Raw genomic sequence first — 288358 nt, 5'->3', positions numbered from 1 at the left:
CATCCCTGTACACACAAACTTGTCTAAAAAAAAAACACTCACACGCAAACACAACCCTAAAACTGTACACTCACACACATGCACGATGTAATGGCCACAAAAAAGGAATGCCTTAAAGAAGAACCCAGAGTGTCATATTTCACGCGGAGTTGTTGGGCTAACTGGGATGGGTTTGCACAGTGGCACTAATGATACTCAAGAAAAAGGGAAACAAGCTAATGCTTTGGCCTCTGGTTTGAAATCTATATTTCTAAGCTTATTTTCAGATCGGCAAATCTGTTTATACATTTATACCTTATCCAGATTTTGTAAAATTATAACCATAAACGTAAATATATTTTACTGTGTTTTAATAACCCCTAAGGCTTTTAGAAGCAATTCCCACCTGAAAATAAACATCTGCAATAAGTCATCAAGATGGCTCCAAAGTTACTGTCTTCATGCAAATTTTATTTTACAGTGCAACCACTCTTGCAACAGTTAAAATGTTTGATTTGCGATTAAAAAAGACAACAATATATTTTTCTGAGCATTGCCACAGTTGTTTTTTAAGGCAAAAATCCTTTTATAAACCCAGGATATTCTTTTTGTTTTGTTTTTTTTTTTTGCAAATTAGAGGTATACCGGTAAAAACACATTTGTTCAACAAAGTTTTTATTGGGAAAGATCCAAGGCAGGGCTATCATTTTTGACACAATTAAGCCAAATGTGCCCAAACTGTGCCAAATGTATTTCTCACCTCATAAAAGTAGTCGATTGTAGGACTCCTTCAGCATGTGACATATCCATTGGTATTGACTTTACTCTTTGTATATTTAAAATGCACAATGACTCATTATTAGTTATTTACATAGCTGGGTGTGCAGTTGCCAGGGATTGGAAATGAATTACCTTCCACTACACATGGAAATAACTTACTCAGAAAATACACTATAAAGACAAGCTATATATTGTTGGAAAAGTGAATTTCTCTATTTTCATATGATACCAGACATGATGGTATATATATCTACATTCTTCTAAAACCATGAATATTTGTGCAAAAGTTATTTGGTGACTTGTTATGGAAACGTACAGTTTCTTCTTGCAGAAAACAAAAATGTTAGTTTTTTAGAGGCAGAGTTTAAAAGATTACATAGTCTGATCTGTAAGCAGCAAATCAGTGCAGAATTGATGTGCTTTTGTGTCCCTTCAGTAAATGTTTTTTTCAAATTACATTTCACTGCTGGTACAGTATAAGTGCAAATCTTTCAAACAGCTTTGCACATCTCTGTACAGACAGCCCTCTTCACAAAATCTCTCATCTAAGTAAAATTAGAGGAATGGTGTCTCTAAACATCTTCTACAATAGATTCCAAAAGCTAGTTATAGGGCCCTGATTTAACATGAGAATATGTTTTCACTATAAAACTTCATCTATGTTCTTTCATGTTTTAATCAGTCCTGACCAACTTAATTGTCACTGCACAAGAGAAGCAACCCTGCAGAGTGTTGCTGCTACTGCCATGTTTTAAGGTGAGCACAGTGTGTTTAAGGCAAGCCTTATTCTGTCACTTAATAGTATTTCACGTTTACAAAAAGAGCAAATTTTTTCACATGCTACTTTTACCTACATGGCTTAAGCACAGTTCAATTAATATACCTTATCTATTCAATTAATATCTAATTTATCTATATAATAGATATAATCTTTAAACTTTTTATTCTTACAAGGGACTGTGTACCAGGACTAAGGGAAAAAAGTAGACAGAAGCAACCTTTGCTTTCCTCCTCTGATATAGTGGATTCTTCTTACCAGTAAAACTTTCTTGAAATCAAAAAGCGCTTTAGTTGTTAGAAAACGTTTTCTCTATTGAAGAAACTCCTGAATACAATCTCAATCCTGAATACACTGAAAATATATATTTTGAACAGTAACATGATTCAGATAACATAGGTACTCAACTTCTTCTTAAATCTCTGATTTTAGCAAGGGATATATCATAAAATCCAAGATCTTACTAAATAAAACCCAGACAGCCTAATTTAGACTTTGCAGTTGTTGCAGTCAGTCACTGGATTCCATATCAACATGCAACATAAAAAAGCCCATGCATGGAAGTTGCCAAATAAAGATAGTAGAAAGGAAGCTTGTGCAGAGATACTCCCTATGGAAGGTGTAGGCAGAAACTCCCAGCTACGCTACACTTCTTTGTTACTGTTTATCCCAATCAGTTGGTGTAAAAGAAGAACAGGAAGCACAACTCAATGTGCAATGGCATTCCTCTTCCCAGTTGCCTGGGAGCTGAGGAGGCAGTGGGGAATGAGATCAGAGTTAATGTGATTGGGTGCCAGGCCAATTAGACTACTATTCTTGGCGTGGCGGTGGAGAGAGAGGGAGTCGGTGAGGCAGGCAGACAGGAATAGCTGTGCAGACTGGCAGTGGCATGTCTCTGTGTTCATTTCTAACAGCATGGTTAAAGGAAAACACGGGTTTTTATACACTGGCCCCTTGATTTTCATTATTACATCATGTTCTACTCACCCATATTAGTTTTGTGTCATTTGGAGCTGTTGTGAAGATATTCGGTTTTGTGATATCAAAGTAATGTCTTCCGAGTCTTCCTATAGGCAACGAGTTGAAGGCACAAACTAAACTGTTCATAATTTATTCTTCATGGTACGCCAGCATTCATAACATGTAGGCGTTTCACTATCCCCCAGATATCCGCAGTTATATTTTTTAGATTTATATTTTTTTTAAACAAAGCGGAGTGTGTATGATGTCATCCGCGCGCTCCAGCTACCATTCATTCATCCTGTCCGCTGAACTGCTAGTTTTACTCACATGCCTGGAAGATGTCTAGTGCTACTACCACAGATGATCTCGCTCTCTAAATGGAATTGAAAGATTCAGATTCAGATGCCTGTCACAACTCCAGTCCGCATGCGCGGATGGAGAAGAAGTACTCGTATCATGAGTTTTTTGTATGTCTAATTTAGACAAGAAGAAAGTTATTTTAGATATTTGGAAGTAAAAACCCAATACACATGAATTGGAAGTATAGTGTCATTTACATTTAAAATATCTGAAATGTTTATTTTACATAAGAATTATGTTGTTTTAGATGTCTGAAATGTTTGTTTTGACTAGGAAGAAACACATATATGCATATATATTTAGTCAAGCTAATAAATGTCAAAATAGCCACTTAAAATATGTTAACATTTCTTTGTAACTAAAACTTTATTTTTACCAGGAAAGTTATATTTTTTGCATCCTGAAATTTAGTTTTTGCTGGCAAAAGGGTAATTTAGAAAAGCTATCAATGTTTATAGTTCTGACTAGTAAGAAAGCAGTTTTGACCAGGAATCCTATTTTAGTGATCCACATATGGAACAACAAAGAGGACAGGAATTCAAATAAAGGTCCACACGGCCTGCGATTGAACCGGCTGGTATACTTAAAAGGGGAGAGGCCTGGATCCCTAAAGAACGGAGATGCACAATAGATTTAAATCATCAAATGTGACTACAAGCCTACAAACTCCAACCTTGTGTGATGTGCTGAATAAGGAAGCAGGGTCTTTGTTTTAATAAAGAACATCTTGAGAAATGATTGGCTTTTGAAGGGTCATGGCCCATAGTCTATTGGCTGAAGCTGAAGTGAGGCACATTTGTAGGTATTCCATGTGAGGCTGATAGGCTTCCAAATTAAATTTTTGCTTAAGCTTAATAACACCTGACAGTATTTTGGTTTCTGCTACTTTGAAAACCAAAGCTAAAACATAAGTTTTGAAAAATTAACTAAAGTTATTCCAAGAATTTTGACAGCCTGGTTAGACGAAACATGCATACATCAATGGATTACTAACCTTATTTTAATTTTTAGTGAGAGGCTCAAAAACTGCTCTTAAGAAGACTTAATCACAACTATAGATCTTTTAGGCTGACTCAAATGTGAATCCACCAAAGCAAAAACCTTTTACAAATTAAAATAATTTGTTCATGACAACCTAGAACTTTTAAAGCAAGTAATTCACATAATCTGTATTCAGATGACTGCAAATTGTGCTTACACCCTATCAGGTTCAAACACACAAAAAACACTGTAAAACAAGGAAAGAAAGGCACAGAGTCAAAATTCTTCTTTACTCGCGAGGAGAGTAGCAAGAGACCATGCAGTTGCAAAGTCCAACCCACCCTGCTAGTCTCAGCTTTCTCCTCACAATTTATTAAAGTCAGGGGATTCCCTAGTTACACAGCTGAGTGCTGCACTAAAGGAAGGGGAAACAAGATAGACAACTCAATTTCCAGCCTCAGTGAACAGGAGCATTTAAATGTCTTGCGGTCAAATGGTCCGAGAACGGCTGGTTTTGTTAAGCTTGAGCAATACTTCCTGAGAGTTGACCTATACTGCTTGTGCAACACCTCTCTGGACAGTAATATGTCACACATTATACATCATAGGAACATACATTAAGTATCCTATACATAATTATTCCGACAGGTCTGCCCTCTGTCACCGGTCCTGTTCATAACTTTTATGGATAGGATTTCAAGGTGCAGCCAAGGACCGGAGGGGTCTGGTTTGGGGACCAGTGGATCTTGTCCCTGCTTTTTGCGGATGATGTAGTTCTGCTGGCTCCCTCCTGCCAAGACCTACAGTGTGCGCTGGGGCGGTTCGCAGACAAGTGTGAAGCGGCCGGGATGAGAATCAGCGCCTCCGAGGCCATGGTTCTCGACCGGAAAAAGGTTGCTTGTCCCCTTCAGGTTGGGGGAGAGTCCCTGCCTCAAGTGGAGGAGTTCAAGTATCTTGGCGTCCTGTTCACGGGTGAGGGAAGAATGGAGTGGGAGATCGATAGATGAATCGGTGCGGCTGCTGCAATAATGTCGTGCTGAAGAGAGAGCTGAGTGAAAAGGCAAAGCTCTCAATTTACCGTTTGGTCTACTGTACATTCCTACCCTCACCTATGGTCATGAAATCTGGATCATGACCGAAAGAACGAGATCCCAGATACAAACGGCTGAAATGAGCTTTCTCCGCAGGGTGGCTGGGCTCTCCCTTAGAGATAGGGTGAGGAGCTCGGTCATTCGGGAGAGGCTCAGTGTAGAGCCGGTTCCCCTCCACATCGAGAGGAGTCAGTTGAGGTGGCTTGGACATCTTCTTCGGATGCCCCCTGGACGCCTCCCTCGGGAGGTGTTCCAGGCACATCCCACTGGGAGAAGGCCCAGGGGACGACCCAGGACATGCTGGAGAGACTATGTCTCTCGCCTGGCCCGGGAGCGCCTAGGGCTTCCCCCAACAGATCTGGAGGAGGTGTCAGCGGAGAGGGAAGTCTGGGAGTCTCTGCTTAGTCTGCTGCCCCCGCGACCCGGTTCCGGATAAAGCGGGAGACAACGAGTACGAATTATTCCAACACACTCCCAAAAGACCTGTAACTACAGTAGTCTAATGAGTAGTTCTGCAAATTATAGAAGCAGAGGAGTATGCATGCATATTTGTCAAGGAAAAATATTACCCATTAATCCTAGCAAAATATTTGTTAACTTTAAACTATGCTTTTTAGTTTCAAAAAATATATCAAGATACATCTCCCAAACAGAAAAATTGTTGTAGCTTTATTGAAAATCTTTAATTATTACTATTTCACCTACTCTCTTTCATGTAGATCAAATGTGTTAATATCTACTACATTGAACTACAAACTACTCCAAAAACTAAACATTGCAATTTTGAAAACAATTATAACAAATACTTTCTTTTTTTCTGTGTACATCATAATGCCTCATTACCTTTATAAGTAAAAAATAAACTTGGGATCATTAACAGCTTTTATCATTTACAAAGATTTATAGGCTTCTACCTTTCTCTTCCTCCTACGTTTCCTGAATCAGGTGAAGTTTTATTCATAAAACAGCCAGGGCTGAAGCTTGAGTTGGACAGCTCAGATCATCAGTCATCTTGACAGTGACACATCAAGAACTATCACTCATGCAGGGGCTGGCTTAAACACATGGGGAAAAATGTCAGTTGAAATTTTAGACCAATATCTGTTTTCTTTAGAGTGATGTGTAGAGCAGAACCTCAACCAGCACACAAAGGGATTGATGGAGATGGAGAGTCAACATAAATTATTTATAGTCTTCTTGAACTAAATCTTTCAGATGAAAACAAAATCATCATTCTGTGATATTGAAATTTGACCTTCTTTAGCAGTATAGGACAATAAAATTAAGAGAAATTTTAACATAACAAATCACTTATAGGTCAAATAGGGCCCCAGATTTACATTAAGGTGTGATTTTTTCCGGCACACTTTTCACCATATTTTTGAAAACTGAGAGTATAGCTTTCATGGATGTGTGTATGTACTACATTTCCTCTTAAAATCCTAATTTTTGTTGTTTTTTTCATGTCACACTATTTTTATATGTGTCTACGGGGTACATTAAATTGCTGCCCATGTATTTTTTTAGATTTTAAAAAAGGGTGAGGTAAATAGTGGAATCTCACAAAATTTCATTAAAGACAAAATAAAATGTAGTTCTGAAAAACTACGAGAATGTTTCCTGATTTTATTGTGATCACAGCAAAACTACAACAGAGCAAAGAAGAGACAAACTATTCTTCCATGAGGGAGGAGACTACCCTTCTTACATAAAAAAACAGTGAATATTAACAAATAAAATGAATCTCTTCAATCATTTTAAAACAAAATATTTAAGGCAGGTTTTAAACTCCATGTAATAATGATAATAATAATAGTCATAATGATAAAAACAATAATAATAGTAATAATTTAACTGTATTGATCTCACACTGGATAAATTTAGTTCTGCATTTAATGCATGCCCTTTGGGAGCAGTGGACAGCCATTGTGTGGTGCCCGGGGATTAATGTGGGATTAAGGGTCTTGCTCAGAGACCCAGAGTGGAGGCACTGGTGATCGAACCAGGTACTTGCTACCTTCTCAGAGCACAAGAGCACAGCTCTAACCACTAGGCCAACACTCCCCCATAGGCTTCTTTTTTTTTTTTTTTTAGAGTTGTGGTAGTGTAAACAAACATTTGAAATAGGGAATACATCCATATCCAGGGAGAGTGGTGGCCTAATGGTTAGCAGTGCGCCTATGCTTTGAGAAGGTTGCAACTACCCAGTTCCTGAGCAAGACCCCTAACCCCAGATTGCTCCCGAGGTGCCGCACAGTGGCAGCCCACTGCTCCCCAGGGGGATGGATTAAGATGCAGGGGTGAATTTTTACATTGGGAGATCAATTATGTTCAATTATTAGATTTTTTGGTCCAGGAAACCGTTCAGAGTCATTTCAAAGTAGTGCTTAGCAAATCAGAAGTGCTTAAGTTTGGTAAAACACAACAGTACATTTAATCTGTGTTATATGGTTTATTTCAATTATCTGTCATTTATCTTATTTTTTATCAAGGACATTAGAGATGCTAAAGTGTCAGTTTTTTCCTTGACAGAGACAGAATATCTTGTGCCCATCTGTAAACTGTCATTTTAATGCAGAGTAAATCTAGAACAGCTAGCACTGGTTCAACAGAAATGAGTTGTAAGGAATGAGACCCTTTTGAATAATTGTCACCTAAATAATTGTCACTTATAAAGCTTTAGTTAATTTTATAGTTTAAGCATGTAAAAAGTGTTTTCTTTTATTTTGCAAGCAGACATTTCCCCTACTTCTTCCAAAAACACCTGCCAATGCATTGAGACAATTTATTATTAGCTTCAATGTGTTGTTATTATATGCTTCAATGCGTGTAACTGTGTGCAGATGAAACCTATAGCACAAGTTGTTCTCCCAATTGGTAAATGTAAAATTTTCCTTCAAATGTTGTAAAATATAATGATAAGTAGATTGGGACAGTGTTTCATCTTTCCCATCTACTATTGTCTGTCACAGAGATGGTGCATGAAAAAACTAAGCACGGTGTACAGATCAGATAAGGAAAAATGGACTAGGACCTGCAGAATCAGAGCAATCTGCTCTGTTAGATCAACAGCTGAATGCATTTAAGAGTGACACGTTGTCAAAAGAAAAACAGATTTTTTTTATAATACTCAACCCAAAAAACAAACAAACAAAAAAAAAACCCCACCAACAATGAAAATCCCAACCTGATGACTGTTGGAACTGTAAAGAGAAACTGACTACCTGAAGTACGCTAACATATCTGTTCAAGTAAAACATGATACCCCAAATAAGTTCCTTGACATCTATAAGTCTAACAAAGAGGTTAAAGATTCAAGGAATTCAACCTTAAGAGGTTAAGAGTTCAAGGAAGCTACAGTGAGAGCCATCATCTATGGTTAAAACTGGATCTTTTGAGGCCCTAAGGCCCAATGACTTTAACATAGGACCAGGTTGGATTTGACTCTTTATTCTCATTACTAAAATATTTAACCAACTATATTTTGTGTTAAAACAGGTTTTAATTTATAGGAAAACTCACATTGTTTTGAGTAACCATATACCCACTCCTTTTTCTAAATTTCGCCAAAGGCTTTGAGGAACATTGCACTTAACATTTCAATAAATATATAAGGAGACGTTCAATGTTTTGTGTGTTTGAAGTGCAAAAGTAAAGGGCAAGTCAGCTTTAAGATTTTAAATATGACCCACAACTGAACCATTCAGAAAGTAGTGTTTGTATGCCTTTGGGCAGTGGGGGAACCGTTTCAGAGTGGATATAACCTCTGCTTGTGTAAATGAATAAGCATATCTGTGAAGTTTCTCAGTCATCCAGGTCATGTTCAAGCTTGAAAAATTCAGTTTAGGCAAATGGATGTAAGGTTTTCTAGAAGACATGTCGCCTCTCATCCAAGAGGCTTTCTTAGTCCTAATTAGCAGTGGCTGTGATCAAAGCCACCTCTTGTTCCCCCTAATTCTTTGTTACACCTACAGTATATTAATCTCAGTGCTTCCCACCACTAGTTAGAACTGAGGAAACCGCTTGGATGAGAGGCGAAAAGTTTTCTAAAAAAAAAAACTCACCTCCAGTTGCCTAAACTGAACCTTTCAAGCTTGTAAATGAGTGAAAATTTGCTTAGCAAATCAGAAGTGCTTAAGTTTGGTAAAACACAACAGTACATTTAATCTGTGTTATGGTTTATTTCAATTATCTGCCATTTATCTTTTTGAACTGAACCTTTCAAGCTCGTAAATGAGTAAAAATCTATCTTTAAGGGTACCGATAACCTATTTCTACAATACTTACAAAATAAGACAAGTTTGTTAGTGGTCCACTTTGAGAACCATCCTGTCCAACTCTAACTTTTTTTAACTTTAATTTTTAACTAAGTTTTAAAATTCTGAAATCTGCAAGAAACAATCACAGTTGAACACAGATTTGCCTTTTGTCAAGAAACATTTTAATAATCTTATTTAACACACAACACAGAAAATTAACAAAAAGCTAAATCCTTGTATCTTTATATACCTCTATTTGCACTCAGATTACAGTTTATGTGTAAAGAATTTAGCAAATTATTAATTTCAGCAAAATGTGCTTCTTGTGGTATTTGATTTTGTGTTTGTGTATTTAGCACACTCATATTCACTACTTTTGTGAGTTTCTACTGTATAGTAACTTCAAGGCTTCATATATCAGTGCCACTACAAAATGAAATACACTGATAAGTGTGCAAACATACCTCAAAGCATAAGAGGCATACAAAGTAATCATAAAAATGATACAGGTTCCCTGTCAAAAAATAGCTAACAATTCTTTATTGGTCTTTTCGTCATACCTTCTGGTTATTTGTTTCAATAATTACTTCTATCTATTTTCACTGCTTGCCAGGTAGATGACAACTTGACCACAACATCTTCCAAAACTGCTAAAGAAAGGAGTGATAAAAATGTTCAGTATGCTACTCCATGCAGTCTGGATCCACTGCATATTGATGAGTAGGAGCTGCACACAGGGCATGATCAGCCTAGAAGGACACAAAGGGGAGGAGAAAACTTTATTCTTTAATACAATTTTCTTCAAGATAGACAGAATATTAAAAAGAACCTTGTTGCAGCCCTCAAAAAATGACCTTTATTCACTGACAGTATGTCGTGCTACTCATAATTTTCAGTGTTTATGTAACTGTGCACCATATTTAAGCTCCAGTCCTACCAGATGTGGATGCAGCTAAGAACAGCAAAGAGCAGCCCTGCTGCCAGCGACACCGGCACTGCCAGCAAAAGGGAGATGACGCGGTAGCCCCAAAATCTGGACACCTCAAATACAGCATAACTCCAAAGCCAGACACGATCAAAGCTCCGCACTGAAGGGGGTTCACCAATCACATCCTCAAACATGACCTTAAGGCACAAGAAGACAGAAAAAAAATGAAATTGAAATAAATGAGGATGTTGCAAACCAAGCTCGGGGACAAAAATACATTAGATGTTATGTGTCAGACTCAGAACAAAAGGACCCAGTTTTCAAGTTAGGTTTTCACAAAGTGTTTATTTAAGATGAAACATTTGGGAACAGTGTCGGCGTCTAAATCAGGAACATCTGCATGGGGAGACTACAGGTTAGTGACCACGTATATCTGGCGGGATGATAATGAACATGTGAGTCACTAACCTGGTCTTAAAGTTTAGTCTGTGCCCAGAAGATGAGGTAGGTTCCAGCCAGCCGGCTGCAAACTTGGTTTGGTGGACGCTACCCAGAGGGTCCCAGGGGTGGAAAGATAGGTAGGAAATCAGAACCAAGCAGTTGTAGGAAGACAGGATTTGGCACACAGGCAGAATCCAGCAATAGTCCGAGGACAGGTCAAGTAAACAGATGAGAACAGGAACAGGCAGGCTCAGAGGTCCAGAGTCAGAACGGGTCAGGATCAGGCAATCACAAGCATTCAGGTTGACTCTAGAGAACTCTCACCAAAGGCTTGATTAATCTGGAACTGATGACTGGTTGAAGGCTGGTTAAGTAGAGGTTGAAGCAGGTGGATCAGATGAGGGGCAATGAGAACTGGGTGGAAGTAGGCAGGTGAATCAAATAAGTAATCAGGCCATCAGCGCCAAGATCATGACAGTATGTCAGGGAAAAATCACTGGAATATTTTTTTTCAAAATCAAGGATCCTTAAGGTAAAGTGACGCATAATGTAATCACATATGGTACCTAAACGGTTTATGTGATTGAAACGTCAGGTGACAAATACCCTGTACAAAAGATGTGAAATTTTTGGACAGCTTTCAAGATTTTCTACAAATAAAAGTTTGTAGCTCAAAAATGTCTAGTTAAAAAATTTATGGCTCGGTTTTTTTTTTTCAGCCCCCTTTTCTCTGACACCCCTAAACATTATAAGTGCACTCAATCACCTTCCTAAGTAACCTAAATAGTAAATAGTGTTAATGAGGTTATAAATTAAAGCCAGTTATGCAGCTATTGTGAACATGCATAGTCCCCAAAGTCTCATTATGAACAAACTGCTCTGAAACCAATGCTGGATCTCACAGGCTTTGAAACAACTACTATCTGAAAAATACATGGTTTGCATGTTAACAGAAAAGGACAGCCAAAGACAGCATTAATCAGAGAAGAAGACAGGAGCTGCTGTTTATTATGGAGGAGCTGCAGAGCTAATCAGAGCAGGACATCTGTTGACAAGACAACTATCAATCATGCATTCCGAAAATCTGGCCTTTATAGAAAAGTCGTAAACATAAAATAATTGACCAAAGTTTAACTTTATGGTCTAAAAAACAGAAGGCAACAATAGGTACTAAAAAGGCACAGAACATACCATCCCTATGGTGTGTTCTAGACAGACAAATCAAAGATACAGTTATATAAATGTTTGTTTAAGAAATAGCATTCTCATGGGACCAAGACCTAATAACAATGGGGATCTAAAGATCTATCACTTGGGATTTGAACCTTAGCTACAGTATTTTGCAAAAATTAATGGGTAACAGCAGTGACTTAAAGGGGCTAGATACAAATAAATGCCACATATTTTAGGTTTAGCAAAATCATTTTTCATTACACACTTATGCACAATTTATTATCTTTATGTTACAGACAATACAAGTTTAAAAATTGTGACTGAAATGCAAAAGAGGGTATGACAATAATTTGCATCACCATGTATTAAGGAAAGCTTTGGGGATCAGAAAGTCAGTGATAGAAAGGTGAACATTTCTTTTCTTCATTCTCCTTTGTATTCTTATTTTAAAGCAGTTTCCATAGATCCAGAGAAATGGCAGGTGTGTTTCTACTGTCATGAAAGAACATATATGTCTTGAAACCAAAAAAGTTAAATGTTTTTCAGCACCGCAGTGCAAACATGAATGGAAACTACAAACCTTTAGATTGCTGTTGATTCCTTTTGGATCCCTGTCGACAATATGAGGTCTTGTGTCACTCTGGGTGAAATTGAAATCTTTGTCCACCTTTACTTCCGTCAGCTCCCCCACTTTTGGTCTATGCTCGTCCATATCCATTTGACTGAGCCGTGTCCCTGCTTGGAATGGCTGGAAACATGGAAGCTGAATGGAAGTAGCCAAGTTCATAGTCTCATTGTTGACACCCAGGTGGGACATAGTATGCTGATGACTGCCTTGACCATTTCTTGGGAATGTGTTTATTGACTTTGTGTGATATTCAATACAATCAGTCTAATTTATACCTCCATTAGAAGTGATGTTTTCAGAGTCAGTAGGGTCAACCAAGAATATTGTGGTATAGATTTAATTAGTGGAAAAAAGCACAGCCAACAGATCTTTAATCATGAACAGTGATCGTGTTTGCCAGTTATTTGGTGATTAAATGAGAACTGCCCACACTCAGCAGGGTTCGTCAGTGGCTGTTTCGCTAATTGCACAACTGAGCTAAATCCCAAAATTTCATTGGTCATTAATTAATGCTCCACAGCACACCAAACTTCTTGTTTCATTCTCTTATTGCAGATAAAAATGTAAATTCATCTTACATAAGATGTAGCAGGTTGGCAGTTGGCCTATTCTAATTTGCTTAAAAAAAAAAAAAAAAAAAAAAACTAAAACACACATACTTTCCTTCTACAAATACTATATGTTATATATATATATATATATATATATATATATATATATATATATATATATATAAGAATATAAAAAGAAATGTTTTCACATGTTTTGTGGCTGTTACGCTGTTTCCAAAATTTGACCTTTTCCGAGATTTTGTCAGAAAATCTCAGGAAACACATTAATTCACACTGAGATTTCATACATGATAAGTCTCCACAGACAGCAATCTGACATCCCATCAGTCTCCTCAGGATGGATGTTATTCTTAATATAAAATAGGATCATCAGATTGAGTAAAGAACAGAAACTTACTCCATAGATCTCGATCCAGAGGAATGGCAACTTTGTTGCCACATTGCACCCTCTGTTGACCAAAGTATGTCCTTGCAGTTTATTTACTCTGTTGACACTTCGATGTTATAGAGACCAGTAGATTAAACCAGCTATATAGTCCAGTCAAAAGCTAAGTCTACTTTTTTTAAATAAATGAATTGCAGAACAACAAATAGTTAATAATATTAGAATTGACAGTTTATAAGGAGACATTTGTTATTCTTCAAGAAATAGTGCTTAATAACTCTATATGTATTTATTATTATTATTATATAATATAATAATAATAATAATAATAATAATAATAATAATAATAATAATAATAATAATAATAATAATAATAATAATATTAATAATAATAATAATAATAATAATAATAATAATAATAGAACTTTATTCATTTCACACCTTAGAAATTTACCTGTCTCCCATCCTCTTTGGGAGCAGTGGGCTGACATTGTGCGGCACCCAGGGAGCAGTGTGGGATTAAGGGTCTTACTCACGGACCTAGAGTGCAGGCTGTGGGGATCAAACTGGGTCTCAGAGCACAAGCGCACTACTCTAACCACTAAGCCACCACTGCCCACTTTTTTATTTATGATCATGAAGTAATTATTTAATTATGAAATACATGTGTTTTTTAATAATATCTCATTATTTTATACATTGTGTTCAATGCATTTTAACGTTTTAATGAGAAAATTTGATTATCTATGTAATTGTGCATTTTAAAATTGAATGGTTGGTGAAAATTCTCAGTTATCCAGGTCATAGTCATTCTAAAAAAAGAACATTTAAAAAAATCTACAGGATTTTGTTTCCAAGTTTGAAGACATTTCACTTCCCATCAAAGAAGCATTTTAAAATAAAAATGTCAGGAATAAGCATTTAGTTCGAGGTTTTACAAAGCCTTGTTTTTGACAAGGCTTTATCATTAAACCTAAAATTTATTTTAGGTTTAATGGCACAGCATACTTATTCTCCAATAATGATGACAAAAGACAGTATTTGATAGCCTTCTCTCCTTTCCTAGTTATTATTTGTCTTCTGGTTAAACAGCTGAAATCAGCCTATTTGCGTTTTCCATAAAATAATACATTTTGATAGGAGAAAATTTTTAAGTGAACAAATGAAAAAGATTATGATCAGTGAGTATTGAAAATGTGAAATGTCAAAATCCATGACAAATGATCTAAAAGTTGTCTTTTGTACTGTCTAAAAACATATTACAGCTGGGAAAGAAAGCAGTACAGTAGGTAGGTTTAGCATTTTAAACAATCAAGTTGTATGTTCTTTATGATTAAAGGATTCCAAATGAAGAGCTATGTCACTTGTTAAAAAATATATTTTCCTTTTATTCGTATTCCTAATCCCAGAATGTGTCAAGTAGCATGACCGATCCAAAATGCCTTGTTTCTCATAATCCTAAATTGGGCAATTTATGTCAAAAAAGAAAGTAGAACACTGACATTTTAATTGACTTTTTTAATGTCCCTATAAAAACATCTACTCATGACTTTTACTTTTAAAAGCTTTTTTTGCACCATCAGCTTAGTCACATCTGACAGGTGTAGATAAGGCTCTGTTAAAAACGTTCAACCTATACATCCCAGAAAGACACTTCCCACCAAATTTTAAAGCAACATTTGCTAAGAATTACAGTGTTCCCACTTATAGTCACTGATTCTCATGGTTACTATCTGTAAGTCCAGAATATGTTATGTCTGATCTCTGCATTCATAGTGAGGACACTGATCCATAAAATTCCACATTGGTGAATTAGTATCATTTGATAATTATTTCAAATGATGTAATTAGTAAAAAGTTTCAAAAATATTGTAGATAATACATGCTCATGGGTCTATATATCTGATAAGCTAATGTTGTAATCACACAATGTTTGAATACACTTCTACAGTTATGTAACAGTGTGCCTACCAAAATAACAACCATACTGCAGAAGTGTGTTTACTTCTATTTGCTGTAACTACCCTATTCTGTCATGAATGAGGGCTAATACAAACAGCAGAGGCCATAAAATAGCACTTTGTTTCCTCTCTTTGGTGCATCATCAATGCCGGGTAATGATTTCCATTGTAGGTTTTCTGTCTCTTCCCTTTCTTATCCATGACTAGATTATGTTGATCCATATTAGCAGGGCCTTGTACTTTCTATCATTCTATCTATTTATATCAGTTTTTTATCAAACTTAGTTTGTATTTGAGCAGATCTGAATAAAAAGAAATGTACATTTAGCCAGGGGGAGCTTTTGTTGCTACGCAAGTGTGTTGAATAGCAACAGAGAGGTGACATTACATTTTTTTTTATTCAGGAAGTCTGAGGTGTTATCCTTTCACCTGCTGACAATATCTCCCAAAATACTAGGAAGATAAATTGTAGAATATCATAACAAGAAGGACATCCAGGATTTTAAAAATCCAGACCAGGTACACTGCAAAAATGGTCTAGAACTAAGTAAAAATGTCTTAAATCAAGCATGTTTACCCTTCATTTTAGTAGGTAAATGGGATGATTTGCCAATGGAATGAGTATTTTTACTCTTAAAATAAGATTATTAGATAATATCCACTTGAAATAAGACAATGTGGTTCCTTTTTCTTATTTTAAATGTAAATTGTCTTGTTCCATTGGCAAAGTATCTCACTTACCTCCTCAATTCAAGAACAAATGCACTTAGTTTAAGAAAAAATGACTAATTTAGATTTCCATTTTTTGCAGTGTACTTATTATGTTTTTATTATCCATAATTACATTTCCACTCATGTCAGAAATAACATAGGGTCATAATGGAGTCACAAAGAATGCAGTCATGCATATATATATATATATATATATATATATATATATATATATATATATATATATATATATATATATATATATATATATATATATATATATATATATATATATATATATACGGTAATTATCACTTTCCTTTATTGCTAAAATATATATATATATATATATATATATATATATATATATATATATATATATATATATATATATATATATATATATATATATATATATATATATATATTGACCATAAGAGCACCAAGCAAGAAAGAGAAGGAAATATCCAAATTGACACTCTCCATGAAGACTGAAGTTTGCTTCATGGAAAACCATTTCCCAGTCATTAGAGACATTATTTGCCCTATTTACCACGATCATTAGAGGTATGTTGGGAAAACGTAAGGTTAGGATTTTAAAACTAAAAAACACTATTAACTCTAAAGTATTATGTGGTAGCATCATGGTGCAGGTCTGCAATTAAGTGCCAGTGCCAGACGGGTTCATGACAATAAATTTGGTAATTAACAAGTTGGTAGTTTGTTGTTTTAGAAGACAAACATCCCAAAGATAATTAAAACTATTTTTTGAAGAAATTAATCCGAATAACCATAACGTTTTTTAAATGGGCCTCACATGATACCAACTATAAAAGTATAAATTACATTCAAAGACAAGGCTGTGCCAATAAAATATCTAAAATATGTTTTTCTGTAGAAATTTTTTTATGGCATCAAAGGGGGAAACTTGTCATAGGACGTGTATCCAAATAACAGTGTATGTGCATACATACACTTTGAGTCTTATGTATGATGAAACCATAATTGATAATGGATATTGTGCAATCAGATTTAAGGAAAAATTTTTGGTTGTCGGTTTAGTAATTTTACCCTAAAAAAGTTAGGAAACAGAAAAGAAACAATCAATATTAATATAGCATCTAAAACCCTGATGAGAGCATGTGAAGGTTCAACTGAAACAGCAAATAGTTCCATCAGTCAAGAGCAGAAATCAAAGATTTAACATATTAAAGTAATGCAAGAAACAATTGCGCTATTCACCTGTGTTCAGGATAACTGGCCTACAAATGGTTGTGGACCATTTATATTTTAAATGTTTGTTATTTAGGTATCTCGTTAGCACAGTATTCCAGGATTTATGCGTGCTCCTCTGGTATTTGTCCAGGAATAATGTTGGACTGGCCTAAAGTGTTTGTTGGACTGGAGTTAGAACAGCTTGAACGTCTTTCAAGTGTGCTTGTAGTTCTCTGAATAAACTGAAGGAAGTTTTCCTGAAATGAGGCCTCTTGACTGGACGCTCCAACCTCTGTTGGCTGGTTCAGGCAACAGCGTCGAAACTTGACCAACTCGTCTCTGATTTGTCTATTTAAGAGACCATAGAAGAATGGATTAATTGCGAATGAAGAGTAAGCAAGCCAGGTTACCGCCTCTTCCAAGTCCCCTGGGCTTTGCATGGAGCCGCTGAGAGACATTTGAACATGGAAGATGAAGTAGGGCAACCAACAAACCAAGAACTGGCCCACAATAAACACCAAAGTTATCGCAGCTTTTCCTCCACTAAACGCCCTCTCTGGGGACAGTCTCTGAGGTAGAGTTCGGCTGGTGGAGATCATGGTAGTTTGGCTGTTGATTGAGTCAGAGCGATCTTTAGCAGGGCACGTATTGACCCATGTTGCCACGGCTGGGACTTGCTGTAAGGCTGCTGACCGCGCAACCTTATACACAGCACAGTAAACACTAAAGATGACAACTACAGGGGCTAGGAAACAAATCACGCAGAAAAGCACACCAAATACTCTTCTTAGACGGCTGTGGGTTGCGTGAAGAGAGCAGTGAGCTGCGGCAATGGAGCTCTGAGGTCCATAGGCTGGCCATCCAAACAATGTGACCACTGCTAAGAGGAGTGATTTAACCCAGATGAGGACCATTACACCAATAGCAAGGTTGATGGTCATCTTGACTTCATAAAGCATTGGGTGGACAATGTAGAAGTAACGTTCCAAGCTGATGGCAGTGATGGTGAGAATGGAAAGACAGATAAGGAAAACATTAAGAAAGATGTAAACTTGGCACTCCAGAACAGTGAACACCACTGTGCCGAAGTATGGAGAGCTGGATATAATGCCCAAAGGCATCAGGAGGATGGCGCATAGCAGGTCTACTGCACACAGGTGACACGCAAAAGCAAACTTCTTCAGATGAGGAGCACGAGCTATAGCCACCATTACACCAGTGTTGGCCAGCAGAGCAATGAGGTTAAGCGTCACCATGCAGAACAACCCGAAAAGGTCCTTAACTTGGGATTGGGAGCTTGTGACGACGCCGACATCAGCAGGGACGGTGGGATTGGACCCCGACAGGGCAGTGGTAGAGTTTGCGACAGCAGTATCAGAAACAGATGGGATGATGGACCCAGTCATGTCCGCCATCATTTATTCACTTCCTCCTCCATTGTTAGCGCAGATGTTCCCATAAGTGAAATTGCTGTTGGAAGAAAAATAGGGGAGATTTTATTTCCACATTTATCACAAAACAACAATAATCAAAGTTTAATTATTTCAAATACAATCATTTCAATAAATTAGAATGTACATTCTGATGAGACTTGTATCTCAGATCTAGAGATCTTTTGAAAAAATAACTAGGCAGTTATTAAACATATTTATCATAAAGTTCACACCGATTTATTAAATATTTTCTATCCTTCTTACCTTATTATTTTTCACAATTTATTTTTTTATGATAACCCTATAAACACTGCAATTCCATATTTCCAGTTTTCATTATTACACAATAAAGAATAGTTATAGCTATTTTAATTTGTTGTGGCAAAAGTCAAGGCAACATATTTCACCATAATCCTTAACTTAATATGTCTGCAAAATGTTTTTTGTTTGTTTTTTAAATTCATTTACATGTTGCATTAGATTCAAGTTCTGACAAATACTGTTTCATAGATCCATCCTATGGGAAGGGGAAACGGGAAAAAAAAAAAAAATCTGTTGTTAAAAGAAAGCCATAAAATATTCATCCGTCTGTTTGCCACCAGCTGTGTAGTACATGGAAATCTAGAAGGTAAAAGGTTTTAAAGCCTGTAACAGATTAGATTGGAAAGGAAGGTATGCCATCCAGCAAACAGACCTCCCTGCACCTATAACCACAGCTATGGGGGACTAGCTTTGAGCAAACTGGATTAAAATGTTAAAATGCCATATTGAAGTCCAAACTATAAATTTAACTGACAATATTTGGGGGAAAAAAGATCTAAATATATGTTTATATACTCTCCATCTGACAGAGCATGAGTAGTTTTTTTGCAAAGCAGTATGAGCAAACACTTTAGGAAGCAGGTACACACATATCAGCTGTAACTGTAGCTTTAAAACGTTGACTCTGTCATGTCATATACAAATATTAGATTTTTCTTGGTACATCCTTGGGGTAAAACATTTAGAAAACCATTTATCATGTTCCCACCGATTCAAAATCAAATGCTAATATTTGTTAACCATGGAAAATATAAGAAACATCTATCTGTATTAACATTATTGCCCAAAAAAAGCATTGCAGGTTCTTCATTTTCATTTCAGTGACATTCTGACATTTAATAAAGCTGCAAAAACTCTAAGTTAGTTTAGACAACAAGATATATAACATCCTAAAATTAACGTTTTAAGCTTTATGGTGTCACAATGATTTTTTTCCTAGTAGCACTGTGCTGCTTCAGATGAGACAACTGTTATTTAAGTGACCTTTTCATGTTGACAAATAACTGTTAAGCCCAATATGTCAATATACTACTAAAAAGGCAAAACAGATTTTAATAAAAAAAGACTTACCCCTGGTTCACTCTGAGTTTGTCTAATTTAAAGCCAACTATATTGACTTTAATTCCATATAGTTGCTTAAAAAAGTAAACAGATGAGATGCTTTGTTTCTTTTTCATCAAATGTACAGCAATCATTTATCCACCTCTGTTCAGAAAGAAATAAACTTTCTAATTTGTGTCTTTTCCTGTGACAGATTTTGTCTTTTTTCATTCCTCCTCTGATAAGTCTGTCCTGTCCTGTGTATGGCAGTGACTGTCACACATTGTTTTGTGTAATGATGCACACGTTTTTTTCCCCATTTGTGTACAGACACACACTCTACTGTCCTCCTACCAGTCTTTTCTGGGTCCTAACTTCCTCCATTTTAAGAGGAGAAATATCATTTCCTGAAAACCATAAAACTACCTCAGATTCATCAAAAATCTGTTTGCTTATTACTTTATCACACAAAAACGGACCTGTATAAAACCTCGATCTCGACGCTATTTCCGAAATTTTTTATTGAAAAAGCTTTCTGGATGGGAAGCAAAACGTCTTTAAACACGGAAACCAGTGGATTGCTTTTAATCTTTTTGGAATGACTATGACCTCGATGACTGAGAAACTTCACCAGCAGATAAGACTATTATTTAAGTGTAAAAATGTACGTTGTTACCTATCATTAGTTTTAGGCCTATTTTTCTTTCATCACCTTATCAATCTTTTAAAAGTAGACCTTAGATGCATAATTTATAGATCATTATTTAAATGTAACTAATTTGAGTGGGAATAAAATTTCATGTTGGATAGCTATAGAAAACAATAATTCCGCTTAATCGTTTAAATTTAAAAATCGAACCATAATTAGGATTAGAAAAGCTTAAGAATATTTTCTTTTAAAAAATTGTGAATGATTAATCTTATTAATGGTTTGTAATTACTTCATACACTATATTGCTTTAAGCATTTGTCTAACACTCTAAATCAGGCATCCCCAAACTCGGTCCTCGAGGGCCGCTGTCCTGCAGGTTTTAGAGGTTTCCCTGCTTTAGCACAGCTGATTATCATGATTGCAGCAGAGCTGAAGCCTGTTAATCAGCTTTCAATTAAAATCAGCTGTGCTGGAACAAGGGAACCTCTAAAACCTGCAGGACAGCGGCCCTCGAGGACCGAGTTTGGGGATGCCTGCTCTAAATAATAAAATAGTTGTAACCCCTTTCTTGGCTACTGATGAATAAAAGGAAGAACCTAAGCCTACAGACTGATTCTATAGGTGTTTGCTGAAGAACGGGTTGCTTAGCAAACTCCAGGGCCATGGGTCATGAAATTCCCAGCTTTATTCCACATTCCATCAGCTGTCAGTAGCATTATAACAAATTTGAAAACTTTTTGGAGAGACAGTAATTCAGCCATTAATCGATAGGTACGTTAACAGAGATCAGATGCACTATGAGCCTGATCTTAAAAACATTTGCATGTATTACAACACCATCTTTATATGAGATTCTACGTTTTTTATTATTGTAGTGACCACACCAAATTTATGATACAACAAGGCATTTTGCATTTAAGACATTTAGTTTTGGTCAACAGGATGAGGAACTGTCACTGTCATCTCTTCCTGAGCCTTTTTTGTTTCTGATTTCAGTTTCTTCAGGTCTTCCAGCACCTTAGGAACAACATTTAAAAGTAACATTAGCGCTGACAACTTTTTTAATAGCAAAAGAAAATTAAAGTCAATATTTTACCATAAGCACCTTCTTTTTCTGTTGAACAATATCTTTGCTGTGTATGGTTGGAGGTGTTTTCCTGCCAAAAATGTGAGGAATTGTACTGTAGAACTTTGATGAGAGTTCTTTAAGGTCTCTTTTATCGTTTGGGTTCAAAGCATCTTCAATCTCCTCCAAAATGTCCTTGCCTTTATCAATCTGTTTCTTGCTGAGGTTCTTGATGTCTAAAAGTTAAATGTGCACAGAACAACTGGTCAAATCAAGAGTTTCAATAACTCTATTAGAACATCTAATTTGCATAATAAATATTTATTTGCATAAAAGGATAATAAATATTGTAATTTGTCTTTTAAAATAAAATCCTGAAACAGCTTTACAGTCTTTAGGCTGAATTACTGAGGTGTCAATGTGATCATCACATGATGTTTTAGTCATAAAGGATTACATAAAAAGGCAATTTTAACAAAATTTTCTGTACAAACTTACATAGTTCCTGTACATCCTCCTTAACATGGTCCAACTGTGGACCAAAATGTACAGATATATATTGGTTCCAAAGATGAAGCTAATGAAAATAATAACAGTAGCTGCAAGTACACAATGCTTCATGCCGCAGAGGGAATATCTGTTATATTACCTTGTCTTCAGCATCCTGCTCTCCTTCTACTTCAATCAGTGTGTACTTCCCAGGCTGAGACTCAAAATTCCAGCGATCAGCCCAGTTGGTATTGGTCCTTTTAGAAAACTTTGTCTCAAAGTCTTTAATAGCCGATTCAAGATCTTTAAACTTATGGCATTTGAATTTTTCCTTTTCTCCCTAAAAAGTATTAAATAATGATTTAGTATAATGGTGCATTCAGACCGGACACAGTGTCACATAGTATTTCTATAGAAGCTGCGCAGGGAAGTGGCCAGTGGTGAATCCCATGTTTTGAAGGTGTTCACTGCCTTGTGCTACTACAGTAGATAGAACTGAGGTGTTGTCAAACAGCGGCTCTGAAAAGGGGATGAAGTTGAAAAATTTAAACTTTTGGTAAATGGCCTGCACTTATATAGCACTTTTTCGAATCAGGAGACTTGACCAAAGTTCTTTACACTACATTCAGTCATTCACCCATTCACACACACACTGATAATGGCAAGCTACATTGTAGCCACAGCCGCCCTGGGGCTCACTGACAGAAGCAAGGCTGCCTTACACTGGCGCCACCGGGCTCTCTGCCCAGCATCAGTAGACAATGCAGGTGAAGCTTCTTGCCCAAGGACACAACAACACTGAAAGTCGGAGCCGGGGCTTGAACTGCCAATCCTTGGATTTCGGGGAAAACTCCATCGACGCCACTGTCGCCCGTACTTTTCCATGATATTGCTACACAGAAACCAATCAGGGACTGGTTGTAGGTGAGGCTTTTTACTTTAAAATTGAATACAGTGAAAATAATGTTAACAAATGTAGAAACAAGGAATGCTCTAAAAAGATTTTTAGGTGGTTTAAAAAAAGGAATTTTAATTTAGCTCTAGAGCTCGGTTTCCTCCCTTTCCGCCAGCACAGACCCCAGTCTGTAGCTGTGGTGGGTAGATTATCTACGGCAGGCCATTGGATAATTAAATTGACTTCACTACACTTACATCCAAGAGATTTTTAATCGGTTTTTGACTAGACATAATATTCAAATAGGATATATGTATTTATTTTGAGATTAGGTAAAATACTAATTTCATATATCTCTAAATCAATTCTGATAAGTCTATATTACATCAAATTTACCATTAATTTGTATGGGGTTCAATTATCGAGGTGGGCCCCATACGAAGTATAACTCCAGACCCACCCACCCAAAACACACACACACCCACACACACACATGTTGTGTCACAATATCCTTGTGGGGACCTTCCATTGACTTCCATTAATTTCCCACTAATTTATATGGCCTAACCGTGACCCTTGCCCTAACTAACCCTAACCATTACCGACACATACCTATCCCTAAACCTAACCTAAACTCAATTCACACCTCAGTTCTAAACCTAACCCCCAGCCCAAGAAGAGAAACTTTCCTTATGGGGACCAGTTGTTTGTCCCCACAAGTACCTATGAGTCCCCAAAATGTAGCATATTCCTAGGAAATTATCCCCACCAGGTATTAAAGACATGGCCACACACACACACACACACACACACACACACACACACACCTGCCGCCGCCGTAGACAACCATACACACTTCATGATTCTTCACCTTCAATAGACATGGATATACTTTAGTATATTCTGCTGTAAAATGAGTATTATTGGCGGCTCACCATCATGTTGAAATCTGCCATGTGTTGGGGTATAAATAAGGTCAGATCACACAAACTTGCATCAGGTGGGTTAAATAAGGATTTTTTTGCACCATTACATCTACAAAGAGACGTCCTAGTCCACAATTGCGTAGGGGGCCAACCAGGTGTCAGTGACGGGGCCTAAGAGGTCGGGGGCCCCTAAGCAACTGCAGTCTCTGCTTACCGATATTTATGCCATTTATGGGGTTTCCAGTTAAGATATCTGCAAAACATTACTGACTATCTGAAAGGTATATTTCAGATATCAACAATAAAATTATTACTAATCGTAAATAAAATTGTTAGATATCTCGCTTTATGTTCTGACTAGTCATAAATCAAATTGAAGATATCTCAAATTACCTTCTTATTCAAGAGATCTTGAATGTATTTTAAGAGATCTTAAAGCAGGATTTGACTACTGGGAATTCAATTGCAGATATCTTGAAAGCAAATAATGATTAGGCATAACAGCATTACAGATACAGTATCTTGAATTGTATTTTTGACTAGTCAAAATTCCTTTGGAGATATCTCAAAACTAGTTAGAGATATCTTGAACATTTGTATTTCAGGTATCTTAAATTATCATTCTGACTTGTCAAAATTACCTAGCATTTTAACAAGAATTTTTGGCAGAAAGTTCACAAAGGCATTCTAGCCTTTTTGGTGTTTGCTATTCAGTTGTCTGCAATGATATGTCCAATGTGAATTCTCTGGTTTTTAAAATGACTTTATATATATATATGTATATATATGTGTGTGTGTGGGTGTGTTTATTTAAATACACCACATACAAAGTATGAATTGGCGGGTCCCCACTTGTCAATTCTTTAGATTTTGTCCTGGGTCCAGCCAAGGCTGTCAGCTGGCTCAGATAATTGGCCTATTGTAATAAAGTGATTGTTATATATTTATAGTTAAACTACCGGTACACTGCTTATTACTGTGGTATATGTAGATTATAACTGTTGTAATTTGGCTTTACATAAAAACAAACTTAAATTAAATTAATTGAATCAACCTACCACTCTTGCCCATCTGCTGCAAGAACAGTATAAGCCGTTTTCGTCTCTGACTTGGATGATGTAAACTTTGTTGTTGTTTCCTTTAATGTTTGTTAGGATCAGAATGCAGTCATAATCCTTATGCACCTTAACATTTATTTTAATTTATAGATAATGATATATTGAATGTCTGCGCTCATAGTCTACCTCTCCTGAAGAAGGGTTGCAGTGCTCATCCACCGTCCCTTGGACGCTAATCTGTGGCCTTGCAGCCAGGGAGGCGTCCGTGGGCTCCTCTTTCACCTTTTTTCCACCTGCCTTGGGAGCAGAGGCTGCTCTTCTCTTCATGTCCGTGCTTCAGTAACAAGATAATTTTTTAATTATTATTGTTATTAATTCATCCAAAAGGAGTGGACTGAAGCAAAGAATTATAAATGCCCACCCCTTAGATAAAAAAAAAAAAACAATACTAATTTTTCCTTTAACAATCAAGAAAGGAACAAAGCGCAAAGGCAACATCACATCAGAATAACATGGCGAAAAAGCAAGATCATTTAAATACATAACGCAGCAGGTGCATTTGTTACAGATAATTGTAGGATAAATCAAAATAATTAAAGAAACAAAAAGTCACAAAAACAACAAAATTTCACAAACAATAAATGATTTACAACTTCTGCTCTATATAAGAGTTCATTATTTTATCTTTTTGTAAACAGAAGTACTAATGAACAGGACTTAAGCTCATCCTCTAAAGAGTTCCACTTAGTCACACCTTGAAACGACAGACTTCATAATTTAGTGTCTGCTTTAGGTTTAGCAAACATTCATGATCCTCTAAGTTCACATGAGGTGCTTTAACATAAAACAAAGTTGCTAAATAAAATAAATCTGGTCTAGTTTATATATAATGAGACTTTATTGATGTCAAACCACTTTTTTTAGGATCTTTAATTCTGTTTCCACTCTATAAGGAAGTTGATTAATATCCTTTCCAGAACAAAAAATATTAGTGAGATCTGCAAATGAAATAAAATAACGAAGTGTTGATGCTTTGCAGATATCATTTATGTACAGTAAAAATAATTTTGGGCCTAGTATTAAACCCTGTGGAAGTCCCTATGTTATCCCTTCTACTCTGATTTTTCATTTTGTATTTGTACATATTGATCTATTAGAAGAATAATTCTTTATTCAATCATCGGCAATCCCTCTAATTCCATAATGCTCCAATTTCTATTAGATACTCTGTCCACAAGAAAACACACATTTGGACATGTATTATCTCCTCTCTGTCATTGTATTTGTAATTCACTTAAATATGATTCTTCCTGGTTAAAACTACATTTCTACTAAACTGTAATTAAATATTTCCTATATTACATTTTTTTCCAGCAGAAACTTGATATCAGAATGTAAAAAAATAAAATTGCACTAGTAAAAATAACGTTTTGGCTCGTCATTTGACATTTATCAGCTTGAATGAATTTCTATTTTAGATGTCTTAAATACATTCCCTCCCAGTCAAAATGACATGAAGTTTCCCATTCATGTGTTTTAAGGCTGAAATTTCATTACAGACATCAACTACTTATTATATGACTATAAAGTGGAATTTCAGATATATTAATTTAATATGTCTTTACAGAATGTGATTGGAGATAGTAAAAAAAACATACTAATAGTAGAAGTATATTTTAATGTCAGGAATTTGATATCTTGAGTGTTTTATTCATTTCTGATATCTGAAATAAGTGATAACCTCATTATAAGTTTTCAAATGCTTTGATTTAATGTTTCTTTTGTTTTGTTTTCAATGTACTGCTGCCTAACTAGTTTTATTGTATTTGCTCCTATTCTTGATAGAAGGTCACTGTTTAAATCAATCATATCTTATGTTGAGTTAATTTAAGATGCAGGTACAATTTTCCCTGACCTTGTACCTTGTAACTTACCTTGTAAATTTTGCAATAAAAAAAAAACAAAATCACGTGTCATCATCCGATCATACCATGAGCTCTTTTGTTCATATGCAACCAGAATACATCAGTCCATTTTCGATTTCAGAGATGTTCATTTTGACTTGGACACAATGTATTTAAAGGAAAAGTCCATTCATATTCAAAATTTAAACTTCTGACAGTACTTTTATGAAATAATTACATATGTTCCAATAAATTGTAAGTATTTTTAATTAAGAGTAATTTTCATTTGAATGTGCTTTACCAGAGACATCCATGTTTGTCAAATAATACTACTGCCACCTACTGGTTTGTTACATCACGGTGCAGTATCGGCTGTTGATCAAGTCCCAGTCCTCTATCTGGTGTTTGTCACAACGCGCTATTATGCAAGTCAGCTTGAATGCATTCCTCTTCTAAATGTTGGCTACATATTACGTTTTTTTCTCTGGCCAGAAGATGGCAAATTCTCCCTCTTCAAGTTGGCAATCCAATGATGAACCCGTCCTTGGAGGATTATGAGTCAGAAAGGTGAAATAACTTATCTTTTTTTCACTTTTACCAGATGTATTACAATATCTAAGTGCCATGCACAAAGGCATTGTAAGATAAAACTATAGCTCTTGCAAATTTCAATGGTGAACTCTTCTTGAAGTCTTAAATAATTGTTGTTTATTGCAGATGTGTCTATTAGTTCCCATTGATTTTACTTTTAAAGCGGGGAGAATGGCGATAGGCTTACTGCACCGTGACATCACTGCCGGAAGATGTCAAGAGTGAGGCGTTAACTATATTTGACGAAATTTTAAATTTTTACTTCTTTAGTGATTAACGCTAAATTCATTAAATCACTGCAAACGTATTCGCTTTAGGTATAATGGTCCATTGATTTTTCCTTGCTCACTGGACTTTACCTTTAAAACATTCAGTGAAGCTAATAAATCCCAAATTGACCTGCCATACCACTCGCCCAGCGTTGTCTTTCCCTGGTCATGAAAACAAATTTATATATGTTTTATGTTTATGTATTAGGCTATTATGACTTTTTATTCCATTAACCCTGCAAATATTGCTCGTTTTATGTATCAAATAACAGGGGTAAAAGATAATTTGTAATAGCAAATCCATAAGTTCAGATAAAAAACCCGATTCTTACTATTATAGAACCTACCTTTTCTTGAATAACCAATATCATCAGCTGATGTAGATCTACTGTAGAGTAAGGGGATATTCCTTCTGCTGTCTCACCAGTACTTAGATGCATACAATCACCAATACTGTTTCCAAATCTCAAGCAAGGAAAGTCACTATCGGCTGGTCTCAAAGCTCCTTGACTTTTTTTAAAAGGCATCATCACCTAATTTAAATATGTGGAAATTTGCAAATATGGAAAATGCTTGCCTAGAATGGGAGTGTGTGTGCTGATGGGTGTGGTTAAGTTACGTGAACAGAGCTGTCTGCAATTAAAGCAGATGGCTGTGTTTCATATCAGTGAAGATCTGATTCCTCCGACTGGATTGGGGTTAATGGTCTTTACAGGGTTCTGATGTGTGACGATTAAAGTGTGAGTCACAAGAGAGGGAGGGCAATGTCCTCACCTGACTCACACTTAAATGAGGCATATATACAGTTTATGGTACTGTATCTCAGTGCCCTCCACCACTAATTTGAACTGAAGAAGCCTCTTGGATGAGAGGCGAAATGTCTTCTAGAAAACTCTATATGCCGTTACCTAAACGGAACTTTTCCAGCATGATGGCGGAGTGATGATCAGAGTTTACTGGAATTCTTAGCTATCTTAATTGGGGTTATCAGTGCTATGGATAAGAGTAGCCAAAGAGTAATAAAAAACAGTTAACGATTTCCGTTACCCTAGAAATCATAACAGTAGATCCAGCAAACACATACCAGTCTTGTTGATACAGAATTGTAGGTTTACATGGGTTTAGTAGATTAGTTCCAACAAAATGCGTATTCAGCTCTACAACACAGACTGGAAGCTAATGATCTGGTTATGTGAACAACATGAAGGAAACTAGGCAGAGCTTTTACTTTCTAGAGCTGGACCACCCATCTCTGCACGGCATCTACCGTTGCCGCAAAAGGCCTACATGATTGAGGCCACTGATGCAGTAGGGTTCGTTTGAGTGAAATAACCCATCTAAATGCTAGATGACAGTAATTCTAATACAATATCACATTTACTATTGGCAAGATTAAAATAACATGCTCTTCTATAGTTTAAGTTTCTAGTTAAAATGACCTACATTTATGAATGGAAAAAAGTTCTAATGGGGGATTTCAAAAAGGAAGAAATTGATTGATTGAAATGAGAGCAAAACCTATCTGGATGTGGATTTAAAGACCACGGGCAAAAAGGTGGTCTGATAAGCTGAAACCAAAAGTATCCACTATCTGTGGAAAAACTAACAATGCAAACTACTGTCAGTGCAACTTCACAGTACCACATGATGCATCATGCAGTGGGGAAGGTCTTCTTCAATAAAGACAGGGATGATGGATATAGACGTCCAATAAATAGATTCAGTTAAATTCAGGGCAACCCTGAAAGACAACCTGTTAGAGGTACAAACCAGAAAACCAGCAAGAAAAAAAATGACATTTTACAAGAAAAATCTTCAGGTTAATATTTTCTTCTGAATTAACATTTATTACACAATAATTTCTTAAACACAGACAGGTTTACAGGTGTGCCTGTTTCTGTTTATTGGATAATTCAGGGCTTCTGTGTGCAAAATAAAGATTTTTTTTTTGTTAGTGTGTGGCATCATGTTTCAACAATCTGAAACCATAAGTACATAAAAGTATTAGCAATTAGCATGTGTCACTAATGACAATCACTGTATTACTTTTTTTTTTCATTGTGAACAACATGCTGGACTTCACTCGCCTGTAAACACAAATGTATATTAACTTCCATTTTACTCTTGCTCTATTTTATTTAAAATAAAGGTGCAAATCTATACTGGAAGTCACTTTATAGCTAAAGTTTATACATGTAAAGGGACCATCTCCAGGAAAGTGTTCCAAAAAAGATAATTATTCTTCTTCTTGGTCAGCTAGCCTTCATATATTCCTACATGAAAAACTGTAGGATTAATTACATTCATCCCTTAAAAACCCTAGAGTGCAAACAAACATTCTGACCATTTAAGCATAGTCAACTACAGATTTCCAAAAGCATTAAGAAAATTCATCATTTTTTATAAAGTACAGAATATTACTTTTGTATTTCACCTAAGTATGTGCAAAGCCAAAGCACATTCTATGCATCATGCATATGCTTGTAAGGCACAGAACAGAAAGAGGCGCTTATGCAATATGGTAGGAGTAACTATTCCTTAGGACCTGCACAATCAGAGTTAAATCTTTACAACTAATAATTTATTTCCATCTCAAGCAGATAGCGAAGGCGACACTGGCTCTCTTTGTAGATCAGGTATTCACTACTGCTGAAGTAGCTTTCAGAGTATTGCGGCTGCTTGATGGCATTTCCCTGAGGAACAGTGACCTTCTTGCCTTCCAGGTTGATGACGATGTCTTTAGACGGATCTGAAAACACAACAGACAACCAAAACTTCCTTTGGTCTTTCAAGCTTTCATAACTTATGTTCATGTATAAAATAACTATGATTGGTAAAATGTGCCAAAGAGGGGCTGATTAGGCTGGATTATATTTTTGTTTCCTAACAACAGAGGAATAGTTGCTAAATGAAAAAAAAAAAAGACCAGATAAAACACATATAATGATAAGCCAGCTAACAGAAACCATGCTTAATGAACCCATCCTGTTTAAATTCAAGTTTTTTGTGAACCATCCACTTCAAATTGTTTTTTGTCTTGTTTTTTTATTTTAACATACTTTAATAATCAAATCAATTTTCTGCATTTAACCTATCCCATTGGAAATGGCAGTCTGTGGGAGTGGGGGGATTGAAGTCACTATGCCCTAACCACTAGGCCGCCACTAGTTTGTACAAAAATACTTTCTTTACACATAGTTGAGGCTTACCCTCTTAAGTTGACAATTTTCTTTGTAATTTTTTTGTATGTTTTTGGTGTGACTTTGTTTTAATTACCTCTTTTGGCTATTCAGGGCTCTTTAACCACAAAACATTTAAATAAAAAATGACCCACATTAAGCCTATAACCTGTTAAAAGAGATACTCTAAGTAGGTCCACTCAAAATTAAGCACTTCCGTAACAAGTTTAAAAAGCTATCGTCAGTGGAGCCCCAAATCGACGAGTAAACATGACAACACTCATCAGGAGGTGTCTATTTCACCTAACGGGAACTAGAGATTTTAATAAAGAAATAAAGAAAAAAAAGATGGAGAATGTGTTAAAAGAAGATAGAGAAGGAGAAAGTTGCTCAACTTAATGGATAGGTTTATATGAACTCCCTATGGCAGGTCGTTTTTACGTTTATTAAAAGCATTCTCCTCTTTAGTTCCATTTATAGATCAATAAAATGAGATTCTTCCTGATAAGAAATCACACTGCTAGACTGAACTGTAATGATATATTTTCTAAAATACATTTTTGCAGGAGAAAATACATTTTAGAAAATGAAAAAAACAAAATTATACTAGTAAGAATTTGTTTTTATATACCTAGAAATGTTTACGCATTTTAAGTGGCCGTTCTGAAATTTCTCACCTTGACTGAATATGTATTGACATACCGGTAGGAAAAATAATACAACAGGAATTTGGAGATCTATAGTTCATTTCTAGACATACAGAATGCTTATTCTAGATGGGAACAATGTAATTTTGTTTGAAATGGTCATTTTGACAAGGAAACAAAGTTTTTTTTCAGATAACAGGAATACATGTTTAGTAAAAGTAATACATATTAAAATGGCTTGCCGTAGTATGTTGTGACCACAGTAACATTACAGGTTTATTTCTTCAATGGTAGTGGATCAATGTATCTATTTAGGTGAAAACATCTGGCAGCAGGTGAAGAAGAGGTCTAAAAATGTTTTAATAGGTGGAACCTGTTCATCATCTCATGGGTTCTCAACAGTAATATATATCCGTTCATTTACATACTTTACATTGTTTGTCTTTTATTAATTCTGAAGGTGTGACGGCTATTATCTTTCTGTGGCAGTAAGCGACAATCAGTTACATTTCGCTGAAACCCTTCAATTCTTACATCAGTGAGGGCAAATCTGTTTGTTGGATGCTGTGGTGTAACACCTTATTCACAATGAATCCGTCATAAAAATTTAATTCATCTGTCAAGCCAACTAAATGCAAGTAGGATCCATTGATCAAGACAACTCCCCTCAACCTAACTCTTCCCATTTCTGACTTTCTGTTTGTCTTGTGAGGTTTTAGATATATTTTCCCGTTGTGCTTAGCAATCTTTAAAAAACATAGAAATTCTCTATGTTTAACAAAAAATGACAGAAGGTTTTCTGTCATGCCACAGCACCACCGAGCCTGTGGAAAATATCTCATCAATCATGGGCATAGGTTTGCATAGGGACCATAGGGACATGTCCCTACCAAAATTTTGGACAGACCTATTTGTCCCTACCAATAATTCGATTTGAAAAACATGTTTATAATTTACAAATCAGCCACTGTGTGTGATCACAGCCTATCTTTTTTCTCTCGCAGCTAATTAGCTGATGCTGTTGCTCCGTCTTGCTGCCCGGTCTTTCCTGTCCCTTAAATCAGTAACTGTCCTGTTTAGCTCCACTCTCATTGGTTGCTCTGCCTCAAGTTCCGCCTTCTCTCTTCCTGATTGGCTGTGTTCTAGTCCGTATGCGTTTGTGCGAGCTTGGAGCACGAAATAAGAATTTTATTCACTCTAGTTACTAAACTTAATATTAGGCTACAAAACTAGTCCTAATGAAAAAAACGTAATTCTATCTACACTTAAACAGGTGAAAGCTGCTGATTGCTGATTCTTAGCCACGGCCGACTGACAAAGAAAATGTGAGGGTTTCCCTTTTAACAATACTTTATTGTTATTACTGTTTTCACTTTATGACGACCCTTTGAGGCAGTTCAGCTACAAATAGCAGGTTTTATTTCTTTTATAGAGAATAACAACACAAAATGGCGCCTAAACATTTGCTATTTTTGTTTAGAAAGCATTATTACGGTTCCACATAATGTTGCTATTTCTTTGACTATTTCTACTTTTAAAAATAAGATAAAGCCAATTACAATTACATTAGTGTTTAGTAAAAAATGCTTGAATCCGGCTGTTTATTTTGAATATTATTACATTACAGACAAGAAGGTGTTATGTTTTCTTTTAATAATTGTTAAAAGTGATTTTATATTGGAATAAATTCAGTAAACTTTTTAGTGTTGTGTTTTGTAGATGATGCCACTATATGTAAATACAATAAACGTATTTGCCATTCCTTGAATGTGTTATTTTGCGTTATTTCATGATACAGAGAGAGCATTCAAAAAATAAGAGTGTGTTTCACCCGTTTACATTTGCACAATTCTATATCTTCAAAAGAAAATACAGGATAAATCCACATATAACAGGCATATTTAGACTATATTTGGTTAAATAGGCACATATTTACCTACTGTCTTAGTCACAGGTATGTTTAAATGCAAACCTTTTCAAAGTGAAAAATAATTAATGCCACATTGATCAGAGCCAGTGACGCTTCAAACATTGATAAACAACATCTAATGTGTGTAGTGCTGATAAAATTAGTATAAATGTAGCAAGAAACGCTGCTTTTCTCTTTAAACGAAATGCACCCTGATGCTCACGTCAAGCATAAAAAAAGCATGCATATTTTTGCAAAGGTAAAATGACAGTAATTAAACTTAGGACCAATAGTGTCCCTACACTTTGCTCCTCATGTCTAACTTCCTATCTGGCTCAACCGTTTTATTGTTGCCTTTGCTGAGTCACCCATCAATAAATACTCATCCCAAGTTTTGATCACAGATGCTGTGTTGTCCTGCAGAGGCAATAACCTTAAGAGTAAGATTTAGAAATGCATCAAAGTATTTTACCTGGTTCCATAGTGCCTCGTGCTACCACACTGTCATAACCTGCAGGGGCCTTCTTCAAAGTGTGGTTGTCTTTGGTAATGGTGAACTCCTTACCCAGAGCAACCTCACTTAGAAACATCACTCCAGTTTTGCCTGAGGTAGTCACTAAAAAAAAAAAAGAAAAAAAAATACTATATAGTCAAATATAATATTACGATCTGAAAAGATGTAAAATATAGTCTTATTAGAGGTATCTCACCATAACATATAGATTTAGCATTTTCAGAGGCAAAGTAGATCCCACTGCCAACCCGGCCTCCAGAATGGGGCATGATCCTAAGACCACTTTTGAGGATGGCTGCCACCACTGCTATATTTGTGCCATGCCAGAGCAGGCGGCGGTTCTCTAGGTTGTCATTTTCACTAAAGCGTTCTCCCTTGAATTTACAAAGTATTAGATCACAGCTTGTTTTTTTTTCCAATAAAAGCAGAAAACTGGCAGATCAGACTTACCTCTGTCTCTCGATCCACCTCCCAAACATTGAGAATCTTTGGCTTACGACCTTGACCTGAAGTTGCCTTTGTGTATTTCTCAATGATCTTAAGAGGCAAAAAACATTAAACACCTTAGGGACAGGAAAATTATACCTATTTTTAGCTATAAAAGGGCACAGTACCTTATACATATTTGTATTTTTGGCAAGTAAAGACAGTTTGCATTTGAGCGAAGTGTAGTCTTGGTCAATAGGATGAGGAACTGTCTCCATCATCTCTTCCTGAGCTTTCTCTGTTTCTGATTTCAGTGTCTGGGCGAGCTCAATGTCTGCCAGCACCTAAGGAACAACATTTTAAAAGAATGTTAGTGCTGACAACTTTTATAAGAGCAAAACTAAAACTAAATAAATATTTTACCATGAGCATCTCCTTTTTCTTCTCAACAATCTCTTTGCTGTCTATGGCTGGAGGTCTGGTCCTGCCAAAGTTGTGAGGGATTGTAGTAAAGAACTTTGATGAGAGTTCTTCAAGGTGCCCTCTTCTACCCTTTTGGTCGATAGCAGCTGCAATCTCCTCCAAAACTTCAAACCCTTTTGCAATCTGTGCCTTACTGAGCTTGCCCAGGGGCATCTTCTTGATGTCTAAAATGTACATGAACAAAGAACAACTGGTTAAATCAAGGATTTCAGTAGGTCTATTGGCACACTTGCTTTGCTAAAAAAAGCATTATAAACATTGAAATTAGTCTTTTAAAGAACTCTTGCATTCTTGAAACAGCTTTAGTCTTTAAGCTCACAGAGACCGTATATTGATGGCTGACCTAAAAACTAAGAAAGTAGATTTTTTAAATGACCTTTGACACTTTCAGTAATGAGGTGCATGGGTCTTTGTCCTTTTCTGTAATCCTATTACAAGTATCACATCTGTGTAGAACGTTTCCTTATAATTTGACCCATTTTTTCTTCAAGAACAAGGTTTTTTTTTTTTTGCACCTCCACAGTAAGTTTCAGCCTTACTGGAGTGGTTTGATTACATTAAGATTTCCATAATGTTGCATGCAGTTTATCTGTCTACAGGCATTATTTTGGAGATGTAAACCCTATTCTAAAAACTTCATTGTCAGAAGTGCAGCACATACCAAATTTTTAATGCCTGCAGCACAATGCCTTTGACATAAAGAGCATTAGTTACTTATTCCGGCCAGTTAGGAAGACCCTCATTATTGCACCCAAAAAAAACGAGAGGCATGAGTGTCATTGTTGTGTGTTTTTTTTATCTATTCATTGTTTCAGAATTTAAGATTTATTTTTTCTTAAAATGTATTTGTTTCATAATTGTGTTTGTAACGCTTATTTTATAAAGCAACTTTAGGTATTTTATATTCACTTCTTTGTCTTTTTTTTTACTTTTCTTTTATTTAAATGAGAAGGCAGTGTTTTTAAACAAACCGGGATTATACAGCTTTACAGACTAGTCAGAAGTTGGTATACAGACTTCTAAAGCTAAAGAAATATTTTTAACTGTATATTTATTTTTTAAATAAGCAAATTGATCTATATTATGGAATAGTTACTAATAATTTTGCTTAATTGTATTTTTTATGTATTTAATTTAATTACAATTAATAAAATAGTTTTAATTAAAACGGCAAAGGATATGCAGCGTTATATCAATTTAAATAGAAAAAAAAACTTTAAGAACAGAGACATAGTATAAGAATTGAAATACCTATATTTAAAAAAGCTAAGATAAGGAGAGTGCAATTTCACACTTTGTTTCGAACAATGGTTGATCATTTGCATGTCTGTTCTTTCATTTTCATTTTCTTTTCATTACTACATTTTGAATCTCAACTTCAAGCCAAGCTAGTGAGACACAGCCACCTAAATTCATGCATTCCATCGCCTCCTTGAACATGTCGTTGCTGAAAATGAGCTTAATAAGTTTCTGTGTAGCTTCATCGAGAGTGCATGGGAGCACATTTTTGGAGACTCCCCCTGCTTTGCCATCAACATGGTCCACCTGTTGAGAAAAAAAATGTAGATAGAGATTGCTTCCAAAGATGAAGCTAATGAAAATATTAACAGCGGCTGCAGGGACCCAATGCTTCATGCTGCAATGGGATGATGTGTTACATCACCTTGACCTCAGCATCCTGCTCTCCTTCTACTTCAATCAGTGTGTACTTCCCAGGGTGAGAAACAAAGTTCATCCGATCAGCCCAGTTGTTCTTGGTCTTATCCTTAAACTTCTTCTCAAAGTCTTTTAAAGCCAATTCAACCTTATCAAACGGAGTCAGTTTGGATTGTCCCATTTCTCCCTAAAAAGTATAAAATAACACAGATTTAGTGTAATAATACCTCCCAGTGTTCATTTAACATTAATTAAGTAAAGAAATCCCTTTCTTAGGAAATACCATGTCAACAAAAAAAGTTATTTAATCCAAAATGGATTTAAAGGCTTTTGAAAACCAAACACACCGTTTTTTTTGTTTTGTTTTACTAGGCACAACAACCTAATTACCACTATATAAAAAATATGCAATTTCAATAGCGGCGTTTTCTCATTGAACTCTAGGGAGGCTAAACCTCAGCTATAAGTTTCATAAACTAATTGGTCAAATATATATTATTACATTTCAGAAATGTGGTCATTAAACTGAATTAAATGTCCGCTTAATTATGCTGGATTTATCAATATTCGGTTGAGCCCGCTCTTAGGTGAATACGCCCCTCTGCTCTGGATCAGCAGGTATCGGCAGGCCAGTCAAGTCTCTCATCGATGTATTGTAATTTACCCAACGAGAAAGTAGAGGCCTCTTATGGGGTCTATGGAGCAGGGGCAGATCGTAAAGCTGGCCGCTTGATGCTGATTGGCTAAACACACCTAAATATGTGTCTGACAGTTGCCAGACAGGAGAGGTTTTTCTCACGAGACTCCGACAACAGAGGAAAAGGTGATATTTAAGTCAGAGCAGTCATCTTGTGCTGAACTTTCGTGCTGGTTTCTGGACTTTACTAGTTCAAGGCGTTCCACAACAGCTTGTTGTATGTCTTTAAACATTTTTAAATGAGCCTATTTTACCTCAAGCTACCGTGCTGTTTCTGCAGATGTGAAGTTAAAGGAATAGTACACCCAAAACATGATTAGCCTTCATTTTCTACTCACCCCCATGCTGAACAACACCCTGGAGGACTTTTTTGATATCTCAAATGCATCTGGAGATCTGGGAGGCTCCTTGCTGTCTGCTGACATTCAAATAATGGAGGTCCATGGCGCCCGAGACAGAAAGGTCCATAAAAGTCCACAAAAACGTGTCAATATTCCTCCATACTGCTCGTCCAATGTAATCCAAGTGTCCTCAGTGGGTAGCGTCCAGAATTTACTCGAAACGAAGTCATTTAGAACGTTTTAGAGCCTAAACAGTAGTGTATAGGATTTCCAAATAGCACCCCCATGCGCGCTCACGATTCTACGGAAGCCGGCAGACCAAACCGGAAGAAAGTGCGCATTCAGCGTCTGCTCTGCCGATAATGCAAGCGTAGAAGAAGAAATGTGCTGTTTACCTGTGCAAAGAAAGAAACAACGAAAGAAAAATGTCTGAGGACTTCAGTGTTGAGGAAGAGCATGAGTTCTTTGCCGAGCTGAATGCGCTGGTTTGGTCTGCCGGCTTCCGTAGAATCGTGAGCGCGCATGGGGGCGCTATTAGGAAATCCTATACACTACTGTTTAGGCTCTAAAACGTTCTAAATGACTTCGTTTCGAGTAAATTCTGGACGCTACCCACTCAGGACACTTGGAATACATTGGACGAGCAGTATGGAGGAATATTGACACGTTTTTGTGGACTTTTGTGGACCTTTCTGTCTCGGGCGCCATAGACCTCTATTATTTGAATGTCAGCAGACAGCAAGAAGCCTCCCAGATCTCCAGATGCATTTGAGATATCAAAAAAGTACTCCAGAGTTTTGTTCAGCATGGGGGTGAGTAGAAAATGAAGGCTAATCATGTTTTGGGTGTACTATTCCTTTAAGCGTGCTCATGTTAAAGGCACACTATGCAACATTTTTCAGTTAATTAATGTGTTCCATAACGTTATGGATGATTAAATGAGTCATTTCAGGTTGTACAAAGGTATTCTCGGCCGCCCTGGTGGTCTGTGGGGGAAATACTGCACTTGCAATTGCAGGAGCACCGACCCGCACCCACAAGCTCAGAAGTCTCGTGAGAGTCAGTCTTGCTTTACGGCGAGAACTGCTAGACGCCCACAGTTAAAAGCATTCTCGTTGCTAGCACAGTGGCGATCTTTGTGCAGTTATGCTACGTTCACGCAGCAAAAGCAGCAAAATCGCGTCTGCTGCTTCCTTTTTGCTGCTTGTACCAGTTAGTTCTGACGCGCTTTGCTGCTCTGGCTGCGCGGTGCAAAAGTGTATCTGAGGCGCGTTGGGCGGAGCTTCACTATCCTTTCTCTGCCTTGCAGCTATATTTGCTGTGATCAGTGGGAATAAAGTAGTTTTAATATGTGTTTAAGTGAGAAAATACACCTGAAAACGTAATCAGTGCAGTCAGTTCATTCAGATTATTATCCTGCCTTCAATATTGTTTCTGTCGGAGCCGCTCAGACCCCCACATACCAGGGATGCGCCGACAGTATGGATCCCTTCATCAGCAGCGGTTCACCACGGCAGCTGGTAGGTGTTTTTCATCTAAATAATCCAAACTGCTTATTCTGCCGGCAGATTTCTGCATTTTAAGTTAATTTAGGCGTCAATAAACTGTTTAAGAGAAGTGATCATCAGCGCTGTGTCTCTCTCCCTGCTTTAAACGCACCTACGCGCTGCTTCAGCTGCTCAGACGTGCTGCGCCTGCTGCACGTCTGAGCAGCTGAAGCAGCACCGCACCGCGGGACCTTTTGCTGCGCCTTGACGCACGTCAACCATTGACTTTGCATGTAAACTCGCTGCTTCTGTCGCGCCAGCTACGTCCAGTGTGAACGCAGCATTAGTCATTCGCTGCTAAGCTCAAAACAACCGCACCTGGCTTGACGGAGAAACCAGGAGAACAGCTGAGCATATTTACGACAGTGCACTTTTACTTTCGCCCTCTGGGGGGAGCCTCGCTGGAAAATCACCACCGGTTGCATAGTGTACCTTTAAGTAGGTACAACCTGGCAAACAATGGAAGTGTTATATTCAAGATGGATTTTTCGGGGATTTTGTAAATACTCAGAAGTGACCGATACCAAGCTCCAGACACCAATGACAACCCTATATAAGATAAAAATAATTTTAAAAAGAAGAGAAAAACTTGAAGCATTTGCACGGCCTACAAGAATGAGCAGAAGAGTACTGCAGTTCTGTGTTTTGGCCACAAATGGCAGTATCATTAGAAAACTCAGTCATGCCTCTTTAATGTTCTATTTACATTCACTGAAAAAAAAGATAAAAAAAAGGAAAACAGTAGTTTAGGCAAAAGAAAAAAAGAAACATGAAAGCAATGGTACTGCTGATATAAAATTAGTCTCCCCTACACTAAGACAGTGGAGCACACCATCCCAGTCCTAAAGTTGTTACTCTGGCTCCTCGTATCTCAGAGAATAAACTTTTAAATACTTCAGTAAATCTAAAACTCCCCCAATGACTGAACAACAAAATACATTACAGGCTTGTCAGTGTATTAACCACTCAGACCTCCCAGGTCTTCTGACTCAAATAGACTCTGCATACCTAGAACCAAAAACAGAGCAGCAGCTTTTACTTGTTATGCGCCTCTAATCTAAAAATAAACACCCAGAATACAGTAAAATCTGCAAAACTCTAAAATGCTTCAAATTGAGATTAATAACATATTTGCTTCGAGTAGCCTTTCGCTGTGCCATCTAAACATAGTTACATTTTGAGTCCTTTCATTTTTTTAATACGATCACTTTATTTTCCATTAATTTTTATAATTATATTTTCTTAAAATATTATATTCACCTTTATGGCACTAAAATATTTTATTTATTTTTTTCATGTACAGCAATTTGAAAAGTTTTACCAATGCTATATAAATAAACTTCCCTTGCCTTTAACTGATAGGTTGTTGCTTTTCCGTAAAATTAAGAATAAAGTTAACAGTTGATGTTGAGGGGAACAAACATATAGGCAGCTAGCCTATATGACATATGATAAAACATCTAAAAACAGGCATGTACTTAATTTCTGCTCGTCAGCTGTTAACTTTCTTCTTTGTAGAAGTCCATGATGATCGCTTACGCTCAGAAGGTGGACCCCGCTGTGGTCATCCTGTCATTGTGTGATGACTTAAATACTAAATTGCTGCTGCTACATACCTAGAACCAGAACTAAACATGGAGAAGCAGCATTTAGTTCCTATGCTCCACTTATCTGGAACAAACTTCCAGAAAACTGTAAAAGTGCGGAAAGCCTGAGTTTCTGAGACTAGTTATACTCCATAGGTGTGCAAAGCTTCCCGCTGACCCACCTGGATTACAAAACGGGATGTAAAGTTGGGATTAAACCCCAAAACTGGGTTTTTCCAGAAGCCTGGAAAAATAAAAGTTGCAGGCTGCACCTTTAGATCACTACAACACAGCATTCATTTCAGTTGCACAGTGTTTATATAATGAATAGGGATGGGGATCGTTAATATTTATTGATATCGATACTTCTTATCGATCCGAGTCTTTATTGATACCACTATCGATACTTTTCTGTTATTTGGTGGAAAGACCGTGCGACAATATGTTTTTAACAGACAGAAAGGAAGTGGGGAAAAAAATTATTTGAAGAAATGTCCTATATTTTGAAGAAATGTCTTCTTTTGGTTTAAAAAAATATATAAATTTTCACAATTGTTGGTTAATGTATTGTCTACTGTCACTTTTCATCGTGTTTTTAGTTATTAGGAAAATATTTAGCAAATAAATAATTGTCTTTTAAATTAAATGTAATTTTTAATAAATGTTGGCATCAGTAGTTTAATCATATATTCTAAAATAATTAGAGCAATATACAACTGTATTGCTCATGTTTCTCGCCAAAAACTCAATATCCCTTTTCTTTACGTTACACTTGAACGCATCATGATAACCTAATTGTCGTTTTACTGAGCCAATCTGAACACATCATCACGCAGCACGTCTGAAACTTTATTTATTTTTCAAGCTAACTAGCTTGTATGCTGCCGATTACAGCCTCCTCCTGCAGCGGCAGCAGCAGGAGGAGGAGTCTTTTCAACCCGGAGACAGTCGAAGGTACTGCATTTGGCCTTTATTTCATGCACAATACTAATGTGCTTGGCCATTGAGGTTGTGTTCACCCCTTTAAAAGAGATCATTTTGCAACATAAGTTGCATTTCGCTTCTTCTTTATCTTTGAGCTTGGTAAAATGAAGCCAAACTTTAGACCTTTTCGTCCGTTCAGCCATCCTCGAGTCGCGAGCGAAGTTAACTGCCAGACTTGTTTTACTTTTAATTTCTGTTTGCTTACAATTTCATTCCAAAACATTGGTGGACATGCTGCAGTGATTGGATTGATTAGATTTAAATGCTGTGACGCGACTCGAGGAACACACAATTATGTTACAGGACCTCCGGGAGAAAAGAAAAAACGACCAGACTCAATAGTGGTATCGATAACCCCAAACGTTATTGATTTTCGGGTTTTGAAAAAAGTGGAACCGGGTCCTTGATAGAACCGGGTTTCGATCCCCATCCCTAATAATGAATAACTTTTTTATTTTTTTTAAACAACCAGTATGAACCAGTTGCAATTAAAATCATGCTGTTGTTCTACAGTCATGTCACCAGCCTTGTGTAAACCCCAGCCCAAGAGCATGGTTTAAAAAAGTTACAACCTCTCTAACTGAGCATTGTTCTGTTAGATATCGTCCAGTTAAAAGGGAGTCTTTCTTTTCCACTGTCACCAGATGCCTGCTCAGAAGGAAGGTTTTCTACAAAGTAAAAGACTTTACAAAATTAACTAGGATACTTAGATAATTGGCCTGTTGTCATAAAGTGATTGTTATATGTTTAGAATATAACTGCACTGATTATGACTACGCTTTATCAGAACGCTTCAGGTTCATTTGAAATAAATCTGGAGCATACTGGAAAACAGAACTGTAGAAAAACATGACAGGATGCTTAAATGCCTTGAGATTACATCTTTTTTTGATTTGGCTTAATATAATAACAAAAAAAAAAAATCAACATTAACTGAATCATGTCGGATATAACCTACCACTCTTCCCCAGCGGTTCCATGAATAGTAGGAGTTGTTTTCTTTTACAACTTGAATGACGTAAAACTTGTTGTTGTTGTTTCCTATGTTTGTTTGGTTGAGCATGCAGTCATAATCCTTGTGCACCTGATGGAAATAATAAAAAGTATTTAACTTTCAGAAGTCTCACTGATAGATGACATAATATGGACTGTCAGTGCTTTTGATCTACCTCTGCTGAAGACAGGTAGCAGTGCTCATCCACCTTCCTTTTGCCTTTCATCTGTGGCCCTGCAGCCAGAAGTGCCTCTTTTGCAGAGGTGAAGGCGTCCTTGGGCTCCTCTTTCACCTTTTTTCCTCCTGCCTTAGCAGCAGAGGCTGATCTTCTCTTTGGGGCCATGCTTTAGCTAAAGACAGGAGAAACTCACTATGCTTATCACTGGATGTGCTGCCAGGACAAGGGAATATGCCTGGACTCGCCCAGTGGCACTGTCTCTCACTGAACATGGTCAATAATACACTTGTTGTACATTTACATAGTATTATAGCTTTACATGTAATTTACTGTCCAGATAATGCAATTTGTTTTGCATTTTTCAAATAACAGAGAGAAAAAAATTGTTTTTATAAGTTTGGGATATCAAATAATCCTTCCGCTTCACACTGATCAGGAAATAACACTAATAGAAAACCTACCTTTTCTTGAATAACTGATATCAGTAGCTACGGTAGATCTTTAGTAGGCGAATATTCCCTGCGGAATCACTTCCTACTGCTGCCTCACTGGTTCTCGACAGGCTCCAGTCATTAAAGGAAGAGGTTGGACCTCAATGTACTGTTTGCAGCTGCGCCGCGGTCGCCACCTGGCGGTCAGACACGGCAACGCTTCTTATCAAGAGGTGTGACGTCATGAAAATAAACAAATAAATGTACAAAATTCTCAATGAAAAATAGATATACAATCAAATGAACAAAAATACAGTGAAGAAATAAATGTAAACAGTAATTCAATTACAATAAGAAAGAAATATGAGAAATAAATTGCAAATGTTCTTATTCCCCATTCATTTTTTTGGTCTGTTTTTTTGTCTTTTTGTTGAACCTTTGTATTTTATTCTTCCTATGTATTTTGTTACCCCATTTCTTTATTATTTACTATTTATTATTTATAATGTTTATTGTTGTTTATTTATGACCCACCCTAAATGTGACTAGTCTTGATGTGTAGTAGTAGTGACTCTAGTCCTAAACTCTCCTGGATGACCGAGCTCCTCCCTCTGTCTGTAAGGGAGTGCCCAGTCGACCTGTGGAGAAAGCTTGTACAGGGCTCTCATTCATTTTATTATAATCCAGACTTTATGACTATAGGTGAGGGTAGGAATGTAGAGCAACTGGTAAATCGAGAGCTTTGCCTTTTCGCTCAGCTCTCTTTTTTACCACAACAGCCTGTTACAACGTCTGCATTTATAATAAAAGCAGCGGAATAATCCGACTATCCCCCGCTCAACCCTCCCCTCTTTCATGAACAGGACCCCACCTGTTCAAATATCATAAATTAAACAATGTGTGACTTTTTTTCCTCCTGCCTTGGCAGCAGAGGCTGCTCTTCTCTTTGGGCCCAGACTTCAGCCACAAAACTAGAGAAACTTGCTATCCCTATTATTAAATAGGTGTCAGGACAAGGGAACATGCCCCTACTCTTTCAGTGGCCCCCTTTTAATATTATATATACACACACATGGTAAGGTCCATACATTTTGGGACATTAAACCAATTCTATATTTTTTGGCTCTATACACCACAATCGTGGATTTGAATTGAAACCAACAGGATGTACTTGAACTGAAGAATTTCAGCATTAATTTGAGGCTATTTTCAAGTCAGGTGAAGGAATTATAACACTTTGTAAATGTTCCTCCCACTTTTTAAGGGACCAAAACCTATTGGAAAAGTTGGCAATAAATCAAACCTGCTGCTTTTGTTATGGATGACATAATCTATAAATACAAGGAAACCTGTTCCTTTGACAGCCATACATGCCTACACCATGACACTACCACCACCATGCTTCAATTATTAGGTGGTATGATTTGGATCATGAGCAATCCCTTTCATCTCCATACTCTTTTCTTTCCACTATGCTGGTATGATACAAGTTGATCTTTGTCTATAATCTGCTCTAGTCATAGTATGTAGTTTTAGAGCTGTAAAGGCTTTTTCAGATGTTGTTTGGCAAACTCTAATTTGGCCCTCCTGTTTTATGAACCATTCCAGTGCTTTACATATTTTGCTGAACTCTCTATTCCAAACAGTTTATCTGCCTACACCAATTTTTTTGCTTTCTCTTTGATGGGTTTGTTTTGATTTTTCAGATGGCTTGCTTCACTGATGATAAGATTTCTTTGGACCTTGTTTGAGCTGACAGCAACATGTTCCAAATGCAAACAGCTCAGTTGAAATGAACTGAATTGATCTAATCTTACTGTAGGATGGAAACTGAGATTTCAGTTTCACAACAGCTGGTGTGAGAAGTTAATCAACTCTGAGTAGGTTCACTCGGAGTCAAACTCGTGCCTAATATCTATAAAAAGCCATCATTAATAAAGCCCCAATTCGGTGAGTCACCATGACAACAGCAAAGAGGAAGGCTTCCTATTTCACAACATAGAGATATAAATGCAGGCATATGGTGAGATGGAGCATGTTTGTAAAAGAAAAAGCAGGAACGCTACAGTTGCAAAGGAGAGGGAGATGGCAAAGGAGATTATCGCTGCTCGAGTTTGTGCATTTAGTAGTATATGTTATGGCAGGCCGTTTTGTAATTGTTTTTAGAAGAACTTGTCTTCTGTTTTTCAATTTCAAATCACTAAAATAGGATTCTTCCTCATTGGAACTACACTCCTAGTCAGAACTCTAATAAAAGATTTCCTAAATTGCATCATGGTAGAGACAGGTCTGTGGGTGAAGGATTCCAAGTTTTGGGGGGTAGGGGGAAGTTACCAAATATTTAAACACGTGTTGTGATACCTTAAGATGTTTATTGCCCTTTATCTTATTTAATCAGATATTATTCGGAATGTCATATATTGTTTATGGACACACGCCCTGCTAGCTGTGTGTTAGAACAACAAACGAAAGAGTGATTCGAGCTCAAATCCTAGTCAAACAGTTAACTCTACACATACATGGAATAAATTCACCACAACTTCTGTTCAAAATATAAGAGTTTATTAACAAAAATCATTCAGCTCCAAATCAAACATATTTCGGTTTAAAACTTTTGACTAAAAACTAGTGAAACTTAACTAAACTAAACTACTATCTTCGAAGAGGAAGGGGAAGCATGGTTGAAAACCATATTACAGTTTACTGTAGCACTGATTTTGTGTTTGAGAACCAAAGTTTACCTTGAAGAATTTTGGATGTGATCAAATTAGTTTTTCACTGATTCATAGCGATTTGAATGTTTTCAAACCAATTCATAATGCAAATCCATGAGGTGAAAATTATTTGGCCAAATAATGTTTAATTGAATAATTTGCTTAATCAGGAACCAATAACCTTTAGTTAAATGATTCTTTACTCTCTTTGAAATAGCTGGCAGCAAATAGAGATCAGGATTCCATTAAATGGCTTTTAGTCATAACTTGGTATTGGAAATGTAATGAGCATTTGAGGAACAAATAAACACTAATGTTATATCAGTGTTTAAACCCTTAGTGTAATAAAGCGTGTCCAATCTTCAACAACAGCTCAAAGCATTTTACTGTAGCATAGTGTACCATGTGATCCATCCTGTTAGCTTTGTCTTTACCCATCAGTAAACACATGAAATGATCAAAATCATCAAAAGAAATATTGTTTCACTAGATTCTTTCCCTAACTGTGACAGACCTTATACCTCTGTTCCTGTCCTTTTTGGAAGATTTGAGTTTTCATCCAGCAGCAGCTTACTGTAGCATGGCAGGCCCACAGCAAAGGGGGCTTTTCTTAGTCCCACGCGTCTCCAACTAAGGGAACGGCCCTTTAAGACTTTCTCCTCCAGTCCGGCTCTGTAAGTTCTGAAACTCAAAGAAATGTGTTGCAAAAAGTCTTTTTAGCAGCAGTTAGGATCTGAAAAGTCAACCATCATGGCTTATCCTGATGAAGATTCTCAGTCATCCAGGTCATAGTCATTCCGTAAAAGTTTAAAAAACAATTCACTGGACTTGGTTTCCAAAGTTTCAAGACATTTCGCTTCCCCTCCAGGAAGCTTTCTTAATTCAAATGTCTGGATCCGCAGTGAGTTTGACTTTTTATATAGACAAGGCCTTGTATTGTTTGGCAACATGCAAATTGAAACCAACGAGTGGGTTGTTTGGTTCCATTGTTAGCCTGTAATATCTGAAACCTGTCTAGGACCAGAATGTTCACATTCTGGATAAATAAAATAGGTGGTTTGAGAGGGGCGTGAAGGAAGCCATCTATGTTAAGAGAGAAAAAACAACTTTAAACAGAGGTGGTGGACTCAGATTCCAGCTTCCAAAAACTTACAATTCAGTTATAGAGACGATCCCTTCCAGGTATCACCCCTCATTGCGGATCCAGACATTTGAATTGAGAAAGCTTCCTGGAGGGGAAGCGAAACGTCTTCAAACCTTGGAAACAAAGTCCAGTGGATCGTTTTTTAAACTTTTACGGAATCATGGATCATTCTGGAAATTTTGGCCATTGGGCCTGGTGCCATGGTTTTATCCTCTTTCAATGTGAAGCTTCACGGAAAGAGAAAGGACTTCTCTGTGCTGTGGTTTTTACTGTTCTCAGCTCCATGTGGGGTCCAAGGCACACCTCATTGGGAGGCAACCTGTGGAGCCAGTTGGCTGAGAGGGGATTGCAGCGTAGAGAAGAGAGGTCTCACAGCTATTTTATGAGCAAAACTGCAACCTCTTCCCCAGTGATCATATTAAGATGAAACATGGACACTCAGTGTCCAAAATTATTATCATGGTTTATGGCACAAAACAGATATTTTCTGGCAAATAACAATAAAGTCAGCAAACTTTTCATGAGAGATATTTTTTGTAAATTGGAATGTTGCGATATGAGGGTTATATTTACTGCATGAGATATTTTTAGGGGTCCAAAACCCCCCCTTAACCCCCTACAAATGAAGCCCTTGCTTCCCTTGCTTTGGACGGTTTTGTCAAATTTTTTTCTTTATTGTGGTCATTATCAACTTCTCTTAATTTCATTGGATAAAAGAATATGGCGACAAAAACCAAGAACTGTCCTTAGGGACATTTGCAAACTTTAATACACCCTGTTAGAGTAATGGAGCTAAGGCTTTCAGTAAAAGCCCACATAAGACTTCTTTCATAATATATATATATATATATAGATAAATATATATATATATATATATATATATATATATATATATATATATATATATATATAAGAGTATATATATATAAGAGTAGAATGGCTGTACAGTTATATATGCTGGTTTGTGCAAACTTGGGACATTTAGGCTTCCTACAGTTGAACTTGAGGCTTAACCGGAGATATAGGGATCTGAATTTACCTCCAGATAGCTGATCTAATTTTTGAAAGATAAAAAAAAATGTTATTATGTCTCACAAAGAAGCATTATGTTTCATATTTTCAGTTTGAAATAAACATTTAACTTTGATATAAAATAAAATGATCTCTTTCACTATTCTGTATCAAGTAAATAGATCATTTGTTATGATTATCATAACTGACCTAAAACAGAAAAAGAATAGTATGATATAAATGTAGATAATAAAAAAAATGTTCACTGTGTACAATAGATTTAAACTTTTGTTTTGAGTTTGAGGTCTCTGGATATTTAATTTGATGTATATGTACAATAGAATAATAGCAGCATACCAGAACTCAAGTCTATTACAGAGGGTAAAAGTTTTTATTTTATGTAATTTCTCCAGTATTATTCTCCAGGATACTTTTTATTTTCTAGATGACTAAAAAAAAAACACTTCTGACACAAGATGGCAGTGCGAATCCACCAATCTGCCTTTGCTCTGTTTTCGAGCATTTTGCTTTTGGTCCCAGATAGCTGATGTAGTGTTAACGGATGACTTTAAATTATTATGATTATTATTATCATTTTTACAGGTGCTTTCTCAGATATGATAAATGGCAAATACAGACTCTGTCTTAGGAATTGTCTGAAGTGTATCTTAAATGTAAGCCGGAAGGTTTGATTTTTTATTATCTTTTTGTCTCCCTCTGATTATAAATATTCCTCATTAAAGACACTTTAAACCATTCCCAACACAAGTTACCACCACAGGTTTAATAATGAGAAAATACTTTGTTGTAGAAGGTTTTGAAGCTTTTAACCTCAATGCATACTGTAGCTATATTTAACAAATCTAAAATTTTTCCTCTAAAGGAATCACACTCAGAAACAGACTTGAGTATTTATAAAAAACACATTTTATTTACATAAATTACAAGAAAAGCACAAACTGTTCACCAGAATCTACATTAAAAACGTATCGAATATATTACATTGAACAGATTTACTATAATTTACTCAATTGTTGCAAGTAGAATCTCCAAAAAGAAAACAGGAGCTATCATTTCCTTTATTGGCATTTCCTTCAAAATTTCTACGAGTCAAAGAACAAAATGACAAAATTGGGATATCTTTACTCACAGCACTCTGAGGACAACAAAGTCACGATAGTCGCATGTTTGACCCCATCCTTATCTGAGACACCTGATTCTGGACTAGTGATTATATAACTCTCTTTACAAGAATTTGCCAAAAAGAAAATAACCCAGCCTAATGTTCACAAGGAGGATGTTGTGGAGTCCACCACCTCTCGTCCATTACACACTGTTGGAACAACATTGGAGGCTGATGCTGCAAAACAAAAATGAATGATTTAAGTTTTTTTTTTTGTAAAAATAAAACAATTCTATAGTTAATCTGTAGTGCGTACACTGGGCAGCCAGCTCCAGGCGAATATTGATCTCAAGGGCTGCCAAAAGACTCATGGTTGCTTTGTGTTTCCAGGGACTGAGATGCAATAGTCTGCTGATTCGGTAGAACTTTCTAGGGTCCCCAGAAAACATGTTCTTCTCTGACCAGAGGAGATCAAAACTGAACCTTCAGACTGATGGCACAGTTTTTGGAAAACTAAAGCTGTGCATTCATGTCTTCCTCTTCACAGTTACGTGCTTCTATATCTGTCTCTCATATAAAATCACTACATTAAAGCTTAAATCTGTAGTTGTTATTTGACAGCAGATTAAACATTTTTAACACTTTGGTCAGATTAACTATAAAGAAGGCAGAGGTGGGAGATGTGGAGCCAACAAGTCTTCTCTATGTCTTCTTCTCTATTGTATTTGTTCTGTCCAGCAACTGATCCAGGTGAGTCCAATCTACAGGATTTAGTTCACTGTGCAGGTTGGACTCACCTGGTTCAGTGGCAGAAGAAATATATGACATAGAGATGACTCGGTGACTCCACATCTCCCACCTCTGCATTAAGGTGAACTTTCTCCCAAATTAATAAGCAGCATAATAACTTAGTAATAACTTTGATTAATACCAAGCTATTTTATCCATGATTAAATAATATAAGGTAATTATCTGAGCTCTGTCTTTCTAGCATTATTTGTGTTTAATTTATGTAATTAAATGTTCCTGAGGAATGAGCTACTATGGCTTTTATGATTTTAGAGAGTTGGGGAGTTCGTCATTGAACAGTCTGATAAAATACAATGTTAAATATGTGGTTTTAAATGGTTTCAAAGATCACCCGCTCAAAATCTTGCAGGGAAAGAATACAAAATAACAATCATTCAGTTATTATTATTCAAATAATATTTCAACTCAACCTCTTAAGCAAATTCATCTGTTCAGAATCATGTTATTGGTTTAAAGGCTGAGTCATCACTCAGGGTGGAGTTTAAAACCCAGTCACACCCAGTGGTGAAATGAATTAATTATTATTTTTATCTGACAATACCTTGGGAAAAACTGGAGGCTGGACCAGTGTTGACGCTGAAGCGGGTGGTGGCCACCCGGAGGTTGCAGACATTCTTCTGAGGTTGGAAAAGGATGATGTGGATTTTTGGAGCAAAGAGGCAACCCAGGACAACCGACCCACTGAGACTGACAGAGATGCACATGGTGGTAGTCTGCACCTGTGGGATGAAAGAGCGGTGAAAATTATTCCTGTTAAACCCCAAAATAAAAAAGATAAAACAATCTGTTTAGATTTTTTTTTTTCACAAAATTGTTTGGAGATATTTGGATTGCAAAAATTCAACTCTTAAAAAAAAAAATCATAAATGCAGTGAAAAAAGCCCCAGATGTTTCAAATTTTATAATCAGAGCAAGGTGAAATAAAAGGCGGGAACAGGATGCTATCTGTGACACTGAACCACACGTTGTGATTTATACATTACTTTGTTTTGTCAATTAGCAACTTAACCCTCAGGCATTTTTGTCTCACCTTGCATGTACTGGTGTTTACACTCAATCTGCTCCAGCATTCTGCCCTTTTATCTCCTATCTAATAAGAGGATACAGCCCAGCACTATGCTGTGTGTGGCAGCTTGTTTCTATTTCACAAGAACAGCAGCAGGTGTTTGACATCACCATGAATGTTAATGCTGGTATTAAAAATGCTTTTAGTACCAAGTGTGGCAGTGTGCAACAACTGCTCTGTCACAAGGATAAAATCAGGAAAGAGGCAAGTGAACAAAAGCACAGCTTCCTTTGTATGTGAGAGAGTAAAGTTTTATGTACTTTAAGTATATGTTTGCAGTGCCAGTTAGTTACTTTACCATAAACTCAATATGGACATCACTCATGCTAATTGTTCTTTTATTCAGAGGGAAAAAATGATATAGAAACCAGCTTTAATGAATTTAAGAAAACATTTGTGGAGGCCAATTTTTAAATTCATGAAAAAGCTTCTCTGACACAAACCTGCCTCTTACATTTACTCCACATGTACTTATTTATTTTCCTTCATATAAAAGGTATCAAATTTGGATTTCAAAAGGCCTTCAGAGGTTCAGAGGAAGCTGATTCCAGAGTCAAAGTATGTTTTTATTACTGTGTCCCATTATCCATTATTTTAACTTTAAACTGGCCAGTTGGAGTTACATAATGCCTGTGGTAAACTTGTTCTTGTTTTCTGCCTCTAGATTCTTTCTCTATCGCCACTACTGAAAATGTTAGAGCCATAACAATGAAAAAAAAAAAAGTTCTACACAAGTAATATGTGTATGGTAGACTTAATGCTATATATTTAATAAAGAGCTTCGACAAACAGTCAAAGTAGGAAGATTATCTATTGATGCGAGTAGCATCCACTTGAATGCAGAAGTCAGCTACCTTGCCACAACTTTCCAGCTGATAATTCTGAATTTCAAGGGTGTTAAATGGAAATTTTGACTTTCAAGGACAAATGGAATGCACCATATCTATTTAGTTCTCATTACGTTTAAAAGGAACTGGAATGATGACCTCAGGGTCCTACCAGAAGTGTAGAAACTTAGAGTGGGGCCAGACCATTAGGAGCTTTAAAAGGTAAAGTTGGACATTTACTCTAAAACAGACAAGCTGCAAATGGATGGATGATAAAACATGAGTGATGTGTTTCCATATAGAGGTGTAAGTTAAAAGATGTGCAATCACATTTTGGGTCAGTTGAAGCCAGTTAAGAGAAAAGCAGAGACACCGACATTTTTAAGCGGACAAAGGCAGTCCTATTTAATAAAAAAAATACTTTAATAATTCCAAAGGAAAACTAAATGTTGCAGCACCTCATTGACAGATTTTCTACAAATTGTTGTACGTATTGATAGCTGTAAGCAGGAAGGATCTTCTTTATTGGTTTGTTTTTTTTACCGGATAGAGAAGTCACTGACTGAAGATAATATATTATTTAATGGTCTTTGAAAGAAGGTGGTCAATGTTGTCCATAATATTATTCAATTTGTGACTCTTTCTTATAGATATATTCATATGTTTATATAGTTATATGCTTATAGTTATATAGTTATAGTGTTTCCAAAATCAGCATAGTAAAAACAACTTGATTTTAGCTAAAAGAACTAGGTGGTGCTGTTGGATAGAACTGTTGTGTTTAACTTTTGGTCACTCAACATTTAATTAAAGCTACAGTTAAATAATTTGGGAATAGTACATTTTTCACTCCAACTTCTTGATGCTACCAAAACCATACTTGATCATTAGTGCGGCTTATCTATCTATCTATCTATCTATCTATCTATCTATCTATCTATCTATCTATCTATCTATCTATCTATCTATCTATCTATCTATCTATCTATCTATCTATCTATCTATCTATCTATCTATCTATCTATCTATCTATCTATCTATCTATCTATCTATCTATCTATCTATCTATCTATCTATCTATCTATCTATCTATCTATCTATCTATCTATCTATCTATCTATCTATCTATCTATCTATCTATCTATCTATCTATCTATCTATCTATCTATCTATCTATCTATCTATCTATCTATCTATCTATCTATCTATCTATCTATCTATGTAATCTAAGTTAATATAAATCATATGTTCACAAATTTCTGTAAAACAACTGCATTGTTAAATGGGCTTCATGATTGCATATACTGTAAACATCTGACAGGCAGTATAACCTGAATTAAACCATATTCTGATGTAGTTTAAAAATATAAATACATTTTTATCTTCTTAAAATTTTTAAGGCATTATTATAAATGATTAATCATACATGTAAATGGTCTTGTAGTTCTCCGTCTATTTTTTTTCCATATTAGTTTGAGGGAAATAAGCTGTTACTGTATATAACTGTACTTGTTTATGTAACCTATCTAGTTTGTTTTTTTATATTTACTAACCATCTAAGGCAACAGACCTTATGGGGACCGAAGACAGGTTTTAATATGGTGGACCTCAGTTTAGAGGTATGTGTGAATTACTGATAATAATTAGGATTAGGGTAAATGTCAGTGTCGGGCATAAATGCAATACCTAAAATGAATGTAAGTCAATATAAAGTCTTAATATGGAAAGAGATACAAACTTGAGCATGCGTAGATTTATACAGACACACATACGGGAGTTATTGGTAAAATAAGCTAAATTCTTTTAAACCATATTGTATGACAATTACTGTGACTTCAATGTGTTAATAAAAGTATTCAACATAATTTTTTTGTGAAAATCAATCGCTACTTAAAGTTTTGAGCTATAGAAATTCCAAATATTGATCTAAACATTAGGGGATGGGCATCTATACTAAAGTAATTACATTAGTAGCACTTTGCTGGTAAATAGTACCCGACAATGACAGTGTATATTCCCATTATGAAACATAAAAAGTATATGTTAAACATTTTGTGGAACCAGAGGATGAAATTGTACCTGAACAGCAAAATTGGTAAGAATACCAACCATACAATCTGTTTTTAAATCTTTTTACTTAGTTTGTCATTATTATTGTAATAAAACTTAATAATATAATTTTTCCCTAAATGACAGGGATAACTTCTATTAACTGTTTATAGGTGGAAACATTTTAAAGGAACAACAAACTAAATCCCCATTGAATGTCTTTTTTTCAATTATAGTAGTTATGACCTTAATTGAATGCATATTAAATAGGATTATTTAAAAAAAAAAAGACCTAAGATCACTTTGTAAATGAATCTTTTATTAAAAGTTAAAATGTTTCGTAGAGTCTAGAGTAAACTAATAAACATATAAAATGCATTATTTAAAATACATTATACTGCATATCCATGTTAAAGCTTGGATTAAACCTCTTAATTAGTTTGGCTGAGACTAAGAGATAAAGCACAAAGGATGATGTGCACATAAAAGACATGCAATATGCTCTAAATTCTAATTTAGAGTAGCTTTTTGTAAAGTCGAAGACAGTCCTGCACATGAATGAACTGTTAAGTGGTTTCAATAATTCATTAAACATTTCTTTGGAAGAGCAGCAGCCACAAACTTAGCTTGTCTTCACACATTTGGTGAGATGGTGAGCAGAACGAGGTGCACAAAATACCTTCAACTACTGATTTTCCAGTTTTGTTTTTGTTTCGCTGCTGTTTTATTGTTGTTTTTTTACACCGCCAGTTTTTTTAAGATATACATTTTAATGAAAAAATATATCACTGTTGATTCATTCATATCTGATGTATTTAAAGATTCACAAACTCAGTTTAAGATTCTCCTGTGATTTAAGTCATTCGTTAAAGTTGAAATAGATTGCAGAATGTGGTAGAATTCATGCAACTTTAAATCGTTTTCCACAACACTTTATCACTCTCTTAAAAAGATGATCAGTGTTATTATCTTTTATGAATTAAATCTGAATTATTCTTATTGGAGAGCTGTCTTGTTGCTTATTTTAACCAAAGAATGAATGATAGAGTTTTGTACTTAATATATTTGCAGTCAATTTATTTACAAGAATCAATAGTTATGATAAGAATTATTTACCTTACAACTGATAGAAAAAAAAGAACAACTAGTATAACAACTTAAAAGGATATGTTAAGTTAAAATGGGCAATCAGATTATTATTTAAGATGATTGAATGCTCAACCTTTCAGTCAAAGGTTAAAGTCATCTCTTCTAACTTTAAATATAGGTTCATTGCTTACTTTCAATTAATATTAAAAGGGAAGATTTGTGAGAGGACGAAGGGAAAATTGTGTCAAGGTGAACTGCTACTGATCCATCAACTTGGAAGAGAAACTGATCATGTGTTGTTTTGTGTCTCTCTAATCTTTGGACCTAAGAGGGTGCAGCTCCTACACTCTTGTCCCTCAGCTAAGTAGGTAGGAAAACTATTAACGCTGATTTTTTTTTTTTTCTTTTTTTTTTTTTTTTTGTCAATCTGTGTAACAGGTTTGCTTATTTGGCCTAAACTTTTGGATTATTAGATGGTTCCCCCCATTGGATCATTTCTAAATCAATTGCATATGAAGCAGAAAAGCACTAAAAATCTAATGGAAAAACAACATTTGATACAATTTAGCAGATAAACAAAAAACTAGACTTGATAAAAGGTACATGGTGCAAGAAAACAGACTAACAAGTTCCTTCGTTCTGGTTTTAACTATCTAAAAAAAAAACACACAGCACTAATGGATTACTTTTCATGTCTTTTCAATGTATCTGCCTGAGTGGCAGTTCAAATGTACCTTGGAGCTGGCTGCTTATACTGTAGGAGAAAACATACCAGAGGCCCATCAATCAGTTACATTTGGAATTTGGAAAGGACTAGCCCTCGTTGTATTTAGCAGTATTTAAGATAGAAGGAATGTCATTTATTTCTTTGTAATTTTCGAATCAACAAGACAATGTAAAAGCATAAACAACTGTACATAATGCTAAAGTCTTTGTCCCTGACTATGAGCTTCACTCCCATTCTTAAGGTTTTCAAATAGACATTCTTAAGGAACATAGTCAAGCTTACATTCAAAGTTTAACAAATCAATCACAATTTAAAGTTATGAGTATTCACATACATGAAAACTAAAAACAAATTATGTGAATGCATAATCTTCCATCTTTTGTTTCAGTTTAAATAGTGATCACATACAAGATTTTTGAATATATTTCAAGCACTTGCACAATAAGATACCCCTGTTTCCCAAGAAGCAAATAACATCTCCAATATTTCATATGATCATCAAATATGCTGTTCAAGCCTTTGTAGATTGCATTTGATAAGCTTACTAATGCTTGCCAAGTTCATTAAAATCTAATTTAAGGTTTGCACCTGGGTGTGACCACTATCGGATAAGTGTTGTAAAACTAGGAGAACACTGGTAATTTGTCACTGCCTGTAAAAACCAAAGGCATTCTGTTACTCAGTTGCTTCAGTAATTATTCATTGGTCAAAGGGGAGCTTTGCATCTTTCTAATGAGTCCATTCAAGCTGTGAATGATGTTGCCTAAAGGGTCAGAGGAAGGGTTCCTCTGAGCATCACTAAAGTCCCAGGATGGAGGGGGCACAGCTGGGACTCAGCATCCCAGTCTTTCACACTCCATTCCACACAGCTACACACAGGGACACATAGACGTTCAGTTCCCATTTAGCCCTCATGGTCTTGCCTGAATTTTCTATGTTTCTGCAGAGGCAGCTGCGTCAGGAGACATCCACCTATTTCTCCTCCTGTTTCTCTGTCATGGTTAGATCCCAGAGGGATAATCCCTCATAACTAAGGCCAGTCTTTTATGTTGTTCTTTTAATTCAGTTTCTGAATCTGTGTCAGCAGATAATATCTCAATTTCAGCGATGCATTTATGTCATTGTCTAATTGTCTGTTTTTGTGTTTTCTATTGTTAACCAGACTAAAATTACTTTATGGATAAAGGCACAATGAGTTTTGATAACTATGACAAAAAGGTGTTAAAGCGAGGCAATTCTAGGTAGGATGTCACAGAACATTCCAGTGTTTCTTTTTAACCCAATTCCCTCATCTTGGAGTGGGGCAAGTCAGAATATTTTAGGTAAGGTTCAGCTAAAAGGTTAAAAACAGTCAATATGATTCTGTCTTGATTCTGTCATCCATTAAAAATCAAGATCAGGTGGTGAAGGTAAAGGTTGAGGTTTATGACCAGCCCAATATGGGTCCTGACCAAAGCGGAATATTACCATCGTATAGCAATCCTGATGTTGTAATCTAACTCAAGAGTACACAAACTCTTTTAGTGAATCTTTGAATCTTTATGCATTATTTAAACAGAAGTAGAATGAGGTAGGAAATTAGGTAGAAGTCTAATACTAGACAACTAATGATTTTTCAGTTAAAGGAAAAAAAAAAAAAACACACCACAAATTGAATAGGCAGAAAACTAAATATTTTTGACCAGAGTGACTGTCTTGTGTAGAAGTGAAGCACTGTAAGTGGTTTTCTTTTCCACCATCTATACGTACAATATGGAGGGTAAGTTTGGCTCAAATTGCTGGAAGTTCAGCTGAAGACTATAACTCACTGAAGTGTCGAAAATTAAAGGTACAGTGGAGGGTTTTCCTTTTTTCCCAATGGATCATAAAAATAAGTGGTCCTCCTAATTGTCAATCAATCTGGTGATATGTTTGCGTAAAGCCGTCCTACGTGCTTGAGCCCATTTTAACTTACCGGTGGTGAGTCTGACATGGTGTAGAAGGTGCAAATCTTCTTTTTTGCTTAAATTGTGTCATCTTTAAATGTGTAGGGGCATAATTAAGCAGGTTTCTTTCCAGCATAATAGTTGTAATGGATCAGTCATGGGGATGCTCTAATCTGGCATAATTGGTTGTTTCACTAGGGGGCTTTGGGGGATTTCTTTAAATGTTTGACATATCTTCCATTTACTTCCATTTGCATTTACATATTTTAATGAGATTCTTTATAGTTTAGGTATTTGTGTTTTAATTTTTTTTCCACAAATGTTATACCTTCTGTGTGTTAAGCTATTTAAAAGATGTGCTTTACACCTGAAGGTAAGCTGAAGCCACTTAATTAGGAGTTTTGTTATGAGAGAAATTGGTGCTTATTGTATCATGTTTGTCAGTTTTACTCCACTCTAGGTTTCTGAGTTCAGCATACTCAGCCATAATCTCCTATCATCACATTCTGAGCAGAAAGGCTTTAATTATAATATATCCAGCACAGGAGAAGTCATTATCTGTAAGGATGAATTGCACTCAGATTTTAAGACCTAAACCAAATTATTTCAAATGTTAATTACAGCATGTGCTGCATGCAATGCAAAAAACGTGATCTCTTCTAGAAAAAGGACAACACACAAATGCAGATGTGGCCCAATTTAACTTACCCTGTAGTCGCTGGCAGTGACATAGAAAATGGGTTGGAAAGCCAGCCATATGATGCAGGTGGTGTACATTGTAAACCCAATAAACTTGGCCTCGTTGAAGTTTTCAGGGCATTTACGGGTCTTGAAGGCGTAGACTGTACAGAGGATGATGAGTATGCAATTGTAGGTGAGAGACACGAGCATGCTGGAGTCCTTGCTGTTACACTTGAGAGTCACTATGTCTCTCTTTTCAGGGCTCACTTCTTTTCTCACTCCTGGGGCCTCCACCAACATCCAGACCACCACCACAACCAGCTGGCAGGAGATCAGACCACCACAAATGGCAACCTGGGATGCTGGGCTGATAAAGCGAGGCCTCTGGGCACCATCCTTTACTCCACTGAAAATCCGAGCAATGCGATTGGTCTTGGTGAGGAGGGCTGAGTAGCATACTGCAAATGACGTTCCTAAACCTAATCGGCGCAGCGTGCATACTGCTGTGGAAGGCTTGGCTATATAGATGAATGTCATGCTGTAGCACATAAGCACCCCCAGCAGAAGAATGTAAGTAAGCTCACGTCCACTGGCCTTTACCACAGGTGTATCGTTGTTTTTAAGAAAGAGCCCAATGACAAATAGTGTACTCATCATCCCGAGACAGGAAATGGTGACAGGTCCAATGGCCCAGGCATCTTCCCAATGAATGTACTCCTCAGGTAGATCATAACAACCTGTGAGATTAGCCAAAGGCCACTCTCCAAAGCTGCAGTCAGCGCAAGTAAACTCGTCTTGAAGGTACTGATATGGCTGGCAGGGGATACATATCCAGCAGCACACGTCCCCAGGCTGCATGCTTTTGACTTCATTTTTTCTGCAGGGGTCACTACACTGGGATGTTGGTACAACTTGGCCAGCCCATGGGATCAGGCTGGTGTTTAAAATCAAGCCCTGAGCCCAGTAGCCAACTTTGCGGTAGACATAGCGGCCATCCTCTTTGTGGTAGTGGAAAATATTGTAGCGGCCAACACTGTCCCCAAAGGCATCAAATCGAACTGCGTTCTCTGTGTCAGGGGGGCGGAAAGGTGCTGTAAGGGAACATGAACAAAGATAGTTAGGTGATTGCAGAAAGACTTAGTACCAATGTCAAATACAAACTAGGACACAATTAATGAGAATTCTTAACATGTACCAGTTAAGGACTTTTCCTTTAAAATTATGTTGCAGGGAAGGGTCAATTAATGATAAAACAATTCTGAGACAGTCATCAATATAAAGGGCAGATGGAACTAATAGCAGTAATTTAATAGTAATACAATTATATGTATAATCTCTCATTTCACCCTATCAGACTCTATTAGAGGTATTTCATGTTTGTTAGTATTGACTGTAGAATAGGTCAATGCTAACTTTTTTCAACAAAATGCACAATCTTAAAATTATAAGATCTATATTGTAAAGCATGTAAGGGGTAATTTTGTGCTATATATATATATATTTAGTATCTCATCAAGAAAATACAAATCAAATATAATTGGAGAAATAAAGATCATTTTCAATAATCTCTAATTTGACTAGACCTTCAAACTTGGTCTTCAGTGTAAAAATGTATGAATAACCAACTTACTCAATTATGATTTAAAGTTTTAAAGTTTTATAAATTAAAAATTACAGGAAAGCTTACAATGTTTCAACATTTGGCACTATTTTGATTGCATATTTGAGGAGACGGTTCTTGCATAGATTAATATTCCATCCTTCCATTATCTGACACACTTTATCCCAAGTGGAATTGCGAGGGTGCTGGTGCCTATCTCCAGCTGTCTACGGGCGAGAGGCGGGGTACACCCTGGACAGGTCGACAGTCCATCACAGGGCGGACTTAATATTGATTACACTAAATGCAAATGTTAATCTATGATGTGACATGTAAAACAACCAATAGAAAACCCATGAACAGTTTTTTTTTTTTTTTTTTTTTACCTCAGGGCTTACATCACTCCTTGAAAGAATGCTACCCTGGGTGTTGAGCCATGTTGCCACATCAAAAAGTGGCTAGTGGTCAGTTTCTCTCTAAAGTTCAAATTATCACTTTAAAGTGTCTGTCAATAAACTCAAACAGTGTGTTAACTTCTTGAAGTTAACTTCTTGTTCTATTTCAACATTTCCATAAATATAAAAAATAAAATAAAATAGAAACTTTTTCAGGATGTAAAAATAATCTCTGTTTCCAATAACCAATGTGGGCTCTATAAGAACATCTTTATATATAAGAAAGATTAAGGTTTTTCTTTGTATTCTTCCTCAGATGCTCGACATGATATAAGGTAAATCTCTTCATCTCCTGAGACCATCTGCAAACATATGAGTCCATACTCTTAGCCTACAGATGAGAGTTTTACATTTTGGAGCTGATTCATGAGGAAACATAAACCACTCATTACTAACAGGGGAAAAACATGTAGTTTTTTGAGAGACATGGGAATATCTTTACGTATTACAAATAATAGAAAACATGAGCTCATATGGTAATGGTTTCTTTGACTATCTACTTTCATACAAATTAAATTCAAAGTTAAAAAAAACATTTCAACTAGATCATATTTTATATTTTTATTTATAAGGGAGGGGAATTCTGTATGAATATAATTGCATAATGTTCAAGGGGTTATTTTCATTTATATTGTCATTTTATGAATACATGTTTACATCAAACAGATGGTGTTGTCTAATACACATATAGAAGTTAGTGGTCCACCTGTTTTTACCTTAGAGTGCTGTGATACCTCTTGGGGCTGACTAATTTAAGGGCTTTAATCCACTTCAAAGCCCCTAGATAATCGAATCCTTTGGGTATGTTATTTTCATTCTTTTTTTAGAAATTGTGAAGAGCAGAAAAGCACAGCTGGATAAGAGCACACTACCTCCTCCTTTATTTTTCATCACTGAAAATGTCAGTATTTCCATAAATTGAAGGATAACTCAAAGCTCTTACATTAAGAAGTGAGAGCATTTGAAAAGGTAATATTATCAATTGTCATATGATGAAGAGCTGATGCGAACAGTTACACATTTCTTGCTTTATTCACAGCAGGGAAAAAGTGTTATTTTCTCAATGACTAAAAGGGTTAACGTTATGGTTTCCTGTCACATGTATAAAAAAAACACCTTCAAAGGTATGAAGGAAATGAGAGAGAAAATGTTATATTTACCTACCTAATCATTACAAAATGATCTGCAGTAGCAGAAGAGGGGAATCATATATATATATATATATATATATATATATATATATATATATATATATATATATATATATATATATATTAGTCCAATTAATAAACTATTGTAGTCTAATTTAGCATCTGTAAATTAGACTTGAAGAGAATGAATTAAATTATGTAGAATTTGAAATATATACGGTGAACATGAAACTGACATGTTAGAATAATTGATCACAATTAGGCTTCCTTAAAAATTTGTTAACCTTTGTACGGTACATACTGGATATACCCAAACTCTAAGTATTTTTAGTATTGATCAAAAGTTATTACCTTTTCAGACTTTATTGTTATATTCTAAGAGTCCCTTTGTTTTTTCATTTACAGTATTGAACTTCTATTATATATCAAACATTATTTGATTTGTAATTTCTCATGGTTTCAGTATAACCTTGAAGCAAATCGTAATTTATGACAGACTGCTGTCACAAAATTTCAAGATGTCCAGATTCCTTGCTTAGTTTTCTTTTCATTATCTCGGTATTAGTTTTCTTACTTTTTTGGTTTTGGGGACCTTTATGTCTTAATGGTGCAAAGATCCCTTTTAAATTACCAAATAAGCAAAAACATCTGCAAATAGCCTGGAAAGCTTTCAGAAAACAGGGAGTAAAATTACACAACACTACTATAAAGAATAATATAAAAGATGCAAGATGCTTTTGCTAATTACTATATACTAATTGGACATAACATTAAGATCACAGCCAGGTTGAATGATTAACTGATTATTCCTTAATAAGTGGTCTGTTACTTGGTGAAATACATGAGTATAAGGAGGCAGAAGAACACTTTTTCTCCCAAAGTCACAATGTTATAAAACGGGAAAATACCCAAGTGTAACATTTGGAGTGTATGCCCACATCACTAAGTCAGAGCATCTCTAGAACCATTGCGTTTGTTGGGTTGTTCCTGGTCTGCATCTAATAATATCTATCAAAACCGGTCCCAAAAAGGAACAGTGGAGAAACAGTAATGCATCCTCCAATCCAGAAGAAATACTTCTGTAGCTTCTGTATGTATTAAACTGCAATGCACAAATGTTTCCCCGCTGATGGATGTCCACCAAAGAAAGAACCAACATTGGACATTCAAGCATCAGAACTGGACCCCCTGGCAATGTAAGAAGGAGGCTGTCTCTGATGAATCATGTTTTCTGTTACATCATGTGGATAACCAGGGGTATATGCGTCACTTACAAGATAAGTCAAGGGGTGGAGGCAGTGTGAGGCTTTGGGCAGAACCTTGGGTCCTATCATTTGTATTAATTGTACTTTGACAAGTACCAGCTACATAAACATAATTGTAGACAATGAACACCCAGTCATAGAAACAGCATTACCAGATGACCCAGGCTTCTTTAATCAGGATAATACACTGTGCCACAAAGCAAAATAGTTCTGGAAGGATTTGAGGTGTTAATCTTGCTTCCATATCACCTGAATGTCCTTCTAATCAAGCATGTAGTTGGAAGTGCTATATAAACATGGCCAATTCATGGAGGCCCCACCTTACCAGTTAAGGATCATAACTACCATAACAGATCAGTTTGACCACAAAGGGAATCAAAGTACTAATATGAAGATGGTTATTATTTCATGTCTGATTATGTTTAACATGCAAATACAGTATTTACAATCCCTTTTTTTAAGTAGAATGTTTACTAAAATTTAACTCACCATCAAACTTGACTTTGAGGATGTAGTCTCTGTAAAACTTTCGTCCATTTCCAGGTTTGAGAGCATCACACACCTTGGTGGAGTTAGGGCACAAGGCTTGTCTCATGTTGTGCAAGGCAGTAGCCATGGCATAGACAGCATTTATTACAAACATGATCTTAGATTCTGGCTGAAATGGAATTTCACGGAGTGAGTGTTTTCCACAAAGCAGATCATGTAGACTGCACTGGAATTGGTTTTCCCAAAATTCTCTAAACCAAGGATTTCTGGTGTTGTTATATGGATGCAGAGAAGTGAAGTATTGGTTAAAGATGGGGATTTGATAGGAAGCCAGTTCAATGGTAAATGCTCCATCTGCCACAGCTTCACTTCCTCTCACCACACTCTCCTGTGCGCCCCAGCCATCACTAGCCACCCAGGTGAAGCTGACGTTCATGCGATTAGCCGCTACCAGCAGTTCCCGAGCATCCTCGCTGCGAGTGAACAGGATGACCACTTTGGCGTTAGACTTCTGCTGAAGGGAGCGGATGACGTTCTCATAACTCCAGCGGCTCATCGATCGGCTCACCTTGGCTGATGTGGCGATACAAATTTGTCGAGCACGAGCTTCTTGCTGAAAGGCATCAATGCCAGTCTCACCATAGTCCCCTTCTGAGGCCACAGTTGATACGTAGGTCCAATTGAAATAACGCAGGATCTCTGCCATGGCTTTGGCCTGGTAGAAGTCAGGGGGCACGGTGCGAGCAAAGTAGTCATAGCGAGTCTTGTCACTCAGCTTGGCACTTGTGGAAGCATAGCTGATTTGTGGAATTTGGAAAAGTCGCAGGAGGTTTGCCACCTATAATAAAAGTAAAACAAAACATTATATGAGGCCTTTACAATATTTTTACAATTAGTACTGTAAGTAACAATGCTTTATAAAGGTTTTCTTGCAATGTTATACATTTTGGAATGGTCAACAGTAATGTTTACTGTTTTTACATTATAAGAAAAAATAAAGTAGTGCAACAATGTAAAATCTATCTAAATGGTTCATTCTTTTTTTTCTTTCTTTTTTTTTTTTACCAAGAAAATCTAAAAATCTGGGAGTTTAGTTCTGTTCAGCAGTCCTAACTTAATGCTTTGTGGAAAAACCATTAAACTTAAATCAGAGCAACAAGTCAGAGTATGTCTTCACCAGATTTGCACCTCTGCATAGCAGTCTGTTTATGAATAGTGAGGCAAATGTATTTACATATGACTTTTCAGTTGCTTGACAATTATCTGAGAAGAAAAAAAAATTTTTTTGCATAAAGACATCACATATAATGAAAGAATAAAATGAATTTAAAAAATCATTTATTATATTTGAAAAATATAATAATATAAAATATAAAAGTAATTTATGATAAAATATTTAAAAGTTGGACTACAAACTTAAATAATTATAACTTTAAGTAATTTAAGTAATAATTGTTAAGTTAAAACAGTCAAAGGTAATTTTAGACAAATATGTTTTAATCTAAATGTAAAGCAACTTATCAACGGTTTTATAGTAACATAGAAGTTTAAAGCTGGATGCAAAGTAGATTTGAGCCAGAAGACCTGCGAAGTGTGAGTCATTCATACACTGAGAACAAGTCAGCAATGTATTTTGGTGCTAAGATATTCTGAGACTAATAGACTAACAGCAGTATTTTAAAGCTATTCTCTGAGAACACCTTTTTTTTCCCCAGCGTTTTATTGTCATTACACTGTCACAAGTACAGAGCAATGAAATTAACTCTCTGCATTTAACCCATCCCCTTAGGGAGTGTGGCGCTAGGGGAGTAGTGTGGAGTTAAGGGTCTTTGCTCAGGGACCCGGGGTGGCAGTCTGTGGGAGTGGGGCTTGACTAAGAACCTCAGAGTTCCAAGCAAAATGGCCTAACCACGAGGCCGCCAGTTCCCAAAGCAGGCATTAATGTGAATGGTCTTGCCTAAAGACTCACACTGGCAGCTCAGTCCACTGCAGCTGTTTGATTAACTTTTTAAGCTGACCTCATGCGACTTTTGAAAATCCCACAAATAAGCTATATTTCCAGAACTGCCAAGATGAGTAACAATACTTGCTGCATTGCTCGCACTGTCCCCCTGATTCTACCAGGCCAAAGCCATTTCAGGATTCCTGTCTCACTTCATTTGGACCTATGTATCTACTGTGTCATTTGTATACTATTAACACTTATTAACACTAACTGTTATGTAAAGTTATGTTGCAAATCGTATTTTTGAGACATGTGGACAGAACTGAATTCTTTCAGTGGCGAAAATTTCCATAACTCCTTTTTTTTAAATTGTTCTGGTAAAAAAAAATCATTGCATTAAATACAAATCATTTATGGAGAGAAAAAAGCTTTTGAAGTCAAAACATTTTCCTGTTATGACCTTAAGTGTTACAGTTTTTTCTTTTTGACCTGAACTACTACTTCAAACTGTGTACATTTTTTGAATGTTGTACGTGTACTGTAGTATTGGGTACAAGTGAGCGTTTTAAAGCAATGCAATCACGAAGACAGCTAAGTGATTTGAAAGCGTTATTGAAGTCCAGTCATTGCTATTTCATTACTTGTCAGTTCACTCCGAAATCATCTTTTTTTTGGTAGAAAAAAAAAGAAACTGTATGAATGGATGTCTTATTATGCTGCTTACATGTTCCATGGATTACCTTGACAATTTACTGGAAATTAGTTGAAATCCTGCTACTCTATCTATAAACACTGTGTTAATAAACACCTGTTTGGGCCCTTTGCTGAGTTTGCAAGTTTCTTAGAATGGACAACAAAAATAAAGCCTGATTTTCATGACTATAAAAGTTTGTAAAAAATATTAAATACAATAAAATTGTTTTTAAAAAATCTGCATCATTTGGCCAGTGATATACAATGATTTGATATTGGTTTTGTATCAGTCACATGACCTACTAGCTATTGGAAAAGCATGTAAAGCATGTAAAACATGTAAAGTAAACAAATTCGAATTCGACAAGAAGGACTATTCCTTTTCTTTGTGTCAACACGTCACAGACATGAAAGTACATTTTTTTCAGGTGTTCAGTTCAGATATTAATTGGTAGTCTGCATGTAAAGCACTATATGTGGGAGAAGGGTTTTCCACTGTAATGACTGGGTTTGCTCTACGCGCCATGTTTGTGGTGCTGCAAGTACAAGTGTGCTGCTATCATTTACTGCTGAGACTGTGACCACCACGTGCATAGCTGTCTTGAACGCTCCAACCCTGCTGAACGATCCTCTGCCTTAGTGTGTTACACCGCGGGCAACTTTTTTTTTTCCCAAAGACTCTATGTGGATGGATATAAGGCTCTGAAGCTAAAAGAATTGTACTTCAATAGATCTTACTACCTGCTTAAAAAAATCTTGCATTCTATAAAAATATCAAATACAAACAATATACCTAAAGGAACAAACATGACAGTGATGCCCATAAAACACGTATACAATTATAACCCTTATATCCTCTCAATGGTGTAGCTGCTTGATTCACTAATGTCTTTGTCACTTTACTGATTCTAGGATCAGCAGAGTGACAGAAGCTAATTTTGTGAATTTTGAACTCTGTACTGACACAGTGTATAGAAGTCTCAGCTCCGTCTGTATGAATTACCAAAAAGGAGCAGTGCTGGCTGAAAAAGCAAATCATTACAGCTGCAAGTTGTCGAGACAGTTGTGTGGAAAAAGGATGATGACACACATTTGCAATGTTTCATTATGTTGCAGGGAAGTATTTCAAGGTCAGGATTATTTGGAAGATCAATGAAACACATGACTGATTATTTCAAATGAGTTCAAAAATTGGTTTCCCCCCTGAGTGTTTCAGGTCAGCAGGAGAAGGACTGATTATGCAGCCAGGTTAATAATTACTTTTCTGTGTGATAATTATTTTCTTTCCTTAAATTAGTTTGACAGTCTTTCTAAGCTTGTGGAGCACCGTCTGACAATCGTTCTGATTTCTGCTCCGATCTTCCCCTTCCAAGTGGTCTGATTATCTGAGAGATAATCCTGCCATGTGTGCTGTATAAGAGGGACTGGATTTGGTCAGGAGTGCACAAATTGGAGAATCCAACAAGTTGGATTGTTTTAATCTAATATCCTACCTTGTGTGGTGCTCCCTCTGAGGACAAACAAAATCGCAACATTCGATAATCATCTTTCCAAGAGAGCAAAACATCTCAAGTCTCCTCCTATAGTGTCTTTAATTCAGTGTAAGCCATGTCGCTGTAAGCTTAAAAATTGCCATTTTCCACTTAAATGAATTAACTCAAATAAAAAGTAAAGTTGATTAAAAAAAAATATAAATAACAATTTTCATTGTAACTCTGTTTTGCTATTCGCTCACTTTTTACTTATACTTGTTTGTATCCGTGAAATAATAGTGTGATTTTCTACCCATACCTAAATGAACTAAACAACTTCTTTGGAATGTTTGAGGCACTAAAAAGTACTCCAGCGGCGAAAGCCGTTCCACATCAGGGGGAGGAGGCACTCAACCTTGACATAGCTGAAGTGAGGAAAACTCTGAGGAGTCAACCCAAGAAAGGCCCCAGGCCGCAATAACATACCTGGGCAGGTGTACAAGTAGTGTGCAGATCAGCTGGCTGGTTTCCACACAGCATTCTTCAAGTCTACCACCATCTTTCTGGTCACAAAAAAGGCTCAGGTCACCTCATTCAATGACTACCAACCTGTTGCACTATGACGAGTCCTATCATGATGAAGTGCTACAAAAGGCTGGTTAAACAGCACATCGTCTCCAGTCTCCCCACAACATTCGCCCTGTTCCAGTTTGCCTACCGACGGAACCGCTCCACTGGAGACGGCATCTCCACTTCTCTCCATCTGAACCTGGCAAACATGGAGGAGAAGAACACCCACGTGCGGATGCTTTTCCTGGACTTCAGTTCAACCAACTTTCAACACCATCATCCCACAGCATCTGATAGGAAAACTGGAACAGCTGGGCTTCAATACACCCCTCTGCAATTGACTGCTAGACTTCCTCACCAACAGATCTCAGTCGGTCCGGGTCAACTCTGATGTCATCACCCTAAGCACAGGCTTCCCTCAGGGCTGCATCTTTAGCCCCCTGCTTTTCACCCTGATGACACATGACTGCATTCCCAGGTTCACCACCAATCACATCGGGAAGTTTGCAGTCGACACCACATTGGTGGGCCTCATCAAAGACAACAACGGACTACAGAAAGGAGGTGGAGCAGCTGATAGACTGGTGCAGAGACGACAACTTGATCCTGGATGTGGAGAAAATGAAGGAGATCATCGTTGAATTTAGGAAGAATTGGCCTAACTACGCTCCACTGCTTATCAACAGATCAGCTGTAGAGGTGGTCAGCAGCACCAAGTTCCTGGAGGTGCACATCACAGACAATCCCACCTGGGCTGTAAACACCACCTCACTGGTCAAAAGAGCACAAAACCGTATGTACTTCCTGCGAAGGATGAGGAGGAAGTACATGCCCCGACGCATCCTCGCGGCCTTCTACAGAAGCACAATAGAGAGCGTTCTGACCGTCTGTCCACTGTGTGGTGTGAAAGCTGCAGTGCCGCAGACTGGAAGAAGGTGAGGAGAGAAGTGAGAACAACAGAGAAGATCATCAGGGCTCCTTTTTCCTCCATAAAAGACATTTCATCCCAGCGCTGCGAGTCCCGAGCCCAGCGGCGTAGGAAGCGGGGGGGACGGGGGGGACATGTCCCCCCCAATATAAAAGCCAGGTGGATATGTCCCCCCCAAAAAATTGTACCGCAAAATATTAGATTTTGACATTTTTTAACTAGCGTGGTTTTATTTTGAAGGCGCAGCATAGCGTTACGTCAGTGTACTCCCCCTCCCCTCTCTGAACTGCTGAGTGAGAGTGAAGGGAGGGAAACAGCGATACAGAAGTCAGAAACTTGTGAAAGAGGTAAAATGGTCTGTCGGGATGCTGCCTATTTAAAACGTCTTTGTTGTCAAAAAAAAAAAAAGTTAACTGATTTTTTAATTTTTTTTTAGTTTAACATGGGTAAAAAAGTAAGAATTCTGACTTTTCTCAGAATTCTGACTTTAATCTCAGAATTCTGACTTTTTTCTTCTGACTTTTTTCTCAGAATTCTGACTTTAATCTCAGAATTCTGACTTTAATCTCAGAATTCTGACTTTTTTCCTCAAAATTCTGACTTTAATCTCAGAATTCTGACTTTTTTCTCAGAAATCTGACAGATGATTAATATTTCTAATCAATTTACAGTGTTTTTTTTTTTTTTTTTTTTTTTTGGGGGGGGGGGTACTATACAGATATATAAAAACAAGAAGGTCTAACTAAAAAAATAACCAGAATATATGTTTAGAGTAAAGATTTACTACTTGTACACAAGCACACAATTTCAAATCTGCTGAGCTTGCTGTGCAAGAAAATGTAAAATATACGTATAAAGAAATATAACAGGAAGTACTGCTAAAACAAACTAAATGTTAAATAATGTAGATATTGGTTTAAAAAATTCTTCAGATTTGGAAATTTGGAAGGAATACATAATTTTGAAATTAATAAACAAATCTGGTAAAAAATAAATAAATAAAAAATAAAAGTTGCACTTTTTTACTTGAGGAATTTGTTGAATAACTTCATAATTATGAGTTTAACTAGTTGGAGGTAATGCTACACTTCTCTGCTTCCTGTCCTGCTCATAAAAGGTAAACATTATAAACCCACCATTCATTTTCTACACTATTTGGAAAATACAACACAAATGTAATATAACAAAAGTATGTTTAAAAACAAACATGTTAGCATCAAGCCATAGCCATGTCTGTTTTAGAGACTAGCTCTCTTGTTTTAATGACCTTCTGCTCCTCCATTTATAAGGGGGACCCCTCGGGCACATCAAAAGTTGCCTAATTCTGTAATTTTTCACCAATATGTCACTGGCCATCTCAAACAACTCACATCTTTATCAGTGAAGCTGAATGCTCCACATCTCTACCTTCATGGTGCCCATCTACATTAAGATCCAAAATTCTGAGATTAAAGTCAGAATTCTGAGAAAGAAGTCAGATTTATGAGATTAAAGTCAGAATTCTGTGAAAAAAAGTCAGAATTCTGAGAAAAAAGTCAGAATTCTGACTTTTTTCCTGTATTATACTGAAATAAAATTTAAAAATCACTTAACTTTTTTCAGTGGCCCTAATCCTCTTCCGTAGTCTTGGGCTGATCACTCATCCAATATTTAACTGCTAACTTTCTCTAGATGTTTGCCACGCTAGCCAAAATGTAATTTTTTTTATATATCTCATTTCAGTACAATGCCACCACCAACTAAAAGGCTTAAACAGCAGTAGGACTTACTCAGATTTTAAAAAAAGAGAAACGTCAGTGTGAGTAACAGTCACCTTACACAACTTGTGTTGAAATTAGCCCGGTCTGGGATTTTTTATTTTTTGTGTGGTTTTGATTCGCCGAAATGGACAGATGTTATACCTGCCGCGCTCCTGATCGTTAGTTAAAACCACAGGGAGAATTAATTTTAATTCTTAGCAGCGAACTGCTGCACAACCACTAATTAACCAACTAATTAACTTCTGCACCTTTATTTCCTCAAATAAACTGCTGGCTCCTCTTTTTAGACTATAAACAGATTAACACAACATTGACAACTCTGTAGTTTTCTCTGTTCTGTACTGCAAATTGGAATTAAAGACGCCATTTCTACCAAAGGTCGGGACAGACTGGCGCACCAGCACCTCCTGACCCCACTAAGGGACAGGGTGTACAGAAAATGGAAGGATAGATGGATTTCTACCAAAGATTTAGAATGCGTTTTTGAACCAGATGCTTCAAAGCGCCCTGTCCATAATTCTTCACCACACTGTCAGCTCCCTCTGTCAGTCAATCTATATAAATTCATTTTTGACCATTATTGCAAGTTTGACAAAATAAAACATATCAAACTTTGCACTTCTGTGGCCTACTGAATTGTTTTTAATCCAACTGAAATATTTGATTTTCTAGTGCGTATGCGGACACTAAATATGCCAAGGGCTGAAGCCCTTGAAAGACATCTCCCTTTGCTTAATAAAAGACTCCAGTCATTTTGTTTGGTGATATGCTCACATCTTATGAACAAATGCATTATGTAAATTTTAAATGCATTATTTTTGCAAGACACATTTATAAAGGAATAAAGTAAAAGATTAAATAGCCTTTTTTTAAAGTAGTGTACTTAAGACATGTTTCTGTTGAATATTTACGAATCTCAGATTTCCGACATGTGTCCCCCCCAATTGTAAACATATTCCTACGCCCTTGCCCGAGCCCGCAACATTATAAATGGAAATGTCTTCAGAGGTGTACTGAACAAAATTTCTTTTTGTATACACCCTTTGTGTACAAAATAAGATAAAGTTTGTCTAAGTCTATCTTTACTGCAGGTAGGGCACCAACCCAGAACTTTGATCTGTACAAGTTACTAAAACAGTACAAACTTGGAATCATATAAAGTGATGTATTTGTCATGTGGCTTGAAAGGACACACTGTATGACCAAATCTGCTTTTTTATTCTCATGTTTGGGGGTCTCTTGAGTTGTCAGCTAGGGATATCAGGAGGTCCCAATTCTAAGTGAATTTGGCCATGGGAAGCATCCGCTTCCTGGTCCTAGCTGCTTTTTACCTAACAGCACTATTTGTATGCAATTCATACAGCCGTGGCTTAAGTTTTCCTACCAATTTATGGTATTCAGATCGAGCCCTTGATGCACAAAGCCACTCACGCTGAACACTGCAGCCATCCTGGTCAAAATACGACTCCTGCTGCAGAAATGGCGCTGGAGAGAATAGATGCTCTCGTGGGTTCATGTCCTTTGGGCATTCTAGGGCAAAAACTGTTCCGCCATGTTATTTATCCTAGTCAAGGGAGCACAATTTAGTAGGTTTGGCTCATGAAATTCAGGAACTTAATTCAGGGATGATGCTGCATCTAGGCAATCTTCCTTCCTGTGGAAACCCTAATTGCATTGCACCTTTCTGACATGAGTATTAACATTAGTTTTAATTATTTGGGTTCCTTGTGTTGTTTGAAAACAGACACACCATAGGTAATGTGAGATTCTACCATTAACCCAGAAGTAACATTTTCTAGACCTGCTAATCAGTATACAGGAAATAGATGATTCAGTTGAATTTATAAAAGTAAACTTTGCAAACATATTTTTCAACATCACTCATGATGGGGTGTGATCATGGGCACTCTCTCTGGGAAACCTAATTATCTCTTCCATGAAAATCTGAACATCCACATTACAGTGCCCAGGGCTTTTTGTGTCTCTTAGAATGAATATGTGCTGGCCACAACCACATTTGAGGAATGATACCATCTATTTCTGGTCAGTCAGCCAGCAAATTAAAATTTTCCTGAAATCTTCTTCATTAAAAAACTTATGTCTAACTTTAGTTAATTTACTGAAAGGCTGCAATTGTTTTATCGTAAATAAAAAATGAAAGTATATGACATACAAAAATTTCTTCTTTGAAACAATTAAATAAAAACTGTTGTTGTTGGGCAGATATTGTTAATCTTTCTTTAAGTACTGGGGACATGTACATTCACAGTATGATACTAATACTGCTCTTTACAGATAAAAAAAAAAACTAAAAAAACAAAGGGTGGAACATTTAACAAAAAGGGTTAGACAAATTAAAAGGTTTGCTTTAAATCTTATTTTCTAAAACATAGAATAACATTTCTGACCTAAAAGGAGGGCTTGAAACACATAATACGCTGATCGTGGACTGAATAGTATCACTTGGAAAAGATGGAATAAAAAGTGTTATATTATCAAATTTATTTTTTGTAATTTGGTCTCACTGTTTTTTTTTTTTTTAGGTGAGAATTTAAACCTTTATTATGTTTAACAGTAATGAGACGATGCCTGTTTGAAGTCTTGCATTCTGGTCACGGATAGTCCTAAAGATGGTCAAGATTGAGCAGATTCTCAGAAGATCTTTAGTCCCCTGTGTACATTGTTTTCAAACACTTTGTCTTCACAGAGAAAGGGATTGTGTGGAGGTGTGCAGAACAGTTCTGATGCTTTATAGAAATAGCCACTGGGAAAAAGGGTCATATTTTTTCTGATTCTGAACTCAGTATTATGGCTGAACAAACATCTGCAGTATTGAAAACAACAGCTGACTAAAAGAAGAGGATATAAAGGACGAGTTCTTGAAATCTGAAAATTATCTAAACTCATTCCTAATGAGATTTGATTAAAGGTATAGTTTGAGAAAGATTATGAGGTACTATTGGGTTGAAATGTGTTAATGAGCGCAGAATGTTATCCAGTTTTATCTGGATTATTGAAGGAGGTGTGATGTTTAAGAACATAATTTTAGAGGATATTTAGTTACAGTTAAAGAAAATAGTTTGATAGAATGTGGGAAAAAATACAAATTATGAAATTATAAAATACAACGCTTTTAGTTGATTCACTCATTACAAAAGTGAGTATGGGACATTAATAACAACCCAACGGAGCAGCCATCAAACCTGGGTCAGGCACGACACCCTAGAGTAGCAATTTCAGACCCAGCAGAAAGTATAGAGTAATCTACGAACAAATTATTCTGCCCTATTATTATAATGGGACTGAAAAATCTAATAATGTTGAAAAACAGCTGTGACTGGGATTAAAAACTTCTGCGACAAGAAAAACAAAGAACTCATGATTTGTTCCATTAATCTAGTGTCAAATATCTTTGACAATATTCTAACAATTTTAGAAGAGCGCCCAACCTTGGAAAACTCATCACACACTTTGGAGCCATGGATGACATTATTAGGAAAAAAGTTGAAGAATTGAAGGAGGATTTTGTTCATCTGCTGAATAAAATTAAATGTCTTAGTATTAGGTTGTTTGTCTGCAGAGCAATTGGACTTATTAAATGCAGATATGATACATTTTGAGACGCCTGATGATGCTGTACGTAAACAAGTTTTGTAAAGTTTGGCTTTGACATTTTTCAGGGCAGTTGCAATACACATTTTGGAGTCCATGTGATCCCTTGGAAATAAAAGTGAACAATTGGGAACTCTTTCAAGCTGCCAAACCAAACCATTCCATCTATAAATGTACATCCAAATGATGTTGTCAGTCAAGTATCCTAAGACATTCTGAAGAAACAAACTGTGGAGATATGAAAGATTCCACAGTTCAACACAAACATAAAATTTGGACTGATAAATTGCTTTATGACAGCATAAATGCAATTTTCTTAAAAAATAAAGATACAATACATCTTTGATTTGATCCTTTTTGCATGGTTTTCATTGTTGGGTATAAAAGTAAGACATACCAGATCAAAATGTCCCGATATTCATTTATGTAAACCAGCTCTTGTTCATTTACTCCAAAACACTGAAGGAATATTTTGACACTCCTGGATCTGTAAAAACACATCCATTTGGCTTTATCAGATTTAAGAAAAAGTTTCGGTTTCAACCAAAAACATTGGAGAGAAACTTTTTTTTTTTCCAAGGTGGTATGGTTTTAGTAGAAGTGGATTCAGGGCAATGAATAACTGTGTCATCTGCATAGAAACGCAAGTGTTTCTCCATATTTTTACTATTGTGTGATATGTTGCCCTACTGTAAATTAAGCAAAAATAGGTTAAGTTAAAAACTTGAAAAGTTAAGTTTGAAAAAGTTTTTAAAAAATGTTTTAAACAGTTAAAAAGTAATGTTATTGTATCAGCATTATCGTCTTAAGGGTTGGTTACTTTGTTTTAGAAAATGTAAACAAAGAACACAATTTCTGTAAGTAATGTTCGTGAATATCTTAAAAAAAAAACTTTATTTGTTGTTGTTTTTTTTTCCATATCTGGGCAAGTGACTGTTTATGGTGATTACATAGACCTTGATATTTGCTAATACCATATTGTAAATTTAGAGGAGTAATAAGATTATTCTGTCCATCAACAACACTCTTGACATGAAATTTTGAATCTTAAAGCAATTCACAAAATGTCCTATAACTGTTTAAAGCAGTTTAAAACATCCTTTCTTTTTGCTTGTCTTCTTGTTTGTAATTGTTTTTCATACTTTCTAATAATTATTATGATTCTCAGTCACAACAAATAATAATCAGATTTAACTTCCTTAATAGTAAAGGAAATATTTTTTTCTTTATCTTTATATTACAGTCCAGTCAATAGGGAAGTTTAACTTCCCTGCCTGGCCTAACCAAGATTTCAGTCACAAGTAAGATCTGCTAACTCTGAGGATTATCTCTCTGCTTTGCTCTGCATATTTTAAAGGAGCATGTTTATTCACAACTCCCATAAAACAGTCTCTATATCGGAGATCAGTACTTTTTCCCTCTATTTATTTGCTGACAAGTTTTGATGAAAGGCTAGAGCTTAACTACGGTAAAGTCTCTGTTAAAACCTGAGATTTAGATTAAGGTTATATTAGAGTTTTTAAAGGCTAATAAAAATCACATTGTTCACTTACATAATCAGATAAGACTCCCTAAGCTGGCAATATATGAGGAACATTAATCAGTATAGAACCAATAATAGTGATTTGGTATTGTACTATAGAAGCAAATGAATGAAATAAAAACATAAAATATTGTTTTATTGAAGATCCATTTAAAGTAGCCAAACTAATGACATGAAACAGAAATAAAAATACCCGAGATGAACACAATATTATTCAATATCATCTGTGGACTAGAAATATAATTAATCTATGAAGCTGGAATATTTCAGTGCTCACAGCACTGCATTAGTCATTTTTATGTGGTTGTATTTAAAAGAGCTCTAATGCCCTTATAAAAGGCTGTAAAGCACAGTGCTTTAAAGCACAGGAAAACCTGTATATCTTTACAAGATTTACATAAAGAGTCAGGGCTCTAAAACATACCAAAAATTAATCAATGGAAAACTGCAGACTGAGGTTATATGACAGTTGTTGGCATACGGTAATCAAACCTAAGGAAGCCACAAAGTTCCCCTGAATCATTCCAACATTTCATTGAATTATTTTGCCAAATGTTGTGATGTAGCTTTACTCAGAAAATCATCAGCTAACTGGCCACTACAGAGCAAAGATTTTCTGTGAGTAATCTCTGCTTTGATGACTTCAAAGGAGTATGAGATAAAACTGAAGAGGGCTGGATAGGTTGAGGGATAAATTCTATGACTTTAGAGAGTGTAAGCCAGAAAACAGTGAAGATGTGCCATGCATAGAGTCAAGCTTTGCGGTAAATATATTTCTGCTTTCTGTCTTTGTGGTTATTGTTTGCACTTGGTGCTAAGACCTCTAGACAAAGTTTCAAGGTATCATTGAGGAATGTATGTTTAATTGGTCTATCATATTTGTCAGCCAGTTTTTTTTTTTTATCTGACTGTCTTTACTATTTTCTGGGTTTTTTTGTTAGATTTTTTTTTTCTTTTAGAAATGCATGTTATTCATCTTGTTGTGATCAAGTGTCGCTAATGTACTCGGAACTACTCCCCTCTGAAGACACACCGGCGGAGGTTTTAAAAGGGCCAGCTTCCCGTATCAATATGCAGCAGAGACAGAGAAGAGCTAATCTAGCTCTACTAACCTAAACCTAACCGCCGAACAATGGGACCCCCAATCGATGTTCACTGAAGGAGCCGTTAGATTCCGCCAGACCGTGACTGACTGAGACGGAGCAGCACCGGCTGCTGGAGGCTGCGGCTACAAGCTAACCACGGTAGCTAAAAGGTAGACATCCCGTGCTACTGTGAGTTATAAAAATAAGCCCCTTGCAAAATCACCTCTTATTATTGCATTGGATTTATCTAAATCTCTTTGAGTTGCTGTTGGACGAATGGACTGGACTGAAGATGGGGCCTGCAGATCACTGGACCGGGCGAAAGGCCTTCACTCCACCAAACCAAAACAGTAACATCATCCTTCCCCCTCCTTTCAAGCTGACCCTTAATAAGTGCTCTGCTTGGGTGAACTAGGTAGAATAGATAGTCGTATTTGTGTTTTATTTGAAATAATCAAATCATGTCTTATTATTCAACTGTTGATGGTTTTAAGAGTTTAACTAGATGCTAATGCTCACTGCAGACTGAACGGGTCATGTGTTGTTGAAGCTAACTGCCACAGTGAACTGGCCAGCATTGTAGCTCTCTCATGCTAGAGGCTACATAGTGACCCTGTCTATTTTTCTGTTGGACCCGTCCAGATCAGAACCCGTGGGACCAGCTGAGCTAATCCATTTCAGCCTCATCGTGATTTAATGCATTCCTGAGTCATTATTCATTTTTCACCATTAACTGAATGAAACTTCACTGTTTTGACTGCAGTTAACATCTCTGCATCAGGGTTTATTCACATTTTATCTGCTGCTATTGTAAAGGACACTATCAAATGCATTAAGCCTTAAACTTCGAACATCACTCAGACTTTGAACGGAGTCTTAAACCCCTCTTCCCCTTTTATTTCTTTAATTTTTCTTATTTTAAGTAGTGTTTAGTGTTTGCTTAGTTATTAGGTACATTACTTTGTGATTGTAGCTAATAAAGGTACCATTGTATTTTAACCCATGGCCTTTTGTGTTTATCTTACACAGTGAACAATTTATCACTCAGGCTGGATTCACTCTTCTTTTAGTAGCAATCAAATGAACAAAGACACATTTACTTGGTTGGTGATTAATAATGTTGCTGGTAGCCATAGCCTAAATTATTAAATTGGGGAAGGTAAGAGGCTAAAACCCTGGGCAGTAAGCAAATTACAGTTATAATCATTCAACTGATAATAAATAACTAGTTGTACCCTTGATTTGAATTACCTATTAATTAACTTTAACTTCCAGTTCTAGGTTTTTTTTAATATAATAATAAGCCCCTGGTAAACTTTCACAACAATCTAATTTTTATTTTTAAATTGAGTATGTTTCAATAGTGGTGGCACTATGAGGAAAGTCACATTTTTCAGATGGAAAGGTTTTAAAGTCATCAAATGATAAATTGTCTATTAAGCAGGCTCCCCAATTCTGTCTTAAAATTGCCCTGACTTGTGAATCCATAAAGGAAGGACAATGTTGCCCATTTTCTGTGGGGTAACACTGAGTGTACCCCCAAGTAAATGGCAGGAACCAAGTTCTTTCAGAAAATGTTTGCCCTGAAGCATCACACTTCACCCACCAGCCCACTCTCTTTCCAATATATCTTGATGGGGGTCTTCCTTATGTAAGTAATACTCATGGACTCAACCATCCAAATGATTTGAAAGAAAATGAGATTCAACAGACCAGAAAACCTTCCTCTGTAGCCCCCTGAGCTGACTGCAATGCTTAAATGGATAATTGTAATGGGAGTCAGTTGGTCCAAGCCCCTGACCAATTTAAAGCAAAGTAGCTTCAAATGAAAAAAAAATATGTATTGAAACAACTTTCTGTAGAGATAGTGTGCTTATTTTTTAATCTGTTTGAATACTTCCAGTAACTAGAAGAAAAGTGATGCTGATATCCAGATAGTTACTTTCTAAATTTGCATAACAGAATCTTTCATAGCAAAATAAACGTGTTTTTTAATCCATTGGCTTTTTATATCAAAGTAATGCCTTTTGTCCAAAAAATCAATTGAGTGAAGCAGAGATTATAAAAATAACTGTACATAAGGATTTAAAATGTTTTAAAAGTTTCAGTGCTCTAATTAGCCCTTTGCCCAAAGTTGTAACATTTGACTGCTGACACTTCAAAGTAGCGGCTTTCAAACAGAAAGAGTTTAAGAAAACTTTCTACCTTTGTCAGCCATGGTTACCTCCAAGTAAACTTTTGGTTCTCATCATTCCCTTGCTACAAAAACAGGGTTTTAAAAATCATTGTCACTCATCGGATTCACCTGTTCATGCTTTCTATTTAAGCCGCCTGTTTCCAGCCATCAGTGCCATATTATTCAAGCTGGGTGTGCAAGTTTTCTAGCTATCTGTGAGTTTCTGATTACCTGACCCTGACTAGTTTCCTTCCCTGGACTTCCAGTTTTAGTTGCGTCTGTTCTTCTCAGTTTTTGGACTGCTACCTGGATTCTGCCCGCTAACGACAATGACCTTGGACCTTTCTTCTGACCACGGCTTGGATATCCCTTTGGCACCACTTCGGACTTCTGATCTTCTGGCCTGGAAACCTGTTGCTGCTCGACTCTGCCTTCGGATTATCCCTCCAGATTCTTCTGCTCAGCTTGCTTTGGCTTCTGCTCATTGCTGCTCTGCCTCTCTCCTGGAACTCTGGAGACACAATCCCTATGGATTTCACTTCGTTTTGTGGGCTAAGACTGGTTAGTGAATTACACATTCATTAGCATTTCCGGTCTACTTCTATTCTGGGTCCTATGTCCAAGATTCTGATATAAAATTACCTTTTATGAATCATAAGTAATTTCTAAAACAGAGGTTTAGTTCCTGTCAAGAAAGGATAATGTACTGGAGGTTCTACAAATCTCAAAATCAATGATAAAGAAAATGAAGTATGATTGCTGAAGAACGGGAGCAGGCAGGTGTGAATGTCTCCTAATGCACAGCAAGGCGGAGATGTTTAAATGTAGGCCCGGTTTTAAGATGAGTCAATTTATCTCCAAGAAATGTATCAGGAACTGCTGGACTTCTGCAGGAGACACCAGGATCTGACAGTAGGAAAGTGAAGTAATACTATTTCTTTAAACTCGGACGAAAGAACTTTCAAGCTGTTTGGAAGATATGACAAAACAGCTGTTCAGAGAAGAGAAGGTGAACACCAGCCTTTCATGCTGACAGGGAAGCATCCTGAGATCATTCAAACTGACTTAAGAGTGCTATCAAAACCTTCCCCTGGAGAAATTTGGTGATACAGTAGATGTTGTGATGAATGGTTGTTTTTCCAGCTTAATGAAGCACTGTTTCACAAGGCAAAAATGATGACCAATTTGTTTAAGGGTTAAAGCACAGGCTTTTTTCTAGAAATTTTAGATCACAAATGGCAAGAAAAACTACTGTCAGTTTTCAAAAAGTTTAAACATCCCTCATAATAAGTGCTTGAAACCTATAAAATATTAAATATAGGTTAAACATACCACAGAATCATCTTGGAAATGAATTAAAGCATTAAATGAAAGCAATTAAATGAAAATACGTTTGTTTATATGTGAGTCTTAGAGATTTAAGATATTATTCATCCACAACCTGAGCGAGAAGCACTCAATTTGCAGAGAACAGTGCAGAATACAGTGCTGCTTAGGACCTAAAGTCAGTGTGAAATATTACTGCTGCACGAATAGAAAAAAGATGAAAAAGCAACATGTTGCAGTTCTTCCATTTAGAAAAAGACGACAAGAACTCTGTAAAAACAACTGTGCCTGCTGCACATTGTTGCTGGAGCATAATGAGGACAGTACGATGCATTCAAATATTCTGCTGAGGGGAAGAGAGTCCTGATCCTGAGTACAGAGAGAGAGAGAGCACAAAGCAAACACCTGCCTGTACAGGAGAAAGAAACAAGAATCATATTTTTATAAACAGAAGAGAAAATAAAAAGTACACAAGCTGTTCATATCCCTTGAGTTTAAATGGTGCTTTTGCTGATATAGCAACAGTCCAATCTGCTTTATGAACAAGACACAGAGGAAATAACAGAGCTGTAATTCTGTGAAGCAAAGGGTTTTCAATTTTGAATGAGGAACCTCTATCTACTTGTTAGATCTGAGCTAATTTATGTATTATCTGTCCTTAACTTGGTCATTATTGCAATAGCATATATGCAACCAACAAAGGAATCATAGAGCCACTGATCTTTTGTCACAGTTATGTAAGTGTTACCGTATTTTCACGACCATAAGGCGCACCGGACTAAAAGGCGCACTCTCAGTTATGTGTTCCATTTCTGTATTTAACACACACATAAGGCGCACCGGACTATAGGGCGCGTTTTTTATATACAGGTACATGTCCTCTACTACCTTTAAATACCTCTACTGCGTATTTAAAAACACAGCGGGGGCAAAACTGAGTATGATTGTGCTTTATTCATGTATTTATTACAAAGTATTAATCAAACCTGGCAGCTGGCCGTGAGACAGACACATCGCAGATGACACAGCGCTGTGATCACTCCTAAATTAACTTAAAATCCTGAAACCTGCCGACGGAATATGTTCGCTTTTATTACCGGTATCCTGGTGCCTGCAGCTAAAATTATTTAGATGAAAAACACCTGCCAGCAGCCGCGGTGAACGAAAGGATTTCTACTGTCGGTGCACCGCTGGTATGTGGGGGTCTGAGCGCCTCCGACAGAAATAGATAATCTGGATGAACTGACTGCAATTATTAAGTTTTCAGGTGGACTTTCTCACTTAAAAACATATTAAAACTACTTTATTCCCACTGATCACAGCAAATATAGCTGCAAGATTTAGATTATTTAGATGAAAAAACACCTGCCAGCCACCGCGCTGAAGAGGAGGAGACGCGCCCACAGGCTGCTGTTGAATTAAGTTTTCAGGTAGAAAAATAGAGCGGGAGCAAACCTGAGTATGATTGTGCTTTATTCATGTATTTATTACAAAGTATTAATCAAACCCATCAAAGTCATCATCCTCTGTTTCTGAATTAAACAGCTGCACTAAATCAGACATGCCAGTTTCCCCTTCTTCGCTGTCAGAGTCACTTTCCGTGCAGCGCAGCTCCTCAGAAATAATGCCGGCTTTTGCGAAAGCTTGAACAACAGAGCGAGCAGACACAGTCCATCTACAATCCATCCGCAAACGGTGGCGTAACTTGCCCGGCGCTGCCTTCCATTTATCATGAAACTGTGGTCTCAGTCTGTCATCCATCGCTCCCACGCCGCTCGCAGCCTTACTGTGAACGGCCGCTCCACACCGATGTCAAGCGGTGGAAGTTCCTTTGTCAGACCCCCCGGGATAACGGCGAGCACAGCGTTCATTTGATTCATCTTTTTTTCACATCGGCTGTGAGATGGGCACGCAGCGATGGTGATGCGTGGAAAAAACCACCTAGTCTTCTCACATACACCTGTCTCAGCCACGCATCCACCCAGCCTTTTCATTTGCGTTAATATCATATGTCATCAGAGCGCAGTACTGTCTCGCTGTCAGCTCCCAGATCAGCTTCTCTGATTGGTTTATGCGGCGCGTCCAGCAGCAAAACTTCAATTTTTCCATGTCGAGCAGCAGCAGCGCGTTGGCGGTGCGTCAGATGCTTAAACGCTCCCGACGTGCTGCACCAAAACGCGCTGCAGGACCTTTTGCTGCACCTATACCATTGACTTTGCATGTAAACTCGCTGCTTCTGTTGCACCTGCTGGGTCCGGTTCACACCGATGTCGAGCGGTTGAACAGCGAGCACAGCGTTAATTTGTTTCCCCATGTTTTTCACATCAGCTGTGAGATGGGCACGCATGGAGTTACATATTAACAGCGATGGTGAGGGGTGGAAAAAAAAACACCTGGTCTCCTTACATTCAGCCACTCTTTCATCATCTCCTCAATGAGGTGGTCTCAAAAGTCGCAGTTATAACACACATAGGGCGCACCGCACCATAGGGCGCACCGCACATTTTGAGGGAAAAAAAAGACGTTTAAGTGCGCCTTATAGTCGTGAAAATACGGTATGCAAAACCCCTTTTAAAAAAATAAATCTATTTGAATCAAGGTTGACTTCTAATTTATGCTACAGTGGGAGCACCAAAAGTATTATTTAGCCATTGATGATTATTTTAGAAACTTTTTGAAGAGTGAATCGGGCAACAATTTGGTTTTCGTTTAAGATTCTTTTGCCTCTAAAAGTTATTAGACACAGTTTTCCTGAACTGCAGCGTCTATGTTTAAGAATTTTGCAAATCTAACTGTAGCCATAGAGGGAAAAAGTAGGGACCTTTTATATTTTCTTTTTAATTGGTATTCACCTATTAAATTGGCAACTCAGCACTGGAGCGTAAAACAGGAACAATCACTGCTAATAATTTCTAGCTTAGACAACAAAATATTTTAAAAAGCCAATTAAAACTTCCATACAGCCTGAAATAGTCATCCATGCCCATATAACCCATCGCTAATAGGGTGTATAGGGCAGATCGGACCGGTGTCTGTGATTAAAAGAGAGAGCAAAATAGTTACCTGAGACTTTGAGTCCAACATCTAATTGCAAATTACTCCAGCTACATTTGAGGAGAAATTTCTGCCAACTAAGTCACAGTGAATTTTAGATCAGCACTTGCGATTTTGAGTGAGGGACAGTTTCAGGGTGGATTTCGTTATGAGACTTGTTTCAGAGCTAGTTTCAGTCTCTCCCTCAATTGGAACATGGCTTGGTTTAAAAAGGGTTGCATTGTCCCTTCCAAGTGTTTTGCTTTGCTTTAAAGCTCATCATAGCCATACAATTTTTTTTAGATACGCCCACAAAATGTCTAGATTGTTTTCAAAATTTTGACTGGTCCAATTTTGACAGGCCTAATGGTTACAGCACCACCACGAAAGGATTCTGCACTAATAGGAATGGTAGTTTGAAAGTCACGTGAATGTATTGGAAGATCATAGTAGTTCCATAATATAGTGAGAAATATACTGTGGCTGAGGGTGCAAACACCAGGTATATTAGATAAGCACATTCAGAAGTCAAAAATGCCAACAAACAACAAAAATGAAAGGAAAATGCTGCAATTAGCAAAAACAACTCTGAATTAAAGGTATAGAGGACGATCTGTGGTGAGCTATGGTTTCAGACAGTCAATGAAGCTCACCTTTCTCACCATGTTTTTTTTTTTTAATGGCAGAGGGTCGTAATAGAAAAAGTGTCATGGAAGTGTAAGTGAGAAGAAAAGAAATGCCTCAGAAGAGGCATATATATCCCGGAATGATTTGCGCAGAGAGCTCTCCTTGCAAAGCATTATGGGATTTGTTCTTACAGCTGCCCTCTGTCGCTTAGGCTCCCACTACCAGAATTATTGTTTTTACTGAAATATTATTTAAAATAACTTTCCAACATTATCCATTATGCTATTCTTGGGAGCTGGAAGCGGAATCTAACTGCTTGACAATATTTGCTGTTGTCAATGAATGTCATACTACTTTTCTTCCTTACAAAAAAATCAGTGAGTTAGTACATTTAACGATATGATTAACAAACAGCAGGACTTTGGGTGGGCTCAAATGTTCAGGGGTCAAAATGGAATAATTTCCACTACCTTTATTGGCGAAGCAGGAACATCTGTAATGGCATTTAAGATTGTAACAATGAGCCATCATTACCTGTATATTGGCCGAAGTAGCAGCTAAACACAGCATCTGGTTTTCTACATTGGTTTATTTTGGTTGTTTTGGGTGAAGTGAATGTGTTTGGGTTGTGGTTCTTTGGTTGGCCACATCTTGTTTTCATTTTTGTAAAAAGGTAAATTGATTTCACTTTACAATATTTTGTTTTTGTTTAACTCTTCATAAAAGGGACATTTATGGGTTAAAGAATTAAAATATTGTGAAATACTCACCTCTGCTGTTTCACTTTCCAAGCAGGTGTGTACAGGACTGTACCATTGGATAATTGAAGGGGGGGAGGTTTATATGATGTATGGTGTTTTATATATTGAGTTTGAGTATTTGTTTGGATTGAATTAAAATATTGGTGTCAAGTGTGTCAGAGGTTACGGTTTGAAACTACATGCTAAATTATGCCACGAGGTGGAAAGAAGGTGGAGTACCAGGAGGGACCGCATGTTGGTGAACCAGTTCCTTCGGATGAGCAGCAGGGAGCCCAGCAGCAGAAGACAGCAATCCTGATAAATTGGAGGAATTAACCAGTCTGGTAAAGTCTCTAATCCAATCCCAGAATTGAAATCCCAGCTGAATGGACAGAATAGGGTCTCGGAAGCAGTTCAAGGGGTAGAGAGACATTTAGTGGGGAATGTTCATACTTCTTGTAATATGCCAATCACCAGAGTTCAGAGAGCAAAGAACATTCAGAAGGAGTTACCTTTTTACCATGCAAAGCTAGATGGGAGCCCAGTGAGGCTGCAGAAGACCAGAGCACAAAAGAGGAGGGAGAAGTTTTTGGTTTCATCAAAAAACCTGTGTGAAGCGGAACAGGACAGAGAACAGGAGTTCCCGAGAAAAGACCAGAAATCCATGACAGTGGATCTGTCACATCTTCAGGTAAGCAGAGAGAGATCCAGGCATTGCTTGACCCAGACCTTTTCACCGAACAGCCAGGTTTTACTACTCTGGTTGAGCATAAAGTTAATCTCAAAGGTGATGCTATGCCACGCCGAAGGTCCTATCGGATCCCTGAATGTCTGCTGCCGAAACTCAAAGAGGAAGTCGAGCTGATTTTGCAGCTAGACGTAATCGAACAATCTACAAGTGAGTGGTGTAGTCCTATTGTTATGGTTCCAAAAAAGATGCTTCTCTAAGATTCTGTATTGACTTCAGATATCTTAACTCAATGTCAAAGTGTCAGTCATGCCCAATGCCAAGAATAGATGAGCTGTTGGAGAAGGTTGGTAATTCAAAGTTCATTAGCACTATTGACTTGAGCAAAGGTTATTGGCAACTCTCCTTGGCACAAGAAACTAAAGATATCTGACCGCTTTTACCACACCATTTGGTTTGTACCATTTCATGGTGATGCCGTTTGGTCTATAGGGGGCACCAGCAACATTTCAGAGACTCATGGACCAGATTCTTCAAGATGTACCACAATTTGCTGCTGCCTATTTGGATGATGTGGTCATCTTTAGCCAGACATGGGAGGACCATGTTACTCACCTTCAGCAGGTTCTTCGGCTGCTAAAAAATGCTGGGCTTACAATCAATCCTGGTAAATGCTCCATAGCAAAAAGTGAAGTGGAGTATCTGAGCCATATTGTTGGTCAAGGTCTTATAAAGCCTTGAGTTGGAAAGGTGGATGCCATCCACTCCTATCCTGTTCCAAGCACCAAAAAGAGGGTTCGAGCATTCCTAGGACTGGTAGGTTGGTACAGCAAATTTATTCGACATTTCGCTGACAGAGCAGCAGTGTTAACTAATCTCACAAAGGCTTCAGCACCAATGAAGGTGAAATGGACAGAGGACTGTGACAGAGCCTTTAAAGACCTGTAGATGGCTGTAACAAGTGAGTCTGTTCTTCACACCCCTGATTTCAATAATTAATTCATTCTTCAAACTGATGCTTCAGCAGTTGGCCTGGGAGCTGTGCCAGCAGGACGTGGATGGACAAAGAAAGCCAGTACTGTTCCTGAGCCGAAAACTTTTGGATCGAGAGACGCGTTACAGTACCATGAAGTGGGCAATTAGTTCCCTGAAGTACTACCGCTTAGTACATCAATTCTACTTGGAAACTGACCATCGGGCTGTGCAATGGCTCAAGAGTATGTGTTTTGGTGTTTTCTATATTGAGTTTGAGTATTTGTTTGGATTGAATTAAAATATTTGTTTTCTGTATTTATTGGTAAAAGTATTTCTTAAGTAGTTATTTAAACCAAATGTTCCTTTTCTTTTTGTTATTGTGAAGCCGAACATCCTTTTAAAAATTGTTTCTTCCAATCTAGTTCCTCCTGTGTATATAAGAAACATGTCTGTCATTGTTCTTTGTTGGTGTGGTTTGGTTGATGTCCTGCACCAGGAAATAAATAAAGTTTTGTCGGCTGAAAACTCTTCAGAGCATGTTCTTCTTTCAACCGTTTTGGGTCCCACCTCCAAGACTGCTTGGCCTCCTGACAAGCGTGTGATAAGGATAGATGGAAAAAAAATCCCTAAATGGTTCAGCTGCAACAGGGCTAGACTGTACCGCTGCTGCTACAGTACAACCACAGAATCAGCTCCCTCTGTGGAGGCTGTAGTCCCACTCAGCAGGGCTGGAGTTTGCTAAGTCTACTCAGCACCATTTTTTTCATATCATTCAGTTTTGCACTATGAAGTGTTGGATATGGGGAACATATCCAGGTAGTTTGTTGTGAAATGATTCACTAATTGTTCAATAATGTAACTCAATTACAGCACTATGTTTAAACAGCTGGATCAGAACTAGGAAACTAATTTGCAGAGTTTCCATCCATGTAAACAAAATGGTTTATATCCATTATGTTATGAGAATTTAACATTTACCCCATCAATAACTGTACAGTTTGGTACTGTACTTTGATACCTTCTTTTTAAATGGTATTCATGTTTTACTGTGCAAATGGTAAAAAAACCATTATAAAACTGCCACACTGTAGGCAGTCATTGTATTAAAGATAGTTACCAACTCCTCCCTCCTTGCTCAGATTAAGGAGTGTTTTTTTTAGTGAAATGTCCTCTTTGTTTGGTCCTTGTGTATACCATATGTGGTGGGGAAAAGAGCTATCTCTTTGGAATCAAGTAGATTGTTAATTTCTTATCTGGGTGTGCTGTGGGGCGCTACAACTGGTAGGAGGCTTGAAAAGGGTGATGAAGGCATATTTCGCTGAAGGCAGGCTACTGTATATATAATTGATTGCAGACTTGCAATGGCAGACAATGATTCAACAGGACAAGGACAAGCTTTGAGCAGACTGGATACAGGCTGAGCAAACTGGTGACAGGAAGAAACGGTTGAGAATGTGACAAATCATGAACAAATGAGGATCCTGGCAAACAGAGCACATGAACTCGGGAGGACAGGAAGTGCACATTGACACTTGTGAAAAACCAGTGAGGGCAGGGTCAGCACAGGAAGGTTGGAGGTGCACAATAATACTTGGAAAGATCCTCCTATGAGATGGGAAGTGGCTTGCTGTGGTGAATAACTGAAAGAGGCTAGTATTAATAGACTGGGTAACAGCTGGGAGGAATGTGGGTGAATGGGAGAGTCACAAGGTACATCTGCTTATTCTAATTAGCAGAATAGAGCAGAGCAGGGAGAGGTAAGCAGCCAGCAAGCCCATAAAAAACAAAACCAACTGGTAGGACTCATGACAGTTACAGCCTTGTTCCAGATTAAATCAATTAATCTCTTTCCTGTGAAATGCTGGGAATGCTTTCCAGAGGCACTCTAAGTTGGCAATATGGGTGTCTTTCTACCCATGGTTCATTACACAAAATAAGAACAAATGCATCATAGGGCATGTTTTTGTACATCTATTGAATTGTGACATAGGATAAGTAATTCCATGATGGAGCGATGAGGCATCTCCATTCTATTTTCTTTATCATACTTATGCAACCCTCTCAGCCTCTATTGCTTATTTAAACCGCTTTGTTGTTTTCACACTTGCCAGACTCTGATACCCTAACAATGCCTGGACTGTTGCATTAAAGTATAAACTGCTCAGTAAGGAGAAGGCTTAAATATGAGCAGTTTTAAATGTAATAGATTGATGGTAGCTCAGCTTTTCTGAGGCAGGATGATGTGCAGAGCGTCAGAGCCACTATGCAGCACACCATCAGGTGTGCTTTGGGTGCGTAATGGAGAAGAAAGGCCCAAGTAGCGCACCATACTTGCAATCATTCATTCCCCTTCTTTGTTTCACTGATAAGAAGTGTAGTAAATATTGGAATATGTCACAAGAAATACAATTGGTATACTCGACTTCGTAAGTGAACCCCCCTGATGATACTGTGTAAAGTCTGCTCGGTTTACAGCATGTGCAATGGTCTGAGTATGTGGGAGCCTTTAAATGACCTAACATTTTCTACTTTGGTTTTGCTAATATTCTCGGTTTTGAACTCCTCTGACAGACCTTTATGTTTAGGCAACAATGCAAATCAGTTGTGATTCCTCTATGTGTTTGATGTGTCTTGGAGGTACTAGTTTGTCTTGCTCTGAGCCAGTGCAGCTCTCAATAAAGTTTCATCTCAGCTGTTTGCCATACACCAAACTATGTAAAGGGGTGGGCATTTCATGTAAAAAGAGGCATTTGATTGGCAGAATACATAATTTGATTATTCAAATACTTCTATTTTGTGTATATATAGTTTTGTGGTGTATGCCTATTGCGCAGGCCATTATCTAAATGATGATACATTTTCTCTATATTGCCCAGCGCTAGTGTTCAGGTCCATAGATCCTTTCCAGAAACCAAAGCCATCATTCAGAACGATTTTTAACATGTCTGACTTGCCATCGACTGCAACAATCTACTCCAAGATCAGATCTAGGACTAAGGAAAATCCCACTGCACGTTTATTACAGATAAATTATGGATAAATGTTTCAGTTTCAATGTGATCTCATCAAACTTAACTTGTTATCTTAACATTTCCTTTGCGCCTATTTTAACTGCATTACATAAAGCATTAAAAAATACCACTTAAATCAAATATTCAACTTTAAGAGCTCTGTTAAGATAAAATAACACAGTGTTCGAAAAGCACAGATGATTTGTAAATTTTGACTGTGCATCTGTAATGATTTAACACTTGACAGCACAAAAATAACCTATGTTAGCACTTCAGTGTGTTTCAGTACAGGTCTCAGGTTTTACAATACATTGTGATGCTAAAGCACATACTGTATGAAACACATTCTACCCAGTTAGATTAGATACCGAACATTTTACTCTTATCTCGTTTTTGTACAATGAAGCATAGTGGCCAAAGAAGGGTAATTTTCTGCAATAAAAAGTGATAATTTTGTGAACAGCTTCACATATATTCCAGAACAAAGTATGTTAAAAAGTTATACATTTTCACCAAAGAATAAAAATACAAAAATTAATTTTTTTTCCCCTTCAGAGTTAATCTTTGCAAATGAACTTTTCAGTAGCACAACATCTCCAAGTTTTGGTGTTGAAAAGACATGAAATGAATCACAAAACTACTAAGTTTTGTTGGGAAAATTTCCTCTTTTTTATCTTTCAGCTATTATTACCCTAATACTTCATGTGCCTGCTCAGATACAGTCTGCAAGAGCACACGATGCATATGGAGAACCTAGGAAAGTTGTGCTGTGCTCATGGGAAGTTTGGAAATTGCCTATCTTGCAAAAAGTGTCAGTAGCCATTTATTTATATGTGTTACTTTTGTTTTTTTTTAAATTAGAATCCATCCATCCATTTTCCTCACTTATCCGGGGCTGGGTTTGCGGAGGCAGCAGCTAAAGCAAAGATGCCCAGACTTCCCGATCCACGCACACTTCCTGCAGCTGCTCGGGGGGACCCCAAGGCGACACCAGGCCAGCTGAGAGACATAGTCCCTCCAGCATGTCCTGGGCCTCATGGAAGGCCCAGGACATGCTTAAATTAGAGTGTTGCATGTAATGTATTTTTCTTACATTGTGCTTATGAAATTAGTTTGTTAACATTAATTAAAATAATGCTTCTTTAACAGTGGGTGTTGCTTTCATATCAGTACTTAATAAGGGAACATGTATAACATACATAGAAAAATCCTTTTTTTTTCCCTTATTTCTATGATAAGAAGCCAACTAAGAATAAAATAGAGAAACTGAGCGACATCAGAACAGCCTGATATCGACCCTACTTTGTGGGATGGTCATGATTATTTCTACATGAAAAGCCCATCTGCTCTTCCCAGAAGACTGTCTCTGTGTGCATCTACAGCAATAACACTGTATTCCCAAAGCAGTGGACCTTAATTCCACTCAGAATCTCCCAGACATGACCCAGTGCAGCTCTGTGAAACATTGACATATGCATCCATCAGCAGTGGACATGCATCCATCCATCCATTTTCCATCACGCTTTACCCCAGCTGGGGTCAGGAGGGGTGCTGGTGTCTACCTCCAGCTGTCTACAGGCGAGAGGTGGGGTACACCCTGGACAGGTCGCCAATCCATTGCAGGGCAACACAGAGAGAAACAGGACAAACAACCATTCACACTCACACTAGCAGTGGACATGCATGGGAATAATATTCACACACTTAATAAACATATAAACATAGAGGTTTTGTAGCTTAGCTTAAATAAATCACTAAGAAATGTTTCTCAGTGTGATTCAAAACTTCTTACATTAATTGAAATTACTAATTGTTTTTAATAAAATCCTTAATTCCAGTGTATATCTCAATTTTTAGATTTATATTAAACGATCTTGCTTGTTTAAATTTGTAATGGTATTACTTCAGCATTAACCTAAGAAAGCATATTTGTCTCCAAAACGGCAAGAAGCAGTTCCTAAAAAAGACGGTGAACTGAAAAGCTTATTGGAACCACCTTTCCCTCTGTTCAGGATCTCTTCAATTAATTATTCTTCATATCAAACTGTTGAGGATCCTCCAAAAATTATTTTTAACTTTTTAGTGATAATATACCAAAAAAGACAACAAATTTCTCTGATATAATCGGCTCCCTTAAACTGTGCAGCTGTTGTTTTTACCTGGCTGGCTGGCTGGCTGGCTGGCTGGCTGGCTGGCTGGCTGGCTGGCTGGCTGGCTGGCTGGCTGGCTGGCTGGCTGGCTGGATGGATGGATGGATGGATGGATGGATGGATGGATGGATGGATGGATGGATGGATGGATGGATGGATGGATGGCACGCTGTTTGTATTAGGATTTATTTAAACATGTTTTGCTCTATAAGTCACTGGTTATTTTTTTGGATAGTTACAGTTACTGATTTTATGATGAACTATCTACTGTTAGGAATCAAACACCAGCCTACTCAGTGCTTCTAGAATGAAAGAGAAATTAGGCACAATTTAAGTTCAGATTCTCCAGGAACCAAACGTGTTTGCTAAGCCCTTGAACCAAGCCTGCATTTTTGTGATGGATGCTAGAAATGTTCTTTTAATTTAATATTTTTGGTAATGTGTGAACTTCCACCTTCAGAATCTATTGTAGTTAAAAAAGGTATCAGTCTAGTCAAAAGCAGGTAGTGTAGGAATTTTAATCATAAATATTGGAATTTTTAAAGTAAACGCCATCATAACTCCCCCAGATTTGTTGATGATTTACTGAATGTAACTCTGACAGAAACACACATTGAAACGCTACTGCTGTGTGTGATTGAGGTACACATTCCTTCAAGGTACCTATTTAAAAAAATATATATTAAGATGTTACAAATACCTTCCAGTTTCAGAGTGTACTGGTAACCGCTTTGAAATTCTCATAAATGATGGCTGCAGAGCACCAGAGTAATTTTGAAGTTAATTCTCTGCTCCTGCTCTCTGACTGAAGACAGGGATATCTGCAAATGTATTTAAAGCTTGATAAAGTAAGAGGCCAGTCACAAATTTCAACATTAAAACATACATACAGTCCATGCTCTTTTTTGGCAACCTTTGCATCCCCAAAAGCATAAAAAAGTGTTTTGTTTCTCTACATCCCTATTTTAATGTAGCTGGGACCAGGGAACTATGAGACCATTGTACAGTGGCCGACAGGTGAAACAAGCGGTACACGTGGAAATGAGCTGCAAAAACTTATTGCTTTTTTTTTTGTGCTTGTGTGTGCTTGTCAGTTTGAATCATATGTGTGTTTACAGGTCATTTCAGTGCTTGCAGCATGTTTTCAACTGTTAGCAGCTAATTCCTTTTTTGGTTTGCAGCATTTTTCTTTTGCAATTGTGTTTTGTGCATGCACACTTTGGGTTTGCATCACATATTTGTTTTGGTTTGTTTCATTGTTTACTGAACCTGTTGGCCACCATACTATTGTGAATTAGACTTATTGTTGCTAAATACTTACTTGCTATATTAGAACATGTTCAAAACAAATAGATACATGAAAAAATAAATAAAATAATAATACAACTAATTAAGCATACATTTAATTTCACTGCACTTGTACAATAAAATATGCAATGGTATAAGCCAAAACTTTATCATTTAAAAATTGTACACAAGTTTGACCCCCACCAACATTCAAGGCTAAATGCTTGGGTCACATTATTTTTTCTGCAAGTACACTCTGACCAGATGGCACCACAGACTTCCCTCTAACTGTTTAGAAGATGCAGGTTTTGCTTGTCAAACACTTTGACGCCATATGAAGCCATGTAACTCACTCCATCTCCCTCTCCCTTGCCGCTTACGTCTGCCCCTCAGTGTCTCAGTGTTTCTGTGAAACATGATCTGTTGGTGCGATCGCTAGGCATCCTCTGTGTTTGCCTGCACACCTCTGCCAAGCCACCAGACAGCCCGGCTGCAGCCACAGATTGGGAAGATGAGGCCTAGCCTGCGAGAGTATCACAGAACTTCGCCTCCATGCTTTAACTCAATCTGTGCTCGTATAATGACAGCAGGGCTGGGCCTGGAGCCAGATCCACCCTCATACAGGTGCTGGTCATAAAATTAGAATATCATGAAAAAGTAGATTGATTTCAGTAATTCCATTTAAAAAGTGAAACTTGTATATTATATTCATACATTACATACAAACTCATATATTTCAGATGTTTATTTTGTTTAATTTTGATGATTACAAATGACAACAAATGAAAATCTCAAATTCATCATATCAGAAAATTAGAATATTACTGAAGACCAATAAAAACAAAGGATTTATAGAAATGTTGGCCAACTGAAAAGTATGAACATGAAAAGTATGAGCATGTACAGCACTCAGTATTTAGTTGGGCCTCCTTTGGCCTGTATTACTGCAGCAATGCGGCGTGGCATGGAGTCGATCAGTCTGTGGCACTGCTCAGGTGTTATGATAGCCCAGGTTGCTCTAATAGTGGCTTTTAGCTCTTCTGAATTGTTGGGTCTGGTGTATTGCATCTTCTTCTTCACAATACCCCATAGATTTTCTATGGGGTTAAGGTCAGGAGAGTTTGCTGGCCAATTAAGAACAGGGATACCATGGTCCTTCAACCAGGTACTGGTAGCTTTGGCACTGTGTGCAGGTGCCAAGTCCTGTTGGAAAATGAAATCTGCATCTCCAAAAAGTTGGTCAGCTGCAGGAAGCATGAAGTGCTCTAAAACTTCCTGGTATGTGGCTGCGTTGACCCTGGACCTCAGAAAACACAATGGACCAACACCAGCAGATGACATGGCACCCCAAACCATCACTGACTGTGGAAACTTTACACTGGACTTCAAGCAACGTGGATGAAGTGCCTCTCTTCTTTTCCTCCAGACTCTGGGACTTTGATTTCCAAAGGAAATGCAAAATTTACTTTCATCAGAGAACATGACTTTGGACCACTCACCAGCAGTCCAGTCCTGTTTCTCTTTAGCCCAGGCAAGACGCTTCTGACGCTGTCTGTGGTTCAAGAGTGGCTTGACACAAGGAATGCGACAGCAGAAACCCATGTCTTTCATACGTCTGTGTGTGGTGGTTCTTGAAGCACTCACTCCAGCTGCAGTCCACTCTTTGTGAATCTCCCCCACATTTTTGAATGGGTTTTGTTTCACAATCCTCTCCAGGGTGCGGTTATCTCTCTTGCTTGTACACTTTTTTCGACCACATCTTTTCCTTCCCTTCGCCTCTCTATTAATGTGCTTGGACACTGAGCTCTGTGAACAGCCAGCCTCTTTAGCGATGACCTTTTGTGTCTTGCCCTCCTTGTGCAAGGTGTCGATGGTCGTCTTTTGGACAACTGTCAAGTCAGCAGTCTTCCCCATGATTGTGTAGCCTATAGAACTAGACTGAAAGACCATTTAAAGGCTTTTGCAGGTGGTTTGAGTTAATTAGCTGATTAGTGTGGCACCAGGGGCCATCAATTTTGAACCTTTTCACAATATTCTAATTTTCTGATATGATGAATTTGAGATTTTCATTTTTTGTCATTTGTAATCATCAAAATTAAACAAAATAAACATCTGAAATATATGAGTTTGTATGTAATGTATGAATATAATATACAAGTTTCACTTTTTAAATGGAATTACTGAAATCAATCTACTTTTTCATGATATTCTAATTTTATGACCAGCACCTGTATATGTGATTGTCACCTCACAACACCAGCAACACAATTCGACATTGTGGCAGATTTAGATGGCACTCTGCGTTCTCAACACCTGCCAGATTGCCATGTTCTGTCTCCATGCTCCAGGTTGTCTGGATGGTAGGGGGCTTTATAAGCTAATAAAGTTACGTTTCCTGTAACTGCCTTCCCTTTGGGGTGAAATATACCCATCTGTATTAACCACCTGCTGTTGTCACCGAGGGGCAGACTTTGTAACCTTTCACACAGTGGGGCCAGTTCACCAAAAGGTCTGACAGGCTATAGATTATGCACAAAGTAGGCAGTTAGAAAGGAGAAAAAGATTATGCGAGTCGTATCCAGCAGCAGCCCAGAAATGCCACACATTCATTTGCCCCAAATACATATCTTTGTGTAATAATATCATCAACTGGGCAATAAAATGTCTAACTAGATACATCTCATCTTATTTTCAAAGGGCACAACTTATGAAGCAAATCTTTGAAACCGTACGAATGTGCAAAAAGATTATGTGGTCACAGGTCATTTGGTGTGAGCACATTTACTGCCATGATTAAATGCTCATCAGCCGGCCAAGATAAAGAGTAAGACTGCAGCACCCCATGAGTGAACTTTATCATAGCACAGAGAGTTATTCCTGGTGAGAAAGAAAGCTGCGTCCTGTGGTTTACTCCGACTGATGGTGGAAATACAAAGAGAAGCTCGTATGGACCTTGGGCCTCTTAATAGCACATCCATAAATTACAACAAGACAAGGGCAGTCTCTACGGAGTCCCAGATGCAGGGTTTTGCTAAAATTACATCTCGTTTATCAACTTCTTTATTTCCAAGCTGTGCCTTTTACCAGGAATCCTTCCACTGCTTCTGTGAATCCTCCTCTTACATCACTTCCCTGGGAGCCCTCTATCTGTACACTCATGACTGTACTCTACTGTCATGCTATTTTGTTACAATTACAATAAAAGCTGTCAGAGTTTTCTCATATTTAGGTAACAGAGTAAATTCTGTTTATAAAGTATTAACTGATGTGAGATAAAAAAAAAAGCTTTGTTTCTTATTTTAGATAGAAAGTATTCGCAACCCCAATAGCATTCATTCTTTTTTTGTTGTTTCCTATGAAAATCAGTAAAACAAATATTTAAAGTAGTTAGTATATATTTAACTTGTGAACAACTTTTTTCCTTGATTTGAAAAATTGTGCCCACAATCAAGTGTTTTCAGATTTGACCTCTTCCTTTTCCTTGCTCTGAGCTCTAAGCTCCATTTACATCATTTCTCCTAAAGCTCTCTAACAGTACAGTTCATGCCTACACATTATTTCATATGTTAGTCATTGTGGCTTATTGGTATTACAATATATGGTCATGTTTGCATAGCTCTGGTGTCATTGGAGAAAATTTAAAAATAAAAATCAATATATTCTGTAACTAATTGACTCTTAATAGGCATCTCTTGTCACTGAAGCATAACTTAAACTTCAGGCTGTGGGAGATATTAAATCAAGTCACAGCCTTGATTTCAAATCTATTTATAATTGTGGGCAAATGGAAGGCTATTTGTGCTGAATGGGTGTCATTGTCATTCTTAAAGTTTTATTTTCTTTAACCTTATCTGTTCCTGATTTGTTTTCACCGTTGTATAATCTCACACAAATCCAACATTTAAGTCAAGTAAAATCTCATATTATAATGACTCTAAAAAGTGAAGTAGAGCAGGAGTCCATTTAAGGTTAGTATTTAATTTCTGTGTTAACTCATAAAAGGGGTTTGCTGAGTTTTTTCTATGAAACATAAAATTTTTTTGAAACAAACCTTTTATGCCCATGATTCACTTTTTTGAGTGAAAAAAGATATATTTTAAAGTAACGCTTTTTAATCAAAACTACAGTAGTCTTTGTTTTCGTGTGACCATTGGGTTGTACCATCAATTATTAATTAATTAAGTTAAGTCCTGTTTCCCTTAGGTATACATAGAATCAATTATTTTATTCAAAATGGCGAGAACCTGCCAATGAAGTCAAGATGGTGTTTGTGGATGAGGGTTTTTTGCTGTGTGGGTGTTGTTCTTTTATTGGATGTGGACTTGTATTTGTTCTGTTGGGGGGCAGTGTAAGGCCATTTTCCTACTGGAATATGCTACATTGTGGGGACCACTCATATGGTCCCCGTGAGGATAAGTCCTCTTCTTCGGTTTAGAGTTAGGTTTAGGTCCAAGGTGTGAAATCAGTTCAGGTTAGGGTTATGGTTATGTATATGTAGATAATGGTTTGGGTGAGCGTCTGGATGAGGCCATACAAATTAATGGAAGTCAATGAAAATACTCCATAAAACACAGAAACTCAATGTTTGTGTGTGTCCCTGTGAGTTTGCACTCACCAGGCACTTTAGTTATACCAGTTCAGCTATTTATTACTGTGAGAAAGCAATACATGTAGGTATTTATATGCATTTACCTTTAAATTGTTGTCGTTGCCAGTCCTAGTTGTCATATATATCTAAAACTTTCTGGTATCCTGTAATTTTTACATGCAACCATCTCTTTGGCCTACAAAACATGTCCTGGGAAATATGCAGTAGTAAGCACTAGTTGGCTCTATTAATCTCAGAAGTCAAAAGAGAATGTGCAGGCTGCTTCGAGTTTTCACGTTACAACAAAGCCATTCTGAATGTGCAACATGTGCAATGCAGAAGCAGATGGGCTACGGCAGCAGAAGATCACACCTGGTCCCTCTGCTATCTGATAAGAGCTAGGAGAGTGAGGGTACACTTTACAGAAGCTTACCAAAACAATGACCAATTTGACTTTCAGTTGCAACATTCAGATAGTTTTAATCATCCAGTTAGAATGAAACAGGACTGAGACAAAAAAAAAATGTCCTAGAAGCCTCTCAGCATAAGTGAATCCCCAGACCATTCACAATCTATAGTCGATAAGTGAGCCAATATTTCTAGAAGGACACAAATCTGTTGCTTTCTTTAAAAGGGCATATATCTGGAACAGGAGGCTGCCGCAGCTGAAGTGAGATGAACCATACTTTAGAAATGACTGTAGAAGACTCTGTCCTCTGGCTAGTTGAGTCAGGATGACTCTGCCTTAATGATGTAGAGTTTACATATTTGTGCATATTTACAAATCTAGGTTCCAAGGGACATGCTGTCTCCTCTTCACAATGACTTGGAACTTCATTAATGTGGAAGCAACACTGCAGCCAAGGATTTAGAGAACCAATTAGCAGAGATTTCCTTGTATCAGCCAGAGTGAGCAAAAAGGAGCTGAGAGTAATCGAGCTGTCACTAGGCATCCTGTCAGACATTACCGATTGCAACATCATGGTAGCACCTCTACCTCTGATAGGACCAAGTGCAAATTACAGAAGAAGAGAATGAGATCCTTTAAATTAGATTAGCCAGGTACATATGTGTGCAGGTAAACAGATTCTCTTGTGGAGCTAAAAGTCATAAGTCCCAGGTTAACATCTTGCAAAGGGTAATTGTGAGTGGTATTTAAGTGGACATCATATAAGTGGACAGTTATTATGTACATGCCTGAATCTTCTTTTCTCTCCATCATAAAGTAGTTGTTAGTCTGGTAGACTTTTTAATGGCATACCTCAAAGTAGTCTTGCATCTATATGAAGTAAAACAAAATATAAATAATGGATGCCTACCTGGATAGAGACATCACTGTATGAGCCTCCTATGACGCCAGAGATAGCAAGAGGGACATCATCGTGAATGGCATAGGAACCGTCAGGGCATGTGTACTCGCTGTCATCCACTTTAGTCAGGGAGGCTCTGACAAACTCCAGAGATTGCTCTAAAGCATATGTGTCCTTGGAGCAGGTGTCTAGTATGTGGGCTCCTAGTCTGATCCCCGGAAGGATCCGCTCATCCCTGTTGATTTCATCCAAGGCCAGAAGCATGGCCTCAAGTCTCTGGATCCCTCTCTGTGAATTAATCTTGCCACAGTCTTCTACCCCCTCACCCTTTTGATGCACAGGAAACAAGCCACCGATCATCAGATCTCCATCCAGGGTGATCTCTTTCTTAGAGTCTGTGTTGTAAGCCACCACAGGCAGACTGTGTGTAGCTTGAGTAAAGAGGGATCCACACAAGCAGAGCAGGCTTAGATGGGACAGCCACAGGGGTCGGGACATGGGGCGCACCCCCCACATGGGGGATTTCCCCAATGACATATCCCCGGACAAAACAATGACACAGTCCTGCCTGTGGAGTCTGCTTAGTGGCAGGTCAGAGCTGACGATGGTGCTACTGGAGAAAAAGACAAAAATATCAAAGGCGCAGTAGCACCAAAAAATCTCAAAGCACTGGTGTTTTTATTCTAGCAGAGGCCATGAAGAGCATCATCACCATCCCCTTTAGTCCGTCTCTTCTTCTGAGCGTTTGTAGATTACAGCCTGTAGATCAAACAGAGAGAAATTCAGTCAGAGCTTTGGATCTGTTGTACAATGATCCCTTTGTCTCACAGACACTGTGTCTGCCAGGGACAGACTCCTTCAGTGAAAACAATTTACAACATTTGCAAAGGGTGAATAAATATTTTTGTGAATAATGTTCTTGATTTGACAAGAGGAATAAAGTAGTTAGTTGAGTAAATAACACATGTCACTGATTTGTCTACTTTAAATAGAAACTTCTGCAATCCTTATTACTGAAAACACCATGAACATCTTGAAGCGTTTCATATTTTGGCACATTATAATCCATTTATGTTTATGACTAATAAAATGCAGCACATAATTAAGAATTGACAGTACAATAGTGTTGCTTTTTTTTGTTACAAACAAAAATATTTAAGTGTATTGTTATATGTTTTAGCCCTCTTTACTCTAAAAACCCTTAAATAGAATCCATTACTATCTACCATCAGAAGTTAGCTATTATAAACTAAGTCCAGATGTGTTTGATGTAATTTCAATAAAGAGCTACAGTAGCTGTTCTATGAAAGTCTAAGGGGTCTATTAGCAAATAGTGATTGAAAAGGCCAATGAAGCCAAAGCAAGACAGGACACAGGTCAGTGATAAAGTTGTACTCCTAGTCTTCTTCTTCTGCTTAATCTTGGGACCGAGTCGTGAGGGCAGCAGTCTCAGCAGAGACTCCCAGACTTCCCTCTCCCACGGAACCTCCTCTAGCTCTATTGGGGGAAGCCCAAGATGCTCCTAGGCCAGCCAAGAGACATAGACTTTCCAGTATTTCCTGGGTCATCCTCTTGGCCTCCTCCCGGTGGGACGTGCCTGGAAAACCTCCTGAGGGAGAAGTCCAGGGCGCATCCGAAAAAGATGTTCGAACCACTTCAGCTGACTCCTTTCAATGTGGAGGAGAAGCTGCTCTATTCTGAGCCTCTCCTGGATGACTGAACTCCTCACCCTGCAGACAAAGCTAATTTAAGACAATTGTAACTGGGATCTCATTCTTTCGGTCATGATTCAGACTTTATGACCATAGGTGACGGGTAGAAATGCAGAACAACCCAGCTATCTCTTCAACATGACAGACAGCGTTTTCATTATAGGAGCAGCCACACAGATCCATCAATCAATCTCCTGCTCCATTCTCCTCTCACTCATGAACAGGACTCCAAGATACTTGAACTCCAAGGCAGGAATTCTTCTCCAATGTAAAGCCACCCTTTTTCCTGATAAAGTTGTGGATACGTTTGAAGGATTGTTTTAGGTTGTAAAGCATTATGCTTAGCTCTAAACATCTCATAGAGCAATGATAAATTAATGAACTAAAATAAAACAAGAGTATGACACAGATGCAAACAAACAGAAAAAAGGAGGCTGATTGAACTAGTAAGAAAAGTTTTGGCTTTATTGTAGAGTATGTTTCATTTGTTTATATAAAGATACTAAAGTTCCCCTTTGCAGTTTTCCAAAAGACTCATTAAAAAAGCAGGTGAACTGGTTAGAATAGACAGAATTTGAAGTTTTTTGGCTAGAAGTCAATTCGATGTGTTGCACCATGATCTCACCATCCAATGCTATATGAGGGACTGATATGTAGTCAAGGTTCATCTTTATGCTAATGTCTGAGCCACAGTTGGAATAGAGCGGTTTATATTATAAGATATTCATATTTTAGAAAAACAGTGTCAATGTTTAGGCCCATATTTCAAAATATTTGGCTAGACCCAAAACCAGTGATTCCCTGAATTTTTTTAAATAGTCCGCTTGAGCTTTAGCTAAAGTGTAAAGAAAAATGGGCCAAAATTTCAATTTGGATGTGAACAAAAATAGTTTAGACATTCCACAAAAGAATCAGACCTGTGATTCTAATCCAAAAAGTACGTAACACTATAATCCTTCCACTTTACACTTATACAATACTTATCTGAAGAAGTTTGAAGAAGAAGTTTAGGGTTTAAATGTCACAAAAACTGTAAAGGTTCAGGTATTAATATATGTGTCTTGAATGTAAATGAAATATCTAAAAGGTGTACTGTATGCCAGATGTCAACATGTTTCCAGTAAACAGGAGTAACAGATGCTTTAGGTCGAAGTATATAGTTAGAAAAATCTAACAATCTCTGGATGGGTTTTTTTTCCCTAATTGTGAACCCTTTAAGATTACTTTTGAATATTTTAATTGCTGTCCCCTCATCTCTTTGTTCTTTGTCTCTTTTACCTTATTTTGTCTTCTCCCACAGCAAAAGATTTTACAACTCTTTTGTCATCACATGTGAAAACACTCCTGTGCTTCAAAAGTCTGCGAAGATAACAAAACATATCCTGGAGGAACTTTTTGTCGAATCACATATACTGTTCACTGTCTACCAAATAACAGCACTCCATGCAAAACCCAGAAACTAATGACATGTAATATAAACCAACATAAATGTGTTTAACATGGTGTTTCTTTAGTTGTTGAAGGTTTTTAATGGATGATTAAATCCTTCTTTAGGGTTTGATTGTACTGCTGTTTCTTTTATAAAATAAAACAAATGTGCATCCTTGATCTGCAAGGTCACAGCACTGGATGAAGAGGAAGAAAAAGGCGCAACATCTCTCCATCCAAGCTACTAAAAGACACAATAAACCATATATGGCTCTTTAATGACAAAAGACTCTTTGCAGACATTGTGAAATTGTTCTGTATGGAAAGCAATATTGACTATGTTTTAATGTAACCCTCTGATCTCAAAATTTCAACTGTAATTTGGACAAATGAGGCATAAAAAGCAGCTATATTGGTACCATATTATATAATGTATATAGTAGGAACTGCAAAGCAATATTTGAGAAACTTATTTAAATTCTTTTTAGTATCATCTAATCTTAAATTATGGTTCAGATAAATAATTACTGAATGGAACTAAGATAGACTTCCGTTAAGTATAGTACAAGCATTCAGTGGACAACACAATCCCATTTAAGAGAAAAATGCTTTTTATAACAAAACGAACAGACCCACATGTAATGCCAGCCCAAGAGATTCTTAATCAATAAATCTAACTAAGGAATTTCTACTTTACAACGTTTTCTTTTTAAGTTAACTGGAGTCTCTAGAGACATCTAGATAATGATCCTAAAATACTAATTTCGCTGCGGTGTAGGTCTTTATTAATAAGACAATGGTGGCAAGATTTGAAGTTGTCACTTAAACTTGCCTTTATCTGACATACTGTAAGAGCATAAGTTGCAAAGTTTACAACAGTGACATGTCAACTGAGTGTTTTAGAATCTCTAGAATTCTGGGTCTAAAGAACATGGCAAAATCTTTCCAAGACTTTTTTTCTGTGTGTGCACTGCGGCCTGGCTTGTAACATCTTATAAAAAGGGGGGAAAAGTGTTGTCCTATTGGTAAAATAGGATTGTACACAGAAGCAGTTGCTTCTAATTGTTTAGTTTTATTGTTGCGAAGAAATTTAGGCAGGGTAACTTTACTTTATAGCGTTTTTCGGCAACAGACAATAAAAAATTCTGTACATGATCAAGACACAAGAAAAAAAATAAACATGAAAAATCCTATTGCAGTGCAGTGATAGAGTAAAGGGAGGAAAAGTTGGGCTTAGACCATGACTTACTATGTTTCAGTTGTTTTTCATCTTAAAGATTTTGTCAAGAGTGGCCAATATGTGTTGCACATTGTCTATTTCAATTATATGCTCCCCAGTTTCTCTTATTCGGAAAATCTATCAAATGTAAAAAGCACATTCTTGCATCTAAGTGTTTAAGCTGTAAATTCTATTTATGATTGAGACCAAGATGTCATATGATGAAGGCTACAGGTAAACAGCAGCTATGAATAGCCAGAGTTGTGTATGGCAGTCATGCATAATGAAAGTCTTTCTGCTGATGATGAGAAAACATTTCCAATTATCTATATGTATTGAAATGCCATGGAAGAATTCCATGTGACTGAGTTGTAACACGGCAGAAGCTTGATTTTAGAATATGCTCCCAGTTAAACAAGCATTTTGTGGTTCTACCAGAACCAGTAACCCACCAGAAAGTAACCTCAAGCAAAAACGTTGTGTACATATTTTAAGTTGTAAATCTGAGTAGCATTCTGGTCCCTGGAGTCCTGTCTTACAATTCCCTGAAGCTTAATTAGACAGAGTTAATATACAAAGTTTATCTTAGTAAATGATCAAGCTAGAGCAGTCTGTCTCATATCCTTTTTCCCCGGCAAGGCAAAGAAGTTGACAAGCAGTAATTAACTGTATTAATGGGAGATTATGAAAACAGAGCATAGGGATCATAACCCCCATATTTCACCCTCTCTGTGTAAAAATAAAGACTTAACTACTACAGCAACATAAAACACTCAGCAGGAGTCAGACTGCAAAACACATTCTTTGGGATTTCTTTCTGTCTTTCGCCTGTCTCTCTTACCCTCCTCTCTTTTTTCCCCCTGTTGTTTCCATGGAAACGTGCCAGGAGGTGGAGAGGGATGAAGAAAAAGTGGAAGACAGACCAGGACAAGTGGGCCAGCCTGATCATGCATGGTGCACCGTCTTGAGGGAGAACTGGGAACTCTGAGCTGACCGGAGCGAGCTTACTCCAGCCAGGGCTTCTGCTTTTTAAAAACGCAGGCACAATCAAGCAAAATAAAAAATAATAAAAAAAATGAAAGCATGTATTCAGAAATACCAAGATGTTTAGTTTGAATTTGAAACATAAAGGTGATCATTTGTCCTTGCTAATTACATACCTATGTGAAACAGTACTTCAGGAAAATGACATCTTTCATAAGAAAAAGATGTTACAGACATTTTTTGATATTCCGAGATTGTTTGTTTCACTCTTGCATTAATCTTTTACTTTTACTTGTGTACCCTAAATAGCTTTTCAACAAGTGAAGCTCATCTGTCGTACTCTGCAACTATATATTGGGACAAATTACACTTTTTTGTTGTAATCATAAATAAGCCCCTAATTAACATAGTTGCAAAATTAGGTTTTAATGTTGCAAGGTATGTGTTGTAGAGTGGCTGTGCAGCATATAAATAAAGGTCCCACTCTGGGAGCTGTAACAAAAACATTTAATTTAATTCAAACAAAAAAAATCATATTTTCAATAAAACCTGAAAAGCAGTAAAGCCAGGGAGAATGGTGACAAAGGGACTTTCGTCTGACACATTTTCAGCCTCTCTGCTCACACGTCATCTTGCAACTAGACTCCATTTCTCTATTGTCTTTATACATTTTTCTTCTTTAAGCTGGCAGATCCAAACTGCGGAAATATATATCTGTAAAAACATTTTTTTATATATATTTTATCATTTTTGGCAAAATAATTTAGGTAAAAACTGTAAAAAATAAAAATAAAAAATAAAAAACGTATTAGGTAAAAGGTAGTCATAGCCCTAAGCTGGTCTTGCTAGTCAAGCATCTATTTATTCCGTCTCATTTAAAATAATACCCTTTAAGATAATTCACTGCAATCAGGTGCCATCAGGGCTAGTTAACAAGTTAAAAGATCCAGGTGTGCAAATTGATCTGAGTATAAATCCAGCTGTTCTGTTTGTAAAGGTAGCAAAGGTTTGCTGCAGAACAAACAACATCATAAACACCAAGGAAATAACTATACAGGTCAGGGAATATGGGTAGAAAATAACTAAGCCCATGGTAACTTTTTAGGAGCCACATAGATTCAGAACTAAGGTGCAACAAAAAGTCAATAGGATAACCTTAAATAATCCTTTTTGAAAGAGGGGCCAGAAGAAAAAATTGGAAAGAGAAAACTATTAGGAATTTCCATTTGCTGTTTGCTGCAACCAGATGTAAGAGTAACAAAAAAGGCTTACAACTGTTGGTAGGTTTGTTGAGCAAAGTACCAGCTCAGGGTTTAGTAAAAATGCAGACCACACTTTCAGAATAGAAGAAAGGAAATTAAGTACCATAAATCTTGTGTTAATCTACCACATTAATCTCAATGAAATAAAATAAAGTTTGTGACTAAATGTAGGAGGAAAAATGTATTTGCAAAGCACTGCGTGAATGTGCATTCACATATACAAACAATACCTAAAGCAAAACCTTTTGCTTTAGGTATATTTAAGAAGTTTCTTGACCACCAGTAGGAGGAAAGGTTTTAATCTCTGCTTTATTTTGTGTTTATGTGCATTATCTGTTAGGTATTATATTTGTTGCCCATATTTAAACTACAATACCAGAGTATCGGGTTATGCAGAAATCATGGCTGCTAAAAGCAATATTTGCAATTAAAATGACAAATCCCACCCAGGATTTGGTGTACACCTTCAAACTTCAAAGAAAAACAATGTCTCTTATTCTTTCCTGTTGTATCAAGTCATTTCCATTTCCCTTTTCACCAGATGGCCTTTTGAATTCAAAAGAGAATAAAGCCTGGCAGCATAGTACACATGTCAAACTAGACTGTGCGAGGGAATTAGGATGGAGGGGGGGGAATTAGAAGTTAAGATAGCAGATATGAGAGGTTTAGGTTGGGGTGGGGGGGTTGCATGACAGTGTGGGCAGGAGCAAAAGAGAAAAGGCAAGGTTTGAGAAGGATGCTGATTTTTTTATGACACTCATTTTCTGTTAGGAGTGGGAGTGCAGCATTAATATGGTAATATTCCCCCAGGCGACAGAAAGTGTTGAAGAGTGGAGGTCATCCAGTGAATGTGTGCCGCCGTAAGCCTGGATGAGCAGGTAGGAGATCCCAGGTGAAATGAGTTGAAGCATCGCTAAGAGGAAGCAAAGGTAATGGAAGTCAGGCTTCCCTAAAATCACATTTGCAGCTGACAAAGAGAAGGGTCCTGGGTGGTGGTTGTGGGGAGCATTGAAGATGATCGTTTGTAGAAGGGTGGCAAGCACAAAAAATACACACTCATACACGCACCAGTTAGCATGCACAAACAATAAATTAAACTCCAGGTGGAAGCATCTGTTGAGATCTAAACTTTGTAATAACCTGCCTTTGAATATTAAAATTGGTTTTCTGCATTTTTTATCCAACCTAAATTTGTGTTTGTAGAAAATCAAACTACACAAATAAGAAATCTGTTGGTGCACAATAGCAGTAAAGTGTTTTCACCAATCAGCTACCATTTCAAAACCAAACAAACAATAAGGCCTCATTCACAGCATAGCAGCTTCGACCTCTCTGGACCTAAACACAAGACCACAAGACAAAACTTGCTATTTGGCTTTAGCACTATTGCATTCACTGCTGTGAGCATTATGAGTTACTTCTGAACTCCAACCCAATTCACCCCAACCCAGATATTGATGGAGATTTGAGGGGTGCAGTGTTTTGAGCATTAAGTCTTTCTGTTGGGGAGTTCATGGGGCATTTAAGTGGTTGTGAAAGCTATACTTTATCATACAGAGAAGCAACAAATGTTATGGTGACCAAAAAGAAAATTGCTACATGTAGGCTTAAGTGGTTTGCTCTTCTTTAAAGTTTATTAAGATGAAAGTTTTATTTATATTTGCTTGAGACATATTTTATCTAAATTTTGGACTGCTAAAGCTGTATTCATAAAACATACCCTTGAGATTTGGGAAAAATGTGAAGCTGTATACTCAAGTCTCAACTACATATGGTAGATGGTTCTAACTACGGTTGCCATTTTTATATTGAAAAGAAAAAATATATCATCGCAAATGATATATTTGACTCCATCCAGACAGTGTATTTCCCATGACCAAAATCAAATAAAACAGAAAAGATTCCCACAGGAGTAAATAATGATAATCTAATTAAATTTAAAATAAATCCAACCGGGGAAACAGTTCAAATGATTAAATGTAGTTTATTTAACATAAGATTTCTTTCTTCAAAAAGTCTGCTAAAGAATGACTTGATTTGTGATAATCACATTGATTTATGTTGCCTTACAGCATTGGCTGCAGCAAGAGGATCATGTGAGCATAAATGAGGCAACTCCTTCTAGTTATTTAAATTTAACATACCCAGAAATTCTGGGCAAGGAGGAGGAGTAGCAACAATATTCAAGTCTGTGTAACTAATTACTCAAAGGAAGTTAATAATGACATCTCTTTACATTTAACCCTTAGTTTCCCTCATTCAAACTGAAAAGCCAGAAAACTTCTTCTCTTTGTAACTTCTTGCATTGTCCAGCGGGTCCTGAATAAATTTTTGGATGAGTTTTCAGAGTTTCTATCTTATTTAGTGTTGAATACTGACAGTGTCAAGGGTTACCTGTGGAGTACCATAGGGATCAGTGCTAGGACCAATTCTCTTTACTATTTATCTGCTCCCGGTCGGTAGAATTATTACACAGCATGGGAATAATTTCAATATGAGACGGGGGAACTTTGTGTTCAGTCAATATTAGATACCCACTGATTCAGTAACGCAGAAACAGAATCACTTCATTTTTCTTAAGCTTTTTATGACGAATCTACCTTTCAAATTCAACACAACTACAGCTTAGGTATCTGCAGGAAATCCTCAATAAATTCCCTTTAAGAAAGGGCAAGCAGCTATTTAAATCACGATCTAGAGATTCTGGAGGGACCATAGTTTCAATCAATTATAAGCCGTGCTTCATCATTAACATGAGATGTCCTCTACAAACACAAACGCTGACCTTTTCCTGCCAGGGCATTTAGGCATCTACCAATTAGAGAATAAGGTGGAACTTAAAGGTTAAATATAAACTTGATGGATACCTTGAGACGTTTGTAAGCAAAGTGCAAAAACAGTTGATATATATGTATATATATATATATATATATATATATATATATATACATATATATATGTATATATATATATATATATATATATATATATATATATATATATATATATATATATACATATATATATGTATATATATATATATATATATATATATATATATATATATACAGATATATATATATATATATATATATATATATATATATATATATATATATATATATATATATATATATATATATATATATATATACAGATATATATATATATATATATATATATATATATATATATATATATACACTCACCGGCCACTTTATTAGGTACAACTGTCCAACTGCCCGTTAACACTTAATTTCTAAGTAGCCAACCACATGGCGGCAACTCAGTGCATTTAGGCATGTAGACATGGTCAAGACAATCTCCTGCAGTTCAAACCGAGCATCAGTATGGGGAAGAAAGATGATTTGAGTGACTTTGAACGTGGCATGATTGTTGGTGCCAGAAGGGCTGGTCTGAGTATTTCAGAAACTGCTGATCTACTAGGATTTTCACGCACAACCATCTCTAGGGTTTACAGAGAATGGTCCGAAAAAGAAAAAACATCCAGTGAGCGGCAGTTCTGTGGGCGGAAATGCCTTGTTGATGCCAGAGGTCAGAGGAGAATGGCCAGACTGGTTCGAGCTAATAGAAGGGCAACAGTGACTCAAATAACCACCCGTTACAACCAAGGTGGGCAGAAGAGCATCTCTGAACGCACAGTACGTCGAACTTTGAGGCAGATGGGCTACAGCAGCAGAAGACCACACCGGGTGCCACTCCTTTCAGCTAAGAACAGGAAACTGAGGCTATAATTTGCACAAGCTCATCGAAATTGGACAACAGAAGATTGGAAAAACATTGCCTGGTCTGATGAGTCTCGATTTCTGCTGTGACATTCGGATGGTAGGGTCAGAATTTGGCGTCTACAACATGAAAGCATGGATCCATCCTGCCTTGTATCAATGGTTCAGGCTGGTGGTGGTGGTGTCATGGTGTGGGGAATATTTTCTTGGCACTCTTTGGGCCCCTTGGTACCAATTGAGCATTGTTGCAACGCCACAGCCTACCTGAGTATTGTTGCTGACCATGTCCATCCCTTTATGACCACAATGTACCCAACTTCTGATGGCTACTTTCAGCAGGATAATGCGCCATGTCATAAAGCTGGAATCATCTCAGACTGGTTTCTTGAACATGACAATGAGTTCACTGTACTCAAATGGCCTCCACAGTCACCAGATCTCAATCCAATAGAGCATCTTTGGGATGTGGTGGAACGGGAGAGTCCCATCATGGATGTGCAGCCGACAAATCTGCGGCAACTGTGTGATGCCATCATGTCAATATGGACCAAACTCCCTGAGGAATGCTTCCAGCACCTTGTTGAATCTATGCCACCAAGAATTGAGGCAGTTCTGAAGGCAAAAGGGGGTCCAACCCGTTACTAGCATGGGGTACCTAATAAAGTGGCCGGTGAGTGTAGATATATTGAAAGCATACAGGTGCTGGTCATAAAATTAGAATATCATGAAAAAGTAGATTGATTTCAGTAATTCCATTTAAAAAGTGAAACTTGTATATTATATTCATACATTACATACAAACTCATATATTTCAGATGTTTATTTTGTTTAATTTTGATGATTACAAATGACAACAAATGAAAATTTCAAATTCATCATATCAGAAAATTAGAATATTACTGAAGACCAATAAAAACAAAGGATTTATAGAAATGTTGGCCAACTGAAAAGTATGAACATGAAAAGTATGAGCATGTACAGCACTCAGTATTTAGTTGGGCCTCCTTTAGCCTGTATTACTGCAGCAATGCGGCGTGGCATGGAGTCGATCAGTCTGTGGCACTGCTCAGGTGTTATGATAGCCCAGGTTGCTCTAATAGTGGCTTTTAGCTCTTCTGAATTGTTGGGTCTGGTGTATTGCATCTTCTTCTTCACAATACCCCATAGATTTTCTATGGGGTTAAGGTCAGGAGAGTTTGCTGGCCAATTAAGAACAGGGATACCATGGTCCTTCAACCAGGTACTGGTAGCTTTGGCACTGTGTGCAGGTGCCAAGTCCTGTTGGAAAATGAAATCTGCATCTCCAAAAAGTTGGTCAGCTGCAGGAAGCATGAAGTGCTCTAAAACTTCCTGGTATGTGGCTGCGTTGACCCTGGACCTCAGAAAACACAATGGACCAACACCAGCAGATGACATGGCACCCCAAACCATCACTGACTGTGGAAACTTTACACTGGACTTCAAGCAACGTGGATGAAGTGCCTCTCTTCTTTTCCTCCAGACTCTGGGACCTTGATTTCCAAAGGAAATGCAAAATTTACTTTCATCAGAGAACATGACTTTGGACCACTCACCAGCAGTCCAGTCCTGTTTCTCTTTAGACGCTTCTGACGCTGTCTGTGGTTCAAGAGTGGCTTGACACAAGGAATGCGACAGCAGAAACCCATGTCTTTCATACGTCTGTGTGTGGTGGTTCTTGAAGCACTCACTCCAGCTGCAGTCCACTCTTTGTGAATCTCCCCCACATTTTTGAATGGGTTTTGTTTCACAATCCTCTCCAGGGTGCGGTTATCTCTCTTGCTTGTACACTTTTTTCGACCACATCTTTTCCTTCCCTTCGCCTCTCTATTAATGTGCTTGGACACTGAGCTCTGTGAACAGCCAGCCTCTTTAGCGATGACCTTTTGTGTCTTGCCCTCCTTGTGCAAGGTGTCGATGGTCGTCTTTTGGACAACTGTCAAGTCAGCAGTCTTCCCCATGATTGTGTAGCCTATAGAACTAGACTGAAAGACCATTTAAAGGCTTTTGCAGGTGGTTTGAGTTAATTAGCTGATTAGAGTGTGGCACCAGGGGCCATCAATTTTGAACCTTTTCACAATATTCTAATTTTCTGATATAATGAATTTGAGATTTTCATTTGTTGTCATTTGTAATCATCAAAATTAAACAAAATAAACATCTGAAATATATGAGTTTGTATGTAATGTATGAATATAATATACAAGTTTCACTTTTTAAATGGAATTACTGAAATCAATCTACTTTTTCATGATATTCTAATTTTATGACCAGCACCTGTATCTTGCAGCATACATCTATAAAATCTAAGCTGTTGTACATTAAATCTCTTTATGTATTTATATATTTTCTTATCTGTTTTATTTATACAGTATGTTTATATACATGATTTTTAACCATGTTCATTCAATTTGATGATTATAATAAACTGTTGAATAATTTATGTACATAAAGACAGCATTGGTTTTTGTAGACCTCTTTATTTTAATGGAGATTCATTTGTATTTATATAGAAATTCATCTATTAGGGGGTGTCTACATCTTTCCATGAAATGAACTCAGTCAAAAGAGTACAAGCTAAGGCTCCAGCTATTTCATATTTATATCCCTAAGTTCACCTTCCACCTTCTCTTCCTTCTCACTACACCTGTTTAGCGGAATCCCTTCTTTTTGTTCTTATCAGAACCACAGTTTCACGCCACTCATTAAATAACCCTCCAGTCTTTTTCTTGCCCCTGAAAACTAATTATTGTGAGAACAGAGAATGCCCTGAATGTAGCGGTTTTATTGCAGCTTTCACATTTGTACCACCACAATGTTGGAAGTAAAATAGCCTGAATAATGGAAGGCTTTTAAGCAAGTCCCTTGAAATGTTTCAGTGTGACCAGAATATTTAATGATCTGAAGTAAATTAGTTTATTTATTATACTATTTATTAATTAATTAGTTTATTTAGTTTACATATAAAAAAAAAACATGAGACATATGATTTGGCTTTTCTATGACCAAACTTTGTTATTTATATAACAATAAATCTGTATGCAGGAGCTATCACTGTAGTTGGAATACAGCTGCTTCCTCTATTTCTAATTTAGGTCTTGTATCTGTAGAAATGAGTTTGCTTTTGTGCAGAATTGGAAAAGTTTTTACCAGATCTTCCAGTCACACAGTATGCCCTAACTCTATATCAGTGGATCAGTTTGTTCCTTTTAGTGGCCTTATTTTCAGTTTTGCTCATCCCTGCAGTAGCTAAGAAATCTGGGCAGCTGTACATCCTAACACCTTCAAAAGCATACTTAATTTTAAACTATAGTAAAATTGTGTTAATAAAAGTAATGTGGTGGAAAAAATTCAAAAAGTAATACACTTTAAAATTAATCGGCGTGTGGGTGTTTCATCATCTGCGAAAGAATTTGGGGTTTAAAACGAAGCACACAGCCTTACGCCTCTCATTGCATTTTCACTACAAGATATGGAAAAATCCTAACTGATGTATTCCAGCAGTAAATCCACGTCTACACAGCCAAAGTCACCTGCAATTGTCAAAATTACAAATATGGCAGAAATACCAATTGATAGATTATCTGGATTTTTTTTTTTAAATTATAGACACACACACACAAAAGCTGCTATAGCTATGTTTTCCATATATATATATGTATATATATATATATATATATATATACATATATATATATATATATATATATATATATATATATATATATATATATATATATATATATATATATATATATATATATATATATATATATATATATATATATATATATATATATATATATATATATACAGGTGCTGGTCATAAAATTAGAATATCATGAAAAAGTAGATTGATTTCAGTAATTCCATTTAAAAAGTGAAACTTGTATATTATACTCATACATTACATACAAACTCATATATTTCAGATGTTTATTTTGTTTAATTTTGATGATTACAAATGACAACAAATGAAAATCTCAAATTCATCATATCAGAAAATTAGAATATTGTGAAAAGGTTCAAAATTGATGGCCCCTGGTGCCACACTCTAATCAGCTAATTAACTCAAACCACCTGCAAAAGCCTTTAAATGGTCTTTCAGTCTAGTTCTATAGGCTACACAATCATGGGGAAGACTGCTGACTTGACAGTTGTCCAAAAGACGACCATCGACACCTTGCACAAGGAGGGCAAGACACAAAAGGTCATCGCTAAAGAGGCTGGCTGTTCACAGAGCTCAGTGTCCAAGCACATTAATAGAGAGGCGAAGGGAAGGAAAAGATGTGGTCGAAAAAAGTGTACAAGCAAGAGAGATAACCGCACCCTGGAGAGGATTGTGAAACAAAACCCATTCAAAAATGTGGGGGAGATTCACAAAGAGTGGACTGCAGCGGGAGTGAGTGCTTCAACAACCACCACACACAGACGTATGAAAGACATGGGTTTCTGCTGTCGCATTCCTTGTGTCAAGCCACTCTTGAACCACAGACAGCGTCAGAAGCGTCTTGCCTGGGCTAAAGAGAAACAGGACTGGACTGCTGGTGAGTGGTCCAAAGTCATGTTCTCTGATGAAAGTAAATTTTGCATTTCCTTTGGAAATCAAGGTCCCAGAGTCTGGAGGAAAAGAAGAGAGGCATTTCATCCATGTTGCTTGAAGTCCAGTGTAAAGTTTCCACAGTCAGTGATGGTTTGGGGTGCCATGTCATCTGCTGGTGTTGGTCCATTGTGTTTTCTGAGGTCCAGGGTCAACGCAGCCACATACCAGGAAGTTTTAGAGCACTTCATGCTTCCTGCAGCTGACCAACTTTTTGGAGATGCAGATTTCATTTTCCAACAGGACTTGGCACCTGCACACAGTGCCAAAGCTACCAGTACCTGGTTGAAGGACCATGGTATCCCTGTTCTTAATTGGCCAGCAAACTCTCCTGACCTTAACCCCATAGAAAATCTATGGGGTATTGTGAAGAAGAAGATGCAATACACCAGACCCAACAATTCAGAAGAGCTAAAAGCCACTATTAGAGCAACCTGGGCTATCATAACACCTGAGCAGTGCCACAGACTGATCGACTCCATGCCACGCCGCATTGCTGCAGTAATACAGGCCAAAGGAGGCCCAACTAAATACTGAGTGCTGTACATGCTCATACTTTTCATGTTCATACTTTTCAGTTGGCCAACATTTCTATAAATCCTTTGTTTTTATTGGTCTTCAGTAATATTCTAATTTTCTGATATGATGAATTTGAGATTTTCATTTGTTGTCATTTGTAATCATCAAAATTAAACAAAATAAACATCTGAAATATATGAGTTTGTATGTAATGTATGAATATAATATACAAGTTTCACTTTTTAAATGGAATTACTGAAATCAATCTACTTTTTCATGATATTCTAATTTTATGACCAGCACCTGTATATATATATATATATATATATATATATATATATATATATATATATATATATATATATATATATATATATATATATATATATATATATATATATATATATATATATATATATATATGGAAAAAATAACTATAGCAGCTTTTCCTTTCAAAATAGGACAAAGAAAGATGCGTCCTAGCTAAAAGCCAGAAAAAAAAAGTGCAAATATTCAACAGGTAGAGGAAGAGACAGAAAGTCACATTAACTCACCCAAAGACTGGTTATAAAACATCCGCTTTTAGAACAGCAAAATTTATAGTTTTACCGCCAATAACTGGAACATAATTTCACTTTATGATTTTTCAGTTCATTTTTTTAGGGTTAAAAAGACTAATTTTAAAAGAGAATCTACTGTATAATGCCAGCTGGGATCTTTGTGGAAAATGAACTAGGGGTAAACATTTAGTTATGAAACTCATAAATCATTCCACATTGGCAGCTTGAAATGTGTTTATAGTGTGTTTTTAGAAAAAAATAGTCTTGTTACCTAAAATGTTTGAAAAAGCTGTTTGCTTGTTGAAAGAAAAGGCTTTTGTTCTACACTTAGCTATTTTTAAAACCATAATCTCCTCAGCCGAACCTTCTGTATCAAAGGTATAGTTTTTAACTTTTACAACAAATTCTTTAGGTTCAGGATTGGTAGTTACTGGTATGAAAGTAATGTTTATCCACCAGCGTAACATACACTCAGAGAACAGCAAAGGTTCCATATCAGTTATAAACCTGTCATCACATATGCCATTTCTGATGCAAAGCCATTTCTGAGGGTTTTGGATTTCCGAGAACCATCCTAGGAGTGGCCAACCGTGTGCCCCATAGCAGGAGGAGTTTTCTAAAAAAAAATATTATATCAAAAGTACTGCGGATCTTACTTGTTTCAAAAGAAAGAAACTGGACAATGATGGTACCTATAGATGAGTTACTTTGGCTTAAATTATTTCTTTCAATGTTCTGTATCTTAGCAAACAGCTTGTCCTTGTTAGCTAACATGGGCATCTTCTAAGACACATATCCAGATTTTTATAAAGATAAAGTGACAACTTGCTGTTTTCTAACAGCAAAGTGAGGAGGATGGTAAGGAAGGTTAAATAAAAAAAAAAAACGACTCCCAAAGCTAATTGTGAGAAAAGAGCAGCAGCATTTAATTTTGTTCTCTTGTCATCAGTTCAGGAATGATGAGCAAAAAACGTATTTTTCTGTCCTACCATGACAAACATAAACAAATGAGTTCAATAAAGTACCCTTTTACCTGAAACCCTGTACTTTAGTCAAATAAGACTAAGATTTAGCTTATTGGGAACAAAAACAGTCATGTAGGGTTGATGTGAAAAAGGATAAAAGTGGGGAGAATAACTTCCACCCCACTGGTATAGATGGTGTTACTTAATGTAGAGAACCTTTTTCTCCTCCTCATGCCCTGGGAACCCTCTGGCTCCTCCTAGAAATCGGAACTGGATTATCTCTGGAACTTTCAGCACTATGCTAATTGAAACAGAAATGGGTTATCGGAGAGAAAATCTTCAATGGGCACAAATCTTTTGAAAACCTGTGGAGTGATCTAAGGAGAATGGGGGCAGAATGAAGGACACCAGAGTCTGGATGATGTTTGGAGAAGGTTAGGATCACTCCTTCAGTTTGTTCACACCTTGTTGGAGGTTAACGTAGAAGACTAAGTTTGTCCTGAAATGGATTATTCAATGTTTGCACATTTTATGGGTGTACCACACTAATTTTAAAGGTTGGATTTTTCCTCTATTTGTTTAGTTTTTCTTGTTTGTTTGTTTTTTGCTGTTATGCAGTTTTGTTGCCTCAATAATCCAATTTATTCTATTGTATTTTGTACATTTTTAGCAGAGGTGTAGAGAAGTTGCGCTGTATATGGACAACTTTGCATTTCCTCCAAGTGCTGCTGCTGTGCCATGACAACAACAAATGCCCAATATTTTGTTCCACTGGAAGAGGGAAATCTCATATCATAAAGCCAGTGATAAAATGTGGCGCTGCACATGAGATCGATCTGTTTAGGGAGCCCAGATTAGACACCTCCTTTCTTCTCCTGGCATTTTTCATATCTGGTGGAAGAAGAAGGTTTCTCTGTCTTTTAGTCAGCCATGAGCTGAATAATGTACATTATTAACATCTTCAAACGTGAGCTCTTATGTCAAACCACTCCACTTTATTACTTTTAAAGATGTAGATCTACCGTCCGTTAGTTGTGTTGGAACCCTTGAACACTACAATTAAAGAACTCGCCAATTTGCTATAAACATAACTTTCTAACTCTTTCTAAGGTGACTATTTTTTTCTATAATCTTTTTGCTGCTGTAAACACAAGAATTTCCCCCTCGTTGGACAATAAAGGGATTTTCTATTCTATTCTACTCTTTCCAAACTGTGCTGATTAGAGAGCAATCTGAGCTTTTCATGTGCTGAACATGCAGCAATGATACCATTGGGAGTGAAGGAATTCTCAGCAACACATTGTATCAACATTGATAGCCTTGCACAATACTAATTAAATGCAAACCCTAAAATACCTGCAACTAGGCATCTTCACATTCATTTAAAATGTAGGCTTACAACAGGAGTCGCACATCACTTTTATGATTCTAATTTACACATTGGAGATGATAACCTAGAGTGATGGCACTTTAATTGGCTTCATTCAAACGTGCAACTCAACGAAAAAACATGCAAAATTATTAAAAGACTGAAATGGTTTTATTCATAAAAATCGCCTTAAACCCAAACAGTATCTAAACTATCTAAATATCCTTCAGAAAGTGTTTAAGTCTTTTGATCACATCTTTATGTGTATTTAAAGTAAATGAGCGACAAAGGAGATGCCAGGGTAAACGGCGGTTCTGCGTCGCGTTTGTTGCTTGTTGTTTTCTGCAGCAACGCACATTTGCAAGGCTGTGCAGATATTAGACATGGCTGGAGGGAGAGATATAACGATAAAACAAAACATAAAGAAGATTTAGAAAAGGGAAGTGAATAGTTTTAGCACTGTACACCCACCCACACACACACTCATATGTATATATATATACTGTATATATCCCCTTAACTCATATATTACTAAATTCTGTATCCCTCGATGTATGATTATTATATTAATTAGATTTTAGAAGGGTATTCTAGCAGAGACAATAACGAAGTGAATTAATCATATCAATTAAAAGTGGCTATGTCCTCGGCAAATAATTAGTTGAAGTTCAGAAATAAACTAACAAACCCATAATTTCTGTCATCTTCTTACCTGCGCGGGGATCCTCCGTTACCAGAGCTGTTGTGCTGGGCATACACAGTGCACACCTAACGCATGTCCTCCGCAGTGCTTTTTGTCTTGTTAGTCTCAAAACAAGTGGATTAAACTGGAGTCAGATGAATGAGTAAAAGACGGGAAGCGAGTTTTGCTGCCGTTTCAAGTTTGAGGCGCGTACCGCCCGCCAGGAGCTGTCCGTGGTACTGAAAAACAACCTCCCCGCACTATCACCAACAGGGAGAGCGCTGCTGGATTCCTGGAGGTGCCGTTCCTGCCAAGAGCGCTTCAAAAGTCACATTTCTTCGGCGCACGAGAAGCAAATGCAACAGACGCCCACTGCTTCATCCTGCAAAACAGGGCGTTTACTTTACTGTAACTAATGCATGAGAGATCATAAATATAAAATAAATCTATGGGATTTTTAATCACATTTATAATCTATCACATTTTGTAATTTAGCACTTGGTAAAAGTAGCAGATTTTCACAAAGTTAGATTTAACATTATTTGACTGTAAAATATCTGGTAACTCACAATTGTATTTTCTAAACTGGTTGGGAAGCCTTAAATCTAACAAGGTTTTAACAAGTGACAAACATTTCCTTATGAAGGAGCAGCCCTACAAATGAAGTCAGCCTGCAAGCGTCATGGTTCTTCTTTGAGGAGCTTTTCATTTTGAGAACTCTTGGACTGCACCTGGAAATGAGAGTCTTTCAGAATCAGCCCCTATTTGTGGAAGAAGTTGAGGGGAGGAGGCCACAACTTAACAACAATTACTCTTTAGAGACTCGTTATTGACAGTGGTGTAAATGTGTTTGTTATTGAGAAGACAAGTTCTGGCAAAGAACATGAAGAGTGTGAGGTCTGTCCCGGATAATACCATGATGAGCAGAGACAACTGAGACCCCTTCCCCATTCCCATGTGTTTGCCAGCTTCAGATACAGCACTAAATGTGTGTGTTGAAAGACCTTTTGTTTTATTTGGATTATTATTCAGAGATTTTACATGCACAGACTTAATTCATTTTATTAGGATTTCATAACACTAATCGATGAGCAATTTTAAAGTACATGATTTCAATTTTTTACAGACAAAAATCTGAAAAGTGTTGTTGTTCATTTGAATTTAGCCGATCTGATACATTACTTGTTGGCACCTTTTTACAGCTTTAGGCAGTAATCTCCCGAAGGCCTAAGTAAGATTTTTCTCTAAGAGTTTCCTTTTCTAACTCCTTCTTTCTCACTTAAACTCTAAGCAACTTTTCTGTGTGCACTCGAGCAAAGAGTCCAACTGGTTGATGGTGCCACTGCCCTGTTACTGTTTAGGGAGAGTGTGCTTCTCGAGGTGGTTTTCAGTGACAGCGCTCTGCCACACAGAGCCAATGTCATTTGTGTAGAGCTCTTTCTTCAACAGGTCTTCAACAGGTACGTACTGCATGGGGGTCATGAAACTTTGGCTGATTAGACTTTTTTTTTATATTCCCCCTTTTTTCCACTAATTAAAATGTCTTTAAATACACATTAAATGAATTCAACACACTGTAGAAAACATAAATGGAGGCAGAAGATGTCTTTCAGTCATCGATGCACACATTCAGCGACACACAGGAGCCCATTAGAGCTGGGCACTGTTTCATTCACAACACCTGTCCCATCAACGAGGAATCAGAATCAGAAATACTTTAATGATCCCAGGGCGAAATTACTTTTGTTAAATTGCTCCATTTGTAATAGATTGACTATAGGACCAGTTTGATAAAACACAATTTCATACAATACATATAATTAGGGGGTCCCTGCTCCATCTTGCCATCAGTTTGGGGGTCCTTATAGCCTGGAAAACATTGAATACCCCTGTTTTATTCAGTTTATTTATATAGCGCCAATTCACAACACGTCATCTCAAGGCACGTTAAATAGATAATGGGCTGATTGGTTAAAAGTTTCTGTCATGGAAAATCAGTTAATTGCATCCAGTTATTGACTTGCAAGATTTTCGTTCTTTCACTTCAGCATTATCATATTAAAGGTTATTGGAAACAGATGTATTTTCTGGATTTTTATTTCTAAAAGTATATGTTAAATTCATGCACCACTTCCCCTTCACTTTTCAATAACTTACTTCTCTGTATTGGTCTACCATATAAAAAGCTTATTAACTATACTGAAGTTTGTGGTTGCAGTGTGGAAAAATGCAAATAACTTAAAGGGGCATACTTTGTTTTGTGAGGTTCTACAGATTAATAATCACCACCACGGGAAAGCAATAATCAGCTTTCCTGTGAAGCTGCATGACACCCATGTGAGATTCACTATTAATTAAATCAGTTGCTGACCCGCTGTTAAAAGTGGTCCGTCATCGAAAATGATGTTTGTGTTTGCTTCTGGACAGAGGTTGGGGGAGCCTGACTTATACATAACTGAGAGGTATGATCAGGACATCCATTCCTGGAGGCTCTTTACCCCTCTGCAAAAAGAGACAAAGCAGGCAAAACATTACCAGTGGCTGGTTATCCGAGAAACAACTGCAGTGTTGCGATGTTTCTAAACCTGCAACTGCATTTCTATTTGATCGTTAGAGGTGTTAAATAATTAAGTATTAATACAATAATTACTGTACTTAAGTAACTTTTTAGGGGTATCTGTTTTTTTATTTATTTTTCTGAGGTTGTTTTACTTTCACTTCTTACCTTTGAACACAAATATCTGTGCTTTCTGTTCCTTACTTTATCAGAAGTGACTCCTTACTTCAATAATTATTTACCCTAACAAAACAGAGGGAAAATCAAGAGCCTAAGACTATCTCCCCACATGGAGCCCAATTTCTTTATAGAAAAATATTAGTTTCAACAAGAATGAAGACATGGAGCTGGAAAACATCGCAGATGATCAATCAGATTATAAGATATGATTATGAGAAACAAGACATTCCCCCTCTATTCCCCTTTGTTCGATTTTTAATTCATGTGTGGTTTATGAATCAAGTTCTATATCAACTTTATTTCTGTTTTAAGTTAAACTGCTGCAATAAACCAAAGCTCTAAAGGTGTTCAGTTGTTTATACAATTGTGTTCTGTTCAATCTATGTTATCCTGTCAGAAATTTGAATTCAGTACAAACTTTAAGTTTTCTTTATCAACACAGTAGACAGTAGAAGACAATATACATTTAACAAGTGTAAAAAACATCTTTTAGTGATGTATTTAAGTGAACTGTGACATCTTTACTTTTTCACTTTTTCTTGAAGAAAGAAACTCTCAGAGTTGCTGGATGTTGTTGTGGACCCAAATGCAGAGTAGAGGAGGCAGAGATGATTTTGTGCAGATTTAGTTAAGATGTTGATAGTACAGAATCAAATAATCCGGAAACAACAGGCAAGGAACTAGGGAATTAAAATGTAGGAGACGCTCAGTGAAACTTACCGGATCAAAGTAATAGAGAGAATACAGCTATGAGGAACTGCGCAGGAGGTGTACAATGGGAGACAGAACAAAGAATGGGATAATCAGCTGATGGGGAGCAGGTATGGAGCGAAATAACTAGAAGGGAACTAGGGAAAAGGAGAATGGCACAAGGGGGAAACAGAGAGTAACTCAAACAATATAACACTGCTTAAATATGTCACAAAATCGAAAAGAAACCAAAGACCAACAAGATCCAGATCTTCAACAAATACTTTAATAGTTTGTGCTTTTACTTAAGTAAAGCATGTGAGTACTTTTGACACCTATTCTAGATATATAATAAAAATATATATATATATATATATGTCTTTTTTTTTTTTTTTAGCCAGTTCCAGTTGAATCTGAGTTTGTTCTGATCTTTCTCAACTGTGAGCATACAGTATGACTCACTGTGAAGAATATTTTATCAATGTGGTCATTAATCACCATACAAAACTAATTGAGCTGGCTTTTAAAATAATATTGGCCTGAAAGGATGCCACAACACAAAATCCATTTAGGGCAATTAGCTCTATTCTAATCTATTCTAGTCTATTTATATGTAACACCAGGTCAAAATGATGTCTTAACAAGACACTTTGTAAGGTGAAAAAAACACAACCCACCTTAAAAAATCCTACTTGGTTTAGATTTGATTTAAGCCAAAACATTTGATTCAGTCCAGAGTCTACATAGCTCCTTCTAATATTAATAACAATTCAATACAGTTAGAACCAGCTGATAATTTAACACTAATTGGTAAAAGTCTATAGGCCTTTGGAAATTGAGAAGACTGTAACGATCACAGAACCAATCAACTTTTTTGTGACCAAATTAACAGCCACTAAAAAAGTGACTCTTTGCTGGTAACCCTCCTTTCCCCTGAACAAGCATGCAGTGACAGTAGAGAGAACATATTCCAATTTAAAACAAATAAACTGGAAATACAACTAGCTTTATGTCAATTAAAATGTATAGTTTTTTTTTCATATTAAGATTATGCATAGTTAAATAAAACATATCCAATGTAACCTACACAGTTGAAAGCCTGTTTATGATGAGCCCTGCTTGGTTTTTCAGAGAGTTGGCAGAGAAAGAGAGAGACTCTTGAAGGCGACATTGTCATTCAGATTGTATTAAAACAAGTTTTTCCCTCTGTTGGGCATAGCCGTGATGGGATCCCTACTGGGTCACTTATTCTGTAACCTTTTCTCATCCTTGCAAGGCATAAAAAATTGCTGGTTTATTGAAAAATGCTGAAATTGTGCGTGTTTATAAATTCTGTTTTTCCCACAACTGCTGAGATTCTAGAAGGAAGTAAAATAAGCAATGAGGGGATTCTAAAGCACTATGTTACTTAGTACCTACAGTATCTAACTGTGCTGTACTGTATAAATAGTCAGCTTTTTGTAAACAGTTACCTACATTCTTTTTCCTCAGCTGCTCCACTTTAGAGAGGCATTAGGATGGAAGCTTTGACTTAAATAAAAGATTTGACTGCAACATATTCTCTGTTTAAAAGATAACATTTTTAAATCCAATGTCAAAGCCGGACAAGAAATACTGATTTATAAATATTTGTTCCTTTAATTCATAGTATCTACTGTGTAAAACACACTACAAGTAGTTTTTGATGCTAATGGGCTTGTATTCTAGGTTGGTACAAATAGGATTTACAGTAGCGGCATTTACAAATAACAACAAAAAGAAAATCAAACCTGAACTAAACTACAATGATGGGTTCTTTAAATGTATCAATTTATCTATCTATGAAAGTAGATATTTGCACACTTTAGTCCATTGATCTTAAATCAGACTAAATATCTATTTATAAGTCAAATTAGATGCTTATTTTTTAAAACTAGTAGAATAATAGAAAACATTTCTCAGAACCAGAATCCGTATTAATCACTACGTTGGTGAATAAAGAAATGAATTAAACTTTGGTAAAATTCTTAAATACTTTTAGATATTTAAGAACAAATATACAACAAAAGAATACTACAAAAAAGTATATTATATATATATTCCCAAAAACATGTTTTTATCAGTACATAAAATTGGCATATGCCCAACTGTGCCTTTTTCTTCATTTGAAACCATTAAGTGAGTAAAAAAGGGAACATAGAGCAATATTATTGTTTTTAAAAAGGACACAGGATCTTTGCCTCAGAGCTGAATGCAAGAAAAACATAAATGAAGTCTTTTTGAAGATGTCAGTTAAAGAACATAAGGAATTATCCAGAGGGAATCTAGAGCTGTACAAACACAGCCTGTGATTATTTCTGAAACGGTGTGCCAAAGCAAGGTGCTTTACAACCCTGACTCAGTTTGTCATGAGGTTTGGGCTGAACTTCTACCCTAAATAAAAACGTACTTGAAGAAAAATAAACCCTCATGATTGTGGCTTTTTGCAAATGAAAATTATGTTAGGAACAGTTTTATAATGTATCCAATGTAGGATCATAGCCAAAAAAGTTAACCTTTTTTATAGTGTTTGCCATATCTTGTTGTAGAGCTGACATTATATAATACACGGATGGACTGTGTTTAATAATTAAGTCATGAATCAAGTTAAGAGTTAATGAATCACTTTTTCTGCTTTGAGGAGTAGTGATTTTGTTCAACTTCTGTTTTCTTATCTGAGTCCAAACAAAACAGGGATACTAGCAATCATTTTATTGGGAAACCTTGAAAACCCATCGCTTCCAAGAGTCAACTTAATAACTTATGAGCAGCTGGCTTACTCGTCTGTGTCCTGTGAAAAAATCTGCCACCCACTCTGGTACATCTCCTGCAACTGCTCAGAAGCAGATAAATAAGAATTTCCTCAGACAGGAGAAGAAATTATGTGCCTGTTTCAGTGGAAATCAAACCACACTGTGGGAAGAAGCTGTGTGTAGATCTTGAAGTTGAGATGTGTTTATGCATCATTTTATTGTGTGTGTGTGTGTGTGTGTGTGTGTGTGTGTGTGTGTGTGTGTGTGTGTGTGTGTGTGTGTGTGTGTGTGTGTGTGTGTGTGTGTGTGTGTGTGTGTGTGTGTGTGAGGGGGTGGGGGGGGGGGTGGGGGGGCAGAGCAAGAGAATTTAATTATTATCTCGAGGTAAACTTTCCATTTGAAGATTTTATTCAACATGGGGCGCTAACATGGCAATACATCTCTACAATTCCAGTACAATATCCATTTACAAAGAGGTAACAACTAGTTTCTGATAGCAGGTGAATTTTGGCGACAGCAAGGAGAAAATATACTTCGTAGATTAATAATCCAAGTATAGAAAGACAATTTGTATTTAAAAACAATTATCTAAACAGACTGAAAATAACGTTTCCTTTACACTCACAAAGGAATTTGCTAACTTGGTTAAATTTCAAGATATAAACCCAATAGATTAGAATAAGCAGATTAATTGTCTCAGATTTTAAAACTTCTTTCATTAGAATTGAAAAAGACTGTATCACGTCTAACCCCTACAGCAGCAGGTGCACCTGATATACACCTCAAACCAACCATTCTTGGGTTTAAATCTTCCAAAAGTCTTTCAGAAATGTCTTTAGAACCTGGATCTTAAGCCAGGAGTCAAAAACAAATATGCTCATCTTCTCTGTAATCAAAACACATGCTGCTGCAGATCAAGAGGTTTTAAACTCGGTCTTAGTAGCATTTAAACATGCAATCAGGCTTACTTCTAAAATCTGAGATTATGCAAAAGAAAAAGTGCAGGCTTTATTAGAAGGTGCAGAAAAATGAGGTGTTAGTCAGACCATGAAGAGCTTTATATCCACCAACAACTTTATTTAAAAGATAACCAACAACGGCACAGCTGGGAAACTCTAGCATGCCAGTCACATGGCTATGTCCCTTATTATTTCAGCATCCTTCCTGCTCATCTCCTCCTCCAAGAACTTTCTTCTTCTCCTCTTCTCCAGCTGCTTCTTCTTTCTCCTTTCCGTCTTCTGTCTCTTGTCCCCCATCCAGTTCTTCGTGGTCCATGTCAAGTTCTTCAAAGGAGGAGCCGCTGTCCACAGAGTCATTTGAACCTCTGTCACTGTGCTCCATTGGCCTACCATCTTCATTTGGGTCCATTATGTCTCTCAGGGGCAGAGAGGAGGCCAGAGATGCGGCCATGGATGCTGCCAAGGATGTCTCTCTGCTGTCCCATGATGCACCACCGCTTACTGAGCTTACATCACTGTGGGAATCTGCACCTGCGACAACAAAAAATAAATAAATAAATAAATAAAGAGAGAGGAATTAAATTTGATCAATGTTAGAAAGTGAAATAAAGATCTAATTAAAAACTGAAACAAGAAGAGGCGATGCAAGCTAATTTCAGTTTTCTTGAACCAGGAAATTTTTTCCAATTTATCAAGTAGATGTGATAAATTAGTCATTGACCTTTGGGCAAAGATAAAATGTCAGTATTTATTAGAATAGGACCATGGGTGTCTAATTGCCATGAAATTCTGAACGCATGATTTATTTCTGACCAAACATGCCTGGAAAGGCAATTCTCTTAAAAAAAATTAAATGAATGCATACAATAGCATCTGTATTAAAGCAAGAATAAAATAGATATTGGTTTTTGAAAAATTAAAACCATTTAGAGGGAGCTGAAGAATAGCTTTTATGTTTCATCATGTTATTGATAAAAACTTCAATTCATTGTTTGGGATTATATTCTATGATTTATATGATGGGTAAACATAAAGCTGAGCTTAACTGCAGAGAAGAAGGACAATAACACAAGGTTTTCAGAATATTAATAAACATTGATCTGAGAAGTGTGGAGTGCATCTGTATTTGTTGCCCATTAAACTGCAACTCTTATAAATAAGAAAAAAAATATATATATATATTAACCCTAACCCTTTCTCGGGAGCTGAGATTGAATTCTGCCAGAGAGAATAAAACAACTGTAAACCTAACAACACATGACTGACCCTTAAAATCTAGGAGGACTCTATGGAAAGGACTCTAGACTGGGGGGGGGTGTCACATACCAGCAGGACAATTTAAAATCTAAAGCCAAATCAATTATTATATTAATGCCCTCTATTTAAAATGGCCCAGTCAAAGTCAACCACTTAAATGAGAATCTGTGGCATAACCTGAAACTTGATGTTCACAGACAGATACTCCAGGTAACATATGAATAAGCTTGAGGACTTATGTAACAAAGAGATCACAAATATTTAAGTTCTTATGTGTGCAAAACTGGTCGAAGACTACAAGAATATGGACAGAAACAAGAACCTAGGAAAAAAATGCATGCCACACTTAAAACTGTAATATAAGACATTATGAGGCCATTTAGGGGTATTAACATTTTTTGCAAGACACTTTAGTAGAAGAAATGCAATTAATAAGTTAAGTACAGAGAAAACAGATGAGCACACTTAGTCAAAAAGATGTTCTTTAAAAAGTCCCAGAGGACTCATTAATGAGATTTTTTTCACCTATATCATTATTGCACGTTTCATTTTCTACGGGTGACTGCAGCTATGCTTGTCTACAGAACACTGCTTATCTGTAACCACAGAGAGCAGCCATTTGCTTAATAGATCGAAATTTCCTCTCCAGCATGATCAGTTTACTAATGTTTTCCATCTCAACCTAAATTTTTCTGGCCTTTGATCTAAACATCACAGCGAGCCCATCATTATTCATAACCCTTAACGAAAGGTCCCTTTTCATCTAAGTGATTAGTCCAGATTGTTATTGTAGAAATGCACAGCTGGAAAACTGCAAAAGAGTCGACAGAATGGAAAATGAACTGGAAGTTCGAAATAAACGGTGTCCAACAAATTCATGGCCTGGAGAGATGCAAGCAGAGTTAAACTGACAAATAAGAGAACAAACAGGAAGTCTTTCTAAAATTGCAAATGAAAGTAGAGTAGGTGTCAACTCCTGAAAATGTAAGGAGCACATCATAACTGCCACCTACACAACAAATATCTCTGAGTGATCACACCTCCAATGGTCTCAGAGTAGAGAGAGAGGAGTGGAAGAAAGGGGAGTAAAGAAAAGCAAAACATAAAACATGTTTCCGTCACATTCATTAGCAGCTGTTTAAGCTAAGATAAATATAAGAGTTCCTTATCATCCTGTCTTTTCAATTGTACTTAGATGCATCAATATATTGTGATGTCAACCATGCTGTTCTGTGACTTGACATTGAATGCGTTTGACGGGTAAATCCTAACTCTACTTTGCTCTCCTGTCGGACACCAGGCTCATCCTTCACCTGCTTTTACACTTTAATAACCATCAGGCAAAGGTTTGCACTGAATATCATTGAAATGCATCATAGAGTCAGAAATACAATAAAGGCGGAGTCTCAAAGATGCTTCTTAAGGTCAGCATTTTTTTTTTGTCTTAATCTCCACCTATCCAATTATCACGTTCAGCAGATGTGATCCTTCCTACAGAGCACATGTTGACTTTATTTAGGTTATTTTTAATATCTGCTGATTAGGTTGCAAGTTCAAACAAATCCTGTAGGAGGAGGTCTAAGAACAAGCAGTATAGTGGGAATAAGATTTTTGTTGGTTATTTTGGTTTTAACAGTATGTGGATGTGTTATATTGTGATGTGGCTTACTAGTTCCATTGAGACTCATTGTAGAATATAAGTCACTTTAAAATCGAAGGATTTTTAGGTATTTTAATTGGTCTTTTGAGGCTAATTTCTTTAGGACACCAGCTCGGCAAATTGGACAGCTTCAGTACCTTTAAAAACAGCGTGCACAACCTAGAAGTAGTACAGTGGTAGAAGGCTGCGGAAGTCTTTTGGAAAACATTTGCTTAAATTAGTTGCTAAATTGGGCCCGATGGGATTATTAGCAGTGAATCAAGGTCCTGTTCTTCAAACTGCTGAAACAGAGAAGAGGAGATTTTAAGGAGGCAATTAGGCACTGAAACAGCTGAGACATGGTGAGAGTTTGGAGAATCAGAGTTTGAGTGGATGTTGAAATAAGTACAAGATGAAATGGATAAACAGAAATTAAGAGTTCCTAAATTAGATGGGACATGTTGTTTATGAACAGCAAGGGGGAGAAGGGGCTGTTAATGATTCTCATAGAGGGGTTTTCTGCGTTAAGCAGCATTTGTTTGCATCTGCTAATGTGTATGAAGGGTTATATCATGAAACATGGCTGTAAATGTTTTTGGGTTTTTTTTTTAAGATAGGGGTTGGTTACCATGAGCAAATTATGCCAAAATTCTAAATTGTCATGGTTTTAAAAACATTTTCTGTCATATATTTACCATGGTTTAAAATTCTTTAAATCAAGAATCTGTATCATCATCATCATCAGAGTGAAGGCTCACATTACAGGTGCTGGTCATAAAATTAGAATATCATGAAAAAGTAGATTGATTTCAGTAATTCCATTTAAAAAGTGAAACTTGTATATTATATTCATACATTACATACAAACTCATATATTTCAGATGTTTATTTTGTTTAATTTTGATGATTACAAATGACAACAAATGAAAATCTCAAATTCATCATATCAGAAAATTAGAATATTACTGAAGACCAATAAAAACAAAGGATTTATAGAAATGTTGGCCAACTGAAAAGTATGAACATGAAAAGTATGAGCATGTACAGCACTCAGTATTTAGTTGGGCCTCCTTTGGCCTGTATTACTGCAGCAATGCGGCGTGGCATGGAGTCGATCAGTCTGTGGCACTGCTCAGGTGTTATGATAGCCCAGGTTGCTCTAATAGTGGCTTTTAGCTCTTCTGAATTGTTGGGTCTGGTGTATTGCATCTTCTTCTTCACAATACCCCATAGATTTTCTATGGGGTTAAGGTCAGGAGAGTTTGCTGGCCAATTAAGAACAGGGATACCATGGTCCTTCAACCAGGTACTGGTAGCTTTGGCACTGTGTGCAGGTGCAAAGTCCTGTTGGAAAATGAAATCTGCATCTCCAAAAAGTTGGTCAGCTGCAGGAAGCATGAAGTGCTCTAAAACTTCCTGGTATGTGGCTGCGTTGACCCTGGACCTCAGAAAACACAATGGACCAACACCAGCAGATGACATGGCACCCCAAACCATCACTGACTGTGGAAACTTTACACTGGACTTCAAGCAACGTGGATGAAGTGCCTCTCTTCTTTTCCTCCAGACTCTGGGACTTTGATTTCCAAAGGAAATGCAAAATTTACTTTCATCAGAGAACATGACTTTGGACCACTCACCAGCAGTCCAGTCCTGTTTCTCTTTAGCCCAGGCAAGACGCTTCTGACGCTGTCTGTGGTTCAAGAGTGGCTTGACACAAGGAATGCGACAGCAGAAACCCATGTCTTTCATACGTCTGTGTGTGGTGGTTCTTGAAGCACTCACTCCCGCTGCAGTCCACTCTTTGTGAATCTCCCCCACATTTTTGAATGGGTTTTGTTTCACAATCCTCTCCAGGGTGCGGTTATCTCTCTTGCTTGTACACTTTTTTCGACCACATCTTTTCCTTCCCTTCGCCTCTCTATTAATGTGCTTGGACACTGAGCTCTGTGAACAGCCAGCCTCTTTAGCAATGACCTTTTGTGTCTTTCCCTCCTTGTGCAAGGTGTCGATGGTCGTCTTTTGGACAACTGTCAAGTCAGCAGTCTTCCCCATGATTGTGTAGCCTATAGAACTAGACTGAAAGACCATTTAAAGGCTTTTGCAGGTGGTTTGAGTTAATTAGCTGATTAGAGTGTGGCACCAGGGGCCATCAATTTTGAACCTTTTCACAATATTCTAATTTTCTGATATGATGAATTTGAGATTTTCATTTGTTGTCATTTGTAATCATCAAAATTAAACAAAATAAACATCTGAAATATATGAGTTTGTATGTAATGTATGAATATAATATACAAGTTTCACTTTTTAAATGGAATTACTGAAATCAATCTACTTTTTCATGATATTCTAATTTTATGACCAGCACCTGTATTTTTAAGAATTTTGTATTCCTGCTTTAGATGCCAGATTTTCCTTGTGTTTCACCTTGAGACCCTCTTCAACAAGAGGTAACCTTCTCAGGTCCAGGGAGATTTGTCAGGCTGAGAGCTCCAGTGGCACAGAGTGATGCTTATGGATTCCTGGAAGGGACCACGGAGATTGTTTCAACCCTGTCTTTCACTCCTTTGTCTGTCTTTGTCCTGATGGTGGAGTAATATGGTTCAGGATTTTTCTTTTTCGTCTATAGGCTTTACAATTAAGCTGCATAAAACCACACCACGGGCAACCAAAAAAGAAGGAGAGCCAAAATCAATCCTGCAGAAAATGGGAATACAACCAGGCTTATCATAATTACCTGAAATGGAAAACATTTTGGTTCTGCACATATTCCCATCCAGTACAATACAACAGAAAATCTCTCCTTGTCCTGTTTCTTACTTGTTTAATGAGCCATGGACTACAAAAAAAGCTAACATTCTATGGCTGGGCAATTAATCAATAAAATCTATCAGTCCAATTTTTGGTTTTTGGAATAGAGTCTTTAGAAAATCTGGAATTTTTTTTTTTACTAATGCTCTTCCTGTCCTTCCATAGCTCAATGTGACATCAGTTTGTCACTTTTTGTTCTTAGATTTCTGCTTATAAACTGGCCCACTGTTTGGTAACACAAGCTTTAAACGTTTAGTTTATGTTTTCATTGTTGTAAAATCATAATTATTTTAAGTATGTTTTACAGGTTGAATTTCATTGCCCTTTAAATTAAGTTCACTTCCACTAGAGGATGTCTGAAATCATAGCTAGTTTATGAAAGTAATATACTTCTATTGTTATTGTGAATTCTAAGTGAGAAAAAAATCCTGAAGATAACTTTGTGATCAGATAAGGCCATAATGTTTTCCTCACTAACCTCACTAATAATATATTTCATTAAAATGCTTACAACTTTAAAGAACCTTCTGTAGGAGTATTTAAAAAGACTGTAATGTAAGAGTTGCTTTTCAATAATTTAGGATTTAGTCGCTTTGAGGTATTTTTGTGTGATAAAAGGTTGCAGGTTTTTACATGTGCAGAAACATACCACAACATGTAAAGTTTTATTTTTCTAATTTTCTAAAGTGACTATTACAATACCGGAGTTTTCAATCAATAAGAATGTTACTAAAAACTGGAATAATGTCAATGCTTTGGTTTATAACCTGAAGTACATTCAATATAGAGAATATACCATTTATTTTAGGTGTTTCTTGTTTTTATTTTTGGCAGTTACAGTATATAGCTAATAAAGCTCCTAAATTTTCTAACTAAGACAATATATTTAGGACAAAAAATTAAATATACAAATATGTTATATTATGGCTACCACCTGGCCTAAACAACAATATGACAGAATTTATATATATTTATTTAGATTTTGGCAAAGCAGGGGCTAAAATTGTAACTCTTGAACTAGAGGTAACATACCGAATATTGTTTTAGAAATTTAAGATAAGTCTTGAGGATAAAGAACAGAAACAATGTTGCTTAAAGTCCACATTCAGCTATGTTTGCTGCACATATGTGTTGCGCAGAAACTAGACAAGCAGATACAATTTCTTAGCTTTTCTCCCCATACCTGATATACTGTCCCAACTTGGGGGGGTGTTTTTAAAACACAGATCACAAGCTTACAACAACACACATGTAAAAGTTAAAATACGCAACTTTCCAACATTCTCAAAGCCTCTTAATGTCATCGAAGTGGTAATAATTTCATTAGAAGAGTCAGTCTGTTTCCCCCTAGTGATATTTAGGGGCCAAATGATAATACGTCTGTAGATGTTTGCATTTATGTACCCTCACTAGTAGGAGCTTTTGCTTGTCCATAATGTTTTTTGTTGTTTTTGTTGTTGTTGTTGTTGTTTTCGTGCAGAGCTGTCCATGTAGTTACAAATTTGTTAACGTGGTGCAAAAATTTAGGCCGCACAAAATGTTAAATGTCGAATTTATTTAAATAGCACTTTAAAAACAGGTATAAAACTGTACCAAAGTGTTTTACAGGAAAGACAACAACACCAATTAACAAATCAGAATGTGAAAAACTGCTTCAATTAAAAGCCGAAGAATAAAAATAAGTTTTAAGAAGCGATTTAAAATGATCCAGGCTGTGGACAGATTTCATTTGAAGAAAGAAAGGGCCACACAAAGGGGCTAAGGTGAACTGGGGTGCCTTGCTGGTGTCTCTCCACTGTATTTTATCAAGGCCAAAGTCAATACAGACTCTTGCAAGGACATTAGAGTGCCCTCCATGCTTCCTAAGATGTATTAAGATGCTAATGTATTTATCTCAACCACACTTTGCTCCTGCTTATACTGAGAAAAGTATCAATAAACTCCCTGCATAATTATAATAAAGCAATTTATATGCATGAAACAAGTGGAGCAGTATGGCAATTGCCATACTGCTCCACTTGTGAAAGTAAAATCTGTTGGGCTCTTTTTGGCATCAAGACAATTATTCTTATTGACACATTGCCAGACAGGACACTGTTAAAAAAAAGAAAAGAAAAGTATCAATATCGGATTAGACTACAGGTTACTATGGTTCCTAATTGATACTTTTTTTTGTTGTTTTCAACGTAAAGTGTAATCAGTTAAGAAGTCAGGATACTGTGTTAGAGAGCCTCAGTATGCTGGTTTTATTTCTGTGAATTTTGTTGCCTCAGACACAACTGAGCTTACAGTACTTAATGGAAGGCAGATCAATCAGTGAAGCTAAGCTCAGCCTGACAAGCCAGCTGTGGAAATCTCACTTCACCACCTGGGAAAGCCTTCTGCTATCCACTGTCCACATTATAGACTGCTTCTGAGTTCTGCTGTGTCCAGAAGGAAAACCTAAACACTTCCAGAAAAAAAAACAAAAAACAGCATGTTTACATGATCCGGGATCAATGCAGTGGCTGTTTTGCTGCTTGATGATTGTTCCTTTAGGTTTTAAAGCTGAACTATGGGGTTTATTTAACAAGTTTTCAGTCAGTCGTTAATATTGCAAAAAAAAAAAAATAATAATAATTTCACAACTGTAGTAATTTTATTGAAAAAAAAATACAGGTTAAATGTGAAATTGCAATTAGTACAAAGCAGCCTAGCATATATCTGCAATGCAGCAATAACAAAGCCAATCAGTTCAACATTGCCCAGCAATGTAATGTGGTCATGTTAAAATCATGGCTTTATCAACTAAGATGAGAAACATAAGTTTTTGTTTTTTGCAGCTTCCCACCAATTGAATCCAGATTGGATGAAATGTCTTATTCAGCATCTACACTACTGATTGAGAGGCAGCCGTTTTAATGCTGTCTGTAAATCTTTTAAAAAAGATCATCCGTTCAAGCCTAGGTTACTGTAGGTGATGAAGGATTTAGCTTAAGCTCTTTACATTAGTTAAAAATAAGATATAAAATGCAGCCTGATGTTCAAACCGCTGCTGTCGTTCAGATTATTCTACAAGACCTTCAAGGTGTTTGAAAGCTCACATTGCTGTCACATAGACAAAGTTTAGTCTGTCTCATGTAAGCTGTGTGGGTTGTCATAATTGAACCAATAAATATGGCACCCAACAACACGTTGCTTTAAATGACATTTTATGGTTTGAGTTTCATCTATTAAACTCGCTGAAAACAGTTTATAGAAGTGTTCTTTAAAGACAACTCATATTTTTGACAGAGATTCAATCCCTGAGATTGTTCTTGTGATTTTTTTTATTTTGATGCATCTGTAATGAGTCTCTCATTCAGTTTGTAATTTACACTAAATGCCTCTACAGACTGGATGCCAACTGCAGGGTTGCACAACCTACCCTGAATTGAAAGCCAGTGTGAGCAAACCTTTGACAAACGCAGGATAGTTTTAACTGATACATGGTGAAGCACAATGTTACATGAGGCATTTGATCAGCAAACCTTAAGGCAAACGATACAGGAAACATTATTTCTACATCCAATCAGGAAAGTTATTTAAAGGCAGCAACAGAAATCAACATAAAATCCCACGCTTTCCACAGAGGAAGAATAATTAGGGGCACAATCAAGCTGGCAAAGAGTGAAGTTGTGTCTGAGGCCTTTGGCACATAGAAAAACAGGTGAGTGGAAGCCGTAAGTTAATGAGAAGGTGAAAATCTGAAGCAAGTTTTTATTACTAATATTCAGGTTCTGTAGGAATATTTGTAGGACATACCTGCATATTGCTGAAAGATGTAGCTATTGCCTCATGCTCTCATCATAAATAAAGCAACTTAAAAAAATGTAAGTGTGACAAAAAAAACAGTGGTGCAGATGAACAATCAGTAACTTGATGTTTTTTTTTTTTGTCATGTTCAGCTACTGATATGAGACCTGTCCATCTTTTGCATTTTTCAAGACTTTTTGTTCCACCCTCTAGGTACTTTGGGTAAAGTGTGTCTGAATGACATGTTTCTCTCTGATGACCTTCGAAGTGCAAAATTACAGGTGCTGGTCATAAAATTAGAATATCATGAAAAAGTAGATTGATTTCAGTAATTCCATTTAAAAAGTGAAACTTGTATATTATATTCATACATTACATACAAACTCATATATTCCAGATGTTTATTTTGTTTAATTTTGATGATTACAAATGACAACAAATGAAAATCTCAAATTCATCATATCAGAAAATTAGAATATTACTGAAGACCAATAAAAACAAAGGATTTATAGAAATGTTGGCCAACTGAAAAGTATGAACATGAAAAGTATGAGCATGTACAGCACTCAGTATTTAGTTGGGCCTCCTTTGGCCTGTATTACTGCAGCAATGCGGCTTGGCATGGAGTCGATCAGTCTGTGGCACTGCTCAGGTGTTATGATAGCCCAGGTTGCTCTAATAGTGGCTTTTAGCTCTTCTGAATTGTTGGGTCTGGTGTATTGAATCTTCTTCTTCACAATACCCCATAGATTTTCTATGGGGTTAAGGTCAGGAGAGTTTGCTGGCCAATTAAGAACAGGGATACCATGGTCCTTCAACCAGGTACTGGTAGCTTTGGCACTGTGTGCAGGTGCCAAGTCCTGTTGGAAAATGAAATCTGCATCTCCAAAAAGTTGGTCAGCTGCAGGAAGCATGAAGTGCTCTAAAACTTCCTGGTATGTGGCTGCGTTGACCCTGGACCTCAGAAAACACAATGGACCAACACCAGCAGATGACATGGCACCCCAAACCATCACTGACTGTGGAAACTTTACACTGGACTTCAAGCAACGTGGATGAAGTGCCTCTCTTCTTTTCCTCCAGACTCTGGGACTTTGATTTCCAAAGGAAATGCAAAATTTACTTTCATCAGAGAACATGACTTTGGACCACTCACCAGCAGTCCAGTCCTGTTTCTCTTTAGCCCAGGCAAGACGCTTCTGACGCTGTCTGTGGTTCAAGAGTGGCTTGACACAAGGAATGCGACAGCAGAAACCCATGTCTTTCATACGTCTGTGTGTGGTGGTTCTTGAAGCACTCACTCCAGCTGCAGTCCACTCTTTGTGAATCTCCCCCACATTTTTGAATGGGTTTTGTTTCACAATCCTCTCCAGGGTGCGGTTATCTCTCTTGCTTGTACACTTTTTTCGACCACATCTTTTCCTTCCCTTCGCCTCTCTATTAATGTGCTTGGACACTGAGCTCTGTGAACAGCCAGCCTCTTTAGCGATGACCTTTTGTGTCTTTCCCTCCTTGTGCAAGGTGTCGATGGTCGTCTTTTGGACAACTGTCAAGTCAGCAGTCTTCCCCATGATTGTGTAGCCTATAGAACTAGACTGAAAGACCATTTAAAGGCTTTTGCAGGTGGTTTGAGTTAATTAGCTGATTAGAGTGTGGCACCAGGGGCCATCAATTTTGAACCTTTTCACAATATTCTAATTTTCTGATATGATGAATTTGAGATTTTCATTTGTTGTCATTTGTAATCATCAAAATTAAACAAAATAAACATCTGAAATATATGAGTTTGTATGTAATGTATGAATATAATATACAAGTTTCACTTTTTAAATGGAATTACTGAAATGAATCTACTTTTTCATGATATTCTAATTTTATGACCAGCACCTGTAAGATCTATATTATTTAGTCTGTATTTAGGCAGGGCATTTTATACCAAGGGAAATAAACAGTCTGTGACTTGATAAAAAGGTAATAAATAGCTAAATTAGCTGCAAAGCAGAACCCAAGTAGTGTTACCTTGTTTGGGCCCAGAAGTGTGAATGCAGCTAATGTGTGAAATGTTGTTTCTCGACTAGTGAATAAGAGCTTGTAAAAACATAAAAGCAGCAAAACAACCTCCAGGCTTCATAATGACTAGAGGAAAAATAAAATAAAAAGCTTTATAAGGGATCTCACGGCTTTGCTGCTGTGAGAACTTAACTTAAACAGTGTGGAAGAAAAAAAAAACATGGTGCAAAAAAAAAAAAAAAACCCACACACATTGATATTGTCAGTTTAATACAGAGACTGTGACATGATTTTTTTTCAACTTTCAGTTTTTTGGGTTTTGTTTTTTTCTTTCTGAGGTTTTTTCCCCTAAAATTCAGCTGTCTGATGGTGGTGGGGAAGAAGCTGTTTTGGAATCTGCTGGACCTGCTGGAAGGTAGAAAAAAAAAATAGAAACACAGACAGAAATGATGTGTAAAATAAAGAAGCATCATTCATCGGCAAAGGTGAGAGGGAAGCTGAAAGTTGTTCTTGTGGAAAACAGAACTTGCAAAAAGTTGCTTACATGATTTTTACTGACGAAGTAAAAATGTAACTAGTTATGACCCACCTCAGCTTATCAGTTCCATAAAGATGATGTTTTAAATAAAAGCTAATCAGTCATGTTATAATTGTTAGCCATAAAATGGTGGCCAAATACCTTAAATCCTTAAAATTAGGTTTTTATACCTGTTCTACAGAGAGAATGCTCCCTGTCTGTCCTTTCTAATATTAAATCCAAATCTTGTTCTTTGGTGTGGTGTCATTATAGAACATGTTTGTTTCCATTTAAATGAAATAAGAACTACTACTACTCTAGCAGAGAGTGTGTTAAGCAGCAACTGAACTTTGAGGAAATAAAGTCTTGCATTCACCTTACAACTTCCTCTACCTTCAGAGGGAATGCTCAACTAAAACATTTCGGAAATAAAAAAAATGTTTTGGGACATATATTCTGTTTTTATTTCTTTTTTTCTATCCATTATCAAATTCATGTAAAGCACTTTGAAATGTCCATGTCATTGCCTTGTTCTAGAATTACTGAACATCAACTCATATGATGTACAATTAAAATGTTGAACAAATTCTATACTATTAAATAACAAATAGAGATGAAATTTGGTTTTAGTGCACCTTTCTGTGTGAAAAGAGCAAAATAGTGAGTTTATTTTCTCCACCCTGTATATTTACTTGAAATTTAAACTCTGTTGGAATCTGATTAACCTATTGGGGTATTAAACAGAAAGCTTTATGAATTAATTGAATCCAATTATGAACTAAACTGAATCATTTTCAGAAATAAAATGATATTTTCTCAGTTTTAAACCAACAAAAATCCTGCAGGCTTTCACTTTACTATATTTCATCACGTCCATAAAGGTGGATCCAAACTCCAACCCTGGTCATTCCTATTAATGACGTATTCAAACTCTTTGATTCTTTCAGTCTTCCTTTACACAGTGTCTTGTTTTGTTTCACTTTCCAGAAAAACTGAATTATTTCACTTAAATCCCCAGGACTCTAGATTGACTGTAATTCCAGTTCCTGGTCTGCGGAACAAGAAAAACAAACCTTGCTCTCCTGATTCATAAACTTAGCACCTTTTTTCGACAGGCATCAATATCAAACATGTTGTGCTAAGCTAAGCTCTTTGCTTTCCTTGTTCCTTTTCCAGACACACAGAGGTGTGCTGTTATGAGATCTTCAAGTGAACACAGGCGACACACAAGGGGGAGCTGCAGCCAGTCACACAGAGAGTCACTGCTTTAGGAATATTCCTGAAAAACCCTCAGAAGTTTCTTCAGAAACATCATGTGTGCTGTTGATCAAACATACAGCATGGCCAGTAACACCATTTTGCAAGCTGTAGGAGTGACAGTAGAGGCTTTGATTTTTAAAAACACTGGCTGTATATAATGCAGGTGCAGCTGTGTCTGGCTAACACTGACTGGAGATAAAAAGTACCGGTAGGTAATATGAGCAGCTTCATGTTTAAATTATGCTCACTTTTGTTTTTTGAGATTTCACAAAAGCAGATTTCACATAAGCAAGAAGTGTTTGCAATGTTAGAAAATGATTTAATGGTAATACTGATAGATACTGTGATGAGGATATCAGCTGTAAGAAATCCACACTCCTCCCTTTCTACAACTAAAGAAAATACCTCCACCTTTTTCTTGGACCTTAATGCCTTCAGCATTGTAGCCTTTGCAGCTGTAGAAATCTATTAAAGGGAGACTCCAAACAACCCTAGCATGCTGTTAATTCCTAACATAATAGATATTAATATTACTATTGCTCTTAAAGTAGTTATTTGGTATGTAAGTAGAGCACAAACTGATACCGTTAGTGAGCAACACTTGTCACCCAGTGAGGCAGTCGATGCACCGAGAGGGAAAAGTTGGCCCAACAACTAAAGCAGCATTTGATCATTGGAAAATACGAAATGTCCCATTTAGATCCACTGGTAAGATCTCTGGTATTTTGTTAACAACATTGCTTCTTTTTGTTCTGATGGGTTATTTGTGACGTTGTTTTGCTTGTGGTGAAAACTCCTAACACTTAATTTTAAAATGACTTCTACTTGGGTTATTCCAGTCCAGAGGAACGTTTATTATTGCAACCAGATACGTTTGCTTTTACGCAGTTTGTGTGGATATTTTGTTGATGAATCAGCACTAAGGAATTAACAACTACTGCTGTGCATTGTGAATGCTTTGTGCAGAGATGTAAACTGATTCAGACATTTGAGGGATATTTACAAACATGTAGTGAGTTTCAAGCTAATATTTAGGACAGGTTTTAGGCATAACTTTAGGATCAGCACTGTGCAGATGAAATGCAAACTTGTTTTGGGGTAAGAGATTCAAGCCCCTGGGCTACAAACATCCACTGGCTCAAAGATTATATTAACATGCATGGGCTCAGCGGTTTAAAAACAGCTCATGTGTACTGTAATAGTAATAGTGTCTTACATTAATACTGCATTGTGTTAGATTTTTACTTGTAAAAATGTTTTACAAAAATTTGTAAAAGAACATTGACAAGACGTATTAAACCTGTGAACGTGAAGGGATATTTTTTTCTTCAAATCAAATGAGTCAAGGATGTAAAATATCTCTTAGCAGAATATCACTGCACTTGATTGTTTATAATAGTCCAAGGGCTAATATGTTATGTTGTAAAGACTCACTGGAAAAACAACAGGGAAACTAAACAAAAGTCTAAGATATAGGTACATGTACCGGTAGTTGTGAAAGAATGCAGTTGATTTCGTTGATTTATATCAAGGAATGAAAAAAGTCATGACAAATATTTTTTTTTTGCTGTATGAAATTATAAAATTAAAAAAATATTTATTTAGTTATTTATTTCAATTTTACCTTTAATTTTCTGGTTTGTAGAACAGTTCAAATAAAAGATATATATATATATATATAATTATATCAAAAAATTTATTAATTTTTAAATTCATATAGTTTTTTATAGGTTTGTTACATTTAATGGCTCACTCACTAACATTTCAAGCCATTGTTTGGCCAGTGATATTATATTATATTTCCAGGTAATTTATTTATATCTTTATATATTTTTAATATGGAAGGATTGGTTCTCCATAGGAAGGTAAATATTCATACCCTTTATCTTTATTCAAATTTTTGCATTGAAAAACCTTAATGTATTATTTTACAGTTGAATGAGAAACAACAACAACAACAGGTTTTACACAATTGTAAATTTGATAGCAATAGACCAATTTCTTTCTTTTTTATTTAACCGAAAACAATTCTGAAAAGTGTGAAAGGAATTTCACTACATTTCTGTAAGTCAACATAAATTCACGTTCTGAAGTAGTTAATGCTGAAGGAATGTTTTGCTATGTCGCTACAAGAACTGTGCAAATAACTAATACCTCAATATAATGTATTCTTAAAAGTGCATTATTAAAAGGAATCAATAAAAAAAAATCTATAAAAACTGACCGATAAACATTTATCCAAACAACTTTTTTCTTGTTAGTTTTTTACTCTTTTATTCTTATCTTTTTCTTTTTTTCTTCTATCTTTCTTAGCTGTGACTAGGATGTGTTGGTGTTTGTCAACTGGAGAACTGAATATCCCTTCAGGAGGATTCATACTGTAGATGTCAACAATATAGTTGATTTTTGTTTTTTCATTATTATTTTCTTTTGTATCTAATGCCATATATCTTCCAATCATTGCAAAACAGTCTTTCCATGATGCTCTTATAACCTTATTGCATAATGCAGGTCAGCATTCAGGCTAAAATCAAAACATCCCAGCAGAGACACAACTTTATAAAGGCTGATTTATACTCAGCAACCGGGAAGTCTGTGTGTTTGTCACAGTAAATGCATATGTTTCAGTCTAATCTTTGTTTTGTTTGTGTAAGTTTAATATTTCTAAGCTGCGAGACTGATACGTAAATAATTTAAATGAAGACAATAAATTCCTCTTGTAACCATTCCATTCAAGCAAGGTGTTTGGAGTCCATGATGATGTTAGCTTTGGATATTGCTGGGATGCTTTGCTGCTTCGCTAATTGAAGCTCCTTAAGCTTTAAATTCTTTATATGATAAATTGAGTTTATATTTAGTGTAAAACCAGTAACCTAAACTGATTAAAAGATTCCACTGTCCATCTCGGTGACCTGCCTGCTGGCTTCATGTTCTTCATCATGCTCTTTGTTCTCTGTTGTTCCCTAACATCCTTCCGAGTCCTTCGTCCTTCAATTCAATGGAACAGAAGGCAAATCATCTGCATTTGTCTATAGAATGCACTTTAAGTCATCTCAGTTGCTATCTCACTGATGTCACTTTATTTTTGTAAAGTGATATCTCTGACTCTTCCTGTGCACCTCTTTTTACTTTTTTCCTATATTATTTTCTTTCTTTTGTAAACTGTCCATTAGAAGAATCAATATTGCATAATATAAAGTTGGCACATTTATTTTCTCTTTTTGTTTCTTAAGAAAGGCAAAAATCTGTTGTATACTGATCTGTTATACAAGAATAAGAATATATTACAAGCCTAGTTTTTTACTTGAGGCTATATGTTTTTTTATTCCCCAATACAACGACTGATAGATCCTGAAAAGATTTGACAGTTTACCTGTAATGTCAGTTCCTCTGTCCTCATCTGAATCCTCGTCTTTATTGGTTGTAGTGAGCTCCTCTATCATTTCAGGCACAAAGAAGTCCATGTTACGAGACAATGGAACCATGTAGTGGATGACATCTGAGTGGTAGATCGTAAGAAATGGGAAGGCAGTTGATAGATTCATCTCCTAAACAGGGAAAAATGAAAACAAGAGATGAAATGTATGTTATTAAAGTATCTTTTTCTTATTTTTGTTACAAAACCATAAGGACAAGAATATCCCTGATTTTTAGGAGGGATTTGTTAATTTTTGCACAAGTTGTACTGTCTGTTTTAAATAGGGACTATATTCAGTATCATTTCTAAGAAGCCTTGAGGTGTAGGAATGACTGACAGAGCAATGATCATTAGCATGCTTCAAGATTGAAAACGGAGGCAGAAATACAGCCAAGGAGACAGCATCCTTTTTTTATTTCAGTATTCTTTGTTGTATCAAGACATCCTTACCAGATCTGTGTAAATCGAAACACAAAAACTGTATGGGAAACATAAGCCAACCATCAAATGTTCCATAAGAAAGAAGATGGTAAAAATGTAACATACTACTAGTTGCAATTTCATTCATTGACCATCAAGAAGTTCAGGAATGTTTAAAAACAAGAAGAGATTAGAGTTTTCTGGACAGCAACACTAATAAAGTAAAACAGTAAAAAGATTGTCAAAGAAAGATCAACCAAATAAGATGTGAAAGATCTAAAAAGTTACTGCCAATCACAGGAAGTTGTAAGGATGATGTCACATGATTTAAGGTTTTCTACAGTGAAAATATTTGGAAAATAATTCTGCATGGATGGCTTCAGAATTGAGTTGAATTCAACAACTGAATTGATTAGAATTCAACCATTTATACAGTTCAGGTGTTGAGGCAGGAAAACACCTAAAAAACATGCAAAACAAAAGTTTGTTTAAATGAGTTATGTTTTCCTAATTCTTACAGTCTTTATTTAACCTTCTTCTGATAAGAAATTTACCTGATGAATAATAAACAGGAAAAACCTTCTCAAATACAGTTTTAAAGGTCAACATGAAATTCATATCTCATAAATGTAACCTAACATGTTCTCTATTATGATAAAGAATACATTAGGAAAACATTTTTACTATTTGTTTCTATTTCTTGCACTGCTAAATGTCTAACTACATTTAAATGGATATGTGTTCATGTTATGTTACTTTATTTAAGAATTAGGCTTCTTAAATATTTCTGGGCTTCTGAGACAAATGTGTTTATTCACTGCAGTTCTGATTAAAAAAAAAAAGCTAAGCACATCCACATAGCTCATTTAGCTATGGGTCAAGGTGGTCTTGGTGAATTGATTGTTTTTAATCTACTCTTTGCACAAATTGTGTAGAACACAATATGAATCATCAGACTACTGCTGCAGGCTCAGAGTCTGCAGAATCAAATCAGTACTTGGTAAGATAATGAGCAGGAGCTTCAGGAAAAAGCTGTCTCACAAAGCTGTCTACTGCCAGCAGACACACACGCATGAAGAATGAACAATTACTTCATTCACACCTTAGACCTAAACTTAACCCCCATCTCAAGAAAAATATTTCTTCTTATAGGGACCAGTCATTGGTCCGTATAAGTACCTGTACTGTACGTCCCCAATGTAGGATATTCCAAGGCAATAAATACATGGCCAGACACACATTTCTAATTCTACCCATACTAGGACTCTGTATTAACTGGCTATCATTACTATTTGTTAATGGCAATATTACTTTATCAAAATAAGAACTTATTCTTATAAATACAATCTCTGACACAAGTTTAATCTCTGTACAAGTAATACGCTGGGTAAAATAAGTATTGACCACACCTACATTTTTCTTGCTACATATAATTCTAGAGGTGGTATTGAAATGACATTTTCAACAGATGTCAGAAGCATGCAATCCACACATACAAAGAAATCAAAGCATAGATGTCCAGAAATTAAGTTATGTGTAATATAGTGAAATGGTGCAGGAAAAAAGTATCAAACTCACTTACTGAAATTAATTTAATACTTTGTAAAACAATGACAGCTTCAAGATGCCTCCCGTATGCAGAAATGAGTCACACGCATTGCTCAGGTGTGATTTTGGCCCATTCTTCCACACAGACAGTCTTAAAATCTTGAAGGTTTCGTGGGCCATTACTTGTTTTCTTTGAAACAATTGTACCTGCCAATTCCAGGTCTTTGTGAAGCTCTCCACAAATGGTCTTTGGTTCTTGGACCACTCTTCTGATAATTCTTTTCACTTCTCTCAAAAAATTTTCAAGGAGCACCTGTTAATGATCAGTTTACGGTGAAATTATGTTCCTTCCCATTCCGGATTATGGTCCCAACAGTGCCTAGTTTAGAAATACATCTGTAACCACCATCATTTTGCAACAATAAGGTTGCGAAGGGTTTGAGAAAGCTCTTTACTTTTACCCATCATGAGATGTTTTTTGTGTGATACTAGAGACACCTTTTTCTAGGCCATAATTTGGGTTTGAACCAACTGATGTGAACTTGCACTGACAAGGGGCAGTTCTGCTTTCTAACTACTGACAGATTTCGGCCAGTGTCTTGGCTTCCATGCCTTTTTGCAGCTCCCTTTCTTCACGTGTTCAATACGTTTTCCCTGCGCCATTCCGAGGTGATCAAACATAACTTAATTTCTGGACATCTATAGATTTTTTTTTATGTGTGGATTACATGGATTGTTAAACCTGGTGAAAATGTAATGTCAATAGCACCTCTAGAACTATATTTACTGAGAAAAATGGTAGTGGCGGGTTCAATACTTATTTTACCCTCTGTATCTGCAACATTTATAAACCTTCGTAGCAGCACAACATGTACATTCTCTATTTATTAATCTTACTGACGATCACAGATCATTGTTGATATCTGATACAGAAGCTCAACTCTCCTCTTTTAACAAAAATCCTGAAACCACATATGTCCTTTAAAGAATTACATGCCCCTCGACTTTATGCTTGAGTAGTAGAGCTCAAGACAGGACAAACTGAAAGGACTACGGCGTGTAAAGTGAAGATGGTTGACATGAGGCAGCCTCTTTCAATAAAAAAAGTAAGGCAAGGTGACTGTATTATATAGACTCTAAAGTAGGAGAACATGGGATGCTCAGAGTAGTTGTTCTTGTCTGTACATCAAAATATAAATTATTAATTTCATGGCCACATAATATTCATGATATTCTGATGTTTTTTGGCCTTCTACAAAAGCTAAGTAGGAAAAAAATCATCACTGTAGAAAGATTGTAAAGCCGTAATAATCATGTTCAGCCGTTTTGAAGTGCTGAAACGTACACAAATCTTGCCATAGTATGTGTGCAGCTAACTAACCATATAAGACCAGATGACTGAAACAGACTAAACTAAAAATCATTTATAGGAGAACCAGAGGAAAAACTGAGGCCTCATCTAGATTTGAACGTATCAAAGTTTCTTCAACATATAATAAACTTTAATTTTGGTCTTCGGAAGCAAATTTCTGAAATTGCAGCAGGAAGTTGCGTCTCCTAAAGAGAGAGATACAACAGTTCAACCTGCAGTCCGACTCCAGTTCCAATGCATATCACATTGATAAAGCCTATCTAGCCCAGTAGGACCTTGTTGTTTGGTAATGTATGCAAAACCTGCCTTAATATTAAATAGAAGCTGTGAGCTATATGCAGATAGAATGAAATAACACCCTTCAACTATATAATTTCTAACAAAATAAATCTTCAGCAGCCATGTTGGTTATGTGATGTTCTGAAAGTTTTTATCGTTACTTAATCCTTTTTGTTTTGTGATGCAGTTGCCATCAAAACAAATATTGTTGCATAATCAGTTGTATACATGTAGGCTACATCCTATTACAAAATCTCTCAATGTTGGATCAAACTTGGATGAGGTGCATTTTACCAATGCGTTTGGTAATGTGAGAGGTTTGTTTGTCTCATTACTTAGACTGCCAAAGACATCAGTGGTCAAATGCAAACTGTCGCTGACGAAGTTCATTTGCACAAACATCTGTGCATACAGAAGCATTTCTGTATCTCAGTCAGCCAGTTTTAAGAAAATATCTACAGTACAGCTTGACTTTCTGGTTCAATAATGATACTTTCTGCAAACATTCTCAGTGGATTTACTCTGAACAATTAGCATCTAAGCAAGCAGTTCTTCAAATGCTTCTTTCCCTTTAAAAATCTAATCCTAAAAGGAACCAAAAATACATTGATCCTGCTATCGTTTTGGTGCCTAAATAAGTTCCAAGCTCCAACAATATGAGAATTGGCTTAAAAATCTAAACAAAGACAATGGCTAAATTGATTTAGTTGCTTTATCTTGGATTATTATGTATTATCAAGGATTTGCTCATTAAGCAGTTACAGTATGCTGACTGAAGATAGTTTCAAAGTAAAAAAAAAAAAAAACCTTTTGCAATTTTACTTCATACCAGTTTATTAAAATAAATCCTTTCCTGCAGGTATTTTGGATACAGAATTTATATTTCTTGAGATTATTACAATAGCACCTCCTTTGCATTTACAAAATGTTGCTCTTTGATGTATTTCAAAGCTTTTAGAGATATAAGAAAACTGGGCTATTCCTTATGACCCCTTTTTTTTTTTATAAATAACTGCTCCAAACTAAATGGTAATTTATACATTTTTGGCAGAAACCTTTGGATCAAATATTTGGATTAAGTTTGTCAAAACAACTAATACATTTTCTTAAGTGATACTTAACAGATTATTTAAAACAGTGATAGAAAAAAGGAAAGTTGCACCTTCACATAAACAAAAAACAATAACATTGGCACATCAGATTAATATTTCTCCACCAGGTACTTTACTGCTATTTACTATCTGCTAATGCTATAATCTGTTATTATTTTTGTATCAATAACATGTTTATAACAGCAGATTATTTAACAATAACATTAGCGCATTTTTGTCTAAAGATCAAGTCTTAGACATCAGGGTTACTTTAAAGGATGTTTTTAGCTACCATAGCCAGACTTTGTGCAAAAGTAACGCAATGTTTGATACAGATTTGCGACATGCAATGATCAGTATTTTTGTTTTCCTTTTTTTTTTTTTTTTTTTTTTTTTTGCTTACGCCTCATATAATCAAGGTTATTTACAAAATAATTCAGCAATAAACACTGAACCTGTTATTAAAGACCATGGCAAAATGTAGATTTGCTACAAGATCTTGAGAAATCACAAAAAAGACTAATGGAGAAAAAAATTTAACTCAGTGGGGCCCCATCACTGACACCTTGCGAAAAATTCCTCTTAAACCCACCTGATGCTGAAGTGGTTGCCCGCACCGGACCGTATTTATACCGGAACACATGGCAGCAGTTTAAACACATAGCAGTTTAAACGAGAAACCAATAGCAAAGCAGACAGCGGTACTTTTAATTACTATGTTAATAACTGTGTAGTTCAATAGACGGTCGGCAGGAAATACACTTATTTAATATGTTTCAAACCACAATAATGATCTTAAAAGAACAATGTAGATTAGAGTATTTTATTTTTACACTACAACTTGGAATTATGGGTAACCCAGAGTGTAGATTAAAACTATAACCGTTACGTACAATGTGTTAGCGATAATTGATATCAAAAAGAGTTACTTAAGCTGATTCCAGAAAAGAAAAAGGAAAGAAAGAGCTGCTGGAAGAATGGAAAAAACTTCCCAAAATGCACACGTTCTTTCAAAGAACCAAAGAGGGAGAAGTGGACATTGCTGCTACAGTGAGTGAAGATTTAGACAAGTAGATGAATGGAGAGAGCGTGGGTGAGGAGGGGGGCTGTGAAGCTCAAGGTAGCCCATGGCTTGTTGTGCTTATATACTAAAGTATATCAATGTTTAGTGAATGTGAAGAATGATGACGTGGGGGGGGGGCGCCTTTGAAACTTGGGATGTCTGTAATGTGTTGTGCTATCACCAATGGTTGCATTTTTCTGAGTGTGATATGTGATCATATACTACTGAGATTTGTATAATAATATCTAATAGTAATACTGCATCCCGAAAAACACAATAACTACATCAAGTAGGAAAACCCCCAATTAATTTATCATCCCCCGAACTCCAGTCTTATAAGCTCAGTTTGTCTTTGGTTTAAATTAATATGTATCTCAAAACAAAATGTCAAAACCATAATTTGTAAATTGAAATGATAAAGTGACACGAAATCCTAAATATAATACATGGTTTGATGATTATAAGTTTTCCCTTATAAGTCGTTCTTATGTCTTTTAATAACAAAATTAAATATTATCACACCATGTTTCAAAATCTGAATCAGTTTTTATTCTCTAGTTCCGGGGTCTTCAACGTTTTCTGGGCTAAGGACCCCCAAATTTATGACAAGATGGAGCAGGGACCCCTTAGTTATATATATTATATGAAATTGTGTTATATCAAACTGGTCCTATAGTCAGTCAATTAAAGATGGTGTCATGTAACAAAAGTAATGTCTCCCTTGGATTATCAAAGTATTTCTGATTCTCATTCCTGGTTGATGGGACAGGTGTTGTGAATGAAACGGTGCCCAGCTTGAAAGAGCTCCTTTGTGTCGCTGAATGTGTGCATTGATGACTGAAAGACATCTTCTGCCTCCATTTATCTGTTTACTACAGTGGGTTGAACTCATGTCAATGTGTACAGTATTTAAAGACATTATAATTAGTGGAAAAAAATTGCAGGGGGGAATATAAAAAAAAAAAGGAAAAAAAGTCTAATCAACCAAAACTTTCGTGACCCCCATGCAGTACCTCTGTAGACCCCCTAGGGTTCGTGGACCCCTGTTGAAGACCCCTGCTCTAGTGGATAATTGTCGTCTTATCTGTCAGTTGATAATATAACCAATGTCTAAGAAAATAAAGAAAGAAATGTAGGTTTCATATCATTACTGAGGAAATTAGTGAATATCTTTTAATTAAACTTCTCGTTAATTTCAAGGCCCACTAATGGCTGTAAGGAGTTGATTAAGAGACAATTACAACTCTGTATTTCCTTTGCCTTTTTCCGGTCTCTGTCTCAACATGTGGCGTGTGAAAACGTGCCATCTTTTCTCTACAGCTCATCACAAAGTCAACACGTATCAGCTAAGCCTCTCTTTATGTGTTTGTATTTGGGCTGCTGGGACTGCAATGTGCTGTCCTGCAGCAAAGGAGAGGCAGATGAGATTTGATAGTCTGAAACAAGCCAGTGGCTTGTTGCCTGCCACCTAAAAGCAGACTCAACAGTTATGATCATCCTAGTCAACTCTGCTTTCTCAAGAATGAAATATCATTGTGGGGAAAATAAAACAGGTTAGCTCAGCCAAACCAGAACAACTTTCTCTGCAGATCACACGTGTCAAACTCGAGGCCTATGGGCTGAATCCACCCCGTCACGGCAATTTTCCAAGCCCTCAGGAGCCAAAAATGAGCACAAATGCCCTCTGCAAAGACTTAGATATGTTGAAGTTGCCCGATAAAAAATGGGTTTGACAACCCTGCTGTAGACCATAACCTTTAATTAAGAGTAGGTTGGTTATTGTAAGCATTAATCTATAAAGATTCTGGAAATAAGATCTAATTTAAATGAAATTCCTGTTATTACCAAGTTCAAGTGTTTTCCTTCCCTAACATACCAAAGTTGTTGAGGATAATATGAAAATTAGCTGATCAGGTCTGTCAGTCTTATTATATTCTCATCTGATTTCAGGTCATTTTGACTTTAGATAAATGTCTGTAAGGTATCATTTACCTTTTATAGTGCTGTGTGTTTGCACTTCTGTTTATTATTTTGACCACCAACCCATGTGTATAACTTAAAAATATTAGCATTTTCCGAAGATTTTTTGATTTCTATCTATTGAAGGCAAATTACTACGGAGAGACACATAAACCTGCCTCTATAAAAAGCAGATCCCTTTGTTTGGTACGTTAACATGAATAAGAACAAAAGGCCTTCATGTTTATTTAAGTGTTAATGGACTTTAATCTCTACAACCTAATTTCAAGATGAGCATAATCAGGATGCTACTAATATGCAGTGAAGAAAATAAGTATTTGAACACCTTGAAGTTTTGGAAGTTCTCTCACTTACAAAGCATGGGGGAATTTGACATTTACACCTTAGGTGCATGTTCACTATTAGAGACAAATCAAAGGGGGAAAAAAAGGTAATTAAAAAAAAATAACAATGTATGTTTTTTTTTTTTTTTTTATTGCTTTGCATGTTACTGCAGTAAATAAGTATTTTTTTCTTTTTGCAATTACAGAGGTCAAACATTTCCTGTGGTTTTTCACTAGGTTGGCACACACTGCAGTAGGTATTTTGGCTCATTCCTCCACACAGATCTTCTCTGGATCAGCCAGGTTCCTGGCTGTCACTGAGAAACACACAGTTGTGATCCCTCCAAATTACTGAATTTTGTTTTGGGATTTATTAATAGTTTTCTGTTTTTTTGAAACTGACAGATTTTCTATTGGGTTTAGGACTGGAGACTGGCTAGGGTACACCAGGACCTTGATATGCTTCACACTGAAACTCCTTGGTTATCCTGGCTGTGTTTTTAGGGTCAATGTCATGTTGGAAGTCCCATCCACAACCCATCTATAATGCTCTAACTGAGGAAAGTTGGAAGCAGGGGGACCTCCCATGTATGATTTCAAACTATTACCCTTTGTAGCCTTGGAAACAGTGGTTCCAGCTCTCTTCAGGTTATTGACCACCTTCTCCTTTGTAGTTCTGGGTTGATTTCTCACCTGTTTTAGTGTCATAAGGACCCCACGAAGGGAGATATTGCATTGAGCCCCAGTTTGATGGGGATTTACAGTCATGTGTAGCTTTATCCGTTTTCTAATGATTGCTCCAACAGTGGACCTTTTTTCACCAAGCTGCTTGGCAATTTCCCCGTAGCCCTTTTCAGCCTTGTGGAGGTGTACAATTATGTCTCTAGTGTCTTTGGACAGAACTTTGGTCTTGGCCATGTTAGTAGTTTAATTCTTATTGATTACATGGGATATACAGGTGTCTTTATGAAGCTAACGACCTCAACAGGTGTTTATAATTAAGAATAATAGGTGCAGTGGAGGTGGACTTTTGAAGAGGTAGACTAAAAGTTTTTTGAAGTGCTGAATTTTGGCTGACTTGCAGATGTTCAAATGCCTTTTTGCAGCAATAACATTGAGCTATATTATTCAAAAAGGTAAACATTTTTTATTATTTTTTTGCGTCAGATTTAATTTCTTACAGTGGACATGCACCTAAGATTAAAAAAAGTGGATAAACTAGAAAAATGGTGGTTAAATACTTATTTTTCTCAAAGTATGTGCAAATGAGTGCTGACAAGTAATTTTACAGTGAAACCTCTGTCCCAAACTTAGCCCACAGTTGAGAAATGCCCAGAATACTGCCCATCGACAATCTGGGTCAGGAATTCCTATGTAAGATCTTGAATTAAACAGTCACATATAAATGGTTTTTAACAATTCTATAAATACTGTTGATTACTTCAAATACAATTGAATTAGACTTGGTTATTGTGACCACAGTTGCAAAATGTGACACTTTTTTTTTTTTTTGAGAATCACCACTTGTACCTTCCAGCGACAGCAGAAGGTTAGTCACAGAGTAATAGCTTGCCCTTTGGGGCTTGAGAGACTCAACTTACTAATGGCACTTAATGGTGAGTTTTATGGTTTGTTAAATAGCGATTTTGTCTCTGATGGTATTGAAACTGTGGGTTTTATCCAAAATGTTTCATTTAAACTGTTAAAAATAACGGTATTTTGTTGTTTAAACTAGGCCTGCAACTAACGATTATTTTACATATCAATTAATCAGTTGTTTACTTTTTCAATTAATAATCGGATAACCAAAGGTTCCTTGAAAAGATTTTTTACAAAATTAAACCAGGTGAAACCAAAACTTTTTCACTAGAGGATTTCTGGGTAGAGCAGATTGACAGACAAAAAATATATTTTTTTTTTATCTTAATTTATCTTATTCTTGCGATCAAACTTCTGGCCAGAGAAAAAACACATAATATGTAGCCAACATTTTGAAGAAGAATGTTTTCAAGAGGACTTGGATAACAGTGTGTTGTGACAAACACCAGATACAGAATTGGGACTTGCTAAACAGCCGATACCACATAGTGACGTCACAAACCGGTAGTGTTCTTCGACAAACATGGATGTCTCTGGCAAAGCACATTCACATGAAAATTACTTTTAATTAAAAACACTTATCATTTATTGAACAGTTTGTAATAATTTCATATTTAAAATAGTTTGAATTGAAGTTTGAAATCTGAATATGACCGGAGTTTTCCTTTAAGTATAATACCTCTGGACTTTTTTGAGTCTGATGCTGAAAACTGTCAGCAGTCGGTGCTGACACCTTCTGGTTCAGGGGGAACTGCTTGGTCCACCAAATAATGTTTAGGAGTCCCTTAAAAAAATCCTGCATCCAGATTATGAGGATTAGATTAGGATTGTTCCTTGGTGAGCTGCACCGTCATTAAAACCTATTTATAACTAATTATAATAATTATAAGTTATCCTGTATATATACATACAGACAGACAGACTCCCCAAAAAATATAACCTCCCTGGCAGAGGTAAAAATGTTTTATAATTAAACCAACCATTAGAGAATAGTTTAATATCTTTAAAAGACAGTTAATGACTCAATTCTCTAGTGCAGACATGAAGAGTAAAGATGTTCCACAGTCGTATGGCTGCCAAGGCACTTAAACACATCTATGTCTTAAATATGATCACAGATTATAGAAGAAAAACCACCAGTTGTCCAGAGTGTTCTCAAAGATCTGTGGATATTGAGTAGATATAAGGGTAAGGTATTGCAGGACGGCTGTAAAATGCAGCACTAAAATGAACCAGATAATGAAGAGCACCATTTATCAATCTGTACAAGAGAGAACTGTCCAACTGCAGATTAAGTGCAGCAAAAGAACTATGTTGATATGCTGTAGCTGAGGATGGGGAGACTAGCAGATCACCTCAGTCTTCTTTTAATCAAAGTCTCAGCCAGTAAGTTTAATAAATGTCCCATTGCATCTCTGATTATCTTAATTGAACTGAAGTTTATTGGCAGAACAATAAAAAATGTATGCTATGAATCCTTTAGACTCACCCTAACATGTACAAACCAGTCAGGATTGGTACCAATAATATAGGGAAAGACTAACTGGAGAGGAAAAGAATAAGATCCTACTTTTAGAGGAAAGCTCCTGTCTTAAAGGAATAAATGAACAAGGTTAGAGCTGTACCTATAAAACCAACAATATATTCCAAACAAAATAACAGGATATTATCATATATGGCATCAAAAGCTGCTGACAAGTCTAAAGGCACTAACAAAACAGGATTCCCTCAGTCTACTCTTAAAAAATGTTTTTAAAAGATTGTGGTTTAAAGAATCTCCTGTTCCAAATTACAAAAGTTGTATTCCTGTGAGGACTGTGAATCAGAGACAGCACTCCACCCCCTCAGGGTACAGACGTGAGATAAGGCCATGGAGTGGCAGCGAATAATGAAAGGAAGACAGTATGTTCATTCAGCTCTGCATTCACACTGACAGGCTACAACTATAATGGACCCAAGATGAAAAAAGACCCTGAACTCTACCTGTGGGTGGTTAAATGTATTCCAGGCACACTCTCCTCCATTAATCATGTGAACATGTTAGCTTCATGTTTGAATAAGCCACCTTGTCCCACTATATGCACGTCACCGGGACATATCTACCTACCTCACATTTTAATATTTTAAATTTTGTATATGCACCCAGTTTATTAAAGAAGAAAAGCATGAGAAACTAACACCTTATACGTTATTTGGATATTTGGATTTAGAGAATACAATTCAAAAGAGCTAGATTGCATAAGGATATAATTGGAGATTTTAACTGTAAATACCTAATGGTGAGTGTTGAAACTTCATTTTAAATATGTGTTAAATCAGATCCATTTTTGTTATAAAAAACATTGCATGCATCTTAAGAAATATATATATCTTTAGAATCTAGAAAATAAATTACATCATAAACAACTATGCCTTCAAAATGTCCCTAACATCATTATTTTTTGCATGCAGTGCAGTAGTCAGCGTGGTGAACAGATTAAAAGAAAGAAAAAATGAAAGGAATGTACCTTTTTAGATAATATATGAATCCTTAAATCTGTAAAGTTGTCAAACAAATATTTCTTAACTATATATTGATATTTTAAAAACTGTAAAAGCTCAGGCAAAACAGACTTAACTAATATAAATCTCATTATTACAAATAACTGTAATCCTTCTGTAGGACTTGAAGAATAAGGACATTTATTTTGGCCTAAGCTATAGATCAAAGTGAGAATTGCTGTAACCAATTCTAATAGTGCAGAGTGGCGTGATTTGAAGGAAACAATATTCAAAGATTTATAGAATGTATAAAGACCAAAGTTAAAGAATAAGGATAACTTATATGACCCATCGCTTTCTGGTCTTTTTGATCAAATTTAAATATAGATAAAATATTTATACCCGTTACACATCTTCCACATTTTGTCACTTTATAACTACAGTATAAACTTCAGACCTATTTTCAACATTTTTTTTACAAAGAGATTTAAAAAGCCTAATCCCAATACAACCCCTAGACCTAGACCTTAGCTCTACCCCTAAATTTTACGTATTCCTGTGAAGGGTAGTAGTGTCCCAGTTTCCTTTTGCACGTAGGAGTAGTGGATATAACGAGGGGGAGGGGATATGTAGCTAGCCCTAAAAAACGAGGAATTTCAGATTCTGACTTGCTGGGAAGGGCCAGAGACAATTTCAAAATCCATAGCGATTTTACAGAGCAGCTTGCAGTTTTGTTTTCTTGTTTGTTTTTTTTTTACTTTTGTAACCCAAAAAAATGTCCCTGGCATCAGTTTTCTGGGTTTACCTGATTCTCCCAGACAACAGCGGTTAGGGGAGACAGCTGGAGATCGGATGAGCCCGCCAGGGAAAAAGCGAGAAGGTAGAACAGAGAAATATAACCGCTTGCGGCTGCTTCCTGAGGAGCAGAGCAGTTAAGTACAATGGTAGACTGAAGAAGCCCGCTGCAGGGAGCTGGCAGTGAGAGGCTGCAGCTGACCTGACCTAGCTATAGACCAGCGGAAGGTCATTGAGTCCGCCGGGCAGACAGAATGTGTAGGCGGGGTAGAGGGGCTACAGCTGGCTGCGAGTAGGACAGCAGTGCATGAGAGAAGACTGTCAGGGAGACATCTCCATCAGTTAGCCTCTAGGCTAACTGATGAAGATGTAAGGAGTACAGCGAGGATCAGCGCAGCCTGCCGGGCACACAGCCCTGGAGCAGGGGGGAGATGACATCAACTCAGTGTCTTTGCTGGAGGTAAGAGATGAAACAGTCCTTCTAGGGCTAAATTAAAACGATTTTTTTTTTAAAGCCACCTCAAAAACTCTTAAGAGACTCCCCACCTTGTCCTTTGTCAAAATGATTTTCTCCATCTTCCCTTTTGATAAAAAATAAAAATCAGACAGGCACTGTTTAAATCTGTCCTATGGTTTTGTAATTAGCATATTATATTACATTACATTAGAAATTGTCAAGTGGGTTTAATAATCACTTTAAAGACTAATCATAACTGATAAAGGAAAAGGTTAGTTAATCAAGCTCAACTTGGAAACATCTAAATAAAAAGACATGCCACCCAACTGTAACTTTATCATTAAGAAACTTAGTTGGAATTTGAGTAAATGGAGAGACGAGATGATGTATATGTATGATGAACAACGTATATAATCCTTGGGTGTGCAGCATGATAAAATGTAAGAAAAAACAAGTTCAAAGTTAATTAACAGTTTTGCAAGGCAAATGTAAAATCTGTTATGTGGCATCCTGTCTCTCTCCAAACCCATTGTTTTTTACATTACATTAACACACAAGACCCAGTTAAACCTTACCAAAACGGTAATTTACCCAAAAAGTGTGCTCAAATGCATGTGATTGCATACTTTTCTCCGTTTTTTTTTTTTTTTTTTTTGAGTAGAATGCCTTAGTTAAATCAGTGAAAGGAATCTGCAATCAGCCTCTACAATCAGAATCCTGGAAGTCCTGCAGTCTCTTTGTAAAAGGCTGCCCACAGAGACAGAGCAGCTAAAACCTCTATCATATAAATAACCCTCAGAGCAACTCATATAATTCTAAGTTTGACATGGTCAAAAGAATTTTCATTGCTTTTAGAAGAACCCATTATTCACATAGGCCATATACAGAATTGCCCGAGGAAACATTAGAGGAGGTAAAGGGAAAAGACAAAAATATGCGCCAGTTTTGCCGCAAACAGGCTGATGATTCAAGAAAAAACTATTCACTAGAGGATACAGTTGATCCAAGAACTGTTAGGGACTTGTGGTCTGTTGAAGAGTACCGTAATGCAGGGACAGGGCAACATAATTTTTACAATCAACGACCAAAATGAAAACCAAAAGTAAAATCCAAACGGAAATTTTATGAAGTCCTATTAAACCAAAACTTCTGGTGCAAACATTTTGCTGTGTTTGACAGAACTTCATTGGCAAAACTATAGATGACCAAGTATACAAATAACAGTGTTTAATGATCAGCAGTCAGGGTCAGTTTGTACAAAATTATTTGGAAAAAAAAGTCTAAATGAAAACTTTACCTAAGCTTTGAAATAGAATACTTGAACAAAAAATATTTAGAAATTCAACCAAATTAACCAACATACAGTGTGGACTTCCAGTATATATTGCAAAAATGGCCCTGCCCCTTCAGTAGAAGGTCTCTTGTTCTATGACGCAAGAAAAATGCAAGAATTCTTGTCACACCACATGTTAGCTAAACTTGCCATTCCAGAAAAAAATACTGCTGGTTACAGTATTTGATGACTTATGCAATTTTACACAAATATAATTTGCATGCCATTGATCATGTTTCGTATGTGACTGGAAATAAAGTAAATCACAAATGGCAAAGTGCACTCACTGACATGCCGTGTCCATTTCTGGCTAAGACTCAGCACAACATAAATGCTCATCAACATACAAGCAAACATATGAAATCTACTTTGCTCTAACACACATGCACCAAAATATCTATTTATATTTAAAGGTGGGTGACTTTTCACACCAATCTTGAGCTCACGACAAAGAAAAATGAAGAAAAAAGTTGTCTGACACATGGTGAGAATTGCTTACAGTCTCCTGAGCTTTTGTCTTTCCGCTACTCTCTTTATTCCCTCTGCACAATTACAGCCCACCCTTCCCACACCCGCTATAACCTCCTCTCACTTTTCTCTGCGGACAAAGACAAAACTCCACTTCACACCTCTGCAGAGGTGTCCAATTCCATCTGTCCCTTATGGTCACATGTCCTCTTCCTTTCTCCGAACACAAATTTGTCTTTTTCACCAGAAGGAATAATGTTATTTTTGGCATCAATCTCAACAAGCCCAGACCTCCTCCATCACCTTCTTTCTTTTATGCCCAAGTGAAAAAGCCTACAGTTTGCTTGCTCGAGGTAGGCAAACTCTGAGAATGGCAGTAGAATGAAAACTGGATGAGCAGAACCCAGGGAGATTGGTTGGATGCAACCTCTCTGCACACCTGTGCAATCAATAAGAACAAACAGTTGATGAGCTACACGTGTAGAGACTCTGCTAGCGTATGCAGTGGTCTCCAGAGGTTCTCCACAATTGATCTGTTGAACTGGCAAGAGGTGAGAAGCAATAAGAGTGGCTGAATCTAAAATGTGATTGATAATATCCTCCTTAGATTTGCTGGGCTTTTTTTCAACACAAATAATTTTAAAAGGCATGCGCCTTCCTAAAGGTATAACAAGGCTCACAGGCTACTCAAACTAATCAAAATACTGTAGTTAGTGGTAGCAATTTTAAAATGTGTGACTATGTGGATTAGCTGTAATCTACATGGATGTATTGTGAAAATATTAAATGTCAATATAATTGTAACAGAATTTTAGTGTAATGCACACAAAGCTTTCTTTTGTCAAACTGGTGTTTTGTTTTAAGGCTGAGGTTAATTTAGTACGATGCACAGCATCAACCAAGATAAACCTGCTAAGTATGTAGTCACAAGGCACATTTGGCTCTTACAGAAGAGCAACCATAAAAGATAAGTGTATGTAGATGATTTTGGGTTATTCGCACTTCAAACGTTTCTCCAACAGCATTTAGTTTGCTGAACTTAAACTCTTATTTCACAAGATTTACCGGTACTTGTAAAAGCATGTTTTGTGAACCATATTTGTTTCTATGAAAGAGTATGGCAACTCTTAAAAAATATGAATTGGTTTCGCATATATTCACTTTTTATTAAAAAAAGAAATTATGTAATAGAATGTCAAAGGAATTGAAAAGGCCAAATAACAGTGTTCAAACTCTGGTTATCAAGTAGGGAATAAGGGAATTGCTTGAAATCAAGCCTCTAACATGCTGAGTTTATGCAACATATTTACTTAAAGGAATAGTACACCCAAAACATGATTAGCCTTCATTTTCTACTCACCCCCTTGCTGAACAACACTCTGGAGTACTTTTTTGATATCTCAAATGCATCTGGAGATCTGGGAGGCTTCTTGCTGTCTGCTGACATTCAAATAATGGAGGTCTATTGTGCCCGAGACAGAAAGGTCCATAAAAGTCCACAAAAACGTGTCAATATTCCTCCATGCTGCTCGTCCAATGTATTCCAAGTGTCCTGAGTGGGTAGCATCCAGAATTTACTCGAAACGAAGTAATTTAGAATGTTTTTAGAGCATAAACAGTAGTGTATAGTATTTCCTAAAAGCGCGTTCACGAGTCTACGGAAACCGCGGCAGACCAAACCAGACGAAAGTGCGCATTCAGCTCGGCAAAGAACTCCTGCTCTTCCTCAACACTGAAGTCCTCAGACATTTTTCTTTCGTTGTTTCTTTCTTTGCACAGGTAAACAGCACATTTCTTCTTCTACTCTTGCATTATCAGCAGAGCAGACGCTGAATGCGCACTTTCATCTGGTTTGGTCTGCCGGCTTCCATAGCGTCCTGAACGCGCTGGCGCGCGCTTTCAGGAAATACTATACACTACTGTTTATGCTCTAAAAACATTCTAAATTACTTCGTTTCGAGTAAATTCTGGATGCTACCCACTCAGGACACTTGGAATACATTGGACGAGCAGTATGGAGGAATATTGACACGTTTTTGTGGACTTTTATGGACCTTTCTGTCTCGGGCACTGTAGACCTCCATTATTTGAATGTCAGCAGACAGCAAGAAGCCTCCCAGATCTCCAGATGCATTTGAGATATCAAAAAAGTACTCCAGAGTGTTGTTCAGCATGGGGGTGAGTAGAAAATGAAGGCTAATCATGTTTTGGGTGTACTATTCCTTTAAAATAAAATAAGATTTAAAATATTTGAAAGATTAAGACATAGTTTAAAAAGCCTAACATATGAATGATTCAAATTATCAAATACTTTCCAAATCAACTCCCTGTTATTATGATATTAAGTCAGAGAAAATCTAATGTGTGAAAACTTGTGCTCAATGAGTCATTTATCTTTGCATCTATATGGTAATACAAACACTCTAAAAGAAACTAATTCTGAACAAACTCCTGGTTGGCCAACATACATCAATATATAATCATAATCACAAACAGTGAGGTTTAACTCTCTAAATCCAAAAGCCTTACACAGTAAAATCTGGAAGTATACAAGGTTCCTCCCAAGCTTTTTTTATCAGTCCTGACCTCCAATACTTAGGTAGAGAGTAAGCCAACATAATCACTTTATTGGTTGAACTATTGGGCAAAATGGTCTTACTTTATATTAGGAGTCAAAAATATGATGGAATGCTGAGTGGATACAAAACAAGCCCAGATCATCACTCCGCCACTACTTTGTTTGACACAAATTTTGAGTGTTTGTGCTGAAATGGGCCTGTGGCTTATTGTCATACTTCATTTAGCTTTAACATCCTTCACATGCAATGACGGTGTGAGAAAACAATGTTTTATCACCTATAAAGAGAACCCCTTTAAGATTTGTTTTTCAAATTTCTCTCTCCACTTCTCAACAATTAACATTTTTTACTCTTTTAAGCCATATTTTACTCTACCTTCTAACTCAAGTTGTTTTGTGTAATGTACACCACCTTTACTTTATTTTTCTCCGGTTGCCTGTGGTGAATATAGGGCTGGCAGAGGCTAAAAACCTTTTCAGGTTCTTAGCCCCAAGGGGAAAGTCAAAATACAGCTTAAGTAATAAATTTCCACTAAACATATCCATTAAAGAGGATACTGAATATGCCGTTGGGGCCAAAAGTAAACAAAGCTCTAAAGCAAAAGGGCGCTTCACATTAGCTTTAAGATTACTCTGACAACAACTCAAGAAACTATTGGACCATTAGAAGAACTAATTTGAAAAGTTTAGTTTAAACAGATCCGAGATATTAAAGTTTTAAAAGTCAGTGAACCAGAACAGGAGAGAGAGCAAGTTATAGAAATACACAAATATGAACGGTGATATGAAGTGTAATTGATTTTTCTCAGACATATTCCCTCTCCAATAGAGATTCTCATCTGAAAGTTTAATGTCAAAGATACCCCCTCTCTATTCCAATGAGATGCAATTAGCAGGAAGACATTTGCAGCTGCAGCAGGAAAATCAAAATGGACCCTCTCTTCTTCTGTAAGCCTCTTATCTTCTTACAACACTAAATAATCACTTAATAGCTCTCTGCATACTCCTACAATCCGCTTGTATTTAAAAGAAAAGGTAAAATAGGAAAGTATTTTCATTAAGTTTCAGCAATTCAATGAAACTTCAACTTTAGAGCAAATCCCTATAATTGCTAAAATGTTCCTCTATCAACCTTCTATAGACACAAAACAGTCAATTATTTATACAGAGACATCATGTCCAGACACAATTAAAAGTTCCAAAAGACTCCAGAAGGCAAAAGAGAAATAGCAAAAGACTGAAAGAAAGTTAAATTAATGTACCGCTGATGTGGTAAATGTGGCCGTAATGAGTTTTTTTTTTTTTCAGTTTTTTTGGCAATAGGCTGAAGCGACAGATAGAACTCATTGTGACGAGAATAGGAGAAAAATAATGAGTAAGGAAAAGCTCTTCCATCTGTATATCAAAGCATAACAATAAATGCGCTGAAAAAATAAAATAATTTAACCCGGATTTCCTTGATTTACTCCTTCACAACGTTCTAATCTAACCACCATTGGTCTTCTACACGAGCCATGAATAAAATGTGTTTATCAAATTCTGGATCTCACCCAGGAGGTGACAGCAAAAATTAAATAAAATTCAGATGACAGGGATACAACTGAATTGACTGTAAATTATTCACTATTAACAAAAAAAGAAAAAGCGTATATCTATAAGAGAATAACGTTCTTGTATTAATTTTAGTGGTGGTCATAGATACATTTTTTTTTTTTATCAAGATTAATATCACTGTAATCTTGGAATTAATCTAGATTAATATAGATTAAAATCACTCATTTGAATTCTGCCAAAGGCATTCAAGAAAACCCAAGGGGGCCTGCTCACGAAAGCAAGGGACTGGCAGCTCTTGGTCGATCTGGGGAGGCAGTTGTGATTCCCGGTTTACATCGCAGCCATGACACTCCGCCCAGACATGGTGCTGTCATCAACTTCCACCAGGCAGGTTGTGCTGCTTGAACTAACTAATCCTTGGGAGGACAGAACAGAGGAAGCCCAGGAGAGGAAGAGGGCTAAATATGCAGAACTTGTGGCTGAGTGCCGGAAGAATGGCTGGAAGATCTGCTGCGATCCTATTTAAGTGGGCTGCAGGGGCTTCGCAGGCAGATCTCTACACCGGGTCCTTGGACTCCTAGGGATTTGCGGACTGCAGAGGCGAAGAGCCACCAAGAACATCTTGGAAGGAGCTGAAAAGGCTTCACGGTGGCTCTGGTTGAGGAGGGGGGAAGCGTGGCATAGTGCGCTCCCTGGACACAAGTTGGGGAACTGATGACCCCCGGCTGGGGCGGCCGAGTGAGGGTGTATGACTAAGACCCTGAAAACCCAGTGATCTTGGGAGAGTCACTAGCTACGTTTACATGCGCAAAATTTCCCCGATCCGATCCAAACCTTGGTTGATCGGAAATTCAAAATCTCCGTTTACATGGACACTAAATGAAATGATCCGATCATGACGTGTGTATACATGTACCAAGCGTTGGATCAGATTAAATCTTTTAAGCATGCGCAGAACTTCCTGCCAAACTTGGCAGTTCTGTCTGCGTCTGGTTTTTGGGAGGCCTGACAAACGATGCGCTCGGAGCGAGCGGAAAGAAAAAAGGAGAGAGGAGGAAAAAAGCGCTTGGCAGCGAAATGTACGAGAGAAAATGTAGAGAATGAGCGATTGAACCGGCGTGGGAGAGCGAGTGGGCTGTGGAGAGAGAAAAGAGGAAGAGGAGGAGGATAAATTCCTGCTTCCTGCAGCTTTAAATGAATTTGAGTGTATAAGTCGGCGTTCCTAGACTCCCCCCGCCATGTTGTTCACAGCGAGAGCGAGAGCGACCGGTGGTTTCCTGTTGTTGACAAGGCGGAAAAACGTCACGCTGACGTCGCACACATGCGCAGTGAAGATTATTTTACTCTTAAGATCCGAATGGGTGTTTACATGGACGCCAATCGGAATGGCGATCGGCAAAAACCACCTCTCTCATTCGGAATTAAATTTAGATCCGATCGGACCGAATCAGATTAGAATCTTCAGTCTGACATGTTTACATGAAACATTTTTGATCTAATCAGGCCTTCAATCCGATTAGTTGTGTCCATGTAAACGTAGCTACTGAAGATGTGTCTAGGTTGCACCACTAGATGCATTACAATTCTCATAATGTGTATGCTGCCTCTAGAATTTAAAAGAAAAGGGTTACTCTTTTTCTTTATATTTGCAAAATCACACGTAATTTCGTCTTAAGATTTTGACATACATACTTGCTTATTTGTGACTGTGTTTTTGCTGCAAAAATAGACTATCAAACTTCCAGTTATTGATGTCCCACTTCGACAGTAAAGTGTCTCCAAAAATCTGACACACACGTCGCCTCAATTAACTTCTCATCTTTTGCAGTTTTCTCCGCTGTGTGCTAGTCATGTATACTGCTCATGAAAGTTTGCCTCACAGTCGTAGTTCGTAAGATGGGTCACCTGTGGCCGCCTGGAGAACAAACTAGAGCCCATTAGCCATGCTAATGGGCTCTAGTTTGTGGCTGGCAGCTTGTGGTAATCCACTAAGCGAGGAGATTGGTTAGCTTGGCTGATAGAGCTGTGCTTATAGCTGCATCAATGTCAGCACCTCTGGTTCGATGTATGCCTACACAGGTTGGAAGACTGATTAGTTCTCGCCCCCAGATATACATCTGCGCCAGACATGGATGTCATTCTGGGGGTTGGACAGGGGGGACATGTCCCCTGCACTTTTTCAAATGGCTGATTTGGTCCCCTGCATTTTTTACTGTCCAAAAACTGTTACACTACAGTAAACGGACAATCGTGGAGCACTAAGACCAAGCGGAAAACTGCAGCTCAAGCTGAAGCCCACTTTCCTGAGTTTAGACTCCCCACAAGCTCCTGATTGACCCAAAATCTTTTCTTGTGTGAACTGCTGTCACCGCTGTAACTCCTGAGAAACTCACTTTACAAATATCTGATGCACCACTGAATCGGGTCAGCGATTAGACGGTCATTGCACTGAAGTAAGTTATATTAAAAAATACTGGCGTCCCCCCCACTTCTGAAATAAAAAAATCATGGAGCCAGATATACATCCGCAGATATATCACCCGATAAGAGAGAGTCTGGCATTAAAAAAGCGTATTAACGCTGATAATAGGACACCACTAATTAGTTTAAATTGAATACATATATGCTCAGTGGCGCAGTCTGTAGCACTGCTGCCTTGCGGCAAGGAGGTCCTGGGTTCGATTCTCGGCCCAGGGTCTTTTTTCATGGAGTTTGCATGATCTCCCTGAGCATGCGTAGGTTCTCTCCGGGTACTCGGGCTTCCTGCCACAGTCCAAAATCATGACTGTTAGGTTAATTGGCTTCTCTAAATTGTCCTTAGGTGTGAGTGAAAGGTTGTTTGTCCTGTTTGTCTCTGTGTTGCCCTGCAATGGAGTGGCGACCTGTCCAGTGTGTACCCCACCTCACGCCCGTTGACAGCTGCAGATGGGCACCAGCCCCCCTCACGACCCCACTTGGGATTAAACGTATCAGAAAATGGATGGATGGATGGAAAAACACCTAGAAAATGTTCAAACTTATATTTAAATTTAAAACTAGAGACTGGTCCAGATTTAAAGTTGAAAAAAATTTAACAGTTTACAACATCTAATAAGTTTGCTCACCTTCAACATCAAGCAACATTTAAACTGAACTAAATTTGGATTACTTAACAGCATCGGACTGATATCAGTCATTTTAAGAAGTATCTTCACAAACACTGATATTAGTTTAAACAATAAGCTTTACAGTTTAGGTCCACAATAGTCTCAACAAAAACAAATTGTGCTTCATGTTAACACAGCATTTGGGCAAAACATGTTTCTTATTTTACCAAAAAACACAATTATTAAGTTCACTGAATAGATTGATTATTGCTTCTATACTCACGGATCAATTCTAATGTCCACAAAGAAAAAGACAAAGAAAAAAAAAAGATTGTTTAAGATTTAGTCAAAAAAACAGACAAATAAAATATATATTTTTTGGGGTGCGAGTGCTTTTTTTTTACGGGGTTCAAACAAAGCTGGCCAATTTAGTGGATAACTCTCAGTTGCGTCTGCCTTTTACAGCCCTGAATTATCCTACAAGGCTTTCATGACAACCGCTAGCTTTAAAAGTATTTAAGTTGTCAATATCTATTTACGCAAAGGCTAAATGCCAAGTGAGAGTTTAATTCTGACTCATTCTTTTAATTAACCCTCTTTAATTCGACGCAAGACAATAACGCAGAGATTAAGGGGACAAACTTTGCCTCCAAAGCCAGAAATCAGCTGAAGTGGAACAAAAAGAAAACAGGAAACTGCTGATAATTTTATTATTTAGGTCGAGCTTTAAGTGGTACCAAGGAGAGCAATCTGCTGTCCCGTCACGCCTCCATCCTAAGAAAGCAGGAAAAAGCACAGATAGGGGATGATACAATGTCACCAATGAGACAGAAGTCATTGGTTCTGAGTAAAAGTCCCCACTGTCCCGCTGAGGCACACAGTTTAAGAGCCGTGTTTAAGCCACAGGCCACCCACTATAAAACCTCTGTTAGCGAGACACACGGCAGCCTAATTGGTACAATTAAAAATTGTCTCTGCCCACAGAGCTCTGATCTGAATACCCTCTCCTTTCTACACATAGGCTGCTACTGACCTAATGACAGTGTTCAGCCTGAGAAAGAGGATGGAGCGAAAATGTGAAGAATTGAGGAAAAAACATTTACTCGGAAACAAGCAAAGATGAGACAGAAATAAATCCCACGGTGAATAAAGCAAGCAGTCTGTAATATCTATAATAAAACAACACATGGGGCCATAATATGATGTAGATATTGCTGTATTCAGGAGATGTGCACCAGCAAAGCGTATGAAAGAAATGAAAAACAATGCCAAACAATTCCTCATTTTTGTTTGTCATGGTTCTTCTAGTTATGAGGGAATAAGTTACTTTTGGAGAACAAAAATAGTACAATATTATAAGCCTGTCTAATAAATGTTAAAAGAATATGATTTCCAAAAGCTGGCATTATGGCAAAGAAATTATAAGAAAAACACTGTGGCCAACAATACTATTTTTAGTGCACAAGGGACAAATCCTTCTGTACTAATGATTCCTGTGTGTTACTGCCTATGAAGCTGCTTGGTGTAGACCCATCACATCACTCTGTGTTCCTTCTGTTGCATTGGCAAACTGGGTTGAACAATTGCACCTGCGGCGGCTCCAAATACCAGGAGTCGCTGCATTAGGGAGGAGCACTATATATTGCTGGCTCTCCCAGCGGGTAATTGCCAGAGTCTTGGAAGCCATTGGTGTGACTAGACCATCCTAGTTTTGATCTCCTGATCTTTCCCCATCTCATTCCTGCTTTCTGCTGACTACCTTTCTCATTTTGGATACTCCTGTTGGCTTCTGATCTCTGAACATGTACCTCCTTCTTTGCCTCAAGACTAATTCTGTTTTGCCTCTGCTCTTGTCTGGATTGTTCTGTCAACCCTGTATGAATGAAGCCTAAATCTTGCCTCCTTTTCCCACCTCTGCCTGGTTTTTTTGTCTCTTGTTACAGATTCTCTCTCCTGGATTCTAGACTACCCCCCAGTGAAGCTCATCTGGAAACCTCTGCCATGTAGACTGCTTCTCTGTCCTTGACCGCAGACTAGTAATGACTCCCCCGCCTTAGCTCTGTCTACCTCAAACAAGATTTAGATCAATGAGTCACTGATAGGAATCATCCCCACAGAGCCACTGGACCAGTTATCAGAGTCAGTGCAACCTCCCAACTTCTAAGAAGGTTAGTTGCTTCCATTCAGTGTATCTTCAACACCACTCAGTTTTTCTCGGCCACTAATCCTGTTCTTCCCCAAACACTCCAGAGACACCAATTTATAAATCTTTTAAACAGTACTAATTATGTAAGCTGAATTCCAAGTCTCTAGATTCTACTCAGGCATTATGCCTTCACATTAAAGCTGCTTTTTCCCCCAAAAATTGTGTCAATTTGTTTTACCTTTGTTCCACACGGTCAATTTCCTAGATTTCCAAAGTAGGAATCAATATGGGATCTTTACAAGGGACTAATATAACACAACTAGTGACATCTCTAAATATAAACGAATGTTTAAAACCCTTACATTAAACCCACAGTCAATAAGTCATTGACTGTCCAACATAACTTATCTCTTCTGAAACCTAACATTACACCCTCTGATATACTGGTTAGCCTCTGACACCTCCTGTCAGAAGTGCATAGCTTCTGGTTAGCTGTAATAGTACATTATAGAAAGAAAAAAAAAAACAGCAAACCTACAAAACAAACTTTTCTAAATCAGATCAGTCTCAGGCCTGATCAAAGCCATTTGGTTCTGTTGAGATAAATGCTTTTGCCTGTGTCATACATGTTTCTATGAAGGCCTATTTTTGTTCAAACTTCCAGAATTTGTTTTTCTTTCCACACCTTGGGCAGGTGCTGTGCCTTACTTAGTAACCTTTTTCAATTTTTTTTTAGGTGTCAGAGCTGGTTTCAAATCCAAAGTGGGGAATCACAAGAAAATCTCAAAAAACTGGAATAGAAATAGTGTCTGCCAGTCACAGTCACCTTCTAGGCAAATAAAAAGCTGTTTTATTTTAATTATTTATTTACCGTATTTTTCTTTCAAACTGCACCAATAAGCATAATTCCCCCACTATCGATGGTTCTGGCCTTGAGAGCATAAAGGTTTAGGAAGTTTCAGGGATTAAGCTTTCTCTTTAACTTATTCTTCTCTCTATGGTAGTTCATAAAAGCTCCTTATCAAGACTTCTGCAAGACAGAACATTTTTTTTTTTCCAGTAGTATTTTGAATGTTAGATTTCACGGTCTTAAGCATTCCCTCCTATCTAGTAGTTTGGACCCCAGAATTTGCCTTAGTACATTTGTTCTATGGATTTGTTTGTCTCATGAAAGTTAGTCCTAATTGTATATAAATGAATTTATTCATAAATTACCAGCTCCATTACATTTTTTTAATATATAATTATACGATTTTCATTTTAGTTTTGATCTTAAATAAATCAATTTCTGAGACACAGACTAATCTGGTTGCTTTTTGCCTCTTATTTATTCAGATTGGCTTTCAGTTTATAGGACTGGTGGTTTTATGAACCTTAATATAGTTTAACTAATAAAATCTCTCTTTACATCTTTCTTTTTGTAAGATTTTTTTATTTTAAACTTTTATTTTATTTTATAGAAATAAAGTTTGGGATTATCATTCAATTGGTAATGTCCCTGGTATCTAACTAAGAGGTTAAGCTGCATACCTACTGATATAACAGCTTTAATTATTTCGTGATTCAGAATAAATTGTACTGGGAAGTTGGCAGTCACAACCAGACAGGCCATCTGGAGGTGTGGGAGTTTTCCTGGTGGGCTGTTTACCAGTAGGATGTTGATGAATCTAACAGGAACAAATATCGAATTAGACATTTTTTTTATCCAGCTGTGTTTGATCTCCTGACCAACTGGCTTCTTATAGATGTACAGATGTTAGATCAGCATTATTTAAATTAACATGTCATGAGTTGTTTTTTTTTTCCACTCACAAAAATCCCACTCCTTCTGGCGAGCTGCCCTGCTAAAAAATTTACCAACTTTCAATTTTACGCAGCAGTGAAAGAAAAAAATGGGCATCCCTTTGATATGATTTGCTTTCTAAGGGCAACAGGAAAATTTTGTAAGTGAAGCAATACACACTGAACCACTCTTCACTGAGATTAAGTAGAAAGATCTTGGAGTATAAACCCATAGAGGAATCATTAACTGTGGATAATTAATGCTGTAGCTGAAGCTTTATTGTATGACTGCCTCAGACTGAGCAGCTCTGTGTCAAGCTTCAACTTGGAATTACAGACATCCACCCACAGACAACCCAGATAAGGTCAGGTCATTTTTCCCCACAAGACAGTAACTCTTCAACAGTATTAATGATCTTCATCATATCGGCAAATAAGCCTAGTACTATATCAAAAGCAAGGGCAGCAGAGCTTATTAAATCAAAACCTAGACTGACTCCAACTAAAATGCAACAACTTAAACTGAAAGCACATGTAATGAACCCTCAATATCTTATAGCTGAAATTAATTTGGTTTTAATTATTAGAAGACTGTGAAGTGATCTCTACTGATGGAACTGATAGAGCTGTATCAGATGTTTGTCCTTGTTTCACTTTATTTCACTGGTCAATATTAAAGATTGAGATAAAGGGATGAAAATGAAGTGATGTGGTTAAAATGTAAGTAAATATTAGAAGAAATTCAATTTCCTGTAATAGCCATTTCAGACAGAGCAAATGTCTTCATTTTCTTAAATAATGTTACACACTGAAACCAAATGGGTATTTGATGGAACAATCATGAATAAATAAATCACAATCGATATGCTTGTATTTTACCAAAAAATGGGCTCTTCATTTAGAAACATCTAACCTTGTGTACTATAAAACTGCAAAAAAGTGATGAGCTCACATTGTTTTTGATTATTTATTAATTCACACACTTATTAATACCTTTCTGCTCTTAGGAACGTTTTTTATATATTTACTAACCTTCTGAGGACCAAAAGGCTTCGTGGGGATCAGAGAGTGGTCCTAATGTTGCCGACCCCTATTTTTAATGTGAAAGAGTCAGTTTAGAGGCATATTGTATCATTGACATATAAATGCCAAACACACTTTTTGAGCAAAGCATTTTGTTCCACTGTGATAAACAGTTTCACTAATTTCAACATTAAAGGCATAGTGGTGAACCTTCCTTTTCCAGCTGGATCATCAAAATAAGTGGTCTTCCTAATTAGCAATCATTCTGGTGATATGTTTATGTAAGGCCCTTCATGAGCTAGTACCTATTTTCACTTACCAGTGGTGAGTCTGACATAGTGGAAAAATTGTGAATCTTCTTTTGGAAAGTAAGCTTGCATGAGCAATGCAAACAGCAACTTTTAAACAGGGCGTGCACAAGGAGTAATGGGCTTGTGCATGCTCTTGCACGCGTTAATGTGTTCCCTCTCGGAGTGGGTACACGGTTCTGCTTTTTTTTTCAAGTGGAGAGGGCGGGTCTTTTCAAAAATTTGTGAAAATCCTCCACTAATCTGTAAAGTTCACTTTACCACTCTTGCATAACTTGAAATTAACATTTGTTATTCCAGTAACCAAAGTGCACTATAAGCAGCAATCCGAAAATAGCAACAGAAGGAAAATTATTTTTTTTTCTTTTTTAGTAATATTCAGCAGCATTTTAATTTGTTGACATATCCAATAGATCACAGCCTTGGCTATGAAAAATAAGCCTAGGTCTAAATTTAACTGGAAGACTCTTGAACTTGAAAGTGCATCTTACTTCTTACATGACCCCAAGTAAGGCAATAGTTAAAATGGGTTAAAGTTCTCATATATGAACTTCACTGTCAGGTAGTCCTATGTTTAGATTTCAGACATGTGACCAATTAAGAACTAGATCATATTGTCTCACAGGAAAAATTACTTTTTTTGTCCATGTTAAAACAGCTTACATGAGAAAGACATTTTGAATGAAAAATACATTTCAGGTCAACCTGTACAGGTCAAGACATGTTTTCTAGATGGTGTTGTTTTGACTGGTTTTCCATGAAAACATCAAATTTAGAAGTGGCAATTTGTTAATTAATCACACTGCACCAATAGCCATTTTAGTTTAGGACATTTATTCTCTTTTATATGGAGCTTCAGGGGAAACCTGCAGCTGCAAAAACAGAAACCAGGAGGTTGTCAGGTTGAGTTTTTAAGATGTTTTACTGAGCTGACAGCAATATAGATGCAGGAAAATGTCAACTCTGACAGCTTCTTAAAATGAAACACAAGATACAGACTTCTGTTTGGCAGGAACGTGAGGAACCTGAAGAACCGAGCAGCTAAGCCTTACAATCACCTACATACAGTATGGTCTGGATGACAGTAAGTTAGTGAAAAAAGACAAAATACAAAGCAAAACATGCTAGTAAAGATAACCCACAGTTAAAATCTTTCTGAGTGTGTGCATAAAAGTTAATCTGTATAATAAAGGTAACAGGAACCCTTTCAATGAACAAATCTATTTTATAGCCTCCTTTTTCTGTTGTCTGTTTTAGAAAAGCAATAAGTAAGAGAAAAAGTGCAACTAAAGGACCACATTTAAGAAATGTTGTTGAGCTTACATTAATGAGCTGTTTAAAATCTGCTCTCTTTATAAAGCCATGGAAACGAAGAGAGAAAAACCATCTGGTTTAGGGTTTTGAACTCCAGATGATGTTGTTCATAAACATGTACTAAAAACACCCATTTCCTGACTGAAGCATTAAAAAAAAAACAATACACATGATTGCACACTTAAATTCAAGGTGTCTTTAACTGAAGATTTAGACATTTCGACAAAATGTACATTAAAACTGGGTTTTAATGTACATTTTAAAGCATTTCTTATATATGTTGGCATATCTAACACCTTTTACATTATTTCAAATAAATATACTTTGAAATATCAAATTGAGAATACATTCACAAATGTTTTTGCTCCCAAAAACAGATTTTTTATGGATTTATAATTAAGATTTTTTTTTTTAAATGAATAGTTCTTCAAAAGCAAAAGAAAAGGGAGAAAAAAGTAAAATATTACTGCTACTTTTCCAGCAACTTAGACTGTGGTTTTTATAGATATGTTTTATATCATCCAGTGGGTGACCTATGTGCTACTTTAATTTTTTATTTAAAAAAATGTATAACAGTTGTTATTTTAAAAATCACCATCTAAATTACTAGATGGTAAAATAGGAAAATTAAAGCAACGCTTTGCTTTAGGTTTGATGCAGAAGACCAAGCTTGCAAAGATCTGTTGCCTTCAGTTTAGCATCTTCGGGTCTCAAATGTGAGATTTTTCATAAAGCTCACACCGTGGTCGTCCTGCAGGACAGAGACAGGTAGGTATTCCAGCCCATCATCTGTCTGCCAAGTTCCAGGTATGTGTTTCTGTCAGTGTTGTTTCGCCCCGTCTCTGGGCAGCTGACTTTACATCTTGTTGCTAGGGCAACCAGATCTGCCGGAGATTCTCCCTCTCTGTTTTCCGCGGAGACTGGATACTTTGATAATCTGAGGGTTTGCAGAAGATGTGGGGGAAGTGAAGAGAGCCTGCCAAATGTTCTGTGAAGCATGAGAGTTTTCTCAAAAGGGCAAAATCAGATAAGAAGTAGAAATGCCACCAGTAATAATGTGCGTTCTTAAAATGTCCACCTTCCTGTCACCCACTCACATGAAAATACAGGGTGCTTTTATACAATCTTTCTTTTATTTTACAATATGAACAATGCATAACTACTACAGCTTGAGTAAAATATTTACTAAGTAGCCTTCATGAAAAATGGAGGCTGTAACTGAGAATCTACTAGTGAACTGTGAACCCAGCAGTGCTTCATACGTCTGTGCAGCCATGAACATTTTAATATAATAGATGTTATATAGATATATTACTCTCCTGTATAGTACAAAAACACGTATTATATAAAAAAATGTAAGAAGCTAATGCAGTTTTTTTTATTTCTTACAAATTGTGCTGCAGAAATCTGTAAAATAGTAGTATATAATAGTAGTAGTAGTAGTTTACCAATAGCTGCATTACACACAAACATTTACAGGGAGACAGTACATGAAAAACAAGAACAAGCAGCAAACAACCAGCTGTAATTATTTGAAAAACTGCAGCTTTTAAGCTATAAACATAAGGGCTGTTGTATTATTAACAAACAGGGTATGCATTGAAAAGTAAACAAAAACACATACATTTCAACACCCCATGAGCTAACGAGCACAGAAAATCAGTCTCTATGCAAATAACTCAGGAAGAGAAGAAATGTAAATTTGTTCTCTACTCTCCACACAAGGCATTAAAACTATTAATCTTAATTTTAACCCACATATAAAATAAAAGCAAACAAACCATAACATAGAGAACAATATACTTTCAAAAAGTCTCAAGGTACAGAATAATAATACCAGAGTTTCCCTCATTGCTGAGGCTCTGCTTGTTCCATGGGGAGGATAAATGACGGAACATCAGACTTTTCTGTTCTGATCTGTGGCACAGCAATCTGTCAGGTATGATTATTACTGCAGAGCAAATCAACAACCATGTCAAACGCAATATTCTGGCATGTAAAAAACATTTAGACACCTTTACACAGGTCGAGTTGAAATTTTACTTAAGTGTCCATGGTTAAAGAAAATAGTATTTTATGTCATCCCCATCAAGGACATCCGTAAAACCAAACAAAATGTTTTTGTATAAGCAGCCAAAGCTGTAACCTCCTCATTCCTGGCCCATTAGGCCCTATTAGGAACTGTAAAGCAAAAGAAATATAACAAAAATGATGCATAAATAGTTAAATAGAAGTTGTAGTGTAGCACTTCAAACCCCTATATCAACTCAGTCTTTAAAGACATCAAGAGACTCAGAAAGCTAAAATTAACAGAAATTCAGATCTAGATTAGGCTGTGCACAACAAGGTTATAAATAAGTTAAATTATTTTTATGTTTTCTCACTTCCCCTCAAAGTTTGCCAATTCAAATGTTCTAAGTTTTTTTAAGCACCTGCATTATAATACACTACATTATAATACTTTATGGTAAGAGCTGCACCAAGCATGTTAGTAGATAATGTTTTCATATGATCAGGCTGACTGCTTGGCCACATGACTTCTGCTAAAATAAATCAATCAATCAATCGATTTAAATTAATAATACTTTATTAATACCAAGGGGAAATTCCATTCCTGGATTAAATGCTACCCACCTATCTAGCGTACATCTGCCTAATGTACCTAAAGACATGCAGCTGTCGTAACTGGATGACACCAGCCCTGCAGTCTTGATAATTTTTTCAAAAAAGCTGTGAGAAAGTGGTGAAAACCAAAAACCAGAACTGACTATTAGGGCAATTACTGGCCAGTCAAACTGATTCTCTCACACTAGGCTGGTGTGAAATCATCATCACTGGTTAACTTGCCACATAGAAAGGCACAACTTTAGAATTCGGCTTTTCAACACTTTGCACCTCAGGATGGTTTGTGCATCTACATTTGTTTGTAACGATTGAGGCCTTCTTTTTAAAACAGACACTGGCCTGACCCTAATCTTTCCCTGATCCACTTCATTTTCCCTCTGCTTTTTCCATATTCCTCAGTGATCTTCAGCACAGTTGACTGGTGTCCTGCTGCAAAAGTCTTTCTGCTCCTTCAGGCATGAATTTAGTAGGTGAGCTACATGTCATAAGTCATACATAGGAACCTATAAATATATGCACCGGAGATCAGAGCGGAGACTGCTTAACGGTGCAGTGTACGGTCTAGTGTAAGAGAGAAATATGCGCTCCATGTTCTTCTGTTCATGATATACCCTTCAATGCACCCGGGTGCATCCAATCCTCTCTGCCATCCTGTTCAGCAGACAACCCACTGCCACGACAATGTTTATAGTATTTCACACCCTGCCCTGCTTTGCCCTATTCCTCTGAGCGACAGCCTACTGAATGGCATTAATAAATTGAGTTACCCCGTTGGCGGTCTTCACTTCAGTTCACAGAGGAATGCACACTCAGAGTCAGAAGGGTAGATTTGTCTGAAGCATTTTATCAGTTATAACATATTCACTTTGTGGTGCGAGGTTGTACATTAAATAAATAAATCTTTAAGTGCCCTTGATTCTGATTCTGATCATGAGTGCATTTGGATTCATCCAAACCAGGCTGTGCTATCACATGCAACCCCATAGATATAAAATACAGACCAGGTAGAAGTTTTCTCACTTCCTCATGTCAAAAATTGCCTCCCTTCAATCGTCCGGACCCCAGAAAAACTATTGCTGTTAGCCATTTGTAATTTATTGCATTCAAGTTCATCCTAACCATGGTGAATGAAGCTTCTGTATGTGAACAGACAGACCAGTTATATTTTATAGGAGAGTGAAAAAACTCATTTTAATCATTTGTTTCTCAAGGGGCCCACAGGCCTGTTTGACCCTGACCTCACATGTTGACATCATTTCTGTGCAACATTAACCTTTCCTCCCATGCCCTAATATTGCCAACCCCTGTGGACAAACAAGAAAATTGAAGTGGGGGTAGGGAGGGACAGGCCAATAGAGATGACGTTTTCTGTGCTAAAGCAGGATCTATAAAGGGTGATAAAGGCGAGATGAGGGAGGAAAAGGTTGTGCCTTAGATTGCTGATCTATAGCCTGTGGCATGCAGAATCTTAAAATACCGCTTCTGCCCTTTAGGAGAGAAGCCCTCCCCACCCAGTTCTCCTTCCACAGCTAAATGATTTAACACCATTGCCAGGGACGTTTGCCACTAAAAGCAAAATTCAAGCGTTTATCGTCTATTTAGTACACATCTTATAAATTAGTTGGGTCAGCTTTTGAAATCCATGCCCAGCGACAAAATAATAATCTTGGCACAACCAAGTCATTACAGATGTATTATATAGCAACTCAACTTCAATTTAGTGTATTTCTATAGTGCACAATTACATGTCATTGCAAAGCACTTTGTAGACATTTCAATCAGATTGGATAAAGGTTTCCATCAAGGAAACCAGGGGATTGAATTAAGTCATCAATTTGCAAGACAAACTCCTCCTGGATGAGCTTGTGGTGACGATATTCACTTGCATTTTTTCATTCAGCAATTCCTCACACCAAGAAAGCATGCAGCAACAGTGGAGAGGAAATCTCCCATTTAACAGGAAGGAACCTCCAGCAGAACCAGGCTCAGTTCGAGGGGCCATATGGGGATAAACGGTTAACTAGCTCCACAGGCGGCCACGTCAAGTAAATGTTATAACCTGAAAACATTTTCTTCTCAAATAAATCTTTATTTCAAAACAGGACTTTAAAATAAACTTAGTAAACTGCAAAACAGCAAAAAAAAAAATAATTCTTGGGCAGATGTTTCCCAAATTACATTGTGTTGCCAATTGATGACAAATATTATCTCAAGGCGTTTTTACAACTAGCAAGTGCAGTTCCTGCCGATAATATAAAATCCGGTCAGACCACCATCATCCAACATATTTAAATTAAATTTCAAGCATTCCCATTGGATCTTAGCTTAAATATAATTAAGTCTAAATTAGTCCATAACGCCATTTGACAAAAAACTCATATCATAGGATAAAGGACACATAACTGGTATCAGAGTCTTTTCATATTCTTACCAATGCAAATGAGTCTTCATCAGGAATAAAAATAAACTGATCTATAGAGGGAAGCAGCAGCGACTGGAGCACTGCTGCAGTGAAAACAACCTGATGCTGAATGTAAACAAGGCAAGTGATATGATCACTGACTTTGGGAGAAAACAGCTGAGACAACCACTCCTCATCTCTGACAACAGAGCTGTGGAAGTACTCAGCAGTGTGGTTGGTATTCCTATGGGAGAACTGAACTGAGGCTGTAGACTGGTCACCAAAGCACATCATTGGTTAAACCTTCTCGGCCATTGGTGGAGTCCTTGCTGTTGAACAAAAACTCTGTCACAGACGCTGCATCACACTGATAAGACCAAACTAAAAAGAACTCAACTCAAAAAAAGTTTTCTACTGCATTTTTGCACAATACATATTTGTCTTTGCAATCCTCTGAACTTCCATATCAATGCGTTTTGCCCCATTTTTTTTAAATCCCAGGCTGTTTACATTAAATCACTGCTACACTGTATGAAATGGAAATGTTAATTTCACTAGTAAGCTGCTGCTCATTTACTGTCTGAAAGCTGTACAAAACGAAATTTTGTCTTGTATACACTCTGTGTCATTTTGTATACACAAGGTGAAATGAAAGTTGTCTAAGTTTAAGAGAATGAGAAGCCATCCTTGTTACTTTTCAATAAAGTATTAAAGACAGAGGATAGGTAAACAAAGCCTGTAGCAACAGGCCTGATGCTACCGTTTCCTAACATACCCTACAACCTTGTTCTGGGAGGAGATTCTGCACCATAAGGACTTTGACAGTCAGATTCATCGACAGTTAGTCTTTAGATTGTTTAGCTAGCATTAGCTAAGGGCAAAGAGTTCCCTTTTATTTTCAGGGAGCGCAATAGGTTTTAGAGTTGCAATGTTTCAGGGTGCACCAGTTAATAAAGTTAAGAAATTTGCAAATAACAGTTTTATATTCAAACTGCAAAAAATTTGAATCTTAACAAGTAAATTTTTCTTAAAATAAGTGATTTTTTTCTTGGATTGAGGAGGCAAGTTAGACACTTTGCCAATGGAACAAGACAATTTAAAATTAAAATAAGAAAAAAATTATTGCATTGTCCTATTTCAAGTGCATTTTATCTAACTATCTTATTTTAAGAGTAAAAATACTAATTCCATTTGAAAATCCTCTTATTTACCTGCTCAAATTAAGAGTAAATACACTTAATTAAACAAATCTTTACTTATTTCTAGATTGTTTTTGCAGTGCATAACTGACGGAAAATATTGTCTTATATTCTATCCTATTTGAATCTAAACCAATTCTTGTATATATATATTTTTGCCAAATCGGAGCTACGTAGTTCTAAGGGATTGCAGGTGTCACATGTAGGCTTCAGAGGGTTAGACCTTCAATAGCACCCACTGCTTCATTTTTACTGATGCTCACAGGTTATGCTGCTGTGTTTCCATAAAATAAATTCTATTGTCAATTTATTCCATACTATGTATGATATAAAAGACCATTCAAATAGTGGAGATATTTTTGTATATGCCAGTGGTGAGGTGATGTAATAAAATTACATCCTGATAAGCAAAAAGTTGTGGAGAGTAGAGCTGGTGGAGCCCAGCTTTATACTACTCATCCAGCCCTATATGAATTGTCCTGGGTAGAGTTAATTGTTTGTCCACCCATTAAGCATCGTCTCCCCTTGAGTTAGTGCAACTGCCTGCAACTTCTTTAACTTTTCTAAACAAGAGAACAAATATTTTAAGATCAAAACTGATAAATCTAAAGGCTGTTACCTCTCCATTTAAAAAAGCATATTACTTTCACATTCATCTGAGTGAGAATTAAAAGTGTAAAATAAGATATGGATCTGCCAGTGTTTAATTTTTGATGTGCTTTAAAAAGAATTATTCAAAGGTCAAAAGAAGAAGGAGGGAAAAAAAACATCTCTAAAGCCTTTAGGCAAGGCTGCAGTTGGATATTACTGCTCAACTCAGCGTGCTTGGCCTTTCATAGTGAAGCTAAAGCCCACAAAGATGAAGGATGAGTTGTAGCTTGAGCTGTCAGAAACAAAGGCTTTCTTTGCGAGTTGTCATACATTGTAATAGATTGCAGTTATTCTGGACAGGAAAACGTGCTTAACATGAGCCATCAGACACCCACGCCCAGAGACCATTAGTTATCTACAGAAAAAAAACATTATATACATCATTATAAAAGTCAATGATTATGCAGTTTAAAGCTTTTGTAAATGACTGCATTCCTTTGCCATTTAACAAAACACCCATAAAATTATTTTGAACAGACTATTCTGATATTCTGATACATATCCTAAAGATTCATGCAGAGGGTAGAAATGCATAAACCATGATTGAAACTGCTGCTCAGGAAGAATAGATCTATATAGGCAGTGCAGGTGTGAGAGCTGTCAGCGTGATACCAATAGGATGGAGTCTCAGGCATGCTAATCTGGCATTTGGGTTCAAATGTGAGTGTGACAGGAGAATGGACAGTGACTTTCCTTATTGCTGTGATCACTAGCCCTCACTTTATCCAGAATTTATGAGGGGTACAGCTGTATCCAGCATGAACCTTTAGAATCACCAACTCATTCAATGACACAATTGACTTCTGAAAAAAACATCATCTTTCACAAGTATTGTTTCATATATATTCACTATAAAAATGAGACCAACAAAGTTCCAATACAAACAACCTAACTTGAAATTTCGAAAGTCTAAATACAAACTTGAAAAGATTTGAGGTTCTAACAAACCCCAACTACCATATCCAATATGACTCCCATTTCCATTTAATGTTGCACACAAAATTACTGTGAAATTAAACAAGTCAACAAGTCAGGGCTACTAAAGCAGTATAAACGATTTAAAACAAGTATAAACCCACAGTTGAAGGTGTAGTGGAAGATTTTCGCGAATTTTTGGCAAAGACCTGGCCTCTACACTTAAAAAAAATGCACATGCACAATCCTGTACCCGCTCCCGAGAGGGAATGCCTATTAAACATATGCAAGAGCATGCATGAGCCCATTTCTCCTTGTGCACACTCTGTTTAAAAGTTTCTGTTTGCATCGCTCATACAAGCTTACTTACCAAAAGATTAGCAATTTTTCCACTATGTCAGACTTAACCACCGGTAAGTGAAAATGAGGACGGCCTTACGTAAATATATCACTAGAATGATTGACAATTAGGAGGACCACTTATTTTAATGATCCAGTTGGAAAAAGAACATCCTCCACTATACCTTTAAGCAGGCGCTTAATATATTAAACCAGATCAGTGTATGCTGTTTCCTTTTACGCTTCTTATGAGAAGAAATATACAAAGTTTTAAACAAATCACTGCATTTCAGTTTTCCTGAATTTCATGAACCCAAATTCAGGTTCAGAAAATCAATAAAAATGTTTTGGCTTCAGATATTCTGTAACTTCAATAGATCACAAGTGTGGATGTGGTTTCAATTCCTCTTCCACTCCTCCATTCTCACTAACCCTATTGCCATATTATCCTGATCTATAATAGCTGCCGTAATGCAGATTGCATTAGCTCCTGGGTGATCAAATTAGGTGCCAGCATGCTCACCCGCCTCCACAATCACTGGCACTTTCCGATACAGACAACTGCACACTTACAATCAATTTACAGCTCTAATCTAATTGAGAAGCTCACACGCAACAGTGAGGCTGGTTTTATTCCTTAAAGACTTGGTGACATGGAAAACATGATTTCTACTACTGAACAATGACACATCCCCACACACATCCCCACAGGCACACGCACGCCCACGCCAGCTGACATAAATTCATGCCAGCGTATGTCATAAACCCTTTCTCCAACCTTCTTATCCACACGTCCTCATGGACATGCATGGTTCACTGGGTCCAAAAATAAACATATCTGAGTCCTGTCTCTCCCAAGAGCTCACTGCCTTCTTGTTAGGAGATGGTAAATGTAGAGCAGAGATGATGTCTACACGGTTTCTTTATAAACATCCTTCATCTTGTAAGTGTGATTTTGGCTGCATCACAGACAGGTGAGTCGCCGCTTGAGTTTTACAGAAGGACAGGCGCCAAAGAAGTCTTGGTCCTGTTTTTAGGTAAAAATGGGCTTGCACAAATTACAACAACAAAAGAACATAGGCAGGAGAGATTTATAAAACATTGATAAATAAACAACATTTGATCTTAGCTACATAATGGAAATTATACAACTGAGTTTCATATTTGAAACATATTTTTTTTCACACTCAACATTCCTATTCAGAGCAAAAATATCGGTTTAGATAAACAGCCCTTTTTTAAATTCCTTTTACGTATCAAACACAAAAATCCAAAATACATCTCTTTCACATAAACTTTTGTCCAAAGAGAAAGTTTAGCATGACTGTATAGCATTTTTTTTTTATATCTGGTTTTAGCTTTATATCACATTTGGGAATTATACAGAAAATAAGAAACAAGCATTAAAAACTGTATATTAAGAATGAAATAAACAAGAAAGCCTTTACCCAACAACTGGATATATAATATAAAAAAAACAAAAAAAACAAAGGCACCTGACTTTAATCATTAATCATAGCAGGCATTCAAACATGTGGGCCAAACCCCACAGGAAAAAAAATAAATCAATATTTGCAGCCAGGAAGCATTTCTCCAGGCTCTATAAAATAAACCACCAATGTCTCATTTCCTTTAATAAGGATTACTCGCCATGCATGTTTAACACTGAAATAGTTTATCTTGCTCTTTTACACCATTGTTATTCAAAATGTGACACATTTTGCCATTAGTGTGTAAATATTGTGATTTATCATGCATAAAAAAGATGCATATTTTCCTTTGAAAAGCTATAAATTTAATCCTGTTGTGCACAAGCCATGACCTTAGTAATTATGCTACATCTACTTTATCACCTGATATCTGTTTTTATTACAGAATCAAACCAGTTTTTAACATTTCCCACAGATTCTAAATAGTGCTAAAGATCTCATGATCCCTGAGCCAGTATTTTAAAATTTTACATGATAAAGATTGCCATTTTTATATTAGTTTAGATTCTTTGACAAACATATCACTTGAAAGAATGATGTGCTGCCTTATGATACCAGTTAGAGACTTTGGGAGTTTTTAATTTTCTTTTTATCGTTTTATTTTGTATTTTTTTACCAAGTAGACTTTTAACTTAACCCCACTGGCTTCTTTATAACACACGCCAATCATCCAAATAGCAAATTACCAGATAATATGGCAGCAACTGTCAATTTGAGCATCCAGATGTAATGAAGATGATCTGCTAACACTCAAAGGAGAAACTAATGATTTTTTATTATTGTAAAGTGCCTTGGGAAGATATGTCATTGGTGCCATAAAAATAAACAGAATTAAAGTTAAAGTTATTTCAAATGTAGCATGAAAAAAAGAAGTGAGTCGATGTGGTAGAGGAAGCAGTGGGAATTTAGTCCAATGTAAATGTGACTTTTTCACTGCCTTCCACCCATGAGTGTGTGGAAGTCTTGTTTCATCAAAAGTACAAACACATCAAAGCCGGGTGAAGTAAAAAAATGTGTCTTTAAGCGTGAATAAAAGTGTAAATGTGTTAGGTTCTCCATGTGTTGACAACATGATTGTTCACTGACCTGCACATTGTGGCTCTCACCAACACAAGTGTGTTTTTTTTAGTTCATTCAAATCACTCACAGGAATAAACATCTTCCTTTCTGTAGCTAGGCCATGTTTGACACATAACAACATCCGTATCGCTGTCAATATTGTGGTACAGTAAATACAGATTGGGCAAATTGAACTTGCCTACTTGCATCTGTTTATTAGCTGCTGTAAGCTCATTTTAATCTCCAAAGTAAGTAGAATAGAATAGAAAATCCCTTTATTGTCCCACGATGGGCAAATTCTGGTGTCAACAGCAGCAAAAAGATTATAGGAAAAATTGTCACACAAATGTGGGCATTAGAAAAATGTATAAGAATAATATAATAGTGAAGAGTTAAAAGATAAATAATCAAATAATGTACTGTAAAGTGTTTGAATTGAAAAGCACTCATACTGGGTGCTCCACACTTCGCACTGATGTTACCATTTTCCATATATATGTGGAATATATTGGTGCAGATGACTTTGTGGGCAAAGACAAGCAAACCCTCAGAGCGAGTCTTCTGTAATATTGCTAAACTCCAATAAAATAAACATGCTTGTTTTCTTGTCAAGATGTAAAACTTTATGTCGGAGAAAAAAATTTCCTCTTTCCCAGTTGTTCTGACTCTTATGAGACATTATAGCTTTTTGATCGTTATTAGATTGTTTATCTGAATGCTAAAAATCGAAACAGAATAAAAACTGGAGAGATCTTTTATTTTTCACTTTATGGAAAGCACACAGCTTCACTGGAGGAAATAAATTAGCTTTTTTTTATTTTTTGTTGTTTAATTTTATATTTGTTGTGTTAACATTAAATCTGTAACAGACTCCACAGGCTGTAAAGACACTTTCTAAAACAGGCGTCTCCTTGGTTCTTCTTGGTGTACCATCAAAAACAGCATTAGGTTTACTTTTTATTTGTTTTGTTGTCATGGGTTGCATATTAACCTGTGGTCCAAAAAATAAACAAAGAAAATTGCTCTTAAAAAATATGATAATTGAAGGTCTGAGTCAATGGCGATTGATTCATCCCATCACCTGACCTTAATGTCATAACATCATGCATGAGACACTGGTACAGTGAACAAGACAAAATGCATACTTCAGGTGCGTACTGTGCCTTCCAAAATATTCACACCACTTGAACTTTTTCAAATAAAACAACGATTTTATAGTGGAGTGTGTGTTCATATATTTCATACATCAAACTGAGCCTTTGTTAAACGTAGCACATCGTGGTGACCAATGCCTGGTCCCATAGTGTAGAGACTCTAAAACATACCTTTGGTCCCATAAACCAGGTATTGGCATTGGTTTCTGCATTCTGCTAAATGTATAAACTCTAATGTATGTACTGTTTTGAGGAATTTGTGTCCACAACATGACAAAATGTGAAAAAAGTTTCATGGGATTTTTTTCCCGAAGAACAAAACATACAAAATATTAGGGGTTAAGGAAACAAACTGATTTGGCGATATATGGTGATATTTGGCTTCCTGATATATTAAACACTTTTACCTAAAACAATGAGGGAAAATGGGCTACCTCTGCACCGCCACTTTGGCATATAGTTGTGTGGAGCCCTTTTACTGTGTGACGCAGCGCCATTTCTGTAGTTGAGGCGGTAATAGTGGAAGACATGGACTGACTAAAACTCAAACAACATAGATACCAAAATATCTAAATGATCGATATCTTCTGATGAACATATACAGCACTTGCTTTTTTAATCTATACATTTAATTTTGTTCCCTGAGAAACATATTGCAATAGATTGTGATATTACAATATGGGAATGGTATCGTACTGTCACCCAAGTATCGTGACACATATCGTAATACCCATGCCAATACTCAGCCCTACAAAGTATACTGTTCCACTGCGGGGTAGTGGACTAACTAATTGCTTGAATCAAGGGATTCAGCAACGTATGGTGCCAGCTTAAAAAGGAAGGGCAGTGGGTATTAAGACTGCCAGTGAACAAGTTGGAATGACTTTGCATAAGAAACCCATAAAGAGAACAGCTGAACAGAAAGACAACTGATTGTATATAAACATAAAGACCCAATTTATAATGGTGTCTAAAGTGATTTTTAATGGTATCTATAAACCCCAATTCCTCAACAATTACAGTGGACCAGGGTTATTTAGCCATTATACCCATGTTCCACTTAAATATGCACTTTTATATTTTTTCTCAAATATTATTCATCAGGTGACTCTTCCTCCCTTTTCTATTTGACATATTGTTTATGAGACATGAATTTTATTTCTTAGGAAGGTGATATGATGAAACCAAGGGATCAAAAGCATATGGGTTGTGACGACCGCAGGGACAAACAAAGGATATACACAGAGCTACAAAAGGAATCTAACAATCGCCTTCTCGTGGAACAGGACTACATCTGCTATAGGGCTCTCCATCTTTGAAGCTTTGTACTTCCCCTGATGAGGCCAGAGCTGCAGGTGGGCACCGATGCAGCATTTGGGAAGATGAAAAAGGATGGAGAATTTAGTCTTATCTGAGAAATTGGCATTTATCTCAACATTTTCCTTCATTTGTCCTCATTTCATTTAAGATCCAATTCGGCTGGTATATAGATTTGCTTTTAAGATGCTCTTTATGAATGGATGGAACCAGATAAGTGCTTGTCCAATTAACGCTCAACAATTCTCATAGGCTGTTCGTAAATTGGTAGTGCAAAAAAACAACAACACTGGAACACGTTATAAGGGTTTATATTCAAGTAAATATACAACATTAAATCTGTGGAAAATCAATATAATGACCAGCCAGTAAATCAGAATGACTATATTTTTCACACTGGATATCAGCTAAGCTTCAACACAATTTAAACTTACCATCATATTTCTAATATTTTAACAACTTTCCTCTGTATTAGACACAGAAAAGTTAATATTAGATGGCTCCTAATTAAAAGCTGAAATTAAAAACAAATACATTCTCATTACCCTTCGTTTTATTAATCAAAAGCCCAATAGTTACACACTAACACACTGGTTTGCAAGTGTCTCACAAAAGCCTGGATATCTTTCATTTTTAATGGCCAATCTGAAAAGCTTCAACCAAAGGATATGATTTAGACACAATCTTAATACTGTCAATTACTTTTCAGCAATATGCTTCTGTAAACTCAATTAGAGAATCAGTGATCGACATGCCAAGTTTTGAAAAACGTCTTTTCCTCCCTTTACTTAACCATAAAACTAATAAATCCAATAATTTTAAGGTTAAAATTCATCAAACCCCTTAGATATACTTAATCCAGTTTGATTTAATCATAAACACACACAGACACACACTTTTTTATATCGAGGGGAAGAAAAGAACAAGCTAAAAGAAAAATGGTTAAGTTCATAAATAGGGATAATCTAATTCCTGGACTTTTTACTAGAGTCTGAACTACTGTGTTTTTTGTGTTTTTATGGTTCTTCAATAAATAAATGCAAAATATCAGCACCATTGCAAATCAGAATCTGCAGCTTTCCTTTTAAACTAAAAAAAAAAAAAATCTTTCAGGGCCAGCTTGGAAAATGCTGATTGGAGCATCTCTAGTTTTAACATGGTGTTGCTGTAGGGGGAGGTTTTTCAATAGCAGAGCGCGATTGAATTATACTTTGTTTTTAGTTTTTATTATTCATGACTTTAAAAAGTAAAGAATATTAAACTTCAGAAACCTTCCAACTTATATGGAATCCCAATATCAGACTTACTCTTGAGTAGTGTTTTACATGCATTTGCTTCCAAGATAGAATTTGTTTTTATCAGCATGTCGTCAATATTGACCAATCAATTCTTCATATTATATATATGCATCAACCAAGTTATAAAGATAACTAATTTTCTAATTTTACCATCCAAGGATCATCAAAGCTTGTTAAAGTAGACTGAAATCAACAGCTTGGCACTAATTTAGACATAAAAGGGTTGAAGATTTGTATCGCCTTTGGCAATCCATCAGTTTAGTTTAATTTTGAAAACATCAAAAATATGTACATCTTCAAAGAGGGAATTCGAAATTTTACATAAAGCATATATGTCTAGAAAATACAACACAACAAGATAGAGACAACAATCTTAGTATCAGTGACAAGTTGCAAGTACAAAGCCTTCACCATCGTGTTACCAGGATATTTCTGCATAATCTGCATGCTCCATCTCCCAACATCATGTTATTCTCCACTCTTACTTTCATGACGGAAATGCCCAAAGGCCAGAGTTGGTCTGTGTGGCTATTTTACATAAGTCCAGCATCTTAGTATGCATTCACTGAAATACAGGCTCATAAATTCAGAGAGACAAAGCCTTCACCAGATAAAGAAGAATCAAGGAAATAAAGCTTTATTAATAAGAACAGTTAAACATTTTTATACATCTCTTAATTCTTGTCTGGGGTTAATCAAGAGACAAGGGTGTGAAATATTAACGCTCTATAGATAAGCATCTTTTTAAGAAGGTTTAATGTTAACCTTTTCTTCCTAAAGCAGACTGAGTGACAGACATGAGGCTGTAATAATGGGGAGCGACGGACATGATTCCTCTGACCTCCAGGTCAGGGTTTCATATTGGACAAAAATTACAGTTTGACCATCAATTCTGAGCAAACATATAGAATCAGACAGGTGGAGATGACTGGGAAATAATCAGTGACAGCACAAAAAATTTACTTTTTTAATAATAAAAAAAGTATGGTGAGTATAGTCATTTAAAAATGAAACTTCTTTCACAGTAGCGTCTAAATAACTCTGAATACACATAGGCCCGAAACTCATTAATATGAGCAACATGTTCATTTTCAATGGATTTAATGTCATTTTAAAATATAAAACCCAAGTTTAAAGGCTGTGAATTCAGAGCAGTAGAAACCAAACTTTTAACAACTGCTGGTATAGGTCATAAAAATAACAGGGTTCATTCACCGTTATATTCATGGTATTGCCATATGGCATAGTAACATTTATTTTTATGGCACCTATACGTGGCATACTTTATGATTCACATATGCATTTTAACTGCTAGACTTTAATGGGAATCTGGCAAAGAGAGATGGTGCATTTATTTGTAACATTTAGACTTCAACAAAGAATATTTATTTCTAATGTCATGATACAGACATGCAAGAAATCATTAGACCATCTTTGTTTTTTTTCCAATTTCTTGGTTAGGTTAACTTTTTTATAAAGTTTTCCATTATATATTATTATTATTCATGGATTTAATAACCAGCAGCCACTCCCTGAAGAGCAAAAACGAGCGGTTGGAGATTATCTACGTAGGAATGCTGCCTCACAGCCACCTTAACCAGGCTGTGCCCACACTGTAAACAAACGGTCAATTTCTCCAACCGGTGAGGGGTGAAGTGAAGCAGAGCATGATGATTCTGGATATAGAGCTAAGTCAAAGTGGCTAGTTTCTGTACAAGGCAACTAACTGCCTCTCTTTATTAGGTAAGGTCAAAGTTGTGAAAAATGTTTTTGGGCCACATCTGAAGACGTACTCAGATCTTTTATATATTTATTTTATTGATTTATTTCAGTTTAATTATAAATCGCCAGTTAACAACGCATGTCATTTCAAAGCACTTTACAGAGACAACACAGTCAGATCACACAGTCAGATTGATTCAAAGTTTTCTAAGGAAAACCAGCTGATTGCATCGACTCATTGCCTTGAAAGACAACGGACAGGCATAATTTTGAAAGCCAGTGTTTTCCTTGCAACCCTATTTCATAATAATAAATTAACATCCATTTATTTCAAAAGGTAATATCTCATCTTCTATTTCCCTATAGGGGACTCCTAATGGGTTTAAAAGCATGATAAAGGACTTTCAATGTCCTGTAGCTTTAAGCTTAAATATGTTTGGACAGAAAAATAATAACAAAACCAGCTCATAATAGTTTAAATCATAAGCTGACATGTAGCCTTTTTCTATGATCTTCTTGATAATAACCAAAATCATGTAAGTTTTCAGATCAGAAGCTATGGCACTGTACTTCCAATAACTGTTTTGAGACGTCCCTATACAGTATATTGTTTCTGTATGCTTAAGTCTTTGGATGCACATTTGAGTAATTGATATAAAAACTTTGTTTTGCTTTGCTTTGTTTTGGAGTTTGTGGTCCTTCTTATTTTCTTGCTTGATGGTTTCCCAAAGGTTTTTAGCTGAATTTAGATCTGGGAATTGAGCATGCCAAGGTGTAGTTCTAATTCCCTGGTTTTCCATCCAGCCTTTAACCTTTTCTTGTGGCAAGGGGCATTGTCTTGTAGGAAAATCCAGTCATTTTATTTAGGAAACAGTTTCCTGCTGATGGTTGTGTTGTGTTCATTGTATTCTCCATGCAATATATCTTAAGTCGTACCATATTAAAATGAACAAGAAATTGCAGAAAACAAGGATGATCTAAAAATGTTTTCCATGAGTGAGAACAAATAAAGTAAATTATGAATTAGTTCTATGCTTGTGACTGCAGTAGTCAGTTATTAAGTATCAGCTTGGGTGTTCAGAGGATGAGGAGTGCTTCTTTATGGTTTGTATAAGCTACAGAAGCTAAAAGGCAGTATGGTTGGTAATGACAATGCAGAAGACTTTTAGTATGACTATATTAGCCATATAACCTTCCCAACATTTTGAATTGTCCCATCTTGAATAAATGCTAGTCACTTAAACTTGAATCTCAAAAATCAATATGTTCCAGTTTGTTATACTTTAAGCCTCTTCCATTACACCATAATGATCCACCTCACACTCACAGCCTCCTTGCAGCACTTCTTCAAAGCGTAATGATTCAGTCGTGTAAAGCAAGATTTAAGACGTAGGTAATCGCACAATAATGAATAAGTAACTTAGCCACAGAGCTTGAAATTTATAGAGGAATACTCATTTTAATACAGCCTCAAAATTCTCATTATCAGCTGAGGAAAGTTGCATAAATACTTATTTTAAAAGGCTAACAGCAGAGGATTTCTTGCTGCACTTAAAGGTTTAGTGGAGGATTTTTTTAAAAGACCTTTGCACCCTCTCCACTTTTAAAGAAATGCACATGCACAAATACAACACTAATTTAATCTTTTATTAGAAAAAGTACAACAAAAAGAATACATATAGACAGAACTGAAAATGAACACAATCAACTTTGCACGTTTACACCATCCACTAACACAACATTATCCGGACACATCTGGATTAATCAGTCTGTCCAGTAATGAAAGACAGGAAACAAAGGAGCTCAGGTAGTAGTGGAGTTTAAAAGCTTTAAAGCTGAGTTTACAGGATTGTGAAACTCTTGTAAGGAAGATGATACAAAGATAGCATTAATCTATAAAACCCACTCTTACAAAGTCAGCTACATCAGACAGATTTGGACTGAGCTAAAAAGTTGCTGCAGAGAATTGCTTTTTAAAGGCCATGAACTTTTGCTTAAAGGCCAAAATGTGCTTGCCGACTTAGCGGCTTATAGAGACTTGCGATAAGCTGAAATCAAGTCAGTAAACCTTACAGAGATATCAGATGAGTAAGACACTCGACACACATAAACAGGATTTAGAATGCAGGTGGATTTGTGTGTAGCACCTGAAAACGTTCAGGTTACAAAGGCTTGATGTATATCAGGATGATTGATTAAATGATGAGATTTTTCCATTCTATAAATTACCATTTGAGAAAAGGGGCACAGAAAAAACAGCCGGGCCAAGATTTGAGGCAGTCTATGTCCGAAAAATGTTAGACGCCTTCTTTTTCTTGTATCAAACAAAGGGTACCTGTACAGACAAGAGAAGACGGATGACTCCACATGCACAGGTCACAGATGAAGCAGCCGACACGCAACCCAAATGTGCTCCAAAAGATGGACTAATTGGCACCATGGTGCGTGACGCCCTGCTGGAGCTGCAGAAAGGAGTCTACCAGAGATGAAGAGAAGCAATAATCGATAAGAACATCACTAACGCTTTTGCTTCTTATCAACCAAACTTACTGCTTCACTGAACTGTCACTAAGAATAGGAGATTCAGACCAATCAAACAGAGACAAACATGATTATAGACTTGGAATACTTTGATGTTTACAGACTTGTTTTACTGTGTAAAATATTCAGTGACCATAAATGTAAAGTTTACCACCTAGATTTGTTATTGGGACCGCAGTGTTGAAACATCCTTCTTTATGTAACAAGGAAGGCTGTGCCATTAAGGGCTGTTTAATTCAGGCAACGATCCAGGCATCCATAAAAATAAATGCGAAACATTGAAATAATGAATGAATGAATTAATTATTTATTTATTTATTTCCGACAAACCAAATAACTCATGTATAATTAATGTTATAAGTTATTACGCATGTAGAACTTAGTGCCAGATGTTGAAAAGGGTTATGAAAAATTAAACTTATTTAATCACAGCGCATGTTTCTGATATAGTAATGATGCTAATTGGATGTTTTAACTGGCCTGGATAGTCTTTGACGTTGGTCAAGTTTGTACACAAGTTGAGCACACTGAAAATGAAAGAAATATGAATTATGCAACTACCAATGACGTCACTGCAAAAATAATTTTCAGATTTAATGTCCTTCTCCATGTTTTGCACTCATGTATTTAAAGTCCTCAGTTCCAGATGTTTTGAATACATGGTCTATGTTTTAAAATCCTAATTGTGCCATCCTGTTAACACTCTGTACTCACATGGTGCTCATTTGACTTTATCAAACTCCACATTGTCACTGATGACCATAACCTTAGCCTCCACTGGTGATCCATACTGTTCAATAAAAGCCTTGTAGTTTGCCATCCAGGTGGGCAGAATTTCCGTTGCTTCTTCAGGATCCTGACCTTCCAGGCCTTGTTAGGATACCTCTTGGTAAGATGCTCACTGATGTTGTGACTTTGGTCCCGCCCAACCTTCTTCTTGTTGAAGAGAAACTTTTTTTCTGTTTTCTATTGACAAACTTCATGATGATGGCATCTTTATCTTTAGAATTTCTCCTTGGCAACCCTGATGTGCATACAGTTAAGATTAATCCCATGGGACTGAAGAAATGTAGGCACCTGTTGATCAGTAGACTTACAGCCTATCTCTCCTGGTTCTTCTGCGTTACAGCAGCCACTGCGAGCATCTGACCTGGGTTAATCTAAACTCTGGTAATGATGTCGTCATTCATCCCTGTAGATTGTTCCCATTCACAAACTCCGTTCTCCAAGTAGGTGATCCTATTGTTCTTCTCCATGTTTTGATAACTGACAGCTTTCATCTATTCGACCGGCCCCAGAATATGTGTTCTGCTCCAGGCTGAAAGCTGAAACCTTGTCCAACAGAAAGTCCAGGGATAATCAACCTCCTCCACTGATAGTGGTCACACGCCACCACAGCTTGTCTCAATTCATTTTTTTTTTATACGAGTGTAACAAGACTTCAAGAAATGCTGCAAAAATTCAAACTGCACAAATAAACAGAAACCGGAGAAATTCACAAAAAGGTTAAGTTGTCCAATTATATACTTTGTTGTATGTATTTAACTGAAAACTTTAGTGTAAATTGGAGGCAATCATAAGATGGTAAAGATGAATCAAATTTTAAATGGTTGAATTTCAAAGAGAAGTAGACATTTACTAGAATAGAACTTTAAAAAATATAACAAAGAAAAACATCCTAAGTGGAATTTTCCACCTAGATGGTCTGGCTCAGGAAACCAGAAAGCATACAGTAATATGTAGTTTAAGGAGTCCACCATGTACATTGGGCCATCTTTAAGGGAAAGAACAGGAACACATGGCAAAACTGTGATCATCGTCGAGGGAGTCTAAATATAGCACCATGCTTCTATAGATGAGTGTTCCCTCTACAGACTTCAAAATGGCAGAGCGAGCAGATACCAGGCATATTAAGTGTAAACACACAATATAAAGTATTGCAGGTCAGAGGCCATCCCCACCTCTGGATGGATGTTCTCTGTTATTTTCAGGTCATTTGTGAGAGCCTCAAAGGAGTGAAGCCTGACGTTAAATAAAAATGTAACAGAGGAGGAAACGACACTAAGGAATGACAGCGTTAATAATGAAGGAGTTTCTCATGCATCTGCATGAAACCTGCATTTTAAAGCGCATGTTCAGGACAGAGTGCACAGAGGTGGGTCTCTCTTCCATACTGAATTTCCATCTGGCTATCAGTCACAGTGACAGAAGCTCCCTCACCAAGTCACACATCTCACTTATCAACTCTCGCTTGTCTTCTGCGCCTTTGATGGCGTTGCTGCTTCAGTCGCTGCTGTTCTGCAACATCCCACGCAGAACAGCAGAACAGAACGCGGTGAGGAGAGTCAGCACCTTAAGCTAAGGATGCATTAAAGATGTAGAGATGGGCTGGAGAGGATCAAAGAAGGCGTTTTCCTGTCCCTACCACAACCCACCTACATTTTGATTTGGGCTCCTTTAAATTTCCAATGCAGGATGGATGAAGGGTCAATCCAGAACGACAGGGTCACCCATCAGGGGTGACCCATGGGGGCAAACGCTGTTAGGAATGAGTTTTCCTACCATCATGCAAACGTAATGAGTTAAATTCCTGTGCATTCACTGCCTGTTTTCAGACAGTTAACATAAATGTTTTTTGTCAATCTCACAGAAGCGTAATTTTATGAATATTCGCTGCAAATAGAACATGCCATATGCTGAACACTTTCTTTTTAATCATTAAAACATCTAGAAAGTATAATAAGCTGTGCTTAGCAACACACAGCTGTGCATGCATCTCCCTGAAACTGGTCTCTAAAATGTGAAAATTATTTATTTTCTCTAGGCCAATTTTCTCACTTCAGCACATGTTACTAAAGAGATTTCCAAATAATTTAATAACTATAAAAGGAAAATACTTTGAAAAGCAGAACCAATTAGCATACTAAACTGTGGCATGCTTTACCATAATGAAGGTAGGACAGAGTTTATTAGATACTTGGCAGAACTTCTTGGAAAGATATGTAACCTTTAAACAAAACAATTTTTCTTTGTGTCTCAAATGAATATATTTAGGAACAACTGCTTTATTTTAAGTAAATGCATTCAGTGTAGGAAAAAAAGTACTTTACTGGTCATTGTCATGACATTATTTTGAACAAATTAGATACTGATAACTATTTCTATTAAAATACATCAAAGTTTAAGCATTTTTAGTTTATTAACAGGTCAATTTTGTCATTTGCAGTATCTTCAGACAGTGTTTTGACATCTATATAACTATGGTAGAGCTTAACTTTCTCGTAATATAAAGGAGATTAATTTGGAGAACATGCCCAAAAAGCAGAGCTATCAATCTCTATCTGGTCGGGGGAAGAGTGTGAATATTTAAATTTACCTGTTTTGTTAAAAACGATACTTCATCGAGTTGAAGAACAACAGACTGACTTGGGTTGTGACAGACTTCATTTAAATCTTTCTGTAGGGTGTTGGTTTGTTAAGTCTCTCCCACTCAGACATTTCATCCTCCGACTCAGAGGATAAATTGTATTCTTACAGTACCTTATCACTTTTCAGCAACTCTACCTGCTTTTTCAACATTTCTCTATTTGAGACATGAAAATGTAAATGCATTTTAATGAGTAGCAACTGAGAACACAACAGAAATTAAACAGCTATAAGAAAGATAATATTCCCCATTAAATTAACTACCACACGTATTGAGAAAACTTGCTAATGGAGAACATGATTTTTGCTCTAAAGTATTTAACAAATATTTGCAGAGAGTCACTTCAAAGGGCCTTTATACTTTGCGAACACAGTATAAATATGTTGCCAAATACAATCTGTGTGATGTAACAGCTAAGACAGGGGTGCAAAGCTCCTGTGTGGCCTACAGTAATCACAGCCAGATGCTATAAATGAGATGTTTTATGCCGTTTAGAAATTTGCCAAAATATTTTATTTGTGGCACCTGCGAAGCAATTTAAATTAAGATAAGACACAGTATAAAAGGGAAATGAAAGAAAAGAGGCTTTCATGATGTCTTGAGCTCAATTCAGATAAGTGGATTACAAAATGAAAGTAAGCTATCAGCCTCTCATCTTGTTTCTGCTCAGGGAAATTATTCCAGTTGTGTCTTAGCCAGGTCCTGAAATAACACCACTGTGATTGTTAGCACGTACACTTCACGCGTTTAAATGTTTCTTTCATAAGGATCAAACAGGGCTTGCTTGGATCATATGGAAAGCTGTGACTGATACCCTGCCTTAGATGTTTTTATTCATTTTTTTTCTTTCACAACTCATTGTCATATTGCTTCAATCATGGTCTCAACAATAAATAATTTGTCACAGGGCAGGAATGCTAAGATTTTCCAAATAGTCTGTAAACATTACTTAATATTACCAAAAATATTCAAACACTTTGCAAACAGAATGGATTGCGAACACGAGGAGCGGCCATGTTTCCCTTGCTGCTGCAGATAATCAATGACAGGCTGTGAAAATATTTTCAGAGTTCAAAAACAGCCTTTCATTATGCTGATCAGAAGATTTTATTATTGAAACAAGATCTGTGTTGTGCTGTTTGAGTTAATCTAAACATAAAGATAGGGCCAAAGGTATTAATTCCCCAGGCTGATTAAGATTTAAAATTATTTTCACTCAATCAAGACATTTAATTTTGATAGGCCATACAATGGGCAACTTGGAAACAGAAATAAATGATATAAAAGGAGAATCAATAAGAGATTTTTTTTTTTTAAGTTGCAAAAATGAATACACTGTTGTCAATCAGAAATTGGGAAATCTTTATTATCAAAGCACCAATCAAACCTTTTTTATATATTCGCTAACCAGGTTTTTGCATGCCTTCCTCTGGTATTTCAAAACGGTCATGAGCCCTGAGGTCGTGGTGCCTCCGTACCATCACATTGTTTTTAGTTCCCTACAGAGATTCAAGTAGGAACTCTAAATCTAAAATGTTATTACTCCAAATAAAAACAATGGGAAATGTTGGTAAAATTAATTACTTTAAACTGGGGGAAACGGAATTCCAACCCTGCAGCTTTTAGATGCATCTCTCCACGAGGGACCTGAATCAAACTGCTGGATGCCATTAGCCTGTGGTGACAAGCCACTCTTGATCCATGTGTGTTCAAGAAGGGATAAAACTAACTGGTATGATGAACAACTTTTAATTCTCTCCAAGTTTCCAGCCCAGTTGCTTCTCTTTTACAATCCAGTCTTATTTGTTTTATTTTGTGTCTAATTATTAGTGGTGGGCCGTTCTCGGCGTTAACGCAGCCCATTGACGCCAGACTCTTATCGGGCAATAAAAAAATACCGGCGTTAATCTATTCTCACAGTTGGTTTGGGATCTATCACGGATGTATGTCTGGTGAGGAATGAACAAATTAGTCTTGCGAATGTAATGTGCTAACTAGGGCTGTGCAAAAAAATGTATTTATTTTGAATCGATTCCTTTACATTTTTGCAAAATCGATGTCCAGGGAATGAGATCGATTAATTTTATAGTGACACACGTGACGTTCACATTCAAATGAACAAGAAAGATGCACTCAAGCTTACTTCAAGCCAGACAGCTGCAAATATAGCCAATAGGTTGATTGAAGACATTAAAAAATGGGGGCTGACCAGCAAACACCCTGTAGTTGTTATAGACAGTGCTGCAAATATTTTTTTTGCAGTCAAGATAATGCAGCTCATGAATATCTGCTGTGTCACGTTCACTTGCTCAAGCGAGGCTTCACTTTTTCACTTTTCACAAACAAGTGCTCTTATGAGACTGTTATGGTCACATCTCAAGTTTAAACTGTCTGATTTACAAGTTTGCACTTTGTGTTTAATGTGACGGGAAAAATTAAAAGATGAGTATTTTGAAACACAGTAAACACAGTAAAAACAGATTGAATCAAAATTAATCAATTTAGAACTGTATGAATCAAAATCGAAACGATTCAGGACTTTGGCAAAAATACCCAGCCCTAGTGCTAACATGGACGCAACTATAAAACCGCCAGGTTTGCTTGGGTGAAATTTTTTTTTTTTTTTAAGAACATCAGCGTAGTTGAAGATGATGGGCTCGAGTTTGTTCTCCAGGCGGCCACAGGTGAGTCATCTTACAAGCTACCTGCAAGGTGAACTATCATTAAAAGAATACATGACCAGCATGCCTTGGAGAAAGCCACGACAGATTAGAAGTTGGTCGAGACGATGTGTGTAGCACTGATGGTGGACCACTGGACATCTGTCGATAATAATAACTACCTCTGTGTCACTGTACACCATAAGGATGCCAGCTGGGAACTTCACTCTTTCGCTCTCTTCATGCTTTAGTTAGGCTATGTTATGTAATTTTAAATTTCATTTTACCACAGCACCACAAATGATTACCACAACATTGTTTGCTTCTTGATGATTGCTTCGATGAATGTGGGTAAAATCGGACGCTTGTTAAAAATGTTGGTTCAGTGGTATTATATGATGCATTTTCTAACCACTAGACCAACACCCCCCTTTTGTGCATCTGCAGTTTTGTGTATGGTAAATGTTCATGTTAAAATTAAGAAAAGAGACTTGCAGAAAAAGGACTGCTTTTTATGTTCATTGTTTACATATAAATTAATAAAAAGGATTAATATAATTAGAATAACAGAATGATTGATCAATCAAAAAACTGTCCTTATATTGATTTAATTAAGGTCCCATAATTAATGGCAGTCTGAGTTCAGTTTCTTTGTCCAATTCTGGAGGAACAAAGAAATAAACCCAAAAAGAATCCCAGTTTTGTTTTTTAGACGGACCTTTATCAACTGTAAGACTATTAAGTTAGTTGGTTGTGCACTTTTTTCACTAACTGGCTTAAAGAGCCTCAACAACCTGATAAAGATTATTGGCTCTGTTCTGGGAGTTCTAGAACATCAAGAGATGATTTAGAAAAAGGTGTTTATAAAGTAGACCAGAACATCATGGACAAGCCTGGGCATCGTCTTCATCAGAAACCTCTGAAGAAACTGTCGTACAATAACAGTGTCTTCAGCCAGAGGCTTCTGCAGAACCGCTTTAGGACAGACAGCTACAGCAGATCCTTCCTGCCTATAGCTAGTAACATCTACAGCATTTTGTTGAAGAAGAGTTACAACAATGTTTAATTTTCTTTTGGGATTAATAAAGTATGTTGATATTAATTGAAATGAATTAGCATTAGATTTTACACAAGAATGTCCCTAATGAAGTTCACACTTACTAAAACTCTTAAGCCCAGTGAACATGATTTAACAGACGGCTAACATGTTGCAACATGAAATATTCTCACAATGCAGAAAAATCATTGATTACTAGTCATTCTTGTCAACAAGTTAACATTTTTCTTTTCTGTTTGTTAATGTTTTCATTGAATCAATAGATTTGTTAAAAAAAGTGTTCAACAACAAAAGCATTAACTTTTTGTTGTTTCTTTTATAAATTAACATATACAAAGAGTTTGCCCATGGATAAGATGGATATTTTGTAGACGAACAATTTCTCCATGAGGACCTATTAAGTCTATTTGATTTTAAATATTAATTAAGTAGTAGGAAAGACGAAAATCTGAGTTTTCTGACAACAGAAATATGACAACAGAAAATTCTGCTGTTATAACTCGTGCACAATGCCATTGCTGGCGTCCTTGGATTACGCTCAACGCAAAACAACAACAGATGAGGGACTTGTTGAATGGCCCATTGTCAGCTTTAATCATTTAAGGCTTTGAGAGGTAACTCCAGAAACTTTACTGGGCTGCTGAAATATAAGAGCTTGAGTAAATTAGAGAGGAAAAACAGCCTGACAAATACTCAAACTTTCTGTGCTTTGGTTGATAAGAAGGAAGAAGGGAAAGTTGATCTGACTCAATAAATATTAAGGTTGTTTGTCTTAGCTGTGATCAAAACTTCAGCGAAAAGACAGACAGATAATAGAATATATATATATATATATATATATATATATATATATATATATATATATATATATATATATATATATATATATATATATATATATATATATATATATATATATATATATATATAGAGAGAGAGAGAGAGAGAGAGAGAGAGAGAGAGAGAGAGAGAGAGAGCATAATACGTAAACAGGATGCCCCTTAAATAAATCCATGTGTGCAAATGTCATATGTAAATGCCAAAGAGCTTTCTTCGGTCTGTCCTGAGGACATGCAGCCACCGGTATGGGCTGCAGGACTCAGCCGTACCCTCATTCCCCCACAATTTCATCTATTCTTAATCTGCTTTAAAAAGCTTATCTGATCCAGTGATGAATTAAACACAATACAGGTGGAGGTCTACGAACAAGCAGGAAGTTGAAAAGAGAACCGCTTAAACGGAATCAAAAACTTTTGCAATGATTTACAGCAATCCATGTGAAAAAAGGAATAGGAACAATTATATATTATACAATTAAAATTATATATATGAATTTCAAATTTACGAACTAATATTTCTAGATTCCTTCAAGTGGAATGAATACAATAAAACCCACATAAACCTCTGTTCATCACATAGAGTGTGTCTTTACCTCAATGTAGGAGACGAGTCGAGGGTAAACCCTGTATGGAGCAAGCACACATGACAGGGGGCTAGTGTTTGGGAAGGGGGAGGTCACAGCGTAGCTCACTTCTGGTAAAGAAAAGGTTTTGTAGCCAAACTTCTCGTAAAGCTTCAGCAGATCTTCATCTGGCTTCTCTTCACCCTCACACAGGACACTACCCACAATGTAGCGGCATTTCTCTGGTGGTCTCTGAAAAGATAAGGGAGAAAAAAAATATTTTACTGTTTGGTAACTTTCTCTTAAGCATGAACTTTCTTTCCTGAAAGCTTTCAAAAAAACATTTAAATATTACCCAATTATAAATAATATATGCATTTATATATTTCCAGTTAAGTTAACACTTATTAACAACCATACCATATTATGTTTAGAAATTATATTTGATTTAATCTAAAAATAAATTCCTCTGGAAGTAATGGTTGTGGCCTGTGTGGGAGTGTTGGGAGCTACAGTGATAAAAGGGACACCTTACCTCTAAGACTTTAAACTATCGCCAAAAACTAAATCAACGAAATAACGGTAGAAAAATCCAAAACACTGATCCAATTACGTAAAAAAGGCTTGTTCATTCTAATGCAAATAAATATCATTCACACTGGTTATCATTTTTAACGAAACATTTTTTTTCTATTAAATACAAGTGAAAGCTTCTTCCCCCCAAAAATCTAGTCCTTTGAAATTTTCCATCTTCTGAGACAATGGTTTATATTTTTTATGCCAAAAAATTTTACTGGTTGAGTGAATATGATTTTCTATACATATCAGTCAGACAATTGTTCATAAAGAGGCAGTACATAGTTTTCTAATGATGCTCCCCCCTGTGGAAAAAAAAAGACCAAGACCCCATCAGAATGATGGCGCAGAAGTTACATATCTCCTTTTTTGAAGAGAGTTCGAGTCGGAAATTATCCATTTTGTTTTCTAACAAGCGGACGTTGGAGAGCAGTATTGATGGAAGCGGTGGTCTATTTGGATCTTTCTTTAGCTTTGCAGTTAGTCCCCCTCTGCAGCCTCGCTTACTCCGTCTCTCACATCTCTTACTCCGTCCATTATTTTCCGCTGTTATCTTGTTGACATCCGTCCGTAGCACTCCGCAGCTTTTTAAATGGTAAAAAATGTCAATATTGAAAACATTTTATGAACGTAGCTCCAGTAGGCATTGGCGATCATAGATAAGGGTTAGATGTCTAGTTTGTATCATTTTAAGCTGCCTATTTTGTGAAATTGTCAAGAGGTGATGCTCTTTGCCGCTGCCTTGGAGCGCCTCCATGGTAACAAAGGTTAACATCCTATTGATTCAAACTGGAGTGTTAGTTGAATACAAAATAAAACATGAATTTGCTGTTGTTTGTTTACTAATTCTTATTTAATTTATACCCAAGTTCCATTTAAAGAAACAACAAACATCTAGGAGGTTTCTAGTACACAGGTATTTATTTCACAGTCACAATGGTTTTATTTTTGGCTAAAGATTTACCGAATCGATTTCAAGTCACTGAATCGGATCGGATTGAATCTTAAACATGAACCAAAATCGCCCATGAATCAAAAACCATGGATCATGATATGAATTGAATCGTTATTAAAATGAAATGTTACGCCCCTTAATAAATAATAACCATTTATAGCACAATGGAAAGAGAATTTATTCTAAAGGGTATTCTTATACAGTAAGGAAAATAAGTATTTGAACACCCTGCTATTTTGCAAGTTCTTCCACTTAGAAATCATGGAGGGGTCTAAAATTGTCATAGTAGGTGCCTGACCACTGTGAGAGTCTAAAAAAAGCCAGGAATCACAATTTATGTTTTTTTTTTTAACTATTTGTATAATACAGCTGCAAATAAGTGTTTGAAAACCTGTCTATTAGCTAGAATTCTGACCCTCAAAGAACTGTTAGTCTGCCTTCAAAATGTCCACCTCCACTCCATTTCTCCTCAATTAGATACACCTGTTTGAGGTCATTAGTTGCATAAAGACACCTGTCCTCCCCATACAATCAGTAAGAATCCAACTACTATGATGGCCAAGACCAAGGAGCTGTCCAAAGACACTAGAGACACAATAATACACCTCCACAAGGCTTGAAAGGGCTACAGGGAACTTGCCAAGCAGGTTGGTGAAAATGGTCCACTGATGGACCAGTCATTAGGAAATGGAAGAAGCTAAACATGACTGTCAATCTCCCTTACTGGAGCTCCGTGTAAGATATCACCTCATGGGGTCTCAATGATCGTAAGAAAGGTGAGAAATCAGCCCAGAAATACACAGGAGGAGCTGGTCAATAACCTGAAATGAGCTGGGACCATCGTTTTCAAGGTTACTGTTGGTAATACACTAAGACGTCATGGTTTGAAATCATGCATGGTGCAGAGGTTTCCCCTGCTTAAACCAGCACATGTCAAGGCCTGTCCTAAGTTTGCCAATGATCATTTGGATGATCCAGAGGAGTCATGGGAGAAAGTCATGTGGTCCAATGAGACGAAAATAGAACTTTTTGGTCATAATTCCACTAACTGTTTGGAGCTCCCTACTGGGAAGCATGGGGGTGGTAGCATCATGCTTTGTTTTGTTTTTTTTCTGCACATGGGACAGGGTGACCGCACTGTATTAAGGAGAGGATGACCGGGGCCATGTATTGTGAGATTTTGGTAAACAACCTCCTTCCCTCAGCATTGAGTCGAGGATCCAGGCTGGGTCTTCAAACATAACAATGTCCCGAAGCACACAGCCAGGATAACCAAGGAGTATCTTTGTTAGAAGCATATGAAGGTTCTGGCGTTGCCTAGCCAGTCTTCAGACCTATACACGATAGAGAATCTTTGGATGGAGCTCAAACTCCGTATTTCTTAGTGACAGCCCAGAAACCTGACAGATCTACACTGCAAAAACGATCTAGAAATAAGTAAAGAATTTCTTAAATTGAGTGTATTCACCCTTAATTTGAGCAGGTAAATGAGACAGTTTGCCAATGGAATGAGTAATTTTACTCTTAAAATAAGATAATTAGATAAAATGCACTTGAAATAAGACAATGCAATTGTGTTTTCTTATTTTAAGTGTAAATTGTCTTGTTCCACTGGCAAAATGTCTCCTTTACCTCCTCAATCCAAGAACAAATGCACTTATTTTGATAAAAAAATGACTTATCTAGATTCAGATTTTTTGCAGTGTAGAGATCTGTGTGGAGGAGTAGTGGGCCAAAATCCCTCCTGCAGAGTCTGCAAACCAGGGGAAAAACTACAGGATACGTTTGACCTCTGTATTGGAAACAAAGGCTACTGTACCAAATATTAACATTGAGTTTCTCTGAGGTTGAAATAGTTATTTGCAGCTGTATCATATAAATAAATAGTTAAAAAAGAATTTTTAGATTATATCTCTCACAGTGGACATGCACCTAGGATGACAATCTCAGACCCCTCTATGATTCCAAAGTGGGAGAACTTCCATAATAGCAGGGTGTTCAAATACGTACTTTCCTCGCTGTATAATTTACTGTAGTTCTAAAAGAGAGACCAAAACCATGAACTCAACAAAATCAAAGTCCAGTGGACTGTTTTCTGTTTTTCTTTTTTTTTTCTTTTTTTGGAATCTATAAAATCTCAAGTGAGACATTTCTCATGTTACATAATCAGTATCAAACACCAGGATACAAATATTGACCTTTACTGATGGTGCAATAATGAGCATTCCCACCATGGTGCAATTATTGTTACACCTGGTAAAAGTTTTTCATGCTTATTAATCTCCATTCCAAGAACTGAGGGCAGTTTGAGATTTCCCTTACCTTTTGATATATAAACCTCTGGCCAAAACTGATTGTAAGGCTAGTTGAGTTATTAATGCTGAACCAGCATTAAACTGCATGTGTAAAGACTATTTGAGTTGAACATGTGGAGCCGTTTGCTTTGCATACTCTTAAGTAGCAGTAGGCAAAGAGTGCCAGCCTTGGTGAACATCCTACTCTGGATGGTCAGCAGTCAGCTCACATGGAGTATGTGACAGTTCAAATTATACAAGGGCTTTGAATCCAGGTCACAAAACATGCAAGAAATTGTCCTACAAGCCTACATATTAATATACTGACTTAGTTTTTTTTTTTGTTGTTGTTGTTTTAAGACACTGTCAGTGTTCCAAACAGAATTTACAGCAATTACTAGTTTCCCCAATATCTGAACCCTTTAGTTTGACCAACAATATTCAAACATAACAGGTTCAGCTACAGGGCAGCTCTGCTGCGACCAGCAAAGCGTGTTTGTCTCACTGAATTATACTAAAAGAGAACAGACACAGGCTGGCAGTGGGGCTGTATCTCACTCACTTACTGGTAACTCTGCCAGCTTTATGTCTGTTAATGTACCCACATGTCTACATGAGGATGTGATGGAGGCAGGAGAGCAGTCAGCGAGCTAGTTGTCATTCAAACGGATCTAAGACAGAAATTCCCACTTGCATCGGCTCGCAGACAGTTTCTAACAGCCCCAGATGGAGAGTGGGAGCTGTTGTTACGGGAGCACTTTTTATTGTCGTGCTTCATGCTACATCCAAACCACTTCTTAGATTGTACAGCATAGTTTTAAATATCAGAAATGTTGTGTTTTCAAAATGTTACACTCAATTTAAAAAAAGAGAAACAACATCCTGGTTATATTCCAAAATATGCATGGTAAATATTAAACTGTAAGGATGAGAAAATGAAATATATAATTATAGTAAATGATAAGGACTTCTCTTCTTCATTTTGTTTTTCTCTATCTAGGCACAACTGTTGAATGAGTAATATTGTCTTTGTCAACATGCATAGTCAGCCTGGTCACAAAAAATCTGAGGATGACATGCTGGTATAATCATGTGCTTTTAAATAAAACAACTATCATAGGTACAGTCAAAGTTCTAGAAGCACAAATTAACTTACAAGTATAAACGACTGAAGATAAACCATGACAAAAAAATGTTTTAGCCCATTCAGAACAGACATGCATAGCATCTCGCTTCCTGACTTGTCTGATTCTGACAAGTTTCCTTGCCCCCGCTGAATAAAAGAAACTCCACTTCAGGATACTACTACCACCATAATTCTACCATGAGTGTGCTTAAGATGATGTGCAGGATTTTCTTCATCTTTTTGTTCAGCAAAGAACTAACTTTTTTCATTTGATAGCATTTTTTAGACTCATCTGACTGAACCCATCATTTCCTTCAGCTAGTTTGCCATATGGCCATAGAACCTTATACTGTATTCCCTGTTTGTTGTTTTTTTTTCCTTTCAAAAATGGCTTTCTTCTCCCCACTGTTTTGAAAGGGCTAGTTTTGTGTAGTGTGTAACTAACTGAGAGGTCCTGTTGATCGATTCTTTTGCCTGATCTCTGCAGGTATCACAGGGCCTTCAGGGCTCTCTCTCTGTTCAGTGCTCTCCCCGCACTACCGGCAAGTTAAGATGGGAAACATTTGTGATTTCCTCCATCCATTTTTTGTATGGGCACATCTATGTGTGATCTTCAAATCTTTAACTTATTCCATCCTCAAGCCAATAAATTCCTTTCTTAAATGTTTCAACATCGACACCACCTTCTCTTAGATACTACACTTTATTGGTGTGCTGCCGAACATCAGGAAAGAATGCAATTTGCAACATTACCATTAACTGCTTCGATGAAAATGTCAGTTAACCCAAATTTATCATTCCTTGCTAGGGCTGGGCGATATGGAAAAAAAACTATATCACGATATGGATTATTTTATATCACGATAACGATATATATCACGATATGCCACAACTGATGTTGCATTTTATGTTTTCATAGTCCCTCAGATGGACAGGGTTGAAAAAAATCTTTCATTGCCTATTTTTTACCCATCATCTTGTTTCCTAATATGAGAATCCCAACCTCAAACCAAGAACACCAGTTATGCAATTTGCGGCCATGACAGTGAACAGTATAGAATCTTGGCTAAAAAAAGTTAAGATAAAATAAAAAAGTTTATCACGATAGAAAAAATAGAGGAGAAAGGTCTCGATAGACATGTTTCTCTCGTCCTCACGATATATATCGCCATATCGCCCAGCTCTATTCCTTGCTCTCCAAAATTTTAATTTCTCACCTCTCTGTTAGCTTTAGGACCGTGGCCAATAAATGAGTCCAATGTTAAGTGCTGCATCCACCCAGCTTGGTGTTATGTTATTGGCATGCAGAGCATAAATGCATGACACCTCCAGTATCACAGCCTAACCAATATCGAATCAGTTGGGATAGCAATATCACACTTTAACAGGATTTTACAAATTTTGCAGCCCTAACTTTATTTCATATCAACCTACAGGTTAGACATAGACTGATAAGCTCTAAACCACAGTCCATTGGAATGGGTTAAGATCTGACTGCTTCTGGTTTCTGCTGTGTGGCCAGAGCAGTCTGTGGAAGGACAGCACAAAGCAGGCACAGATGGGAGCCAGCCACACTCATCTTCATGTCCCCCCCAACCATCCTCGCATAATTATCACATCTAACCCTCACAACGTTCTCTCCTTACATCTTATTTCTCACATTCTGGGATATTTTTTGCCCCAGCTCTGTTGCTACAACACCAGACAATTTCCATCATCCTGATTTGTTCTGCGAGCACCTTTCCGTCATAATTTAAACCTCTTCGAACTATCCCACCGGTGCTTTTTAAAATGGTTGCTTATAATACTGACGGTATCTGATCAGTGTGAGAATAGTGCCCTACAGTGAGTCTACCTTTGACAGATAATCACATATTCCACCAGCAGGAGGTAAACTCACATGTGTTTACAAAAAGAGCCATGAGTCACAGTAAATATAGACAGGCAAGCAGCTGTATCAGCATAGTCAGAATAAATTAGTACCAGAAAGCAGCAAAATACTGATCTACAGTGGCTTGCAGAGGTATTCATGACAACAACCAAGTATTTAATTTTTATGTAGCATAAAACAACAAAAGGTAGGGCATAATTATGAAGCTGAGGGGTAAAAAATAGGCCTCATTTTTTTGGGGGGGAAAACTATTTGAAAAGTGTGTTGTTCATTTGTATCCAAGGCTTTCTCTCAGTATGCTGTAGAATTTTCTTTTAAGGCAGATCTACAGATTTTGCAAAATTGGTAGCCTAGTAAACTAGCCCCACCCGCCAGCGGCCAAAATCATTTTTGCCTGCGAGTTGGAGAGGTCCATTGAAAGTAAAAGTTCTCTTTCTGTTGCTGTTGTTCAATAAAAGTACATTTGAACATAATTTGAGGCGAGAATAATATACTGTAAAGCGTCACTATATGGTCCATTTACCAATTTAATGCGTAACTAAAAATAATTTCTGAAGTTGAGAGGACGGCGGCAACCAGCGGACCTCTGAGGCTAATGGCAGCCAGGGCTAACCGCAGCCCGTCTGCAGCGGCCCAAGGATGGCGTGTGCAAGAAGAGGCCCTACGCTCATTCATTTTTAAGAACGTATGGTCGCCGTTTTACCGACAGGCTGTTTGTTTCCACCAATAGGCACAGACATGATTTGAAAAACAACGGTTGTTCTCATCAACAATCTTCCGATGTCTCATTAATTGGGGCCTGACTAAATAACACCTTTCATCTCCCATTTAGTCTGATTTATCAGGCTACAAAATTGGTTAAGCTTAGGCAAATTGAAGGGAGAATTTCGACTCGATTCAATAAGCTGACATCTAACATTTGGTCTGTCAAATAACATTGCAAAAGTAGTTTTTTTTTTACACCAACCAGCACTGTAAATTAAAGCAATTTCTGAGCTCCTCATGTAAAATTCTTTCTTAGGCTGATGTTCATCGTTTCCACTTAATAGTGATTTATCAGCAGGGATTGTTCAGGCTCCCCACCCCTTTCCTACATGGATGCATCAAGTGGATTGGCCTGTCAGCAGGGCTTCTGCAAAGAGCTACTCCCTGTCAACACTGGAGGTCTTTGATAAGACACAAAAGCAAGCATCGAAACACAGAGAGGGATAACAACTGTCCTCCCACAGCTCTTCCCTCGCTATCTTATATCTAGCTGCATCTCCTGCTCCCCACTCTGATGGACTAGAGTGTGTTAGCCAAACCAGTAGTTCGCTAATGATATCATTCAGGCCTCTAGCTATCATTCACATCCCACACAGTGGCAAGTACAAACAGCCGCCCCGACTGCATCTCATCTCTGCTTCCCTCTAGATAACACACCCTAGAGACAACAGACAATTAGGAAAGGGAGGAACATCACTCTGTGTACTTGACTTGTCTGGTCTTTTTCGACCGCAGTTGTTTTGTTTGCGTCTGAAATTCAGCCGCCACAAAAAGGCAGAAATTTGTTGGAGGCTGCTGTCAAAGGCGGCAGGGAGGTGTTTTACAGAAAGGCAGTGGGTGATTTTGTTTTTCACAGGTAGCTGAGGGGAGCCGACTGGGACTTATGTGGCCTGAGTGAGTGGCAGACAGCGACAAATAATGGGAAGGCTGAGGTGCTTTCATCTCAGTAACTTAACACTAATGTATCATATTTCAGAAAAAGGCTGTTTAAAGATTTAAACACTTATCCAGGCTGTATAAGCACCTTTGAGTAAACAGAAAAGTTATGTATAAAAACTATTAACAATGTAGGTGAATAGGTGGTGCAAAAACTTTTCTGTGACTCAGCTGCACAAATCAGATTATTAAAACTTTTTCCTGTTCCCTTAAAACAAGTCATCTGGGTCTTGTTGAAAGAAAAAAAATATTTTAAAAGTAATTCTGTTTCAAAACTATAAAACTATTTAAAGGTACAGGTGGTTGGATTCATAGATATAAAATAATCTATACATCAAATAGAAACAAGTCTTTATTAGGTAAAAAAAAAAAGAGGATTTATTCTCTATCATCTGCTTCAGGCTCACTGTTCTCTTCTCCTGGCCACATTTATTGAGGCTTTTTGCAAAGGGAAGGGAAGTTAAGAAATGAAAAACAAATTTGATCAGTTATTCATTAAAACAAAGATTCAAAGATTATTAACATGTAAAATGGATTAGAAGTTCAGAAAGTATGCACTTTTTTAAAATCAAATGTTCACAGAAAATATAGTCCACTTGCCGATCCACCAACACTATAAAAACTATTTATCTAACTTTCCATTTTAAATTCTGCATACTGAAAGTGCCTGAGTGACCAGCTTCTTTGCTTGTGTAGAGTGTAGGAGTTCAGTCCAACGCCTCTCCCCCTCATTACAGAGGCCAAACTGGGTGGATGCCAACCAAGTTGTCTGGAAATATTACTAATAGATAAAACAAAGGACAACCATCCATCACTTTTATTATCAGCTGGTGGTTTAAAACGGCTGAGATCAAGCAACAAATAGGAGGTCTGTTACGCTATCTGTAGTCTGGCTACCCAGCCACAAATGATCCTGTAAAAGTTAACTAGTAGGATTAATAATAAGAAAATTCCTAATTATATCTGCCTGCTTCAAATTCAGTATTTCAACCTTCCAAAAAAGTAAAAAAAAAACAAAAAAAAAACACTGGGCTTTGTTTCTAAGTTTGAAGACGTTTCGCTTCCCATCCAGGAAGGATTTCCAATTCACATGTCAGAAAGTTTTCTATATGATGTGGTGGGTTTCCCACCAAGGGGGCTAAAATATTGGTAAGTTGTTTAACAGTGTTGTATGTAACTGAGTTAATGCTGCTGACAATGGGTCTGAGTGGTGTTCCTTCCTTGTGAATGTTTAGGAGTCCATTTATTTTAGCCCCAAGGTGGAAAACACCACATCATATAGAAAACTCAAAAGACTTTGCAAACAAAGTCAAACATTTAAAGAAGGCGCCAGGGCAACCCCTGGTGCCTTTTGATGTTACTTGCATACCAATATCAGAGGCAGTAGAAACAGTCAGGAAACATCTTAAACAAGACGGTGACCTAAACAACGGGACTAATTTCACTCCGGACCAGATATGCATCCTACCAGACCTTTGTCTTTCCACAACCTATTTCAAGTTCAGGGATAATTATAACAGGCAGAGGCATGGTTGTGCCATGGGATCTCCCGTGTCACCAATTGTACCCAATCTTTACATGGAAGAAATGTAAAAAAAGAAAGAAAAAAAAAAGGAGAGAGCTTTCGACACCTTCAGACAAACACCACCAAGCCATTGGTTTAAATATTTGGATGAGACATTTTTCAAAATCCAGCTGAAAGAAGTGGAAGTGGAAGCTTTCACAAGACACATCAACTCTGTTGACCACAACATCAAATTTACCAGAGACGATGCCGAGGACAACAAACTACCGTACCTTTTCTGGTAGCACATGTAAGGAGATGGAAACCTCAACATTGAAATGTATAGGAAATCCACTCACACAGACCAATAGCTTCTTTTTGACTCATACAGTACCAACCACTGGAACACAAACTTTCAGTCATCAGAACCTTACAACACCAGGCTGAGCTTGTCCCTATTTAAACAGAGGGGAAGCACAAAGAACAGAAACACAGAGATGCTCTTCAAACCTGTGGATACCCAAACTGGCCGTTTGTCAAATCGGCAAGGAAATCCAGAAGAACATAACGGAGAGAAGATTAAACACAAAAACATCGTCATCCCATATGTTGTTGTAGTCTGTGAAAAACATAGGAGGATTTTCTCCAAACACAAAATTCCATTACATTACAAACCAAACAAGATGCTAAAACAGACTAAATTGATTTTTAATTTCAGCATTTTAGACAGACAGACTATTTAACTTATTTACATGCATAATGAAAAGACATGAAATGTATTATTCTTAACTAACTCAAATAAGGGCTTTCTGCATTTTGTTTCCTTTCTACAATCTCTGTGGTTTAACCTTTCTGAGACATGTATGCATTTCTGACTGAGAAAACGTGTCATTTTTCATGCAATGCATAATGTATCATATTTAGCCCAAATGCTGTTCTTGTCAAAAAGTAGATGCAGCATAAGCCCCAATTTGTTGATTTGTGTGATAAGGAGGTGGAATTTATGACCTGTTGGAAGGATACATTAGCAGTCTGCTTCAGGGTTGTTGTTTTTTTTGCCATTTATTTTTGGCCTGTGCTGCTTCTGCTCACAATACTTTCCATTTCAATGCGGTGTGAAAGCCAGCACATTTGGAAATGAGTTGCGGAAAGGTAAAAAACAAAATTTGGTTAAGATAAAAAAAAAAAAAAAACATAAAAGAAAAACCAGATCATATTCAAAGATGAAAAAAACAGGAAAATTTTAAAACCAGTTCTGTATTACAGCTATGGGACAAAGATGGTATGCTTCAGTGTCCATGCTTTGGTTGACAAAATGACTTGTTCTTCTAATTAGAGGTACAGAAGCTGAGACACTTTAGTTTTCCATCACATTTCAGTTAACAAATTACCAACTTTATTTTTTATTTTATGAATGTCACACAGTTTCCATTTTTATCCTCAACAAGAAGCAATTCTAGTGCATCTACAAAGCACATAAAGAAACGTATTGACAGCTGAAGGACCCAACAATGTTGCTTTTACTGGAGGCCTGACCAGGCTCAGTCACTGCACTGACTGCAATTGTATTTAGCAATTTTCCAAAAGACCTGACGATTGATAAAAAAGTAAAACAAAAGTGTACAATAAAAGCCATTTCCCAACAAAGGGTTTTGCTCCAGTGTTTTATGGAGAGGTTTATCAGCGGAGTGACAGCCAATCAATCTCTACCCATAACCCCACCACCCACAGGAAGGTGAACTAGCAAAAGGCACAAAGTCACTAGGAGTGTAACTGAGATCTACAAGGCTGTATGGCATTGAGTTGTTCTTGGAACTTGAACAAACCCTGAGCATTTAGCCTTTTTATCTCACTACATGCTCTGCTTTCCTGCCAACTTCAAATGCTACAGCAAGTTTGTTAATCACCAAAACAGCAAATGTCCATCAGTACAACCTTGTTGTTGTGATAGAAGTAGCGGATTCTACTCTTTTCCTCTAGCGGGGAAAAAAACCTACTCATTATCTGATGTTGTGTATATATGTTACTGTATGAACCCAAAGCAGTAGGACCTTAAAGCTGTTTATTTAGTGCAAGATAAATCATTATGGGAACATTTACCAACTATCTTTTCCTAATATCTTAAAGGAATAGTACACCCAAAACATGATTAGCCTATGGCGCCCGAGACAGAAAGGTCCATAAAAGTCCACAAAAAAACGTGTCAATATTCCTCCATACTGCTCGTCCAATGTATTCCAAGTGTCCTGAGTGGGTAGCATCCAGAATTTACTCGAAACGAAGTCATTTAGAATGTTTTTAGAGCATAAACAGTAGTGTATAGGACTTCCTGAAAGCGCGCACATGCGCGATCACGACGCTACGGAAGCCGGCAGACCAAACCAGATGAAAGTGCACATTCAGCGTCTGCTCTGCCAATAATGCAAGCGTAGAAGAAGAAATGTGCTGTTTACCTGTGCAAAGAAAGAAACAACGAAAGAAAAATGTCTGAGGACTTCAGTGTTGAGGAAGAGCATGAGTTCTTTGCCGAGCTGAATGCGCTGGTTTGGTCTGCCGGCTTCCGTAGCGTCGTGAACGCGCATGTGCGCGCTTTCAGGAAGTCCTATACACTACTGCTTATGCTCTAAAAACATTCTAAATGACTTCGTTTCGAGTAAATTCTGGATGCTACCCACTCAGGACACTTGGAATACATTGGACGAGCAGTATGGAGGAATATTGAAACGTTTTTTGTGGACTTTTATGGACCTTTCTGTCTCAGGCACCATAGACCTCCATTATTTGAATGTCAGCAGACGGCAAGAAGCCTCCCAGATCTCCAGATGCATTTGAGATATCAAAAAAGTACTCCAGAGTGTTGTTCAGCATGGGGGTGAGTAGAAAATGAAGGCTAATCATGTTTTGGGTGTACTATTCCTTTAAAGTACAATTTAAATACGCAATATTTCCATATACACATAAAACCCCTTCACATCCTCTCCACTATATTAAACCTAACAGACACACACCTTGAATCAAACACCATTCATGCCTACCCATGAGGTAGAAAAATAAATTGGATTCCATGTGGAAAGCAAGTTACAGCAGGTTTTAGTTAAAAAATAAACCTTTGCCACGGTTGTTGAGATGGTTTACCACTTCTTGGCCAGCTGGACACTGTGTCACTCCTCCAGCCAGATGTCGCAGAGCAGGGAGTTAAGGATGAATAAAATCTTCCATCTCCAGCACAGTCTTCCCTCTATCCTTATCATTCCTGTTGTGTGATCCAATAGAGAGTATTCTGCAGCGTGTTTCAATAAAAGGCAGACAAACTGATACTAGACATTTCAACTAAAGAATATACCATCTGATAACATTTTATAGCATTAAATATAATTCATCTGACAAACTCTGCCAGGCCCACAGCAGCATATCTTGCCACATACTGAGCACTTTATTAGCTATATTCTGCAAGTACCTCAATAGACCAACTATTAAACACAGAACTAGCTCAATTCTTGGTGGAAGAAATTCAAACAGGCTTAATGTTGCTGCACATCCATAATGCGATTCTCCCATTCCACCAAATCACAAAGATGTGAGGACTTAGTGACAGTACAGAGTGAACACCTTCATCGCTGGAGGGTGATGTAAGCTTTGTAGGTGCATTATCCTCTTGGAAGTGGCTAAGAGAAGAGTACTAAAGGGATGTAGACGCTCAGCAGTAAAGCATAGGTGGGGTTTTTAAATCTAAAAATGTCCCTTTGATAACAATAACTAACACCATAATATTCCCACCAGTCTGAACATTTGGTATGAAGCAGAATGAGTCCATATTGTTTAGGTCAGGTTCTGATCATTTGATCTGAGCAGACATTCACTGAACCAGGCAACATGTTTCTAATCTTCACAATCATTTGTGAGCAGGTGTAAACTGTGGCCTAAGATCCCTGCTCCTACTGTAGCTGATAGGAGTGACTCCTGATGTGGGTTTCCACTGGTGAAGCCCACATGCTTTTACGTTCAATGCGTTTAGAGAGGGCATAATTCAGACTTTAGTTAAAATGCTTGGTTATTTAATCCCAAAACAGTCTGTCCAATCTCAGCAATCTATTTTTGACAAAAAGCTGTAAATTACTACATACTGTCCCACAGATAGTAATCATTAATATAAAATATAGTTAGGGTTGAAAATTTCAGCAGATCAGCAGTTTCTGATCCATTTAGTATGAACAGCCCAACCATATCTTCATCCATCTCCTGTTACAGGTCTTGAACTCCAGGGAGTCGTCTTCATCATATCTAAACACCCTAAAATATTACATTGCGTATTACCCAGTGACATTCTATCAAGTGAGGCAGAGTCTCACCTGTTATAATGACAAACAAATGTAATGATTCAAAGATATGAAAGAATATCAATTGGTCCACTTGATTTTGAATTTTTAATTTTAAGACTTCAATAGTTAAAATCTGAGAATTCCCACATTAGTGTTTCTAAAAAGTGAAAGAGAGGAGAGGTGAGGCAAAGATGAGCTTTGCATCACCTGTAGTGGTGCTGTGTCTCACACTGTGACTGACCCAGGGATTTGGCTCATGGCCATCGCTGTCTCTCTTAGTATCGCCAATATGCATGTTGGAATAAATGTAATAATCAAATTAAAACAGGGGTACACATGTTACACACAGATAGACAGGTACATAGAGTTTTGTTTGACATTTTGGCCATCCAGAGAAAATTTTGATTAAAAATATTTTTCTTCCAAGTTCTAAATATTTGTTTATTGGGGAATCTCAATGAATTTACAGTTTCTCTTTTGAGGTTCATGAAATAATCTGAGAGATACTTGAAAGATAAATCAATGATTAAAGTCATCGATAGCTGCAGCCCGACTTTGAAGTTTCTACATCAATATTTCTTGATAGCCGATAAGCCAACTAATTAACCAGTGAATAAGAAAAAACACAAGAACAAAAAAATAGGTTTGATCCCCGGCTAGTTTTTATTTTACCTTAGCAGAAGCTTATTCAAAAAATTGGCAAACTGTTACACATAAATCAATACTATTATATATAAAAGTATTACAGCTGCAATTATTAAAGGTTTAGATCTCTATTTATTCACTGGATTGCCAATAGACCGAAAAAAACTGAAGTCACCTGCCGCTATCTTCCACGTAGTTGCACCATAAAAAATGATTAATGTAATGACCATTGCAATGTAATCAGTACATGTATATTACATGTACATCATCATTTAGCATTTTTGGCATACAATCCAATAGTGTGTGTAAGTGGTCTTGTTTTACCTACAATGTGAGGGAAGTATTTTGTAAAATATCCTACATGCAGGGACTTACAGGTACATATGGGGACATTCAACTGGTCCCTATATGGTAAAGTTCTGTTCTTTGAGTTGGGGTTAGGTTTAGGACGAAGGTGTGAATTCAGTTTAGGTAAGGATTAGGTAATAGCTGGGGTTAGGGTAAGGGTCTGGGTTAGGCTACATAAAATGAATGCAAGTCAATGAAATGTCCCCATATTTCATGAAAACAAAGCTGTGTGTGTGTATGTGTGTCCTATATGTGGGGACATTCAACTTGTCCCCATATGGTAAAGTTCTGGTTTATATTGGTAATAGTTAGGGTAAGGGTCAGGGTTAGGACATAATAAATGAATGCAAGTCAATGAAATGTCCCCATATGTCATTAAAACCCTGCAGTTTGTGTGTATGCGTGTGTAACATACTTAATATCGGACCACAGTATTATTTTTGCTTCATTATCACACTAATTTTGTTGTGATTGATTTGTATCACATGTTATACTACATGATGACTTTAGATTTATTTCAAAAGTCTTAAGCCCCCCTAAAAAATGAGAAAATCATTGTTGTTCAATGCTGTAGCGCACATATTGTTTACATTCCGAGCGGTCTAACTACGGAGTACCAATATGGCGGCTGTTGACTTCACATCACTGTGTACAACCAACGCCCTATCAGCAATCCAGTGAATAAATAGAGATCAGTGACTGCAATACTCAAAGTGTTATACTATTAGACTTAGACAGATTTATTTGTCATTTTGTTTACACAAGTGTAAAACTAAAAGAATTTTTGTTTGGAACAGCACTCTGGACAATTTTTTTTTTTATTTTTTTTTTAAGTGCAGCCTTGAAAAATAAAATTACGGTTCTTGGTGTTGATTATTCTTACTATATACACTATATAACAGTAGTTATTTCCAAGACAGAATTTTTCCATTGGCCTAAGCTATATAAAAGTAACATTAGGCTTAAATACGAGAGCTATAGAGTAACAAATATGTTTTGCCATCTACATTCAGAAGTATACCTCAACAGTGGAGGCTCGCAGTTAAACAACCTGGAGTTTAGGAGTTGCTTTTAGCAAAAGGAGTCTAGTAATCCTAAGATTGTACAAGTAAATTACAAATGAATGACCTGAGCAGTTAGCTCAGATAATTTAAAAGCATAGGCTTACATATGAAAAGAATGCTTTATTAAATAAATAGAGCCTAAAACCAGCCTTACAACTTTGAATTAAAGACTTGTGGGACTACAATCCACAACATATGAGTATTTATTTCTCATGTATACCCGATTTTAAAAGCGGCACCTTCTTAACACAAGCCTCACTTTCATGTTACTGCTGACGAAAGACAGACAAGCAGCAGTAAAATGGTAGTAAATTTTACCGGGGAGTGCAGAGATGCTCGGTGCTCTGATCTGAAATTCCGATTGATGAGCGGGATCACTGCAAGGCTCCCAAGGTTGCTGAAAATACTGCCAATTTTACAACACCATCCTCCACAGCAATTCCACACCCTCCCTCGTTTCTCAAAGCCACTCCCTTCCATGTTAGTAAATTTCCACCTCCAACTTGTCATGAAGGGAACATGTGTAGTTTGTAATAAAGAAATAAAAAAACAGCTGGTTACAAGTGTAGGATGCATATTATCTGAAGCTTCGAAAGGCAACAAATCAAAACAATAAAACCTCAGATATGCCACCTTTTATTTCTTCAGGGACGATCAAAAAATACATCACTGAATTCCTTCCTGTCCAGTATTTTCTTGGTTTATTTCTCACAGCTCACAACTAATCTGAACATCGTCCAATGCACACACTTCTTCTTTTTTTGTAAATTTCTCATCAAACTGCAAACAGCGAGGACATGCATTCCTCAAATCTATTTCTGCAAGATATCAAGGATGTAAATTTAAATAACAAAATTAAATTTTTTTGCTTTTTTTTTTATTTATCTTTAATTTTTCATTTCCTATCTAAAAGCTTAATAACAGCAGAATGGAGCAACTCTGCACTGAATGGTTATTTCAGCACAACTCTCTGAACTGTGGGTCATAAAGTTCACCAGCCTGCCGACTTGATGAATCTGTGTAGCTTATTCATAACCATTACACACATTTATGCAGTTAAATAGAGTAAGTGGATGATCATAAAAAAGCATGAGAAGTTGGCCAATCTTTACATTAACAGCACTCCAGTTCAAAGAATTCTGTATGATCATAAAAAGGCTCACATGCACATGCTATAATACAGAAACCTGTTTCAGTCAACGTATCACTATGAAGCCCCTAGATTAATAGCTTCAGATCTTCATCTTCAGGACCATTACCCATTAGTTTTCCACATATCTATCTAATGAGGACTATAAAACAGCTGGAATAATAGTTAACTACCAATTAGCGACTGATAACCAACTGGATAAACCATCAGAACTGACAGATAAAGACGTTCAGATGAGGACAGCAGTAATCCGATACTCATCCAAGTGTGAAATTCCCTTTTATTTAACAAGGATGACTCACATTTCCTTTGCTTTTATAAAAAATTAAATTGAAATATCTATGTGATGTAGTGGATGCTACTGGAAATAGTCAACAATATTACACCAACGCTGCCATCTAGTGTCCATAGGTCCCACCAGCATAAAGGAGTCACAACAAGAGAAATAAAAAGGTGATAATCTCATTGTTTTTGTTAGCAAAGACCCTGGTAAATAAAACTATTAGGACATAGTGCAACAAGCAGTATTATGTGCATCATAATTTTTGCTCCAAAACTATACATAAATACACACAAAAAACTATTTAAATCATATCAGCAAATATTCTAAACTGCAAACCCACAAAATCTTTTTAACATTTAGACCATCAGTGGTTCATAAATATGTTCACACTCTTATAGTCAGGTTTGAGCATTTCTAAATGAAATATTTTCCCCACTTTTAGTACAACATTATACCATCTACTCTTCAGTTTAATGTTAAGCCAATCTTTTGGTGTGGTATTTACAATAAAAACCATGAAAATACCTTCTGTATATTTGCATGACCTGATACTTGTTTAAAACACCTTTTTCTTCAAGTAGACTTTGGTAGCAAACTGTCTATAACCTACAGCGAAACTAGTTAATGTTTGCCAATACTGCTTTGTAGTTCTTCTATTCCAAGAGGCTTTTTCATGCAGAAATATAAGATCCCTCTGAATCTTTTCCTTTCTATATCAATGTTGTTCTTGGTGTTGATTTCATTTTCAAACTTTGAAACAAAGATGTTGCACTAAAGTGCTGCAAAAACAGTCACATGAGTAATAAAAACACACAAGAAGAGAGAGAAGAAAATGAAGAAAAAAAAAACAATGTCAAAACTAAAGGATTAGAGTAAAAACCTCGTAAGTAAGTCTATCTTGATTAAACCTTAATAGTCAAGGAAAGTATAATTTTAAGCCACTTACAATAACCGTAAAATAATGTTTTTATGTGTATTCTGTGTTTTGTAATACATTTTTTTAAAGGTAGAGTTAACAATGAAACGGAGAAAAGGAGACATTAAAGATTTCTTCATTAAGAAGAAACAAGCTCAGAACAGGGACAGTAAAGGTCAAGATGATAGCCTTGCGGGGAACAGTGAAGGTCAAGGTGACTGTCAGCCTGAAAGCAGCCAGGGACCATCCCATGTTGAACAAAACTTCCAGAGCCAGACCAGCACCCACAGACCAGGTGAAAACACAGACCCTCATTTAAATCCAGGATCTAAGGACAGATGCTGATGTATGCTGTACAGATTGTGAAGCTCTCTTGGGCAAATTGGGATTTATATTGAGCTACATAAAAAAAAATTTCTTTTATCTTTTATTAAATAAATTAAATTAATGGCATTGTGTACTGTGCAGTTTTTAATTGTTTGGCTTTGTTAAACATATGTACTTTATAACATATTGTTAAAAAGTAATTTATATTTGAATACAATTTGTTATCTATGCCAATCAATATTTTTAGATGCACCTAGAGAGGAGACCACAGACACGGATGATAATGACGATTATTTCGAATCGGATGACAGCAGCAGCTGCAACAGAAACATTTCGGGTCAGCCATTTCCTACATTTGCTGCACCTAAAGGTCCCCAAGGTGGATAGTTAAACTCTATATGTCATTTACCCACCATGTAAAAATGTGTGACTTGTCCTTTCGTATTGCTTATCTATTGGAATGCAGATGTTTCTATGGACATTTTGGTTAACTCTTAAATACCATAGGTTATTTCAAAATGTGCAGTGTTAACTGTAAAGTATTTTAAGTAATTATTACAATTTTCATCCACAGACTTGTGAGTGAGACAAATTTTTTAACTTTTTATTTCCAGATATTTCTCAAACCAGAGCTGGTGGCCCTGCTCAACCGATCTTGAATGCATTCCCTCGCACTCAGCACGGACAGGGTGGGACGAGAGCCTTTAATGCTGGTACAAAGAGTACACTTGGCTTGAGCGCTCTCAATGCCAGGATACTGCACATTGTTTTGTGTGCCGGCATTTTTCGCTACCCACTGCTCCTGAGACAACATTCTCCTCGGGTACTGGTTTTTCAAACTGGAAAAAGGCAATGTATAAAGATGGAGGATTCCAGATGCATGCCAAGGCAGAGCACCATGTAAATGCCATGGTGGCATGGACAGAGTATAAGAGGGGTGTTGAAAACAATATGTCTTTGCTCCAAGCAATGGATAAACAATACCAAAAAAAGGTGGAGGAAAATAAAAAGTATATCAAGACCATTGCTGATGTCCTACTGTGTACGGAAACACAAAACATTGCGCAGCGGGGCCACTGTGAGTCAGAAAACTCTAGCAACAAAGGTAACTTCTTGGCAATTATGGAACTGATTGCAAAGAATGACCCTTAATAAAGCGAAAAATGGAACATAGCAATGCCAAATATACAAGTCACATGATTCAACATGAGATTTTGGAGGTGCTAGCTGAGATGGTCAGGAAGGAGATTATTGAAGAGGTAAAGCAAAGTGGGGATTTCAGCGTCCTAGCTGATGAGACAAAAGACTTACAAAAACAAGAACAAATTTCCTTAGTTCTCAGGTATTATTACAAAGGAACAGTACATGAAAGTTTTATGCATTTTGAATAAGCTTGATGCTGCAGGGCTAACAGAAAAAATTGTCAATAGCCTCCAAAAATATGGATTGGAATACAGAGAGCAGTTGGTTGGGCAAGGTTATGATGGGGCCTCAGTGATGAGCGGTAGACACAATGGTGTGTCTGCAAGGATACAGTCGCTGGCTAAGCACGCTTTTTATGTGCACTGCAATGCACATTGCCTTAATTTGGTAATTGTGGACACCGTGAAAGCAGTTCCAGAGGCTGCAGCTCCTCTATACATTTCTATCTGGATCGTATGTACATCAAAAGTGGCATGACATACAGCGTGCAATGTTTCAGGATAAGCCTTGAGAATTGCCCAAACTAAGCGATGTTCGGTGGGCTTGCAGGTTTAATGCCTGTCAAACCTTATGGATCAGCTGCCAGCTGTTATTCGTGTCCTCCATGACATTGAAGAGGAGAACAACGGAAGCACATGGACTTCTTGGACAGATAGATCTTAACTTTATTGCCCTTTTGGCTACTTTTTGAACGATATTGGGAGACACAAAGTTTTTGTCTGATATGCTGCAATCCTTGTCATTGGACTTAGCCAGGGCAGTTGACCTGATTGAGGCACTACGAGAAACATTTGTGCACTACAGAGATGAAGCATTTTTTAGGAAATGCTTCATCTCTTGGACTTCTGTGGACAGAAGTTCTGGACATTGCTCATCAGTGCAATATTAGTACAGACAAGGTTTCCAAAAGGCAGCCAAAGACTAGCTCTGCTCTTCATGGATCTGTTGTCACATCCACAACTGGTCAGCGAAACCGTAATGAAGACCATTTTTGTACCACTGTTTTCTATCCCATCTTGAACAATGTGAAGGCTGAGCTAGAGAGACGTTTTTCTAAGACCAATTGTGATATCATGAAAGGAATTCAAGCACTCAATCCTAAAAGCAACAACTTTTTGGAAGAGACTCCTCTGTTTTTGTTGGGAACCATTTACAAAACAAACCTGGATGATCTTAAGCACGAGCTACATCAAGCCAAGCGGATCTTGGAGAGGAAGAGGGCAGCTGGAATGAAAAATTTAAGTAGTTTGCTTGAGTTCATGATCTGGTGAACTGGGAAGTTCCTGGAGATGATGTGTTGTGAATTGGAGCTATAGAAATAAACTGAATCGAATTGAATATGTTGCAGTTCCCACTGTTTCTGTCTACTTTCCCCTTAGATCCCTTCTAGTTTCTTTAATCCACACCTGCTCCCTATCAGCTGATTTCCCCAGTCTTTGTTCCGTCTCCCATATATACTCTCCCTGCAGTTCTTATGGACTGGTTCCCTGTTGATTGGTAGTTGCTTCCTCGCCTCTGGCTCTCCATATGAGTTTTCCCTGATGCTGGTGTTTGCTGCTTGTTTTGGTTCTCAGTATTTTATTTTTAGATGTTTGTTTCAGTTTGCATTAAACTAAGAAGAACTCTTCTCTGCTTTTGGATCCTCAATTAATCAGAAATGAAAAATAATCTTTTTTTTTTTTTTATCTTTTTGGAGCTTTTAGAGACATTTGTTCTGAATCAGTGCTCCATAAAAATACAAGAACAGAACCTCAATGAGAAGGGAAGCCAACCGAATAAACCCACTGGTCCACATGTAAACGGCTTTTAACCATCTTCTAATCTTGTTTTAATTTAGGTCCCTTTTTATCATTTTATTTTTAATAAAATAGTAGAGACGCATCTGATTCTCTGTTTCTCTTCAAAATGAATAAATACAGCATCTAGTCTAATTTATCTGCCATTCTCATGTCTTCTCATAATCAACGCATATCACAGACAGGAGGTCAGTAAAATCATTACAAAAGTTTGACGTGGACTTAGGAGGCCTGCATGTAACACAGTACACCCTGGACAGGTCGCCAGTCCATCGCAGGGCAATACAGAGACAAATAGGACATACAACCATTCACGCACACAATCACACCTAAGGAGAAACTAGAGAAGCCAATTAACCTAACAGTCATCTTTTTGGACTTTGGGAGGAAGCCGGAGTACCCGGAGAGAACCCACGAATGCTCAGGGAGAACATGCAAACTCCATGCAGAATGACCCCGGGCCGGGAACCGAACCCAGAACCTTCTTGCTGCAAGGCAGCAGTGCTACCCACTGTGCCACTGAGCACCAAAATAAAAGCAGTATAAAACAGAAATAACAACAAACATGTAAATTAATCAAAAAGGTGTTTTGAGAAGGTTCATCAAATAAAATAAGAATCTAATTAACTCAGCTACACATGGGCTAATGAGCTGATATGGAGCAGGTGTGAATAGGACTAACAAGAAGGGAGCCAAGGGGAAAGAAATAGACACAAGGAGGCAACAGAGAGTAACTCACGAGCTAAACACTGACAGAAAACAACCACAAAGACACAGAATAACACTTCAACCAAAAATAAACTTAAATGGAGTGAAGAACCATGAACTGACTGTCCACTCATCTGATGTGTCCACTGAATCTGTTGCTTGGGTTGTCTTTATCTCTGCTAACTGACCTGGTTCCTCACATACATTGTCAGAAACTGGCTCTAAAAAAGCTTTTTCCTCAGTCTGTTGGTCAGCACTCTTAGGTCCGCTTTCACATTCCTCCATTTCTGAGGACGAGTCAATTGAAATGCTATCAAAATCAGTCCTCTGGTCTGAATGTTGTTGTTTCCGTGCTAACTGACCTGGTTCCTCACATATTTTGTCAGAAACTGCCTCTAAAAAAGCTTTTTCCTCAGTCTGTTGGTCAGCAGGCTTAGGTCCGCTTTCACATTCCTCCATTTCTGAGGACGAGTCAATTGAAATGCTATCAAAATCAGTCCTCTGGTCTGAATGTTGTTGTTTCCGTGCTAACTGACCTGGTTCCTCACATACATTGTCAGACAACTCTAAAACTGAGTGTAGAAATTCTTGTTCCTTGGTCTGCTGGTCAACTGGTGTTGCTTCCCTCTCATAAATGACGAGTTCTGAGGGAAAGTCATTTGATAAATATTCAGAATGTCTAACTTCCTCTGGTTGGCTTTGTTTACTTGGAGAGCAAGCCGGCAAGTTATTTTTTTCCTCCATAGCCACTTCACTTTGATTTGTAGCTTCTTTGCTCAACTTCTTTACCCTTTTTTCTATATCCTTGTTAGCTTCCTTGAGCATTTTCTTTTGCTGTTTCGCGATCTTGTACTGACTCTTCAGGTTCTTTGACTTTACTACCACGTCTTTCATACTTTCCCACTGCTTTAGAAGTTCAATATTCCTCAAGCGTAAAGCGTTTATCTTTTCATTTTCTGCAGCGATAATCTCCGTTAAAGTCTTCTGAGCTCTTAGCTCGTGTTGAAGCTTCTTGATCCACTTTTCAAATCTTTTGTTTAAGGATATTTCGTCTTTCATCCGTTTTCACACATCAGGGTGTGATATCATTTCACGAAAACCTTTTTCAAGATGTTCGTTGAGTAAACAGAGTTCTAGGGCGTTTCTCCTGTTTGTTCTACGCATTTCTGTTACCTGAGCGAGATCAACGTTCTTTGCCCAGAAATTCATTTTTTAGATGTTTTCTTGCAGTTTAAATCAATAAACGCTTTGAGAGCAAAATAACCACAGCTAGCACACCAGAGACCTGAGCTGGAATGAAGCAAAGATTCTAACTACTCATATATATTAACAGGGATCAAAGGATGGCTCCGCCTCTGCTTATGACATCACCATAGAATGATGATGTCATAAGCAGAGGCGGAGCCACCGTGGTGGCAAAGGGGGGCACCTGCCCCCCTTGTGATCTGATTGGCCACCCCGTGTGCCATCCCAAATGTCATTGGCTTTCATGGATGTCTATTATTCTGCCTTAGAAAAGTGCCGTTAAAAGTAGTCCTGGAAGAGAGCTAACATCTTTATATTTCTTGATAATTGCATGCAATAAGTATGACAAGACAATGATTACTTTGTTACAAATGAAGGCTCTTTACTGTGTTACATTTGTTTAAGGGCTTCGTTTGTGTGTGTGCTGAATTTATATAAGCTACAAGTAGTCTGCTTTGTGATATAGAGTTAATCAGCGCTAATGTTAATGATAGCTGTCCAGCAAGCTAACGCTAGCGCTAACGCTAGCATAATGCTTGCTAAAATGTTATACCTTATTTCCGCATATTTTCCTTAACTAGTACAGAAGTTAACAGGACTTTATTTGAAATACACTTGTTGTATCATCCCACTGTACTTTATAACATATTGTAAAAAAGTAATTTATATTTGAATACAATTTGTTATCTATGCCAATCAATATTTTTAGATGCACCTAGAGAGGAGACCACAGACACGGATGATAATGACGATTATTTCGAATCGGATGACAGCAGCAGCCGCAACAGAAACATTTCGGTTCAGCCATTTCCCACATTTGCTGCACCTAAAGGTCCCCAAGGTGGATAGTTAAACTCTATATGTCATTTACCCACCATGTAAAAATGTGTGACTTGTCCTTTCATATTGCTTATCTATTGGAATGCAGATGTTTCTATGGACATTTTGGTTCAATCTTAAATACCATAGGTTATTTCAAAATGTGCAGTGTTAACTGTAAAGTATTTTAAGTAATTATTACAATTTTCATCCACAGACTTGTGAGTGAGACCAGGGGCGTTGCTAGGCACAAGTCTTTACTGGGGCACTGGCCCCCTACTGCATATGCCCCTCCTTCCATACACAAATACAGACAAGCACACTGCCCCACCCTGATACATTCCTACCAAAATTACCAGTTGAGATATTAATGAGTGTAAGAGCATATTTGTTTTAACAAACATGAACATTTTCATCATTGCAGCTATAAAAAATAAGACATCAACAACTTTGACAAATAAAAAGTTTCCTTATACACATTCTGAAGTAATTATTAATTCCTAGGTTACAGAGTTTTAGTTCAGGGGAAAGTTTAACTCAACCTGAACTAAGTTTTTCTTTTTTTTTTAGCATTAAAGTGTACCTCCTATTTATAATTTTTGCAAAGCGGTCTTTACTTCACTGTGACTCAGCTTAGAAAGTTCTTCCTTTTCAACTGATAAAATAGCAAGATGATGGAGCCTGTCTTGTCCCATTGTGCACCTCGGCCAAGTGTGGATCCTTCTCAACACACTGAATGACCTTTCACAACTACAATGTCAAATATACAAGTCACATGATTCAACATGAGATTTTGGAGGTGCTAGCTGAGATGGTCAGGAAGGAGATTATTGAAGAGGTAAAGCAAAGTGGGGCTTTCAGCGTCCTAGCTGATGAGACAAAAGACTTACAAAAACAAGAACAAATTTCCTTAGTTCTCAGGTATTATTACAAAGGAACAGTACATGAAAGTTTTATGCATTTTGAATAAGCTTGATGCTGCAGGGCTAACAGAAAAAATTGCCAATAGCCTCCAAAAATATGGATTGGAATACAGAGAGCAGTTGGTTGGGCAAGGTTATGATGGGGCCTCAGTGATGAGCGGTAGACACAATGGTGTGTCTGCAAGGATACAGTCGCTGGCTAAGCACGCTTTTTATTGGAGCTATAGAAATAAACTGAATCGAATTGAATACAGTATGTTGCAGTTCCCACTGTTTCTGTCTACTTTCCCCTTAGATCCCTTCTAGTTTCTTTAATCCACACCTGCTCCCTATCAGCTGATTTCCCCAGTCTTTGTTCCGTCTCCCATATATACTCTCCCTGCAGTTCTTATGGACTGGTTCCCTGTTGATTGGTAGTTGCTTCCTCGCCTCTGGCTCTCCATATGAGTTTTCCCTGATGCTGGTGTTTGCTGCTTGTTTTGGTTCTCAGTATTTTATTTTTAGATGTTTGTTTCAGTTTGCATTAAACTAAGAAGAACTCTTCTCTGCTTTTGGATCCTCAATTAATCAGAAATGAAAAATAATCTTTTTTTTTTTTTTTATCTTTTTGGAGCTTTTAGAGACATTTGTTCTGAATCAGTGCTCCATAAAAATACAAGAACAGAACCTCAATGAGAAGGGAAGCCAACCGAATAAACCCACTGGTCCACATGTAAACGGCTTTTAACCATCTTCTAATCTTGTTTTAATTTAGGTCCCTTTTTATCATTTTATTTTTAATAAAATAGTAGAGACGCATCTGATTCTCTGTTTCTCTTCAAAATGAATAAATACAGCATCTAGTCTAATCTAATGCCAAATATACAAGTCACATGATTCAACATGAGATTTTGGAGGTGCTAGCTGAGATGGTCAGGAAGGAGATTATTGAAGAGGTAAAGCAAAGTGGGGATTTCAGCGTCCTAGCTGATGAGACAAAAGACTTACAAAAACAAGAACAAATTTCCTTAGTTCTCAGGTATTATTACAAAGGAACAGTACATGAAAGTTTTATGCATTTTGAATAAGCTTGATGCTGCAGGGCTAACAGAAAAAATTGTCAATAGCCTCCAAAAATATGGATTGGAATACAGAGAGCAGTTGGTTGGGCAAGGTTATGATGGGGCCTCAGTGATGAGCGGTAGACACAATGGTGTGTCTGCAAGGATACAGTCGCTGGCTAAGCACGCTTTTTATGTGCACTGCAATGCACATTGCCTTAATTTGGTAATTGTGGACACCGTGAAAGCAGTTCCAGAGGCTGCAGCTCCTCCATACTTTTCTATCTGGATCGTATGTACATCAAAAGTGGCATGACATACAGCGTGCAATGTTTCAGGATAAGCCTCGAGAATTGCCCAAACTAAGCTATGTTCGGTGGGCTTGCAGGTTTAATGCCTGTCAAACCTTATGGATCAGCTGCCAGCTGTTATTCGTGTCCTCCATGACATTGAAGAGGAGAACAACGGAAGCACATGGACTTCTTGGACAGATAGATCTTAACTTTATTGCCCTTTTGGCTACTTTTTGAACGATATTGGGAGACACAAAGTTTTTGTCTGATATGCTGCAATCCTTGTCGTTGGACTTAGCCAGGGCAGTTGACCTGATTGAAGCACTACGAGAAACATTTGTGCACTACAGAGATGAAGCATTTTTTAGGAAACTGTGGACAGAAGTTCTGGACATTGCTCATCAGTGCAATATTAGTACAGACAAGGTTTCCAAAAGGCAGCCAAAGACTAGCTCTGCTCTTCATGGATCTGTTGTCACATCCACAACTGGTCAGCGAAACCGTAATGAAGACCATTTTTGTACCACTGTTTTCTATCCCATCTTGAACAATGTGAAGGCTGAGCTAGAGAGACGTTTTTCTAAGACCAATTGTGATATCATGAAAGGAATTCAAGCACTCAATCCTAAAAGCAACAACTTTTTGGAAGAGACTCCTCTGTTTTTGTTGGGAACCATTTACAAAACAAACCTGGATGATCTTAAGCACGAGCTACATCAAGCCAAGCGGATCTTGGAGAGGAAGAGGGCAGCTGGAATGAAAAATTTAAGTAGTTTGCTTGAGTTCATGATCTGGTGAACTGGGAAGTTCCTGGAGATGATGTGTTGTGAATTGGAGCTATAGAAATAAACTGAATCGAATTGAATACAGTATGTTGCAGTTCCCACTGTTTCTGTCTACTTTCCCCTTAGATCCCTTCTAGTTTCTTTAATCCACACCTGCTCCCTATCAGCTGATTTCCCCAGTCTTTGTTCCGTCTCCCATATATACTCTCCCTGCAGTTCTTATGGACTGGTTCCCTGTTGATTGGTAGTTGCTTCCTCGCCTCTGGCTCTCCATATGAGTTTTCCCTGATGCTGGTGTTTGCTGCTTGTTTTGGTTCTCAGTATTTTATTTTTAGATGTTTGTTTCAGTTTGCATTAAACTAAGAAGAACTCTTCTCTGCTTTTGGATCCTCAATTAATCAGAAATGAAAAATAATCTTTTTTTTTTTTAATCTTTTTGGAGCTTTTAGAGACATTTGTTCTGAATCAGTGCTCCATAAAAATACAAGAACAGAACCTCAATGAGAAGGGAAGCCAACCGAATAAACCCACTGGTCCACATGTAAACGGCTTTTAACCATCTTCTAATCTTGTTTTAATTTAGGTCCCTTTTTATCATTTTATTTTTAATAAAATAGTAGAGACGCATCTGATTCTCTGTTTCTCTTCAAAATTAATAAATACAGCATCTAGTCTAATTTATCTGCCATTCTCATGTCTTCTCATAATCAACGCATATCACAGACAGGAGGTCAGTAAAATCATTACAAAAGTTTGACGTGGACTTAGGAGGCCTGCATGTAACACAGTACACCCTGGACAGGTCGCCAGTCCATCGCAGGGCAATACAGAGACAAATAGGACATACAACCATTCACGCACACAGTCACACCTAAGGAGAAACTAGAGAAGCCAATTAACCTAACAGTCATCTTTTTGGACTTTGGGAGGAAGCCGGAGTACCCGGAGAGAACCCACGAATGCTCAGGGAGAACATGCAAACTCCATGCAGAATGACCCCGGGCTGGGAACCGAACCCAGAACCTTCTTGCTGCAAGGCAGCAGTGCTACCCATTGTGCCACTGAGCACCAAAATAAAAGCAGTATAAAACAGAAATAACAACAAACATGTAAATTAATCAAAAAGGTGTTTTGAGAAGATTCATCAAATAAAATAAGAATCTAATTAACTCAGCTACACATGGGCTAATGAGCTGATATGGAGCAGGTGTGAATAGGACTAACAAGAAGGGAGCCAAGGGGAAAGAAATAGACACAAGGAGGCAACAGAGAGTAACTCAAGAGCTAAACACTGACAGAAAACAACCACAAAGACACAGAATAACACTTCAACCAAAAATAAACTTAAATGGAGTGAAGAACCATGAACTGACTGTCCACTCATCTGATGTGTCCACTGAATCTGTTGCTTGGGTTGTCTTTCTCTCTGCTAACTGACCTGGTTCCTCACATACATTGTCAGAAACTGGCTCTAAAAAAGCTTTTTCCTCAGTCTGTTGGTCAGCACTCTTAGGTCCGCTTTCACATTCCTCCATTTCTGAGGACGAGTCAATTGAAATGCTATCAAAATCAGTCCTCTGGTCTGAATGTTGTTGTTTCTGTGCTAACTGACCTGGTTCCTCACATATTTTGTCAGAAACTGCCTCTAAAAAAGCTTTTTCCTCAGTCTGTTGGTCAGCAGGCTTAGGTCCGCTTTCACATTCCTCCATTTCTGAGGACGAGTCAATTGAAATGCTATCAAAATCAGTCCTCTGGTCTGAATGTTGTTGTGTCCGTGCTAACTGACCTGGTTCCTCACATACATTGTCAGACAACTCTAAAACTGAGTGTAGAAATTCTTGTTCCTTGGTCTGCTGGTCAGCTGGTGTTGCTTCTCTCTCATAAATGACGAGTTCTGAGGGAAAGTCATTTGATAAATATTCAGAATGTCTAACTTCCTCTGGTTGGCTTTGTTTACTTGGAGAGCAAGCCGGCAAGTTATTTTTTTCCTCCATAGCCACTTCACTTTGATTTGTAGCTTCTTTGCTCAACTTCTTTACCCTTTTTTCTATATCCTTGTTAGCTTCCTTGAGCATTTTCTTTTGCTGTTTCGCGATCTTGTACTGACTCTTCAGGTTCTTTGACTTTACTACCACGTCTTTCATACTTTCCCACTGCTTTAGAAGTTCAATATTCCTCAAGCGTAAAGCGTTTATCTTTTCATTTTCTGCAGCGATAATCTCCGTTAAAGTCTTCTGAGCTCTTAGCTCGTGTTGAAGCTTCTTGATCCACTTTTCAAATCTTTTGTTTAAGGATATTTCGTCTTTCATCCGTTTTCGCACATCAGGGTGTGATATCATTTCACGAAAACCTTTTTCAAGATGTTCGTTGAGTAAACAGAGTTCTAGGGCGTTTCTCCTGTTTGTTCTACGCATTTCTGTTACCTGAGCGAGATCAACGTTCTTTGCCCAGAAATTCATTTTTTAGATGTTTTCTTGCAGTTTAAATCAATAAACGCTTTGAGAGCAAAATAACCACAGCTAGCACACCAGAGACCTGAGCTGGAATGAAGCAAAGATTCTAACTACTCATATATATAACAGGGATCAAAGGATGGCTCCGCCTCTGCTTATGACATCACCATAGAATGATGATGTCATAAGCAGAGGCGGAGCCACCGTGGTGGCAAAGGGGGGCACCTGCCCCCCTTGTGATCTGATTGGCCACCCCGTGTGCCATCCCAAATGTCATTGGCTTTCATGGATGTCTATTATTCTGCCTTAGAAAAGTGCCGTTAAAAGTACAGTCCTGGAAGAGAGCTAACATCTTTATATTTCTTGATAATTGCATGCAATAAGTATGACAAGACAATGATTACTTTGTTACAAATGAAGGCTCTTTACTGTGTTACATTTGTTTAAGGGCTTCGTTTGTGTGTGTGCTGAATTTATATAAGCTACAAGTAGTCTGCTTTGTGATATAGAGTTAATCAGCGCTAATGTTAATGATAGCTGTCCAGCAAGCTAACACTAGCGCTAACGCTAGCATAATGCTTGCTAAAATGTAATACCTTATTTCCGCATATTTTCCTTAACTAGTACAGAAGTTAACAGGACTTTATTTGAAATACACTTGTTGTATCATCCCACTGTCCGATAGTATAATTGTTCATATTTCGGTAAACTTTGTTCTGTTTGTTAAAGTTTTTGCATTAAGCTGCAGGAACTCAACATTTCCTGTAACATTTCAAATTAAAAGCACTCTGTAGCATTTCGGGTAAAAGTGTGTGTAGGAAACCTATAATTTCTGAATAAAGCTTTTATTGTGAAACATTTTTTGAAACTTATTTAGGCTACAGCTTTGTCTTTAAGTGTTACTTATATTTTATCTATAAAAAAATATTATTATTGACTTTGTTACATTAAATCCATGTGGATTATGCTATCTTGATGCTAATTAAACCTTAATAGTCAAGGAAAGTATAATTTTAACCCACTTACAATAACCATAAAATAATGTTTTTATGTGTATTCTGTGTTTTGTAATAAATGTTTTTAAAGGTAGAGTTAACAATGAAACGGAGAAAAGGAGACATTAAAGATTTCTTCATTAAGAGGAAACAGGCTCAGAACAGAGACAGTAAAGGTCAAGGTGACGGTCAGCCTGAAAGCAGCCAGGGACCCTCCCATGTTGAACAAAACTTCCAGAGCCAGACCAGCACCCACAGACCAGGTGAAAACACAGACCCTCATTTAAATCCAGGATCTAAGGACCGATGCTGATGTATGCTGTACAGATTGTGAAGCTCTCTTGGGCAAATTGGGATTTATATTGAGCTACCGTATATAAATAAAATGTACTTTTGTCTTTTATTAAATAAATTAAATTGATGGCATTGTGTACTGTGCAGTTTTTTAATTGTTTGGCTTTGTTAAACATATGTACTTTATAACATATTGTAAAAAAGTAATTTATATTTGAATACAATTTGTTATCTATGCCAATCAATATTTTTAGATGCACCTAGAGAGGAGACCACAGACACGGATGATAATGACGATTATTTCGAATCGGATGACAGCAGCAGCCGCAACAGAAACATTTCGGTTCAGCCATTTCCCACATTTGCTGCACCTAAAGGTCCCCAAGGTGGATAGTTAAACTCTATATGTCATTTACCCACCATGTAAAAATGTGTGACTTGTCCTTTCATATTGCTTATCTATTGGAATGCAGATGTTTCTATGGACATTTTGGTTCAATCTTAAATACCATAGGTTATTTCAAAATGTGCAGTGTTAACTGTAAAGTATTTTAAGTAATTATTACAATTTTCATCCACAGACTTGTGAGTGAGACCAGGGGCGTTGCTAGGCACAAGTCTTTACTGGGGCACTGGCCCCCTACTGCATATGCCCCTCCTTCCATACACAAATACAGACAAGCACACTGCCCCACCCTGATACATTCCTACCAAAATTACCCGTTGAGATATTAATGAGTGTAAGAGCATATTTGTTTTAACAAACATGAACATTTTCATCATTGCAGCTATAAAAAATAAGACATCAACAACTTTGACAAATAAAAAGTTTCCTTATACACATTCTGAAGTAATCATTAATTCCTAGGTTACAGAGTTTTAGTTCAGGGGAAAGTTTTACTCAACCTGAACTAAGTTTTTCTTTTTTTTTTAGCATTAAAGTGTACCTCCTATTTATAATTTTTGCAAAGCGGTCTTTACTTCACTGTGACTCAGCTTAGAAAGTTCTTCCTTTTCAACTGATAAAATAGCAAGATGATGGAGCCTGTCTTGTCCCATTGTGCACCTCGGCCAAGTGTGGATCCTTCTCAACACACTGAATGACCTTTCACAACTACAATGCCAAATATACAAGTCACATGATTCAACATGAGATTTTGGAGGTGCTAGCTGAGATGGTCAGGAAGGAGATTATTGAAGAGGTAAAGCAAAGTGGGGCTTTCAGCGTCCTAGCTGATGAGACAAAAGACTTACAAAAACAAGAACAAATTTCCTTAGTTCTCAGGTATTATTACAAAGGAACAGTACGGCAAGTAAAAGAACCTCTTATATGCTAATTATGTCTTACCTTCTGGAAGTAATGATCACAAATGATTAACATTTTTGTGACCTTTGCAACAGGAAAAAAAGAAATCTATTTTTATGTCAGGAAAAATAAGGGACTATAACAGCTATGAAACAGCTTTTTATAGCCACTACCGAAAAGTCCAGGACTTAAGAGTGACCAATTCAGGTTTTTTTTAAAGGTCGATGCCCATTCTGATTATTTTGACATTAGTCTGACTGATCCCCACAATTTGCTGCTAATTCTTTGGGCCGATTCTTTTATCCCATAGTGTGTTTTCTTCCTCCATTAATATGCTAAAAATTATACAAATGTAACAAATGTTAAACACGTCTCAATATAAGCATAAAATAAATAAATCCCCAAAAAATATTAAGAATGGATAACAAACAGAGGGAGATGCAATGCATGCACGTCACATGATCTCAAGGCATGGCTGCTGAATGCACTAATGAATACAATACAAGAAAAATAAATACCGGTAAATAAAACTATGAGCCGGTCAATGCATCTGTCTAGAGATATCCAGAACATATTTCAAGTGTGAAAAGGAGATTGCCACTCGGTGTAGAGATTTCTTCCAATTGAACATCATATAATATTAATAATATTTAATTTCCCAAGAGAATCGATAAATAACAAAGCAACTTTTGGCTCCAGTGATCACTGGTTTGAGCTTTAAACTCTTTAGATAGACCATGTTAAGAAGGGGAGAAGAAATAAAACAATTACATTTAAAAAAAAAAAAATCCTGGTCTAAAGCTCATCTCAATGCTTTCTGTTTGATGACATACAAATATAACCAAACTTAACTTTGTGAAGCATTGATATAAATTATCTATATTTAGTAAAAACAAGCCAATTTAACATTCATGGGAGAGGTAGAGCAGTGCATCCAACCGTAGAGTAACATAATACCAGCAATTGGTGTATTAGACATTTTATTCTATTAGTCAAAGTTCAGCTGTATGGGTGGAGCCTCTCAGTTTCACTTTGTTTCCCTGCTTGGTGGGAAATTGTTCAAATGTTACATAACAAACTAAGGGGAGCATCATACAATTAAGGTTTTAGATCGTTTATAAGCTGTAATCCCTTAAACCTGTAATAACATGTTTAAGGGTTATATAATAGGATTTATGGGCTGATCATTTACACAAAAAGGTGGGAGAGATTTGGCTGCTTGGCCTCCAAGACCACACTGTTCATGGAGAGGATCGTTTCCATCTCCGGGAGAAGGCATCAGACCCATCCCCTCTACAGTCATCCAGCTCCTTGTGATGCCATCTCTCCAAAATCAACAGAAAACATTTCCAGACTTGCTTTGCCTCAGTTTTCCACTGGAACGACTCTGAACTGGCCACGCTACAAAAGTCTGTGAATGAAAAGCAGGACAGGGAGCTGGTTGGTGTTAGCAGAAAAACAAACACAGTCTGGTCAATGTGCCACAGTCTCTGAAGAGCTCAAACTTAAGGGTCGACATCGGTGGCTGAGGATGGATAAACATAAAGAAACAGACACTGAACCTGTCCGTTTGTCACTTGTCCACCAGATAGACTGAACGGCTGGCTGTTTGGACAAATGTCTCAAATGTGCCACGTGGTTGGTCACATGATCTAACCCTCCCAGCTGTAAAAAAATATATGCCAATGATTCATGATCATCAAAGTTTAGGACAAAAAAAATAAAAGCTGTCAACAGTTTTTCCTACTTTGCTCTTCCAAAATATTGATTGGGTGAATACTTTTATTTTCCACCTTAGCCTGGATGTTAAACAATCTTGTCTAACCAGCAGCTGCTGTGAGGACATTTCTTGTTGACTCAAAACACAAGCATAGAAGATAGCAGCAAACAACCACAGATCACACCTAACATTTATGCAAACTGGCTTTCAATCAGGTTGTCAGAAGGGGACGTGTTGCTTCTTGCAAAAATATAATGCCTCAAAAGTCAGAAAGAAAATGAAAGTTTCCCAAACTATTCAGCGGTCTATTATGGACAAGATCTACTTTTCTCAAGCATGCATTTTTTAATTTAGGGACCAACAAATTGAGAATGCCTGCAGCTGCAGATGAGAGGGAGGAAAAAATGTCACCAGTGAAACGTGGCAACTGAACAGCTGACTATTTCCTGCTTTAGAGCCACTTCCTTAAAAAGACTGTCTGCACATTATTCCCTTGAGCAATGCACACCAAACAACATCTCTTTTATTATTTGCACTGTTGATCATTCGAACTGTTCCTTTCAAGTTGAAAAAAAAATTTTAGTGTTAAGATTAAAATGAGCAGCTGATGTTGAACACAGACTTCCAACTCTTTCCACCAATTTATTTATAGAAATTATTTAAAGAGAAAGAGAGAAATCATAGCAAATATGAGCACTGCAGGTATGTTTCAGTTTCAAGATGTTATATATTTATTTCTCCTATAAAGCATTCAAGGTTTGTGTAAATGTAGATAATAGTCAGGATGCAACAGAAGCCCAGATTGAAAATCAAAGCTCAGGATTTAGAAAAGTTGCCAAATTCGTACAAACTTCTAAATGATCTATTAAATGGTCTATTATGCAAAGAACTAACCTTAAAAATAGGTTTTGATTTACAGAAAACGCAACATGTAAAATGTACAGGGCATGTTCCTTTACAATGAAAATACCTTAAGCCAGAAAGCTCCACTTTAATAGTGTTTACAATAAAAAGACTTACTAGATTTATCCAGCTGAGGAACTTAACACTGTTAGGAAGGGATTTACTCTAAGATGATTCAAAGCTGCGTTTATCCTGCTGTTCATTCCTACAAAACAGGATTGATTGCTGGATTCATATGCCTTTCCTTTTCCCTTATGTTAGGGTAGAAATAAAAACATAAAATAACAAATAAACCAGATAAATGTAATAAATACAGTTGAAATTCTCAAAATTCTATAAATTTCTTGGAGAAAAAAAATGTGTTAATCTTAATGTGACTTTTTTTGTTGCCTTTTTTCTATTTGGTAACATTTTATTTTGTGTGGGGTCTGTAAAACCCCAAATTCAAGGAAATTATACTGAAGATTGTCTTTATACAAATGTATATTTTGATGTTGCATCAATCAGACCATTGTTTTATTTGAATAGCAAAACAAATACTTAAATGTCTGAACTACTTAAAAGTAGAAGTTTTCAACATGTTTAGCTTATAGAAAACATTCATAACTACTACAGAGCTTTCTCCCATTCATTTATAAAGATCACATTAACAGTTGGAGACATAATCTTGGAGTCATATTGGGAAGAATCTTCAAATTCCCTAATATTCCTTTGCACATCCTATATGTATTACTGTCCTAAAAATATACATTTGGTATTACGGTAACTGAATATAGCAAATACAGATTATCTGATATTTCTGACAAATGTTTCAATTATATATTAAAGGGAGGACTTAAAACAAGTTGACTAAAACAGTCAAAGCATAAAATGATTAGGTTGTTATTGTAGAAAGAAGAAATAAGTCAGAATTCTGAGATCAAAGCCAGAATTTCCCAGATTAAAGTAAGAATTCTGAGAATAAGGTCAGAATTCTGAGGATGAGGTCAGTATTTCCCAGATTAAAGTCAAAATACTGAGATTAAAGTCAGAATTCTGAGATTAAAGTCAGAATTATGAGGGGAAAAAAGTCAGAATTATGAGAGTAAGGTCAGAATTCTGTGTTTTTCCCCATATTAAACTGGAATAAAATGTAAAATTCAGTTAACTTTTTTTTTTTTTTTCAGTGGCCCTAATCCTCTTCCGTAGTTAATAGATGTGTGCACACTGCATTTAAAACCAAAACGTCAAATGGGCTTTTCTTTGCAATGCAACTACCTGATCACCAACTGTCTGACTTTGGTCCAGGTCAAACAGAGCATATCTCCAGAACCACCTTATCAGCATGCAGGGAACATTCCCGGTTATGTCATGGGGTCAGGTGCAGTTAACATGTCCTTTATGGGCTCTGAGGGCCCGGGGTCTCACCTTTTTGGGGTCATCGTAGTAAATCCCGATGGAGTTGAGCTTTGGGCAGATGCTGCTGCACTCAGTGAAGAAAGCACCGCAGTCTTTGTAGGCGCCCACCCTGAACTTATAGGCGACGGTGACATTCCTAATCGGAGGGGCTCCCGTTTTAACCACCACGTCCGAAAGGAGCCCCGAGTAAACCAGCAGCCCACCGACCGTCAGCAGCAGACACAGCAAGAGGAAGCCTATGAGGAGCAGCAGGATGAAGTCGGACATGGTGCAGCTGCAGGAGACAGAGCAAAACCAAACCGTTCCCCTCCAGAGACAGGCAAAATGTTACGGTCCAAGAAAGACGATGTCCTCTTTTAAAAATTACGCAGCTATATCGGTTATCCTCAAATAGACAAAAGTGAAAGCTGAAACACTGTTGGAAGTCTGGAGAGATGGCTGTTTAAAGGTATTTCCCCAAACAGTGGAGCACGCTTCCCGGTCGAACTGTTGTTATCAGTTCGGAGGGGAGTGAGGCGCTAAGGTAAGAACAATAAAACTAATCTGTTCTTAAATTCCACCATTGAATTAACAAAAAAAATTATATAAATACAAAAACATTGTGGATTTCCTGTTAATTTATTATTTAACATTAATAAAGACGAGACTACACGTTTTAATAACACAAGATCCCCCTCAATTGTATTGATAGTGGTACAACCCAGGCTGTCATCAGAGAAACAGTGGCAGCATTGCACACTTAGGACTAGTTACTACAAGGCATCAAATGTGTCCAATTACAAAAAATAAAAATCCATTGACTTTATTCATATCTTTATATATTTCGACTAAAATGTAAGAAAATATAAATATATTGTTATTAATAGAACTGTACATAATAATGGCAATTACAATATGGTATAACAAACTGTTTATAAGTTATCCAAACTGTATATTATTGCAGCTTTGTTTTTCCCAAAAAGATAATTACGCAATTAGTGAAACTTTCAGAGAGGTTAATTAGATGAACATCAACTGATTCCATTAAACTGGAGAATTCTAGTAAGGTGACTTCTGTATTGGGTTACATGGTCAATGTAATTCACCTTTTAGATTTGCTTTTTCTGACTAATTCAAATAAAGCCATTATGTCAACCTATACAAATACTGAAATAATTAAATACACTTTTTATGCACAAATAATTTGAATTAAATACACAAATTAATCAGTTATTTCTAAAACATTTATAAGCCTAATTAAAATCTTATTTGGATAGCTGATGAAGATTCCCAGTCATCCAGGTCATAGTCATTCCGTAAAAGTTCAAAAAAATCCACTGGACTTGGTTTCCAAAATTTGAAGACGTTTCTCCACCTCTCCAGGAAGCTTTCTCATTTCAAATGTCTGGATCCACAGTGAGTTTGAGTCTATATATAGATTTTTTTTTTTTACTTTTACGTAAATCTTACTTTTATATAAATATCAAATGTATATTTACTTTATGACTTAAATGCTTTCTAACTCATTCGATCCAGAACTTTATTACATCATAACATGTTCTTGCATTAAAATTAGAGTACTACTTATTTCAATATACCAACCTCTACTTGTGTTTAGTTTTACAGTCCAGTTCCTAATTACGAACTTAACAACTTGGAACAGTATGTTAATGCTGTTATAGTCATTTTCTTCAGGCTCCAAGTAGGTCACCTCTGATTGTGCCAACTACTTAAATCTTTGTGGATTTTTTGTGTTACTCCCAATGTTTGATTCACTGACCTGAATGGAAGTTTTAATACAGATAGAAGAAAGACAATCACTGACCCACTGCGCGATTCTTTTCTCAAGTCTAATCATTTGTAAAAAGGTAAAATAAACAGAAAAAAAAAACATTTAACCAATTTATCAGATTTCTGTTACAAAAGATGATAATAGCAATATGTGGCTTTACATGGATGTTTTGTTTACTGAAAAACAACATTGTATTCTGAACAAAAAAATAAAAGTAGCATTTTAATAAGCTTAGTCTCTACTAAGATACATAAACACATCACATGAAGCATTTAGTGTCCAGAGTATTACTGCCTCAAAAAAAAAAAACATGAACAATTGGCATTTAATAGCACATTTAATAGCACAAAAATTACAATTAAATCTTTTTAATAAAGAAAAGAGTTTAATTTGTAAAGGAGACTTAAGAGGAAGTAAAACAAGTACTAATCAGAGTCCTCTCCACTGTCACCCTGTCTGCTGATCCGGGGGATTTCTTCAGAATCACTTTCCTGTCCCTGTGGAGAAAAAACAAGACAACAGGAAGGAAGGATATATTGAAAAATACAATATGGAATACACTTTAAAAATGCTTTTTTTCCTTGTCCTATATTTACTTTTTAAATGTGACTTTGCAAATCAAATGCAATATTTTTCATACCCTAAAAAAGTTTGTTTTTCTGAAATGCTGTGTGGTTTGTATTTCAATCTGTTAAAAACATAATGGGCTGTCTGCTGGTATATTTAGTCGCATTATTGCCTTACAGCAACGTGTTTAGTTCAAATATTAGCCTGGGGTCTCTGCACAGACTTCACATGTATTTAATCATTTTTGATTGTATGTTAACTGGTCTCTCTAGATTTCCCTTAGCTATGAGTGGATGCGACTTTGCATGTTGCCCTGTGATGTATGCATGGACAAGGGGGTTAGACAATAGATGGATATATTGATGAGGAGATAAAGTGCAGTCTATCAAAGTACTTTTCTCTAAATGGTACCTCATCATCTGACTTTTCCGGTGGTAATTCCTGATCCTCTTCCTCATCGTCCTCATCACTTCCCTGTGATCTCTGAGAAAGAATCTCTTCACCCTGCAAGGTGCATCACATGATTGTTTTAGAGCCTGCAAACCAAAATGCACTGACAGATAAAAACGTAACCCTGTGTAACCTTTAGGTTTCGATTCTTCAGGTTTCCCATCCAAAAGGCCTCCTGGCAGTTGTTGAGCATCAGCATGGCCTTCACTCTGTAAACAAACAGCTCCAGGCTCTTCTTTACAGCTGGTACGTGGTTAGTCAAGCTGGTGTCCTGGTGAATCTGAAAAACAACACATTCAGACACAGTTTACATACATTGAGCATGAAAAATGAATAACAATGGTTATGGGATCTTAATAATTCATAAAAAGGTGGAATAACAATACAACGTAACTGAATTTGTAAACAAAGAATTAGGAAACCAATATCAGCCTTTTTTTTATTTAACCACATTTCCTTTAAGAAATCCTATTACTCAGGCAAGCCCAAAGTTGTTCCTCGAAGGCCGCTGTCCTGCAGGTTTTAGAGGTTACCAGCCTTAGCACGGCTGATATTCATTGGTAGCTGATGGACAGGCTTTTGTTGAACTGCAATAATTAGAATCAGCTGTGTTGAAGCAGAGAAACCTCTGAAACCTGCAGGACAGTGGCCCTCGAGGACAAACTTTGGACATGCCTGCTATAACCCATTTAAATGTGTTGGTTTCTTGGCACTGACCCAGTCTGTAATTGTACTGTATTTTCATTAGGAATAATAGGGTACAGATTAGGCCGTTCTAGAAAGCATTACTGTTCTGTTATAACAATGTTTGCACCAGGTTTCATTTAAATGTTCTTAACATTCACCCTCGATCAACCCAAGAAGAAAAGTAAACAATAGATTAGAATTAAAATATCCTTTATTGTCTGAGGAAGTTGGATTGTATAAGCAGCAAAGGGGCAGGTTAATGGGAGCATGTAGGTTTAAATAGATTTAAAATATGAGTTAAGAATCATCATCACATCAGAAAACAATACTGTCTCTTTATTTAAAAATGCATAACCTGGTGATTAGATATGTGCCTCTAAACAGGATAAACCGAGGACTGATTAGGAGCTGCTGAACAGGCTTGTGCTGCACCAGAAAAATTACAAATCATAAATTGAACGCTGCTAGAATGCCAACCTCTCATTCCATGGTCTAGCACATTGGTTCTCAAACATCTCTCAGATTAGTTTGCAAGCAAGAAACAGCTGTTCATGTATAGTTTGAAAGCAGTTTATTAGGTATTTACTTCAACAGCTACACGCATTGTAGTACTTTGAAACAAAAAATTATAAGCATCGTTTAAAACAAATAATCTAAACTGCTTTATGGAAAGCAAATTCAGTGGACAATATATTAATAATTGCAGTATTATGAACTGAACTGCAGTAAGGGGAAAAACAGCTGAACTGAGTCATTAACAACTGTAATAACATAGTAACAGCTCAGTTTAAACATGAGATCAGAGGTTGTGGAGACAGGAGTATTTTGATTCAATGGAAGCTAAAGGGATGGGTGTGCCTGTCTGGATCAGCAGAGGAAAACTTTAATTTTAGATCATCTTCTGCATTTAGCCTACTTCTCTGTTTACATCTAATCAGTGCGAGGGAAGAGAAGCTATTCTAATACAGATATGGTTCTTGTAAAAGGTAAAAGAGATCGTGCAGGTTTTGTAGAAATGGCAGTTGCATTCATAAGTACAACAGTGTTTGTCTGCTTAAAGCAAGTGCTGGTGTGAACTCTGCACACAGTTCAAACTTTTTCTGCACAGGTTTTAATTCAAGCCGAACACCAATAATTGCGCTGAGAGAACCGGCTGGTGTAGGTGGAACTGCCTTTAGTGCGACATCTGCAAACAGTGCTTATTCGCCACATGCGCTGTGGTTCATGGGTCCATGAACCACCAATAGACTTTCAGTGGCAGAGACCTTTAAAAACGTCCTTGCATTTAGAAAACGCAGATACAATACATACCACAACATGGAGTTACCTATATATTGTGATACAGTAACAAAGATGAAAAATTTGTTGTCTGTGAACACGTCAAATACGTTGATATGTGTTAGATATAAGTTCTTCAAGGACACCGGGGTTCTTGATAAGTTATGCACAAGTTACTCATAGGTTTTTGGATAAGCTAGACACCACCACTTATGAGTAACTTACAATTAAAGTGTGTCAACAATCACATAACTTACCTGTAACTTATGGTCCACGTATGAGCATACACTGGCATACATCCACACGGCTACATAGTTGCCATATGTCGATGTGTGCCAGCGTGCTTCAGTGTGCTTTAGCATGCTCATAACTTATGAAAAACTGACCCATAACTTAGCAAACGTATTGCAGTTATTTTGCCAGATTTTTTTGTACGTCAGCATATGCTGTCTAAATCGTCAAGGTGTGACAGCGGCATAAATAAAATGAAATGGATGCCTGCCTGTACATGTTTTTACATTTATGATCGAGGCCACCATATTTTGAACAATATCATACAGCAATATATAGCAATATTGTTTGTTTTTGTTCTGTTTCTTATATTGATGCGACTGTTGTCAAAATTATTTTTGTGATATTTGACAGAATCTATTTTTTCTTAAAACCCCTAGTGAACGGAGACAAAAACAGGCAGATGCTTCTGAAGATAAGGCCCCATCGGAGTAAAAAGGTAAGCAGAAATAAATCTGTTCCCACCTTAGAATGGCCACACATGTGGTGGAGCTGCCTCGTGCTGAGCTGGAAAGTCTTAAGCAAGCTTTGGACATCCTCCTTTAAAAAACAATTCACAGACAGTAATTAAATACACTTACATTTAGACACTATTTTCCACTTTTCAGCTTAGCTTAAGGACCAACTTGCTGCTATATTGAAAAGCGCACATAAAATTGATGCAAATGCACAGGGGTATAATGTGTTCAGAAATAAATCTAACATTTAAATGACATTATTGCTTGGGGTAGAAAATTCTTTTCAGAGTAAATTTTCAAAAAGGAGCCATATCAACACATACCAAACATAACACTAGCTTTTATTTTTCTACCTTGTGCCTCTTGAAACTGTAGTCTAGCAGCGGCATTCCCAACTTCAGAAAAGACTCCAGAAAAAGGCGGCCATACTAGTAGAAGTAAAAAAAAAAATCTCAGTTAACAGTAACAGCACCCGCTGTAAATTAATAATACTTCCTCAGAAAGCAGAGAGAGCTCACCTTTAGAGACACATTAAGTACTGGCCTGGAATCAAACACCTACAAGAAGATCAAAAGGACAAAGACTTTTAAATTTACTAAGAATTGGGTGAGAACAATAAGAGAAAGTCAAATGTGACTTGAAACTGTTTATTTCAATCTAAAGATTAAAGAAATATATAGAATATGATAATTTTGGTTAAAAGTCTGGTCCGGTCAGCAGTTTACCACCATTTACTCTTGGCATGAATGTTTTATGAATTCTGGGTTTCACATCATTACCTCCATACCAATTAAAAGCCCAAACTTTAATCTGGCTTTAATCTGGCTGGGTATTTGATTTCTCTGGTAAAAAATATTAAAGATACTTTAAATTGATAGGTGTCCCGCCAGATTCAGCTTTGAAGCACAGTCCTTTTATTTCTATTTAGGTCAGGGCTGTTTCACAAGCTTAATGTTACTCTGTATCCATCTAAAAACATTTAGCTGCTGTCTGGGATCGTTTTCACCCAGTTGGGGTGAACGTTTAAGCCATCTAGTAATTTTAGATGGAGTTGAAGAGCTTGGGGACACTCTTTCCTTAATTATTCCACCTAAGATGTAAAATATAACTAGCATCACTGAGAGCAAAATGGCCCCGCAGCATGATACCCCCAGATTACCCAGTAATCTTTGCTTTAAAAGCCTCATTTAAACGATAGCTAAAACTGGTGCTCAGATGGTTTTCCTTTAAAGTCAGACTGAAGCCTTGCTGGTTGTTTGTTTAAAACCAAACCAATTATGTCTTATCCGAGGGCCTAGTTTGGTTAAAACACTAATGACCCATTTACACTACCCCTCTGAAACCTGAGTTTGGACCGAGATTGGATCACTTAACTGCGACAAGCTTGGTTCTTTCAACCATTTACACATCACACCAGCACAGTTCCTCGCCTCCTATCGGTGGTTAACAATACTAAAGCTCTCAAGGTGGGAATTATGCAAACCAAAATGGCGGCGACCATAACATTCAGGAACTTATGTGCCTGGATAGCGTATTCTGCCCAAATTTCAATGAGAGCCTCAGTCCCTGCATAATCCCAGGTAGCAACACGTTCTTTTGATGTGATTTATTGTTAATAGGCTGAGAAGAAGTTTGTGTTGTGAACAGCTGAAGAGATCTGTAAATTGAAAAGCTGGACATGCTGGACAACCCATGAAATGAGTCAGCTGACTGTAAATAGGAGATGATGCGGTCTGCTCATGTGCTCTTTGTTATCAGAGAACCAAGCCACAACTGAACCGTGATGAGCCCTACTGTTGAACTAGTACTAGATTTAGCATGGTTCGGTTGTGTCTGGCATGGTCCAGTTCTGTTGTGTTAAATTAACACTCAACAGTTATCTCGGTTACCGTGCTGGGACTGTTCTCTGCACAGTTTCAATTGGGGAGTGAAAATGGGGCTTAAGCAGTTTGAAAAACATGACCAGAGATTAAATGTCCAATTTGAATAACTAAGTCTACAAAGGCATGTTTTTCTTCCCTAATTTACTAAGTTACATTAAAAAGAGGTATTTGAGTATGAACAGGAACAACCTTGATTCTATTTGTAGTGAAGAACGTCCAAATTAGAATCTAGTTTTTTAAAACTAACAAGATTCATGAATTTTGAAAAAAAAAAATAATAGTCATTCAGGCCAATAATTATTTTATTATTAAAAATGTAGATGTTTACAGCTTTATGATAATAAGTGACCTACCTTCACGAGGTTGACCAGGATGTGAAAATCTCTGACAGCCAGGTTCCATGTCAGCAGTTTCTCACTTTGAGCCTAAATGATGGAAACAGAGCTTTATCATCTTACTCATAAAAATCACACGAAAGACTGATGGATGCTTCAAACAGGGATACAGCAGGAGTCTGACCTCAGAGTTGTCGCTCATTTTACCCGGAGGAATCCTCCTGACAGCTTTCTCCAGCTCAGCCATCAAAACCTTATAGAAAACCAGGAATGTCTGCCTGCAAAGAACAAGGAGGTAATGAAGAGGAAAACAGAGTCAGAATAATGTTTTTTTTAATTTGGTAAATAAACCGATTACGGCTTCGCTTTATGGAACATGTAGCTCAGTGCTCTGCTGCTACAGATATTTACCAGCAAAGAAAACATTATGAGTAAATGAGAACTAGTTCGAATTACTTGCCTGCTCAGAGTGGGCCAGGATGCAGAGCTCTCATCTTTGGCTGCATTGATGAGCTCAGTGATTCCTTCTCCAGCTATTTCCTCCACTGCCTTTAGAACATCGTCGACGTGCTCCAGGTAGATGCTGTGAAGAGAGAGAGAGACATTATGAAAAACACTTTTTACATTATATTGTTGGGGGAGTGTGGGCCTAGTGGTTAGAGCAGTGCGCTTGTGCTCTGAGAAGGTTGCAAGTACCAGATTTGATCCCCACAAGCTCCACTCTGGGTCCCTGAGCAAGACCCTTAACCCCACACTGCTCCCCAGGTGCCACACAATGGCAGCCCACTGCTCCCCAATCGAATTGGTTAAATGCAGAGGTGAATTTCTCTAATGTGATCATCAATAAAGTTCAATAAATACATTTTAAATAAATAAAAAGGATATTTCTAAATGGAGGGACGGGATGGTGCCGCTGGGGTGATGTGTGTGACAAGTACATGAGGGCCTTAGAGTCTCAGTTTCAATCAGGAAGCAGAGACCATTGCAATACAGTGATAGTGACACAAATAGTAAAAGGAAAATAACAGGAAGTTCACATTTATTTGTTGTGATATAGACCTACCTTAGGAGTGTGAGAAGTGTTTCATTGAATTTACTGCCTCGCTCTCTCTCTCCACTGGCTGTCACCCAACCTTGGCTCAGGAAACGACGTGCCAGGGAAGCTGCCACGCAAAAATCAGACCTGTTACATAACCTGTTGAATTATAAACTATAGGATTTATAAGAGGTTCCCATGTCAGCCTCACCAATCTGCTCTCTGAAGGCACCGGGGTTTCCTCCCTTCTCTGACACCGTTGACAGAAGCTGAGAGAGACACAGAGCTGTGCTCAGGCTAGGCATCGTACTGCGGAAGTTCAGCAGGTACTCAAAACTGTGCCTAGAACAGTAAGGATAAAAAAACGTTTGCCATCATAACACGGATGCATACATTAAAAAAGGACCTTAAATATGAGATTAAAAAAAACACATACAAACACATAGAATCATCTCTAGAAGAATGAGGTATAAAGTAGGTATAACAAACTGTTACCTACCTTACAAGCTGATCAAGGGTCAGTTCAGGACCCCCTTCTTTCAGTCGTCCTGCCAAAACTCCCAAAGCTTTCTTCAACAAGCTCCGCTGTCCCGGCTGGCTGAATCCAGACCTGATAGATGCCATTTATAAAACAGTTTTACAACCAAAAAAGCCCACCAGGGTACCCTGAACATCCAGGTTTGTGGATTTAGGACTCAGAGTTCGCTCACCAACTGAAGGTGGTATTGATGACCTGCAGGAGGAGCTGGTACCCTGAGGTCATCAGCTGGTACTCCTCCACATCTGTTAAAGGCCCATCCACAACCCCATTGTTCTCAGACAGCACTGTCTGTGAATACACACAAACATTTAACAGGTTTTCTAAAGCAGGATTTAATGACATGACACACAAGTAAAAAAAAAATGAATCCATTGATTCTGTACCTGAAAATGATTATGACAGTTTTCCAGGTGTGTGCAGAGGGCAGGCAGTAGCTGGACACAGTAGGAGGCAATATCTTTAGTACTCCTCTGTTGTAGATGTGAGAATCCCACGGTTTTATCAGCCCTTGCCTACAAGCGAAAGATAGGGAAGGGTACAGGTTTCTGTTTTACAGCTTTATCATTTTTCACCTTGCTCAATGTTTCTTCTACAAGTTCAGATAACTTGTGGAGACTCGACCCAACATGACTACAGCATCAGGTTCAAAGCAAACATGCACCTAAAGTTGAAAGTTAACATTTAAGAGGCACATATAAGCTAAAGCAAGGCTGTTGCAATAGAAGCCTATCTCTGGTCTATTTTGTAACAAAACGGAGAAAGATGCATGAGCATAAATATAAAGGCTTTATGATGGAATTTTACAATATTTAAGTAAGTAAGTAAGTAAACTTTATTTGTATAGCACTTTTCACAGACAAAGTCACAAAGTGCTAGGTGAACCATAACTGATCAAAGTACTGATGGGGTTTCAGCCTCTACAGCAAAGCTGACGGCAATAATAAAACTACAGAAACACAGATTTTGACAAAGCTCAAATAGGATTATTTCGGCTGAGGATGTGCAAGTCTCTTAAACCCTAATATTAGCTGCCTGTTAAGTTTGAAAACTAATGTTTTTCCAACCAGTTTATCCAAGTAGGACAGGTCCTCTGTCAGGATAAAGTTTTCTTCATTAAGCACGTTGCAAAGATTTGGGAACTGAATGAGAGTGGTGTGCTTGATCTAAGAACATATCTTAATATTTTGATAAGACTGAAGCCATGGATGTCTCCTCAACTACAAACATGTATGATGTGATGATTAGACAGACTGGAGATGTATAAAATGCTTCTTTAACTGTGATTCGAGGCCACTTCGACAAGATTCAAGCGCGGTTGGTAAGCACTGCTTTCTGTAACCCTAAGCGACTTTTCTGATCTGAGTAAGATTACAATTTCTATCAAAATCTGTTGTCATTTTTTTGGTTATTTAATACATATACTGTGCATTATGAGTTGTTATGTAAAGAGTTTGTCCCGAGTGAGTTCTTCTCAGGAAAGAATTGGAGAGAGAAAGCTTCAAGGTGTAAACACAGAGCTTTCCTTTAAAAGTAAGTCACCCGTCCTGCAAACAGGAGGCCTGGGTTTGCATCCCAGCTGGGGTGAATGAGCTGCCAGTGTGGGTCCTTAGGCAAGACCCTTCATGCCAGTGTCTGGTTTGGGGCATTATTTTTCAGCAATTTATACATTAAGAAATGACAAAACCTTTAGATTTTTCTCTTTCTGCAAAAACTAGGTTTTTGATCAGCGACAGCCGTCCCTTTAGTTATTACCGTTTGTTAATTTGTTCCAGTTTATTTCTATTCTTTTTTTGTGCTTTTTATCATTACCTTGAGGAAAGGAGCTCTCTTTGCTGGGGCAGCTGTAAGACTGAACTCCACTTTGTGCAGCATATCCTCTAGCAGGAAGGCCAGTTCAGTCGGGCCCAGCAGGACCTCCTCTCGAACCTAGGAAATTTAAACAATATCATACATTTATGATAGAGGCAATGAAGCCACACGAGAATTGCATCAATGATTCCTAACACTACCTTGGTGTGGAGCTCAGTGTCTAGCAGTGAGCGTGACAATAAACCACACTGCAGAACACTGAGCACCTCCATGTCCAGCTCTCTGAAGAAGGGCCTGTATGCTGCCAAACTGACACCAGGCCGGATCTCTTTTTCCTTCTCCTTCTCTGGCTGATCCTGCTGGACATTTTGGATTCACATTGAGCATATTTACTTGCTTTAAACAGACTTATATGGGATAAAGAGGATTACCTGCTGAGTTTCATCTGCTTCAGTACCCTCCTCAGGCTGAGAGACTCCTTCTGGAACGTTCTTACCTGGAGCCTTTCTCTTTTTCCCGGTTCCATCTAAGCATGATATTAGAGTTAAATACAAGTTGAAACACCACAGAAAAAAAAAATCTAGGATTTGATTACCTTTCTTTGTCTTATTTACAGGGACTCCAAAACCGGATGTCATCCCATCTGTAGTTTCTCCATCAAAGTTACAAACAGGGGGAATGTACCCAGACATTCCTGAGAGCAGGAGGGAGAAAAAAACTACTTAACCTGTTAACTGGCCACAACAAAAATCAACAAAAGGGATTTTAAAATGCCTGAAAAGGTATAAATTAAATCAGCTGCTGTTCTTTATGCCTTCGGAGGGTCTAGCCTGTCATTTAAATATATATAATAGCACACAGTGGCCTTACTGTAGCAGAATGAGGCTGCAAATGTGAAGGCATATGAAGGACGCTACAGTTAATGGGTCAAGAAAATTACTGGGTGGGGGAATTTTTTTACACAAGTTATTGGAAAAACAAACAAAAATTGCACCTGCAAGAGCCCTCTCCAACAGAGTCTGCAGAAAAGTTATGTTCTGCAAGCGAGTCATCACCTTCATCTTCATCTCTGTTTCTTTCTGCTTGCAGAAGGCGTTTACCACCTTAGAAAGCAAACTTCCGTCACATTTATTTCTTGAACAAACCGAGATGTTTATTTTGTTTATTGCAAATCGCTGTTACCTCTCTGAACCAGTTGATGGTGTGAAACAGTAAAGTACAGAGGAACTCCCTCTCAGCTTTCGACAGGCTTTCAACTTTATCCACTACATCCATGTTGGTCAGAATCAGCGGACAGCCTGTGGTGGACAAAACCGAAACATGCAGGACTATTTTAAACTAGACAAATACAAACAAAGGAAACAACAATTTGCTTTTCTTTTTCCTCACCAAGGAGGGCATCAATCTCTTCCAGGTCTCCCTGATGTCTTTTCTCTTCACAGAGCCTCAGGAGGCGGAAAAAGGGGGATAAACAGAGAGGGGACACCCGCCTGACACAGAAAATAGATGCAAGATATTAGCAGTTATAGGGACATCTGCATTAAATGAATTATATAACTACATCACTGACTTCTGTTGTTTTCCACTCTGAGAATCGACTTTGTTTTGGGTTTCATTGGCCAGTAGAGGCAGCAGGTTGATGGCGATACATCCCTGGCTCTCCTCCTCGTCTAGGTTGTACATGGCACAGGCTGGAAGGGGGAACGACCTGAAGCAAAGAAGGGATCAGAGCCTCTTTAAACATGGCGTAGGTTTGGACAGTTTACACTTTTACAGAATGTTAGAAGTAACAAGATGTTTATATCTTTCCAGTTTACATTACAGCCCTTTAAATTATTACCTTAATCGAAAGATGCATATCTACCCATATAAACTTGCCATCTACCTGACTAACATGGCTAAATGTGTACATTTAATGTCTTCAACAGCTGAGAACTAACCCTGCTATTTCAGGTCCGACGTCCACCACAAAATCATCTTGGAAGTCATCCAGGACGCTTGTTCCAATCATTTCCTGTCGAAAAAAAACATGGAAGACAGTCAACATAAAATGCTTTCTTGTGAGACTCCTTACTTGTAAAAATGTTTTAAATAAATATATTAGGTAGAAATTTGCTTTTGTTAGAGGTTGGTGAGACACACCTGCACCTGTGGGTCCAACGAAGAACTCCAGATAAGGCTGGCCAGTTCATCGTAGTACAGAGCCGCTGCCTCTGGAGAGCTTTCACTACTCGACTTCACCAGCTCCAACAGAGCCGTCACCTACAAAAGGGAAAAGAAAAAATTTATTTAAAAAAAAATATGAAAATAATAAAAAAATAATTAAAAATAATTTCTACATTACACACTGATTTGTTTAAAATAATTTTCTGTGGCGGGTTTATACAGGAAGAAGATGGAAGCTTAGATCAGCTACGTCTAGACAGTACCTTTGTAGTTACAACAGTTGCTCTCCCAAACACAGGTGCATTAAGTTAAGATGCTACATTAACAATTAATCATCGCTAAATACCTGTCTTAGTGTCTCCTGAGGCAAAGAGCCACCCTGTGATTCCTTCCCTTTAGACCTGAGATTGGGAAAGGAGAGACTGTAACATAGAACATTTAAGATTAAAATAACAAAAATAAAGTGTATCCAATGTATTACCTCAAGGCTCCCATGCTGCCAACAATCATCACGGCACCAATGATTCCTATACGCTTGTATTTGGGGACCGTGCTGGACAGCTGCTTACGGATCACTATGTGCATGTCGTCCTGCAGGAGCAGAAAGATGCAGAGGAATGGAGGGATGCTAACGGATAGATACAGACAGGCTTTGATGACTAGGAATGCATGAATTTTCACCTGGATGTGAGATCCTTGTTGCTGCTGCCCAAACGCCACTCTGCTCAGGAGATGGAAGAGTCTTCTGATCTGCTGCGGAGTGAGATTGTCCATGTAGTCCAGGATTCCCTTTGGCACAGAGACTAACTGATTAAAACCTGAACCGACTGATGAGCAACTTTAATAGAATGATACAGTGATGGGTAGGGTGGTGTTAATTTCGTTTACACTATTCAAGATGGTGGGGTCTGTCACAGACAGAAGATGCCAAGTGTCTGGTCTTCAAATATTCTAAATTAAAGGTGCTAAACTGCAAATGCATTGTTTTTTTAGTACATGCAATAAGTGGGCCTGTTGCAGATGATTGCCCTGCAATGTTAAAACATGCAAAAAAGATCTGGTTCCTCCTATTAAAATTAACAGATTGTGTGCAATACTGACAGTTTTGAGAGTTAAAGAAAGATGAGGTTTAAAGCCAGGGAGATAAAGGCTATAATGATAATTATTTCAAAAATAATAACTTAAATACTAAATACTATTTGTAGTGCACCTGAAATAGGTAAATCAATTACTTTATTTCTCCCCAAAACAGGCAAATACTTGTGAAGCGCAGGAAGCAGGAAGACAAATTTTATACATAAAATATGCATAAAATTACACGATATAAAAACATACATATATAAAAGGAAAAGAGTAAAATCGATGAATCAAAACATTACTGGGAAGCTACCTTTTCCTTCTGGAGCTGAGTAAGACGGTTGATGAAACAAAGGCCTTTTTTTAATCGGTTCTTTCTAGTGAGTGGAAATCTAAGCAATGAACCAGATGGAAGGAACTGGAACTATCCATATGTAAGTAGCATACTGTAATGTGCTACAAACAAAAGTATAAAAATAAAATGATGAAAATAAGTAAACCTAAATAGAGAATATAAAATATGATTAAACATGAAAAAGATGTTTCTGTTTTGCTAATTGACACAGGAGCAGCTTACACTAAACACCTGGTTTATCGCCAGTAGCTCCTCTCAACAGCAGTTTGACATGATACACTGCAAAACAAGCTAGGCACTTTAGAATGTAATAAAACATAAACATGCTTTGTGCATGGTTATGTTTCATTAAATCCAGACAACAACTGCAGCAACAATGACAGCAGACATCAAAACTGCAGCAGCAGTTGAGTTTCCAATTTGAAAATTCCCTTTGCACATGTTAAATGTTTACATTTGCTTATCCTCTACCTATGAATTTGCTCGATTTGGATGTTAGTTCAAAAACTTACAAGAAAAAAATATAAAAAAAGAAAACCTTCTGGAGATCAGGCCCAAAATATTTTAACTAAAAGAATATCAAAATTAACATGCAGGGCAGAGTGCCTGGAGGACCAGGGTTGCCAAACACTGGTCTAGATACAGAAGTTACAGTGATCTGAAGTCTCACTTTGTTTTTTTTTTTGTTTTTTTAAAGCCAAGGGACAAAGTTTCCAATCAACTTGAGACGTCTGCACATCCATTTACCTTCACAAAAACAGCATAGAGAGCCATCTCTGTGGGTTTTTCCATTACAAGATTGCAGAGCAGTTCCAGCGCCACGTCTACCTCCCCACCTACACCGCTGCACACATGAGTCACAAGAGAGCCAACAACCGCCTGCAAAACACAAACCAATACAGAACAAAATCATTCCGACTCATTTCTCATTCAGTTTACCTTCTCCAAAATTCATAGCCTCATTTCATACTCGTCTACTGCTATTACCCCTCCCTGTTTCCCCATCTTACATTTGAACAATTATCCATATATGTAAACCATTGTGTTTAACATGAATATCAGAATACATTAGTTAAGATAAATTATCTTAAAAAAATTTCAAATTCTTGCACAATCTACTCTGTCTTTATGCTACTTTTTAGCTTCATTCTGAACCTAATTTAAATCTAATTTGGTTCCGTTCCTATCTGAAGGGACAGGCTGTTGTAAAATAAAAGATTAGGATCAGATCAAACCACAACTGGAGTTTCCAGAATATACTTCTTGGAGTCATTACACCCAATTTTCATACTCTACACAACAGGCAGTACATGAAACATCACTTTATTATCTGTTGTTAAAACTGGGACAAAATATCTCCACTACAAGAAGAAAACAACCAAGACCACTTAAAGGCTTTTTGATGTAAAATGCTGGCTTTAAATGAATAACAACCCCACCTGCTGGCAGTAAGCGTCAAACACAGTGAAAGAGATTCTGTGCATCTGCCCACCAAAAGGCACCACGCAGGGATCAGGGGAGCGCACCAAACTCTGAGCCAGAGCCAGAATAGAGGGGAAGTACCCTCGCAGGACCTGTAAACACAGCAATTACCAGGCTTTAAATCTGCAGGGAGGTAATTTTGCTTTGCAGAGGATGATGTGTTTACAGACTGCCCCACCTGAGAGTAGTCCCTGAAGGTTTTCTGTAGCAGAGCCTCCTGAATGAGCCCTTTTCTCACTTTAAGCTTTAGCAGTCTCTCTGCCCCCCGGCGGCTCTGGTTGGCGTTGGTGCAGTGGAGGATGAAGAGCAGCAGCAGATCTAAAACCTGATATGGTGACATGGAAATTATTGGGACTCAAATCCAAACACAACATGCGACAATAAGCATTAGAGCCGCAGGTGCCTGACACGGCCTCTGTCATATCAGTGACAGGATCAACAGATCTAACAGGAAGGCAGTGTAGGTGAGAAGGACAGAATTAGACCAAACAAGTCATCTCATTCAAGCATCATGTTCCCAAACCGGTTGGTTTTTTCAGGAGAGGACAGACTGAACCCCCATCAACTGCATTTACCTTGTGGTCTTCGACTTCATCCACAGACTCTATTGCCTGATGATGAAAAACAAAGTTCAGTCAACAGCACTGAAAATTCAAAATGCATCCGTTTATGACCCAAGTTTTAAAAAAAATAAAATAAAAAAAACATAAAAATTAAAATAATCTGAAGGTCTTACAACCCTATTAATCTTTACAACATAAACCACTGACATTTTTTATTCACTTATTTCTAAGACTGACTGCCTTTTATTTCATATAATCATCGCCAGTCCATCAATTTTCCACCAACAGACAATCATGTGTGATCACACATTTCTACCTGGAGAGAACCCCACAGGTGTAAAAGGACAGCCGGGCTGGGATTTGAACCCAAGACCAGTGCTAAATGCTGCATCACTGTGCAGCCTTCTTTATTTTAAAGGATTTTCAAAGGTTCTGAATTAATTAATTACAAACCTTGAGCCATGCCTCAGAAATAGTTTTCTGGAACCGAACTGCTGACTTGATGCAGTCCAGTATCAACGTGACGCAGTCTTGACTGCTGCCGGATGCAGTTGTGGAAGCAGAACTAAAGATAAAAACAATAATAAAGAACTTTCTGAGCTTGTTTAAATGAAAATGTTTAATATCAATATATAACAGAGTTGAGGCGCTCTGTTGTTTTACCCTGCTGTTGATTTGCTCTTCATGCGGCTCTGTGATGCCTGCAGAACTGGAGGAAGGACGCACTGCTCTAGTACCAGCTTTTTGCGCAGATTATTCACCACCTGAAGGCATACAAACGCTTATTTTTATAACAACCAACAACAAATGAACAGTGATATGTTATAGATGAGACTCTGTGTTTGACCTCGGATGCATCTGAGGCAGAGACAGAATGCAGGATGAATTTGACCACCACAGGTAGATCCTGCAGTTGCACAGAGCCCAGTGTGGCCATAACTGCATCGCGGACCTGAAACAGACATCTTTAAACAGTCAGGAAGTGTTGCACAGTAAAGGTCCCACTGATTGGCTTCCCTGGTAAAGTTCTGCAAAGAAACATAAGGTAAACATCTCTGTTATATGATTCCATTTTGCAAATTTGAGGAAAAATCCACCTTACATTTGAGTATGAACAAAAAATGATCAGAAATAATTATTTTCAACAATTCTTCGACTGCTGTTCAAATGTTTTTACAACCCCTTTATTATAATGTAAAAGTGTTAGTCTTCTTGTATAAGGTTTCATAAAGTTAAAGCATACAGGAGAGGGAGCATCACAAGTCATGGCTCCTCTGCTAGACTCTCTCCTCCTCAGCTAACCCACTATGAGCTCCCAACGGTGCTCATAGTGTTAATGAGGACAGAAAAGCCAACAAGCCAGAGATCAGAAGCAGGGTTTCCTAGCTAAAAAAGTAACGGAAAGCATCAAAACTACGAAACACCAACCTTCCTGGTCTTTGAATGCATCCACTACGATTATATATCTCAAAGGAACTTTTAAGCTTAATAAAATTTGGATTATGGTTCTGAAAGTTATTTCCAGCACACAAATAAGGAATATCTTATAACTTCTTGAGACTCAAAACTACCAGCTCTGATTAAAATAACCTGCAGCACATCCTTTTCAGTTTTTGGGGGTGGAACCAACAGGGTAAACCTGAAATCCAAGATCAGCATTAGTCCAGAAAAACCTGATTACATCATCTCTAACGTGCATAATCAAGTCAAATATAAGATTTTTCTAAAACTTGCCATCTGAGATGATGCTAATACAATAAATAATCTCTTTTAAGGCTTTTGCATATATTTAGTTCAACAAATAAAGTTTTCAGCCTCCCCACCTCTGTCAGTAATGATGATGAGAGGTTGAGACTGGAGAGGGCATCCAGGATGGGGACCGTTAGCTGAGTGTTCTCCTGAAGTAAAGCACTACAATGAAAAGAGATAAAAACATCCAATAACCAGGCAGACTGAAATAATAACAGCACTAAAGTAAATGTTTTTACGTCCATACTTGAGCTCCCTGGCAATGTCATCATGCTGAGAGTCTTCAAGTATCTCTGGTAAACTGGTGATGATGTCACGCTGCACCTCAAAAGGGGCTACTGACACAAGCTCCATCAGCTTCACTGCAAGGTCCTGCAAAATAGGAGAACTACACATAATACCACCAAGATGACATAGATCATTACAAACAGAGAAAGCTGGTTTAAAACTTTAGTAAGTGAAATAAATGGCAAAGGACTCACCTTTGGATCTACGACTCTGTCAAGCCACTTCAGCTGGTTGATGATCATACGAGGAAAATCAAATCCTCCATCCACAGCGCTATGCATTAAATCATTTAAAAAAAGATGTTTATGAAAAGTGTTTGTTAAATAGTTAGTCGTTAACTAAACTTGTAAAATACTGACCCATCAAGCATAAATTCAGGGATTTTTTCAAGCAAGGTGTTTATTATCAAAGTCTGCAAGAAGAGTTGTAAACCATTAAAGACTCAGAGAATCCAATCAGGGAAGATTTCTTTTTATGTATTTGACAATCTTCTAATAGGTTAAGTATACAAACCTGCAGCATTTCGATGCCCAATAACATTCTGAGCAGGCTTTCCTGGAATGAGCTGACAGAACTGCAGGAAAAAGAAGAAACCTGGTGGTGTGTTTCACTTTGCTGAAATCAACATAACCATATGGTGCACAGAAAGATGCCTGGTATAAAATCTGATTCCCTGAGTGTTAGCATAAAGCTTACCAAATGTCGTCCTCGGATTGTTGTGGAACACAGGGAAAAAGGCAATTCTTAAACCTTTCTGGGTTTTCAATGTAAGCCTCCAGTGCTGTTATAAACTCCTTCAGGATCTAAATGAGGGAGGATGTGATTGGACGGATGTGAGAATCAGTTACACATCTGCTGACTGTTACAGAAGAGTTAACGGCGTAATACTCACACCAGGGTATCGAGGGCTTTTCTGCAGCTGTTGCCTTATTCGCTTCTGGAAAACTACCTGGTCAACAACTTGACAAAAAAAGAGAAGATTTAAGTAAACAGACTTAATTAGGTTCATCATTTTTATTTTTTTACACTTTGGAGGGCATTTACCGATCTCATGAGCTGTGCCATCGAGTTTCAAGTTGACTCCGGCTTCTTTCACAAAAGTGACAAAAACAGTTTCGTTTGTCTCCTCTGAGGAAACTTCTTTGGGCTGGTGGCCAGTCCTGTGACTCTTCTTTGCCTCTATGAACAAAAGGAAAGCAGCACTTGCATTACAAAAGCATCTATGAGGGGGCTGATCCTGTAGGACACAGATACTGGGCCTGATGATGGAGTGGAAATAAGAGCCTGACAGACGGCGGTCAAGCAGATGGTTTGGCCACGTGTTTTTGACTATAAGGTCAATGGTTGATATTTGGATAGAGGAAATGCACACCACAATATCGGATGTATCTGATGTTTATCATTATAGTTAAATACAGGGTATTACAAAATTAATGGAAAACCAGGCCCATAGCACCATTAATCTTCAACTGTGCTTAACAGTTGACATGGATTTTTTTTTTCTTTTCCAAAAACTAGTCCTTCATCTTATGCCAAACCCAGCATTATATTTTACTGTAGATGTGTTGGCAACATTAAGGGTAGCTGTTGAAGTCTGTACAAATAAAGAAACTCAACACATGTAGAGTGTGAATGTGTGTGATTTAAACACAAAACATGGGTCCACAACCATTCTTGTTTGTTATAGTTACAGCTATGTTAAAGATCTTAATTCCAGCTCTACCAGTACATAATAGCAGAGTAAGTGAATTATTATTTTCCTATGCTGTTAACTATCTTAGCTGACCAGCATTCTATTCAATACAAGTTCCTGGGGATATTGATCAACTAAAGAGGACGTCAATCATTTCGTTGGCTGTATTCGTTATTATTTGACTATCAATGATTGTAACAGTGATAAAACATGTTTTGTATAGTTGGATTGTTTTGTTAGATTTGAATATTAAATTTATCAAAACTGCAAAAACATGTTTACCTGGTGATTGTAACGTTAGCTTGAGATTAAAAGCTAACCGATTTATGAGTTTTGTGTGAGATTACATTTATAAACTTACTAGAGGTGCTGGTTGTTCCCGCTTCCTTTTCCACCGAGGAGCGTCGTTTTTTGCGCATCATCTGGAATATTATAACAACATTAATGACATTGAAAGCAGATGAAAGAGAGACAAATTAAGACATTTAAGCTACGAACCGGAATTAGATAATTAGGGAATATTAAATATAGTCCAAACATGTCTACACGAACTGAAAATCATACGAGTGTTCATTTAACAGACTTTATAATCGCAACTAATTAAATAACAATACATACTTCTCCAGGATATCTTCGGCAGAGGAGCAGCAGGAAGACGTTACTAAACAAGTCTCGCGCCAATCTGCGCAGCACGTCATGACGTCAACCCGTGCACCTCCCACTCGTGTAGCTAGCAACAAGGAATGAGATGAATGTGGCACTCGACCTTAAATATATTTTTTAATTTCTAGAGAAATGAAACCATCTAGTTTGTGTTAAAAAAAACACAAACTACATGGTTGCGCCTTTAAGAGGACTTCGACATAAGGGCGTGTGGTTTATTAAAACATAGATAAAGTGAATAAAGGAGGAGAAGGAAATGAAAGGGCAGGCGAAAATCCTTTGGGTAAAGAAACAGAAAAGTTAGAGGCAGAAATAAATTACTGTTTAAGAAATAGAATGTTTAAATAACATAAAAATAAATTTTTATGGTGGAGTAAAAGCGTGCTTTAAAAATGTTGCATTAAAAATAAGTAGAAATAAACGAAGTGGAAAAGGGGGAGAAAATATATATATATATATGTACATATATACGTATATATACCATTCAAAAGTTTGGGGTCACATTGAAATGTCCTTATTTTTTAAGGAAAAGCACTGTACTTTTCAATGAAGATAACTTTAAACTAGTCCTAACTTTAAAGAAATACACTGTATACATTGCTAATGTGGTAAATGACTATTCTAGCTGCAAATGTCTGTTTTTTGGTGCAATATCTACATAGGTGTACAGGGGTTGACGTTAAGGATTTTTACCTTCGGGCAATTTTTACTTGCCCAGTATAATGTTTGATCAATATAGTTCCTAATATTCATTTTTGTATATATATCAATGAAACATGTTTGTTTTTTAAATGTTTTTTGTAATTCAGTATTTTTTAAGTTTAAAGGTTCCTGTTGTGTATATGCATGCCTCAGATAATGAACTCAAGCCTACATTCCTGTGTTAACATGCTTTTCAATCCTTCCTGCACATTCTTTTCAAACTAAACTTTGCTTTAAACTGTTGTGTGCTTGCAAAATTTTGTCGTTTTGGTAACTACATCAAAATTACCGCTAGGTGGACAAAAATCTGGCGGAAAATCTCGCGGCTTTTTCAAATCACGCGTCTTTTTCAAATCACTCGAGAATGTATTAAAAACAACAAAAATGGCGCCGGCTAGGTCGTTTTCAGCTAATGTCGGTGATTTTAAAGTAATTTTGAGTGATAAATAATTTTTTTTGCGATCACTGCACTTGCCCAGCGGGCAAATGCAATTAAATTTGTACTCTCCCGACAATAAAAAGTACTTGCCCCAGGCGATCGAGCAATGGTTAACATCGAGCCCTGGGTGTACAGAGGCCCATTTCCAGCAACTATCACTCCAGTGTTCTAATGGTACAATGTGTTTGCTCATTGTCTCAGAAGGCTAATTGATGATTAGAAAACCCTTGTGCAATCATGTTCACACATCTGAAAACAGTTTAGCTCGTTACAGAAGCTACAAAACTGACCTTCCTTTGAGCAGATTGAGTTTCTGGAGCATCACATTTGTGGGGTCTATTAAACACTCAAAATGGCCAGAAGGAAAGAAGTTTCATCTGAAACTCGAATGTCTATTCTTGTTCTTAGAAATGAAGGCTATTCCATGCAAGAAATTGCTAAGAAATTGAAGATTTCCTACAATGGTGTGTACTACTCCCTTTAGAGGACAGCACAAACAGGCTACTGCGGTAGTGTATATACAGTACACGTGTGTGTGTGTATATATATATATATATATATATATATATATATATATATATATATATACACACGTCTTCCCCCCCATTTTTCCTCCAAGCCCGGGTCCTCTACCAGAGGCGTAGGAGCTTGAGGGTTCTGCGCTGTATCTTTGCTGTACCTAGAACTGCACTCTTCTGGATCGAGATGTCTGATGTATTTCCAGAGATCTGCTGTAACCATTCCTCAAGTTTGGGGGTCACTGATGCCTTGACCTTCCAGGTTTTCTCCAGCTCTTCTCTGAGCCCCTGGTATTTCTCTAGTTTCTCATGTTCTTTTTTCCTGATGTTGCAGTCACTTGGTATTGCTATGTCAACCACAATGGCCTTCCTCTGCTTTTTGTCCACCACCACAATGGTTTTTTCATTACCATTCGGTCCGTCTGTATCTGGAAGTCCTACAGGATCTTGGATTGATCATTCTCTACCATCTTTAGAGGTGTTTCCCACATTGACCTTAGGGTTTCCAGCCCATACTCTGCACAGATGTTCCTGCACACTATTCCAGCCACTTGATTATGGCGCTCCATGTAAGCTTTCCTTGCTAACATCTTTGCACAGTCTACACCTTGGGTCTTGTCTGGTGTGGTAGATTTGGGCTTCCATTTCTCTGGTGCTTAGAGCCTGCTCCTGTGCAGCCATGATGAGTGCCTCTGTGCTGTCCTTCAGTCCTGCTTTGTCTAGCCATTAGTAGAATTTCCTGATAACTTCCACTTCGATTATGTTCCGGTGGTACATCCTGTGTAGGGGCTTATCCTCCCGTGACAGAGTCTCTGGCATCTCATCTTCTGTTCCCCATTGTCTTAAACATTCAGTGAGGATTTTTATATATATATATATATATATATATATATATATGTGTGTATATATATATATATGTGTGTATATATAGTATGCATTTGTTGACTAAACCTTTTCACTTCCCTTAATTCAAAATTCTTTACCTTTTTATGTAGTTCTGGAATCATGGGAAAAGAAAACACATGCTTTTAAAAGTGGGGTTCTAAATTCTTTTTTAAAGAAAGAATGCAGTCACAAGGGGGTTTATGGATCACCTGACTGATCATCATGTGAGATGCTGGAGTGTTGCAGTCACGCTGTTTAAGATGCTGCTGAAGAAGAAGGGGGATGCAGAAATGTGATGTGAAATCCAAAACCCAAGTTCACAGTTGCTTTTTGTGATTGTTCTTCTACTGCACACACACAATAAAAGGATACTGTTTTTTTTAAGTTGTGAGTCTTATCAGCACTGTTAAATATTGTTTCTAATATCTTTCCACTTATTTATGTGGAAGGGCCCTTCCACATTTTAACAAATAGGCCATTGTTTGCCTATAACATCCTTCTGAATTTACGTTTTACAAAAAACACAAAAAATCTGTTGTTGGCATTTAATGTTTCGCATTATAATGGACCCCTTGTACTCCGGCCCGGGGTGGGTGGATCTCTATCACAAGCTTAGGTGAATTTCCTGAGGCCTGGGAGCTTGACGGATTTTTTTCAGCATCTTAGCTGTTCCGAGCACTACGATCTATATGTAGTGCTCTGTCACAATGTTTAATGTTTCTTCCGGTATCTGTTGGAGCCACTTCTGACCCTTCTATCCCCAGGATGCTTCCTTCAGTTCCCTCTCATCCAGCTTTCATGAGAAATTCACTAAGCACTTCCTCACCATCTTCCTAATTTACTCTTTGAGTTTGGATGTTTCATCTTTGATGGTGGCTCTGAGGCTCAGGTGGCCTCTACCTGCATCTTTACGCTTAATGTATATTTTGTGGTTACTGGCTACACACTAAGTGGATCATTTGACCAACTTATTGGTAAAGCATAGCTGTTGATTACCGTGTTTTTTTTTTTTTTTTTTTTAAGTATTTTTCTGGAGGGCTTAGTCCCAGTTTTGACAACTTTCAATCATGTGCTTTTGCGTCGCTACAGGATTCAGCACAGCAGTCCAAAGTTCCTTTTCAACCCACGATAGCGTTCTTAATGTTGAGTCCAAAACAAGTAAAGAAATGGGAGCTAAGAGTGACAATTTGCACAATTGGAAATCATCCTATTTTTGCAGTAGATTATTTTTTTCACGTGTATACAGTATAGTGCTGAGGACACTATATGTGTGTGTATCCTCAATTGAAAGGGATGTGAAGGACACCATTTCTGTTGGAAAAATCAACCTTAAACAGAGGGGGGGGGACTCAGGTTTCAGCTCTCGAAAACCTATAACGCAGCTTTAGAGCTGATTCCTTTACGCTATCAATCCTCATCACCACGCAGGGGCTCAAAACATCTCGCCAGTTAAGCCAGGCCAAAAACAACCCTAACAACTCCCCTTTACAGAGGCATGGGTCATTGTTGGGTTTTACTTCATTTTACGTTTTACAAAGACCTCAAAGACTCCCCATTACTAAGGGGTGGATCTGTTTTTAAGTTCAATTTGCATGTTTTCTAAGCCATAACAAGGCTCTTGTTTGTGCCACTCTATAAGCCCTGCACTCAGTGCTACATCAGACGTTTTGAATTCAGAAAGCTTTTAGGATGGGAATCGAAACATCGTCAAACTTGGATAATAAAGTCATGTTTTTTTTTTCCTTTGCCCTTTTTTCCTTTCTGCCTCTGCACTCCAAAAATTCTGTGCATGCCATTGCTAAATAATCATCAATGTGTTTACAATTCCAACTTTTTACATTCCAGTTAAATTTGTCCTTTGCATTCAAACCATACACTGGGCTGCCACAGTGCAGCACAGTGGGAACTTTATTGGGTTTAATGGTCTAGCTCAGGGACTAAGAGGGCAAATCTATGGGAATTAAACCAGACAACAGCCTGGCTTCTGATCTTTGTTTTCAAAATAAACATTCCATGAAAATTTACAAACCCTGCTTAGATTTCTAAATTCTTCTTCAAGAATGTATTGGCGGATGGCAAACAACTATATGGTGCATTACCACCACCAACCAGTAAGGAGGGTAGTTCAGGACAAACATACTCAAAAATAAATAAATAAAATAAAATAAAAACTATATTCTTTTCGCTAAACCTGTTACCAGTAAATAATGAAACATAATACTATAACCTAAATCGAAAGTGCTTTTCCTTAAAATAATTATTAGACAATACTTCTCTTTTTCCTTTTCAAGACTCCTTATCAGCTGTGCTCTTTGTCTTTGATATTTCCTACAGTTATACATAACCCGTTCTATCGTTTCAAATTCCCCACATACATTGCAAGTTCCTATTTCATGTTTTCCCAGTAACTGTAATGTTAAATTAAGTCCTGTATGTCCCAACCATAGTCTTATTATCCTTTCCTGTATTCTGTTCCTCCCAATTTTTCCAACCTTCCTTTGTATTCTGTAAAACCATCTTCCTTTTATATCTTCTTCCCAATATTTTTGCCATTTTTCTTGAATTTTTCTTTTAATAATACTTTTAACCTCTGATTTACTCATGGATATCGAAAATCGGATGTGACGTAATTTATGGCGCAGCCTATTAATTTGCCCCGCTTTACTGGGAGGGAACTATCTTGAACCTAGTGAAATTATAGAGAGGTAACTATCTTGACAAATGAAAGCAGACTCTTTGAGATCTTAAGAACAGCGGAGCAAAGGGAGACGGCAGAGAGCAACGAACTTGAGGAAAGCGGTGTCTCTGAAGGAAAACCTGAATGATGGCGTCGAAGTTTTACAGCCTGACGGCCAAACTGCTCACAGGAGAAATATTTAATTTCTCGTCACTTCAGGGTAAAGTCGTCCTTATAGAGAATGTCGCGTCTCTCTGAGGCACGACGGTCAGGGATTACACCCAGATGAACGAGCTCCACGAGCGGTACGCCAGCAAGGGGCTCGTTGTCCTGGGAGTACCCTGCAACCAGTTCGGCCATCAGGTGAGGACCTCCTTCTACAACCCTGTCTGTTTACAGAGCAGTCACGTAACAGCATGTACTTGTAGTCTGTTTTTATTTTTTTGATTTAAATTTGCAGTTTATCTTGAGGGGGGATTTTTATTTTATTTTTCAATTTTTTCCAAAATTGGATTTAATTACAAAAGGTTCTTCTTGCTATTGTTTGAGATTATTTGGTTAAAACCTACATTAACGTGTTAGCTTATCTGAAAAAAAAAAAAAAAACAAGTTTTGAGGAATTTTTTGAAAAAGAGGAAATGGCACTTGAGTTACACCCATTAGCTAAATAAACATCCATTATATATATTTTTTTTATTGCTTTAAAATGTACTTTATTGCAATAAACCAAGTGAAGACTGCTGTGACTGTTTAGTATATTTTTTGGATTACAACTGACTTAATTGGCCTACTATTTTTTTTTTTACTGTAATGAGGAAGTCAGCTTTTCTTTGTCCTTCCTGGTTCAGATAAGGGCAAACATGAGTGAGACCGCTTGATAATATCAGTGTTAATAATCGACCCACAGGAGAACTGCAAGAATGAAGAAATCCTCCTGTCCCTGAAGTATGTCCGTCCTGGAAACGGCTTTGAGCCGAAGTTTCAGCTCCTGGAGAAGGTGGACGTCAATGGGAAGGATGCCCATCCCCTGTTTGTGCTCCTCAAAGAAAAGCTCCCATTCCCCAGCGACGAGCCTTCATCCCTGATGAATGACCCCAAGCTGATCATCTGGAGTCCAGTGAGCAGAAACGACATAGCCTGGAACTTTGAGAAGTTCCTCATCGGGCCAGATGGAGTGCCTTTCAAGCGATACAGCAGGAGATTCCTCACCAGCGACATTGAGGGAGACATCAAGAAGCTCCTCAGCCAAGCCAACTAACCACCCTAGAGCTCACGCTTGCACCATTAGTTCTAGCACTAATCCAAGGTGTTTCCATCAGGTTGACATCATTGGGCCTTTTTGTATTCCCTCCATGGTGTTTTATTTGGCATCACCTGTGCTCTCCTGTGTCTGGTGTGGCTGTGTTGTTTGTTTTTACTGTATGAAGACATCCTCTGAAACCAGGTGTAAGGGGGGTGTTGGATGAAATGTAAAATGTGCAACATTGACAGCTCCACCAGCTGCGTGGAAAGCACAGCTGAAGTGAGATATGTGAGGTCTAATAAAAAGTCTTTTTCCAAAAAATGTCTCTTTTTTTCCCCAGACCCTTAGATGCTGTATGGCATCTAAACAGCTATATATTATATTCCAGTTAAGTTCCGTTTAGTGAGCTAGAAAGGTAAGCAAAGTTAAATATAGTTTGTGAAATAGCTGTTTTGTACTGCAGCCTCATGCACTTACCATTGCAGATCATAGTTTATTTTTCTACCAGACAGCAGGTGTGGTTAGTAATTAAGGTTTAGTCACCTGACATAAAAGGTTATTTTGCAACCCAGAGAAGATGCTTCATCACCAGCCATAAGTAATGCACATAATCCCTGCTTTATGCTTAGGCTCAGAATAAAGCTCCTTCCTGCTTTAGTTCTGATTCTGCCACAAGCTTGCATCATTGTGGGGATTGTGTGTTGAGGTGTATATATTTATCACAGACATCTGTCAGCCATACAGATCAGTTCTGTGTAAATTAACCAGAGTAGGGCTGAAGCAATTTAACACAAATTGTCATCTAATTTGATAATCAAATTGTAGCATTGGTAAAGTGGTGAAAAATCTACTTTTATAGCAGTATTAAGATAAACTCTAAAGATTTTCCACTGGATATTATTAAATTACATGTGTATTTTTTGCCATTTCAAATGCTCAGTGTTTAAATGTTTAATGAAAGTACCTCTTTTTGATTAATCAAATAAAATGGATTAAATAGAATTAAAAATGTTATCAAATAAAACTGAGCATATATAAATTGGGGGAGTGTTGGCCTAGTGGCTTAGAGCAGCGTGCTTGTGATCTGAGAAGGTTTTAAGTACCCAAATCAATCCACGCTTGGTCCCTGAGCAAGACCCTTAACCCCCACACTGCTCCCTGAGGGGATGGGTTAAATGCAGAGGTACATTTCTCAAATGTGAGATCAATAAAGTTCAATTATTAAAATAACAGTTGCAGCTCAAAGCCAGAAGATCTTGTTCCATATTTGCTGTATCCCATCATAATTCTATCTGAATGCAAATTTGACTTATAGGCTTTTTCTGTGCCAGAAATCTATTGAAGCCAGCATTGCAGTGCAAAACAAAAAGTAGTGCTGTCAAAGCATCCTTCCACTTGAGGTATGGATCTCTGCAGCTTCTCCAGATACCAAAGGTCTCTTGGCTGACTGATTAATGCTCTGCTTACCCAGATTGTCAGTCTAGCTGTGCAGCCAAACTTTGGCAGCTTTGCAGTTCAATCATCCTCTTGAACCATGCTTTGTCAGATGTTCATATCTAATGGTATGCTGTTTTTTTTATACTTGATCTTATTCAAAGGATGCCTAAAAGCATTTGTAATGCATTTTATTCAGAGGACTCAGATTAAAAGGTGGCTGACATGCAAACCACAAATTCCAGAAGGTTGTTGAAACATTTTGTTCTATTATGCCAAATCTTTTTTGGTTTATTACCTGTAAATATACACACCGATTCCAGTTTTTATGTAAAAAAGGAGCACTACTGCAGAATATTTATCCCTGCTGCCATTAGACTCCACAATGCAACATTATAACAGCTTGTGTAATATCTAATACTCTGTGCAAAAACACTGTATAATAATCCTGCTAAATAAGAGACTTCAGCCATCAGCTATCCATCTATCTATATAGATGCACTGTATATACCCCAAGCACCTTTTCCTCCTTTTGGCACCTTCTTTTTGACTATTGAGCTGATGTAACGAGAACATTTCTCTACTGTGAGATCAATAAACTCAATCAATTTATTATGTGAAATCAAATATATCTCATTTATAAACAACCTGGATAAATGGATGAAAGGAATTTTTACACCTACTGAGAATATTTCTACACATCTCTTAGACTGCTGTCAGGCTTGTTCTGTGGTTTTTTCTTGGTAGAATGGTCTTCCAGCAAAAGAGTGATTACAGGCAGAAAGCTTTACAAAGCTGCAGATGTGTATTATTTGGGTAATCATCTCTGAAAGGTGCAGCTATATCGGAACCAACCAGTAGACTCTGCACTTAAAAAAAAAAAACATCACTTATTTATTCTATTTATTAAACGAGTGCAGAACTTTTTCCAAACAACACTGTAAACAAGTACTAAACACCTTTAACATGTCAAACCACACATCTTAAGCGCATTTTATTCCATCTCTGTTGCTTATCATTTCTAAGATGCTAAACTCTGCATTTACTTTGTGCCAATTAAAACTACATGGAGTTTGCTGCTTCACTTACTGTATGTTTGGCATTACATGCACAGCATTCCCATGTTTAATTTCCAAGATCAAAACCATCATTTTTATACCAGTTTATTTCTTTCACTCAGTGTGCTTTGAAACATAAAACAGGCATTTCCGTACAGAGCGGCATGAATGTACATGACCAATGAGGACGATGCTATTGCAAGGTGAGCTGGTCTGATCCAGCAGCAATCCAAAGACCCTTAAAAAGACTAAGTGATTTAGAAAGTGCACGAGTGACCATAAGCCTTAATGCTACAGCCACACCACACCTTCCTGACTAAATACACCAGAAGCAGACAGATCATGTACTTGTAAAGATTTCAAAGTGCCTCCTTTGTTTTCAGGTTTGCAGGAATAAAAAGGCCGCTTATTTCTTTTAGATTATATAAAAAAAGGAAAACTTTTATGAGGGTAGGAATCTTCTCATAACAGGCCCAAAGGACAGCAAAATTGAAGCTGTTCTTTATAGAAAAAAACAAAAGCAAGGCCGACCAGCTTTAACCTGCCAAGTCCAATATCAAAAAGGTGAATGTATCACAGAGCTGTGACAGCTATGCACCCAGGGATCCACCAATAAGGACGCAGCAAAGCCTCTATAATGGTGGCAGCCATTATTCTGTGAGCAGCTCACACGCATAAACCTGCATCTCCATTAATGAAACCAGAAGTTCAAAATAAATGTAGGCAGCACACCAAAACCCTGCTAACCTATGCATCACATCTATTCATAAATAACTAGAATTACTTTGGTTGAAACAATATGAGCATTTGGCTTTTTTCTTTTCGATTTTCAATAATTTTTGTGGGCACTTGTAACATTCTGCTCATCTAGAGAGAGCTTCTATTTTAACTGTCATTCCTCCAAAGCCCCAAATGAGTTCACTATGACTACCCGATGCCCGGGGGAAGTCTTTTAGTTCACCTTTTAGACAAGGCTGTTCGTTGAAGACAAAGACAAGACGGAAGTCAAATAAACGCGAGGAAGAAAGGGTTAATAAGTCTGTGGAGTCCTCTACCACTAAAGAAGTATGGTGTGCGCATGTCCAAGTCTCTATTCGCCATTTTTTCCAGGTTGCGTTTAAGGGTCAGAGCTCCTCAGTTTGTGTCCATGTGGTCGTCTGCCGCCTCGGCAGCTCCTCCCAGCGAGGCAGATGGCTCAGCTTTTAAGGGGTTTTCCTCTTCTCTGCGCTGATAGAACAGCACGTAGGCTGCTTTAGTCTGCGACAAGATGACAGGGTTAAGGTTACACTACAACAACAAGGACACCTGACACTGCAGACAGAAAACCAAGAAGGCAAAGGAGTCATTCTTTTAGCACATAGAGCAATAATTAAAGAGTTCAACTGACCACAATCTGATCTTCGGAGGCAGACGAGACACTGCTGTCATCGAAGTAGTACCACTTTTCATCCATTTTATTCTTGCCATAAGCGGTATCTGTCTCAAGACAACATGAAAATGTTAAACTGCTATTCAGAGTCAAAAAAGGAAGATCTAATCACACTAGTTTGGGAACATGCATTTGGGGAAACCTAAACTTGTACATGCAGCTGCAAATAAGGGTATTTGATACTATAAATTGCACCAAATGTGATGCATTGGTAAGACGTAGACTACAGAGCTTACAATAATGTTTTAATTGTAAAAAATAATATGGAATAAAGCGGGTCTGGAAAATAAATTGACTTACAGTGACCACCCCCCATTCCTCCGTAGTGGTTTGAAACAGCAATGAGGTCGTAGACATAAGGGCTGGCCTTTGGATCACAGACAAACTCTGACATGTTCAGATCCCTGACAAAAGAAAAGGATTTGTTCTGCTTTAGCCAAGGATAAATTACTCATCTCCTTTTAACCCAAAAATGGTGGTAAAAGTTTCCCAACAGCAGTCAGCATGTGATACGTAGCTAGTAAGACTACACAATCCTGTAGCAACTTCTTGTTTTTACACACACAATGTATAATGCCACTGAAGATGATTTTAAAAAAGGCTGAAAGTCTTTATGTTCAGTATGTTTCGCAATAAAACCAACTGGGTGATAAAGAAAGGTTTTATTGTCTTTCGAATTCTGATCAAAGGTCTGAGACAAGAAGCAATTTTACTTTGGGAAATGATCAGCATTTCCTCATCCACATGTATGATTAAGGTCTCTGATGTTCAGATTACACAATCCAGCATTGTTAAAGGATTATGATTTACAAAAAGGCAGTTTACAAGTGTATTTGTTTATTGATGAATACAATTATTCCATTGTTCCTTGAATTTAAGACGCATAAAAATGGCACTTCTTCACATTAGAGTTACAACTAGGGTTACAAACAAAAGAAGTTCTCTGAAAGGGAGGGAGGGAGGGTACGATTTAAGGGGAAATTTTAAGACTAATAGATGTAAAACAACAAGGAAAAGATTATGTTTATCCATTTGCGGAGTTAAATTGTGGAACAAACTAATTGAGAACCTAAAGCCTAAAAATTCCTTTAAAAAAAAAATGTACAAAGAAATTATTTTCAAAAGGTATAGAGAAGCATTGTAGAAAGAGTTGTTTGTGTTTTTTGTTTTGTTTATTTGTATACATGTATGAAGGTATATGTGTATATATATTTATGTATGTATATGTGTATTGTTCTTTTTTTTTCTCTTGCATGTTCGAAATAAAGATACCAATCAAAAAAAAAAAAAAAACTACATACCTCAGCACGGTAACATATGATTGAAATAGCATGTCCATGTTTAGCCCTTAAAGCCTACTCAGAATCCAGTTTGAAAATAATTCATGTTTAAAGATGGTCCATATGAACTACAATGTAATAAAAGGTGCTTAAGTGTGCTCGCATAGGGTATCTGAAGAAAAATGCATGCCACACTATTCAGCCTTTTAGAGATAACATTGAAATAAAATAAAAAAAATCTTTTCAATTTCACAATTATGTAATTCATTGTTTTAATCAGTAACCTGTTCCCCAATAAGAAAAATACAAGTCTGTGGTTTTTAAGGTGAAAAATATAAGAGTACCAGGGGAATAGATACTTTTATAAAAGACCAACAAGATAAATAATTAACCACACAAAACAGAACTAAAACATTCAGTCTGAAAAAAATAATACAAATTCAACATAAAAAAAAGATTTACATCAGAAGGGGCATTTATTTTGGACTAATGAAAGGGTATTTACTGAATGTACATGTTTTCTTTTAAAAGAGAATCAGTAAAGTTAAATGTCAACAACAAAAAAGTCCAAACCATTTGATCAATTCTAAATAGAACTCCTGCACCAAACGAGATGAGTCCGGTGAACCAACTACAGGCAGCACCGCAGAACTATCAGAAAGCCAGATGCGCTGCGATAAAGCGACAGCTGTGTGGTCAAACACAAACTACAGCAACGCTGAGTTCTTGTAAATCCTCCCAGACTCAACAGAACATAAAAAAAAAAAAAAAAAAAAAAAATCTTGTTCCTACTGAATGAAATTTAAGAAAAGGTATTTGTTTAAATTTGTTAAATTGGTTTAAATTATTCTATTGGAAAGAATAGATTTTAACCAATGTATAATGTTTAGATATGAAGACTCTAGACACTAAGAATAGCATTGCTATCAGCTTTAATAAAGACTTTTACATTTAGACTGCTGGGAGTCTCTGCTGAGACTGCTGCCCCCCTCGACCCGGTCCCTGATAAGCAGACAAGTACAGGAACATGCGGTTCATAGCTCTCCCAGCATGCACCGCAGCAGCAGCAGGTTCTAGTGCAGCGCTCAAAGAGTATTAAGTTAAAAGTTCTGTTTTCTGTTGTTCTATAAAAGTAGGTTTTAAGATCATTTAAGGTGAGAACATTATACTTTTAAGCTTCACTATATGGCCCATTTATTGATTTAGTGTAATTTACAAAAATGTTTTGATGTTGAGCGGACCCTGGCAACCAGCGGAGCTCCTAGGCCAGGCATCCCCCAACGTGGGTTCTGGAGGGCTGCTGTCCTGCAGGTTTTAGAGGTTTAGCTGCTTTAGCACAACTGCTTCTGATGATTGCAGCTCAGTAACAGCCTGTTAATCAACTATCAATGTAAATCAGATGTGCTTGGAGCATGGAGACCTCTAAAACATGCAGGATAGCGGCCCTCCAGGACCAACTTTAGAGATACCCGTCCTAGGCCAACTGCAGCCAGGGTTAATGTTAGCCCGTCTGCAGCAGCCCACTAGCTCTGATGGCAATTATCTTGTTTTATTTTGCAAAAAATTCATTTGATTTGTGTTTATGGGACTGTTTTTAACCATTATTCTGCCACTAAATAAAAAAAAAAATATATATATATATATATATATATATATATATATATATATATATATATATATATATATATATATATATATATATATATTATTATCTAGAGTAGGGGTCTGAATCCGGTTCCAGAAAAGGCCATGTGGCTGCAGGTTTTCTTTCTAACCAAGCAATGGCACACCACACTCAATTCAACTCATCAATTCATCATGTTCAGTTTGCACTCAGTTGATGAGATGAACTGAGGTACCGAAAGTCAATCAACTGCGGGAAGAATTTACAATGCAACTAATAGAGCCGTCTAAATGATGGCTGTGGGAGATTGAGGTAAAATTAACCATATTTATTTCTTACGTTTTTATCTTATAAAAACAAACGACATTAAATGATGGAAATATAGAAAGAGAAAAAGTCAAGTAACACGAGCAACATATGATTAATGTAAATAAAGTTATTTCCCTTTAAAATCTCAGAACCGTCAAAATGATGGCCGTGAGAGTTTTAGTGTTAAAGTGTCCTGTGCTGGCAGCTGAAAACAGCAAATATATAAAAGGTTCTGGTTGACTTCTGACTTTAAATCAAGCTTTTATTTGCAGAAGTCTTTTGAACATCATACCTGATAGGAAAGTCCACCAGCGTGTCAAGCTTGTCCCTCCAGCATCGATTGTAAGAGAAACGCTTCAGATGAACGACCAGGATGCGTGGCAGCGACCATAAGTCAAACTTTTTTGTTGCTTGCTGATGTTTTTTACATGTTGGACAATACCTGCATTGCAAAAACAGATTTTGATATTAAAATACAGTGGTACAAGTCTGAGTCCAACAACTGCAAATGAGCCCTTACCAAGGATCATGTTCTCCCAGAGTCTCCATGGTGGTAAAAAGCTCAATGCATTCTTTCAGAGCCACAGTTGTTTTCTTCTTTTGAGGCTGCAGCATGCTCTCGTGTTTCTCATAGGCCTGCAACAAATGTTTTCATAAGTATGAGCGATTGTTTGCATGTTATGTCACAGCATTTATCTGAGGGGAAAAAAATCAGACTCCTGACCTCCGCTTCCTGCTCATCATAGTACAGTTTCTTTGACTCCGTGTCCCAGTCGATTGCCACCGTAGAATGTGCTGTATAGGAAATAATTATAAAAATCAGAGACGGCACAAAATACTTTCAAAAAGTACATAAATAAATGCAAAAATATCAGTACTGACGGTTAAGTTTGAGGACATTTCCATTGCACGGCAGCGGGCTGATGTTGACTGTGCCATAGGAGTTGACTATGCTAAAAGTAAAGAGCCTCGCTGTCTCTCCTTTGGAGCCATTTTCCAAGTCTGAGCTCTCCTCCTCTTCTTCAGACTGCCCATTCTCTGGCTCAGGACTCACCTGGTGATCCATGGCCTCGTCATCACCTAAACAGTAAAGTTTTGGAAAGACAAATAAATTCCGGATCACATTTCCAAGATAACGTTTTTCTTTTCCAGCAGGACCATAGTAGTTTCTATCTGCTTATTACCGTCATCCAACCCATTAGCTTCAGTGCAGGTTCCGGAGTGGTTGCTACCATTACTGGAGCTGGCACTGCAAGAGGCCCCGTCTGACTGGGGGCTGCCACAGCCGCCCAGACTGGCATTGATGGTAGATGATGCAGAACATTCAGGAGCCTGACTGCAGCTGGATAAAGTAGCTGATGCTGATGCTCGGCTTTCACCATTAGGGTTGTGCTGCTGTTTAACATAGCGTCTGCCACACAAAACAGGAAAAGAAAGCAACATTACAGACTGTAATAGAGATGTCCCGATCCAGGTTTTTGCACTTCCGATCCGATACCGATATTGTTTTTGGACTTCCGATCCGATACCGATACTGGCCGATACCAGCCTATCCGAGCATGTATTTAAGTTTAAGTTAAAGTATTTAGCCTTAGTTGTAAGACTCATGTTGAAAAGGGTTTTAGTACTCTTGATAACATCTAGCCAGCTGAATTAGGTGAGATTGAATAAAACACAATGCTTGGTAACAAAAAAATTAACCTGTTTATTAAGAGATAAACACAAACTGGACAAAATTATGAATAGCAATCTAATATTGCACAGTGAACAGTATGACCGTAAACAGTTAAAGGTGCAAGTATTACTGTTTTTACTGTTTTTAATAAGTTTTAATAAAAATGCAAAACAGGGAAACACTGGCCCAAAATAGTGGAATGGATCGTTTCAATCGGCGAAACTGAAAATACGGACCGGATTTAAAAAAAAAACTGGATCGGCAGTCTGGATCGGCATTTTACATGCTTTGCCGATCCGCATTTTTTTGCCAATATCGGCGTCCCGATCTGATACGTGGATCGGATCGGGACAAGCCTAGACTGTAACGCTTATTTTTTCATCAAACTTAATAAGAAAATATAAAGTGTCACTAGATGTGTCACCTATGCTTGAATTTTGATTTTTAATATAGTTATCCGGTCATTTCTTACCCAATCCGTTCCAGGATCTTCTCGTAAAGGACGTCAGCTAACAGGTTATGTCTGGGCACGGAGATAAGTAAAGGTTGGCCAAATAACAAGGTGCTAGAAGAGCTCCCAACATGCTTAGAGTGGCGCTCCCTGAAATATACAGGCAGGTTCATCCTCTCACTGTCCTCCTCTTGAACCTCATACCTGCAAAGACCAAAAGCATTGGATTAAAATTAAATGCAATCAACAAACAAATTAGGTCTTTAAAGAAGACTCACACAAAAATGTCATCCTTGTCCATGATTTGGTTGAGGGCGTCATCCCGTCTGTAAATTTTATGGAACCTGTGATTGTAAACGTCAGCTACCACCATCTGCAAAGGCAACAAGGATTGTGAATCTTAAGTAACGGCGGTCAAAAAGAAATTCAAGTGATCAAAATCTGGAGGCAAGCTGACCTTTTCAGGAGGAATTCCACAAAGTTTGGACAGTGCGCTGCAGAGGTCTGTGACTGTTCCCAGTTTGGGGACCACCACTCGGTACTGCCAAACAAGGAATAGTGTTGCAGAATTAAAGACTGACTTAAATAATTCAACCGGTCTATAGTAAAGAGGAAAAAAATTATTTAGAACCTTAACCATTCATTGAATGATTCTAGCACCTCAATTAATCATTGTCTACCCTGCTGATACATGGATGCTAAGTGCGTTTATGGGCCATGAAGGAAGACACTGACAGCCAAAAAGAAGCGCCAAAAAAAAAAAGTCGTAGTGTAGGGCTCCTTCAAACTCAACAGAAAAGAATATTCTGCAGCAGACCGGCTCTTATAACACGAGCTCCTGGCACTGCCTAAGCTCTCATTTTTGCCCCTGAATGCAAAACTTCTTTTGATTGGTCAGCATGGTGTTGGCAAATGACATAAGGATACAGGATTGTATCATCACGTGAAAACAGAGAGGGTACACGCGTATCAAACTGTCAGAGTTTTACCTGGAGAAAAACCAACAAGGACGTGCAAAACTCATAATATGGCTACAGTTTATATAATGAGATCAAAGCAGGAAGCTTTCACTGCAGAAAAAACAAGCAGGTTTCACTGCAAAGATATATCTGATCTGTCTCTTTATAGGAAAGTTTGGTTCTTTGGATTTCCTTGCAGTTTTTTTTCTGACAAATTATTAACATTGGAATAAAATGTTAAACAAAAGTAAGTTTTTAAAGGTTAGAGGTTTTAAAAAGACGGTATGTATTATGTCCTAATTTAAATAAGCGATTCAACATTTAGCATGAAGTGTAATCACTTTTTGTTTTTTGTTTATGCACTAAAGAAAAAAAACTCATTTGAATAGAATTGTATAATAACATGCATATATCAAAAACACTGAAAATGTTCTGTTCATGTTCGAGTGAAGCAATTAACACGTATCATTTGCTCCGATAGCACTTGCTTAGTTTTTTTTTTTTAGCTTGAACAGATTTCTGCACAGGGTATGATCAGCAGACATAAGTTGTATGGCGTCGCCATCTGCTGGCAGTACTTACACATCAATCCAATCGGCGGCTTCTGCTGCTTTAGCTCCCACTACAGTAAACTGAGAACTACTTGTGTTTAATTCCTCGTGGCATCAAATATTTATTTTGAGGGCTTTTTTGTTTTGTTTTTTCTTCCTTACACCTGATATTGATCTTTAACACTTTCATTTCACACCTATGCTGGGAGTTTCTTCCATTACTTTATTTTTTACTCAACAAGCACAATACCATACCTCAGTCATGTGGTCTTGTAAAGGTAAATATACGAAGAAAAGTTTAAAACCACAAATATCAATATAATAAACATGCAGTGAACCATGTTTTAATCAAAAAGACTTAGTATGCAACCTGTGTAAATATCCAAAATTATGACTCGGCTCCATCATGTTAAATTAAAGGAAAAACTTTTTGAATATATTTTTATCCGGATACTTCAGGGTTCTCAGCCAGCCAATTTCTCCCCTTACAGTTGGTAAAATTACACTGTAATAAGGCTTCTACTCTTAATTTCAATTAGCATGATTGCTGCAGAAATGTTTTTTGAAAACACCTATTTGTTTATTTTTCCACATATTAATGGAAAAGCTGTTAGAAGAGTCATTGCCATAAAACTGTTATTTAGACAGTCTTAAGTTAAGCTAATTTAGGTGTATGCATCTAGGTTCAGCATCTCCCAAGTCTTTTTTCAGATGAGGGGCGTGCTGCAAGTGGAAGACTAAAACCAGTACAAAAATGTACCGCTTTTAAATGTTGGAACCTATAACCTATCAAACATGTTTAAATATAGGTTTTAATCTATTTTTAAAGGAAAGCTTTACGACTGACTCCTAAATTTGCATTACCTGAGTGGGTCTTGACTGAGGGTCTGATCGAACCAAAAACACCTCCATGGTCCTGTCCTTTTTCATAGGGAGAGGCAGCGTGAGGTAACAGAAAGGGTCAAAGGTCACAGACACTTTGGAACACTCTGGGCAGACTAATGTGGATTTAAAGAGGCCATGGAAAGTGTCCACTATGACGGAGTCGTTGCGTAAGCGGTGGTTCGTCCAGGCTTCCTTTGCAACAATCTGTAATCAAACCAACAACCAGGTAAGCTTTAATAACAATATACAATGGAAATCCAAGATGGCAAGAGCCAAAATCTGATTAAGTAAGAATTTTGAGACGTGTCTTATAAATCTTGGAAAACAAAGCAAATAATGTTAAATAATAAATGTATAAATAATGTTATAAAAACTTAACAGCCTGTGAATCTTTTGGTCACCTTATTTTTCCTCTTAGAAACACTAGTTTTATTAATTTAATTTTTAAAATACAAAAGCTGAAGTTAGCATAAGAAGCATTTCTCTTTAAGTGTCACAAAGGGGTAACAAGATATTAAACTACTTTCAACACTCATGCAAAAAGGTTTCTTAGTGGTCCAAAAACACGATGTGGTCACCTAGACAACAGCAGCATCAAATCTCACACATGTCAGCGTCTGTTTCGCCAGTGTAATTTAGTTATAATTTTAGACATAGCAAAACAAGACATGTCATCCACCGAAAACCCATTAAGTGGCAAAGCAAGAGGGTGTTCCACATAAGTAGTTTTATGTCAGTGCATTTGTGTTTAGGGTAGTGGGATCTACATTGGCTAGCAGGGGCAGACCGCAGCATTTTATGCAGAAGGTGCAGCTGGGGTCGGCTTCACACTTTTTAAATGGAGTCTGATCTGTGGAAGCTTTGTCTGGATGGAACTCCTATCTAATCAAGAAGTTTGTTGAATTTAACCAAACCAGGGTTCCTCAAGATGGAGCCATAATCCATTTTCACAAAAAAATCTTGCATTTCTTGCAGAACATCCTCTTGATCCCCTACTTGCCCGGAACATCTGCACTGAGATTTCTCTGGGAGGCACGCTTTCTTTTGCAATGTTAAAGTCATAATTGAGTACGGTTCCAAAGAGGTTCTATTGTGGGCTAAATCAAACCCAACATCCTGTCAAATTTGGTACTCTTGTCATGCAAGTCACCACATCAGGTCTGGGAATATGGACAAAAGGACTTTTACTTTAGTTCTGTTATAATTTTATTTTTAAATATTTCCTTTGAAAGTTTGCCCATCCTTTTTGACACTGAAAAAGAGAAACGCCTCAAATAGCTAATTGTTTTAGTACACATAACTAAGAAGATCAAAAAACAAAATTATAATATTACACCTAAAAAAATGTAATTCTCAGATGACAGAATCTAAAAATTCTTAATGCTAACAGTTTTTTTTTTAATGCAGCATTAAAGACTTATTTGACACCATTCAAATGCATACTGCTTACATCATCTGGACGACCCTCTGCATCCCTCAGGGCCAGGTAAGGCTTCTTTTTGACACGGTTCAGATCTTCATGGAGTCCGTCCAGCAGGAAGGCCAACAGCTCCTGAGAGTCCTGCTGCTGATAGCCTGAAAACTGCGGAGCAAATCGTCCAACCTGGGTCTGCAAATCAACAGGCACACATCACTGCTTTTAGTTGGCTTTTATGTGAGTTTGCAAAGGAAGTTAACCATTCTCTGATTTATCCGAAGCAGCTCACTTTAAAGGTACGAGGGGCCACATAACTGTTGCGGCTCATCCACATCTGCTTCACCAGATCTGCGTAAGCCTCGGCAATCTCCCCCCTCATTCCCAGAGGATTCTCTCGGTTAATCTCAGCTTCATACTGGTCTGTGAGGAAGTACTCTGTGAGTAGAGACACATTGCTCAGGCACTGGAAAAAGAGGAACAAGAAAGGATTATGTAAACAAAACAAAAAAAATAATGTATAAGTCTGAAAGGATGGTTCATTTGAATTCTTTTACCTGGAGAGCCGAGTTCATGAAGCATGTATTACCCAGATTACTGAGACCACACAGGCCAGGCTGCGACTGTGACTCTCTATAGTTGTAGGAGGAGCTATACGAATTGTATCCCCCATATCTGTGGAGAGAAGGGATTGGTTACTGCTGGTAGACTAAAACATACATACCCATACACCAAGATTTGTTGCACTTTGATGTCTTGTGTGAAAGTAGAGAGAGACATCAATTCATCTGATCCACAGCTGATTGAGAGCCAGTTTGATAAATATAAAGTGTGTGTTTGCTTTAATTAAACCCTTTTCCTGACTCTAATTAGTAGATATTTTCTGGACATTGAAATACTAAACATTAACATTTGGAGTACATCATCAGTATGTTTTACAATTCATGAAATCAAACTAGGTCCAAGTGGCATTTCTTTCCATCTGGGCTTGTTTATGGATTGAACTATTTCAAATTCTGTAACGTACCTGGCAGATAAAAGTTTTATTCACAGTATATACATCAGCTACTGCCACTCAATAATTATATTTCCAGATATATTAAATCAATTTTCACCTCAGTATACAGTACTTGACACATATTGAAACTGCTCTTCTCAAAAATTCTCCTATTCAACATCAAAGAGTCTGATCCAGAACTAAATTAGTCATGTGACCCAGAGTGCTACTTTAAGGCGGTCTGAGTTCCACTAAAACATCAGAGCTAACCAAGCTAAAAGTTGTTAATAGGCAACAAACAGATAATTGCCTGAATCACCTGATCAGACATATTTTTAGTCCCCTGATAGGATTTAATCTAGAGGGGTAAATGAGGACTTGTGTTTAAAAGTAACTCATGACTTCTCAATCTGCTGGTCCAAAATGGTCCGCTATCAGATTCCAAAACACAGAGGGAGACTGACTTCGTAACAGTGCCGTGTTGCCAGTTGCTTTCAGGGGCACTAAACCTGATAGTCACAGGTCTAGTGCCAATAGCAGTCCTTAGCAATTTACAGTTAACTGTGAGCTAGAACCATCAACATCAATTGATCAACTCATAAGATATTTTTCTTCAATCAATTAATAATCACATACATTTTAAGATTTCAAAAGAATTTAGAAAAAAAAAAGTCAACATGTTCAGAATACTTTCAATTTAAAACGCTCTTCTTTCTTTCATGCAACAACGTTGCAGCCCATCAGCAGCTAATTCTAGGATAACGCCTTCAGTTTTAGTCCTTTAACCAAACAATATTACCCAATAGAAACCAGGAATAGCATCAGATTTACTCGCATTGCTTGTAAACCACATAGCTAAAACAATCTGTGCTTCAACTGCGTTAATAAGAATGGAATAATCAAACAGACATAAATGCAAACTAACATGGTTTAAGGGGGAAAAAAATCACATCAACAAACACAATAAAGTCAAAGAAATGACAAAGTCCAATTTTTCTGAATTGGATGTTTTTGCAAACCAATTCAATTATATAATTTCTGGCTCAAAGAAGCGATGACTACTCTCCTGTAAAATGCATTATCTGCTGTATACAAAAACACTTTTGCAAAAAGCTACTCTGTAGCTGAAGCAGATAAATACATGTAAAAGAAGAAAATAACGCAGAGTATAGGAGATATTATTTCTTGCCTGTTGTTAGTGGAGGTACTGTTATTAAGAGCATAACCAGGGCTACTGCTGCTGTCGCCATTGGTTACTGTCGGAGATGCACCAACTGATGAATTTGATGAAAGTTTTGGGGAGGTAGTACAATTTCTAGATGGAGTTGCACTTGATCTGGAGGAAAAAGTAGAGGCACATTCAGCAAGGACATTACAACTTAAACTTTTAATACGCAAAAATAATAATTATCATACAGGAGAAAAAAAAAAGTTTAGTTTTTTAATTAGTTTTATATATCAAAGTGTTTTCTTACTTTGGTTGCAAAGCTTGTCTAGGCCACGTGCCATCCTCATTCTTGCGTTCAATCACAAGCACCTGTGGGAAAACAACCAGAGTTAAAGCCAAACTTTAACCATTTACTTCTAAAGGCTGGTTTATGCTCAGAAACCAGGTTGTCTGCGTGTGTATCGCAGTTAACGCAGATATGCTCTCGTCCCTTCCTCAGACACTCCGGTGCATCTCTCCAAAATTGTAGGTGACCACAGTCAGTGCTGCAGACAGGAGGCCTCTGACTGGTCAAATCTACATCTGCTCTACACTATGCGTATTTCCTGTTTGGTACCTTACTGGCTTGTTTTGTTTGTATGACCACCATTGTGGAAATCGACTCGTGAAGTTGGACCAGCTAGAAGAGCGAGGAGCGAGAGAACGCTCGGACCCATTTTCCACCTGGATCTGTGCTAATTTTCGCCTTCATGTCCCTCTGTTGTTGCACAAACTTGATAACTGTCCGTCTTTCATCATGGTGGAATAACATAACGCAGACCACGCTTCAAAAGTGGGCATAAATAAAAAATATCTGCGACAAGCTCACTAAGAAACACTGCTGCGGGAATATACCAGCCAGGTTAAAAACAAACACAGTATATACATTAGCAGCTGTCATGCTATGTTAAGATGTAAAGGGTTTATTAAATGATTTGCAGGTAATTTTGACAATAGTTACAGTTTCAATCTATATTAATTTTAAACAGATGTAAGCGTTCATTTGACTGTATCCAAGCCAGTTACATAAGTTAACCATCCAGAATATTTACAGGCAAATCTTCGTAAATAACATTTGCTTATCTGAAAGATATTACAAAAAATCTGTATCTTATTGAAAAAACGTTTATCATTGCCCATGACACAATAAAAACTTCTAAAATAACTGCACTCAAATAAAATAAAAAAAAAATTGGGTCTGATCGATCAGCTACCCCTAATTTGTACACCGTTTTTAATTTTAGGAGCAGCCCTGATCAACAATTGCAATATTCTACAAAACAATCCCAACAGAATGTCTCAGGTCAATCTGTTGTAAATATGATGCAGTTTAGACAATACTTTAATTCCTCATAACAAGGAATACTGGGAATACATACTATAATCCTATGATTAAAATCTTACCTTGAGGCTATTGTGCAGCTCTGCATTAAGCTATGTCATGTTCTTCTTTTAAAGCAAAGCCTTTAACTAACTAATTAAGGTAGAGATGGAGCAAAGATCAATGTGTTGGTACGTCATATGGTCTATCAGTGCTCTTTGTGTAATCTCAATAGTACAAAGTCTTCACTACCTGTCCCTGGAAGAGACCAGCATCCTGTACAGTGCTGTCTGGCTTGTTCAGCTGCTCATATGTGTTGCTCATGTATTTGTTCCAGAGTCGGGTCTCCTTCTCTGAAGGGATATTGAACAATGTTCTCATCTCCTTCTCTATAGTATCTGGAAACAAAAAGTTCACATTGTACAAACAAGTCAACATACAGTCAAAAAAAAGCCCCCAGTTCTAACACAAACCTCGCCATAATTCTTACCTATAGTGTCAGCTTTACTGAAATGGCGTGTGATGACATTCTCCATGTTGTCATTCTCACACAAGTTGAGTTCAAGCAGATAGACTTCAACCTTACAGTGCTTAACAAACATGCCATGTTCAACCACCTACAGGATAGATACAGAATTAGACAGAACGGTTATTAGCTGATAGTAGATCAACACGACATGAAATGAAAGGGAAAAAAATAAGTGCTGTACCTTCCTGACAATGGGTCTCTGGCCCTCTAGGCACCTATACCAACTGACAAGCTTATTCCATGCCTCAGTGGGTACAAGGACATAGTCAAGCTCATCTATAAGGTGCTCTTTCAGGGCTCGAGTCTCCTGGTCTTAAACATTAAACATAAACTTATTAATTATAAGAGAGACAATGACAGATATATTTTCCATATTCTCTAATTTAGGAAAGGATAATTCTTTAGTTTTACCTGAGAAGAGCCCAGAATTATCAATTGGACCTGGGTAGAGGCTGCGTTCCCCAACATTATACATGTCCCAGCTGTCAAATCCTACATATTTCTTCCATTGTTTGAACCACCGACTGTCTATTAGATACCTAAACAAAATGTAATCAGTTAGAAATTAGTTTTTTCTTATAATCAGACAGAATGCAAGAAACTATAAGGTGGCTGATAATAGGAAACAGTGGACTTATGTCTTGACAGATCATTACACAACACCAAACTGTCTCAGCTAGAGACCAACTAGTTTAGATTTTCTCTTGTATAAAGCGAATCCTATAGTCAACAGACGTTAAGCAAAGACGTTAAGGAGTAATATAACTATCTGCAATGGAGAATTAACGTTATTAGCTCTTGAGTACAAAACAAGTTTCGTAGAACTATAAAAAAGGACACAGGTCCTTATATGATAGGGATAAATATGAGAGTACGATAAATAAATAACCGCATATAGATAGCTAACAAGGATTGAAAAACATTGGGACTAAAATTCCCAAGAACGATAAAAGTAGCCACTTCTTGTCAGAGAGCCGGTTTGACTAGAATACATCAGATAATTTCGGGGCCTGTAAGCTATCTCAAGTTAGCTTACTCAAACTTGTCATTACATAGGCGTTGAGGTTATATCTCTATTCATATAGCTGGTGGGTAAATATCTGATCTGGTACAGACAAATGTTGGTGTTTATGGTCACATACATGTCTCTTAACAGAACAGTCGGAGTGCTTAGCAGTTAGCATGCTACTCTCTGTGTCATTAGCTTGCCGCTAGCGCAACAGCTTTCGGTTTTACGCTTTCATATTCAGCGTTAGCTTTAGCATGTTAGCACTTCCTGTTTCATGCTAGCTAGCCCTAAGACAAACAACGACTGAATATTGTCGATCCTTACCAGTCGTCTCCCTTTTTTAAAGTTGTTTTCAAAAGTGACCCAATGGTTTGTTTTTGGTTTTCTATTGAAGGAGTTGGCATTTGTGCGGCAACCGGCTCTGAGTCCGAGTCTGCCGCGCTGCCGGATTCGGGTCCGCCTCCTTCAGCCATCATGCAGCGAGTGGACCGGTGTCGTGAACGAGCAGGCTGGTGAACGAGCATGAGACAGCTTCCTCCCAGAAGCCGCGGCCGCAAGCTGGTGCTGAATGAGCTGCTGACTCTGCAGGCGCTCTCCCTCATAAAAATAAATAAAGTTTCGAAAGTAACTTCGCTGTTTTCTCAGGTTTTAGTTTTTTTCAAATTAGAAATTGCATTCGTTTCCAATGTACAGATCACATTTTCTTCACTTCTGGAGGGAGGCTATCCTCTGACGTCACGCTGGGTCATAGGGCCTTTAAATCTGGTCCCGATCATTTATGGTACAGTGCCACTAAATGTATACGGAAGAGGATTAGGGCCACTATAAAAATAAAAAAAGTTAACTGATTATTCAATTTTATTTCAGAATAATATCACAATTCTGACTTTGATTGTGTTCTCACAATTCTGACTGTTTTCTCAGAATTCTGACTTTAATCTCAGAATTCTGCCTTTTTTCTCACAATTCTGCCTTTTTTCTCACAATTCTGACTTTTTTTCTCACAATTCTGACTTTAATCTCAGAATTCTGCCTTTTTCTCAGAATTCTTCCTTTTTTCTCAGAATTCTGACTTTTTTTCTCACAATTCTGACTTTTTTCTCACCATTCTGACTGTTTTCTCAGAATTCTGACTTTAATCTCAGAATTCTGACTGTTTTCTGAAAGCTAACAGCTCTCTTGTTTTAATCCCCTTCTGTTCTTCCATTAATGAAATAGCATCACCGGGACCCCTCTGGCATGTAAAAAGTCACCTAATTCCATCTTTTTCCACCAATGTGTTACCGGCCCTCCCAAACAACTCACATCTTTATCAGTGAAGCTGAGTGCTCCCACATCTCTTCCTTCATGGTGCCCATCTACATTGAGATCCAAAATTCTAAGATTAAAGTCAGAATTATGAGAAAAAAGTCAGAATTCTGAGATTAAAGTCAAAATTCTAAGATTAAAGACAGAATTCTGAGGAAAAAAAGACAGAATTCCGAGATTAAAATCAAAATTCTGAGAAAAAAGTCAGAATTCTGAGAAAAAAGTCAGAATTCAAAGAAAAAAGACAGAATTCCGAGATTAAAGTCACAATTCGGAGAAAAAAAGTTCTTCTTAGCTCTAAAGTCTGGATTAAAATCATTCCATTTAAACTTCAAGCATGTCTTACCTTTCAATGCCTGGTAGTTTAAAGTTATCTGGAACAGAATATCATTTTGTACATTTGTGTTAGGTCATTAGTCTGCATATAAACTCGATTCACTGCAGCTAATATGGATTAATCCAATGAAATTATCTACATTGAAGCTGTAAAATAACCTATAGACATTAATAAAACCTTTGACCCTATTTTACACATTTTAACATTTGATTCATGGATAATATAAAGAAGATTTTAAAGCTATTTTTAATCTTAACCCTGTAGCTCTACCCAGCAAATTACTAAAATTATACCCGCAGTTTTCAGTTTTCTATTTTAAGTTAATCTATTAGTCTAAATCTATTGCTCAAAATCCTTCCTTTTTACTCCAAGGAAAATATGCTTAAACTTGTTCTAAAATTGTTAAGTTGCTGGATTCAACCATTCTTTCTTCTTGGTCTTCCTGTTATTCACCCATCAATATCCAGGTTTGCTTTGTTTAAAGGGTAATAATTCATGATCCCTATAGCTTATTATTAAATTATGAATTTTTCTGGGGATTCAGAAATGTTATGTTAGTAAAGGTAAAGGCAACAAGTCTCCTAACCAGACTAGTCGTGATTCTTCCACATTGAGGCTGCAATCTGTAACTAGAACCTTTGCAGAGAAATGAACAGTTTTTACACTATAATCTTTGGCAACTACTCACCCAAGTCATTTCTTCAGCATTCATCAAACTGTTGGTCCGGCCATTCCTCTTCCCTTTTTCTATAGCTTCCTGAGCTTCTATCAATATGAAATCTGCATTTCAGTAGCGCTGATCTGCAGAAGAATAAGTGTGACGTCTCTTGACAGAAGATCGCACTTAGGATTTAATATACCACAGTGGAGCAGCACAAGCAGAAACATGGCTCAGTAAATTATTAAATACACTTGTGAAAATGGTAAAAAAATGTGACAATATGAACATGGTTAGCTCAGCCAGATAGTGACAAATTAATCATATCATAACTTAAAAACATAACTTATTGCTATATATTCAGTGTATTCAGTGTTGATCCACAAAAATACCCTCAGTCAGGAAGCAGAGATCACAGAGCGTCATGGTTTTATTTCAACACAGGAGTTTTTAAACATCCGGTCAGTGGGATCAAGTACACAACATCACAGGTTTCAGCCAACCAGACACTCATCAACAAACATCATCACCAGACAAACAGGTACAGGAGAAGGTAAAACTGGAGCAGTGATTCACACACTGCTCCTAGAAAGGGCTTCACTCTGCTGTTTGACTGATGCCGTCTTTTTGAACCACAGGAACATCACATCACATGTAAAGAGAGAATGAGGGTGCACCAGGTGCCCTGTAGCTAACACACAACAGAAGTCTGAATCAGTTCAGCTGTTGCCAACAACACCACAACTTGTCTTTAAAATGACAGGAGCTAAATGCTCAACCACAGCACAAGCCACAGAGAAATTATTAGAAAAAAAAATAAACATTGGGAGATGAATCTATTAAATCTAAGTAGTTGTTCATGTTTACAGCAGTTATTTTTCCCCCCTAGATTTAAACAGGTCTAAATGAGCATTATATTATAAATACTCCATGACTGAATGTAGCTTGATGGCTGAATAGCAATAAAAAGTAGGACAAGTAAACATCACTTTGAATCTGGCAAAAAAAGGTCAACGTATTACAGTATAAAAGTAAAAAAGGAACACAAAACTGAATAAAAAAACTGATATTGTGCACAAAAGGCACTCAAATGCTTTGTTCTACTTACACATAAATAAAGAACTGTTAAATATGCTTAATTACTTGTACTTTATGAAACTCATTCTCTCTAATAGATGTAAAAAGATCCAAAACCATTCTATTAAATGAAGACAATAAGAGCATCTTGGATCATTTTAAGCATCCTGATAGATTCAGATCATATCTATCACGCCCTAGAAAGATGATTACTTTACTAGATGGTGACGTGATACCAGCAAGAATCAGAGGAGGGCGCAAATGCAGTGTATGTCTTTAAAAGGCTGTATGGATTTTGCCTTAAGAGCAGCGCCCTTCTTAACAATCACCTCACAGAAGCACTTATACATCCAGTAATGAGAGTAAAAAAGTAAAGAGAAAATCCAGCAAATATTTTCAGTCTGAATGGTGCATCCGTGGTCGAGTTGTGAAATCAGCACCCGATTTAGGATCTGGTTATGCAAGCATAGTGCCAGACAAACATTATGGAAAGCCAAGAGTGCCACAATTCAACCAGTTAAATGTAAATGTGTCAACACTTTTGAATGAACAGTTAATCAACACAAAAAAATCTGCTAATTAAATGTGCAAATCATGAAACTGATCTGTTGTATCAAGAAAAATAATTTCGGTATTAATTATTTTTCCCTGAACTACAGTACTTCCTGATATAATTAATAGTTAGCTGGGCTCTAGAGATAAAAACTAAAATTGAAAAACCTTCACAGCAATTTCATTAGACTAATCTCAGCCAACTGACAAATTGGTAACATTAGTAGTGAAATACGTCAAGAACATTCTGCAAAAAGGATATGCATATGAAATAATGATATAACCCTAATACATCCTCTGAATGATTTACACTTTATTTATTTCCTATAACTGTATGAATAAACGCCAATTTAACCTTTAACATAACATGATTATATTTTAATGACTTATTTATTGAATTGTGGCACGTTTAGCTCAATTTGTCATTCAATAAAAAAATGTCAACAAATTTCAATCAGTGCATTTCACCATCGCAGGCCCTCAAACCACAGCCACTGAGTCTGATATCATGAGGGCTTCATTACAGCGCAAAACATGCAGAACGGAGCAGGCTCTTTGGGTTGCAGGTTACAAGGTGTCTGAACTAAGTGTGTCAGAAGACAACAAGTGCAGCAGATATAAACGCTGAAATAGTCTACTGTGGTCTAAATCCTGCAAAAAAAAAAAAAAATACATTCTAAGTATTACTGTATTAATCAAGAATAGTCACAAGGCTCAAAGTAAGGATAGTCTGTTAAAATAAAAAATACAAACTTATCACAATTGCTAGGATTATGGAGGCCTGAAAAGCCATGATTTTGTTTCAACTGATTTTTGTTATCTATCTATCTATCTATCTATCTATCTATCTATCTATCTATCTATCTATCTATCTATCTATCTATCTATGATTTCTTTTTAGTTTTTGCTTATTTTATGTTTCTTGTTCTGAAGTGCTTAATAAAAGTATTTTAAACTTCCAATCATGGCTTTTTATATAGATCTGTGCATTTGATTGATTACCTGCTCAATAGGTTAACTTAATAGTTAAGTTAGCTTGACTAGAGCAGTGTCAGTGCTGACCATGTACCCGGTATGGGTAACCCAGAGTTCACACAGACTCTGCAACCATTGTTCATTCCCATCCATCACAAATAGAAACCCCTCTGGTAAATTCAGTAATTCCCACTAGTTACTTGGTGCTACAGCACCACAGAAAGCCATCCCCCATTGGCTGTCAGCCAAAGTTTTTTTTTTTTGGTTGATGACAGAGCAAATCAATTTCATGTTCGGTGCTGTCCTGGCCTAAGAATAGACCTTACACACATCAGTCTGGATTGCTGCATGGGGCAATTGGAATGATAGAGCAGAAATAGACTATCGTCTGTGTGAACTCTAAGGTTTATGGCGCACAACCTAGAAAAAAAAAATCTAATTAAACAGAATACATGTATTTTAGGACATTCCTGTTCTCTTTCCATTTTGCACTAATCATTTGTACATTTATGTAATCATTCAATTATATATTTACTGATTTAGTGTTGGCAAGTTCAGACCTCCATACAGAAGAGCAAAAACAGTTTTAAAAACAACCTTAAACGCGCTGTTATCAAAAAGATTTAAAGGAAGATTTCAAAATCAAAAACCCTAGATGGAAATTATGTCGAAATTATTTTAAGCAATATAAACAAAAATAATCATTTATTTAGCCTTTGCTCCTTAATGTTATTTCCACAGCTTAATTACAGTGTATATGATAGAAGATCCAAACTGTATTTTACTGTCAAATAGTTTTTCTTGTATTTAATTGAAAAAAAAAAAACAACAAAAAACAACGACCCCAATAACCAAATATATTTTTAAGATCCAAGTGCAGATTATCCAAACTCTGCCATATTGTTTTAACCTGTACACAACTAAACACTTACAAATGGCCAGCTCTATTTTATGTACAAGTTTCTTACAGGATTCCTTCTTTAGGTGGTTTGATAATTTTTTGGATTTCATGTACAGTACAAGAGAACAAACCATGGACAGGGGCGTTTGCCGTCAGCGCATCGTCTGACCATGCACAACGGTGGTAAAATATTTTTGCTGTAGTACTGATGCACTAATAAATAAAGTCTCTTCATGGCAAGATGCTTCATCTGCTGCATTGTTGCCCGTCTCATGCCAATTTTAAAATCCAACACTATTACAAGGCTTTCTTATTCAGAATTTAGTGCATCGTTTTTTTTTTTGTCATAATGAATAATATATAGAAATTTCAACAATAGTTAACAAGCACCATACAAAATTTCCCCTTTATTCTACTATCCATGCATGGAGAAATAGATGTCATTATGGTGTCACCTTGTTCTTATAGTAAAACCAGATAATGCTGTGATGCTAGGTAGGTTTGTAGATATGCATCTGAATAATTCAGAGCATCACTGACAGCTAAAATGATTAGTTATTCAGTTTGAAAAAACTTTTTTAAAAAGAGACGCAATAAATAGTATTATGTATATTGTTGTATATTTAAACTGTTTGTTTTAAATTATTGAGAAAATTATGGCTTACAGCTTAAAAAAACTAAAATTTCAGCTTCTCAGAACATTTTATTATTAAATAAGATGAATAAAATGAGATATTAAATACTAATATAAGATATGAAGTCCTACAGAGTGGGGAAGAACAATGAATTGACAGTTTTGTGACACTCCTAACCCGCTCCAAAAGACGCCAAGCAACAAAATATCATTGCTACAGAAACTAAAGTCATATCATCAGAGAGTTAAGAAAGGAAAATCTGCTGGGGAAAAAAGAACATGATTGCTCAAGACTGTGAAGTGTACACCAAGGTTTTCTTAGATACAAATTCAGCAAACCTGTCTACCAGAAAATGTTTAAACCTTAAAGCTGCAGTCTGTAACATTGAGAAGAGAGCAGACTTCGACTGAAAATTTTAAGAAAAACAGGTTTCACGCCACTCCCCCACCCTCTCTGCAGCTGTGATTGACACTCCATCAGACGCTCCTCTGGCTGTGATTGGTTGTTTTGACTCGTCCTGAATTATTCTTTCCAGATTGAAATACAGGCAGTAGGCGGTACCAATTGAAGCAGTTTTTTTCACAGGTTACATATCACATGTACTGCTGTCTGGGCATAGGGACAGTTTTAGCCAATATGACAAAAAAGTGATTTTTAAAAACTTACAGACTTCAGCTTTAAAGCTTCCCTCTGCCAAGAGGCCTCATTGAGATGTTTATTTAATAGAAATTAGAGGAGGACTGGACACCGTGCTTTATCAGTAAATTATTCTAAGCCAAACGCCACTGGGAATATATTGAGCATTGTCAAAAAAGATGAGGGGCCCAAGACTGATATATTCTCAAACTTTAGGGTAGGTTATTTTTTCACCATTATTATTTTCTCTATTTATACTTCAATTTTCTGAGAAACTGATGTTTTGTTTTTGTTTTGGTGAGCTGTAAGCCATAATGACATTAGAAA

At 37.1% G+C, this 288358-nt stretch overlaps 9 protein-coding genes across 11 annotated transcripts; 1 reads left to right on the top strand and 8 right to left on the bottom strand.

Annotated features, from left to right (window-relative positions):
* Positions 1-9195: 9195 nt before the first annotated feature.
* On the bottom strand, positions 9196-12480 carry LOC119779964 (caveolin-2-like). Its single transcript, XM_038279829.1, has 3 exons — positions 12314-12480; positions 10129-10316; positions 9196-9940 (listed from the first exon to the last, which is right to left on the bottom strand). The coding sequence occupies exons 1-3, from the start codon at positions 12449-12451 to the stop codon at positions 9781-9783; spliced, it is 486 nt and encodes a 161-aa protein (XP_038135757.1). The 5' UTR covers positions 12452-12480; the 3' UTR covers positions 9196-9780.
* A 3993-nt stretch (positions 12481-16473) lies between these two features.
* Positions 16474-20274, bottom strand: gpr61l (G protein-coupled receptor 61-like). The gene is made up of 2 exons (XM_038279828.1): positions 20031-20274; positions 16474-18675 (listed from the first exon to the last, which is right to left on the bottom strand). The coding sequence occupies exon 2, from the start codon at positions 18621-18623 to the stop codon at positions 17328-17330; it is 1296 nt and encodes a 431-aa protein (XP_038135756.1). The 5' UTR covers positions 18624-18675; positions 20031-20274; the 3' UTR covers positions 16474-17327.
* Positions 20275-21493: 1219 nt separating this feature from the next.
* Positions 21494-28882, bottom strand: LOC119780025 (protein mono-ADP-ribosyltransferase PARP3-like). Its single transcript, XM_038279903.1, has 7 exons — positions 28198-28882; positions 25273-25420; positions 25087-25212; positions 22368-22547; positions 22217-22250; positions 21758-21954; positions 21494-21669 (listed from the first exon to the last, which is right to left on the bottom strand). Exons 2-7 carry the CDS (start codon positions 25411-25413, stop codon positions 21577-21579), a joined length of 771 nt encoding a protein of 256 aa, XP_038135831.1. The 5' UTR covers positions 25414-25420; positions 28198-28882; the 3' UTR covers positions 21494-21576.
* Positions 28883-30258: 1376 nt separating this feature from the next.
* On the bottom strand, positions 30259-43610 carry parp3 (poly (ADP-ribose) polymerase family, member 3). The gene is made up of 11 exons (XM_038279979.1): positions 43453-43610; positions 42989-43163; positions 42778-42903; positions 36672-36851; positions 36415-36553; positions 34949-35172; positions 34714-34869; positions 34550-34636; positions 34296-34473; positions 34058-34201; positions 30259-30599 (listed from the first exon to the last, which is right to left on the bottom strand). Exons 2-11 carry the CDS (start codon positions 43154-43156, stop codon positions 30424-30426), a joined length of 1578 nt encoding a protein of 525 aa, XP_038135907.1. The 5' UTR covers positions 43157-43163; positions 43453-43610; the 3' UTR covers positions 30259-30423.
* A 5590-nt stretch (positions 43611-49200) lies between these two features.
* Positions 49201-118846, bottom strand: grm2a (glutamate receptor, metabotropic 2a). The gene is made up of 7 exons (XM_038279977.1): positions 118701-118846; positions 118162-118513; positions 99077-99826; positions 63549-64386; positions 58616-59679; positions 50766-50943; positions 49201-49651 (listed from the first exon to the last, which is right to left on the bottom strand). Exons 3-7 carry the CDS (start codon positions 99602-99604, stop codon positions 49578-49580), a joined length of 2682 nt encoding a protein of 893 aa, XP_038135905.1. The 5' UTR covers positions 99605-99826; positions 118162-118513; positions 118701-118846; the 3' UTR covers positions 49201-49577.
* Positions 118847-124714: 5868 nt separating this feature from the next.
* On the bottom strand, positions 124715-235699 carry tex264a (testis expressed 264, ER-phagy receptor a). Of its 2 annotated transcripts, none has more exons than XM_038279980.1 (4): positions 235224-235699; positions 198265-198486; positions 141933-142107; positions 124715-125819 (listed from the first exon to the last, which is right to left on the bottom strand). In XM_038279980.1, exons 1-4 carry the CDS (start codon positions 235479-235481, stop codon positions 125482-125484), a joined length of 993 nt encoding a protein of 330 aa, XP_038135908.1. In that variant the 5' UTR covers positions 235482-235699; the 3' UTR covers positions 124715-125481. The 2 variants fall into 2 exon arrangements, with proteins under 2 accessions (XP_038135908.1, XP_038135909.1); XM_038279981.1 differs by lacking the exon at positions 235224-235699 and adding an exon at positions 214976-215152.
* A 1425-nt stretch (positions 235700-237124) lies between these two features.
* On the bottom strand, positions 237125-256391 carry fancd2 (FA complementation group D2). Of its 2 annotated transcripts, none has more exons than XM_038279975.1 (44): positions 256312-256391; positions 256055-256115; positions 255045-255179; positions 254893-254960; positions 254697-254803; positions 254514-254574; positions 254360-254412; positions 254195-254273; positions 253960-254084; positions 253787-253874; positions 252811-252915; positions 252627-252727; positions 252417-252528; positions 251976-252011; positions 251579-251725; positions 251358-251492; positions 250666-250797; positions 249168-249275; positions 248968-249077; positions 248833-248887; positions 248463-248582; positions 248261-248334; positions 247891-248028; positions 247710-247810; positions 247503-247618; positions 247315-247423; positions 246916-247014; positions 246752-246846; positions 246521-246679; positions 246321-246437; positions 244895-245023; positions 244681-244799; positions 244470-244580; positions 244182-244312; positions 243998-244097; positions 243395-243517; positions 243119-243212; positions 242953-243024; positions 241235-241273; positions 241070-241144; positions 240724-240798; positions 238136-238282; positions 237964-238056; positions 237125-237482 (listed from the first exon to the last, which is right to left on the bottom strand). In XM_038279975.1, the coding sequence occupies exons 2-44, from the start codon at positions 256113-256115 to the stop codon at positions 237411-237413; spliced, it is 4326 nt and encodes a 1441-aa protein (XP_038135903.1). In that variant the 5' UTR covers positions 256312-256391; the 3' UTR covers positions 237125-237410. The 2 variants fall into 2 exon arrangements, with proteins under 2 accessions (XP_038135903.1, XP_038135904.1); XM_038279976.1 differs by having other exon boundaries at positions 246521-246676.
* A 5233-nt stretch (positions 256392-261624) lies between these two features.
* Positions 261625-263141, top strand: gpx1b (glutathione peroxidase 1b). The gene is made up of 2 exons (XM_038279973.1): positions 261625-261940; positions 262485-263141. Exons 1-2 carry the CDS (start codon positions 261722-261724, stop codon positions 262833-262835), a joined length of 570 nt encoding a protein of 189 aa, XP_038135901.1. The 5' UTR covers positions 261625-261721; the 3' UTR covers positions 262836-263141.
* A 1987-nt stretch (positions 263142-265128) lies between these two features.
* usp4 (ubiquitin specific peptidase 4 (proto-oncogene)) lies at positions 265129-281569 on the bottom strand. Its single transcript, XM_038279972.1, has 22 exons — positions 281277-281569; positions 280355-280482; positions 280125-280255; positions 279905-280031; positions 279667-279812; positions 278362-278423; positions 278076-278222; positions 276447-276564; positions 276182-276355; positions 275926-276084; positions 274455-274679; positions 272538-272621; positions 272359-272453; positions 272102-272284; positions 271139-271365; positions 270837-271034; positions 270679-270749; positions 270475-270590; positions 270247-270396; positions 267042-267145; positions 266700-266788; positions 265129-266569 (listed from the first exon to the last, which is right to left on the bottom strand). Exons 1-22 carry the CDS (start codon positions 281552-281554, stop codon positions 266447-266449), a joined length of 3135 nt encoding a protein of 1044 aa, XP_038135900.1. The 5' UTR covers positions 281555-281569; the 3' UTR covers positions 265129-266446.
* Positions 281570-288358: the final 6789 nt, after the last annotated feature.

This window comes from Cyprinodon tularosa, unplaced genomic scaffold (assembly GCF_016077235.1).
Source record: "Cyprinodon tularosa strain WSP-4 unplaced genomic scaffold, ASM1607723v1 ctg154, whole genome shotgun sequence".
Taxonomy (NCBI): domain Eukaryota; kingdom Metazoa; phylum Chordata; class Actinopteri; order Cyprinodontiformes; family Cyprinodontidae; genus Cyprinodon; species Cyprinodon tularosa.
Note: the sequence above shows the minus strand (reverse complement) of the source record. Positions and strands in the feature narration are given on the sequence as shown.

Bases quoted from the DNA above. Each gene is read 5' to 3' on its own strand.
- LOC119779964 (XM_038279829.1), bottom strand. From the start codon at position 12,451: ATGGATATGGACGAGCATAGACCAAAAGTGGGGGAGCTGACGGAAGTA. The intron at 10,317-12,313 runs GTTTGTAGTTTC...TTGTGCCTTAAG, and splicing joins GAATCAACAGCAATCTAAAG to GTCATGTTTGAGGATGTGAT. The intron at 9,941-10,128 runs GTAGGACTGGAG...GTGTCCTTCTAG, and splicing joins CTTAGCTGCATCCACATCTG to GCTGATCATGCCCTGTGTGC.
- gpr61l (XM_038279828.1), bottom strand. From the start codon at position 18,623: ATGATGGCGGACATGACTGGGTCCATCATCCCATCTGTTTCTGATACT.
- LOC119780025 (XM_038279903.1), bottom strand. From the start codon at position 25,413: ATGAAGAGAAGAGCAGCCTCTGCTCCCAAGGCAGGTGGAAAAAAGGTG. The intron at 25,213-25,272 runs GTAGACTATGAG...ATAAATGTTAAG, and splicing joins GCAACCCTTCTTCAGGAGAG to GTGCATAAGGATTATGACTG. The intron at 21,955-22,216 runs GTAAGTTTGTAC...TTTAACTTTTAG, and splicing joins GGAGGATGTACAGGAACTAT to ACATCAAGAACCTCAGCAAG.
- parp3 (XM_038279979.1), bottom strand. From the start codon at position 43,156: ATGGCCCCAAAGAGAAGATCAGCCTCTGCTGCTAAGGCAGGAGGAAAA. The intron at 36,852-42,777 runs GTAGGTTATATC...TATACTTTTTAG, and splicing joins GGAACCGCTGGGGAAGAGTG to GGAGAAATGGGACAATCCAA. The intron at 34,202-34,295 runs GTGAGATACCTC...TTTTTTTTTTAG, and splicing joins TGCTAAATCTATATGTTATG to TGACTACCTCAGGCAAAACT.
- grm2a (XM_038279977.1), bottom strand. From the start codon at position 99,604: ATGTCATTGGGGAAATCCCCCATGTGGGGGGTGCGCCCCATGTCCCGA. The intron at 64,387-99,076 runs GTAGGCATCCAT...CTTTTATTATAG, and splicing joins ACAGTGATGTCTCTATCCAG to GTGGCAAACCTCCTGCGACT. The intron at 50,944-58,615 runs GTAAGTTAAATT...TTCATCCCACAG, and splicing joins TCACTGCCAGCGACTACAGG to GTGCAGACTACCACCATGTG.
- tex264a (XM_038279980.1), bottom strand. From the start codon at position 235,481: ATGTCCGACTTCATCCTGCTGCTCCTCATAGGCTTCCTCTTGCTGTGT. The intron at 198,487-235,223 runs GTGAGACCCCGG...TTATCTTTTCAG, and splicing joins ACTACGATGACCCCAAAAAG to AGACCACCAGAGAAATGCCG. The intron at 125,820-141,932 runs GTAAACTGTCAA...TTGTTGTCGCAG, and splicing joins CAGAGGAACTGACATTACAG to GTGCAGATTCCCACAGTGAT.
- fancd2 (XM_038279975.1), bottom strand. From the start codon at position 256,115: ATGATGCGCAAAAAACGACGCTCCTCGGTGGAAAAGGAAGCGGGAACA. The intron at 248,583-248,832 runs GTATTTAGCGAT...TCCCTTTTGTAG, and splicing joins CTCAGGAGACACTAAGACAG to GTGACGGCTCTGTTGGAGCT. The intron at 246,438-246,520 runs GTAGTGTTAGGA...TAAATTTCCTAG, and splicing joins ACACTGAGCTCCACACCAAG to GTTCGAGAGGAGGTCCTGCT.
- usp4 (XM_038279972.1), bottom strand. From the start codon at position 281,554: ATGAGGGAGAGCGCCTGCAGAGTCAGCAGCTCATTCAGCACCAGCTTG. The intron at 279,813-279,904 runs GTAAGAATTATG...TTTTGTTTCCAG, and splicing joins CAGTAAAGCTGACACTATAG to ATACTATAGAGAAGGAGATG. The intron at 271,035-271,138 runs GTAATAAGCAGA...TTTACTGTTTAG, and splicing joins AGCTAATGGGTTGGATGACG to GTGATGACGAGGCCATGGAT.